The following is a 288,358-nucleotide window of genomic DNA, read 5'->3' as shown; positions in this document are numbered from 1 at the left end:
GATAAATTGGTTACCTCTGTGGTGAAAAAGTGAGACACGAGAAAAAGTTACCAAAATCCTAAAATACCATTAAAAAAACTTTTTAATCTCTAAGTGAATCTTTAACCACAATAACTGTTTTATTTTCCATTTGTAGGCATGATTGAAAACAAGCTTTACAAGAAATTGTAAATGAAGCAAAGAGTAAAATTACCACTGGGCTGGTCTCTCCTGTAGTATCACCAATAAGAATATACAATGAGAACTTAATTTGTCCATTTTGTATACACTGTGGATTTTTCACCAGAGATTCATGAATTCAGTGGTTTTCTCTTCTATAACTGCTCTGACCCCCCAAAAAAAGTTCAAAGAAAGATTTTGACAACATGGATTAAACTTTTGGTTGTCTTTATATCTCAATTTCAAAAGTTCTTCTAGCTCACGTTCTTAGAGAAATTAATGGAAAGTACCAAATATTTTTAAAGATCTGGCCTTTATTTTCTTCAGAATCTCAGTTTCATTGAAAGTCTTAAGTGCCTCTGGTATTCCCTGCCCTGCTAAAAAAAATATCTCAGTATATTGAGATGCTCACTGATATTCCAGTAAAGAAATATTAGATTTTTACAGATTACACCTAAACTACTTTGTTCTTCAAGACTCTTCTGTGTATGTTGGCAATCTTTTTATATTCATTTTAGCTAAACCTACTATCATCAGTTATTATTTAGAAGTATTGAAGACAGTGATGAATGCATACAGGTATAAAGACATAACCTGGGAGAAGTTTTTACTTAATATTAATCAGAATAAATCTTTCCTAACACTCTCTCTTGGTAAATCCTCATTTCTCAGTATTTCAAAATGTCTCAGTATTTCAAATGCAATTTCTTCTCAGTCTTTTGGATATAGATTATTTGAACTAGGGTATGATTTTTTACAGGCTATGACCAAATACTCTCAGTTTTTAATACACAGTTATATCAAACCTCAGGTAAGATATATAGTTCTAATTTCCTCCCCCCCCCCCCCCCCCCTTCTTGCTTTCAGAGAAGGAGCTAAATGTAGGGAAAAAAGAATCAGAAATAGGAAGAAAGTTCAGTTTTGTCAATCATTATTAATCATTTCAAAGAGGAATAATGAGCATGAAAACAGTAAGAAAGTGATCTTCTGATGTAATAAAAGAGGTAGGCAGGTTCTGGCAGAAGGGTGCATGTCTTCGTGCAGCAAAAGGGTGCTTCTCCTTTTCTCATCACACCTCCCCAGTCACAAGCCTCCTTAGGCCTGCAGCAAGATGAGCCTTGGAGAATTTTTCTCTCTGTATTGGATACAAGTGTTTTCATAAGCTAAATTTGCTTTGTTCTCTGTGCAGCTCTGAAGTTGCTGGTCCTGCTGCCAATAAAACAAAAATATAATGAAAGCTCTCTAGAGACATTGGAGAGCTGGAAGCTCCAGAGAGAAAGACGGAAGCTCTGTTGCAGTTTTACAGAAAGAAAAACAGTGGTATGGAGAATGAAGTGACTTCTCAAAAAGCACTTAGCCAGTGGGAAAACTGGAAACAGTGAAGTAAATACCCATGTAAAACAAATGTTGTAAAAACCAGAGTAAAATAGAGACAAAGATAATCTCGTTCCCACTTCTAAAATTTTCAAATAATATAGCACAACTTCAATGTCTTCAGAAATTTCAGTAATTCATCTCTTTTATGGTAGCTCTGCTAGTTCAGATCGCTCCTAACATCCTGCATTCCTCTCATGATGTTGAATTGGCTATTGTAGTAGTCTAAACAAAACATTCTTGTAGTCGCCTTCCTTGGCTTACAGCCCCATCATTTATTATGCTATAGTGAGCAGTGTTAGGAAGGTAAACAGCTCAGCTTAATCCTGTCTTGTTTAAATTGGCCCTTGAAATGGTCAACACTTAAAAATTTAGCACTCAGTACTTCATGCAATATTTTAGTACTTTATGCAATATTTTATTCTATGGTCTGGCCCTTATCTCGACAAACTCCTTGATTTATACAGAGAGCTGCAAACTTATGAGAGAAGATGTTTTCTAAGGGCTAACATAGGATTCTTGCAGAAAGAGAGCAGTAAATTTGGCTGACAAATCAATGTTTTACAGGCCTGACATGCCTGTAACTTCTTGAATGGCCCCACAAAATTACCTGTCAGCTGACTCCCAAAGGGCCTCCCCAAGGAGGGATGGCTCAGCCACTCAAAACACGGCATTCCCAGTTCCCAGGCAGTCTCTCCCACATGTGCTAGAAGCATCACATGTTTAGCATCAACAGCTGAATTTTTGGTGCGACGAAGTCTCAGCTGTTCGCAAGCTGGAGCCAGGAAATACTCTTTGTCTTCTCTGCACCCAAAGGAGTTCAATGGTTGGCCACAGCAAAGGCTTGTCTAGCCTGGAGTTGTCTGGGATGAGAAGGAAATTCAGCAAACGAGGGAAATGTTGAGGTAGAGAAGTGGGAGAGCTGGTTTGTGAATGTCAGTCTCTTGCAGGGTTTGTGGTTCCTCTTGGCTGACTTCAGCTCTCAGGAGAAGAGGGGTCGGGGCCATTGGCGGTGAAGGCTGGATTCCAGGAGGAGGATTACAATTTACCTCCCAACTAGACTGGAAAGTAGCCAACGCAGTGCTGCATCTGACTCTTTCATGTTGAGAAGATCATGGGAGAATAATCCTGAATTTTCTGGTTTGAAACTTGAATTGCAGCCACAGAGACTTTTTGGTTTTCATTTCGCATTGTTTCCCAGAGTCAATACATAATCACAGAATAATATAGGTTGGAACAGAACTCTAGATGTTAAACCCACATGAAGTCCCATATGAAGTTCTTGCAGGAGTAATCCTTCTCCAGACTGCTCCTTCCTTTGACAGCCCCTTTGCAGCCCCAATCCACTGCAGCCCTAGGCTCTGCCTCTCTACCAACCCCAGCTCCAACCCTAGGCACTGACTGAGCCCCTCAGGAAGCCCCAGTGCCCTCCCCAACAAGAAGAATTTCCAAAGGGAAAAGTCTACTTGCAGACTGCCAATTCCACCGCCTTTACATCCCCACTTCACCTACAGCTCTGGAATGCTAGACTTTGTTTCTCTGCCATATGTAATCCTAAACCTAAATCCTAATCCTAAACCTTCTTTGGAATTGGCTTAATTGTGGCCAAAGACACCCACCTCCAGCTGAGACCCACACGAAGATGTTCTCATGACATGACTTTGGCAGCATCCCCTTCCTTTGCTAGTCCCTTACTACTTAAAGCAGGACCATATATACACTTTTGGAATTTACTTTAATCACTGTTTGAAATGAATTTGATGGGCTATTATAAGAAAGTGTAACCAATTCTATTTTGCCATTTATTATTTATCAGGGTGTTAATCCCACATTTACTTAGGGGACTGATAAAGTTCCAAAAAGGTTACTAGGCCCTTATTAGTCCCTTAAACACCAGCTTTTGCTTAAATAGTGCCAGAGACAAGTATTTTTCCTGAGCAAAGGTGGTCACTTTTCTGACACTTGAGGTGTCTAGAGTGAGCAGAAAGAACCTTATTACAAAAATAAAAAGATAGTTCTACAGAAGGAGCAGAATCACCAACTCCTGTCTCCATCTCAGGTCTTTAAATCACAGTTGGTTTTGATCTTGAGTACAACTGGGGTCAGACCACTGAATTTCTTCAAAAAGAAGGATGAGACTTCAGACTTGTCCAGTAGCCTTTTTCCTAGAGACCTGGAAAGTTTGTGGAGGCAAACATGAATCAACATCAATTAACACATAATCTGTTCACTTTTTCCAGTAATTTGACAGATACATCCAATGTTTTCCAAATGAAAAAACTCCTCTACTTAGCTTCTGAAGGAGAGATGCTTTGAGGTCAAGCTTTCTCAGCACATTTTGTAAAGAGCTTTGGAGAAAAGCAAAACCCAACCTTTGTCAGTGCCACATATTTTGGGGTTTTTTGCATTTTTTCACTGTATCTTTTTCAGAAAATGTTTTAGGTCACAGGGGACAGGCAGTGGTAGAACTAGGTAGGTGCTTTGCCTGTTTGCATGAACAACACATTGGAGGATTTCAACTATCCAAAATGTTGCCTGAGGGTTAAAATTGGATACAATTACTAACCTATCTATTTTAAATCATATTATTTAAAAATTACCAAATAGCAAAAAACCCGTTCTGTCACTATCACAGAAGACTGGATAAATCTCGTGTGTAAATAAATAACATTTGTACAGAAAAATATTTAGTTGGATTTTTAGGATTAAGTGTAAACTGAAAACTCAATGTACAAATAATGAAGGTAATTTAAATCCAAATGTTACCCTACATACAAACTGTATAAATAACTGTTCGTCTCTACATTTCAACAGAAATAAAATTAAGCTCTTGAATCTAAATATCCTGGCTTGGTATTCCACTGTAAATATTGTTTCAGATCTCATCGTTTGGGCATTTATAACATGTAACAAAATCAAAGCACTTGAGTACCTCATAGCTTTCCAGATTTTGCATAGAAAAGAAACAGTTGTTCCTTGAGGAATTCCACTACTTCCCAGAAAAACAAAAATCTATAAATAAAATTGCTTTCAGGAAGACCCATCAACATTGGACAGCTACTACCACTTCTATTGCTTGGTTGAAGTTATATGACCACTCTTATGACAATAACAACATCTAAGAAAAGTGGCTGATATTGAGGGGGTCAGAAGATTGTTTCATTAATTTTTATATAAACACATTATTTTATGGTAAAAGACATATTGATTTGTAATTCAATTGATAATGGTGTTCCAGAAGTACCAGGGCTACCTGATATAGCAGACTCCAAGGCAGCCAGCCCGTGGAGCAAACAAACTCCCCCAAATCAAGCATTCCCAACCCACTGTCTGATTCCAGAGGCTGTGGGCAGGGCTGGCTGAGCAGAAGGTTCTTTGACACCCACTACTCCCTGTTCCAGGACCTAGATTAGGCATCTCCACTGGATACTGTTTGTCTCTGTGTCCATCTTGAAACCTGTGTAGTGTCTCCTTCTTAAAGACATTTTACAATGATTAATACCGGCACAATCTAACTACTTAGGTCTACACAATCACTATAATTGAATTTCCATTTACGTCATTTATATTGGTAACAAATTCTACTACATGCTGCCTAGGCAATTTTAAGGCATACAAATGTATCCCTCCCCAGGTTGTTCTGCTATTTTCAACCTGGTTTCATTTCTGACACTTGTAGTTTCTATTTAGTGCTCAGACTAAACAGAGAAGACTAAACAGACTCTTGTGTTTAGCCAAGTATGATAAACATATTCTTTATTTCTGACTGGCCAGGAGCAGAAGTGCAGTGAAAAATGGGAAAATATTCTAAAACTTAAGGTTTATGGGAAGGATCACACAGCTCGAGGATGTAATACTAAATATACTAAATATATAAATATATATCATATAAATATCAGATAAATATACTAAATGCAGTAAGTAAAACTAAGAATAGTTCATGCATGGTCCATATGCTGAAATCTAATCTAATAAATATTTGTCCAAAACTTTTGAATAATAAAAATATTTGAAAAATGGATCATTCACTTCAAGACAGTTTCCATCTAAAAAACCGCAGCTAAATTCAGAAAAACGTTCACTGCAATTAATGTGATTATTTCTAGTAAAGGGTAATGTCTGTTCCTTCCCTGTCTTGCCTAGGTCAGAGCTGGAAAAATTTACATTTTAGGCTTTAATTCCACAGCAAGCTACATTTTATACTGTATTCCTCTCTTCCAGTCAAAGCTGGTCTGCTTGTCACTGAAACCTCCCAATGTGCATCAAATTCACAGCTACTGCACAAGGGGTTTAATATTGCTGAGTTCAAAAACTCATCCAGCTCTCAATTGTGCCACTTAAGATTTTTTAGCAATATTTCGCTAATTATTTTTAGGCCAATTAATGCTGTGCATTGGCCCCTCTCTGTGTGCCCTGGAGCCATTTGTTGTGGTATTTTAGTACAGAGAGTGTTTTGCTACTCATTTGGTTCCCCACCTGGCACCATGACGGCTGCTGGGAGAAAGGCCTGAGCCTCTGGTGTTTCCCTTCAGGGTTTGAATCTCTACTGCAAACTTTAGGCTGCAGCCCAGTTTGAATTTAGGAAAACATGCTGAATCATTGGCAGGTTTGGTGCAGCTTGTTTCTGTCACACAGTAAGGGACTGTTTTTGTTGAATCTTGAAAGGAAAACTTTCTTGTTCCCAGTGGCTTGCTACAGAATACTGAGCATCATGTCAGGAGACTAATTTTCAACACTTTAAAACTGTAAATTATGTCTGAAAATATAGAATGCAATTAAGGCGAATATTGCAGAGTCTCTTGCTGCTGCTAGTCACTGTTTCTGGTAATTGTCATCACCTGTGACACAAGAAACAGCATGGGAGCCCAGTGTCAGAGGTTGTATATCAGCTTCCATCCTGTCAGGAGAAATTTAATATTTAAAGATGCAGTTTGAATACTGATCCTGGAATAAGATGAGTGCAATGCAATGAAGAATCAGGCCCTTAATATTTAATTTAACATTCAACATTTAAATGCAAAGTCCTTTCTTCTGACTGGATCAGAACAAGAGAGTTTTGGTTCTGGAGTTATATAGTTGGAATTTCAGATGTCACTCAGATGCCATCATTCTGTTTTTTGCTAATCTGAGTATTAGACTCAGCAGGTATCAGTAATCACCTCTAACAGGGTTCCTGTTCTAGAAACTGGAGATGGCAGAACAGGTACTGCAATCCTCCTCCCACCCTCACAAAGGCAGGGATAGAGCTGTCCAGCATAGTGCTCCACATTTATCAGGAGGGCCTTGGCTAAGGAAGAAACAAGACCAGCAGGAGATGGATAACAGTTAATGGATACACCAGAAGTCGCTCATGGACTGCCCACATAGGATCCTTGGGGTCAGCCTGGCACTCACAGCACTGAACTCACCTCCAACATTACACTCACTTCTGCACGCGCTCACTTGTACTGTCCCTCCACACTTCAGTTGCACTTCAAAGGCCTTTCATTTTAAAACACAATTGATAAGTGATGAAAGTGACTGCTGGAGCACACCTGTGTCAAGAAGGACCATACAAACCCATCGACATCACCTCAGTTCCTAGGCATAGACTTCCATTTCACAGCTCCAGGAAAAAAACATCAAATGGAGACCGTATGTGCTCCCTGTCTCTTCTTGGAACTTTCCAAGCACTGTGGAGGAGCTATCTCACTCGGCATGGCCTCATCTCTGGAGAGAATTCCTTTCATCAGTCCCCAAGAGCTTGGGCTTGGCAGCCAGTAGAGCAAAGGTCACTCCTCTGCTTTCACTCCGCTCTAATATTTTGTGTGCTGTTTGTTGCTATGTATCTGGGCATGGCAGCACAGCCCTGCTCCCACGCATGGATAGCGGTCCTGCAACTCCAGCCTCTGCATATTTCACCTTAGTCACTGGTTAGAGGCAAAACCAAGACCCTAGAACAGTATATAATACACATGCTCTTTGTTACTGCATATCCTCTCTGAATTTCAATCTTTGTAACTGTCGTGTGAGGAACGTACAGTAAAAACCAACACAACCACTTCAAATTGCACTCTCTGTACATCTGAAATAATGACACAAGACATCATTCAGTCCTGCAGGCTGTTACTGGATCAATACTACACATACACAGAGGAAGGTCTCACTGACAGTGGACAGTTAAGACTGGTTTGAATCCATCACATAGCAGTAATTTTACTAGAATCCAGTGATAACATGATTTATCTTCCATAATTAAACAAACCCTTTTGAGATTAAGAATAGAGAAATGGTGAGTAACAAAATTAACTCTTAAAGCATTATTACCTCTCAACATTCAGAGATCTATCTTTGCGTACTATTTTTATTCTAGGGTCTGAAGCTAGCAGAGAAATGGGAAGGACCCTATACCTCCTTGTGTGGCACTGCAGCTATAAACTGAGGCCCTAAAAGAGTGGCCCACAACCAATCTTGATGTCCATGAAAAGTGGAATGGTCTGAAAAGGGAGGGGGGAAGAGAAAATACACTGTAGCACTGAAGAAAGAATGGCTCAGTGAATGGATATGTAGAAATTGATGGGTGATCTAAGATTTGAACTTGTTGACAGTTAAGTTTTGTGTCACAGATACAGGATCTCTACAGCAGTAAAAAGACAGTGAAGAGAACACTAGGAACAATTTCACATGGACTAAGAGTAAAAGAAATATCTTTTAAGAAGGAAGAGAAATTACATTATAAAAGCAGAAGAGGTGAGAGAAGAACACAGAAAAAGGCAGCAGGCTACGCAAATCACCCTGAAGAACAAATGAGTAGGTCTCCAACTGAAGATGCTCTTCAAGCATGGGAAAGCAGAAATCTGGTTAGCCATCTGTAGGCAAGAACATTACTCTAATAGTGAAGTGACTGGGTTATTGCTAGGGCTGGCTGTGAAATAAAATACTTCTGTTTTCTCTGGACGAGCATTTAGAAATTGTACCTCACCTTTTGCAAGACTTGCTGCATCCTTCCTGGACACATTTCTAGGTTGGTTTTGAGCAATTACAATTTTAGAGCCTTATTTCTAACACTTGAGAGTTTCCTGCTGAACCCATTGTTCATACTGCTAATGGGATTTTCCTGCCCTTATTACATTGTCTAAAGTTTTCCTTTAGGTCATATATTTATGGTTTCCTGTCCAAAATGAATTATAATTCATCACAGCTACTGGCATTGTTGTTCAGCAGTTGGGTTGGCTTTTTTTTTTCTGTTGGACAAGCCACAGGAGCAGTTGTCTTTGAAACATATTTATTAAAATTGTATAATAGAAGTAATTTGCATTCCTGTTATGTCTTTCATTGAACTGATCCAGCAACAAACCCTCTAGGAACTGGTGAATTCTTTAAACACTCCTTAAGGTAATGTGGATTTGCAGAAACCCCTTGCCTCAGACAAAGGAACTCAAGGATCTGGCAAAACCAATAATTCTCAACCAAAAAACTGTAAGAAAACTTAGTTCTATAGCCATTCAATTCATTCAAACTAATGCAAAGGGGAATTCTGTGGGCTGTCATTTATAATTTGTTTTCTTTTCCAGAATACACAGATGTGTCAACTGAACAGAAGTAGATGTGCCATAGAGAGGCTGACAGGATTTGTGTTTGTCCTGGTATAGGGTATCAGAGCTAAAATGCCTAACTAAAAAAAAATCTCCAATGCCACATTTCTAGAACAATAATCCTATTAGATTGCTTAGACTTAATTAGGACAGGCTCCAAACATTGCAAATGGAGGATGAAGTTCAAAATATACTTGCACTCGGTTTGGGACAATGCAACCAGTTTGAGATATACCCTTTTCTTTCCTGCTTAAATCATCCACTTTCTTTCCTTGCATCCTGGTTACAGCTGCAATAGGGTTAGTTTTCTTCTTAGTTACTGTTACAGTGCTGGGGTTTGGAATTAGCATGAGAAGATTGTTGATAACACACTGATCTTTTGGTTGTTGCTAAGCAGTGCTTACCCTAAGATGAGTATTTTTCAGTGTCTCTCATTCTGTCGGTGAGGAAGCACAAGAGGGAGGACAGCTGGGAGGGAGCATGGCCAGGACAGCTGACCCAAACTGGCCAAAGGGATATTACATACCATAGAGCATCATCCCCAGTGTATGAACTGGGCAGGTGTTGATCACTGCTCACAGTCAGTCTGTGGTGAGCAATTGTGTTGTGCATCACTTGTTTTGAGTTTTATTCCTCCCTCTTTTTGTCATCTCCCTTTTCCTTACAATTATTATTATTGTATTTTACTTCGTTTCCCTCTCATTTTCAAACACTCTGCATTCAGAGGTATTCTAGCCATTTACTGGTTATTCTGGACAACAAGGAAAAAATTAATAAAAGCTTTAACAACCACAACCTATTGACCTGGCCAAGATGCAAGAGAATTTAAGACCTAGAAAACAATCCTGGAACCTTAAAATGAAATTTGGTCACCCAGAGTATAAAGCCAGAAAGGACACATTATCCATAAAGATGTTACTATAAAGGAGAATTTAATTAGAGCTCTTTGAATCATCTTTCAGTGATCTGCCACTGAACTAATAATTTGAAAATGAACTCTACTCCTTAAAAGAGCTGTAAAAGCAAAAGCTTTAAGAGACACTATAAAACCCCAAATTTTTGTTTCCTAATGTCCTTTCCCAAGGTGTATTCTGAGCAAATTGTTACTGGGGTAAAACTTTCCTAAAATTATTCACTGGACCATCTCTTAGGTTTCAGAGGAGAGGTAATTTGGCAGCATTTATGGCAGCAAGAGCTAAAACACTGAAACTGTATGTAAAGAAAGTATTTAAAACTTGTACAGTAGGAAAACTTTGTTATGCATAAACAATAAAATTTCCCAAGTGGTATGAAATATTGTTATTGAAGAAAAATGCCAGATCTGTTACCAATGAAGTGTAGAATGCTGAAAATAAACAGCTGTTGCTGGAAATTCATAATATCTTGAAAGTTAATCATCAGGAGCTGAATAATTTATATATTAATACAGAATATTTAATAGTAATTGGCAATTATTTGAAATATATAAAATAAATTTTAACTATATGATAGATTAATTAAATCAAATAATTACATATTTAAGTAGTAGATTATAAATGAAATAATTATTTAAAAATCAATTCATTTATAAGTTGTTTAAAACAAAGACCTAAATAACGAATTCCAGTAGCTGTGAATTCAACAGGTATTAAAAAGCTGCATTTGACTTTCACTCCCATTTCTTTAGAGATACACTAAAATTCTAGCTCTAACTGATGGATTTTTTAAACTTATTTTTGTTTGGAGAGGCCTCTAAAGTAAGCTGCACTGTGGCTCTGTGATTGATTTTGTGGGCAGACACATAAAATGACTTTTTGTGGTTTACAGGAAGCCAACAATACCAAAGTTACCAAGATTAATGCAGGCACCTAAAGCTTTTTGTCCAAACCCTTTTGTGACATCTGAAACAGCTTAATAAGCCAGATTTTTAAAAAGTAAATGAGAGTTGCTGCAACAGACTAAAACCAACAACAACAAAATCTATTAGCATCTTGTTTCAATTTCCGCCTCAAATTTGACACTTAATTGCCTGCTAATTCCAAAGGGACATCTTAATTCTAAAGAATAATGTGAACTAAATCATTCCTATTTACACAAGTGTTTATTGTAAGAATACTCATTCAAAGTGAGCTACTTTTTTCTTCCTTCTGTTCTTCAGAGACATAAACTCCCCAGATTATACTGATTTTACCTATTGAGGAAAAACTATCAGAAATCTCTTATGTTACTGTTCTTTTATCCCCAAAGTGAGGGCAAAAAGGCAGGCAAGTTGAGTCATACTTACCACAGAGTGAACAAGGACATGGCAGAAAATGTGACAAGCTACCTCATTTTAGCAGCTCTGTGCCAACTGTATGTGTGCTTTCCCTCTTGCAAATCTGAGGTGATTTAAGGTTGCTTACCTTGGATTCATTAAGTATCTTATTACTATTTTAAGTAATCTTTCATCCTTCATGCTAATGTTTCTGCTCCTCTAAAGAAAAAAAAAGGATAAAATGTCTTCAAAATAAGTCATCTGCTGTGGTTTAATACAGGGAATACGAGGAACTGGGTATTTTTGTGAGGTGCCTAGGGATGCAACTCTTTGGCAGCTATTAAAAAGACAAAAGAAAATATTTGTGTTATTTAAAGAGCAAAATGTTGAAGTACCAGTCTCAAATGGAATCACAATGTTACAAGCTTCAATCCTGTCTTTTGTCTAGTCAGTATTTTAAAATATGCACTGTAAGTTCAGAGAGGTCATCTGAAGAACTAAAGAATATACTGTCATTGCATCAGACGAAACTATTTTGGAAGAAAGAGAAATCCTGCACTCTTAACCCTATATCTAATACAACACAGCATTGCCTTAGAGCCAGAATCCTCTTGGTTTGAAGTAAATACCATACGTGTACATTCCTATTAATAAATTAGGTCCTTCAGAAACAAAAGTTAACTTGCTACGTCTTGCAGTTGGTTTTATCTTGTATTTCTTCTACACTATGGAATTATTTCACTAAGGCAAATCAGCAAGTTTTAGCACTGAAAGGAACACCTGCCCACCTGAGCAAGTGTAGTGACTCAAAAGAGCAGTGGCACTGAACTTGATACATTACAGAATATTACAGCAATTCTCTCTAATCCTACTTGTAAAGATAAAAAGAAGATCTACGAGAAACATGAGAACTAAAGGAAAATTGTCTTGGGTCAGAAGGAAGTGACAGCAGAAGACATTTTATTAGTTTGTGAGGTTTAAGCCACTTTTTAGAAGCTTCCCTTTTTTCCCTTTCCTGCACAGAAAAGGTTAAGTACAACCACCAGGTAAGATATACCATATGCTGGAAAGCAAGCAGAAGTAGGGGTGTTTGGTGAAAACACAATTTTGCATAAATGATTAATTTTTTCTAGCTAAATCAATAATCCCAAACTTTGATAAAATAAACCGTAAGGTAGGGCCTTGGTTTCTAAAAAAGACTCAAGAGGATACTATGGAAGGAAGTTCTTCACTTCCAGTACTCACTGTTTCAATTAATCAGTACATGTTTGGGAAAAGGGTCCATTAAAATTAAACTACAGCCATTAAAGAAATGGAATGTCTTCATAGTAACAGAAACTCTTTTTGACTGACTTGCAACAGTCAAAAAAAAACCCCAAAGAGGTTACCCATGAAGGTAACCAAGGAGTATCTCCACATTCTTTTTGCGTCTAACCCCAACAAGATGTCAATATTATGTTTAAATCAGGGCTGCAAATAAGTCCAGTCAATCCTAAGCAGGATGAAAGCTATTTTAAATTATTTGGTCACCTGAGAAACAAGTTTCATGTTTTTGGTAATTCAGACGTTTGAGGAAATTTGTTCTTCTCAAATTTACCAGAAAAATATTTTTATGCTGAGAGCCAAAATGACCAACTATTTTACACTGAACATACAGAAGACAGAGGGGTATAACAGAGGTCATAGATGCGAGCTTGATGCTAGTATTTAATAATTTATGAGTACTTTGAAATCTAATAATTTTAAAAGAGTTTTTTTACTTTAATGTTTTTATGTTCAAATTTTCTATGTGTATATAAAGTTGCTAAAGCTTCCAGCATTGCCAAAACCCAGTTTCTCCTTAGTAACTATGTCAATACTGTCTAAGCTTGGTAAACACAGCAAATAAACTCTGAAGGGAATGCAGACAGATTTCCCATTAGAGATCACAAGAGTCACAAGGTATTTCAAAAAGCCAAAGTAAACAAAGAGGCAATGAAAAAAAAAAAGATATTAATTCTAGCCAACTTATTCCAACCAATTCTAACTTATATCCAGATCTCAGCTTAATAAGTATGTTTGATGATGGACACAGAAATGTAACATTGTCATATCGCCATATGACAGAGCAAACAGAACAACAGAAAATACTCAGTACTCAAGACGGTCCATATGTATTTCCTGTCTTGTACTAGTTTGGCTTTTGCACTGCTTAGTGCAGAATTCCATTTAGCAGAATAAGGAAAATATTCTCATGTCCTACAACATTTCATCAAAATCTCATTTTCTTGCCCTTCCCTGCCCAGCAACATTTCTATCCAGCCATCTCACTCCACATAGCAACTGGATTCAAACTGTCTGCAAAAGAAAGTAATCTGGTGCCATAACAAATTATGGCATTCAAATGTTTTCTGTCTGGACTAAATTAGGGAGAGCATGTTATTAGTGCTCTCAAAAGCCTGCTGTTATCCCTGAACTCTTCTTCTCTTACACTATATCTGTGATTGTACTACTTTGTCCTTCTCCAGAGTAAAGGGTACTATGATAAAACCAATCTGAATTTCTCTGATGAAGAAAAATCATGACATATATAATTAATGGATGAGAAACTCCCTCAATGGACTGACCTGTCTCCATCTGCCTGAAGTTAGAGAGCAGACTGGGTCATCTCCTGTGTGTTCAAAATGAGCCCACATCCACCTTAGTGCCTGAGATGCCAAAAGGAATAGCCCGAATATTTGGCCTTCAGTTACCTTCAGAGACATCTCCCCTCTTTGAGGGGTAGGGCATATGTAAACCTGTGCTCATGCTCACATATGCACACACACAGCCAAACACTATTTCCCAGTCAATGGCTATTCCCAGGAATTCTTTAAAAAAGGTTGTCATATGCAATCCCTATAAAAATCCTCTAAACGGAAGATTTCCAGTGATTCCAGAAGATGAGGTAACTCTGGATACAAGCTGAAAAACAAAGAACCCAGTCTGTACAGGCTCACTATTAAATGTTATCCTATAAATCGTACCTCCTAAACAAAAATTCATACAGTTTTAAGCCATACCATTGCAGAAAAAAGTCATCTTGTCCTTACAGAGAGCTAGTAAGTAATCTTTTTGCAATGACACCTTTTTTCTAAGCAGTTTGTGAAAATAAAATATGAGTGATTCATAAGTAACACTTACAGGCACCAATGGCTTAATTATTTAACAGTTCCTGGACTGCTGATATTTCCAGCTTGTGGACTTAGTTACAGGCTCAGAGCTAGGGAATTGTGTTAGTGAAAACAGATTATTAAATAATGAAATACGGGCTTTGAAAAGCCTCCGAGACGTTTACCTTTAGGAATAAGACCAGCATTAAGAGATTTCTAATAAAATATTGAATGAATTAAGGGACTTCCTTTTTGTGTATGCAGAGGTTACATTTAAATCCCCTTACTGCATAGCAGCCTTAGGCAACACAACCTGACTTGACATTCTGTTGCCTTGAAAAGGATGAAGAAGCCAGGTTTTTCTACATGAAAGGCAGGCAGGACTCTTCCTTCTACTCTTTAGCTGTTCTCTAGGCTCCCTAGTTGAACAGGGCTGTAGTGATAAAACTAAAAACCCTGGAAAGACTTTGCCTGACTTTCACTGGATTTTCAGAGTCTGTGTGTTTATTTTCTGGCATTGAAGTAATAGCAAAGCTAACTTGTTTGGGAAGCTAATAACTGAGGCAGCCCTAAATCATGTCAAGCTGCATCAGTGTTTGTAAGAGCAAGAGGGCCTGGCCACCAGCAAGCACGAAAAAAAGAAACTAAAAGCCCACAGGGTCATTTGCTGTGTCACACAAGTTTGGTGGAAATCAAAAAAAATAGGCCACTATTCCAAGTCTGTAACAGTTCTTTTTGAGAGCTAACAAAAAAGTAGCAGGATTTTTGAAAATATATTCCTATCATTTTCCCCCTTCCAAACATTAACCTTCAAACATCTCTTCAATGTAAGAAAGACTACGACCCTGCTTTGTAACACTTTGCCTGAGACCTGATGATCCATTAACAGCACTGCAAAGGTCACTGATTCTTGCATCATAGTCACATGAAACACCATAAAAATACAGCTTTAAACATCCCAGTTTCAGCTAACTATCCAGTTCTCTCCCAGAACCACTCTTGTCAAACACTGGCAGCCTGCTCCTGTCACTGCAACTTTTCCTGCCACACAAAGGACTTGGCTGGTACAGCCATGCGATAAGGTATGAAAGGGCGCATGTACTCTCCCAGGTGCAGGCTGTCAAACACCAGCTCTGGTTTCCACCTCCCCTCAAACTCCTGGGGAGTGAGCTAAGTTTGGCTGGGAAGCTGGGAAAATGCCTCAGTGATAATGGCTGTGACAGGAGTGACACCGCAGGAATCCTCAATGTTACCGACACAAAGTCTCGTAATAACACCAACTATTGTGATACAAAAACAGCAAGTGCAAAGCGATTTAGGTATCTGCAGATAGGTGTGGGGCTCTTCTGCTCTTCACAAGTCTCCTGCTTGAAAGAATTTGATCTTACTGGGAATGGCTGCAAAGAGGTCTGACCTCTGCGAAAGGATTTGGCTGTGGAGGATATGTGAAGCATCACTGGGATAGAGACCCACTCTTTATCCCCTCCTGTACTGCCAGGTCCTACAGATCAGCACAGCTCCATTTTCTCACTCATTGCCTGGGATTTGCTTACCTCAGATGAAATATTCTTGCATTTTATGGGGAAAAAGAGATGATGCTTGACACCAAAGAAAGGAGTATATGCTTCCTGCCTGTTCCTCTCCCATGCCGGTGTGGAAAGACCTGTCCTGCTTCCAGGAGAGGCTGAGACAGAAGTAGGAAACAGCAGAATCAAACTGGCCACTCCAGGGTGTCATTGACTATGCATAGTCTTGTAACTTGTGCTGGAAGAACTAACTCAAAAACAGAGTTGCAGACATTCTGGTGCTGTTATTTCTTTGCCACATTGGTTTTAAGCTGGTATTTAGAGAGCAAATAAAGCGTTTATTCACCCCTAAAATTCACAAATCTTAGCAGAACAGCTGCTTTCCTGAAAATTCTTGGTGGAGTGTATAAACTATACAAAATAGTTTAGTCTTCTCTTAAGTCACCTCAAAGGGAGCAGAGTAAAGGCATGATTGTTCAAAGACAAAGATGGATCCAAAAGGCTGCTTAACTGCATTGACAGACTCACGTCAGTTGGCCTGCAGGGAAATAAACTCCATGCTCTTAAGCCTGACAGCAACACACTACTCAAAGGGAAGAACAAAATCGGAAGAAATAATCTTTTCTTTCACCAAAAATGGTATAATTACAAACTTCTTCAGGATAAAGAACTCAAATCTAGAATAAAGAGACTTGATACCAAAAAGGGATCAACTCTGATAATTTTAGTCAGATCTAGCAGGTCATCCCATCAAAGATGTCAAAAAATAAAGTGTACTAGTTGAGAATAGCAAAGTTAACCAAACGAAGCCATTTCTGAATATCACACAATTATATTCAGCTGTAAAAACACATTTTTTCAAAGTTTTTATAGCTTATTTTCAGTATTAAGTGTAATCACAAGTACTTGCAAACTATGTTCCAAGAATAAAATAATTGTCCAATTCTACCACCTCTCCCTATTCAATGTGTAACTGTACTTAACCACAAGCATTGGTTGAAATCTTATTTAATAAATAAAAAAAATTAGAAAAAGAATGAATTCAAGAATATAAATTTCTCTTCCATTAGGCTGAAATGGTTGATTTACAGACAACAGAAAGAAGAAAACACTTCCCCTACAGACTGATATATTACAGTACATAAAGTGAGATAGCCTACCTGAAAGATAAGAAAAAACCCTTTGAATTCTGCTGAAGAAAAGAATTCACCTCTATCTTTAAGCCCTTGGTTTCACCAGACACCATATATGGCAGCCTATGAACTCGAAAGCATATCAAACCCTACTGGGTTTCATGTAGCCAAGTACTCTGTTTCTCCTTCAAGAGCTGTACTGGGTTTTTTGTAGAATCCTCCTGCCTAATTCCTTCAATATTTCTTTATGAACCTCCAGTTCATGGTTCTGCCTAATTTTTTTTTTTTTTTTTTTTTTTCATCTGTTGATATTGCCTGCTTCCACTTCCTGGAGCAGCACATATTGGAAGTTAACTATGCACTGTGCAAAGATAATGAAACTAGTGGATGACTGGTTTAAACCCAAAGAAATTTGGGTAGACCCTAGTCTTTTAATTCAGGGTTTGGTGAATAGTGGGTTGCATTTGAGCTTTGTAAAAATCAATCCCATCTCTCTCAGCCTTTTCCACCCCATATTTGAGAGTCCCAGACATATCAGTCTCTCCTTTTGATGCTACAGCCCCACCTCCTTGACCATTTTAGCTTCCTCTTTCCCTGTACACATTTTAACTCCAGTCTGTCCTTTTATACATGGGGAGAAAATTGCCACATGCAGTATTCAAGATGTGCATAAAGCCAAATTTTCGTGTATCAGCAGAGCAACATCTTTTTCTTAGTACTGTTCCTAATGTTGCCAATCATTTTGCTATGGAGGGGCTGCCTTACAACTACAACACTCACATCGTGTCTTTTCTTTCCTAAATACTTCAATCACATTAGCAAAGACTCAGTTATACTGCAGCACTGGTTATTCTAATTCCAGGGCATAGATAGGCATGACCCACATGGTTTTGATTTAAGGCCTGGTGCAGAAGATACCATAATAAGGGTCCAGGCCTTCGATCTGGCCCAACACTTCTGCACAGACAAAAAATCTAAGGCTTTTGAATAATTTCTGTCATGAGGAGTTTAAACACACCTTAAAACAGTTTTATACCTACATCAAGGCTTAATACCTCTCTCCCTTGCAATGACTCCATCTGTCACAGCCCAGAAGTTTGAGTCTGTCCTACAGGCTACAACTCCCCCTGTCCCTTATGAGGCCACACTGAATTTGACACTGGCTGAGTAGTAACTCAGAATCGCTTCCCCAGAAGAATTAGTTCTTCTCTCCACAAAAGGTCTCTAGCACATGGAGAAAAATGCTAAAATAAACAGTTCTGTGACAGAGTTTTCCTTTAACTGTATCTCAACCTTCCCTACTATGGACTGGGCAATTCCTTTCAACCCTGACTAATACTCATCTGCAATAGGGGACCATATCAAAAAGCCTGTATTCTTCACTATGATTAAAGGACAGATAAGCAGCAGAAGCTCTAGGGAGTCACTGCAAAGGAGGGTACCTCTATTTCATACTAACACAAAGGAAAGCCATAAAAGACACTAAGAAAAAAAATCATACCCATTAGGGTCTAGATATACACTCAACGAAACTTTGAAATCCGAGACTTGTCAGACTAGTCAGCTTTCATTTTTATGGACATCTTGGTCATGTCTTTTTCTGAATCCATAATTTTCTTTTGTTTTCCCTGTAAGAAGTCATTCCCAATACTTCTTCCTGTACAGTTGCTACTCCCATGACATATTCCCTGTCAGAGTTTGTCTCTGTACTCATCACCTCAGCTGGGATGTAGATTTTTTGGCACAGAATGTGTGACTTACACAAGAGTCATTAATTCTTGATACATCTGCAAAGCTCTTGATCTTAGTCTTAGGCCTTTAAGCAAACTCTTAAAAAAGGAAAAGGAAAGGCAAGTTGCACCATTAATTTATCTTTTTGTCTGCCAGCAACAAAGGAAGCAATTGGCAAAACCCTGTACCACCTCTGCATGACTGTATTTCCAAGGGCTACAAAAGTTGCAATTATTATGGCGAGAGTGTGTCAAGGCTATGTAGGGTCCAGGGCAATTTATAATCGAACAATTTCCAAAAAAGACATTGATCTTTCTTAATGTTAGACAACACTAACACACCTAGGCACTGTTCCTCTGGAAAAGTAGTGGTACGTCATGAATACCTCTTTTGGATTATTTGTGCAATTACTTTTTTACAAATACATTCTTCGCTGCACTGTAAAGTAGTAAGCCAGTGTCTAAAGAAGAACAGCTCGACAAACGTTGATTTCCCTTGCAGCTTATACATAGTCCTTCAAGTAAATGCTTTGCTGATGGTCTGTTTAAATCAAACTAAAATGAAACTGTTAACCATTCATAACTGCAAATGCAGGTTAAAAAAGTCTTCCCGTAGGCCAAATCCAATAAAATTGAAATTTTCCCTGTTTTCTGAGGATCTAGGCCAGTAGCTTCCAGAAGCCCACAGGAAACCTCTCAAGTATAAACACACACTATGTAGTGTCACCAGAGCAGCACACTGTCCATCTAACACACGCCACAGATGGATGCAGAACATCCTGTGCCACCACAGAGCAATTAAAATTGCTCTCATTGTCCCAGTACATCAGTGATGGGGCAGAATCGCTCATGTATTTTCCAGGGAAATCCACACAGCCAAAGCCTGCCAGAAACTTACTAAACAGATACACAGAAAAGTCTCAGAGTCATTCTCTAACTGAAAAAACATCCCAAAAAGCTTCAATTAGCAAGCCATGCATGTTTTTCTGAAGCTCTGTTTTGTTGTTTAATTTATATTTTAAATAAAATCTATTTTATTTATTTAATTTCTAAGGCCATTTCAAGTGCTCACACACAATTTTTTTTCTTGGTCAGCTTTTTTTTCACCTGAAGGCATGATTTTCCCTCTTTTCCTTTGCATGTAATTATGATGTCATAAAGACCACTGTGCCTTCTTGGATTAATTTAGCATACAAGAGGCACTTGTTTCATACTTCACAGCATTTATCTCCAAGAGCTGCATATGCAGGAAATGACCTGCAACTATAATGAACAGATGGCTTTATTTTTATTTTCTGTAATAATCTGGGCAGACTGTTCATATGTCAGAATCACAGTTATGCACAATGAACTTTTGAACAATAGTCCAGTGCATCCAGATGTGTCTGGTAGTTGGGCCAAGACATTCTAGTGCTTTTCAATATTTAGTTCAGGCTATGATTGACTGGTTGGTGGAGATTTTTCTCAAATATTTTTAGAGTTGAGTCTGTATTAAAATGGCTTGTCTGGTGTAAACAGACGGTAAACAGGGGAGATGAGAAAACCAGCTCTTGATTTTGCACCCTGCTTTTAGACATTCATATACATGGACAGACTCCCCTTGGGCATTCTCTTAGCTGAACAGTCCCAGCTCTCGTACGAGAGTCCCTCCATCATCTTAGTGACCCTTTACTTGGCTCTCTTCAAGAATTCCATCTCTCTCTCTTGTGCTGGAGAGCTGCACACAGCACTGCAGGGGTGGCCTCACAGGGGCTGAAGGAGGAGAGGAAGCATCACTATGCTCCTTCTAAGGTAGCCTATTAAATAAATACACAATACACATCAAATCCATCATTGTGAAGACGTGTAGGACACAACTCCCATGACAAAACAAGTTGTGTTTTGCTCTTTGTGATAAAAGTCTGCTGCCAACCTAAGTAGCCTCCATCTGATTTAAGCTGATGCCAGATACAGACCTGGACCATGACAGTCTTAATGGACAGGTGGGTACCAAGAACAATCCACACAGAATCTGCTTGGGGACAAGGACATGGGACACTTGTTCTACTGCAACATCAGGGAGGAATTGTCCCCTCCAGCATCCCCAAAGAGAAAAATATGGTAGCACAATTGGAAAGAACAACAGTATCTTGGAAGTTAGCACTCTATTATTCCCTGAAGTGGGGTAGCTTTGGGCAGCTTTTTACTATACCGAGAAATAAGGTTTTTTCTTGCTTCAGGTGAAATGTGCCCCTAAGCTACCCAGAGGCTGATATAGCACTGCACTGGCCTGAATCCAGACTATAAATAACTTGCTTTAGTCTACATCTTAAAACTTCCTTAACTACAACCTTTCAAAATAAATTAAGCTTAATTCACCTTGAAATATCCACTCTCTGTTGTCATAATCACTCATGACATTATCACCTTAAAAAAACCCGCATATTCTTTCAAAAGCAGATATGAAAAAATGAACTTGCATCTTTTAAATATGAGATTTTTCTCTCTTCTGACTAATTTTTAAGCTATTTTTATTTTCAAATATTGCAAGGCTTTTATTTTGTTCATTTTTCTAGTAATCTTCTAGGGAAGTAGTAAATAAAAATGTAGGTTTCTTAGTAGACATCTCTTCCATAAATAAACCTTGCTTCCTGCTATTTCTTGTGTTTGATTAGCTAGAAATAATTGCTCTCAGACTTCCATGGTCCATTATGGCTCTCTGCTCCCAAGACCTCCCCTTGGCCTGACTTACAAAGGGCAAGAAATTGGCTCTTACACTTGCTGACATGTGGCTGGTGAAATCAGCAGGGAAGACACGTCGTGCTGAAGAGCACATTAATCAAAAGGTAAGAGCAAAATACAACTGTCCCTCTTTACAAAGACAGCTGAACAATTCACACTGCTTTTCAAATAGACTGGGTTCTTCTGCTTTTATCAAAGACAATAAACAGACTTCTTCATAAATATAAATGCAAAGGGCCAGGTTCCACAACACAAGTTTAAATCAGGAGAGACTGTGTTCAAGTTGATGCAGCCAAGCTGGTAGACTGGCATGAAAACCAACAAGGAAATCATCTGTAGGCAACAAACAAGAATTTTGACACAGACACATTTTGTTCTCCAGAAACTGGCATTATTTTTCAAGTAATGCAAACATGATTTGATACCAGATACACATGTAGTGCCAAATTACAATCATGGTTTTTGGAACTGTTTAGAAATGGGTCTATACTGAATCCTACACAAAGAGCTTTACATTAACAGCTGTTTTCTCTTTCAGCATTCTGGTTCCTGCAAGCACGAAGAAATCTTCATTTCCCTAACCTTAGAGACTCCAGTCAGTATTACAGCTAAAACTTTTAAGAGCTACAAAGGAGTTTCCACAATGCATTTGAGATTAAACTACAGGATTGATTTTAGTCGTTCAGTCAGCAAGCCCCATGGATTTTTTTCTGCTTCCATTTGATCCAAGTGTCTTGATCTCAGAAGACATCACTGCTGTTGTTCCAGTTAAACTATTTCTCATTGAACAAAGTCCAAGCAATGCAAAATACCACAGGAACATGAATTTTCAGCAAATAAAACTTTTAATGATAATACGAACTCACTGAAGTACTCCCGCAACTGAATAAACTCCTTCAACTTCTGTTTGATGAGTCTAGCTGGCCCTGATCTTTTTTGTAACCTCTGCAGAATTTGAGTCTTACACAGAAAGAAGATGGGGAACTGGAGAAGGGGCAAGTAGTTTGTTTGCTATACCCATTCTATCAGAAATTATACAATCTGTACTCCCTTTTTTTTCCTCATAGAAGAAAAACATCCATCTGGGAAGATAATTCCCACAGAAATCAAGCTCTGTTTGCATGACCATTTCTCCCTGAATGTTCTGTCAGGAGGGAGTAGCACTGTGGGATCAGCTGGAAACTATCAGAAATTCACCAAACCAGATCTGCTCTGCCTCTTATTACCTTTCTTCAGCATATTTTTTTCCCTTTTGGGGGTCCCACATAAGAGAGACACAAACATTCATTTGTGTGATGTCCTCAGTCTAGACCACTAGCAGTTTTTGCTATTTTGCTACACTGTTTCTCTGAAACAGACCTTTAATGAGAACAAAGACGGATTTACTGACAGTCAGTTGACAGAGGGCACAGTCACAGCACTTTATTCACTCATATGAACCAGTAGAAATATTCAAAATGCCTCCCAAAAACTACAAAAGGCCATTAAACCCATGTATTTTCTAACCATTTAGCATCACTGATGATTATTTTTTACGACATACAGGTTTTAAATGCAACTACATTTGGTGTTTTTTACTGTGTATTAGTAATGTTATAAACCTGTATGAACTTTATTCCCAGACTGGTGGACTTTAATACTATAATCCTGCCAAGAAAAATATTTCACATTCACTGCAGTAAACAAGAGCTCTACAAATGTAGAAGAAAGTCATTTACCAGATGTTACTATTTGTCTTACAATCTGTCTTTGACTTTTGCTTATTTTCTCTTGACCTTGTAGGCTTCTCCCATACACACTTGGCACAGAAAAACAAATGTTAAACCTTTGAAAGCCAGTTATTATCCAGATATAAAGTTCCTTGGGACCCAGTACATATACCTTTGTGGTGTGTCAAAAGAGCTACTCTTACCCTTTGACCAGAACAAAATGATCACTGTATCACATTGCTGCATTTTTTGAAATTATGCCATACATTTTCACACTTGCAGCTTTTCCAGGGTTCGTCAAGGTATTGAACAAATAAGTAAAATAAAATTCCAGCTAAGAAATGCAGCTAAATTACCTCATTCAAAATCACAAAAAAGGCAGATTAGATGATCTTTGTATCCTTATGACAGTATATAATTATTTACAGAACAGTCTTGAATAATATCATCAGTAATTCAACAACTGAAGTCAATGTATGTGTTTCCATTTCAGACTTTTCAAAACAAATCTCCCCTTCCCTCCTAAATAAACAGGAGGCTGCTGGTGGTCATAAAGCTACACAGCATTTGAAACACAGGCACAGAGTCACTTACTGATACATTTGCACATACCCACACAAGCATTCGGCACAAATTCCTGCTATGGTAGCCAAACTGGGGGGTGATGTGTGGATCGCTGCTGCGATGTGTTTCAGTGAACTGAAAACTTTCCTCTCGCTCATCACAGATGGAACTAACAAGTACTGCCACAGAAACTATTGAGCTTCTGGAAGCACTGAGAAGTCTCCAAATGAGTAAAAACTAGTGTCCAGAGTAGTCTGAATGCAGCTGTCGTAAACAGAGGAAGGAAATACAGGACAAGCAAGTTATGAAAAGTACATTTTTCTACATCATCGTTTCAGATTTGCCTGGGCTCTGCTTTCACCAGCTGCATTTTAGCAGCTCCAGAGGAACACGGGGGACATGCCTCTATTTAAGCTGTACATGCAGAAGATGGGTTTAGCCACATACTTTTAGCACTTTTCCTTCTGTTATCACAGTGCTTTCTTTTCTCCCAAAGGCCTACTAAAAACATTTAATAGCATGGGAAAAGAGTTGAAACAGAAAGCAGGAAACATCTGGAGCCCTATATTTCCATGTACAACAGTACTGAGAGGACAATGCTGCAGTCCATGACTGTGGACCACTGGGTGACTGATCCAGAGTTGTGCTTGAGATGGTTTGGAGAAAACATTCCACCAAAGCCTTGTTGTTAGTTGACCTGGGCCCTCCGGAGAAGATTTGCCACTCACAAGTTGAGACATAGTCCCAGCCCTTCTGTTGCAACCAATCCTAGGAAAAAGTGGAACTTAAAAGGAAACAAAAAGACTGAAATCAGCCCAGGCAAAAAGCAGGACACAGCTGTACTAAAGGAACAGCCTAATTCAGCAAAAATGCTCTGACCAGAACTGTAACCATGGGGCCAGTCCCTGAACAAAGCAACAGACACTGAGATTCACATGTGTTGCATCCAAGAAGAACAAACCATCACCAGAAGGAAAAATATCTTGGGAACACTACAGTGAGTCAGCTGGGGCTGGGAATGATCCCAGGGAAAATTTAAGTCTGTAGGTATCTGAGGCTGGGTATAACACAGTACATGTGGGGTGTTTGATTCACAGTAGAGAATCCAGAGTGCTCCTTCACTATGATGGACATTTTATTTCTGCAAAATGTGTGCATTTTTACCCCAGTGCAATGGATATGTCTGTGATGACTACTTGTCTTCAGAAATTACGGAAAAGATCAAAGACATTTGAACCTAAGATGGCCTGGCATGAAAAATTAAATTTCACATTCCCTGGGAAGGGATTGGAAAGGAGATTAACATTACCAATCCAGGTAAGATGAAGAACAGAGATATGGCCATATTTAAGACAAATAGTTTAGTTTTGACCCTGCTGAATACATGAATCAACATTAAGTCCTTGGATTTGAGTTCTTCATTCACTGAAGGTCTTGCACCATTGGTATTCACTCCTGAAACAATCTGTTTGGGCAAGCAAATATTCTAAAATACTGCAACGTTTTACTCACACCAGTCCTGTTCAGTCTGACAACCTGAACAGTCATTTTATGTGAAATACAAATACTTAACTGGAAGGGAAAAATTTGACATATATCACAAAACCAAATAAAAGCTGGAGTTCATATTGAAAATATGTTTGAATTAAATGCACTCCCTTTTTTATTCATAATTTGACACCTATTTTCACATAAATATATACCTAATCTCAATAATCAAAGAAAAACCACCAGAAAAATCACATGGAAACACCCAAGGTAATAGTGGTTCCTTGAGATACCGATAAAAAAGTCACCATTCATTTTACACACGCACACACATACTTTTCTTCCACTTTAATTCTTTAAAATTCTGTCTTCTGTGATCTTATTTTTAAGAAGCAAACAATACGTGTACATTTTGCAATAGTATAGAGTTGTCAGCAGATCAAACACTACCAGAGAGCAAAATGCAGAGTTATCATATGTCTCCCAGAAAACTACAAACTAGAAACAAAATCAAAACAAATTCACTGACAAAAAAAAAAAAAAAGGAAGTTGGACAATTTGTATATTTTTTGCTGCAGTAGCCTGGGAAAAGATTCTGGATGTGTGCACGAGTGTCTGTGTCACATGGACAGAAGCATTAGCAAAATCCTCCTTGGTTACTTTTCCTGTTGAACTGTCTCTGTGCTTGCACAGCACCTGTACAATCAGCTTGCAAATAACAAGCTGCCTGTTGGAGGAAAAGTGGCAAGAGACATATCAGAAATAGAGGAAAGTCATGTGTAGAGTGAGTGCCAAATAAAGTGCTTTATTTAGCAACTTCGAAAACCAATTTAGAAACTTGAAGAATTGTTTTATAGAAATTCTTGAGTTGTTTAGAAATATTTTGATGGAATTGAGAAATTCAGACAGGCCCCTTCACTTTAGTTTTACCTCAGCAACTGCTTGTCACTATATTGATTTTTACCATAAGTTCTCTAAGAACATTGTTCCAGTATTTCAGCCTTGGATACCAATAACAACATGTTAAAATACAATATCAGAAACACCTAAAGTACCTCCTTTTCAGTAAGCTTTTGTAAGTATTTGGTATATACAGAAATTATTTTGATGGAAAAATCCTGAAAATATAGTTACTTGACTTACAGAATAAATTTAGGTGCTTATCAGAACATTTTAAAACTACTTGAAAGGGAAAGCCCAGCTGTCTTTGTGTGAGACAGCTAAAAACCTATATGACACAACTACACTTGTACAATATGTTCTTGCATTGATTCAGTAGCTGGAGTAGTTGCCACTGTCCTTTCTGCAATGCATTTTTATTACATTTAAGCTCCAAACCCACACATTTTTCAACACTTGAGCTTTTCTTACTAAAAGTTGTCCTATCTCACCATTAGTCTGGGTGACAAAATCAATTTTAGGGTATTTGTTCTACTCTCCCTCCCACTGGAAAGCTTCATAACTGCAATGGAAGTTTGAATTGTTCTTGTATAATATTTTGCACAAATTCAGTTTATAAAGCAAGCAGTCAAAAATATCTGAGTGGCTTGTAACCAAAACCAAATGAATTTGCACAGCAGATAAGAACAAACAAACATCAGATGAAAAGTGTGAAGTCCTTGTTGTTTCAGTCTTACAAACAGGCTGATGTTTTTCTCTGTCAAGTTCACCTCTGCTTTGTGGAGCACAGTTCAGAGCATTTTGGTCATACAGTGGCAAACATCACAATTCACACATCAAGTTCTGCCAAAAGGCAGGAAGGAGGAGGGGAAGGCAGGGAAACAGAAGTCTGTTCATTAAAGAAAAAAAAAATAACAAGGGAGAATTTTGCTTTCAAAGAGTCATGGAAAAACACTGAGGTCCCAAGCAGTTCAGTTAAGTCACTTGCTTTAAAGGCAGCAATTTATTTTAAAAGAGACTACAAGAAATGAGTGAAAACAGCAAGAATGATTCTGTGACCTGGGGTAAGGGGAACAGATGTTCTGCAATTGCCTCTGAAACAGACCTCTCTGCACAGAAGAATATGAGGGACTGTTTCTTGCTGTTGCAGCTAACTTCCCACTGTGCTCTGACAAAATCATGGGCGAAAAGCATGGTTATGGTCCTCAAAAGGGGTTAGGAAGATAGCTGCAGTATCATGTGTCTCATTTTGTTAATGCCATTCCATGTGAGCAGGAAATTCTCCTGCTTGAACTCCTAGTTCTACTCAAACTTCCTTCTGCAAAGCCTTTGCTGTTGACTGCTGCCTAATAATGAAAGTGGATCAGAGGCTGAACACAGATCCAGGACGGTTAGATAATTGTGTGTTTGGAGAGGAAGCAGCTTCAGCCTCTTTTGGGAGTAACAAAGCAAGCTCAGCTTGCTGTGAATGTAGCCATTTGTATTTAGAAGGCAGAACAACCTAAAAACAACATGGCACACATTTAAGAGGCTCAAAATGCTAGAGGTTGCTGTCAAAGTAGAGCTGCAAACAGAAATCCTTGCTGAACAGACACATTTCCAGATGGTTCTCAGCTGGGCTGTACACAACCACGTGGCCAGTGTGCCTCAAAATTTATTGTGCAGTCCTATTCTTTCACCCAATTTGGAACTGACACTGAGCGTATCAGAGTTCCCAGCCTCCACACCAGCTTTCTGTAAACCAGTCTGCAGGAAGAAATGGTAGATGTGCTGGCATAAGGATGTGGCCACAACTTGCACACATACCCAAGTTTTTGCATTCCCCAGCATATACAAAATGCACAAAATCATATAATCATTGCTTGATGCTGTGCTGTTAACTTCTCAATCCTTTCACAGATCAGGGAGACATAAAATGATTATTTAGTTTGATGATTCCAGGAAGAGCAGAGGATTGGTAAAAAGGACAGTTTGCTGATTTGGATTTCTTAGGATTGCTCAGTGCTTTGGATACTGCAAGCAGCAAGTGGCTTTTTTGAAGTCATGTGTTAAGTCAGCTATCTAAGTGAAAAGAAAAGGATAAATATACAAAATGAAATGTTGTCCAGGAAAACAATGACAGAGGATAGGACTAGAAAGTTTAAAGGGTAATAAGTAGCCATGAAGCGTCTGCTGTGCTGGTGGCACCCAAAAGGACAAATGTAATCAATGGGTACCTATGGAAGGGAATGCAGAATATCAATGGGGAACAGCTAAGGCCCAATATTTGGCAGAGGTTTCATGCTAACAGAGTACCATGTCCAGATCTGATGTCCAGGCTCTAAGTAAGGTCCAAATAACACAAACACAATTTGGAACAGGGCAACAGAGTAACTGAAAAAGTAGTCTAACCAAAACTAGTTAAAGGAGCAATTTAGTCCATCCTGCAAGTACTGGCCAGGAAATAGAAATATGATAGAAAGTATTTCAACATCAAAGCTCTAAGCAGATACTATGAATAGGACCCAAAAAGGATCATTTCAAGGCAAAAATATAACATGTTTTGTTTGGTTGGTTGTTTCTTAAACACTTGGGATAGGCTTCTGTTAGAATAACCTTTTTTCTTAAATCATAGTTTTCTGAAAGACATGCTACTTCAACACGGAATTAGTTTCTATTAACCTGATTCACTCAGAAATGTGAAAAGTACCAGAACATAAACTCCTTATAAACACAAGACAGAAGAGGAGCTTTAACCTCTTGGATATCAGGAAATTTTCCCTTCTGAAAAATGATCACTATCTTTTAGCAGATGTGGCCAGACCTCAGCACTGGCAGCTGGACTCCATTTCTGCATCAGACAAGGAAAACAGTAAACAGAAAATCCCTTCCCTTTCCACGTTGGTTTCAAGAGAATGTCAAGTAATGGCTTCACTGAATATTTTCACAATGTAGCTGCAATTTTTGTAGCTGCAATACTTTTGTCCATTATTTAACTGTGTTTAAGTAAAGTTTGAAAAAACGTACTTTTAAAATCTTTAAGGGATGCATCTGCAAATTCTCAGATCAGGTCTGACCATGCCCTTCTGCATAACCCAGCAGACCCAGAACTGACTATATGCCACTCTTGGGCTGTTGTTATGTTGCCAAGAGCAGTTCTTGCCAAAAATTCACCCTTATTTCAAAACCTAGGGGAATTTAAAGGACAGGATTAGATTTAGATGCAAACAACAAGCCAAACTGAATCAGGAACAGCGTGGAACCAGAAAAGCTGACTGGTACTTGGAGAACTGTGTTACAGGACAGCCTGTTCCGCTCTGCAGGGCATCTCCGGCAATGCAAAGGGCTTCTGCCACCTCTTCCCTTTCCCTCGGTACTTAAGTCCGAAGATAATTTATTTTAAAACAATAGCCAGCTTATTTTAGTGGGATGTTTCAAGGTTTCATGCCCATAAATCCATTCTTTATACAGCTTAACATAGGAATGACACCACGAATCAAGTCAGGGTTTTTCTACCCTGCTTTGTATTGTATGATAGGAGAAAGTGCTCTCCGGAGGGAAAGGGGAAGGGACTCTTACTTGTATCAAAACATACTCATAAATCAGAGGCTCAGATGGTTTTACTATTTAAAAAACAGTCAAAGATTAAACAAGTGATAATAGTCACTAAGCACAACAGTTTGGGATTTGCAGCAGTGTCACTTTAGAAAATCATCTTTTCCAGGCTTGACTTACAAACAAGCACAGCAAAAGATAACGGGACTGAAATTGACTGTTCTTTTGCAGTTATAAAACTGGGTTTACTTAAAAGAAGGTTAAGGAAAGGATTGACACTGAGAAAAGAGATCACATGGGCAGAAAGAGAACCAAGGAGAATGGGTGGCAGGTACACGGCTGGGGCTAAGCAGCTGCTCTTGTGAAAGACAGCCAAGAAGGGAGCTGGAGCCTGGCCAGAGCTACAGGCCACCAGGATGGCAAGGGACAGGAACTCCGAAGTGGCAAACCTGAGGCTAAAGCCAAATGAGCTTGCTCAAAGCTGCATAGAGGGCTGCCTCTGTATGAACAAATGGTTTTCAGTCTTCTGGAAGCAATGGAACTTTTTGATCTTTGAGATCAAATCAGACCACATTAGTGAAGGGTCACTGAAGCAACTCATTAGAGCCATTGGCTGCGCTTCTCTTGAGCAACTATCAAGGCTCATGTTTTGCAAGCTGGTGCTGACCATTTCAAAGGAACAGAGTGACAAAGTAGACTTAGAAAGAAGGACAATATCTTTTCATAAATTTTGAAATCCAACTGCCTTATAGACAGATTATTTTGCTTGTCTGGCTAATTTTCAGTAGGAACTTCCAGGATTTCTCTGCCTTTTCTGACGACTATGTTTTCTCACAAAACATTCTTCCCTTTTTCTTTTCCAAGAAGTTTTTATTACAATGAGGGTGTGGAAAAATAATAGTTGAACATGATTTCTCTTAAAAAAACCACTCAGTCTCTACCTGCAGCACTATTTGCAACAATTTCACTCTTACTCTAAATTTAAGATTAAATATTTTGATGATTTACAAATGAATACAGCATGCAACAGTTAAAGCTGATTTTCCTACTGGGCACTTGGCCAACCTCTATGAAAGAAGTCATGGGTTCCCACTAAAGCACAGAGCATCTCCTGAGATTAGAGGTATCCATCATAAGCTTGTATGTGTTTCATGTTCCAGTTCTCAGAAAAGAATTTTGCTTTTCTTGCACATTGTGTACTCATTTACTACATCAGAACACAATCTCACTGTCTTATTTGCAAATAATTACAATCTTGAATTCAAAAGAAACACGGTGCTTCAACAACAAAAAAAAAATCTGTATTTAAGTTCCTTTCTGAAGCATAGGGAAAAGGAAAGAGAAAAAGACAACAGAACAAAGAACTAAAGAAGAGTACAGTGCACTGATGTTCATATTATAAATAAGAGTAATCAGAGTAAATAATGCTATCACTTACTTAACATTAGTTTCTGCTTTTTCAACAACCTCTCTACAGTTTTCTTTCTTCTAAAATGGATTCCAAATCATTGGCTGTAAAAAACATTACATGAGACTGATCAGGTTTGTTATGAGTAATTTCATTTTTATCTTCAAAGGAAGCACCAATTCATTTGAGCTACCTGGTATTGTTTCCTGAGTAGGATATACTTGAGAAGTAATTTTGTTCTGCAAATCAGTTAGGAATATGTTCCTGAAGTGATAATTGTTTCCTGGAATGTTTGGGCTGGTAGCCAAACTTCAGTGTATTTGAACCGATTTCCTATGCTAAATGATGCATTACTCTTCAGGGGAAAAAAACCCCAACATTTTATGATGCTTCCACTAGCCATCATAAAAAGAAAAAGAATTTTTCTTGTCACAATTTGAAAATAATAAAAAGATGTGCAAGAACTGTTTTCAGTATCACACAAACACCCAGTGCAATTTTTGTCCAGACTCTTCACCTCCCCAGCCTTGTCTGTTCTTGCATAAAATCACAATTCTGGCCTTATTAGCTGTCAAGGTATTCATATGACCTGAAGATTAAACAAACACTAATTATCCTGTAAAAAGAAAGATATTACTACTTTCATTGACCAAATGAGGCAAAAATTGGTTGAAGGATAGATTCAAAGAAGATGCAGGTACTTAAGGGGTGGTTTAAGCAGAATGTAGACAGTTAAACTGAGGGCAAACTACAGCAAGCTTTGTCACACAAGAGATCTCAGCATTGGTAAGTACCTATGGTTTCCTACTAATCTTAATTAAGTACATGTCCAGAGTCTTGAACAGCTTCCATATTTCAGTAGCACTCTCAGGCCTCAAGAAGTATAAAATTCAGGATCCCTATCCAATGACAAAAACAATAGTCTAGCAGAAATGTTCAGAGTTCAGCAGTCAGCAAAATAAAGAAGAGTATTCTGGGGACACTTGCATGAAAACTATATTCCTGAATGATAATTAAAATTAGGGATCAGCAAGAACAACAAAAAAATGAAGTTATCACTGTGAAAGTTCCCTTATTGTTGGACCAAAAAGTAAACTTTAACAGAAAGGCTCAACCATTTAGTTCAGCTTGTGAGCTCTGTTATCATTCTGCTTAAACAAGCATGGATCAAGGGTAAAACACATTATAATGGACATATGCAAGTGTAACAGTGACATAAAAATGTGTGAACTATAACAATAATGTTGAATCAAATAAAGATCCAAACTGAAAATTGATCTTTTGAATCCTTGTCGTCATCTGCATGTTGTTCATTACACAAGAAAAGTGGAGGTAAATCACAACCAAGTCCTGGGCTATATGTAGGCAAATTAGAAAATAATTAGGTCATAAAAGTATATTTGCTTTGTCCAGAAACTCTGGAATAGCAGCCATTCCACATTCACTATCTACCTAAAACTAACAGATAATACAGCAATATGCTACTCAGAATGCACGAGTGTCACATTGCAACTATAACGAGTCTTTTTTTTAAAAAACGAGGTACCATTATTTGTAAGTCACTGATGAATGATCGTATCTGAGGAAAATTTCTCTCCTCTAAGAATAGGTAGGAATAAGTGGGAAGAGCTCTCTGTGATACACTTCTAGGTACTAGGACACATGCCCATAGCAGGGCTGAAGCATGTTCTGGGCTTATATGATAAGCAACAGCTGATCTAACATTTGCCACATTGCGTCTGCTAAATATAAGAGTGGGACAAAGGGATACTTCAAAGAGAAAAGATAAGTGGGTAAAGCTGTAACTGCTCTCTCTCAAAATGCACATTGATATATGAATTTTCCACATCTAGCTGGGCACAATTCTTTCCATCCACCTTCAGCAAATTATCTGTGGTTGGAAATTATTTTGTATTCACGTTATTCTTTATCCTTTCCTCCATCCATCTGCCTTTCTGTTCTTGACACCTACCAAAATCCTCCCTCTCCATGGCTGCTCCTATTTCTTCTCTACTACAAAAGAGGTAAATTTCAGCTTGTTGTGGGGCACAGGGAAGGGAAAGGGGGGTCAGGGTGTGATGATGGTATAAGGCAAATCTCACATTGCAATGCTTTCTATTCCTAGCACAGAGGGACACCTGTTTAACAGTTTTCTCTCACAGACATTAGTAAGGCCTGCAGCTACTTGCACAGGATGCATCATGCGAAATGACCCCACTCCTCAGTTCCTCAATTTTTGTGGATCACAGCTCGGAGCTAGAGAGAACTTCTAATTCTTGTACCTTAAATATTTCCCTTTTCTAACTAGCCATAAACCAAGCTTCTTTCAGGTTTCAAAAACTGTCTCAGCTGACCCATCCTGGCATCAGCCCTTGACTTGGTCTGCCACCCATTTTGAGAATTCAAATACCTCCCCCTCTTTCCAACCCACGCACCAAACCCCAGCCAAGTTCCCGAAGCAGCAGAGAATCACCTAGAACTGGTCAACAAAACCATTAGAAACTACTCATTTCTTTCAAGTGCATTTCTTGATGAGCAGCCCTATTGAGACAAGCAGCCATTTCCAGACAGATGCACCAAAACCTTCTCTGAAGATGAGTCTTCATTAAAAAAAAGGCTAAATTCCATATTTAGCCCTACTTTCTCTTCTTACATGAAGTGCAGTATCCTACCAACATGTGGTCAAGAATTCACATGAAAAACCTGTTCATAACCCCATGCATACCTTATACTTATCCCCAACCAGCCTGAATACCAAACTTTACAAGCTGTTTGTGCCATCCTCTTTCCTTGCACAAGCCATGACTGAATGACCCTCTCACAACCTGAAACTCAAAAAATAATCCCACACAGTCAACTGGCAGATTGTATTGTTAAGAGAAAGAAGGTTGAAATAATCTCCAACCATTTTTAGGTGAAACCCAGACCCCAATCCCAGAATTTCAGCTAGGCTTTAGATTCTCACCCAGATTTGGCAAGACCAGGAAGTGCTCATTCACCTTTAACTTCCCTGCCACTCTGCTGGTACAAGAGACTTCTTGGGAGCTGCTAAACTGGATACAGGAGAGTTTGCAAAGCACCTCTAATTGCTTCTTGCTTCTAGCATTGGGGGGATGTAAAGTACTAGGCTTAAGATTCAGTCTAGGATGGGCTGCAGGGATTGGTTAGATTTTGGTAAAGGAAGGAGGGAAGGAGCTGTGTCATAAGAACAACATTTCTTACTATTCCTAGCCAGTAGCAAATGCTGATTGCATGCCTGGAATCAGGCTTAGACTAAGTATTGATGTCAAATCATAAGGACTAGGTGGCAAAACCAAAAATATGTGGGTAGGCATAGGCAGCACCTCCACATATTTTGCAGCCATTTCAGGGCTATTTCCCCTCAAGGAGCCCTGTTTTAAAATTGACTTCAACTGTCAGGGACTGAATCTCTGGTGTTGGGGTCAACCTCAGGAAGCAATGCCTGGTCCCCCATTCCAGCAGATCCACATTTCTGCACAGCCAGGAATGTCCTGCCTGTGCCAAGTTACATCCAAAGTTAGAAGTCAGCATACCTTATCAACAACTATGTATCTGAACACAGACTTGAATGACAATTCTCATCTCACCCCTAGCCCTTGCCTCATCAAGCTTGGTGTCTCTATAACTAAGGTTTGCAGCATCAAGACCCCATATACTGGCAGCTGTTCTACAGAGCAAAAAAGCTGCTCTTGACCTCAAAATGCACACCAAAAGTGATAGAGGGCACATCATAACTCTTTTATGCTTTTATCCCTAACACCTACAAAGAAGTTCACAAAATTTTTCTTGTCATAAGTTATGCCAAAAAGAGACATCATGTGTAGAACAATAATCAAAAGGAATAGTCACAAGCGAAAAGCTTCGAAAACAAAGAATGTTTTCATGGCTCTAGCTAGGACCAATTGAAGGAGATCAGACTTGTTCAATCATTCACATGGTATCACTCCACTAAAGCTTCGGTCCAGTATGACAAGAAAAAAAGTGACAAATTGGAGTATATGTAAACATCCCACATAAGTAATCAGATTATGAAAAGAAGTGCTCTACAGCAGCAGGAGCTGTTCCTTTAACTCATGTTTTTTCTGTGGTTTCCCAGCTGTGGGTGCAAAGGATTCTTGCTTGACTATGAAGTCTGGGCAAAATTCATCCTGAAAACATCGTGCAGCAATCACCAATTCTTAACATCAGATAATGTCATGAAAATCTCAGTGTTAAGATTTTTTTCTTTTGATATTTTGAATATTATCCTACAAATAATGCACGAAAGCAAAACATACTTATTTGCTGCTTTCCCTGTTTGGTGTTTTCAAAAAACTATTAAAAATCAGCCATTCTCATTCCAGGTTTACCTGGAGATGTTCCTTTGAACTTTTTTCTTCTTATGTCTGCCAGTCAGCAGAAAAAGCATCCCGTGCCAGAAGCAGAGCTATAATTAGCCTCATGCCCTGCAAATCTTCAGAGATTTGAGAACACACTCCTTAGATAATTCAGTTGAGAAACAAATTGGGGAGTGAGGAAAGATTTTTACAAGTTGTGCATCTACACTTTTAATCCTGCACCACACACAGAATTAAATCTCATAATACCCAAAAGAAAGTAGTAAAGAGCAAATCTGAGAAAAAGTTTTGGAAGTATCAACTGATTTTAGACTCACAGAAAGTCATATTTGTCTGATTTTTAGATGGGATAAATGCATTCTGCAGCAGAAGCTGACTCAGTGAGACACAAAACATCCTTAGGATTTACCCCTCAGGAAATAACATTTGCATTTGAGAAGGCTTATTAATGTCATCTTAATCATACATCAAGCAGCAATAAAAACTATTCCTGCAATAGTGCTAGCTAGCAGACAATGTTTTCTTCCTGCATCTCATTTTGTTTTATCTAGATGGAAGAAAATTAATGAAATTAAGATCATAATAAATAACATGAAAAGTAATTTACAACATGCTGGGGGGTAGATTCCTTCACACAAACACACAACTATCAGATACCCCTGCTTAATTCCTGCATGAGAGTTAACCTGAATTATCTCTGAAGATCTATTTCCAAAAGTCATTACTTTAAAAAAAAATAAAAATAAATCTCATTAGTATTTGCTCTTATAAAAACAGGCTTGGTGAAAATGCTCCAGCTAGTTAGGAAGCCAAAATTTCATTACAGGGAGAAGGGATGATCACACACACATTCAAGGACAAATCTCATGAAACTCATGTTTGACAGGAAATTGTAGAGGAAGCTAATTTAGAGAGATCAAAATGAGGGTGGTATGTTCCCAGGACCCAGGGCAAGCCAGAAATCTTGCAGCTGAATTTTATACATATGGTAATTTGATCAGAGTGGTTATAACAGAGAAGGGAAAGAAATCATTGATTGAAAATATAGAGAGAAGAAAAATCAGCATGGGAACAAGAAAACTCCATAAATAAACCAGATCACAAAGTACCTAAATAAAAATAAATAAATAACCTACTTGAGCTACTTTTTTGTAGTGGGATGAGAAATATCATCGTTCGGGAGAAATGCATCAGACCCTGGTCACTTAAATAGTAGGATCTGAAGCTGCTTTGCATGTGTTTTCTCTTATCTTGTAGCCAGTGTATGAAATGCACTCCTGCCTTAACACAGCAAACTGAAAAATGGAGCATGAGAGCGAAACACAGGGAGAAACCGGCAGATTTGAAAGTAACTATTCACTCTAAAGCTTAATTCGTTTCATGTGTCCAGCCTCAGATGATTATAGACTGTTTCTATGGTTTTAAATGTTTATTAGAAACAGGTAATGCAACCGTCTTCTCTGTGTTCTTCATATTTCCAGAACAAGGATAGCGAGGAATTTCAAAAGTCTGTAGGAAATGTATGTGGGCTGCAGCCTGTGGATCCCACAGCCACTGTACAGACCCTTCCAGCCAGCTGGTGATTTGTGGTAGCTTGAACTTTGATCATGAGTCAGAAAAGTTTAATAACATAAAGTACAGCATGTCCAAGTAAGAGCAGAGAGCAAAGCATTAACTTGAGCTAACGCTGACTTTCTCGGGCAAAATTCACAACTTACAATGTCCTTCCAGATGACTAAAACAATAAAATCTGGTATTTAATTTTCTGGTTTATTTCAAAACCCCCATCATCTTATTTTTGATCTTTTAACCAGGCAAAAAATTACAGAGGCTAAATCACAATCTGTTTGAATGACTTTTATTGTTATAAAAACAGGCAACTCAGCTAATACCACTACATGAACTGGAAATAATGTGAACTTACACTCATTTGTTCTTTCAAGAGGCACAAAATCCAATATTGGGTCTATGCTCTGTCTACATGTATTGAGAGAGACACGTCTTGGGTTTCTTTGGGGAGAATCTCAGAAGCCAAACAGGAAAGAGGAGGAGCAGTGAATGGGAAAACACAAGAAAAGCTAGATGTTTCCCACACAGCTATAGGATTTCCCTGGGGCTTTACACAATCTAGGCCAAATTCTCAGTTACATTTGTAATACCTGACTGATTTCTGACAATTGTGATTGCAGGGGAGCAAGATTTGGCACCTTGTTTTTATCACTGGGAAAATAAGAGAAAGGTACTTTTAAAAAGCAACTTAAAAATCTCATTCTTATAAAATAAAGCAACCACAAGAAGCAATGCACCAAAAAAAAAAATGAACTGTAGCTTATGTAATTCTTCAAATACTTAAAAATTTCCTGATATAAAACCATGAGGAAACCATTAAAAAACAAAACAAAAAAAACCCCCAAAAACCAACAACAAAAAAACCAACCAAACAAAAACAAACAAAAAATGCAAAACAAAACCAAAACAAACATAAAAAACCCCACCCCACCAAACTATTGGAATCTGAACTTAATGCAAAACAAGTCAGAATTCTGAAGGACAAAATAGAAGTGGACAGTACAGCTTTAAAAAGAAAAATCTATGAAATCATGGGCCCATAATGAATAAAATAGAACTCAAGCATGTGCTTCTAGGGTCACAAATAGGGTATGAAATTATCCAGCACTGACCACTCAAGACAGTTCCATCATCGTGGCTGAAGGGAGTCACATATTTCAGCAGGGTGTACAAATGTCACTTTCTTCCACTCTGCTGGATGATTCCCCCATTTCCTCATCCCTCTAAGATATGTGATACTTCTCATTCTTGATGACGAGACTGTATAATGTGGTCAGACACTTCATCCACTTTAATAATATTAAACAATGTAGGATAAAGTTACTTGGCTGAAAACATGAGAAAATCAGCTCTGCACATATTTTGTTTTTCGTTTTCCTGGGTTTCTGCTGTAAATGAAACAAGAAGAAAAATTCCTTTAGTTTGCTTGATGTAAAAATGAACCACCACCATTCCCCACACTGAGCAGCAGTGCACAGTTCTGCCAGGACCTGCCAGCACTACAAGACAAACTGTAGGTGACAATTCATGGAAGTGCTCCTTAATTTAGAATCTTTGGAAAGGTTTAAGTGGTCTGCACACATATGGAGCAGCTTCCGGGAAATTAGAGATGGCTGAAGGAAGGGAGAAAGACCAAAGATGAGAAAGTCAAAGATGGGGGACTTCAATGCATTTAAGGTGCAGCTGCATTCACTTCCTTCCTTGTTTAATTCTGGGGTCCTATTCCCCACTCATTAGAACTAATACAGCTTTGTAATAACATTCACCCTGAATTGAACTGAACTTGGGAGCAGACATGGACCAGGAGCCTAAATAGTGCATGCAACAGGGACATGAAATACATCAAGTGTGTATCCCCTTTGCCGTCCTCTCAAGATAATCCATCAGCCTTCTCATGCCTGGGGCAATGCAGACGCACAAATCTGTCGGACCAAAGATGGTTCTCCCACTCGGTTACTGGTTCTCCTCCTTCTGTAACATGGAAAATTGGGGGGTTTCTCTTAGTGCCAGCCTGCTCATGTGGTTTTGCTGCCAAATGAATTCCATGGCAACAGCATGAGGAAGTGATCTGATTGAAAAATCCCAAAACTGCCCACAGAGACCAACACCTGGTTTCTTTTTCAGTGTCTTTAGTTATAGGAACAGTTCAGATCTTCCTACCTGCCCAGGACACCACGAATTTTTACTTTTTCCCTAAAGAAACCCCATTCTGAAGCACAGTCAGGAACCTTGATGTGACTTCTTTTTTTTTTCAAATATATTTGTAGAGAATCAAGGGAAAACATGGGTTCTCCTCTTTCCTGTGCTTTTGGCCATGTTCTGTACCATCTACACACAAGGGCAGGAACACACTACTCAAAGGGCTCCCGTGACCTGTATAATTACTAACCAGCCAAATCACTTTTCTACATGAGCAGCACCTGCAGTGTGACTCCCTGAGGGCTAAGCACAGCACACTGTTCGAGCAAAAACTCCTATGGGAGCATCTCCAAAGGAAAATTCACCCTTCCAGTACCCGGCCTTCTGCATAAGTACAGATTGGTCACCCTGCCCACACAGCACCTCTTTTACAATGGCATTGCACTTGAAATACAACCACATCCCACATATTTGTAATGAGCAACATAAAGCACATCATCCCTGCTTTCCTTTTCATCCAGAGTTGCTAATGACTTATCAGTGTTCCTATCTCAACAAAAGTTTGAACCCAACTCTTTAGAGAAAGTTGTGTGTATTTAACACTGTACAAGAACAAGTTACAGTCGGCAAATGCTGCTGAAAACCTGTGATTTAGTTTGCACTGGTGTTCTTTTTCTTCATTATGTTCACAAGAAGTTGCAGGGAAGAGGAAAATGCATCTGAATCTAGTTACCAAGAAAAGAAATAAAGTCTTTTCACTCCAATGCCTTGCTTACAATGTAAGAGCCTCCAAAACTGCAAAACCTGGGCCAAATTCTGGACACTGCTTGCTATGAAAACATCGAGAATAAGTCAGCTAAGCCTCACGAGTCACTGATTCTCAAAAGCCTTTGCCAGGCATCCATCAGAAAAGGAGATGACAGAATTCCATTCTTAGGAATATCCCAGTAGGTATGAAGATGTTCATGCTAGCAAAATAATAAAACTATAAAAGTAGGAGTAGTAATGTTTGGAAACTAGCAGCAATCAGCCCAGTAAAATGCAAGTGTTTTTTCCTTGAAACACAGGTCATTTTAAGGCTAGTGTATATTTCCAAGAACCTAATTACTCATTCACCCTGTTCTACTTTTCCCAAAAGAGAAATGAGTTACTGTTCCTAAATGGATAGTCAATGTGAAATTCCTTTTAAAGAATGAGTAGGGGAGAGAAAAAGATGTAGGACTGGAGAACCAGGATGTCAGTTACAGAACATGACTTAACCACAAGACTTTTGTTTTACAGATTCAGACACTTCTCAATAATTCTTTTAAATTATTGCCTAACAGCAATTTTATACAACATCCGTTTACAGTTACTGTAATACAAGACGATAAGCCTCATCTAAATGTTGGGAAACATAATTCATGTTTTGTAATCAAAAATGGAGATCCAAAGTTACTATGAGTAACAGGAAGTTTAAAAAAACCAAACTTTGACTGGACACTCAAGCTCTTAACCACCAGGATGAATGGAGACTAGTAGCTGACAATTCCAGCATCAGTCCTTTATGAATTGAGAATTCAGTGAACACTTTCTGAACTGAAAGCAGTTATGAACGACCTTGTCCTTCCTCCAGGCAGCATGAATATAAAGAGGCAGAAGAAGTGGCAACATAGCTGACATCAGTGTACTAAAGGAATTTTATTCATTGGAAAAATACCAGTTAGAAAGCTTCAACTATTTCAAAGATGCATTGTTTCAAGAATTTAAGAGAACCAATTTTTACAAGAATATTGTTAAAAGTTGTTCTCTCCACAGCCTCAGTAGAACAATTAGCTTTCTAATTTGAAGTTTCATAAAAGTTATTCCTCTTTAATTTCCCTAGTGTTCTCCAGCTCCATCCTTCACAACAAAAGTGTTCATTGGCATCCAACTGCCTTAAAAGCAAAGACTCAACTTTATAAACCCTTCAAGAATGTCTCTATGTCCCTTCTCTGCTTTATCACCAGTCTCACTACCTAAAGCTGCTGTTTCAAGCTGTCCTTCTTCAACATGTCCCATATCTTGCTCCTGCCTCTGGATCACCACTGAGTTCAGCTTTCAGAAAGACAAACAGGTGAGATTATTACATCCCACTAGAATCCAGATACCTGAACCGAGTTTTGCCTCAAGCCCACATTGTGACAGAAGAATTTCATAAACGGGAAAACTACTTCAGACTCTCCTTGAAAATTACAGCCAAAATCATATATCATACATATTTCAAAATACGATATTGTTCACTCTGAACTGTCGCCTTTAAGGAATATACAAAAGATGAAGTCAAAGAAACAAGAGGGGGAAAAAATTGAGACAAAGATCGTGAGAGAGGTTACTCTTATAGTACTTTTGATCTGGCTGACACAGAGAGGTAATAAAAATTCATAAGGCAACTGTTCTTGCTCAATTTCCAGGACAAAAGCATCTGGATATCTAGCCAAAGCTGACTCAACCTTGACATCTTTTGCTCCCCAGTGCCCCATTTCTTTGTAACCAAAGGTATTTGTGAAGTATTCACAAAAATGCACACATTTCCCAGTGGGTTTTGGTGTAGCCTGATCAGAGTAAGAATGGTAAGAAAAAACCAAAAGCTAGAACAATCCTGGATACCAAAGCCAAACAAGAAATGCCACCCAAACCACAGAGGAAGAATTAAATTCTTCCCACTTGTAGTAAACACATTTATATAGCTCTGCATGCTCGACATACAGAGTGTTTGCCTTGCAGTTACAGAATTAGAATAGTCAGATAATGTTATCAATACACACAGGCAATTTTAAAAGGTGGAACTTCTGCTATACAAATGAAAGTGAGCAATGTGATGCATTTCAAACCAAGCAAAGCCACAAACCAAAATCAACACAGTCTGGAGAAGAGGATATAGGAAGTGGGAATTCCAGAAATGCACACATGGGATGTGTGTAACACACCGTAACTAATTCCACAACACATGCCAAGCCTCTACAAAACATATGTTCCATACATACCTGTGCTTATGATCTACAAGACATGGAGATAAATGATGTCTTAATGGCACCTGATGTAGGCAACTGTATTACTGTAATACCCTTGAGCTTTTATTATTGAAAAAGCCCCATTCTACTACCTGCTGTACTAATACAGAGTCAAAGAAATTAAATAAAGCATTACTTTTGTAGAACTATTACAGAAACCCTTGTGCATTTTAATAAACCAAATGTACTGACAGTCCATGCTATTGTTCAGCATAGTCATATTTTGCTCTGATCCTTAAGGCCAAGTTTCACGGTGATTTTTCTCGTATGCTCTCCAAGCCAGTCTAAAAGTCCTGATACTATGGCCTAAGTTTTAGAAAGGTTGTGCATAGATAATTTTCACCCCCAGTGTAATTCTGAGAAGTTAATCCCAGCTGATATTAGGTAATTTAACCAAGATGCCCAATATTAACTTTAGAGGTCAATTTTAACTGACCATTTTTGAAATTCTGACCTAATTAATGTCAGCTTCAATTAAAATCTATTTGATATCACTGTAAATCCAGAACTGGTGCTACTCACACAGTCTGCACCCATGGATTGCAACCAGAATCTGACCTATGGGTTGCATTTGGAGCTGTACTGCTCTGTTTCAATTAATTTCAGTTTCCACTCTTTAGCCACAGACACACATTCATACTTGCTGTGTCTCTCATAAGTTAAAGCCTGGCAAACATCCATCTATGCACATAATTTATTAACAGCTGCACATGCCTAATTTCATCAGCACAGTGACAAAAACTTCAAAGGTCATCTCCTTAACCATGGCAAGATTTAGGCACTTTTAAATCTGGCATTACCTCTAAGGACGTAACATCATGTGTGTATCATTTTGTATCTCTCTTCCCACTTCCTTAAAGGCTACAAGTCTTCTGGAGCAAGGATTAGCGCTCTTTATGAGTTAGTAGACACACCTAGCAAAGTCTTCTCACACCAAGTTGGACACTGAACAAATAAATACTTATACAAAGCAGGAATATGTTAATAAAGATGGCTGAAGGCAGAAAGGAGGGTATTTAAATCATCACATGTAGGTGCCTCTGTTAGGAGGGATTTGGAGTTTGCCTTTACAGCAGATGAAAGACCTCTCTCCCCAGTGATTAGGAAAGATTCTAGACAGATGACCCTTCTAGCTTAGGTGCATCAATTAGGTGGGATGAGTACAGACACCTCTGTGTGTTCATTGCCAACATTTAAATGTTGTGAAAACACTCCCTGATCATGCAAATCAGGACATTAGGTATATCATCATAGATATCATCTCAGAAGGAGAAAACAGATAACCTTTAAACAGAGAGGCAAGCAGATAAATGTAATATGCACTGCAGGAACATGCATTCTCAAACAGAACACACAGGATTTCACCAGAGCTTTGTAGAACACTGCATCTAAACACTGCATTTTCTGTGCTGATCTTTAAAGCTCCATCCAACTCCAGCTATACTGCAAGTCTGTAATTTTCATATTGGTGGTTTGTACTCAAATGTTGACTAAATACTGTTAGCTTTTTTTTTTTTTTTTTGGGGGGGGGGGGGTCCATTCTGGCTGTCTTGGTTTACAAAAAAAAAAAAATCTAAGAACTCTTCAGAAGAAGGCAAGATTCTATGTGGAGAATCTGGCACCTTCTAAGAAATCAAAAAATTGTTGAAATGCAAGAACACAAACTACACACATTAGATAAACAGGGAACTACTGAAACCCTCTAATTTACAGGTAGAACAAGGCCTATGCTTTAAATTCAGAAGTGTTCTCCTCAAGAAAACACATTTTTAAAGTATTTCTGTGAATGTAAATTAAACCAATTTCACTGACTGTCAACATCAGCTCAGTCTGAGATTTGGTAAGTCATGTTTTTGAACATTCAAGAAGCTTCTTTAGACAAAGCCAAGTCTCGCAGCACCAAAATGCTGTGGGAAAGATTTTCTGAATGGCATTTCCATCGAAGACAGATCATAAGTGACAGAAGAATTCCAAGAAAGCCTGGTCTCCCTGAGGCTTCTGGACCAGTTTTGTTCATCTCAAAATTAGGCAATACATTTTTGAGAAGCATCATAGAATCATAGGATGATTCTATGGCTTTCTTGGAAGCACAGATGCTTCTCAAAATGAAAGAGATCTGCAAGAATTCTCTCTCTCATTCCTGTGAAAATCTACAGCAAGACTATTAACGTCAATATTAAGAGAATAGTGAAAATACCTGGAACATTAGGCAATCAAATTAAGTAAAATCCATGGTAAATCATCAGGGTAAAAAAAGAGGGTTTCCTGGTATGAATGTGATCTTCAAGGCAGAGTTTTGTGACTTGAGGTCTTTACTACCAATTTTTCTGACAAAACACAGAGTAAAATCTTATCTCTTCATTTAGGGCAATGCCACTACATCCTGGACCAATCTGAGATATGAATCTAGACCACTGAAAACTTTTTCATCATGGATTCAAACTGACTTTATATGATACTGGTTTTAGGGCATATAAAAAAATTCCCTTTTTTTTCTTAATCCAGTTACAGAAACTTCACGTACATGGGATATGTGCAGTGATATAGTCATTATACATACGTCTTGTGAAATATACATTTACAATTTAATTACATCACCTGCTTCCTTCCTCATAACGAGGAAGGGACAGGAAGCAAAGGAAAATACATGATGGCTGGAAGCCAATAACCCAGGTACAGGGATAAAAAACCCTGTTCATCTGTATGGGGGTTACATTTTTCCCATGCCCTATAAACATTCAAATATAAACTTGTTCTATAGATTACAAGCTATCATTTATTATTTACCAGCTTTACTTACTCCAGCCATACTTCTTTACGAACTATATTACTGGATACCCTCTACAGGATGTCGCTCTACTGAAAGGAAATTGGACTGGGTTTATAGTAAAAAAACACACTAGCCTTCTCATAGCTCTGGAAACTCAAACAATTTTTCTTGGTAAGACATATCCCAAGCTTTTCACCCTCTTTCTTGTGACGTCTACTATATTTTCTCTTATATCTGTGTTCTGCGCAATATTTTATCATGTGCACTTTCAGAAGTGTTACAATTTACTTTCCTGGTAATAAAAAAATATATCATTTGTAACATTGACATGATTTACATCTGTCCTAGACTAAGGCAACCAGTTCTGTACCCACAGTATATTCTATGCCAGCCATAGAAAAGGGAAAGGGGTTTATAACTAAAACACTACAAAGCTCCATAAAAATTGCTGATATTTTAAGTCCTACTGACCGCAAGTCTCTAAAGTCATCACTCTGACAGTTGTGACTTCACTAAATGTCCCTTCCAACATGGAGCTTGTTATGTCTATAGAGTTAGTGTCAACCCCCAAAATCTTGAATGCTGTGGGTGATTGTCATCAGAAAACAAGCACAATATTTCCAGACTATAAATGAACTGGCAGCAAATAAATGGAAGGAGAGTAATCAACACTGGAAATGCACAAATAAAAACTCCTAACGTGCCCCATCCCTACTCTGCAAGAGGTTTGTAATCAGTGGTGAGAAACATTAAAGCTTCTAATGTAATGTCAGTGAAATAGGCACTCTCTCTAGGAATCATGACTGTTGGACTAGCTGGTTTTTTTGTTGCAGAAAACATTTTTAATTCTCCACAAGCAGTCTTTCTGTATAAAATCTTTGGTGTACAGTCAAGGAGCATGAAAACTTCCGGGGCCTTCTGGTTTTCAGTATGAAAAAGTCAGAATGCCATATTGGCTCTCAGACCTCTGTCATGAGGTAGAGAAGCTGAAGAGAATAATCTCCTCAGGGCTTCAAGCAAGATGCCAGTTGGAATTTATTTTAAAGTCTGAAACAGAAAAACTGTATAAAATGGCAAGGTAACCCCCTCCACAATGCAATTTAGAATAACATAATATCCAAGTCACTTGGGGTGAAATTCTAGCTTCACTGAGAGACAAAAAGAGTTTTCCAAGTGGCCAGGATCTCATTTCTTATATGCTTCAGATATTTTATTCAGAGGAGGAAGAAGCTGTTGAAATATAAAAAAAAAAATAGGCTTTCTTTAGTTAACTTTCAAAAGCACCAAGATGCTGGAAGTGTACCCATTCTTTAGTTGTAAATGGGAAAAAAAACTTTGAAATGTCACTCTAAAGAAAATACCCAGGCTTCTTATTAAAGGGTCTTATTTGGCAACAACAAATTGTAGCATGCATTCTCCTCTTACAACTATTATTTATTGCCATTACTGGGATGTATTCTATAATTGGCTTCTGGCACAGATTAGTGGAAAGAGAAAAATCTTTCCAATCTGATTCAAAATAGGTTTTACTTTGTAAAATACATATGCAGAGAGTAGAAGATTCTCTCTTTGCTCACCAGTAGTTACTCAAATCATTTAGACATTTTATTCTAGGAAGATGTTAAACCAGCAACTTGTGAAGTTGTTTTTACAAACTCTTTGTGTGATTTGGAGTTGAGGTAATTTTTTTCATGTTTTTTGGATAGCTTTCTAATCATAGATTGTGGCTGTGCAACTACTATGTTCCTTTCAAGAAATATACTTTGAATGAAACTTGCCTCCCACCAAAGAGTCACATACACCACAATCATAAATAAAATGAATACAGTATCTTATAGACTGACTTAACAGCTGAAAATCAGGCATATATCTATGGCTCTACTTCAGCATCTATTCAGAAAGCCTACTGAAGGAATTAAATAAATATAAGCATAAATAAACATAGTAGTATAATAAAATAACAAATAACAAGAAACAAGAAATAAAGTTAAAGCTTCTCCCTGCTTAGAAGTTGGTCTTCTCCAGTTGAAGAACTTTTTCAAGCAATTGGTCTCAACATAAAAGTGGCCAAGGTGAGAACTGTCAGCATACTGACGTAGTCATCAGCAAAGCACAACCGATTCAGGCCAGTCAGAACAATACTCACAAGCTAATAAATAAAAATATAAGGGAAAAGTCAAACTGTACAAAACAGAAAGCTGAAAACACTTAACTAAAACAGCAGCTTGTCTCAATTTTTCCTCCTCTCTACAAAGCTTAAGCAACTGCCAGCCCACACTAACTAATTAGCTCTACCCAAGAAGTATTCTGCAGTTGTGACAGAAAAATTATTGGAAATTTTCCTGAGTCTTATAACAACCTCCAGAATCAGAACCCCAAACACCCACTTTACACTGCACTCCCTATTCCCCAACACCCATCCTTCTCCACAAGGACAGCCTGGCCAAGGTTCTCTTTATTTGTTTCAGACAAACTCAGCTGTGGTGATTTAATGCCTAAGTGCAAGCAGGAATTATCATCATGTGGAGTTGGCATGAGGAGAATTAGAAATACATATAACCTTTCTTCCCATAAGAGAGCTTTAGGAGAGGGGTCTGTTCAGCTTCTGATTGATGATAAGTAATGATGGGTAGCACCACCTGAAATTTAGGTAACTACATTCAGAAGATGCCTGTTTGTGGCCTACTTTGAACTAGGAGAGAGGAGCTATTTTACTTCAAAGCAATCAGAGAGTAGATTCTGTATATTGGTTCCTCCTACTGAAACCCCAAAAGAATACCACAGACTCACAGAAATGTTCTCATTTCTGTGAAAAGATTTTTTTTTTCCTAGTGCCAGCCATTTTAAAAGCTTAGTACCAGCTTGTTTTCATTAAGTGGTTGAAAACATTTGACTAAATCATTTTGAAATCAAAAAAACCCTAAAATTCTCTACTTCTTTAAAAAACCCACAGGACTGCAACAGAGAATTTCACATGCATCTACAGCAATGTTACATACAAAGAGTGTATTTTTTAAAAATATTGATAGTTTTATTTCCTTGGATGTTGTTGAGTACAGGGAGGAGAGAATTAGATAAGTTTAATGAAAGATTGGTTAAACTGACAATTCAGTCTTTTGAATGCTTTCCAGGATCAACACAGTCCATGAATATTTCTCTGAGGTTTACTATGTATGCATAAATAAAGCAAAAGGCAATGAATCCCCAGCCCTTCAGATAAATGCAATTGCCTTCCAAATGCAATGCATTGCCTTCCAAACAGAACAGTGGTTTTCGTTAGAGGTTTGGATCTATCTCAGCTCTCCATAACTCAAAGTTAATCTCAAGAACTACGTTTTTGAAACAATGAAGCATAAAAACCTTAACAATAAGTGCTCTAGAAACAGGTGACTAAACAAGATACTGTCAATAAGTCCCAAGGAATAGCTGTAACAAATATGGTAACCAAACATTTTTTCAGAACTGCATGACCTCTAAGAATCAGAGCTTAATCAAAGCAGACAATAATAAAGTGCTATGGTACCTTTTCCAGCAGTGCCTCAGCAAACAAACAGGGTAGAGTGACACATGCTTCAGTATAAATCTTGAAATACAGTGTCTAGCCTGTAGAATACTGTAGGTCATGATAGGGGACATAATCAAGTGAAGTAAGGAAAATATGACAAACATAAGAATGCACAAGCAAATAAAAGAATAAGAAAGCACAAGAGAGAGTGGCTTTCTTTGAAGATCCTTCCTAAGATGGTGAATGAGTGACACCATCACTTGTTCAGCAAGGCAAGTGGTGCTAAGCTCAGCCAGGGAAAATAATAGAACACAAAAATGCTCTGTGTCACTCCCTCTATTTACCTGCATTTACAGCAGTTCTGAGCATGCATTCCATGAAGGAGTGCTGTGATAAGAAACTGAAGTCCCTCACTAGGCCAATGTGTTTTCACGTAAGTGGTTTGAGAGTGGTTAAATAAGAGACCAAAAATTGCTGTACTCTACCAGAAGAAAAGAAAAGAAAAGAAAAGAAAAGAAAAGAAAAGAAAAGAAAAGAAAAGAAAAGAAAAGAAAAGAAAAGAAAAAGTTTAATTAGTATCATTGCACATCCAAAGTCCTAAGCGAAGAGGAGACTGTGAAAGTGTTATTGATCCACCTCCCTGAGCTGGGGAGATGCTCTGTCAATTATAGTTGACAGAACCATCAGGTAACAATGGAAGCAAGGGGTACTACCATGGGACAAACTTATACAAGGAGATAGCCTGCCCCTGACAGAAATTGCCAAACATATCTGTTCAAACTAGAATTTCTTAATATAGGAAGTCATAGCAGCCCTCTGGGGCAGAAGGATTTAAACTATCAGCTCCTACTCACTACCAAGAAAACCCTTAAACTTTGTTTCATGTTGAGACACCTCATTAGGGGTGGGAACTTAAATCTACAGACAGCATTATAATAAGTAATGATTAATTAAAAAAAAAAAATTAAAAACACAACGATTGAAAATGTGAACCCTTTAGAAAATTGAAGAGATGAGGCATAAGACTATCTAGAGGCAACAATTATTGTAACTATCTCTAGAGAGTGCTTGGCCCAGACATGTCTATTAATACCAGACTTATTAGGTCTTGACAGCTTCTAGGACATCTATTTGTTTCATTTCCCTTTAGTCTCGCCAAATGCTAGCAGCAAAAATCATACAGTTTTTGTTCCTACTTCTGCATAACTTGAAAGACTTTTTTGCCTATGTGAATTTTGACAACACATGAGATCTAGTGTTCTGTATCTGATATATATCTACAGGCATGTATATTCAAAGAATGGCAAAGGGGGGTAAATTTCTTTAATCTGAGGGCATTTATCTAGGAATAAAGGTGCAGTTAGTGGAGCTAACAAACATTCCTCAGGGGTGGGACAGTTTTCATAGATTTGTTTTTCAACCTGAATCAAAAAAGGTTACAGAGATCAAAATATCTCAGCATGAGTTTTTCACAAGCAAATCCCTCAAGTAGTTCAGTATATTGCAAAATTCCAAGAAAGCATTATAAAATTACAGAAAATAATATTGAGGCTTTTGGTATGGCTTTCCCTATTTTTCCAGGAGTCAGCACACAGGTCTTGATGCAAATAAAGTTCAGTCTAAAGTAAAGGTTCTAAGTCAAGCTCTTGCACTTTGCTAGACTGTTACTGTATTTTAGTCCTAAATCCAATCCAAAAGGCATTTCTGTCCTATATTGTTCATAATTCTTGATCATAATTCTGTTGTTCTTGGCCGTCACTTCAAAAGTGATAGTATAGGTGAGATGTAAATATCACCTACTGGAAATGGAAAGAAAAGGAGATAGCTACTTGTATGTTATGAATCAACCACAGGCAGTTGCTGATGCTTTGATCCAGATATTTCACTATGACTATATGCCAAACAGCTAAACTATTTTATTTACAAGAATCCAGCTTTGCCCACTCATTTCATTTTCATATGGATGTATAAATAATTTGTTTACATTTTAAAAATATCTTTGCTTATAAACTTTATGGGATTAAGGTAACTTCACACATATATTATTTTTAATTATTTTTAAAAATTCCCTCACTCAAGCTGTAGGGCCCATTCAGAATGTCAGTACAAAATAGTTTTATTTCAGCTTAAAGCCTGTTTGGATGCAGATTTCTTTAAATATTTTTATTCTCAGGCTAATGTTTCAAATTACAGAACATTTTAGAATCCAAATTTGATTTTCAACTTTTTTTCAACACTTACTGAAAACTTGCCTATCTAGATTATTAAAGCCACTAGTGAATTAAAAATCATTAAAAAGTCAGGAAGTACTAAAAAAATATCCAAATGAATCAAAATTCTTAAGAAATAGGATCAGCTTTTGCAGAAAATTGCAGCAGCTGTCCTGTTTCAGGTACATTTTGAGAGACATGCACATGATGGCATGGTCCCTTCAACGTCCACTAATGTGATTTGGAAGGAATTACACCACCTATAATCATTCCCTGAAAATAGTAATAAATGTATTTCCAGTTCCAACAAGAGGTTTACACTCCTTTATGCCAGCTGAGAATCTGATCCAACAGTGGTGCAAGAGTCCAATATCTTTTACTTTAGTGGATCTGCAGTAAAAAACACATGACCATATGCTTGACATGTATGCTGTCAGCACCTGTGCCACAATGATATTCCTGGGGTTTAGTATTCATAATTCAATATTCTAAATAACTACAGAGGTTTCATGGGACAAAAGAGAACATTACATTCCCACATTAGATCTGACCGAGTTAAGTTTGCACATACACCATTTATTCATGGGTTAGAAAAGATGAGTTTTACATCCAGAAGTAAATGGAAAGCGTTTTTCCAGATGTTCTTCCCCAGGAAGGTATGATGCAAATTATAAACTTGCTAGTTCAAAGAGTACATAAACTTCTATTTGCATGCATTTATTGGTTGTATTTTTTAACCTCCTTCCTAAATAGTTTAATTGAATAGCACATTAAATCAAGAGGAGATGAAAATTTTTGACTAGGGTAGTTGGTAGTTAAAAATACAAAACCTGAGCTTACTGTTGCTTGATATCTAAAGTACATTATTTTATTTAATTATTGACAATAGTTTGCTTTTGGCTATATTCATAAGAATTATCATAGAAAACTAATATCATTTTTTACCTCACTGTGCCCAGGAATTTAATCAGTCTCAAATTTTATTCTTTTAATCTGTACAAACAGAATAGTCTTGTGTTAAAGCCTGACACAAAGGACTTATTGTATACTTGCTTCTGTATGTTATTTCTGACAAAAATCCAATATCATAAAATGAAAGTCCTTATAACTGTAGTGGAATATCAGCCAGGAAAGGGAGACTGGCAACAATATCTCTTGCTCCTTTTCATTTAATATTCTGAACAATCTATAAGTACTGACTGTGACAAGAATAAAAATGAAATTAACAATACACATGTAGGATTATATGCTGCCATATTTTAACAGCATTATTAATTTATTTTTACACAATTTCCCTTTATTTGAGAAGACACAGGTTCATTCAGAGTGGTGTGACACATGGAAATCAGCTCAGTTTCAAGTTATTTTATAAGGCAATATAAAATTGCTGGTACCAGAGAAAGAAATATTTTTGTCCAAAGATAGCAGAACTGAGTTGGATCCTTTGTCTGGGATACTTGGACTAAGACACATAAAATCATTCCCTCTTTTCTTCCCAGCACACCCTCTGTCTGTCAGGGAGCAGCAAGGGATGGCCAGCAGCCAAGGGGGATGCCAAGTCCTCCCACTTGGCTTGTCTGTCTGTCCTCACCCCACCAGGCCCCAGCACTGCGACTGGCACTAAGGGCAAAACAGCAAAATTCAACCATTTACTGTTCCGTGTATGAAGAAATGGGCACACTGCCAGCTGCTGGAGAAACCACAGTGGGACAAAGATCAGGAAAAGGAAGACAGCTGATGAACAGTGGTGTCGGTGTCTGAGGACTACCAGGCACATGTGGAGATATGAGGGGTTCTCATTAGACAGAACACAGCAAAAGAGATAAGGCTCTCTATGAAGAAGCTGGGATGGAAGAGGAATGAAGGGAGCCACGGTTAATTGCCTCCCAATGCTCTGAATCCTCAAGACAAATTCAGATTCCTTGACAATACTGAAACTTAGTATCACTGAACTGCATTAACACAGCCAAATACCATAAAAACCCTTCTTCCACATAATAGGGAAAAGTCGTTGCAATGGAAATCCAGGTCACAGCAAGGCCATGATGACACGAGACAGCATCATACCAATCCTATAGCCAGGAACACAATCATATCCTAATGCAGCCTTTCCAAACTTGAGATGGAGCCAGCTGTACTGTTAAAACAAACACACGGAACACTCTCATGCAAGAACATAAAAATAGAAGGATCCCTTTCTAAAGGATTGAGAGCTTTTATCACCAAAATCTAAAGAACTGTCAGCTCCTTTTCTCTCAAGTACGACACAGCTAAATTTTTCTATTCACACTGTCTTAATGCCGTGTTAGTTACCTAAATGTGTGCTTTGGTTTCCAATAAACAATATTTTCTAGATAGCAGAAAATAATGATGAAACTTTTTGTAGAAACATTTATCTCAAAATTGCATTGCAGAGAATTCCTTCTATCTGTCTATAAAAACACACAGAAGTTTGTAATTAATCTATCACTTAATGATAAGTCTGTAAATAGGCCTATATATGTGGCTTGCAGTAAGATAATACATGGAATAGTTTATGCTAACCATTTAATGTGGAATGATATAAGATGGGACTTCACTGTATCAAAGTAAATGTACAAGCAGCTTATTTCAACTTAGCTTTAGTTACACTAACAAAAATTAGATAATGTAGAAACATTAGAAAGAAATGAGATGAGTCAGGGTTTTCCATGAAAAACAGCTTCACTGCAGAGTAGCCAATAGAAATAATTTTAACCTTATTTAGATTAAGATAAAATGGTATTCTAATATCTCACTATCTTATCTAGAAGTTTATTAGTGCTTAAGATAATAAAAGATGCATCTGGCAGCAGAACAGCATTCCTCTATCACAGAACTTGTGTTCTACACAGGCTCCCATCTGCAAATGCAAATTGACACTTTTGTAAGATATGGAAGATTTTCTAATCTAAGACATTCTGTTCTTCTTGACGTTCTTTAAATCAAATTTTGATTTATCTTTATATCTGTTTTTCCTTCCTCCTGGTTTTTTTTTTTTCTTTTGTATGCTTTTAATTGCTCATTGTGTAATTTCACTCATTTCATGATTATGTAACAGGCATCTTCTGTGACATATTGCTATTTTATTGTTCTTCATTTTACTGCATATTTAGGGGTTTATGTAGAAATATTTTTATCTGTCACCATTAAAGACTGGTCTTTTTGGAGCAGGTTCCTTGAACTCCCTTAGCTCACAGCCAGTTTCAGGGTAGCCTGAAACAATGGGGATGAAGAATGAGAACAGCTGAAGATCCCCAAATGCTCCCTACAGTGACTCATTTTGCTGTCTTGGCCTCAAAAGAGAAGAAGAACATAATTTCTGTATAGAGCTGATATTTAAAAAGTACACTCTTTGCTAAATATTTCACTAAACATGAGACATTATCCTTTTGGACAATATCCAGCTTGCCAGAGGACTTTAACTTACAAGTCCTCTTTTGTGTGTGTGTGTGACGTTCCTGCTCAATTCAATACCATATCATTTCCCAATATAAACAACATAACTTGAAGAATTTTGAACTCCATAATTGCAGAGCTCAAGTCAAAATATTCTTGACATAATGGAAGTTTCATCTGAATCACAGAATCCCAGCTTTGCAGACTTTTGAGAATGGAAGAGACCCTTAGAAATCATCTAGTCCATGCCCCTGCTCAGAGCCCAGCCACCTAAAGCAGGTCACTCAGGACTGTGTCCAGCTGGGGTTTGAATATCTTCAAGGATGGAGATTCTCCAACCTCTATGGGCACCCAGTGTCACTCTTTGATGATTCTTACACTGAAAGTGATTTTTCCTATATTTAAATTTAATTTCTAGTATTTCAAGAAGACATTTCTTGTGCCTTTACCTCCTCTTCCATCACTGAGAATGAGGGAGAAGAGTCTGGTTCTCTCCTCTTTTTTACTGCCTCCCACCAAGCAGATTGATAAAATCCAGAGCTTAAAAATTAGGGCTTCGTCTATGGAAATGAAGACCAACAACATTACCTCTCCCAGTAAATCTTTTCTGAAATGTTCTTAGTCTATTGTATTTAACACAGTAGGTAAATGCTCCCCAGAGGAATCTGAAATGCTCAGTAATTGAAGGGAATTAACAACACATACTATTATTTCTCCAATCTGCACACTAAAGGCCCAGGAAGCTCACTTCTTACTCAAACTTTTCCATCAAGATTCTGTAAAATTTAGATACACCCAATCCACAGTTCCTGACTAATATTCCCTTTTGGGGTCAGTATCTCATGCAGTTGTTCCTGTATTAATTGTTTGGCTCCATGGTCAATTTTGTCCTTTAAAATTCAATCCTTTATCCCTTTTGATTCTTTCACAGCTTCAGGTTCCTATAGCCCAAGGGCAGGAATATTTCAGTGGTTCTAATGTTCTAATACAAGCACCTTTCCAGTTATGGAATTAAACTAATACAACAGCATTCTCATTATAATTCTCTTTGAATTAGAAACTCACATTGTTAATTGCCAAAATTTTCTATTAGCACGAAGGAAACATGAGAGAGACAGAGAAATGGGGAAGGTGGAGGGAGGAAAGGAGAGGGCAAGGAGGGAGGGAGGAGCAAGATAGCCTTGCCAGAGAGTAGATTTATTTGTGCTAGGCACATAAATAGAGTTATAGATATGGCATTATTAGAGATACAATTTAAATAAAGCAGCTGCTGGGAAACAGAAATGTTACATAACAGAAGTAAATAACTGGTTCAATGATCACTGGAATTAATGAGCTCTGAGTTTCTATGAATTTACATTTTCTGGAGAGTGCTCTTTTTAACTGAATTCTTCTAAAGCAGCTGCATAGGTGCATCTGTTGTTGAAGAACAGATCATCTACTCAAGACAGAAATACTCTCGACGGTTTGGATGATTCTTCTTTTTGTTCAATGAGGTGCAACTTCTGACTGAACTGGAGTAGCAAAACTTGAAAAACCTGCCCAATAAGTATTTTTGAAATCAGCATGTTTCTATGAGAAGTTTTGGATTTGCTGAGTTCTTGTTCACTAGATCAGGATATTGAATTCAAAGTGAAACTCTTATCCAGTATTGTAACCAGCAGTATCTAGGTTCATTTTTCCAAATTATACAAGTATCTCCTATTTTCTATTGTTTGTATTATTTCTGATAAAAACTGTATCAGAAACCTAGTGAAAGAATGCAGAGTAATTAGATATTCAGAGTAATTCTGAATATCTAAATAAAGAATAGACATTTTTTGTGATGAATAACTTTCGATTTTCTGAAAATGCTACAGATTATAAGCACACCAACTGACTACGTATGGAAATGCCAATTATGGACAATGTCTGGTTTTGATTTTGGTCTTTTGAATCCCAGTAATGCAGTTTAGGACTCTGTGACCTGATGAACATATGTTCCTATTTCATACCAAATCTGAGGAGGTAAGTGGCTTTACAGGTAATATATTTGCTCAACATCCATTTCAATCCAATAAAATGAAAGTATTCCTTTCTAATACCTGAAGGCTTCATGGAAATTAATAGCTTTACAAAATGCTGATAGTCTTCTTCACTCCAGCTGCAAATGCAGTATTTTTTTTCTAATGAGATTGATATGTTGCCCATACTCTGAATTCTGAAGTTATGCAAGACAAGCTAAGTAGTTTGTTGAAGACACAAAACAGAAGAGGTCAGAGGAAACACTTTCACTGTGCTGAAACTGGTACACAGAGTCCTCAGTCAAGAATTCTTCCACGCACAGGATAGCAGTCCTACAATGATGGTGAAAGTGTCTCTAACAGCTGAAAACATCTTGGTGTAAAGAACTCTATTTTATCACTTTCCTCAGTAGCTGAGGTCAGCTGCACTTCCAACTGCACTTCCAACTGCAGTTTTTGCATAATTCATACATGAAAACTTCCTTTTCCATGTTACTTTCCTGAACACCATAAAAGCAGGAACAATTAAATACAATTTTTGAATTTGTCTTAAAGATGATGTCAGCTGAGCTTTAGACACCTAGAAGGTTAAAGACAAAACAAAGGTCCATTTTAAAAATCAGCAACAGTGAAAATAACAAAGAACACGGATCAGTAATTTCTAATAGCTAATACTATTTATGTGGGTTGGCAATAAAAGATGCACTCACAATGGTAATAAACGCTGTCTAGAAACAGATCTTTAACAGCACAGTAAATCTGATAATTTCATTACATTTATTTCATGTAATAGTAAATATAGTTATGCATGGAATCATGGTAGTATGAATAGGAAGAACAAATGTGTGTTTGAATGAGATCAGAAATATACTTTTTGGCTTTGGTTTGGGTTTTTGTTTTTTTTTTTTTTTTTTTTGCTACAGCTCTAATTGTTTAGACATAAAGGTCAAATGGCCCAAGAAAGGAATAGGGTCTTAACGATGTTTATAGAACTCAGAGGAAATTCAAGAATTGCATTCAATAAAGCACTCCAGAAAGTGCACATGGTTTTTAATGATAGCCTTTCCAACTCTTCAACAGCTTTTCCAACAAGTTACCATGTAGGCGATTCTTGACAAAGCAAATCATTAACACTAAGCATCAATTAACAAACTGTAAAGAATTTTTTTAGTAGTATATGGGTAATTTAGTGGCTTATCAGCATTTATTCAACTTCATGGCAGCCTGAGATTTTGAATTAAATTTCTACGTGATCTGCAAACAGTAGACTCCCTTTGATTCTCAGCCTGAACATGTATGTTCCTTCAAAGATCCTGTGTTTTGACACTTCAATTAACTGAGATGACTTTCCAGAAGTAATAAAGTACTGCTAATCCAGCCGATCCAGATGCTGTTTTTTCCTGTTCAATATTTATCAGATGATTTCAACCATACTACAGAAGCACACTTTTAACTATGCAAAACTGATCAAGTTCAAAACATTTTCTTACACAATTTAGTGCCAGATATTTTAATTCTGCAGGCCACTAGCATCACATTTTCTATCATTCTTTTCACTCTGCTTTTGCAGTTTCACGACGACATATTTTTGCATCTTATTTAGGAAAATCGCCCTTTTTTATTCAAAAGGAGCCCATATATGTTCAGAAACTAATTTCTGTGGTACAACCAGATGAAAACTTGCCAGGAAATGAGAAACCTGAAATGATTCAACAAAGGACTCAAAATTTCATAAACTTGCTAGCATGAAGGGATTTTGAAACCTTTTCCAGTACAAGCTGCTCCCTCTGACATACTTGCATTTTTTCTCACTGTGAGAAAATATCATTAGGTATAAATGAACTTTCCACTTTTTCTGCACAAAATTTTTTGCACCTCTGTCTTGACAGAAGAACAGTAATAGAAAACACAGGAATGACAGAAAATGCCACACTCTTATTAAGATGCATCAGCAAGGTGTGTCCTGGATGGATCAAAGAAACTTTAACTCAGGAGCAGTTTCCATTTACTGATCCAGCATGTTTGAAACTCTCACACATAGAGTTTTACTGATTGTCTCAGAGATTCTGATCCTGGCCCACCCTAGGGCAAATGCAAAGCAAGAGCGATTTATTTAATCAGATTTCCCCGTTTTGCTCATGGCTCCTCTGCCGTCTGGTGGGATCAGATACAGACCCTTCCTGAGAATCCTGCGTGCCGTCAGCAGGCAGCTGCAGCAGTGGGTTTAGATCAGTCCAGCAAAGCAGCTGTGCTCAGTTTCAGCGAGGAAAGAGTTAAAGAGCTCCGTGTTCCCCTGTGCCCGGGAGGCAGCCTTTGTGTTTAACATTGGCAGGGGCTCAGTTCGGGCTGGAGGTTTGTTTTAATTGGGGGAGGGGGCAGAGGAGAGGGGACGCTCCGACTTCTTCAGTCTGTCTCTTTCGTTCACTGATTTGGCGGAGGTGGAGATTTTCAATTCCACCCAGTCAGACGCAGGCAGGAGGATCTGGTAAGACTATCCCAGGAAAAGCCACTCAGAGGAAATTCTCCGAGGCGGCGGCGGCGGCAGCAGCCCCAAGCATGAGGGTGAGCCGGGCGGGGAGGCGCGGCGGGGGAAGTGCGCGGGATGCTGCGGGAGACCCATCCCGATGCCACCTCGGGAATAGCCCGGCCCGAGCCGCGGGCACCTTCCGCACCGCTGAGAACGCCCCGGAGAGGGATTCGGTGGCGGTGGTGCACCTCTGTGTGCGGGTATGAGTGTGTGAGAGAGAGAAAGGGAGGAGAACAAGAGACGGGCACACGGCAGCTTGGGGGAACTGTTACTGCATAAAGTTTAACAGAGCCAGAGGCTCTCTGTGGGCTGCAGGGCAGGCAGCACTGGTTTGCCAATGCACGTGGGAATTGATCCTTTGCTGGTGGTGCAAGGAGCGTGCTTCCTCTCGCCTTGGAGAAGGAGCAGCAGGCGGCTTCCCCGGCAGCGCACGCCGGGAACAGCCCAGAGAATCCCCATTGCCGGCGTTGTCCCCTTCAGTGCCTTCCTGCCCTGCTCCGCTTCATCTGCTCCGGTTCGCATCTCGGCTGCCTTACACTGATCAAGCCCTGTTAACGTCGTAGCTCGTCTTTAGTACTTGGAACAATTTCATTTCCACTAGTACGGTCTCTTGCGAACCTCGGCATGGGAATTTTTCTGGCTTGATACTCCAGGCAAGTCAGGAATTTAGTTCCCTGCATCCGCGGCTGCTTCTGCAGCACTGCAGGAGCACAGACACAGCACAGGCGGGTGGCTCCCACATTAACAGAGCACCCTCACACCCTCCATGTACCCAGGCTGAGTGTGAAGAAGGACAATCCTAGATTACCTTATCACAGAAAGTTATCAGGGATGCCAGTGTGTTACTCTGACGAGGCAGGTTGCACGTTGTATTCTGTAACAAGATAAATACTTTTAAAGTATGCACAGAGGAATGAAGGGCTGTCAGGAATCTATTTTAAAAGTACCCTTAGAAGTTAGTCTATTAATAACTTTCTAGTTTTGCTTCTTAGGGGAAAGTTTCTTCCGGGAGAGAGAAGAGATGGTAATTGGCAGTGCTGTTCCTAGCTCTGCATGCTGGTGGTGTGACTGCCGCGCTACTACCGTGTTTATATGACACATACATCACATTTTCACGTAAAAAGTCACAAAGTAAGGAGGAAACTAATCTAACGACTAAAAGATAGGGCTGTGGGTTCTGTTCATAGCTCCATCACATTTACTTGGGAAAGCCATTTAATAGTGATACACTTCTCCCATTTGTAAATTGCGGAACCATAGTCGGGAAATAATGCAAGTATTAATCCTTGCCTGAAAAGAATTACATCAAACATCTCTGTTGTTTCTGGTATGATTTAGTAACCTCTAGTGAAAACACTTACACCATGCTGCTGCTAAGTGCCCTGAGATACCATCATAACCAGCATTTAATTTAATTAAAGAAGGATTTATTATTTAGTACATCAAACTTTGAAATAAAGCCCATGGGAACTGCCAGTTGGTCAGTTCCTGATCTCAAATACAGCAATAAAAGGATTGAAAGGTGGATTCCTGGTCTGTGAGGGGCAGCACTCTGCATGCCAGACAGAAATACTCCGGTTAGCATCGCATCTGCTGCTGCTTAGAGGTACACACACACTTCCACAGACCACACACAACAGAAGCCTGCAATAGTAATAAATATTTATACTGTGCCTGCTCCAGAAGTACTATCAGTAAATTTTCTCCCTCCTTCTCTGGTAAACGTCTTGCTATAAACTCTGATTTAATAGCCCCATAGGGAATGAAATTAGGATTAATTTATTTAAAAGGATCCTCCCAAATACTTCAGGCGAGTCCCTGGAAATCAGGAAGTTATAAATACTTTACTTTCTACTCTTCTTTTGTCAACACTGCAGCACTTTGTCTTGTTTTGCAGATATAAGCCATGTAAAAAAAAAAAAGAATCTTAAACTAAACCAAGGCTTCAAGAAAATGGACTTAAGTGGCATCCCTGGTTTCACTGGCGGTTTAGCACCTACAATGCAGGTTACACACAGGCACTCCCACTTACTGGGGCAGGATTCTATGATGCTTTCTTCCCTACCTGGAAATGTCATGAGTTGTTGCTTAGAACACTAAGTCAAATGGTTTTTATCTTTAAAAGAGCTTAAATTTTTATTATTAACTTCACTGTGGATAAGTACTCAGCATGAGCTGCAATTACACTTAGGACCAAATGACAAAGTTTGAAGGTTTTTCCTGGCCAGAGGTCTACCCTAGGACTATAAAATCTTCCTCCTAAAATTTAGGAATTTTGGATCTGATCCAGATTTTGATTTGAAATAGATGTCTTTTCAGTCTTAATTTGAAATCCAGGTAGTAAGTCAGAGAAAAATAATACAAAGACTAATTGTTGCAATATACCAAAAATACTCAGAGATTTGATGAATTTATTACATGTAGTTTTTAATGCAGTGCTGTTACCTTTCTTTTTTGAAGAAAAAAGAATAACTTCTTATTTTAGCTACAATACCATTCAGCAGTCTCCAAGGCAGGCCGACTTTTCCTGCAAGACTCTATTTTAAAACAGAATTTCATCCACCTTATTTTTTCCATCCCTATACAAATTCTGTCTCAAGCTAAAAGGGTTTTGTGGGATTTATTTGCATAAACTATCACTTACTTAAGGATTTTTTTGTGTTTGTCTTTTGTCAGACAGGTAATGGGGGTAATGTAGATTTCAGAGCAGCACAGTGAGTATAAACAGGTGTTTATATATATGTGCTTCTAAGTGAGAAACAGGACGTGTTAGACTACCTGTTGTACTGATTATGTGCTTCTTTTTTCTTTTCTTTTCTTTTTTTTTGCTTACAGTTTCTCTCTGCAGGTGAAGAAGTGAGAAGTATCTCTTCTGCACTGAAATACTGAAGAAAAAACCCAAACCCTTGTCTCACTGAATTTGCTCGTTGGGGACTTCAGGATGGAAGCCTTGTGTTTAAAGGTTTCCTTACTGCTTCTGGTCCCTGGATTTGTCCTCAGTGACAGCTCTGACAGAGACGTTGCCAATCGGAGTGACTCGGGAAACCCCCTTTCCACCTTCTCAGGGATGGAATCCAGCATTCTCCTCACCACCATGCAGCCCCCGGTGTCCAACCAAACTGTCAAATGCTCCCAGCAGACTAAGATTGCTGAAACTTTTAAGTACATTAACACCGTGGTATCCTGTGCTATTTTCATCGTCGGGATGGTTGGGAATGCGACTCTGCTCAGGATCATTTACCAGAACAAGTGTATGAGGAATGGCCCGAATGCACTGATAGCCAGCCTGGCACTGGGAGACCTTATCTATATTGTCATTGATATCCCCATCATCGTGTACAAGGTAGGATACCACGATCCATTCTAACTGCGGTTCCTTAGGGGTTCGCTGGCTCTCCTCTGTGCTTCCTCCTCTATTTAGTGGTTTTTTGTCAATGAATAGTGCACTTAAGGAAACAATACAACTCCTTTCTGTTCTGCAACAAAACCCTTGCTCTCAGGTCTCACCTCCATCAAGAAAAAGTGTATCTCCCATTAAAGATGATGTAGCTCATAGCTCTTAACCAAAGTGTGGCCTTGGGCATTTAATTTCACAGGAGCTCTTCATTTCTCATAGCTGCTATAGCTAGCAAAAGAATTTATGAGGGAAGAACTTTTTATAAACTGTTCTCCTCCTCGATGGACTAGTTGCTATTTTTATATTATCCAATCCTTACTTCATATTTTTACAGAAAATACTCCCTGTGATACGCAGGCTTCATATTATGGCTTTGCAGGGAGACTTTATGTCAGTTAAGATGAGCCTTAAGGTTTTCATTTAATATTCATTAATAGCAGAGTCTCAAAATTATTCCAATTATATCACAGACCACTTCTGAAATATTAAATTTCATCTGGTTTTGTCAAAGTGTGAAAAGGCTCCTCATCTACTCTTTTATCTGGTATAAAGTTATCCTGTCCTGGTGTTTTAATTGAACAAAGCCATAAAGCAATGCTTTTTCTAATGCAATTTATATTTACTAATATAATTCAAGCCAGAACATGATTGAATGAGCACAACTGAGCTTTTTCTAAATATATTTCATTGATATTAACTTATCTGATAAAGTAATCAAATAATTTTGTAATCTTGTATCTCACTCTTTATGGATGGTACACAGGTGCATAGCTGATAGGATATTTCACTTCTTTCTTTTCTCAGCAGAAACATGAAGTGTTTCTGTTAGTAAATAAAAGTTTAAGTCATATAATTAAGAAAAAATGTTCTTCACAATTTCAGCCCTTAAAGATTCCAAAGACTTTTATTTACATGTGTTTTAAATGAAACATTTTAATGCATGGTTTTATATTAACTAGTGCCCTGTGGTTTCAATTTGGATTTTAAAATAAAAGAAACAGTGATTTTAAAAGATGCATTTTGCATTTATATAACATTGGCATCATAACTGCTTAATAATACAGGTGTTCATCGGACAAGATCATAAAGTTTGAATTAATTAATGGATTTAAATTATCTCTGTGTGCATAGATTACATTTGTACAGAGGCATATTTTCTATGGTGAAATGCAGCACCTGGTTCTGATCTTCCAGTTGTAAAAATTACAGATAAGTCTTTTAACTTTATCTGGTTTTAATATAATATGAATTTGACACTAGGATGACTGTAAATAATTATGGATGTGATTTAATGGAAATTCTAGTTCACACTTTTCAATACTCCACCTGGAAAATTAAGATGGCAACTTGTTGATAAGATATCTGTATTTTGGATTAACGAGTTGGTGAGAAAGATCAGCTTCTGCCTGATTTGGGATTCACCTGTCTTCCATAGCTGGGTAAATGCCTAATGGGACATGGGACTGGGGTTCTTAGCTGGACTCAGAGCCTGCACAAGGCCAGGCTGGATGGGGCTCCGAGCAGCCTGGTCCAGCGGAAGGTGTTCCTGTCCATGGCTGGGGGGTTGGAACTGGATGATCTTTAAGGTCCCTTTCAACCCAAACCATTCTGTGATTCTATGACTGCACCTCCCATGATATATTAGCGTCCTCCCTGGTAAATTACCCTTGTGTCTTTATGGATAATTGCTATGCCAGCATTCTCACTTCTCATGGTATATCTGATAGTAAATTTTAAGGAAAAATGGCATGAGTTCTTTTCAGAGCCAAGTTTTAGAAAGAACAAGCATTTTTATTACACAATTTTTTCTAATCTTTCAAGGGCTCTGCTGCTTTTCACAAAGAGGAATGAAAATTTGGAATTAATTTTGCCTTTCAGAATTGCCTTTTGATGGTCTTCTGAAAATTCTTTAGAAGCTTAGTTGAAAGAAACAAACAATATTTTTTATATTCTCTTTATTATTTTGCAATACATTTTTGTCTATTAATTTTCTGTTGCTTCTCTGGAATTCCATAGGCTCACTTGTCTTGCTCTATCTTATATGATGAGCTGAAATATGGTTCTGATTAGCTCTGTACAAATGGAATTTCCTTAGCCTATATGAGAAATTATTTCTGTGCTGCAGAGAAGTGTTGGATAAATAAATGCTATGAACAAAACTGCAGCCCCTTGACATCAATGTCTGCCAATTTCCACATGTAAGAAGGCAGAATTAAAATCACCTTTAAAGCTTAATTCTAACTTTTAGCTATTTTTCAGTGATTTAACTTTCAAAATAAATTACTTATAAATTACCATATACAAACACCTTTTTGTCTAAGGTTAGCTGCATGTATTGTGAAGCATTTATAACATTTTTAAGGGAGCCCTAGTACTTCTGATAAGAAATGCAATTACTATTTATAAAGCATTTTTCATATGAACCATTCAGTAATGCTTACCTTAGGAGTTGGGTTTAAAGTTTGCTAAATAAATGCCATTCCTATTTGTACCACTAGGGATCCTAAAATCGGTGTCATCTTTCAGCTCCTCTTGTTGAGTAACAGTACGAAGGGTGGCCACTGGAAATATCACGATTGGATAATGGAAGTGATAGGCTTTTAAGGAAAAACAATTCAAGTGTTTTTATTTTTGTTTTAAAGTAATTTGTACACTTCTGAACTTTATTTTAAAAGATTCTTTTAGTTTCAGAGTCAGCCTCATGTTGAACATATATTAGTATCCTCTATAACAAGTGGTGTCAAACACTTAATACCTTTTTGGTCAGATCTTCATTTTTAGGACAAAACAGGTCTGAAGACAGAATTAGAGTAAACAAGAATTCAGCTGCATATTAAAATAACAAACAGTACAGTGTTAAGATGGCCACATTGTATAGAACAAAATGTGTAATACTGTGTAATTAAAACTGAGTATTAGAAATAGTTATAACCACCTTCCTGAAACATAATGTAGCCTTAACTATTTTAAAACTACTTTCAAAAGAGAAGTAGATAATGCTACTGATACTCAAATCCATTTTACAAATCCTTAGAAAGACACAGCTATAAAATTATAGTAACTGGCAGTGGAAGATCCCAGAAGAATTTACTTCTTCATTCTATTATGCATTTACACAATTAACAAAGATATGATGCTGGAAAATAAGTAATTATGTAATTTATGTCAACTAAAGATGTGGTCACAGGTGTTTGACATTTTTAACCTTTCCTTGTGGTACAGTAGGCTCAAAACCTCACCCATTACTTTCTCCAGTTACTGTAATTATATAGTGGGTTCCCCTTATTGTTAAGTGGATTGAGATGTGTGTAATATTCACTGTCCTTTGAAGATATTCTGCATGTATTAAAGCTCCATTACATTTAATTACCACAATATATCCATTTGAAGTATCAAATCAGTATTAAAAATCTTAATAAATTGAGTTTTACAGGAGGGGTGACAGTTATAAATCCAACCTTAATACACCAAACTGAGACAATTTAATTTTCAATCACATTTTTATACCACCCGCACCCAAATAGTTTCCTCTTTTCCCAAAATACACCCATCTCAGCCATTCAAGATGTCAAAGCCTAAAGCCCCGTAAGAATCAGTAAGAATTATTTCTCTGCAGAGGAAAGAAGACCAGAAAATAAAAGTTTTATATTTTATGCCGCTGTAGAAGTAGGGTTAAGGCACTGAAGAAGAGACAGGTTCCTCTTCTTGTATCAGGTGGTATTTGCACGTAACTGAAAACTGCTGATCACCTGCATTACTCATCACCACCGTGTGCATTTTTTAGCAAACACATTCAGATGCAATGCAAGAAAACTTCTTTAGAGGGCTGCTTTCCATAAAGGCACTACACTGTTTCCTAAGGCTGTACAAAGGCAGCAGCAGAATATTCATAGCACCACTGCTGCCTTGGCTGCTCTGAGCTCAGCCTCATGGCTATTCCCACTGCTGCTCTCATAGCTAAAGTTTAGCAGAGCAACAGGAACAACAACAGGTACTCAACCACAGACATTGCTGTCCACTGCTCTTTCCTAAACTTGTGGAGCTTGGAGCACTCTAGACCAAGGCTCTCACCTTTACAATGGCAAAATTCAGTTTTAACTGTTACTGGGAAGTCCCAAGCTGTCTCTGCTTCCAGTTTCATGCACTTTAGAGAACATATAAATTTCTTGTGAACTGGCCTACATAAGACTGACATAAACTACATTGCCTTAGATCAGAGTATGCTTAACTCCTTAAACTATTAGTTTATAAAGTAGATGAAGCAAATTAGGCAGCTTTTCACCTGTTTCTTTAATAACATTTTCCTAATTATTTTACTAGTATAAAGTGGAAGACATCTACCCAGGAAAAAAGCAAGTGTTCACTGCTCAGACAGCTCAAGATGTTTCCTTGAGTGAAACAGGGGGATTTTTGGTTAGTTAATTGGTATTCATTCTTACTTTAGTTGCAACAGCATCTAAATCTGAGTAGTCTACCTAGAACATTAAAAATCTAAATATGGAAAGTAGCTAACAGCAAGCAAACATGTTCATCCGTTTTGTCTTCAGTAAAGGAAGACTCAGCTAAGGCATTTCTAGTCATGGACATTTTTGAACATCAGAGCATGTGCATAAGTGTCAGAGCAATCCCTTCTGAATCAAAAATTATTTGGCATATCTGAACACCTTCACCAACAGGATTAATATTATAGCTACACAGGAATGATAATCAACCACATTGGCACTGATCTTGTAGCTGATAGAGTAAGTGGCATCTGTAGCAGTTATAGTTTTGTGACAAAGAAGTATAAAGCCAAGCCAAGAGCACACAAAAAGTTAAGGGCACTTAGAAAATAAACCTTTCTTTAAAAGCAGAATTTTTCATATGTATAGTGTGTATTTCTCAATGAAGTACCAACATAAATAGGAAATTCTGAGGCCTCAACAACTGCATTCTGGCTTTCATTGAATTCTTATCAGGGTTTCAAAGAAGCAATGAATGGGCAGCCCAATGTGATGCAGAAATCCATAGAACCTGCTTCAAGCAGGACCTATTATTTGGGTGTATGTCTCTATGTAGTGACCAAACATAGCGGAAATCCAGAGGCAGCACAGGAATTGATCACTGAGTCCTGAAGGCAGAAGCTTCCCAAAATGGAGCAGGGAAAAGAAATCCATCAGGAATCTGTTCTATTTACAAACTGTAGCTTCCTAGTACAGTGTGTTTAATGTGCACACCAGGGCAGCAGTTAAGGAAGAGATTTTATATTCTAGGTCTTAGTTCAAGATGCACTCTGCCTTTAACTCATGGCTGTGTTTTGGGGGTGGGACGTATGTTCTTATCAATGCACAGCTCCTCCCTCATTTTCAGCTCCTCATCTCATGCCTGCCTCTCGGCTGTGTGGATTTTAAACAGTATACAGTACTTAGAGATTCTAGGCTTGAGAGAATATTTTAGTATGTTTGCTGTCTTTATTTCTCAACCATCTGAACTCTACAGATAACAAGGAATTGTTTTGATTGCGCATATCCAGGGTTTACCAGTTCTGCAGTAACTTCTTAGAAATCCTGTCACTCTTTTTAGCAACACACAAAAGAAAACACAGCTGGAAGAGTAACAAAGGCAATATTATGCCCAGGGATTGAAAAAAATTCCTTTCAGCAAATCACCATGCACATAAGCACACCTTGCAACTCATTTCCCTGAAGAAGGGCAGCCCAGCTTGAGAAACAGTTTACCTAGAAGGATGGGAAGATATCCAACACCGTGGAAAGTAATCCTGCTTTGTAAACAGCAAAAATACCACAGGGGAGATGCCTAGAGTCTTTAGGAATGCCTTACTGCTAAGCAGATTTTTGTAATAAATATAAGCATTTTAACAAGAACCTAAAACGTAGGATGTTTTTCCAGTTAGTTGAGACAGAATGTTCTGCTGCAAAACCAGGGCATTTGTTTCCTTACTTTTCAGGATCTCTTGAAGTAGAATCTATTTTCCCTTGTGTAAAAACCATACATTCTCTTCCACAGCTGCCTAAGCAGGAGAAAAACATTCAGTGAATGGCATGAGACCCTCTGCTACCTTCACCTTTACCCAGGTGGGCTAAGATGAGCAAAATAGCAGAAAAGGCCTTGGTAGGGCAATTCAGAGAAAAAAATGCCTTTGATGGTTCTCATGCATTCCCACACAACCTTTCTTCTTTCTAAGAAGAAAACCAGTCAGTCTTTTACCCACCCAAAGTGGAAAAAAGACATTTCTTGGTTGTAGCAATATAGGAATGTATTTCCTGCAAAGCTGAAGAGATATAGCGTGTTTTCTCTACCATGCCAGGGTTGTGAACCTAAGTGTAAGGAAATAAACAAATGATCCCAAAGCTGGCAGAAGCTTGAACTATCATCTCACCATAATATACTGGTCTTATGCCCTGCATTATAAAGGCTACCCTCATTCTTTGTTTTCCTCTACTCTTTGCTTTCCTCTAGTCACCATTCCTTTCAAAATCTGAGGTTTTTCACATCAGCAGTGGGAAGGAATATTTAGAGACAGGCTGTGTTCCATCTTCACCCTTACAGCTTTCCCTCTTTCCTGCAAAGTGGTGGAGCACAGCTGAGTTGTGAAGCAAGAAATGGATGAGCTTTGTCCAGTAATGCAAATCTCTCCTGGATATATGGGTTGCAGGAAGAAGGGAAAGGTGAATTCTTATCCTGTGACACTTCATGAGGACAGAAGGGTCCTGTTTGAGTCACCACAACCAAAAAAACACTGCAGAGGACTCAATACATCCTTATTTCTAACTAAGCAGTCTTACAGATCAGAGGTAGGTGAGACATTTCAGTCAGAATCATCATCTTTTGTCACTTAATGCACTCAGCTCAGTGGTATAGAATTTAGACACTTCTGTGCTCAGACAGATATCACCTGGATTCCACCCAAATCACCAGGTACATGTCTGGCCCATGCCTTGAAGCAGACAAGGGCATATATAATTGTAGAACGCAACTTAAGACAGAGCTTTATCAAGACAGCTCAGTATCTTCTAGAGGAAGCTAGCCTTAAAAAAAAAAAAAAATATATATATATATATATATATATATATAAACCCCAGCAAAACAAATGTGCTGCTCTAACAAAACCAGAAGAATTTCCCTTGTCTTTCATTCTGGGCCATGTGGCAAGGAAAGAAAATCATCCCAGACTACACTGGTTTTGTAACTCCTGCTCCCCTGTTAGGAGATGATGGTCACTTGTACAACTGGATCTTATCTATACGGATGAAATCTGCTGCCTTGGTCCCTTCTGCCATTACTGCACAAGTGTAACTTAAGTCACAGAACAAAGGAAGTATTTCTATTGTTCCTGACGATGGAACTTCCAGGGATGAAGCTGACTTCCAGGGTTGTGCCAGAGTTGTTCCAGGAGTATCATGGAACATGAAACCCAGGAGAGTATCCTGTATGAGGGCAGCATGAGGGGCAAGCACTATGTGTATGGAACATAGTTCAGTTTCTGGGAAGCAGACCTTGAGTGTCCAACAATGGTCCCAAGTGGATATAGGAAGAGAAGTCTCTAGAACACTAGAATGACATCAGAGCATGAAAGGGCAGGTATGAAGCTTTTTCTTCCATCCTCAATGCCACATGGCAGAGAGAGGGGACCTCCTGACATGCACTCGATGAGCCAAAGGAGTTTTAATAGAGCAGCTCAGAGCCAGTTCATATCCAGCGCCCAAACAAGTCCATCTCTTCTGGGCTGAGCTCCAGGGCCATCATCTGCCTGCAAACACACAGTATCAGCCTGGCACGAGATAAACACTGTGGGTACACATGAGCATACTCTGGCAAACACTCATGTGGTAGGGTTACAACATTCTCTCTTCCAGACTATATATAAATTGCCTGGGATGCACAGTGGGACTTGATGTTTTGTACATCAGCTACCATACTGAGGGGGGGTTAGAAAATAGCAGCAGCAGCAGAATAAAATCAACGAAGTGACATTTAAAAATCACTGCAAAGGAATGTTCTCAGTGCTGATGTCTTGTTTGTCTCCAGCTGCAGCTCAGGGCAGAGAGGCCATATAAAGCAGCACAGAAGGGAGGATGCTCAAGGAAGCTGTGGTTGTCTGGTCACTTTGCGGAGTTTTTAAAGACCAATCTTGATTTCTGATTTCAGTGCAAAAGTACATGTTGACTACACTCTTTTCTCAGGAATTGCACCACAGTATGAAATACTCCCAAGTTGCAAACAGCACAAGGGGAAAACTGTGTTACTTTTGCCACATGTCTTATTTTGAAACCTCAGAGGTTTTGTAAGTGGGTTTGCAAAAGCACAATCCACTTCAACAGCTCATGGAGCACTGGAACACAAGTAGGAGTAATCAGTCTGATTTCTTCTATCCTAGAGGCTTGAAAGTGCAATTTGCTAGAATTTTATAATAATTTTGTTTGGATATTAAAATATGCAAAAGCACTCAAAGAGCAAAGCCAGTAGTTCCAGTTCTTGTATTGCACGTAAGTAAATCAGGATTAATTAAATTAAACTCCTGGGCTCATTTTTTAATACAAAATAAATGTGTTATTTCCCTCTGAAATTTCCATACCATGCTAGGGCAGAACAGAGGGAAATGGACTTGTTTTGATGCAAAAATTACTAAAAACAAAGACAGGATGAGATTTGCTGACTAAAAATATCTACAGAAGAGAAAACATGGCACCTGATCCAAGGGGAAGTAATGAATGCATGGCTGATGTGGTGTGATAATGGAGTACACCCACAGAAATGATTGCAAAGTGAATCTTGAAATCAAAAAACCTTAATTCTGGTCCCAGGGATTTTGATTAAAACTCACTTGAAAAGAATGTCTAATGATTTGGTACTCATATTACTTCAATTATTGGAAAGTGTAAAAAACAAAAGGAATAAAATACTTTTAATCTCAAAAAAGGAGAGCTTCCTGGGGTGTGAGGTTGAAGCGTACATGCTGGAAGCATGATAAAGCTTCCTCGTGAGGCGTAATGAGTTAGTGAACCTTTTTCAAGTACAACACTTTTCTTTTTGAAGCTAATATTTGCCTTGTAGTAACAGAGTTTCATAGTCACTACAAAGTGCTCGTTCGTTTCTGTTGCTGGGTGTAGCTACAGCCACAGTCAGGGCCCTGAAATGAATAGGTGGCTTTCAGCTGCCTTTTAAAGTGTGATCTGTAATGATAAATGGGTTTTGGGGCTCTGGTTGGCACAGGGGATTGACAGAAGCCTGCTAGAGCTGCTTTTCCATGGCAGTGCCATTTATAATTTAGCCTTCCCAGCCTGAGAACAACTCTGATTTTACCCAAACCCAGCCAAGAGTTTGGAGCTGAAATTCCATGTGACCACACATGGTTGAATTACTATGGATTCTGATCATCCCTTCTTTTTTCAACACTTTTTTTCTGATAAAAATTAAAACCTCATATGAGAGTTCTAGGCAAAAGGTAGAAAGATGTTCTGCAAACATTTGTTACACTATGCAAACCTATCTGGAAAACAATTCTGCTGGAGAATTTCAATGTATTTCATTCAGTCTATAAATACAGATAAAATCAGAGGAGTTAATCAAGAGCTTACAGATACAAACTTATCACCTTTGCTACTGAAGGTACTGGCAACAGTTAAATCACCAATCCAAGCAATCCAATCCCTAGCCTTCTGGCAAAAGGGGGATTTGCCTTCATCAAATGTGACTGCCCTAAACTGGGATACCATAGCAAAGGTACTTGCACACATAAGTTAGACCCATAATTTTAGCACTCAGCTGGCTGAAAGCTGTGAGTTGCTAAAATCTGTCCTAAAATACAAGTAATCAAATGACAATATTAATATAGTCCTAGAGAGACACAGGCAATGTGGAGTGTGTAGCTGCTTTCAGCATTTTTGAGGTATCATGTGGGGGACAAAATCACAAGTAATTCAGCATTGTGATGAGTGGCTATAAAACAGAGGGGGTGCAAAAAATCCGCAGCAGGACTATGAGGAGATGATGAATTCCTACTCATCTAGAATTTTGTGATAAATGTCCATAATCTACAGCAAAGTTATCTGAAAAACTCATGCTATGAAAAACCAGAAAGGCAACACCTACCTTAATTGAGATAAAGACAGATGTGAATTTGAACTTCCCACAGTTCATACTTGTATTGCTAAAGGTAGTGATTATTAGCATGCTTCATTTTAACACTAATTTAAATAGAAATAAAATGTTTACTTTGAATACTGCAGTCCTAAGATACAACCAGAATTTGTTTTTCTAATTCTACAGCTAGAATACACCCACTTTTACCAGTTAAGTGTGTTCCAGGACCTAAGCTTCTACTGAAGAATATTTCTAGTCCTTGTGGTTGCAAGGCTAACTCTCAAAACATGGACATCTTACGTCTGAGAAAGTCTCAGCAGCAGACTTAGAGAAGAAGATGAACAAAATGGTAGTGCAAGAGTGAGAAGGTTTAGTGACTTTGTTTTTCAGCAGAACTGTTCATGATGGCTGAAGTATCCCTTACTTGAGTTAAAATAGCTAAGTTAGGGCTCAGTACTTTGTATGGACTCAATAATTTTTCATTTATTACACTTACTTATATTGAATATAATCTATCATTTTACTGTCAGCCCAAGTAAAGGGAGATCTGTGACTCTGCAGCCAGTTGTAGATTTGAGTATCCTGAATAATTTTGTGTCCTGCATTTTGTATGTGTACTTGCTATCAAAGCTCAGTTCAAAGACAAAGCTTTAACAGTATAGCTAGAAATATTACTATTTATATGCTAATTCTTCACAACTGTGCACATGAATCACTGTACTAATATTTGTTATGGAAATGCCTCCTTGGAAATGCTGCTCAAAACCTCAGTCACTCACATCTTTCCAATGGATGCCTTTCTGCTGCCTTGAAGCACAGCCCCCGTTTGCATGCTTGTCCTTTAAAATGCAATATGGAACAAATTATGTATGCACAGTGTTTTCTTCACACTCCTCAGAGTCTGGCACTGAATATTGCCATGAGTTACACAATGGTACATTTACGATGACAAGAATCTACTTGCGTGCCGCATCAGAACTTGGCTCTGTGGTATTTCATTGTGAACCCTGAGTTATGTTTTGACTGCCTGGTTCTGGGACATGGCAATTGCAACCATTTATGACAGGCTTGAGTTAGATTTTCATTATTCAGTACTGCTGGCAGATTCACAGTAATTAAAAAAAAAAAACTCTTAACAATGCAAATTACTATTGCAACAGCACATGGTCAACTTTCAACTTCTGTGCTTCCATGGTAGCAGTTACTTCCCAGATTCACGTAGTATTAAGAATACACTTTAGGTATGGAGAATTCAAGGTTACAATGGCTGTGTCTAAGACATTGTGATGTACTTGTTGGGCTACTGTTTAAATATTCTGATTACTTTGTATCTTCTCTTTAGCTCCTTGCTCAGAACTGGCCTTTTGGAAATACAGAATTTGGACAGTTTCTTTGCAAATTCCTTCCCTTCATCCAGAAGGCATCAGTGGGAATCACAGTCCTTAACCTGTGTGCCCTTAGTGTGGACAGGTACAGTATGTTTTAGTCTTTTGACATTGTTCTTGCATGTGCAGTTTTCCTAAATCTGTGAGCACTCAGCATGGTCTTCTTAACAGGCAGATTACAATATAGATATAATTAAATTCTGGTCTTTTATATTCTGGCTATCACCAAGCACCACATCTGTGGCTCAAAGTATAATATTAAGTCCTTGGACTAACGGACTTTACATATTTTTTAAAGGTATTTAAAAGCTCTAGTAAAGCATTATTTCAACTTCCTTTACCAGACAAAAATTTATTGGGATTTGACTCAGTATTCAAACTTCCTTCTTTCATACGAACTTGTGTTTGTTTTGTATTTGAACAAGATCATAATCTTTAGCCTTAAAAATTCGTTTTTTAACTCACTGCCTATGGACAATAAACAAGGTTTTATTTTGATAACTTTTAAAACTAACAGAGCTCTACTGAAAAACACTGGAAGTTGGAAACTTGCTTTGATAGTTTGAAAATTAATGCCTCTGCTATTTTTCCTTCATACATAAAATGCAATAGCAGATGAACACTTGAATTCTGTAAAAGTTGGTTTTATGTCTTGAGTTACTTGATCGTGTTCTACTCCAAAATATGAGTACCTCTGATATACAGAAAATACTACTAAATAAAATGCACTATGTGTATTAGTACAGGGATGCAAAGAAGCTTTAAAATTAATCTTGGTTTGGCTTTACTGAAGAAGCTAATGTACAAGCTTTGCAGTGGATAAGTCACTTAGTAGTATCCATACCTGAAATACAGCTCCTTACTGCATTAGTTCCTTACCTCATTAGCCAATGCCAGAAACAAACAAAAAAATGTAATACAGGCAACTGTTCTACTTCCATGTTTTGAGTCTGAGAACTACAAAAAGAATTCCATTTCTCAAACAATATCTGCCCACCACTAAATAAAATCCCATGAACTACTCTAAGGAATAAATCATAGATCAAGCACATGAAACAGACAGTTTATTAGATAACTCCTGACAACTGCAGTTTCACTAGATGAAGTTCCACTGTTATATACATTTTTATAAATTGGAAGTAACTCAGCTGAAGTTACCTTTTTGCAGATGCATGCACATTTTTACAAGGACTGATTTGCTAATCCTCACAACAACCAAATGTTGTTTCCATTTGAGTATAAAATCTTGTATGGGATCAGACTCAGACTATTTAATTTCCTCCCGTAGCTTAGACACTTTGCTGAGGACATATTCTTCATCATCTGTTGCTACTCTAGTAAGTGGCTGCAGAGGATGAGTGTTAGAAAACTGATGTATAGAGCCAGACTCTGATATTGGCTAACAGGAACCGAATCTAGGTTCAATCACCATGAAAGCTCCAGGCTGGGCACTGGAAGCTGCATTTTCACATTACTACAAAATTCCACATCAGCTAATGGTTGCTTTTTAGAATGGAAAATGAGTAAATATGAAATAGTGTGCTGTCACAGCTGGACTGTTTCTGGTCTATAGGCGAGTTAACTCTTGCTTAAAAAAGCTCCTGAAAACTATCTTGTTTATGACTATTTTGGGTGTCTATATATTGCATTCTATGACACAGAAAAAGAGGGAGTCAATTGTTACAGTGAACCCAGAAACTTTACCCATAGTTTTGGTCATTGTTGACTCTGTCCCTGTTGCAGACTACAGCCTTAATTTAGAGCAGGATTTTTTTTTTTTTTTTTGCTATCAGGATGGTTCCCTGTGCTAACTACATTCTATTGTGAAACTCCCCTCATTACTACTGCCCTCGAGTGACTTGCCCTGACAGAGTACTAAGGTTTAACTGTGCGTGCCCAAGGAGAACAATGGCCACTCACATGTGGAGAGAGTTTTAAGAGGCTGACAGAAAGCCAGCCATTCACCCTTCCGAGGAAGCTCACATTTGCCTCAGATGCCCCTCAGGCATTTTTAAACTCTAGGTCATGATGGTGACGATAGTGTGACTCTTTTGCAAAACAGTCCCTGAGTGTGACTAAGAGGAAAGATATTGCCCTGCCTGAGTTTTTACTCTTGCTTATGTCTTGGCCATAATGATCTTGATTAAGAAAAGGGTTGAAGAAGAAAAGTGAAGATATGGATCTCATTTCATGTGTACACACCCTCTTCTTGCCCCCTCTGCATAGCATAATGCATAGAACACTAATTCTAAGGTAGATATTTTTATGTGGACCAACTTCCAGTAAGTTTATGAGACAAGTTGAGATTTTGCCACTAAAATAAAACCCTAAGAGCTTCATTGTATTAAGACATTTGCATAAAATGAAGAACAGCTGTGGTCTCTATTAACAAAGCAGAACAGTTCAGTATCATCAACAGCAGGAACAGTTAGAAACTATACTGGCACTCATCTTGACAGTGATTGCTTCTTATGTGCTTGATCTTGTCTCTTATGTTTCCTGCATTGCTTTTCACTCTTACAAAGGGCTGATGATACTTGCACAACAGAAACATGTTATATTATGGGGCCATTTGAACATCTAATTTTCCAATGCAGCTAAAAGGAATAGGAAAACAAAAGCACTTACTGATGTTCTCAGATCCAGACAAGATGTCCTTCTGAAATAAATGCTTTAAGCATGTTATAACTAGGTAAGAGTGCAAAATAGTTCATCGTATGTATGTATACAAGTTGCCAGCACATACATGAGCAGTCAATAAGGAAATGGGGAGAGAGAAGAGGAGCCACACCATTAAACAGAGAACAGGAAGTGACCTGGAAAAAAAAGTGAATAGTTTAGACAAGATTGGAGACAAGAGGGAAATAAACTGAAAAAAACGAAGGTTAGACAAATCTCAACATATTTTAGAGTGAGGAATTAAATGCAATGCATTATGTATGTATTTTATGTCAGCTCCCTGGCAGACATCCTGTGTTTTCCAAGTATGAGGGAAATAAACCCTGCAGTACTTTCTCACTCTTAATTTTGGGAGTTTTGTGGCTAGACAAAGATCCTCTATATTACATAACTCACAGAACACCCACTTGAAAAATTATTACTACTAAAATTATTATTACTACCACTGTTTTTCAAACCACTCTTACAGCAGTAAGTAAAGAGACCAAGTAATTGCAGGTTAATAGGCATTCAGCAAATTCTGATCCAATTACTGAACTTCCTATGTTTTAGCTGAAAATATTCATAAAATTATTCAGCCAATAATTCCTTATTTGAGAGTTATCTGAACTGTAAACTGGAAAAAAAAAATCAGTAAAATACATACAGGACCCAAATCCTTACTGCTGTGCATAGTGATCCTCTCATGTGCAAAACAGATGTAACTCAAAAGAACAGGTACAAAAATGCAACAAAGGAAATAATTGGATTCACAATTTGCAACCCATTGGTTGTCACTTATATAGTTACAGACATAACACGAAACAAGCTTTACATTTGCTACTTGAAAAATATATACAGTGTACAAGCACCTGTTTGCTAAGCGCATCAGTCAGTCTAGGAGGGGTTAGGAACATGTGCAGCTGACAGAAATGACTGTAAAATTGCCAGTCTGTAGAAAGTAAACTTTGCACTGATTGTTAAATTTCCAAAGTTCACAAATACGTGACCATTTGCGTGAAAGGTTAAGTTTCTATGAATATTCAACTTTGTGATGAAAGCCAAAATTTGATATTTGGCAAAATGAAATATGACAGGGTGACAAATAATTTAAAATTAATCTTAGATTTTAATATTAATATTTGTGAGAAGATATGATATTGGATATTTCTTTCTTAATTCTCTCAGAATAGTTTTATTTGTTTTGATGGTCTCAGAATTCTGATCTCGGAGACCTTCTCCCCATGAGCAAACCATTGCCTCCCTCCTTTTTCACATTTTTTGAAGATAAGGATGCTTTTAGAAGACATTTTTATTTTTAATTTGCAAGTCCAAGTTGTAGTTTACTTTATTATGCTCGAAGTATTTATAAACACATTTCTGTAGAAATGATGCCCTGAGAGCCTGTCTGTAGTACAGCTGTGACTCTGCTGTGCATGACACTGCTGTAGATATCGAGGCAAAGGTTTCCAGTCTGGTTTCTGCAGGAACGATGGCACACCAGGCTCTGACACCTTCCAGTGATGTTGGGTAACAATGCTTGCTGAAATTTTTGTGAGGGGCTTAAGCCTGGATTTGCACTCAGGCATTGTCCTTCCTCTAACACTGAGGCTACAGGGGATGGAACTCCCAAGTCTTCCATCCAGCTAATAAGCACACTTCCAAACTAAAAATGGGGTGTGATACAAGAAATCAGAAGAAATACTTTGTGTGTGAATCCTATATTACTGTATTCATTAAAGGACGACTGAGAAACCTTTTAATAACTAAATTTTCCTGATCTCTGTAGCCTAGGTCCTGTAGCCCTCAACAAATGTTTTTCCCATCAGAAGCTCTTTATTCCTTCCATCTCAAATATTCAAAATCCAGTATTTCACTTCTTAATCTGACATTTTTTAAAGCAGATGAACTTTCTTGACTTTTTTTCTGCTCAACTAAAGAAGACTATTTCATCAGTGGATGCCATGATATATACCTGTAGCACTGTAATTCCAAATGGGAAGGTCCTATTATTTTAGGGAAGTAAAATAAGCAGTTCAGAAGCTGTTACATCATTAATGACAAAGAGCTCTCCAGCATGAATTTCAGATTATTACAAGATCAAAAAATAATATTGGTTCTTTCCATTGATTCTGTCTTTACTAAATTGTTGGAAATGCTAAGTCGTTTACTGCAGTTATTGCAGGACAACAGTTACATCTGCTACTGAAATTTTAATTTATGGACTGGATTGCACTCCGTATTCTATGCCTATCAGTCTTCTCTGAATAATTTTACAACCTTCTGACCAGAGCTGATGGAAAGATTGAGGTCTCAAAGCTAATAAATTTCTACAAGCTCCTTGAAAACTGAGAGACAAGTAGAGTAGAAAGATCCTCACAGTTCATTGAACAGTGTAAACAGAACAAATGCATTTTCACTTCATCGAGAGTATTTTCCCAGTCTTTCATTGCCTGGCAGCTGATAGCTTCACTTTGGATAGCACTGCTGAGATGGATGCTTTGTATCTGTTAGAATGGTTGTGTGCCTGTAAGCTTTTTTTCCTCTGTTATATCAGTTATCTAGTGAAAGATACAGTCTGTCCTCACAAACCTTGCCTACTTTAATTAGAAATCATTAGTGCAGTCCACCTAGCAGAATTCCACACAATCCCACACCCAAGCAGAACAGGAGCAGCCGGCTCTCTGCTCTCCACCCCTTGATGTGCCCTGTTATGTCCTAGGTGACTTGACAGCAAGGCAGAGGCCTTGGAATAGGCAGAAAAAACAAGTAATACGAGTCTCAGATGTCAGCTTTAGGATCTTACTTGCCATATGACATTGAACCGTGACCTTCTAAGAAGGAAACTGAGGGCTGGAAACGAATGCCTGTCTCTTTCAGGTACAGAGCAGTTGCGTCCTGGAGCCGTGTTCAGGGAATTGGAATCCCAATGATCACTGCTATTGAAATTTTCTCCATCTGGCTTCTGTCCTTCATACTGGCCATCCCAGAAGCAATTGGCTTTGCTGTGGTACCTTTCAGATACAAGGATGCAAGTTATGTTACCTGCATGCTCAAACCTACAAACGATTTCATGTTGGTAAGTAACATCCTGTCTCCTCTTTTTGGAACCCACACTATATGGGTTAGACAATTAAGATACTGGATGATAATAGGATTTATTCATGCATTAAACTGCAAAATGTATTCTGCTGTGTATTGGGGCAAAGAGGATCTTATGTTCACAGTGACTTGTCTCTGCTTTCAGCCAGAGAGATTAAATGGGGCTTTACAGCATTTTAATTTCTTTGCTACTGAGGAGTCTTACTACAGACATCTGCAATTCAGGCCTGCTTAAAGTACAAACAAGAGATGTATCAGGGTAGCCAGAGCCTTGAAAGGTTTTGTGTTTCAAGGTGCAACACCTTGGAGCTTGTAAATGTCAAAACACGTTTTACCATGATTAGTCATCCTTTTCCATGCAGTAGTGAGCTCTCTTGGCACACAAAGAAAAGGGTGGGGCCATGCTACATGCATTAAAGTCAAATAAAAAATAATCCTGTAGTTTACAAGAAATCATGACTACAAAGCTGACAGACACACACCTCCAGCTAGGTGCTCGTGCAGTGTTAGCTGTCATTAGATACAGCACCTCAAGAGCAAGAGGAGTGCCTGAGACACACGAGGCTGCTTTGGCACATTTCCTACCCCTCACCCTCTGTGCTCCAGCAGATTAAGAGGTGCCAATACCCACATCAGCTTCTGCAAAGCAGCTCAGGTGAGAAGTCACTACAGAATCAATAAATTACTGCATAGGGGCATAGTGGTTTTCCACCTGGCCTTACAATGAGGAAATGCCTTAATTTTTTAATTTGTGAAGGCCAGGGACCATTCATCCAGTAATGAAAAAGGAAGAGTAATATTCTGATTTGTTGCAGGGAAGGCAGATAGCACCAGATCATAAGTCTTGAGAAAGCCCAGTATTTTTTTCTGGACTAGATTTTTTCATAATAGAGTAAGTTTCTCTTTTTTGAATGTCTGGTGCTTCTGCTTTTATTGGACCAGAGAATGCCTTGGCCTAGAATTGGGAAGGATAGGGTAAAGTGGAGCTAGGAATTTTAGAAAATAAAAAGTGTGCATGCTTAGTTTTTCAGAGCAATGTCCCTGACTTTGGTATGGTTACACAGACTGTAGGGATGGTAGAAAGAGCAAGAGAGAATTGAAAGAGAAGACAAAAGGAAATCCCTAATGGAAAGAATTCATGCAGGTAAAGATGGAGTGGAATTTCCCAGAGCTTATTATATTTTTATTTCTAAACTCCACAGTCTATATGACTGTACATACTGTAGTTAGAAGACTGTGATTTATGAATTACACACTGCAGCAAATTTCCCTTCTCTAATGGCTGTTTTTCTCCACAAATTGCCTGGACACTCTTCACTTCCTCTCTCCCTAAGAAAAAGAATAGTCTTCTCTTCCCTCTTCTCAAAAACACTATAGTTCAGGTCTTCCACAGGCATGCTAACTTTAATGATTATTGTTCTGTTCTTAATGTGCCAAGTAGAATAGCTTGGTTTGTTTTCCTAGCATCTCCTTAGTATCTCTTACTTGCTCAGTATAATCCAAAAGTGCCAATCTCCCCAGTCCCACAGCAGTCTGATTTTTAAGGAAACAAACCAGCAATTATGTCCAAGCTGAGAGTAAATGTTGGATGTGTCAGTCAAAATGGAGAGCTTTGCATTTCAATGTGTTGCAAGCTTGTACAAACATGAGATTAAAGTGGAAAGACCATTTTAACCTTAGCTATTGTATTTACTACCACAAACACCACAATAAACAATTTCTAAACTTCAGGAAGGATTTATTATTAACTTCTGTTTTTAATAGAAGCTTTATTCATGTTTAAAACTATCTTTGAAAGATTTAAAAGATTCATGCTAGACCATGATTCCCAAGAGGCCGAGTGCACTAGGAAATTTGTTTAAAATGCACATTTCCTGTAGAAAACCAGTTCCATGTGCGCTTTCAAGAAAAACAAAATAATGTCTACTTCTCTTCAATCAACCCATTTTTGTCTTTGATGTAAGCTTTGTGAAACTCAGATTCCTCAATTAATGATTTACAGACATTTTTGAGTAGGTTTTATAACTCCACGAGGCCAGGTCCTCCTCCAGAAGTGATGCATTGGTCAGGGCTGTGACACAGACCTTTTGTGTGTTTTCTTGACCAACAGGCAATGCTCATGAAAGCTGGAACACTGATAGGACACAAAGTTTTCCTTGTAAACATGGCATGGATTCAGCAGTACACATTTTGAACTGTCCAGCCAACATGATTCTAGCCTGACTTGGAGGAATTTGCCATGCAAAAGATAATTGTCTCCATGTATTTGTAATCCTTTTCTCTGCAGAAGGAGCAGTAATTACATTTGCCCTCAGTACAAACTCCTCAAATACGAGGCATATTGTTTTCCGGTTTTCTGCTGGCAAAAGCTCTGCTCCCAGTGGGGAAATTCTGCCCTCAAGGAAAGTGCAACTATGCAGGAGACTGTAGCCCCTCCTGAGGGAGGAGGCTAATGAGGAGGAGGGAACAAGTTAATCAACACAACACAGTGTCCCAGAGGGAGGTGGGATTGTGGCCTAGAAATCAGCAGCATAATCTAAACTAGAAAATTCTATATGCAGCTGTATTGGGGCAGAGGGAAAAAATCAAAACCTTTTTCTTAGTAAATCAACTTTCTAATGTAACTGAAGTCGATTTTTAAAGTAACATTATTAAACATCACTATATTAATTGTATCAACTTTTTTTCATCTTTCAAAAGTTTAGAGCTGTTTGGTTTTAAATGTAAATATGATGTCAAAAGTTTGACTTTTTCAAACAGGATTCATAAAATCCTCAGGCATAAGAATTTTGACATTTGGTGTGGGAACTGTGATGTTACAAGAGCACATCTGCTAGGAACAAACAAGCTGGGGGAAAGAGTGACACATCCCTTTTATACTAATAACCTAGACACAGGAAGTATTTAAAATGCCATATTTCAGTGCATACTTTTGGCTGAGCATAAAAGTTAAAAAAGAAGATACAGTATTTTCTGAAGTCTGAAAACACGATCCTCTACAGAGAAGAACAATTTTAAATGTTTGGTCAAATGTAGTATTTCCCACAATACATAAATGCTTACAGCACTGCTTACATCACAGCTAATACTTCAAATTACACAGATCAAAGTACTGCTATTCTATCAATATCTCAGCGTCCTGTCACAAAAAGCAAATGGTGTGAATGGCAGTCAAAGGGTTAAAAGTAACTGTACCACTGGAAGCCATCCCTAAGCTTTGCACATATCAGACAAACACTTATGAAGTGGCTCCTATCTGCCCAGTGCATAAGCAAACCAACTGCCAACCTTTTCACTGATAACAAAAGGTGATTAAACTTACAAGACATTTTGAATTTTCCTTTTTTGGAATCAGGACAGAAGCTGTAGAGGTAAATGGCATTTCCTGAGACAGGCTTTTAGTAAGATTTGTTATCTCAGACTGACACTGTCTACATTTTGGCATGTCTTTTTCATGCAACTGTATTCCAGTTTTCATGAATGAGTATAAATTTTCAGAAAGTACTACCAAAAAAAATTAATTCCAACCCAAGGCAGATTGCAACAAAGGTACATACAGGCAGGCTATCTGTAAGGTGAAGTAAATGTTTACACTGCCACAATCCCTATTTTGATGTTAGTCAAAAAGAGACCAACAATAAGCAAACAGATACCAGTGTACCGTCATGCTTATCCAAGATCTTTCTGTGGTATTTTGCATCGAATCATAAGAACATATCTGCTCTTTTCTTTCCCTTATCTACAGTTTTACAAAGATGCAAAGGATTGGTGGCTGTTTGGTTTCTATTTCTGCATGCCACTGGCATGTACTGCCATCTTTTATACGCTAATGACTTGTGAAATGTTGAACAGAAGAAACAGCAACTTGAGAATTGCTCTCAGTGAACACCTGAAGCAGGTAAATATATTAGAAACACCAATGTGTGAAAATATTGTTCTTCTCCCTGTGGGTTACATGAGAAATATTTCAAAGTGTACTTAAATACAGTAAGCTACAGAAGTAGAAAGTGAGGATGTGGGTTATTTATGATGTTAAGGCATTCATTTAAACCTGGAACAAAAGACTAAATCATAGTATAAGGAGGCATTGAAGACTGTGCTTAGGAAGTGAACCCTTTTCTTTCTTATGTTTGACAGTTGTGCTCTCCTGCTCTTTAACCTCAAATCTCTACTGGCTAAGTGCTTTGAAATTAAACTACAAAGATTTGCCAAAAATATGTTTCTTTTTCTGTATAGATATGACTCCATGGATCCTCCCTCCTTTTGGCGCTCTTTGATATGTAACTGTAGTTTCATATAAAATGCAATTGTAGAATGACCTAGTTTAGAAAAGAGTGGATTTTGCTTCTCAGTGTTATTGCACTGTTGCAGTACCACTGCTGTAGCTGCTTTGAAAAGAGCAACAGGAGAACAGAACAAACAAATGATCACAGAACAAAGTCACTCACAGAACCGTCAGGTCTCACTTTGCTGGTTTGGCAGCTCTGTCTGATGTTTAACGCTTAACTGAAATTTTAAAAACAATCTGGAGCTTTTCCCCTGTGTTAACATCAGCCCTTCAAATTCCACTCTCTTAACTTCCATATTCACAGATGTGAATCCCTAAAGCAGTCCTCTCTGCATCAGAGTCAGTTCTGTCAGAGATTTCTCCTCTGCTGGTTCATTCCAGATCAGGGTCGACTGGAGAATCCTCCCGTTGTGCAGATTCTCCACTTTTTCCCCTCATCAGATCCTGGGAGTGCAACACAGTGTGTCCTAGGGCCACACACAAGCTACTCCACCCATTAGAACTAGAATGGTATGTACTAGGAGATGGAGGAATCCACCCTTTCCCATCCTGAAGTGCAGTGACCACCAAGCTTCTCAGACTGGCTGCTGCAGGATGACTTTATGCCACAATTTACAAATGCTTGCCTTTTTAACTATCTCCCTTCCTTCCTTCCTTCCTTCCTTCCTTCTGAATTCCCTATCTCCTTGTCCACATTAATGTCTAATTCACAATTCTTTTCATATTTTGATAAAAGTTGCTATTATAAAAAAGAGGAAACTATAATAGTCATATTCAAAGCCTAACAAGACTGTAATCACTCATCTGACTTCAAGTTCTTTACTGACGGAGCTTTGAAGTGCTTGTCACTGTTATATTACAGTGGTATCCTTATCCCTTCATATGCTTCTCTTTATCAAACCCATGCCTACCAAACACTGCTGGTATGCATTGTCAAAAATCCACCAAAACATCTGTAACTCTCTAGAGCCATATAAAAGACCCGTTAAATTGAAATTATTTCCTGAGTATTACAAGATTAAGCTGTAATACTGACATTTCTAAAATGTTTGTAGAGGAGCTATTTATTTGAGAACATCAGGATTTCATAGTAAGGATCACATAGCAAAATCAATACACTGTGCAGTATCTCTCTATATAACAATATATCAAAGAGAATCCTACAATATTCTAGCAATGACCTATGTGCTCCAGCTGCTCCAGACTCAGTGATGAGCAGGTTCTGTTGAGGATGGCCAGGATCAAGAATGTGACAAACCCCATAAAAAAGAGTAGCACATTGGGTAGCCTGGAAGCTTCACTTTAGGAATCCTTTCATAATTTATCTATATTACTGACTTTGCTGCCAACATTACTAAGTACAGTCACCTGCTAGCATGAATTAGGCACTCATTATATACTCTTATCTCCTTTTTCTAGCGCCGAGAAGTTGCCAAGACAGTTTTCTGTTTAGTCGTGATTTTTGCTCTTTGCTGGTTCCCTCTCCATCTGAGCCGGATTTTGAAGAAAATGGTATACAATGAAAAAGACCCCAGCAGATGTGAACTGCTCAGGTACTTCATTTTCTATGCCAATAGTTTGTACTGAAAAAATATAATGCTGCATGCTTAGAATTTATATGAGGAATGTCACTGTGCAATGCAACTGTGGTGTTTATTAATTTTAAGCTGCATCCATTTTCAGCAGTTTCAGTTTTAATGGGGTAGCATATTCTCAATAAATGTTGTCTGTCACCACTTCAATCACTTTGCTCTGGATTTTTTGAACATCTGTGAGACAGATTATTGTAGACATGGCATGGTACAAGATTAGATTGAGGGAGCTAGGTGAGAGAGAATTAGTTTGTGTTACAGAAGAGGCTGTAAGCACAAGGAACACGAATGCTTCTGTAGCATATGAACTGCTTAAAAGTTTTTCTTCCTCTTACCTAGTTTCTTGCTGCCCTTGGATTACATCAGCATCAACCTGGCAACCATGAACTCTTGTATAAACCCCATAGCTCTATATTTTGTGAGCAAGAAGTTTAAAAACTGTTTCCAGGTAAGCTTCTCCTGATAAGATTTTATGTCCAGTTAACTAACTGTATTGAACCACTTGGCTCTTATCTATTTTTAACAGCTGGGAGAAGAGGCATGCAAAGGAGCGAAAGATTATAAATTGTCTGGTTTAGCAGCTAGCAGCTCACATAGCACACATACCAAGCTGAAAGTGAAACTATCCACTTTATCTGAAATACTAAACCAATAAATAAGTTTGACACAGTCCTCATATGTGTAAACTGAGATAGACATGCTCTTGTAAATACTATTTATCTGCATGTGACATGCACATGAAATAGAATTTGGTTGATAACAATTTTCCACTCTTGATGACACCAAGCTGCCTGCATTAAACAATCTCATTAATGACGAAAATTTTCAGGCTTGAATACCAAATCAGGCACCTGAGTTGACTTTGGCAATTAAATATGCATTATGGCTTCTACCTGCATTTTCCAGTTCCTACACATACAAACATATTTAAATGCTAAAATAATTTCCTGGTGACAATGTGCCTCTGCAAGTCCCTGTCCACCTATTAAAGGCAACATGGGAAGAAAAAAATGAGAGTAAAAGTAATGAAATAGAAAGGGAAGACTGAAATAGCTTTATCCACAATGAAAAACAAAAGATAACAGGACTGTACCACTAAACTTTAAGTCTGATAATAGGCAGAATACAAGCTACTGAAAAAAATGTAAAGAATTATTAGACTAGGGAATACCCGTTTGTCTGTAGCCTGCTCAGATTTACTAACTATTTTAAGGGAGCATTTTCACATGGTAAATAAGAAGTCAGCTTCTATTCCTAACTGTGCAAAATGCTACACCTCAGTATGTTCACTGAACCTTTTCCAAAAAAGTTTTGTCTTCTAAGATTTGAGAAGAGAGCTAAGTCACAGGCTGGGGAATTTTTCTTCTTTTCTCTTCCATGCTAAGCAGCATGCTGATCCCTAAGTTTGTGAACAGTGATAAAGAGGGTGAAAAAACAATCAACCGAGCACCTAACAACATGTATTGAATTTTGTCAGTTCTCAATCTATTTACCATAGTCAAACAATTTTCCCTTTTCATACTGTGAAAGTTTTTCTTCAATTAGAGGCACAGGCTGGGCCTAATTTGCTGCATTTGTGGTGCTCAATCACAACAACCATTTATGTCCTAGAATAAAAATTTCCCTGAGTATAGCTACCACTCTATTCAGCTAGAATTATCTGTCATTTCTGAATGAAAAATATGGCTGGCAGTCTGCACAGAACTGAGAGATTTGTGTTAACTTTTAATTTATTTATTTATTTATTATTTTTTATTTATTTCCAGTCATGTCTTTGCTGTTGCTGCTCCCAGTCTAAGAGTCTGGTGACTTCGGTGCCCATGAATGGAACAAGCATTCAGTGGAAAAATCAAGAACTAAACAATCACAATACAGATCGAAGCAGCCATAAAGACAGCATAAACTGAAAATTAAGGACTCTCACACCATTTCAGAATGAAAGAAGAAAAGTCACTACCAAGCTATGACAACAGGAAGCCCAGTGACTCTTCCATAACGAATTCAGACGTGTGCACACATTGTACCTAATTCTAGAGGTGACTGAGTAGGTGGAGTGAGTGTAACTGTGATGTTCTGTGAACTGAGATCCACTGGATGGTAATTCTGCCTCTGAAAAGGATATTGATGTGATTATGACACCAAAAAACTGGCTTGAACTACACAGGTGGTTTTGCTCTTCTGAAGCAGGCAGGAACTGTCCAGTGTCTGTGACTGGTACAATGCAATCTTTTTGCCTGATTGTCACCGAGAATTAATCACTCTGGAACTTTTGAGAAGATATCTGTGACTATATTTTCTCTCTCCCCATTTGTCTTTTAAGTTCTATTTCTGTGGTGGATATAGTCCACATACCAGTTTGTTTCGCATGTTGTTGTTGTTGCTGTTTTTCAGGTTTATGTTGGAAAATGTTTTAGTCCACACCAGCATTTTACTTACTTAGTTACAATGGATCGGGACATTAGCTGGGCAGTTCACATTTGTAGCACTTCAGTATTCAGGTATAGGAAGAGACCATTTAAAAAGCATCAACAGTTGGCACTTAAGCACAGATTAATACCAAAAAAAGAGGTATTAATAATACAGTACTATACTGTGTTATTTATTCTAATGTTCTGTACAAAATAAACATAATCTGTATCAGCGAAAAGAATGGAAGATGCTCACAGATGGGCACCTTACAATGTGTTTTTATTAACCTGACATGTTAATTCTTGAACTATATGAACCTTTTCATCTATTTAGTCTGTAGCTGCATTAAATCTAAGGTGAAATGAGGGTGAGTGGAACATAGTGAAACATTATTAAAGCTATCCACAGCGTTCTGAGAATATGGTTATTGTCAGAGCAGCTATGCACAACTCTTATTTTCACATTGTGAACATGAGGTTATAGTCAGAGTGAGCATAGAAATGTGGAAGTCCGTAACAGCTGGATGTGCAGAAGGATATTTTGTGCCTTATTCCTTACAGAGCTCTCTGTCTTACACAACATTCAAAGATTTTAATGGGGTTCAGTAGGTTATCAACACTGTTAACCATACAAATGCTATTAACAATATATATAAACTATTGCTTGCATATATGTAAACTGATGATTTCCTTATTATTTCCATCCATTAAGGCTACATCCAAGAGATTCCCTGTTTACCTAAAAAAATTTTTAATAGGTAGTCTTTCATTAAATAGTGGAACTCAATAATGTGATGTCATATATAATATGTCTCATGCACAAATCTGTTAGGCAATTTATAGCATCTTTTGTGCTAGGCTAAGAAGCAGTAATCAAAATTCCACAAATTTTTAAACATCCGTTTCATTTTCAGTGAAAGATGTAATCCTGCACAGTTTTATTTAAGAGGTCAAAATGCTAGTGCCTACAGTGACTTCTCCTGCACAAGTTTCCCCAATGTTTACATTCACACAGATCTTGTGAAGTATATTTAAAAAAGGTTCTTTAAATTGATTTGCGTATTTTTTGTGTGCTTTTGTCTCTGTGACATATATGCGTGTATAAATACATATAAATTTATGTTCATATGTTATAAACCTAAATACAGTCTTCTGACAGTGCTCTGTGGTAGTGCCTAAGAGCATGGTAAGGAATGAGACTTGGCTGAATTTTACTTAAAACATTTCACCCTCAAACTGTATCAGAAATCACAGTAAATGAGTGACAATGCTCTCCTTCGATAAGATTGAGTTACTGAGTCTCTTTACATCCTGAAACCTTCCCTGCTGCTTTCACAGAACGCATTGAGGAGATGGTAAAGGCAAACAGAAAACAGACATGAGGAATGGATTTATAATGGATTTGAAAATTGCTCCTTCTTTATTTCAAGACGGGAGAAAGCTTTGTGTGCATTCCTCTTTTCTGTTATTTATCTGGCAGTTAGATGAACCAAAAAATGTCATACACCTGCAAACCAGTAATGTGATTGCTCAGAGACAATATTTCTACCTGTCTACAAAAGACAGTGAGCAATAGAGACAATCTAGGTCAGTTTAGGGTTCTTAACTTCTACCAAAAATGTGCCATCTATCTGCAGAAGTTTCAGACTGTGAAATAGGTCACTTTTATGCTTTACAAGCACTGATGCAAACCATGAATCATGAAAATTTGAAAGTTTTCCTTCCAGCACTGACATTTCCAACATCTATTGCTTTCAACCCAAGAGCTGGCTGTTATGTGGCAGACATACATGAACCTGCACACACAAAGCATCTTTTAAACCACTTCGGCTTAGATGGAAAAACTATCCTCCTACTCCTCATAATGCTGACTGACCTTAGCAGCATTAAAAAATACAAACCATTTTAACTAATGAAAAGAAGAGGGTAAATTATCTAACAGAAGTGAGAGGTACTTTTTAGAATCCTTTAGAATTATTTTTGTGAGCTTACTTAGGGATCAGAGCCTGCCAAAATGAATTGGTGATCCTCATGCCATTTCTCCAGCCTGTGGAAGGACAGAGAGAGTCTAAATAACAGTGACAAGTTAGGTCCTGGGAGGTCTCATACTCTTTTTTGGCACGTTTGCTTTTTTGTATTTTTACTGGTGGCTGCTGCTTCCACTCACAAATCAATTGTAAGGACAAAGGGTGTTGTGATGTGGCAGCTACAGTGAGGGGGGAAAATGTTTCTGAGAAACTTACTAAGGTACTTTTTTAATTCTCTCCTCTTCTTCCCATTGAGAATGGTAAATACTCCTCCGGGTATAGTATCTGTCGTCAATTCTGAAAAAGCTGTCTTTCAAAAAGAACCAGCAAAAGTATTCCACAATTCTGGTGTCACACAGAAGCTGCTTTCTCTTTTGCATTAGAACAACTTTCCATAACAAGTATCCTTCTATCCCACTCTTATGTTATAGATTGTTTTATGCCTGCTGTTTGCATTCCTCTCAACTGAACCAAACATAGATTTTCTCTGCAGCCAACAGGATCTCTATTCCACAAGTTTCAGATTAACTTCATAAACTTTTTGTAGTTTTGTTGCTCATTGTAATCAAAATCCATTTAACTGTCACATTCATCTTTTTTTGTGGACTTCTGAATTCCCAACTCTTGTCAGTCCGCTCAGTGTAAAATTTCATTGACAGTCTCACATCTTAACTTCAAACACTTTGCAGAGTTTTCTTTAGTTTTAGAATGCAGCTGTTCTCCTTGTTTTCAACATGCATTTTTTCAAACTACCTCACTAAATATTTCCTCTTTGGTATATTTTATACTTATTTGCTTCAAGGAGACAGCATACATGGGCTTTCAGTTATATCTGTGTCTGTATTTATTTATTTACATATGAAACTCTGTGCTTCAGACCTGACCTAGCCAGCTCCTGTGCATTAAAAAAACCTGCTTATACACTTCATCATAAATCTCACCTGACAAAACCATTAGCTTGGTTCTGAGAAAAGATACTTATGCGACCCTCAGATCTGAATATGTTTATTTTTGCTTTTAATACAGTCAGTTTCAGGTGTTTACCTGTCTGTCTCTCCATCCTTCCAAACCAACTATCAACCCCCTGTTCAATTTCAGTGAATTTTACAGAACAGAGTTATCATCATTACGAAGCTACAGAGAATTTCACCAGAACTGCAGGATGGCAGGAAGAACAAAATTCTACTCACGCTCTATGCAGGAAATTTCTGAAATGTAGTTTGTGCATACTCAATAAATTCACTTGATAGAAAGATGTTATAAACATTACAGATGCAGAAAAAGCCTTGATCAGAGTGTGCAGCTTGTAAGACATCTGAGAATCAAACCACAACCCACAAACTCTTGGAAGCCAGTATTTATAAGTTCCCTTGCTTGTGGAATTACTTGCTGCTTTTTTTCTTTTTTTCCTGCCTCTCTTTCATAATTTACATATTTACTGCAATCTTGTTATGATATAATTTGATTCTGTGAAGCCTTACGGGTTTCAGTGTGGGAGAAGACATGGTACAAATTCAAATTCTGCTGCATTTGTATGAACAGATTCCTGCTCAAATGCCCCTGAGGCAAAGCACGCATTTTCATTAGAAGAAACACCGGAACTGCATGCTAACATTGCCTTGCAAAGTTTCTTCCGCACAATCGGTGGTGCAAAGCTTGGCTCAGCAAAGTATTCCTAATTTACACTCCTCACTCTTTCAAAGGCTAAATAATAGCAATTATCTCCAAAATCAGAGTAAAAGAAGACACATAAAAAGTTTACAGACCAGAAACAGCTCTCAAGTTGCATAGGAAAAAAAAAAAAAAAGACACCAAACCCAGGAATATTTAAAATGTGGTTCTAAAAGAAACACAGCTTATCATTAGTCCAAGTGTGGGAAAGGAAGATATGAACTAAATAAAAAAATGTAGGTCATCTCTAGTTTCTCCAAAGGAAGATGAAATGAATTGACCTCTACTATCTCATCTAGAATCAGTTTTTCCCCTGTACAAACATCACTGCTTCTGAACTGAGCTGTCACTTGAGTCACAGCTTTGCAGTCCTGTTAGTTACAGTAGCTTATTATTACAATAAAGCTCAACAGAGTGTTACAAAGTGCTAACAAAAAAACCCAAAACAATCTGAACTTCAGCAGCACTCTGCCCACATTTCTCAGAGTAACTGAGTGCAAACTGCTCTGAAATCAATGATTTGGTGCATCTCAGAATAAGGCCTTTACCTCAATGTCAGTCCTTGGGAGTAGAAAGATTGAGAATACAAGTTACTGAATCAAACATCCAAAACACTTCCAAGCACTTTCAAGCTATCCAAGAGAACATACTTCCTGCTACATGTTTTAAACAGAGGGGAAGATTAGAAATCCATCATTACATCACTGTGTCATCCTGTAGTCACACTTCATATTTATTGAAATGTCTGTGTCTAAAGTTTTTTTGTCTTTTCCCCTCTAAAATTGTTGTACAGTGGTCTCTTTGGTATTGCCTCTGAATAAAGTATACATTTGGATTAGCTTTCTTTCCAGTACCTACATAGTGTTACTAAAGCATTCATCTCCAGATAACACAGTATATTCCAATACAGAAGCACAATTAAACCACACTACCAGAAAAGTCACAAAGTTTTACAGTCAAGTCTTAAACAGAAAATTAAGAGTGTAGCCTTGGGACAAATGAATACTACAGTTCAGTACTACTAGTAGGAAATACCTTGATTTTTTAATAGATAAAGAGGAAACCATACCACTTCTGCTAATTCAGGTAAGAGTGTTTACATGAGTAATTGGAAAGTCCAGATTTCATGAGCTGGAATAAAACACTGCAAGGGCTATAAAACTTCATATTCCATTACACAAAATATGTGTAAATTCTGGGCATTAGGAAGACATAACTCTCCATTTCAAGATTCTTTGATTTCCCTGCAATGTTTCTCTAAAGTATTAGTTTCAAGACACATCTCAAACTCAGAGATAATTGTGAAGAAAGGAAGATGCTTACTGAGTTTGCCTTCTTGCGCTCCAAAAGATCTTTGACAAGCGTTTTTCATAATATCCAGCATATTCTGGCTTTCTGTACCACAAATGAACTGCAACACTGGCAATACCAAGGACTACTCCAAATCAAGGAATCCAGTGTTGAATTAGTTCCTTTTTATGATCATTTGTATATAAGAATTTGCTTGGTAGAACTTTAAACAGTGGTTGTTCTTCCATATAAAGTGCCTTATTAATATAACCCCCCCTCCAAATAGATCTTCTCTTCCATTTACTTTAGCAGTGTAAGACCTCAATCAAAGTTAAAACTAGACAATAAAGTAGTCTCAAGTTTCAAGTAGTAACTTGGGATATGCTGAACCTAGTGACTTCAGCAGGACTGGGATTTCAGTCAGAATGTGTGATGGGAGCCCACTGGAATGGTAACTGTGACAATGTGACTAAGCCCACTGCAGCTAAGCAGGAGAGAAGTAAAAGATTCTGTGGGGCTTGGATGAATAGTTATGAAATTATCATCTCAGGTACTCAGGTGGGGGAAGAAGCCTTGGCACACTTCGTTTCCCATAAAATCAGTTTAATAAAAGAAGTCAGAGGTAAGAGGGTTCTCCCCTCACACCACTCCACCAACAGAGACAGAATAGAAGGAAAGGAATATTGTCTACTTGCAAGGAGCAATCCACCGTGTAGAATACCGATAGAATCCTGTCCTTCTTCCAAGATGTGACTCTTACTTAAGCCAGTTATTGCACAGATATCAATGGAATAATCTATGTCAATGTCCTAATTGCTGTGTCCTCCTCACTGTTCAGGCAGATATTGGAAAAGTACCATTGGCTGGAATATCCTCACACTACGTATCCCTGATACGCCTGCTGCAATTATGCAGATCAGTTTTACTGAAACAATTCCGGCCTACACTGAAATCAATGTGGACATATTACAGCATGAGCACATATGTCTCAAAAATGTAGTGATCCTACGTCAGAGGAATCACGGGATCGATATTTCTTACTGCAGGGGATGTAGCATGCTGCATGCCTGAAGAACTTGATATATACAAAACTATCTCTGTGGGAGCTTACCCTGCCGAGCCAAACTGAAAACCCTTACAATTCTCTCGATATGCAGGCCTTTGGGATCTGCCTCCTTTCAGAAAATTTCATCTTCTGCAGCTGATTACATATTTAGCTGTTCTAGGGATGTATTTTCTAGGCTTTGGGAAAACACAGTTTGCACTAACTAAACACTGCATGAGAACTCTCATGTACAGCCATTCCCACTTTGCAGTTTTTTGCCACAGGGATGAGATTTCATAAACATTGCTCTGTATGCAAATAAAACAATCAAGTAAAATAATATGGAAAATGTATTACATGAAAAATAATTAGACGTCACAAGAAAACGAGCACTCTCTAAGCCAACCTGACATATTTCTTATAAAGATCCACTTGGTAATAGTAGATTACTTTTTTCCATGTTGAGTCTCAAAACTGAATACGGCTAACTAATTTAATATACTGCTTATGTCTTAGTTCAAGTGAGGTTACTTTGACTTGCCATGCTACCCACAGAACTGGTTAACAGTTCCAGACGTGTTAGCAACAATTTGTTACAGTGGGTGCCAGGATGGAAAATGGAAAGGAGTGACCAACCCAAATAAACAATACAATTCAAGAACAACTTTGAGCTCACCAGGGAGCTGAAAATCTATTCCAAATGCTGCCTTAACTGCCTGTTGTATAAACACTTTAATAATTTCTTTTCCAAAACTATGCTCTGCAAGCCCATGGCAACATAGGCTGCATAACAATTTTATGGAACACTAAAAATGCAACTTTGTAATGTTTAGTCCTACAAGATGGATGATGAGCAGTGACCTGCAAGAAATTTTCAGTGTTAACCATTTTTCAATATCCAAACACTACAGAACCCTGAGAACCCTGCAAATTCAAAGTTAAGAGAAACCTTCTCTAAATAGTGTAATGTACAAGTTCAAGAAATTGGAAGTTTAAAATTCCAATTTCTATCACTTGGTGCTTACAGCTTGCCCCTGAAAAAAATTATATTATCTTGTCCTTCTCTCTAAGATCCTTTCTTATTGTTGACTTACTGTTACTAATAAGCAGGATGAATTAACTTACGCTAAACTCGACTGCTTCCACTCCTTCATATTTTAATGTTATCCAGGCCTAAAAGTGGCCTTAAGTATTACTGCTCTATAACAAAAGTTCCAATGTGAACATACTTTGAATTGTTCAGGTAGTTCCTGATGATAAAGTGATCAAAATGTGACAGTTTTAGGGCATGTGATCATAGAAAACAGCAAAAAATTAACATGGGAAAACCAATTCAAAATTGTATTGAAATGAGTTTTCCATTTTTAGGAAAGGTTTTCCATCAATTTTCCACAACTTTTCTCTCAAAGCCTCTTCAGAATCATAATCAATAAAAAGATGAATGCTTCTGTTTCACATCAAGGAAGCAAAAGGTTTTATGCAGCTTTTACTCTAAGAATAAGCAACATTTTAAACTTTCAGATATACATAGTATAGAAGATTTTGAGGTCTAATTTGCAATGGATTCATTTCAGAGCTGTCAAACTAGTTATAAAGAGATACAGCCGAAGTAATATTATTTAGATTCAATATTTGTAATCCTGCTACACAGACAAAAAGCTCAGCCTAGAGAGCTCAAACTTTGCTCAGCCACACAGCAAACATTATGACATGCAACTGCAATTCGTGGTTACAGGTACCCAAATGAATTAATTCAGAACTAGATTGAGTGTAGCTTTGGCAGTCGTTATTTCTGTTATGAATTTTAAGAAAGGAACAAAGGTCCAGAACACAAAGCCTCTTCTGGACTCCAATTAAAAAATGTATCCTTTAAGAAGAATCTAACACGAACTAGCTTCCTGCCCCAAAACTTCATTCTGACAAGAAAAAGAAGGAAACCCCAAACCTAAACCATTAGTTTTTATCTGTGGAGTTGCAGGAGTGCTGCATTAGAAACGTCACTAATATAAACACGGCTTAGAAAAAGTCCTTTCAAGTCAAACTTGAAGTGTATTAACAAAGCAATGCGTGGAATTTCACAATCTGGGATTTTACAGCTCTTTCTGTATTGCTCATGATCCAGAATAGATAGAGAATTTATGTTTTAGGACAATCAGTGTGACACCTTTCAGAAGTATTGCTTTAAAAAAAACCCAAAGGGATTTAGAAGATGAAGGATTCGCTATAAACAGGTAAGTAAATCAATTTAATTTTATAATAACATCATGGAACAGATTAAAGCCTAAAAAGATAAATATAGACAGAAGATAAATGGCATCAATTTGTGAAAAAGGAAAAGAATACATCTAAAGAAGATGATCAGAAGCTACTCTCTAATGGGAGGATGGAATCATGGAAACAGATCTCCAGGTGACTGTGACCACCAAGTAAGTGATGTGTTTGCTATTGAAATATGGCATCAAGAAAGGAAAGTACAGTTTGGGATTCATACATGGAGATATTAAGTCACAAGGTAAGGATGTAATATGTGACTGCAGTGTGATTATATGTGAAATAATTGCATTTAGACTGCACACCTGTGATTTAAAACATTCGGTTTTGGTAGCATAGTTTAGGGAGTGAACAAGCCCATTTCTTGAGAGGTCCTTCAACAGTAAAAATAATTGTTTAAGAAATTGTACAGGAAAAAATTAATGCTATAAAAATAGAGTAGTTTAAAAGTCTCCATGTAAAATTAACACATTCCTGAGCAGCTCTGTTTTGTGCATGTATGAGCAGTCTCTCTTTGTGCTAGTGATCCAAAGGATCTAAAAATCAAAGCAGCTATCCTGAGTCAGACCTTCCTATCACCCATGAGGATCCATAGCAGGCACCTAGGGAAGGGTGTAAGGACAGTATAAGGATACAACAACACTGCCCTGGTAGTGTGCCTGAGCCTTCACCAAACAGAGGTGAGAATCAGTACATCTTGGGTAAATGATGGGTATTCCTCCATGAATTTATCTTTTGGGCCTATGTAATTATGTTCTCTTTATTCTAGCAAAGCTCACACTGAATTGGAAATAACTGCTGGTTTAGAATGCTAAACTGTGTTCTTGGAAGTCAGTGGAAGCTTTGCCTGAGTAAGCAGGGTAAGGACCAGAAAATTAAAAGGTGAGTCAATGTCTTTTTCAGATATTGTCAGAGTGTCTTTCAGAGCTGAATTAACCATTTGACTAAATTTTTTTTTTCTGAATTATGTGAAAGCAACTTCCAGCCAAATCCACAGGAGTGCTCACATGCACCTGGGAATGCTGGCACAGGAAACAGGACCAAGCTCGTGATAATGATCCCCTGCTGCATAAATGATCGATGTGTATTGATGTATAAACACTATAAATTAACTGAAGCAATCAGGTTCAGTGTTCCTGCCCACAACTGGAATAGCAGCTATACCACTGACTAGGAGTCTGAGGTGACTAATGGGAATCTTTTTGCTGTAGTTCTCTCTTTGTCACCTCCTGTACACTTCTTCTGTGTCTAAGTACTTTGTAGTTGGAAATATTTTCATGTGGTTGTAGGTAAATTTAAGTATGGCTTAATGTCTGGCAAAATCAAAGTATACTTGGATTAGAGTAAGGACATCTAATTTATAAAACAGCATTAGGAATCATATTGGTGGTAAGAGAAAAGCAAAATGCTAAACCAGTGTCAGACATAGAGCTGCATTTCTTGTAAGAAATCCAAGGAAAAGTATTTCTGGGTTCATTCAGAGGCTAGCTTCTATATTGTACACATTTTGGAATCCTGTAGTGAAATCTCTCTTTGGGAATTGCACTACTCTTCTGTCCAGCACTCAAAGTTTATTAAAGTTTTGTGGGAAAAAAGCTGTTTGGCAGCATCCCAGTCCATAAGGGTCTGAGAATGATGTGCCAGAAAGACTCGGGAGGCCTAAAAAGCCACTTTAAAATATGGAAAAGCTGCTTTTTTTTTTTTCTTGGGGCCCAGTTCAGGGGGTTTCAGTCTGTTTCATGGATTTTTCTAGGCTGCAGCACAGAAAAAAAAGCTTCTAATATTATCATGTTTAAACAAAAATGCTGGTTTAGAACAAAAATATTCGGGCTTATGGTTTTTCCTGATTATTGAAAAACTGAGTTTTTTCCCCTAATTGTTATCTATCTATCTGTAGATATGTAGAAATGTATTTAGTGTGAAGTCTATCTTTCAGTCACATCACTGTTTATATGTTGGCAGGGATAAAAGTCCATTTTCATCTCCAACTCTTTGTATTTCTTTATACCAACATTTCTCAACAAGTGAAAACTTTGTCTTCACAATTTTGTGCCACGATGACTGCCTAGTCACAGACACAAGCTGTTACAAATGTTTGCTAAACATATCCTTGCAAGGATAAAAGCACAACTGTGCATGTATTCTTGAAAGAAAAGCCTATTTATTTTTATTTTCTTCCTTTTTACCCAGCTTTTCAGTCACTTAACAGACCACATCTCAGAGCATTTGAGTTTAAATCACTATAAAATTGCTTTCTAATTAAGTTGTTTTAAAGTGTTGAGGCAGGCATTGACTTGGTGGGAATAGCAGTTTAGAGAAATCAGAGCAGAAATGCAGGAGTTTTATGTAATGGGTACAATACAGGAAACTTTTCCAAAAATCTTCTTCCATTAATACTTGGAGCTCAATTCTAATTTAATGAACATCACAAGGACTTTTGCCTTTGGCTTCTGGAGAAAAAGGTCAGGCTCAGACTATGTTTCTTGTCTGCTCATTTTAAGGCCCGACCGACCACAAGCCTGGAGAGAAACAGAGAAACAAGGCAAGAGAGAAAGGGAGGAAGAGCCTGTTCCTTATATATTTGACAGATCCCTATAACTGAACCTGGGACAGATCTGGAGGAAGACAAAGCACTGCACAGCCAAGTTCCACACCATCTGATTTTCATGTTCCTGGCCTGCATAATTGAATCCAGAGTTTAGGGTATTTATACAGAAAATGGAGGACATTTTTTGCATTTTGAGCCGCCACTCACTGAAGACCACTAGGTTCTAGTCCCAGCTCCTACAACTATTTTTGTACTTCTCCAGAACTGAATATTTCTCTATTTTCTGTAAAATTTCATAATAATTCCTCTTTTTCACCAATGTGCCATAACTGCAAGACTTAAATGCTGACAGCGCATAGCGAGCATTTTCTTTGGAAAGTGGAATTGAAGAGGAGAAGAGAATCATTCCTATGTTCTAAAACATCTTCTGCCTGCTGACTAAAGCATGATCCAAAGGAGGGGTTGGATCCTTTGAGACAGACAAGGGAATTGAACCTGGACCTCATCCATATTTCTGTCTGTACTAAGCACTGAGCTTCAGTCTGAAGGGAAACATTTTTCCACTGTGGGGCCAGCATTTTCAGAGCTCACCTACTGGATTGAACTCTACAGGGAGACATGCAGAGGAATGCCTCATTTCTGGACACCTACTAGGCATTAGCCTGAGTTAATTACAAGGCTGCTCAGTCCTATTAGAACTTAAGTACCTTTGAGAGCATGAATGAGCACTGCTGGAGTACATAACGCACCTCATAATAAAAAATGCCTGAGCTTCCACCCAACCTTATGAACTCCAGGGTTTCATGGAAGATGTGTAAACATTTTTAGGATGGCAATTTTGACCCAGGGCATCTAAATTCCACCTGACTTGAGCATCAGTTTTTTATGTCCTTTTCTGGGCCTCACCCAGATTAGAACCCACAGCTCAGAAATAATCATAATATCTGCATAATGCTGATTTTCAGAATGATTTATAAATATTGAGTAATTAATCTTCATATTGCCCCTGAGCAAATATCTCCATTTTACATACAGAAAAAAAAAGTGATAAATTGCCATAGGCTACAACAGACTCAGTACCAGAATGAGAATGGAAGAATTCCTGGCTCTCAGACTAGAACTTAGTTCATGGCTCTCAGAAGAAATGAGAAAAAAATTCTTACTCTTCAGAAGGAAGAGTTGTGATGTTGACATGTTTTAATTGATGAAGGCCTTTTTCTTTTAAAGTGGTTTATGTTGTAGATTGGAGATTTTTCAAAGTATACACAAAACTTTGCAGCACTACCTTTCAGTTCTGGTAGACTGGTATTAGCAACACTGATGGGTAAATAACTGAGAAAACATGACCAAAACTGTAAAACTCAGCTTTTGTCTGGTGTTAGAAAGGAATGACTGGAAAGACTATATTTAATATTATGCCAGCCTGATGCATCAGGTAGACAATCAGTCAAATTGAAGAAAAGGCTTATTAGATCACTTAATCACTACCACTGGCAGCACTGTCTGTACTACACTGACATTGAAGTATTTTAGGAATCTTTAAGATTTTACACTCCTGCTATGTTTTTTAAGATGGAAAATCCAGAAGAAAAAAAAAATTCTCCCTTTGTTGCTGAAGGAATTTGAGAATTCTAGGTGCCTGCAGGAGCTGTTGCTGGCATGAAAGGACCGCCAGCTACCAAGGCCTTCATACCACATTCTGGGTTTAACAGAACAGTTTGTATAGACCCTTCCCTAAGTTCTCTTGCACATCTTATCAATCTACTTTCTACACAGACAACTTAAGAGTATGTTTGCCACTATAAGGTTGCAAGTGCTGGAAAATTCCTACATAGGAAACCATTTCCAGGCTGAAGTATCAAAACTGATAAAACATGTCCATATTACTGAAATGACAAACCACAAGCTTTAGCAACGATGCATCAAATATTTCCATCATATCAATTTTCAGAACTCCACATCTTGATAAACAAGTGTTGCTTTACATCCAGTAATGCAATGTATCAGTTTAAATCCACAAATATTAGTTGAACACTGTTTGATATATGTTTGCATTCACAACAGGCAAAAAGACCAAAAATACAAGTAATTCATTATAGAACATATTTCATTTTTTTGTGTATGTAAAGGTGTTACATATATTGCCTATGTGATGCATACAGGAGGTCTTATCCCAGAGACCATACCTTCCAACAGAAATGTACAGCTGTAGGAGTTCTAATGTTAGCTATTGAGGAAATTGAACATGGTCATGGCTGTGACGCTCCTTCAGGAAACTCTCACTTCAAGTATGCCTGCTAAGGATAGTTGCATGATAAGAAAATTTGCCTGTCATTCAACCACCACATGCCTTTTCTTTAAAAATCCTATAAATTGTACTTCTTCTGTGAAATCTCCAAATGAGAATAGTATGGGGATTATGTTTACATCACACCTAAGAATTTTGAAATTTCAGTTTCTTAAATACCGGGGCTTCAATTTTAGGCCGACAGCACATCCTAGTGGGTACTTACACTATTCCATGGCTTTTAAGCTGTGTTTCAGTCACAGCTGCATAAATACTCTTGTGGCATCCTTCAGTGCATGCACTTTTCTTCTTTCCCTACATGGAAAAACAAAGAATGAAGTTAGGAATTTGGAAGTATGTGCCAATTAATAAAACTGAGATAATTCAGGAACACAGGAGACTTTACAATTGGTTCCACACATCTTTGAAGAAAAAAGGTGCTTCTGAATATGTGCCATTTTAACCAATTTTAGGCAGAACATACAATGAACAGTAGTGAAGTTTGTTCTTTTGTTTTCATTTGCCAATAGGAAAAAACAACTTCAGTTTCATCTGGGCAGATTTACCTGGGAAATACGAGCTTAGTAATATGAGCATGTTACTAAGCACTTAGCTAATCAATAAAACTATATATTTACTCATCAAAAAAGCATCTATTACAGCATTTTAATGTGCAGGATTGCCAGCCAAGCATGCAGCACAATCACAGAGGTGTCTGTTGAGGCAGACAAGAATCAAGAGAAAATGGAAAGAAAATGCTGTTTAACTCTGCCACATTTTATAATAGCCCAATTTAGAGATTTTTAAATGGCTTCATTTGAGGAGGGTTATGAAGTATGGGATACCCACATGGAAAATCTTCAAGGTATTTTCTTCCAGGCAAGTTCACAATTTTGCTTAGCCGCAAAACTGTTCAACGTATTTCTCACTCTCTGGTATTGTCATATTCATAGCTTCCTTAGGAAAGGTGAGGTGATATGTCTCTTAAAGAAGCAGGCCTGTGGATGGAATGCTGTATCCTTTACGGGCTCCATAAGCTGAATTTTGGGTGAAAGGAGGGCTGGGGGAACATCTTAAGAGGAGCACCTAAGAACACCATGATTGTGTAGTCTGGAGATACAGAGGCTGACCCCCTTACTCTCTAAAGCTTCCTGAGGAGGGGAAGTAGAAAGGGAGGTGCTGATCTCCCTGGTATCCAGTGGTAGGATAGCTGGGAATGGTTCAAAGGTGCATCAGGACAGGTTTAGACTGGACATCAGGAAGCATTTCTTTACCAAGAGAGGAGTGAAACACTGGAACAGGATTCCTGGTGAGTTGTTCGATGTCCCAGGCCTGTCAGTGTTTCAGAGGTGTCTGGACAAGGCCTTTAATAACACACTTTAACTTTTGGTCAGTCCTGAAGTTGTTAAGGAGATGATTGTTGTAGGTCCCTTCCACCTGAAATAATCTATTCTATTCTATTCTATTCTATTCTATTCTATTCTATTCTATTCTGTTCCATTCTAATAAATTCTATCATTTGCCTGCTGAACGTCTGTAATAATCAGAAGGAAGCACACTTTTGCAGCAGAACCTGATGCCATGAAGGAAGAAAAGCAGTAACCCTTCCATACTTGGGTTCACATATTTTTTTTCCCCTTCTTGAATCAGTTTCAGTTGTTCCAGAGCAATTTTATCGCCTGATAAATTTTTGGTATTTTGTTCATGGTTAAAGTGTTTAAAATCATATGAGAGAAACAGATTTTCTTCTACTAATATGTGGCTTTTCCAAAGGCTCAAAAATCAGAACTCAGTTAAAAGGATTCCCATTTTTCAGTTCACGGTCTTCTGCTGCGTGACTCATGTTCGATGTGTTACTGGCAGTGCTAACGTCTTCATTTGGCTGAGAGGAAAACCTGCCCAGAAATAGTCCCTGTGCCCCACCTACAGGCGAATCCATCATTCCCTGTAACGCTGAGGAACATGTGCAGGTCTCACATATTCTCTCCTGAGAAGGGGAATAAAAGAAGGGAGAAGCTCCAGCACTCAACTTTGTTAGCAACCCCAGCTGGGTACATCTACTGCGTTTTAAAGCTGTAGCTGCAAGGTGAGAGATAACAGAGGGGGGTTTTGGCAGTCCCCAAACATTTTCCAAATGAGCATTGACAGTGGCTGTTACAGCAGGTACAAGCCAAGCAACAGTACTGCCTACTTCTCTATGGCCAGATTATTTTCCGGAATAATTTACATACCAGAGTTCAGGAATCTTTGCTGTAAATAAAACAGTTAACATAAAGAATTCTCAGTAAAAATCTATTAACTTCTCAACAGAAAAACATGTAGCAGGTGAAGGAGAAAAGGTGTTCTTCAGCTAATGCTATTAGCTATAAATAAGTATATTTTTATGCTTAATGAAAAAGTTTTTAGTTGGAAGGGACCTCTGGTCATGGTCTATATGATAGTTTTCTTTCTTCACAGATGATGGGGTATGGGAGGCATTTGTTTCTATAATCTTTGTCAGAGTTGAAAAGTTTTGCTGTAGAGGTGTTGAACAGCAAATTTTCCACCATATTATGTCACCAGATTATTGTGGCAGCAATTTTACTCCCATGAATGCCATAATCAGAATGGTTGAGGTCTGAAGGGACCTATGGAGGCAGCTAAAAAGTCCCCAGCTAATGAACATGCACAAAGCTGAGTGACCAAGTAAACAAAGAAGCTGCATCTAAAGCTACCAGCCAAACTACTGATTACAGACGCTTCCTGATCCAAAACCCAGTCACTCTCTTCCATGATCACCCACAAAGAAACAAGGAAGTAATCAGAATGCGGCGGCAGCATTTCTGTAACAAAGATCAATTTCTTCAAACTGATGACAGCCTTCTGACAGAGAACTAATGATGGAAAGGAAAAAAAGAAATTAAACCGAGATTTTAATGCTCATTAAGTTTTAATAAAATGAAATAAAAACACTCTGGAAAGGTTGGTGGTGTGAGTAAGCCCTGGAGTGGAGTGCGAACTAATCAGGTGTGTGCTGTTGGATGTGACATCAAAGAGCTGACAGTAAGATCACCATAAGTGAGGGGAAATCTGTGATTTTTCACTCTATGAGAATTTGAATTCAATCCTTATTGTCCACCTCACAGGGAAATTATGATCAGGCAAGAGGGACAGTCCGGTTATCACCATCCATCTGCACTTGCATAACACAAAGTAAGAACAAAAAATGATGAAACCTATGAAACAAATGGCATACAAATAAAAAAAAATCCATGAATAATAAATATTGCATAGTTTTCCAACCACAATTATAAGATAGTCTATTTTCTTTGCCATTTTAATTTAGTAAATTATTAATAGGATTCCATGTGCTAAGGAACAATCCCAGTTTATTGTGTTTCGACATAACTCTCTTAAATAAATCTGAAATTCATGAGAGAATGTACATAATGATTGACATCCACAATAATTCATGTCAGTCGTTTCAGTAGCAGGGAATGATGCTAGTACAGCTGTTATCTCCAAGTTCTGGGGAGCAGCTTTGTTATTCTTTCTCTACTATTAGAAGCCTTAATAGTTAGTGAAAGTGAACTCTGTCGGTTTGGTTTTTACCAATACTTCACAAGCAGCTTCCCGCTGAAAACCAGGAAGATTATGTGCGTTCTGGACATGGAATTAGCGCCACACCGTGCTGCTCGTTCACTGACAACCCATGCAACACTTGGGAAACGGACCCCTTCTCTCAGATGTCAATTGCACAGAAACAGGAGATCCAGCTCCTTAGCACCTCTTCATTCATCGTGTTTCTTCCAGCACACGTCTTAGTGACGTCTCAAAGTCAAATCTGCATTTGCCTCCTTCCAAGAATTTGGAGCTGGAGTTCCTTGGACATTTGGCAGTGTTATCACCTGCGGTCCTTAGTTCCTCACCGGAGGGCATGTATTTGGCCCTGACTGCTACGGGCTTAGCTGGCAATTTAGCAGCTTTTACACGGCACTTCCAAAACACAAAAACAGACGTTCAACAAATAGTTGAAGTTTAACACCTATTTTGCATTATTTTGCATTACTGGTGTGCCCGCTGGAGTCTCCATGCCTCAGCTATGTCGAAGTCCACGCCTGGCACTGTGAGGCGCGGCTCTCCAGGGGACTGCTCACCCCGGGCTGCTCCCGGGGGAGGCGTTTGAGGGCAGGGACTGTGCTGAGCAGTGCACTCAGAGCAGTGCCTCTGCTTTAGCCGACATTCCTGCCATTCCCGCACATTCCCTGACGCGCACCCCCCCCTCTCCAGCCGCTCCGGGAACGCTTCGCTTCGTCCCGCGCGGTACAGCCCACTGCCGGCCGCGGGGGGGGCGCCCGGAACACACCAACCCTCGCTCAGCGGAGGGTGGCACGGCCGCACGCTTCCCCCCGCGGTCCCCCTGTGGGCGGGGCAGCGGTGATGGGCAGGGCCAGGAGCCAATCAGCGAGGCCGCCGGGGCGGGCCGGCCGGAAGCAGTGCCGGGCGGAAGCGCCGCGGGGGCGTGAGCGGGGCAGGGCAGGGCTGGGAGCGCCGGGGCGGGACGGGGCCGAGCCGAGCCGAGCCGAGCCGGGGATACAGCGCGCAGCCGGGATACGGAGCTGAGCGGGATACGGAGCTGAGGCGGTCGCCCCTCCTAGTGATGCGCGCCCCGCAGGGGCTGCCGGCCCGCTGAGGTCGGTGCGAGGAGCGCTGGCGGCGGCGCCGCGGCCATGCCGTGCACCTGCGGGAACTGGCGGCGATGGATCCGGCCGCTCGTGGTGCTGCTCTACATCGTGGGGCTGCTGGTGGTCGTGCCGCTCTGCGTGTGGGAGCTGCAGAAGCTGGAGGTGAGGGGCGCGGCCGGGACGCTCCGCCGGGGCCGCTGGCAGCGGGCTCGGCTCCGGGCGGGATCCAGCGGGAAACGTGTTACCTCATCAGCGTCTAACAGTATCGAAAGCGGGGGTGCCAAGAGGATGGATCCAGGCTCTGCTCCGTGGTGCTGAGCAATAGGACAAGGGGCAACGGCCGAAACTGATGCACAGGAAGTTCCACCTGAACATGAGGAAGAACTTCCTTACTGTGCAGTGACCACACACTGGAACAGATTGGCCAGAGGGGGTGTGGAGTTTTCCCTGCCAGAGATATTCAAGAGCCACCTGGGCGCAATCCTGTGCCAGGTGCTTTGGGATGACCCAGCTTGTGCAGGGAGGTTGGAGCAGATGACCCACTGTGGTCCCCTCCAACCCGACCCATTCTGTGAATGGAGAGGCTGGAGAAGTGCCGTGGTGCTGCTGGATACATTTGTCCTGCTGCTAAAGACCTAGTGAACTAGGAACAGGGAAGGAACCTAGTGAACAAAGGAACAGGGCACTGTTTGTTTCGATTTCTGTTTCCATAATAGTTGGTGCTTGAACACCAACAATTGCCAGGTACAATTCTGAAGAAATTCCAGTTAGCCAAGAGTCACAGAGTGACAGAATGGGTCAGGTTGGAGGGGACCACAGTGGGTCATCTGCTCCAACCTTACTGCTCCAGCAGGGTCATCCCAGAGCACATGGCACTGGATTGTGTCCAGATGGTTCTGGAGTATCTCCAGTGAGGGAGACTCCACACCCTCTCTGGGTAATCTGTTCCGGTGCTTGGTCACTGCACAGTGAAAATGTTCTTCCTCGTGTTCAGGTGGAATTTCCTGTGCATCGGTTTCTGCCATTGCCTCTTGTCCTACTGCTTGGCACCACCAAGAAGAGCCTGGCTCTCTCCATAAGTTCATCCAAGAACTCAGGTTTTGAAACTATAGTAATGTTGGTGTTGATAAAGGTGTTTCTGTCTGATCAGGGAGAATTTAGTAGAACATCTTTACTGGTAGAGAAGCTCCTTTTTCATGCTGGTGGTACCATAATAGTGGTGTGTGAATTGCACACACATATGATCACATTGCTTCTCTAACAAGAAGTAAAATTTTAACCTTAAAATACACCTATTGCTCAATATGATACAGGTCTGTGCCCCTGGAGGTAGGCTTTTTCAGGGTATAATTTTCAGGACTTAATGACAGTAAGATCTGTCTTGAATGTGTTAGAATTTTCTGATGCATAATGCATGTTCAGCATAATGGGTGTTTATATTGAAGTTATACCATTAAGTCTGAGACTTGTAGAGAAACTGATCAGAAGCAAAACTGGAAAGCAACAGAAAACATGGGATGTTGATGTAAAGTAGGGGATTAGCGAAGAGAATCAAAAGAAATTGAGAAGAGTCTCTTATGTTTCTCAGGTTTTGGTATTTAGGATTATTAGTTATTTTTCAGAGAGCTTTGGTTTAAAATTTCAGCCCTGTGTTTTAGCAGACACTGTGGTTTTGTGTATATACATTCATATGTATTTCAGTTTGTTAAATGAAACTAATTGATTATTAGTTGGAACTTGATTTTAAAGCTAAAAAATCTTTAAATCCACAGGTTTTTAGAAACTTTATAATGCAGCACTGAATCAAGACAAGTTCCAGACCTAAAGCAAGGAATCTGTTGTGGGTTTCAGTCAATTAAGTACTGGGCATTTCTTTGTTTTTGTAGAATGTTTTGTGTACTTGAAATACTTGAAAGTATTAAAACTGAAACTTTGATCTTGCAAGGTTGGAATTCATACCAAGGCATGGTTTATCGCTGGGATATTTCTACTAATGACTATACCAATATCTCTCTGGGGGATACTACAACACTTAGTCCATTATACTCAACCTGAATTACAGAAACCAATAATAAGGTAATATTTCACTTTTTACCTATGCTACAAATATTGGATTTAATTCCAACTAAAAATACTTTTAGTAACATAAAATGTTCTTTTGTTATTGTAACAGGATTCTGTGGATGGTGCCGATTTACAGTTTAGACAGTGTAAGTGTTCTCTTACTGTTAACAGCCCAATCAAATTCTGTTTGTTGTGGGAGTGAGGGAAAACAGTGTCACAGCAGAAACTGTGCTGCATGGAGGGTAGGGTGGTAGTCCTAGAAACTTCTGTCCATTCCTGTTTATGGAGTATGTCAGCAGCATAGTTCTAGTCATACTATGTTCTTCTTCTGGAGATTTGGGGTTGCTTTTGATAACCTTTCTTAACCCTGTCCTTGAGTATCCTTTATGACAGATGTGGAAGGGGTTATGACAGAAACCTGCTTTTGGTCCTTCCATCTTAAGAGCAGAAGCAGAAACCAAGCTGATCCAGGAGCTGACTCAAAATTCAGAAATAATTCAGTGCCGTACCTTCCTTACCCAAGTTAGGCTTATTACAAAAATTCTTTCCCAGGTTATGCTTAGTGCTAAAATTATTCCTCTTTGCTTCAGGGGGCAAAGGATAATATGTTTTGCAGAGTGCAACAGCAGTGTGATACTCAGAAACTGAGACCTGTGACAGCTGATCCATAACCACAGTTTCACTAAAAAAAAAAAAGAAACCTTTTTGGTCTGAAACTCTGGTTGAGAGAGTTGTGTACTACAGGTGGAATCTGAAGTTCTGTGTGTGTTTTTACAGAATGTTACTTTGTAGCTATAGCATTGTTCTCCCATTAGCCCAATGCTCCCAGCCCTGTTTGATCAGTGCCTGCTGGCTCATGAGCTTGCTGAACCAGTGTTGTCGCTGGAATCCCTTTTGTCTTTCTTGCACGTAACCTCTTGTGTACCTCTCTTCTTGCAGTGGATAGCTTTGAAATACCCCAAGATTGCAATATATGTGGATACATGTCGAGAGTGCTATGAAGCTTATGTCATCTATAACTTTATGGTTTTTCTTTCAAATTACTTAACCAACCGGTACCCAAACCTCGTGTTAATAATAGAAGCGAAAGACCAGCAGAGACACCTGCCCCCTCTCTGTTGCTGTCCATCGTGGGCTATGGGAGAGTGAGTATATGATGACATCTTCAAGCTTTAGGCTGTATAGGCAGATCCAAACATTTTGTTTTCATATTTAGCAGCATAACTTTTGCTGCTTGACAGAGTCAGTTTATGGTTTGTTTGTGTTTAATCAGCTGCAAACCTTTGCTGAAAGCAGCTGTGGGTGTGTGACCATCAAGCTGTAAAACATCGTGTGAATTGGACTTCGCTACTAACAACATGCATTGATTGACTCAGGGGGTGCTAAACAAAACTTTCTTATTTTTGAAAAATATTTTAGAAAGGTCTCCTGGAATCTGCTGCTTTTGTTATCATAAAATATTTGCCAAAAACCTCATGTGGAATTGGGAGTAGACTGGGTAACCTGTTGTTTTTACTTCAGGTGAAGAGAAGGTGAAAGGCCTTATGCACCTAAACTGTTAATTTCTGAATGCTTAAACTGATAAAATCTCTCTGTCTTAGGGGATTTTTATAAAACTGTTTGGGGTGAGGGGAAGGGAAGGTGGGCTTCAGTGATCGCAGCTTCTTTATACAGTTTGCCATAATGGGCAAAGTGCTTTGGTGATCTTAACAGTGATTAAACCAATTCTCATTTTTAAGTCTCTTACCCTTAAATTCAGAGTTTTTCTTAAACATCTTCAAACACAGAAAAAACTACATTCTCTTTGTTTAGCCCAGCCAGAAGATTTTCATGGCTAAAATAAGTGAATCATTGAGTATTTCCTGTAATGTGTCAGTAAAAGTCCAGCTCTTTTGTGTATTTCATGTATACACACTGTATACTGTAACATCTGAAGTCCTGGATGCAGAAGTTGAAATTACCATAAAATAAAAATTTACCTTAGTGAATCTGCTGAGAATAGGAATCTTCCATAACTGAATTGTATTTAAATCCTTGTACAATGAACTCTCTGTTTCTCTTTCAGAGTTTTATTATTTAGATGTAAACTGGGTGTTTTGCAGTACACTGTTGTCAGACCGTTTACTACCATTATTGCTTTGTAAGTACACTGATAAATAATTAATATTGATCTTCAGAATGTGATTCTGAGTTACACTGGAAAGAATATTCATGCCCTTTGTATTGAATCAAGGCAGTTTGAAAGCAGACTGGTGTTACATGCTAAATGGGCCCCAACAATTTGAATCAACCTATAATTTCTTTATGAGTTCTCTATAGCAAATGACTATTAGCAGAATTGAAATAATAAATACTTAATGCCAGCTTCTATGTAATCAGTGGGATAGAATGTGAAGTACTGTTGGGGTGGGAAACACATTTTTATGATCTCTTAATTTTTAGATTCTTTTTTCCTCTTCATTTTTTTCATTGACTTTAACAATGGAGTATTTTTAAAGACAGGTCTCATGTAATCTTTAAAATTTTATTAAACTTTGCATGTGACAAGCTTGACTGTGTGCCTTCATATCATATAGCCTGTGTTTGTAAAGGCATAGTAGGCAGTCATTAATGATGATGCTGAAAGCTTAATTTCATGAGCTTTACATTGATGGTCATTGCTGTTAATTCTGTGGGACTGTGGAAGAAGTTGCTACTCACAATGAATATCCATATAAATATTTCTATATTTTATCTCTCTCTCTCTATATATATACATATGTAAAAATATATATATGCTGTTGGAAACTGATTCTTGTGCAGGCCCCCATTGCCCATGTTTGAGTACCAGAAGAGGTTTTGAATTCTAAGAGTTGATTGATGTAATGAAGATGTAGCACTTGAGGGAAGTGATCTATTACTCCATAGATTAACTTTAAAAATTTCTTCCAGAATTTGTGAACTAGTGGGAGTGTATGATGAAGGAAACTTCAGCTTCAACAATGCATGGACTTACCTGGTTATACTTAACAACATGTCACAACTAGTGAGTATCAGGAGTACATCTTTCTGCTCTTTGAAGTCATCAGTATTATGTGAATCTTCTATGTGAACCGTTGGCAGTGATTGTGTTAATGTCTTGTAATTCTTACATGTAGAATATTTTCCACTGTAAGTCAAAATTGCTGTGTGTTAGATATTATATATGAAAACCACTGGAAAAAACAGATAATCTAAAACTTGTAATTTTTTTACTATGAAGCTTCATAAAGCAAGTACCTTTCTACCCCAAATTATTTGGTGGGTGAGGTGGTATGGCCCAGGCATTAGAGCTGCAGACTTGCTCCTCTCTGGAAGAGATGACTCCACTTGCCCCCACAGCTTCCTCCCAGCACACATGCAAAGAATCAAATATGTTAAAAATTCTGTGTTAAAAAGCTGGTGATAAGATTCACAGGAAAAATGAAAATGGTGTGTGCAGTGCTGAGATTCTGGCCTGCCCAACACCTTTTCAGCTGTCAGATAATATCAGCGTAAGATGTCGGCCCCTAAAATTGAGAGTTTCATTTTGGAGTCCATGGATTGGTTTTATTTCTCTTGGCAACAGCAGCAGGAGCCAGAACAGCATGACAACGGGGATCATTTGGAAATTCTGTCCTCCCCTTACTGCCACCCCTGTGTTTGATGGGTGGCTGTTACAGAAGGAGCTGTAATTGCTTTCTGCTGTGACAACAGTCCCAGCAGCAGCACGAACTCTGTGTCCTGGTTGAAATGATGGGAATTTCAGGAATAAAAAAAAAAATTGCTTTAAAACAGAAAGGCAAAGATCCCATAAATCCAAAGTCTCTATTTTTAAAACACAGATAGCATTTTAAGGTTGTATCATATTGTGATACCTATTTTAGCTGTAGAGATGATGTAAAACAACTCCCTCACAAAATAAACAAGGATTTGAAAGCGTTCATTAATTTTCTTTTCCTTGTCAGTTTGCCATGTATTGTCTGGTGCTGTTTTATAAAGTACTGCGTGAGGAACTGAACCCTATCCAGCCTGTTGGCAAGTTCTTTTGTGTGAAGATGGTAGTTTTTGTTTCTTTCTGGTAAGCGAATTATTTACACATGACTTCTTGCTCTTAGGGTGGATCATAAAAGAGCTGAAAAGGCTGGATTTGTTACTGAGGTTAAAGGCCTTAAAAAATCTACCCATAATCTTAGTGAGCTGCAGTGAGGGGAAGAGGGTACAATGTGTTGACAGAGCAGTCTTGTTCACTTAAGATTATTTTTTAGACTTGCTCTTTTGTAAGGTGATTCTGAAGAACATATTTTAGAATCTTTACTTGCAGTTGTTTCAAAACTAAATTTTGTTTTTCCTTTTTAAAGTAAAAAACCCCTACTTTTTCAAAATAAGTTACTGTAGGTTAAATAAAAATTGCTGTTTAAGCATTGCTCACAGTTAGCTGCTAATGAGGGAGTGTATTTGACTACCAGAGCATTACTCTCTGAGCTGCAGCAATACCCTGAAAGAGAAGCAACTTGTTCTAATGACTGACTGGAAAAAAAACTCCCCTTTGGTTGTTTCTCTGTTGGTCTTTAGGGTCATGGATGAATGACACGTTAAGTTTGTTTCCTCCTCTTAAAATCTAAGGATATAAACAGAAAGGTTTTTTGTAAGATTCTTACTATGTATACCTATGACCAGATTTGCTTGCAGATTTTTGGCACTACTGTTACAATTCTAACACAAATACTTCTTCTAATAAATTGTCTTTATAGGCAGGCTGTGCTCATTGCATTGCTGGTGAAAGTTGGTGTTATTTCTGAGAAACACACCTGGGATTGGCAAAGTGTGGAAGCTGTGGCTACAGGCTTACAGGTAGGAGCAGATGGTTATTTCTGGGCAGGAATGGTTATATGTAAGATGACATAGCTGATCTCAAGGAAATATTATCATACTGTGATTAACATGGGCTTGATTAGTACTGATTTATTCTAAGCTGGGCTAAGTTTCAGCCAATGAGCCCATGTGAGTTTTATGCTTCAACACTTCTGTATCCATATATTGGGCAGGAGGAATATGCCCCAGTGAAGTATGTCTGGATAGCCTTGCATTTTTTCTTGCAGATATTCATTGTAGAGCTGCTGCTTCTTAAGTATCTGTTAAAAGCAAGTCCTATATGTATGGCTCTCTGAAGGCTGCCAAGAATATCCTGGTGTAAAAGTAGCCAATGTCAGTGTTCCAGGGTAATTGTAGCCTTCCAGTTATAGAAGAAACCCAGAACTATTTTTCTCCAGTTATGAATGATTAAGTCAGTGTCTCTGTCATTGCAGGATTTTATCATTTGTGTGGAGATGTTTCTGGCTGCTATTGCACATCACTACAGTTTTTCCTATAAACCTTATGTTCAAGAAGCTGAAGAAGGCTCATGCTTTGACTCCTTCCTTGCAATGTGGGATATTTCTGATCTAAGGGCAGATATATCTGAACAGGTTCGAAATGTTGGTAAGTAAGACAAGATTTGTACTATCTATTAACAGCATCTGTATTTCCAGCTTCAGGTCACACTCTTGCCCACCTTTATAGTAGCCTGAGAACATTCTATTACCCAATCAGTGACAGGTGCATCTCTATAAGGTTTCATGGTTTATCTGGCACTTTGCTCTTTCCAGAATTCCTGACTGACTTAGAGTCTAGTTTTTAATTTTTCTTTTAAAAAGAAAAGGTTAGGTAAGTAATGTACTTTGTTTTTCTCTTAAATGGAAAGACATCCTTTTCTTTATTAAAACTAGCAATGCCCATGTAAAACCAATACAAAACAAAGAGTCATCTTCTAATTTAACATGACTGTTTTAGAGTTGATGTGTTCAAAAACTGGTGTTCGAAGGATTAAATAATCTTTTCATTTTGCATAATTCTAGGAAGGACAGTTTTGGGCCAGCCAAGGAAAATGTTTTTTGCTGAGGATCATGAACAAAATGAGCATACAAGTTTACTGTCTTCATCTACTCAAGACCCAATTTCTGATGCTTCTTCAATGCCATCTTCACCCATGGGTCACTATCAGGGGTTTGGACACACTGTGACCCCTCTCACAACACCGACGACAGCCCCTGCAGTCGATGGGATTTTTAACCCTTCTGCCAGTCAGGATGCTGAGGAATCACCTGAACTAGAGAACAACTTAGCAGGGAAAGCTTTGGATAAAAGTTAAGCTCGCTGTTTCTTTGAATGTGTCAAGGAGTCATTACATACTTGCCACATGTGTCCTGTTAACATGTATTATTAAGGATGAAAGTTGAAAAGCTTGGGAAAGCTGCTGCATGGACAGGAAGAGGATATGGTATGGCTGTAACTGACATCTGAATCCAGAATCTGTAATGGATGTGAGCATCTGTGAGTACCCCATGGATATGAAACACGCACACTGTAAAGGTTTCTGCATAAATTTAAGCATCATTCCCTTAAACTGCTGAACGTTTCCACATCATATCAAAATTACACTGAATTTCATTAGTGCAGAAGAAACATTTGAAAAAAATCCTCTGCTCATATAAAAAGGAAGTGCAAATACTATTAGCAATGGGAAAGCTTAATTTGAAGAATGTAATTTAAGGAGGGCAGTAGCAAAAACTGTTTGTGTTAACTTTGCTTCTCTTAATGATGGTTAACTTCCAGTGCTGAATGGAGTGTGGGTGAAATGATAGCTTCTGTACAGGTGCCCCCTTCTTTCCCATTCCTATGTAGCTAAATCAAGTCCCTTCATGAAGATAGTTACTACAAAGCATTAGTAAAGAACCTCTACAAAGAAAACATTCCCTGCAGGCCTTGCTATCAAAGTCCATGCCCAGATCCTATGGTTGGTGTATCTGTTGTCCTTGAAGCTCATAGTTTGTAAGTCTTTTATATCCAGAAGAGACAGCCAGGATGGTAAGTTTTGGATTAATACTTTACCTTGACTATTCTTTTCCCTATCCTTCTAAAATAAGAATAATGGTTACTACCTTAAAATACATGGAGGGGGAATGAAGGGTATCAAAAAGGAAGTAGAAAACAAAACTGATTTATTTATTTTGGGCTGCAGTAAGTTCTTTAACACTTAAGTTTTTTTTAAGCTGTTAAAGCAGGATATCTTGTGTCTGTAGTTATTTGTGTTTTTAAATTTGTGTCTGTGTGATTGTATTATGCTTCTAGTATAGCCTGGATTCAAATGTAATAGCTGGTTTTTTCCCCCAGAGAAGACCTTTGCTGAGGTGTAACTATGTAGCTAGTCTAATACAGGAGTTACTAAGACTAGATTTCAGCCCAAGAAGCAGTACACTTGTAACAAAATGTTATTTTGCAAGAAGTGACAATGTCAGAATGGTATTGTTTTTATCCCATTATCAGATTTTTACTATTAACTGCATGTTTGCAATCTGACAAAAACAACCAAACCAGTAGAGCACTACTTTTTAAAGGACAAGATCTTAAGTTTCTTTTTCAGCATTGTTAGCATTTCCAGGATAAATGTTTAACTTCTGGCTGTCAGTAAATTCATCTTAAGTGCTTTTTTTGCAGTACTAGTGTGATGTAAATATGGCGCCTTACTCACTAGGCTGCATATTTTATAGCTGAAAATGTACTTGCTGTATCTGAAGTTAGTAAGTGAAAATCATGATTTTCAATTTGCCAACTCATTGCCTTTGTTGTAAATAAGCAATTAAAGATTTTATTTAAACTGTTCACCTTCTATCAATTTGATTTACTGCTACAGTAACTTAAGAGTGTGAATGACACATGACTACAACTGTCCTCGAGGACGAGGAGGATCTTAAGTAGAACTGCTACAAGAGTTTGTGCTTTCACTATTTTATGGCTTGTGCTGTACAGGGAGTTCTTGTTTGGGCTTACGAAGAATCAGAATCTACTTATCCGTGCTTGATTGCACCTATCACCTTATGCATGTAATAGCTTTGCTCTAAAAGGAAACAACTCATACAGATTCACAATGTGTTGGGACTCACTGTAGCCACTACCAGAAATAACCTGATTTCCTGCACGTGTACAGGTGAAAAGGGGCAGGGGTAGGAGTACTATCTGAGGGAGCAGGGCTGCTGGAAGCTGAGTAGCTACCACGTTCTAGCTCTTCAAAAACCTCACTCTGACAAAGTTTTTTAATACTTGAACTTATGTCTGTCTGGTGTAAAACTTCAGTAAGGTACTGAGGGGACCTGGATAGGAAAACAGCTATTTAAGTGTCTTGGTTGCTTCTTTCAGAGTACTTCTGGAAAGCTACTAAGTTATTTTATTATTATTCAGTTATTCTATTTGCACAATATAATATTCTGGCTTATTTGGGTTTTTTTATGGGAGAAAAGTTATTTTTTTAATTGCAGTAGCTTATAGGACCATAGCTTTCCCTAAAGACTGCTATTGAATTTAAAAAATAGAAATCTTGCAACGATACCTACTCTGTCTTTTGAAAACCACTAGCACAGTATTCCACAGCACAACCTATGAGGATTATATAAAAAGCTCATTTGCAAATAGTTAATTTTCCTCTTAACCATATTACTCCTCTGTTGTTTTATGGCATGCCAAATCTCCTCCCCAAGTTGTTTAATCAGAAGTTGTAAGGATTGCTCTTGCCTTACTCAAGGACACTAGAATGTCTTTCATTTGTGTTGAAGTAATTTTGGTTTCATCTTAGTTACTAAAACCTTAATAAATACACCTAGCCCACTCTGCATGGTTTTTATCAGGTCTTCCTACACAAGAACCCTAAACACTTCCCTATAAAACTACACTCTGGTGCAATTACCATGCACCTGCCCAGTGTAGTTGTGTCAGACTAACTTAAAATTTTATGGATCATGGTTTTGGGTTTTGTGTTTAAGAAGCACTTTTTTTTTAATGTAATATTAAAAGCCTCTGGCCTACTATAATTCACTTGCATTTTGTTATGCATTGTACCCCTTGGATAAAGGACAGTATCCAGTTACTTTATCTTCAGAAAACATGACTTTGTGCCTCTGCTTGGGAAAAAAATTAAATAGAGATGTTTCTTCCCCCCTTCCACCTGGAGCTTTATTACAGCAATTTATCAGGTGCAGGTTCAGCTGAGGCTGGGACAACCCCAGCTCTAACAGTCCCAGAAGTTAAACTGAGTGAACTTGATAGAAATAAATAGAAATTGATAGATAGAAATAAGTTAAACTATCTGAAATGTTTGACCTAATGAAGAGTATATAATGACTTTAGCAGACCCTGACATTCTTGAAAAATCCTTTGTGGATGGCTCTTTATACAGGCTGATGTTAAAGATCACAAAATTGCCTCTTCTCCATTGAACAGGCAGCACAGTAAAAAGAAGCTTAGCAACAGAAAAATCTTGCTAAGAGTCTTCCTCCTCTCTACAGAGGTAGAGTCAGTGCTGAGTTCAAAGCTTTTATTAGTCTTCCACTTAGTTATAAATTTAGTTAGAAGGAATTGGTTACCTGCATTACCCCAAGACGTACTGCTGTAGAAGATAGTCAGGAGTACTGCAGTGATGGATGTATTTTATACGACTTTCATACGGACAAGTTCATGCCCATTGTATTCCTGGAAGAAAGTCTCTGGGGATTCTAAAAAGTTTACCAGTTTTACCTTCCATTATAGAGCTTGAGTTACCCAACAGCATTCCTTTACAGCGTTCTGGAATGGTCTGCGTGCAGGACTGACTTGTGATACTGCAGCTGGAATGCTGTTCAGTCCTCCCACAAGGCTCACATCTCAATACACTAACAGAGAAGGCTTTGGCAACTGAGAAGTGGAACCACAGTCTGAGAAGCAAGGACTCCATCCCAAACAGCCACAGGTGTTTATTTCTGGTACAAGCCTCTGGATACTTTTTTTTTCTCACTACAGCAGACCTGGCAGCAGAAGTCTGTCCCACTATACGAGCCAGCAATCAGGTCTGTGCTGCAGTGAAGACAGTATCTCCTCTAACTGCTTGGTACGGTGCCTTTACAGTGCAAATTTTAGTCCACCAGTGGAGCCTAAGTATCTATTATTAAAGCAACAAAACAGCCTTTTTGATCAGTAAATAAAATTTAGACTTTAATACAAAGTAACAGCAGTGTTGTTACGAACTGTCAGTTTATGCATAGGCGATTAAGCACAAATCACTTCACACAGGACATTCTTCACCTTTTAACTGTAATGCTGATGTTGCTTTTATGGTGCTGGACATCAAGCACAAGTTCATCTCCAGCCTGAACTGGGATGGGCTCATCCAGAACAACTGCAGCTTGTTTCCAGTGTGAGGACTCATCAGATGTGTTCAAGCAATGGTCTTCATCCAGATGGATGTGATACCAGAAGGGAATGGCAGTGACGCGGCCAGACTTACAAATTTGTATCTAAAAATATTTAAAATAATAATCTGTTATACTATGCTCTTTGAAAAGGAAGTAGTTTAAACCATTTCAATCCTTTTCAGAGACAGCTGCAGGCAAGGAAATCCTGCACTGAAATGTTCAACCCACAGGAGCAATTAAGGAGCAGCGCTGCAGAAGAGCAGTTAGGTTTGGGTTCCAGAACTCACCTTCACTTCTCTGCTAGGGCTGTTCAGCAGAGGGTTCATGAGATCCAGCCTTAAGAGCTCTGCTGGCTTGCTCAAGGGTACACAGGGTAACGTGGAGAGATCCAAATACACACGAACAGGTACCTAAGAGTATAGACCAGAACTTCAGGCAGCAACAGCCATTACCAAGTGAAAAGGTAGAAAACTTAATTATAACACAAAAGTTGCCAGGAATTACTGTGATGCCTGTCAGAGATAGACAGAAATGCAAAATCCAGCCCTCTAATGCCTTTCAAAACACTGGAATAGAATTGACTGGGAACAGTAACAGCACAGCCACTCTTCTGTTTATTAACTGGGACAAAACTTCCACCCCAGTTCTAAAACAAACATCACCCATTCTAGTTTACTTCAAGGTCCCTGTGTAGTCACAAAAACCTCTCCTGATAATTTCAACAGTGTTTTCTTACAGTTTACACCAAACATAAAACAGCTGCAGCTTTGAAACCATGCCTGGAAGCCACCCACCAGCTTCCTACCTTGAACTGGTTGATAAAAGGGGCTATATTAAACCCCAGAGTTGGTTCTGTTCCTTGAACAGCACTCTCCAGCAACAGAGACTCCGATTCTACAAGCATCCCATATACCAACACATACTGTGGGAAAATCTTCCCACCACTGTGAAGTAAACACCTGTAAAATGAGACAGAGATTACACCTGTAAAGCTGATCAATCAACAGGAATGAAAGAACAGTAACTACATTTGAGAAAAGCACGCTAGTTGTTCCTCTGAAGTCCAGTGCTCCTAAGCAGGACGTGCCATCACTATGCATGAAGGTTAACAGACAAGTTTCCCTAGGCCCACAAAAGGGGATAAATCCATTTCACACTTAATTACCCATTTGCATTATTTTACTTCTCCTGCTCTGCCTTCTTTCCTACTCCTCCTGCTGTGAGGAACAGCTAGCTTTGCTGCTGCTTCCCTGGCTGTTCTAACACCATGTGTTTGTCTTCTAGCAGGACCAGTTTGTTCCCACAACCATTTGACACGTACAGGAATCTGGGCTTTTCTAATCTTGCACTAAAAGCTGCCTTGGTTATTACTGCTATCCTGCAAACTTCTGACAGACCAAGGGATATGATCATCCATTCATATTCCTGCATAAAAAAAAGATAAATCTGAGATAGTGAAATCTTGATTTAAGAAATTATAATGTATACAATGGTCATGCCAGAAACACTAGGAGGTTTCAATCCAAGGAAAAAAACTTTTCTCTACAGAAGCAGCATAACAGTAATTCCATAGTTACAAGGAATATTCTCAAAATTTTTCAGGTAATTACAGATTCCTAGAAATAATTTTGTCCTTTTATACTGTACCTGGATATTGCAGCCTTTTCCATCACTTCCTGCTGGATTAAACCTGATGTCTCTATAACATCCAAGATAATAATACTCCACAATTTGTCTGATTTGGGTCTCTGTAGCACCATACTTTCTTCTTCTAAGTGGCTGAGCCAAAACTCTAATGTTTCCTTAGGGAAGTGGTTTGCTTCTGCAATGACATGAAGTGCTGCCTGATGCTGTTCTTTCTCAACAGAACTGTAGGCTCTAACTGGTCCAAGCTTGCCAGCTATAATTGGCAGGATGGAGAAGCCTTCAGATACATCTAAAATGTAGAAAGCATTAGGATCTACATCTAGAGAACTCTTGTTTTGATCCTCTTGGAGGTTTATCCCACTGCCATGTCCATCAATGTCCATGGAGTGCAAGTCCTTACTTGGATTTAGTGACACCAGCACTTTGCTCATGGCAGCTTTAAAGCACTCGTGGTAGGGTACGTCATTGAGCAGGGCTATTTCTGTGGACTCCAGCACACACACTGGAGCATTGCCATCCTGTTTGGTGCTTGTCTGAAGTCCAGCCAGAGCATTACATAATTCAGCCTCATTGCCCAAACTCGGCGTGTCGTCTCTGTCACTGAAATCCATCCCACACTCTGAAGGCAAAGAAGAAATCTTCTGGATCTTCAAGTAGCAGTCTTGGCAGCAAACTTCCATCATCACAGTATCTCCAGTCTTCACAGAATAATCTTGGCAAAAGAGCATAAAAAAAATCATGTCAGTTACTTTACAGACACACCACTGAAGAGCCATACAGTGCTTAAGACAAACAAAGCAACCCACTCGCCACATTATCTCATTTGTTCCTATCTGTGCCACAATATGAGTACATAAAACCATTAGAGTGTGTCCAGAGCAGGGTGACCAAGATAGAGAAAGGCCTCAGGGGCAAGACTTATGGGAGCAGCTGAGGGCACTTGTTTTGTTCCGCCTGGGGAAGAGCAGGCTGAGGGGAGATCTCATCACAGCTGAAAACCCCCTCAAGGGTGGCAGTGGACGGGAAGGTGCTGATCTTTCTCTGAGACAGCACCCAAGGAAATGGAATGAAACTGCATCAGGGAAGTTCAGATTGGACATTAGGAGAAGGTCCTTCACCCACAGGATTATCAGGGCTGGAACAGGTTTCCCAGGGCAGCAGTCACAGCACCACGCCTGACAGGGTTCAAGGAGCACCTGACAATGCTCTGAGTCAGGTGATTTAATTTTAGGTAGTCCTGTGAGAAGCAGGAAGCTGGACTCTAGGATCTTTATGGGTCCCTTCCAGCCTGAGATACTCTAAGATTCTAGGAAACAGGAAAATAAAAAGTGGGTGAATAGAGAGTAGACGCTGCTAAAAATGGCACCGCCAATGCCTGTATGTGGAGAGTATTCAAGCTGAGTCCCACATGGGGCAAGGGGAAGGTAGGAATATTTTTGGTTAGGTAGCAATAGTTTTGGTTTTGTGGCAGTAGCAGCTGGCAATTTCTCCCTCACCTTCCCCCCCCCACCCCCAAGTCACATGTTCACCAGGTGAGCCAGTAGCCCCACTTTTTGGAGGTGCTCCACAATGCACTAAATTCAGTATAGAAAAAACCCCAAAGTTATTGAAAAGTACTCTCCCAGATCTCATCTGCTTCACAGCAGAGTCCCACGAACAAGCCCTGATGCAGGGACTGTACACTACAGACCAGAAACATGATCAGGAACCACCTCACAGCTACTTGCTGTTGAACTTGTAATCCTATTTAGACTTCTTAGTCTCTGAGAAAAGCTAATTTATCAAAATGAAAAAAAAAAGCCCAAAATGAAACCAAGTTAATGTACCACAACAAGCAAACCCACAGGACGTACCAAGGAGGCCCTGCACAGGATACACTGCCTGTTCCCAGCAAGTTTCCTCGCTGGGACTTGTTGATAGAGAGTGTTCATCATCCAGCTGCAGTACAAACCACACCACAATAGCATCCAGTATTCCTCCTTCAGTGACTGGCAGGCTGAGCTTCCAGGGCTTTCTAGCTGCCAGGCTTTTCAGCTCCTGACAAAAGAAGAAAGAGGAAAAAATGAATAAAAATTTGGTTTTATTAAACTAAATCATCCAAAATTTCTGCACCAATCCATGAGGGCACCCAACAGAAACTTGAAGTTACCAAGCCTCTACAACACCAATTATCATCATGAGTACTCACTAGCACAGGAACTGTCTTCCCACATGCAAGAGCCATTTCCCACATGGACAACCTGCATCCGTGAGCCATAGAAGCAAACACACCTACATCTTAGAACACACACATTTAAACCCACCCAAAACTGCAAGAAGTACTTCAGACTGGCAGGGCTTGCCTTATGAGAAGGAATAAAACAGAGCCAGTCTTTTGAGCTGGACTCAAGCCAATGCTTAGGTACATGTTTCACTTAAAACCTGTGTTCAACCAGTTCTAGAAATACTGTGTGCAAGCACTGAATTTGCTCAAACACAGGCTTGCAAAATCATTATAAAACCAGGAAGTCAAACACCTTTGAGGGTGTTTTATCTGCTGTCTGGGCTGTAGGCCTTGTGTAAAAACTCATGCATGTACAATTTCACTACTGGGAAAACCTTAAGGTCTACCCTAAAGGGATCATTTATAAATTCTCCAATACTCCTAAAATGTTTTAAATATGTAACAGGAATTAAGTCTCTTTCCACATACAATTTCTTTTTCTCAAGAATTACCTTCTGCTACCAACATTCACAAGCACAAAAGGATCAGCACTAATGTTTTAGTTCCAGTATAAACCAATTAACAGGAGGTCAAGCACAAGGGACTAAAGGTTCTCTCAGTCACAACCATTCTGCTTAGTAATAGCCCTTCCAAAACATTTATCAACTTCCTGATCTGCTTATGTCAACACTTGTCCTCTTTAAGTTTCAATCTTAAAATATACATGGCAAAAGAAAAGTTCATGTCCCACTCTGAGGGTACGAGTAGCTGTCACATGCTGGATTTTTTATTTTTCCCCTCTTCGCTCTGTGTTCTCCAAGAACTTGTCTATCCCCCTTCTCACAACTGAGAGATGGCTGAACAATGGGCAAGTTAAAATTACTGGATGCTAACAAAGTTCACAGTAAGCTCTCACTGTTCTTCAATAGAAGTGCTTTGCTGCCAGTCATCTTTGTGGTACCTCCTCAACTAGTGAGGAAAAGAGCAGTAAGTTGAAGCTTTTCTAGCATCAAGCCCCTTGAAACAGGACAGCAAGAGCACAAGCATGCATCTGGTTCTTGGTTTCTGGGAAGCTGGGAGAAGTATAAAAGCGTATTTAATATTAAAACTATTCCTCCTGATTATTCCTCAGAAGCAGCAGGCCCAAGGTTCTCATCCAGTGGGTTCTAGTAACTGCAGTGTCACATTGCCATCACTTAAAAACCCATCTGAAGGCTTATTTCAGCTTTCACTGCTCTCTGCCACGCTGCTAACCCGTATTTATTCCTCACACTTGCCACTTTATAAACCTTCTTCTATTATTTATGCCAATTACAGATTTAAACAGCCACAGCACATCAGGATGGCAATTTATCAAGTAGTCCTGTTAAAGAGAGAACAAAGGAAATAAAGCAACGGCACAGGAATAAGCAGTAAAACCCCAAAATGATGTTATGCCACATATCCTCTGAAGGAGAAAAAGACAGCTTCCAGTTAAAGTAGTAAATGGCACTACAAACAGAAGGAAAATCTTCAGAAAGAATGCAGTTATCAAGTTTCCTATGTCTTGATCCACAATTTCTCACATACTCCACACCACAACTCCTCATGAAGGATTAGAAAGAGCCAAAATCTGTAACTGTTGGCAAAAGCACAGTTCCTTTAGGGCCTGAAAGTGAGACTGAGGTTTAATTACTGGCTGCAGAGGTAAACACTTCCCCTGCCAGTGGCACTGATCTGCTGCCAGCAAACATGCACACAGGTAGCACCTGGCTGGGTGCAAGTGCCTGCAGCCTGTAATTACAGCCACACCTCATTCCCCTGCTGGGGAGGGACTGAGCTGCTGCTGCTAGTAACAGCAGTAATAAAGTCATTGCCATAAAGCAGCTGCTTTTTAAAAATTATTATTTGTGAATTTTGACTTATTATTTCTCTGATCTGTACTAATGTCTTTGAAGTCTCCTACAACTCAGTTTGAGAAACACTGCTGTACTGTATTTTAAGCTGCCTTCTCTGTTCTGCCAGTTTAGGTCTGGATAGTTAGCACAAGCAGAATAAATGGAACAGCCCTCTAGTTCTTTGAAATAGGACTTTAGAAAATACGTCTTAGAAATTACCTTACTAGTGCTAAGTGATTTCTTATCTGAATTTCTGTCCTTAGTAGGTAATTCTGATACTGTTTTTAAGTTTAGGAGGATTTTTTCTTATTACAGTAGGAACAAAGACAATTTTTTTCTCAGTTTTAGCTGTATTGATTGAACATCCAGGTGTGGCCATGACAAAACACACAAACCCCCCAAAACAAAAACAACAACAAAAAAAAAATCCATGCTGAAAGTAACCTACCAGTGTTTGGAACTGCCACATTTGCCCAGTGACAAAGTAACAAACAAACAAAGTAACAACAAACAAAGGATTACTAACCACATCAGTGATTTGTAACAGTGGCATTTCCTCCTTTTTACTTATGATACCTTAACATTTCATGACAGGAACACTCCATTAGTCTAACTGAAACTTCAAAGGAGCAGTTCTGAAACATGATTTAAAGAATAACACTGTTCTTTACTTTTCAAAATTATCTTTACATGTTTGCCAGCAGGCAGATGCTTAAGAACAGACATCTCTCAGATGAGAGCAATAGCTTTTTATTGAAGCTGGAAGCAGAAGCAACATTAGGTCACAGAGATTGCTCCCAATAGTATACTGAAGAGCCTTGTCTTATTTCATTTTTAATCTCAGGATGTCAGACAAGCCAACTAGGAAAAGCTATTAATTCAGAAACTGCAACTCCTGGCCAAGCAGCAGCCAAGAATAATTTCATTTATATAACAGGATCTATTTTAAGCTCTGACTCAATGCTAGCTCCTCACCACAGGTCAATGAGCAAGAAGCACACCAGAGATCAGATGTATCATCTTTTCAGCAAGCTCAGCTGCAGGGGGCTCAGCTCCTTGCCTTCCAGTTCAAGCCTATTTAGCATACACATACAAATGTATTTTGTGTTAAATACACAAAATAATGCTACTAGATTTTAGAATGCCCTATAACAGAAATACCCTAAGATACAAAGGAGCTGAAATGTGGAATCGAATGGTTGAATAGGATATTTCCTTTATCTCCTCTTTTACACTTATCCATCAACATTTACATGTTTATCCCAGATGGAAAATACAGCCTTTCTCCTGTCTTCAAGAGTTTCTTGAAGACTGACTTTAGAGGAATAAAACTAAGCCAACTCCACAACTGCATAAATCATGATGGGTCTACCACATCTTTCCTCCCCCTCCCTGTACTGAGTCTGGCAGCTGTTTGATCTTATGGTGAGGTAGTTTATATAGTCCCCTAAACTATGCCCAACAAACAAAAAAAACCCATCTTCAAAAAAATCACAGACTGTCATCTGATGAATCACATCACCACACAACCAGACAAGCATCAAAACCAGCGGAGGATTTCAGTGCAGCCCTGCCAACTCTGTACTTCTGAAGTTGAACCCAAAACCAAAGAAGATACGAGACTCTCATTATTCATAAAATGATTACTTATGAAGGATGTAAGAAAAATCATTACCTGCAGATCATTGAAATCTACTGTCATGACTTGACAGGGTTCTGTGAGGGCTCTGTAACCCCCAGGAATACGACTGAGCTTCTCTGTGGTGTAGGGCTCCACAGTTTCCTCTGAGCCAGCAGCAGCATATGTGGGACTGAAGAACTGCACTGAATTTGACAAGCACACACCAGCAACTTCTTTCATTCCCACTCTGGGAGTAAAGGCAAACAGAGGAGAAATGAAATTCCAAGTAATTTGACCAAAAACCTAAAGGAAATTCTCCCTAGGCTGACTAATATTTTTAAATATACAGTGTTAGAATAGAGAAGCTAAAAAATACTAAAACAATTCTGTGGGGTTTTTGCCATGTTCAGAGTAGCTCTAAAGTGCAGAAAAAGCACCTCACCTTCAAGAACCAGCACTGAATGCTGTCACCAGAAACTAAGAAAAAGCCCAATAAATGTTAAGAATTTCACAACATCTTAGGGAAAAAAACCCAATACCAATCAGAGCACAAGCAATGAAGCATAACTTAAAATTGCTAAAAGAAAGGGACAGAATACAAAGTAGAAGATCAGATCAGACACAGAGAGATGGCTGTGATATGCAAGATTATCAACAATTGGACTGAAAGGGGATTCCCTCTCTCAGCAAGATGAATCAGTGTTTGATGATAAATTAAACACACTTTTAAACCTTTTAAACCTCATGTATTCGTTCAGTTCTGGGCTCTACATCTACTTCTAACCACTCAAAAAAAAAAAAAATTAAAGCATGAAGAAAAGCTCAAATAAAAGTTGTATTAATTGTACAAGGCAGAAACTGTGCTAGATGATATAAAAGTCATGAGAAAAGAGATACTTCCACACTGCTATTTCATTAGGCCTCCTGCTCAGAAAAAAACATCCGACCCCCAAAGTTTTCCTGTAGATTGTGAAAACATGTAGGGAAACGTGAAGGCAGGCACATGAGAATAATTCAAAGAGATCTGCATAGTTTAAATCTGAGAACATGCAAGTGTTTTACATAAAAACAGGACTTGTTAAAATAGTCTTAAATATTCTTACTGGAGCAAAAAGGGATCTCAAACTATAAAGGCAAGAAATTTAGAAGAGCCTTTTTCTTTTCCTACAGCATGTAATTAATTTGTGATAATCACTTCAGTCCTGCTAGTCACCTTAAGCTATTAAAATAGAACATCAATTCAACAATCCAAAGTTAAAAGCAAATTAACTTTCATTCCATTTAAATTTTGTAAGGAATGGTCAATGCCCTGTTTCAAGGCAAAACCTTTTCTAATTGATGAATAATTAACTTCTCAAAGAAATTATTCTGTGACCATCTACCACAGGAACTTCTGTCTCTTGCTGGCCACTTTCCAGGTCTACTGCATTAGAAAAATCAGTGATGCAGCCTGGCTGCTTTTCATCCAGTGCACTGGAGCTCCTCTAAAAGTTAGTATTTTCTCTAATCTACAACAATATTAATCCTAAACAAAATACATCAAGTCCAAACCTCTCAGACAGAGACTGTCTCCATATTGTTCTAAAAGATGAGAATAAATATGCAAGTAATGGATACACAGTCAGAATCTGTCTTAGCAAAGAACCCCTACTGTATGCCAGTTCAGAATTGGGCAAAGGACATTCAGACAGATAATGACAGCTGAGGTTATCAACACTTAGGCTTTACACAATCCTAGAAGGGTTAGATCCAGAAGTGAGGCATGGAGCAGATTATAAAGAGGGTAAAATGAGGATAAAGGCCAAGTGTTAATCCAAGAATCTCCAATTCAGAAACTGAGAAGTAATGTTACTATGAAGGAATTAAATTTCTTTAGCATGTGTTAAGAGACAGGTATTTCAGCATAACTGTATGATTAAGGGGTCCAGAAAATCTGAACCTCAAAGGGGTAGGGAGGTGGGGCAAAAAAAAAAGCCTGGAAAAGGGGTAGGGAGGGTGAGAGCAGTTATCTTTTTAGTGAAACAGATAATCATCCATTCAAAAAATAAAGAGCACAGTAAATGAGAAATGGTCAATAAAAACAACCAGTCTCTTCCCAAATAAAAAATATGGGTTCAAGCTGTGTTAGAGTTTAAACACACCTGTGATGTCTACGTATCTCTTTGCATTCCACTGCCATCCCAAATACTGTAGCACTTGCAGGAATAACTCTGCCATAGTCTCCAGCACAGATGTTTTGGTTTTTAGGCTGTGAAAACATGAACACCAACATGCAATGAGACAGTAGCCTCTTTCTACCATTACTGAAAAGCCTAAGTTACATATTAGTGAGCCATTCAAGTGACAGTCAAAATATCAATAAGTTCTTAGTGACTGGTAAAGTCACTGGTCTTTGGCATTCTGTTGACCACTGAAGGAGTTTTTTTAATACAGTGTTTTAATATAACCAGGCATAAGCTTTACTTTTCAGTCCACTACTTCCTCTGTGTAACTCTAATGGTGTTTTTCAATCTTCATTTTGTTAAGAGTATACTGAAACATTTGAAGACTTTTCTTTTATGCATTATTCCTGTACTTAACACTAGAGGTCATCAGTTTCAATTCAATACAACACAAAAGGTTTTAGCCAGCTAAAACTTTTTTTTAAAGAACTGGAATCAAAGCAAGGACAAAATAAAGAGAAGTCCTTCTATTTTATAAGATGTAACAGAGATTAAGCTATGTAAGACTCCGTATCATATTACTTTGCTTAATGTACTAGCAAAACCACAAAATACACAAAGCAAAATCTGAGACCCAGTGGAATTGCTCAGTCTTCCAAAAAGGCTCAAATCAGAAAAAAGAAATCAATTTATTTACCAAATTATAATTGAGTGTTTCCTAGTGTTACAATCAGAAATAATTCTATCATAACTCAGCATTTTCTGCTTAGACTGACTAACATGCCTTTCTGCTACTAGTTGGCCCTTGAAAATGACCAGGTTGTTATCAAACTTGCAGGAAAACTGTGTTAACAAAAGCACATAAACTCCTTTGGTGTTACTTACAAAGATGGGGGACAAGAAAAATTTAAAATAAATGAATGAATAGTGATGAAGACTGAACCACCTGTGATGATGGAAGGTTACATCAGGGAAACATGCTTTGCAAATACCTGTTTATTCAGAACACAGAGGTCACAGAAATACAATGTATGTTCTGCCTCACTGCCACTCACCAAAATCAAATTCATGGAACAAGCCCAGATCACTCATTTTTAGCATACCAAAAGGAATGAAATACTTACAAGACAACTGTTTGTCATTCCCATATGCCTGGAATGTGTGCACATGCACAGGTACCCACATCACCTACCTTTGGTTGTAAAAGCAGATGTTCCCAAGCATGTATCAAGCTCTCCACAATTCCTTCTCCAAATAAGCCAGCATCCACTGTTTCTGTGACAACTAAGGAAACTCTAGACATGAAAAAGAACACCATGAAATAGAACATATAACAAACACTCCTGTCAACAATCAATCGTTCTTTTAAAGGAAAAACTCCACCATACCAGTATGAGCTCAGAGCAAAACTTCTACCAGCATTCTGGAGTTTGAGTACATACGGGCAATTTAATTCTTCCAAAAAATTATGTGTTTTGAATTGTTGTTAGAAGTTATTGAAGATGCAGATAGAAGAGAGCAAATATTGAGCAAGAATTTACTGTAAAGCTTCTTGCTCAGCATTTATAAATAAATCGTGTGGGAAGAATCTAGGCAAAACAGGAAGATGTTTCAGCCTGGGCACACAGCCAATGATAACTGCAGAATATATATTTTGTGCAACAGTATGTATTCATGCATGTGTATAAAAAGGAATTAAAACCCCCAAAACTATAATCGAAGCACAATAAAATTCCTACACAGACTAACAACTAAATCTTAAATCCTCTGGAATTAAACCAAAAAGCATACAGCATAATAAGAGAAGACACTTCCAGAACAGCACTAATTCATTTATTAATAGTTGACATCTAGTAACTCATTATATACACTAAAGGGATATATGTGTTACTGTAGCTCAGCTAACACAATTAGAAAGGCTTGATTGGCCTAAACCAGGAGCTTCATCATTTCATATCATGAGCCTTTACCATCACCAGACACTTTATTAAATGTTAGTAACTCCATCCTATTCAAAGGCTGCAGAAGTGAGCCAGATGTTAGAAGTATAAAAGTGTGTTAAAATACTTTTATGACATAGTAACCTGATTTTTTTTCCTCTTGCTGCAGTATAATTACACATGCCCCAAAGCTCCCACCATCAAAGAATTAAAATTCCTTAATTTACGACATCGTTGATCTACCACAGAAATTAGGATGATCTGAAGAATATGTTGTCGTTTCTGCTCTTTAAACACATAAAAGATACAGAGAACCTTCCCACATTATGAGTAATATCACAACAGTGTTATTTCCTGTTTAGGTCACAAGGCATTTCCTATTTTCTTGAAATTAAGAGCAAACTCAGAATAGTATCAGAAGAGAAAGCAACAACGTACCTTTCAGGTATGTGCTTTGGGATTTCTATATCAAGTGACTTCAAATGCAGAAGTTTGATCTCTCTTTCCATATTATTGGCTGCCACCACATCACGGGCAAGTTCATACATGGTTTTGGATAATTCACAGGCATAGACAAAAGATGCTCCCGCCTTTTTTGCAAACATACTGGAAAACAAGAATCAGGGGTTTTCCCCTCCTCTACATCTGCTTCATATTTCTACCAGTTCAAGTCTAAAAATCATCATTAAATGAACTGGTATCTCTTGTGTGAACAGTGATATTGCACAAGTTGATATCCTCTTGATACGTTACCACCAAAAAAACCACCACAGTTAGCATAAGGGCACTCTCCCAGCTAAGCTGAATCCACTCTTTACAGTCAGTATTTGAAGACAGGACAAGTAACATTACAACTTCAAAACCAATGTGAGTTATTCGATTTATACAGCACTTACTGACACAAAAAGCATCTGCAACAAATAATGAAAAAAGGTTCAAAAACTACTACTAGTCACTCATCTCCAGACTCACTGGCTTCTGCAAGCTTTGTTTGCTTTCTTAAGTTTTGTCTCCATAAAAGGATCAAAGTAGTTATTTTTTCCACTCTCAGCTGAATTTTGTCAGGCAGCCAATACTTCTCTATCAAATTCATGTGAAATGTGCATTGAGGCATACCTCAAAATTCCTGTTCCCGTTCCAATATCCAGGACAGATTTGCTCCCTGAGCGGACAGCATTCTCAATGGCCTTGAGGTAGGTGAGGTTCCTCTTGGCATCGTTGAGCATGATGAAGTGCCAGCGCTCCACCAGCCAGTTTGCAACGCGGTAAAAATTCTCCTTGGCATCGGCAAAGTTGGGGTTGAGCTTCACTGCTTTATGAAAATACCCAGCTGCTTCATCTCTGAAGCCCATTCTAAGAGGAAAATTGACAAACAAATGGAAAGTATGCATGCAGCTGTGAACATCTGAGGGTCTGTAAAGAGGTCTTATGTCAGCTGAAAGACAACAGAAATATTTTGCCTGAGTTAGAAAGATTATCTTTAGAAAACACTGGCATTACTTTATGAAAAAGAATGATTTATAGCTGTACATTGAGTCACTGTAAAATGCAAAGCCAGGTCAGAAATACCATTGTGTGCACCAACCTTCATCCACTACTGCATCCTTTGACAAAGTAAAACAGGTTTTATTTACAAGAACTCACTGCAACAACATGACAGCAGCAGGTCTGCAATCCAGTCTCACACATAATCAACTCGAGAGAATGCTATAAACCCCAAAACTGTTTTACTCTATTTACCTGGAACATTCTGCAAAACCACAAAATTTTGAGTTGCCAGCTTTTGCATTAAGTGCCAGTTTTGAAAAAAATGGAAAGAAATCAAAAAGTAACCAAACTGTGAATTTGAATCAAGTTTTTATGATACCTACAGCATAATCTCAAATCAGACAGCACTGAAAAAAGCTCCAGATCTATCAAATATACATATACATTTTAATACAATGCTCAGTGAGGTGTTCCTTTAAAACAAAGAAATCAGAAAAAGCAAACCTAACTAAAACCACCTGGATTACAATCTATGATTTCAGTCTTAAAATTCCAGCCTTAGAAGACCTGAGCAACACCAAACATGGTGGCTTTTTTTTTTCCACTTTTGTTGTGATTAACAACATTTATTTTAGCACTGCCTACTCTTTTTAAGCTATTTTAGACAAGCAGATGTGAATGTGCTTGTATTTACAACATGAACCTTACAAAAACTGCATATACATCACTACAAACCTGAAGAGATGTTCTCCCATACTGTTACAGATCACTTCATCGTTGGGATACAGTTCAAGTGCTTGTTCATAGCAGTTAAACAGATCTTGAATCCGTGCCAGCGAATCCAGTTCTTCTGCCCATTTAAAGAGAGTAAACTGAAATGTTTCCTAGAAAATAAACACAGACCACTGAGATGCTGGGAGTTACCAGAAGTAGGGAACTGAGCCCTGAAAACATCTAGAGGTGTCCTGACATACACCTGGACACCCACACATGAGGATCAGCTCCCAGAAGTGTTTACTAAAAGCCTGCGTGTATAATAATGCATGCTCCAGGACTAACAAGGCCCAGTTTTTATTAAATGTGATTGACACACACAGACTAAAAGATTCTATGAACTCCCTCCATATAAGCATACAGAGCTTATTAAAGTCATTGGCCATCCCAATTATTCCTGATTTTCCAATTCTGTCTTCAAAATAAAAGCAGAAACTTGTTACATGTAACAAATCACAAGTACAAAACACGTCACAAAGACCTCAAAAGAATTACAATAAATAAAAGTTCAAGTAATTCGAAGAGCACTTACTTTGACAGTAGTTTTTAACTCAGGAGCTAGATTTAGTACCAGGAGATAGTGAGCATATGCAGTTCCAAAATCCTGGTTCTCCAGGCAATGCTGAGCACTCTGCAAAGATCTGGAAACCAATTCCCGTCTGCTGGCTTCCCGACCACCCCTGTGGTTACTGTAAAGTTTGGCATTGGAGTTGGGCATTCTGAAGGATGTTAATACTCACTTATTCTTAAAAAAAAAAGAAAAAGAAAAAAAGTCACACATACTATATGCTGTAGACCAAAACGTTTGTACACAAAGTTGACAGATCAAAAAATATTTTTGTTTTCACTGGCATTTAGTAAAGACGTCTTTCCTCCCAAAAACATCTCGTCTTCATGCCACTGATAATTTCATCAGTTCTGAGTGCTCACCACTCAAAAGTCAAGTGGGCACCACATCTACGTTAAACCAGGTCCCAGAAACAGGATTACATTTCTGGCTTTGTAAAATTTATTTTCTTAAAAAACATTTTAGCACGTCTCTGACCAAACGGTTGTGCACGCTGGAAGTTCATGCACTCATGAATTTCACAATCAACCACAAAATCTGCAAGTTAAATTTTTTCTCCTTGAACAACAGCATCTTCATAAAGGAAAGCCTCACAGAAAGAGCTAATGAGGTCGCAGCTATTTTAAACAAAGTACCGCGGCTATTTTTTCCTTTAAGAAAACATTAAAAAGAGTGACCAGAACCAAAACTTACATTTTTATACCTTCCTGGGTTACCACTGTAACTTCTAAAAGTACTCAGCTGAGCAGGGCTTCAGTAGGTCAAAATGTGTCCCAATGCTGAAGAACACGAAGGTTTCGTGGAGAGGGACTGCAAGAAACACAGTACCAATCACGACTAGGCTTTTTTTTCCCCCCGTTTTCTTAAAAATAAAATGAATAACAAAACGCAGACCAAAGCTCGGCCGCGCAAGCGCGCCCCAGCAGGGACTCGCAGTCAGGGCGGCCCCACCGCTCGCATGTGGCGCCGGGGCACGGCGGCCGAGGGGCCGCATGGCTCCAGGCGCTGCCCCACAAGGGGCTGCCCCGGGAAGCTGCGGGGGAGGTGCGAGCTTCCCCTGCTCTGGGGCATCACCTGCTCCAGGGCCATCCATCCCCTGCTCCAGGGCCGTCCGTCAGGGGCCGTGCGCGGAGCGGCGCTCCCAGGCCGCCGCCATGCCGGGACCGAGCCGGAGCCATCGCGCAGGCGCCGGGCGGGCGTGAACGCTCAGCGCTAAAGGTGTTTTCATTCCCCGCCTCCTTTCTCTGCCCGTATCCAACCCTTTGGAAGGTGGCAGTGCAGCTCGTGCTGACGCAGGGCTGCAGAAGGGATCCGCAGCAAGGTCCGATGCAGTCCCCTGCCGTTCCGTGCTGTTCGGGGCTGCTCCGCTAGCGCGAAAGAACCACCACCTTAAATGTTGCCCAGCGCTGTGTAGACACCGCCTCCCTCCACTGCCCTGTAGTCACGGTGCTCCTGACGCTTAATTTTAATTCCCCTCTTGGTAAGTCCCGAGAACCTCAGATGAGGACAACACAGGCTTTAAGTCAGAAACAAGCTCTTCTTGGACCTTTGACTGGCAGCTCTGCTCGGCAGCAGCAGATTGCGAGGAGCAAAATTCAGAGCTTTGCTCCATATCTCAAATTCCTTACCCTGCTCCCTCCCATGCCTGTGACACCACCTGCCTTCTCTGTGGAGTTGTCTGCTCCGGGGAACAGCCCCATTCAGAGCCCTGGAGCGCAGAGTTCATTTGGTCATGTCCTGCTTCTGGGACAGCGACAGGAACAGGCCGTGGCATTGTTTACTAATTAAGAAGTGTTTGGACGCTGCTCATCTTTACTTTTCCCTTTTAAAGCATGAATGCAGCTCTTCCACGCTTTTACAGCTGTGGATATTGTGTGTGCATTCCCGTTTTGGAAACAAATGAGCGTTGTGTAAAAATGCCAGGCCAGCATGTTGAACAAGATGAAAAGAGCACATATGGAGTGGGAACATGAGCCTAAATGGAACACTGTAGCAGCTGAACTGTAATCGACAGTGGAATTAATTATTGCTCTATAACGTTATAAGGGGGGAAGTCTACAAATATTTTGAGACAAGTGGCCCCAAAAAAATTCAGAAAAGGAAACCTGAATGACATGACAATCAAATTCTGATAGAGGAAAGTCGTGCTAGAAAAAAATCTAAAACAACTGGCAAAACCAGCACTTGAGCTGGATGAAGTCCATGAGGATGTGCAAGTATCAGTATCAAAAAGTATCAAATACTTCATATGAGGACTGAGCTCCAAAGGAGGATATTATACCTTATTAAGCAACTGGTACCAACAAGCCTTCATTCAGTTTTGAAAGAAAAAAAAGCTGTGAACTTTAAATTAGTAACAGGGAACAACCTTCTCTGACTTGGGCTTAATTATGCCTTCCAGCTAGAGGATGATAGTACGAGGCAAAGAAAATGTTAGCACCTGTGGGATATCAGGAGCGAGAATGAGAGAGAGAGAAAAAAAACCCAATGCAATTATCACCCGTGTCACCTATCCGTGAGGTGTAACAAGAGCTGGACTGTACCAAATAGCTGTAATGAGCAATTATCTCTGTCACTCCACAGTTCTCCAAACTAATTCAACTGTATTTTTTGTCAGAGCAAATAAATGCTAATGGATAGCATAAATTCTTTATAGCGCCTATTTTAAACAAAAATGAAGTATTACTGTGTGCCAATTTGACCCATTTGTGAAGGGAGACTACTAAAATATGGCAGTATAAAATCCTTGGAAATTCACAGGAGTCCATTAATTTCAAAGGCTGGGGAGGATATTCGTTAATTTCATACTCACAACTTTTTGATGGAACACTCCAGGGAAAAAAAATGGCCACAGAATACAATGTTTTGTTACACTGACAAAGCATACAGCTGCTTCCTAAAATAATTTTTTGGGTAAAGTTTGTGCTGTAAAGAAGTGCCAAAAAGGAATGCCCATCTTTTCAGACATATACATGATTGCTTTAATAAGCATAAAAACTGTTGGCAGTAGAATAAATAAGGTTGGTCTGCGTCGTGGGTGGTTGCAGACCAGTCTGTTTATATATGAACTCTTGATGGATGAGAGGAGAGGGAGCATGCAGCCTAGAGGTATCTCACATATCCATAAGACCCCTAAGATCTTTCAAGCCAACCATGATGACACAGTCATAAGCAAAATGGGAGTTAGAAGGAAACTCCCAAACCTTCTATTAAATCCATGACAGGACTAACAGAGGTAAAAGTGCTTAGACAAGAAAAGAAATTATAATTCCTTGGAAGGCTGCTGTTGCTAATGATGTTTTCAACAACACAGCTGTGTGTTGGAAATGGTGGGAGCTGGTATCAATGCTCTGTAACAAATCGTCAGTAAAACTGAAAGTTAAATTCACTCATTTCTAACCTGTCTCTCCTTAACATGCAGCCTGGAGACACAATCAGCCACACATCAGGATATCATCTTCCATAAAAATCAGAATGGTAATCTGAAAAGAACATAAGGAAGGTAAAATGGAACAAAACATATGATATGCTGGTGTTTGCCTGTTGTACAAAATGACTTGAAGAGGGTATTTGCTGAAACCACGCTTGCAGTGAATGTCAAAGGAAAATAACCAAAGCAAAGATAAATACACAGTTTATGGGCAGGATATTGCTAGAGCTTCACACAGTCAATCTATGTCATAGTCTCTTAAAAAAGGCTACAAGAAGGCTGTAAAATTTGATGAGCTTGAGTAGGGAGTGGCAGAAAAGAGGAGATTTTTCTGATGTAAAGGCACTTCAAGCCTTAATTAGTGGTAAAAGGGCAACTCCTTTTATTGCTCATTAGGTAGGTAATTGCTATGCATAAATTAATGGATTATTATTTCTCCTCAGTTTTCCATCTTTTGTATTACATCACAATTTTGCTGCTTCAGAGTCCGACAATATTTTGAATGGGTGGGTCAGGTTTAGGAAAAGATATGCTTAATAATTGTGGTGGTAGGAACCCACTATGTTGTTTGGATTAATTGGATAAACAGTGTAGAATATCAATTTAGTACTGAATTTACTTTCTTGTTTTATTATATAAATAGAAGTTGACTCTCTTTATTCTGGGGGAAAAAGTGTTATTTTTATGTACATATTTCTGTTTGACTAACTGCTCTTTATAGCTACAACTAGAAAGGAATACATTTTCACTTCACATGACTGAGGCAGGTGGACCACTTTCCCCTAATGGGCATGTCATGGTAAGACAAATCTAAATTTTAGACCTGGTGGGGTTTTTTGCCAGCTAAAAAACCCCAGGACTAAGATAAACATTTAAATTTTTTTGTGTGCATGTGTTTGAGTGCAAGCAACTCCACACAAAGCATGGGATCTCACTACTTTACAACATTTCAGTGGAATTATAATAGAGAAATTACAATGACTATAAACAAGCATGAAAAATATTATTCTAATTTTAATGCTGAAACAACTATAGGACAAAGTAAACAAACTACTAATGGAAGGCATATCTACTCTTGAAATGCTGCTCCAGTAATCTGAACAGAGATAAGGATTGTTTGTTATTTTTTTAAGGTGGTTTTCTTGTTTGCAATTCTTTTTAAACTGATTTTTGAGTAGCATAGAAACTTCTCAGCTAAGTAATACTAGAAAATAAGTATCATCAGATAATGTTACCTAGAAGGTGGAACACTTGGCTGAAAAATTGAACGTTCAGGATCAGCTCTCAATAGCCCCTCCTGGTCTGCTATGATTGCAGGCAAATCATCTGCACTTTTAGGTAGCATCTCATTTGGAGGGGCCACAGTCATTTTCAGACAACTTTCAGAAACTACACTTACTCACAAGCCTTCATGTCAAGCCCCTTCTCCCTGCCCCTTTCTTTACATAATTGTGTTTTCTTATCATCCTTATCTACACGAACAATGATGACATTATCTTGGCCTTTGATCATGAAATTCTGTATTTACTCACTTGAGCTCTGTGGCTGCTGTCAGATGGGTAGCACACATCCTCAGTCTGGTTTCTGAAGCAAACTCTCAAATGGACAGTTATTAAAAAGACCCAAATGTTTGCAAAATTGAATACTACCCAATACACTGCTCTATGGACAGGAGTAATTAAAAATGAGATTTGTAAAGTGCCCATCTATTTCCATACTTGACTTCTGCAGGTCAGTGCATGGGGTCATACAGAAAAAGGTTGATAGTTACACCACCAAGTTATCTTCATCTCAGACATGCAGCGTAGGCTTAACTGTGGGCCCAACAATAACATATTTAATGAATACCAAAGCTCATTGCTTCAAAGGGAGAGGGAACTAACATTCAATTTGCCAAAATACAGAAAAAAAAATAGATTGACTTTACTCCCAAAGAAGATACTTGTGACTAAAATATATACTCCTCCAATCATCTGAGAAAGTCCCACCAAAGCATTCTGAATTGCACTACTACATGAAACCATGGAATTATAGCTAAATTATAAATAATAATATAACTATAAGCCTTTTCTGTCTTCTTCATTAATTTCCTAACATTCTTAACTAAAACAATTCAGCATTGAGTGGTCTTCTCAAGGTCTTGCTCTTGCCCCAGACTTGTTCACAAGACTGTATTAGGTTATTGAATCAAGGCATAAAGGCGGGTCTGTATCTATTTTACTGAGTATTTCACATGCAGACACAAGTGGGACAGGGACAGATGAGCAATGCCAGCCTTCTCAGCTGGCAGACCACCACCACCATAGCCAATTTAGGATCAAGCAGCCCATAGGCTCCTCTGTGCATCCTCTCTCTGAGAGCCTGCTCAGCCCCTTCCGAAAGCCCATGGACGTTTCCATGAGGTGGAGGGGGCCCAGTGGCTGGTATAACCATAGAACCATAGAATATGCTGAGTTGGAAGGGACCCATCAGAATCATTGAGTCCAACTCTGGCTCTACACAGGACACATCAAGAATCCCACCACGTGCCTGAGAGTGTTGTCCAAATGCTTCTTGAGCTCTGTCAGGCTTGGGGCTGTGACCACTTCCCTGGGATGCCTATTCAAGTGCCCGACAACCCTCTGGGTGAAACGCCTTTTCCTGATCTCCAACCGAAACCATCTCTGAGTCAGCTTCATGCCGTTTTCTCAAGTCCTGTCACTGGGTGCCACAGAGATCAGCGTCTGCCCCTCTTCCTCACGAACAATGAAGACTGCAATGAGGTCTCCCCTCAGTCTCCTCCAGGCTGAACAGACCAAGTGACCTCAGCCACTCCTCATACGGCTTCACCTCAAGACCCTTCACCATCCTCATGGCCCTCCTTTGGATGCTCTCTAATAGTTTAATACCATTCTTATATTGTGGCACCCGAAACTGCTCCCAGCACTGGAGGTGAGGCCGCCCCAGTGCATAGCAGAGCAGGACAATCCCCTCTCTTGCCCAGCTGGTGATGCTGTGCCTGATGCCCCCAGCACACAGCTGGCCCTCCTGGCTGCCAGGGCACCGCTGACTCACATTCAGCTGTCCCTCGACCAGGACTCCCAGGTCCCTTTGCACAGCGCTGCTTTCCCGTTCCCCAGGCTATACATACATCCGGGGCTGTCCCGCCCCAGGTGTAGAATCCCGCACTTGCCCCTCACGCGGTTGGTGACTGCCCATCTCTAGCTTTGCCGAGGTGTCTCTGCGGAGCAGAGAGCGCTCTCTAGTAGCAGTACCTGCCCGCATTCCCCGCTCGGGGACGCCCGCAGCGCCCCAGCCGGGCTGCCTTGCCCGGGGAGCACCGGCGCGGTCCCAACCCCCGCCCGGTGCCGCCGCCGCCGCGGGGAGCTCGGAAGGGGCGGGCGCCGGGCTCTGCCCGCCCCGCTCGGGCGTGTCCCGGCGGGGCTGCGGAGAGGGCGGCTCCGCTGAGCTCGGCTCGCCTTTGCCCGCGCCCGGCCGTACGGGGGGGGAGCTGCCGCTCCGTCTTTGTGGCCGCGGCTGCGAGAGGCGGTGGTGCTGAGGTTCGCGGGGAGCCGAGCCCCGGCGCGGCGGTGGCAGCCATGGGGCTGCAGCCCCTGGAGTTCAGCGACTGCTACCTCGACAGCCCCTGGTTCAGGGAGCGAGTGAGAGCGCATGAGGCCGAGCTGGAGAAGACTAATAAGTTTATCAAGGAGTTGCTGAAGGATGGGAAGAACCTGATCGCCGCGACCAAGAGTGAGTGGTGGGGAGCGGGAGGAGCTGCGGGGGCGGCTGCCCGGCGTCGGGAGCTTTCGCCTTTGAGCCGGCGGCGCTCGCCTTTGTGGCACAGAGCTTTGCGCTGGCGTTCCCCAGCCGCTCCCTTGGGTTCCCCATCAGCCGCCTGGAGACGCAGGTCCTCTCCAGCGCTTCTCCTCAGAGTGGAATAAGGGATAAAGGCTGTGGCAGAGCCGGGTGGCTCCTGTTGTATCTGCCCGGTTCCTGGGCCGGGCCTGGCTTCTGTGTTCGGCGGTGCTGAGCCTGGAGCCGGCTGCCCTGTGGAATGCGCCGGGAGGACTCGGTCCCAGGTGTTACTGGCGCGCCGCAAGCTGAGCGGCTGTGAATCGCCTACCTGACCATAACCCTGTCGTGTCTGAGAATTTGCAGCCTGTGGAGAGGCTGCTGGAAAATACTTTTGTCAAAAGAAGTGTGGTCAGGAATTATTAGACTTTGTGTTGACAGCGCTGGTTACCAGTTCTATGCCTTTGGCCCTTAAAACGGGATAGTGTTTTGTTACTTTTGTGTTTACTCGTTGAGTATATACGTAGTATATATAAGTAGTTAGCTGTAATGTGTTTTATGTGGGAATCGTGTTTTTTTGCCTCGGATGACCATGTTCATGCATGTTCTTAATGTAGTATTGTCATAACGTGATTTTTTCCATTAACTTCAATCACAGTTTTGTAGTCCCCTAAATATTTAGCAGGATGATCTGCTGTAGCAATTATTCAAATAAAACACTAATACTGTGCTCTGACACTGTGTTCTCAGAACTGTACAGTACCTCTGGTATGGTAAACTTCTGAAGGCAGGAAACCATGCTGTCAAGATGTTTCCATTAAACTGATAGGGGTTTGGCCAGTGATCAGTGTAGCTATCTGGATACGGTGAAGTTTTTAGAAACAGAAGTAACTCATTTCTGTAAATAAAGAAACCTTGTTTTCTGGTTTTGTCTCTGCTAGAAAATGCCATATCAAATTTCACTTATCTGTAACTGTTATTCTTTGGCCACTTAACATTCAGTTACTGCAAATCATGATCTTAGAGGATTATTCAAAATCTGTGACTTGAAGTGTCTGTATAAATCATCCTAACTTGGAGTGTAACATAAAAAAGTGTCCTAAAATTGGATAAGAACAGTAGAGGGAAATCATTCCACTTCTCTTCCTCGAGCATCTAGACAGTATTTTGGCAACTGTCCCAAACCCTCAGTTGTTCACGTACGGTTATGTATACAAAACTTAATTTGAAAGCATGGAGCTGGCTGTGGTGAGGAAAGCCCTAATTCAAATGAGTGTCCTGTCCACAGCTGTGTGTCCACAACACATCAGAATCCTGTGCTGGTAAATTGGCTTTGTGTGCAGTGCTCAGGGTGCTTTGCTGTGTGTGGTGGAAGCCAGGTGTGCTGGCCAGGGTCACCTGGCCTGAGACTGCTTGATGAAATACTTAGGGCTAGCCCATGAGAAATATTTAGATAAGGTATCTGAGATCCTGCCTGGTATTCAGGTCTAAGTAATGCCTTCCTTTCTGAGATGACAGTCAGAAGGTTTATTTTTGAGTTTAGTTGCTGTACCTTATTCTAACAAACGTCTTTAGCATACTTGTTTGGAAAGTACAAACAGGTTAGACCCTTCCTTCCATGTTTCAGTTTTCTGCAGTTATTTCTCCTCTTTAGAGTGCCCTGAGTGACAGGTTTGCATCTGAGTTGCCTTCCTCTGGTGCTGGTGAAGGAGTGCCACTATTCAACAGACATTTAAAGATAAATTGAGTCAGAGGAATCACAAGAGGTTAAAACCCACTAAAACACCAGTGGTTAGGGCATTGGTCTTCCTTGTGTTTTCAGAAGAAAATGTTATCATCTAAATTCTTTGAGGAACCTGATTCATTTGCTGTCAGAAAACCAGATGGGATTAGTATTTGTTCCAAAAACCAAGCTTGAGAAGTGGTCTAGACACAATGGTCTATTCATTTCTGTCCAAACTGCATTTTCTGCACAAAGATAGGCTCACTGCAATTTCGAGAATGTGATAGTAAAGCACGGTGTAGTGAGCTTAGATGACTGTCTCTTAGACAACAGTTGCTGACAATTTTTAGAAAATGAGTTTAGTCTTTTGAACAAAAAGTGTCATTTTAATAATAGCTAAAATCTCTATCTTTCTAGAACCTGGTAAAATATGAGATTTGCTTCTGGTGTAATTGATATGTGAGTGTAATAAGCTGCTCTGAGTGGTCTGTAAAATAGAAAATGTAGTAGGTGCACTACTGTTCTTGAATTTGTGGGAAATGTGTAATTTGTGAGACTGCAATAGAGACTGCCAGCATTTCCCTCCCTTAGCAATTTCCTTATTTCACTTGTAAAGCTGACAACAAACGTTATGGGGATTCTTTGGGTGTGAATAACTGATGCAATTGAATAGATCCCACTTCCTGCCTGACAGACAGCCTTGTAAGTGACTTTGATGCTGCCTGCACTGGGTTACATCTTGACAGGTGAAAGCAGATACTGCTACCACTCCCTCTAATTCACAGGAACCATCAGTGTCTTGCAGGGCACAGCAGTAACATGATGTGGATCTTCTTATTGGCTCCTTCCCATTTGACTCCTCAGTTGTACGGGATTGTATTTTTCACCTAAAACTCAGAAGAATTTGGTTTTTATTAGTACAAGACTATACTGCTTAAAAAAGAGAAAAAAAAATTGCATTTTGAAATTGTTGAATCTCTAGAGTAAAGCATACCTCAAGTGTATCTTTACACTTTAAAGTTTCAGCAGTTTCAAGAATGTGATAGAAAGATAAACAAGAGTGACTCAAAGCTGTCTGTTTCCTGTGTCAGGTTTTGAATCACCAAGTTGTCTAGTTCAAGCTAAATACTGGAAGGATGAATAAACAATAGGTAGCTCTTCCTTTTTTTATGACAATTAAATGTGTTTAAAAGGAGTACAAAACCATTTTTTCCCTACTGTTACTGATCAGTAAATACAAGTGGTATACACATATGCTTTTAAAAATAGAAATTACATATTTCTCAGGGGATTCCAGTTCAGTTAAACAAGTTAGGATCAATATAGTTTATAAATAACTTCTGGATGGAGGTAGTTGTGCTTCAGTGAAAGTGAATTTCAAGGTGCCTGATCAGAGAATCCTTATTCTGAATCATTAAAGGAACTTAAGAAGTTTAGTTCTGAGCTCTTAAAAATTTACAGTGCAATTTGTTGGAAGCTAAAGAATACACTGGATAAATACTATGTATTTATTCTGAATTTTTCTGCCTATGTTGGTCCAACTCTTGTTCTCTTCACAAGAGTGTGAAATTTTTGGGGGTTTTTGAAGATATTTTTGAAGGGGTTTTTTTTGTTTGTTTGTTTTGTTTTGTATACCTACAGCAGAAGCTGCCACTGCTTATGGGACACCAGGGTAGAGTAGGAAGAGTGAGCAGGAGTATAGGTTTTGGCCCTGGGCATCTCACAGGGGCTTTGCAAAGGATACTTGTGAGTGTGTGCTCACAGCTGTTCCATGTGCCTGAAGGCAGAGCCTCCCCATTCTTGGATTTAGGCTCAAATCCAAGCAGAATTCTGTTTGGGTCAACTTCGGTGACTTTGTAATGGGCTGGTGAAGACAGAAGGTGGATGTTTTTGGTGCAGCGGGCATCCTGGCTAACCACTGCAGCTCAATATATTCAGTGACTGGTTTTTAATGCTATTTTCATTTTGTTTTTACAGAAGAGTTATTTCTTGCACTCTTCCAGACAGGATACAAAACGGGATCCAGATTTATTTAATGCATAGAAAGAGTTTGTTGGAATATACGGAGTTACTGATGAGTCTTTGTTTTAACAAAGATGGCTGAAGAACCTAACCTGGTCCCAAGCCCCAGTCTGATGTCTGAGTTGTCCAAACCCATATTCTTTTTCTTGGCCAGTTCTCTTAGTGTGTGGTGGTGGTTGACCTTTCAGACATTGGTCTAGGTTAGGTTTTGGCCTTACCTGGTATATTTATTATTAAGTGAATATAAAGGCTGTGATAATCCACATAATAACACCGCATAAAATCCTCTCAGACCACTTGAGCTGTGGTATATTTTTTTCTTAAGCACTTATTGTCCATTTTTTAAAGCTTTCCTTAGTATAATCTGCAGTTATGAAACCATGTGTAATGTGTGCCAGCTTTCAAAGTCTTAGGAATTTTCTGCAACAAAAATGTTCTACTGGCATTCCAGTGCACGTCAAAGAAGATAAAACCACTAATATAGAGCTTATTAATAACTCCTAGAGAAGAAATGGACATTCACTAAAGGTTTAGGTAGAATCCAAAGGTTGAGTAAAAACTTGATGCCATTCTTACTTGATGGGGAAGGGGGGAATATTGCAAGAGGGTCTTAGCTGAACTTGTGTGCAAAGTTTCCTAAAGCAACTGTGCTTAGTTAGGGCTCTGTATTTCATTAATTTGCCTTGAATTCAGTGAGACCTCTGAAAGAATTAATCTTTACATTTAGCATTTTAGAAAGCTAATTTATTTTTCAGTTAGTAACTCAAATCCAAGCTTTATTTCTATTTTAAGGTGTGCTTTAAGTGTGATAACCATAAGCAAATCAATGCTGTATGTGAACACTCTGAGATTTAAATTTGATACATACCCTACTGGGGTCAAGTTAGATAAAAATTACTGCAAAGGCAGTATTGCAAAGGCTACTGAGCTGTATGTACCTTTAAAAAACCCCAACTTTCTATTGGAAATGTTTCCATTATTGAGCTCATTAGAAATCTAAGGCAAACAGGTCTTTGGGGCCCATCTGATAGAGCTTTCCCTAAAGAAAGAGCTGCTGATAATAACGTAATAGAATGTTGCTTTTCCCTTCCCTTCAAGATAATTGCCACAGCTGGGGCCTAATTTACTATGACAGCACTTTATTATTTTTTTTTTCTTTTCTGCTTGCAGATAAAGTTGCTTCTGTATAAGGACCAGGGAAATGCTTATTCTTAAGAAAGTGCTCTAAAGAACGTTTTGTTTAGCCCCACCCAAAGTAGAGCATTCGTTACTGTGTCAGTGGCTATAAAAAGTGTCAGACTCATTCTGTGGAGGATGCCTGTTTGTCAGCTTGAATCTCGTCTCTTCAGCTTGAATTACTAGTTAGCTCCATTACTGTCTTTGTCCTGTAGATGTTCCACTGTTCATTTTTTTTTTCTGTATTGAAAGCAGAGTGTTGTGCTAGTGAACTTTTGTGATATCAGAAAATATGAAATTTCACGAATTTATATGGATTTTCTCAGTTCTGAAGGAAGTGACAAGCTTGTTAAATGAAGTGATTTTGTCTTCTAATCATTTTGGGAAAATGTGTCATTCTTCAGCTTTAGATAAAATGTGTGAATGGTCATTGAAGAGAGCATCGCTGATAAGTGTAATCGTCAGCCTTCAGGACAAAACTAACAGAAATAAGTTTATAGTTTTTAGAGAAGTTGTCTGTAGATCATATTGAGAAGGTTTTTTCCTTGATATTTTTTTAAAGACACGACTTTAAGAATTGTAATTTATATGTAAGTTATATGGAATCTCACTCTGTCTTAAGGAGGTGTAAAAAAGAGTGGATTTGCCCCACAGGCTGTAAAGGGCCAACACCTGCTTGCAATTAAGTGAAGAAAAATAGGCCCACTGCTAAGGCTGTAGGTGTATGCTGTTCCTAAAATTATCCTATGCTTGGCAGCTCTGTATTGCAAAAATGTTGCAAATTTTAGCAAGCTGAGCTTATGACACTGATAACACTTCTCAAGTCCAGTCTAAAATAACTTGATAACAGTTTTATTGAGGCAGAAGGTCTCTTTCTGCCTGGCACAGATGTTTTTTCAAGGGGGCAGGAAGGAGAGTGCTATGGTGATATTTTTTTGTGACGTAACAAACAGGGCTGGGTGCTCTGCCCTTTCTTTAGACAGGGAAACATGTTTGGAATGGCACTGAAGAGCTGCATCCTGATACTTGTCTCCTCCCTCCCAGCTGTTTTGTAACATTACATAATTAATGTATGAAGTTTGCATTGACTGTAGTGCTTTTGTTTTACAATGCCAACTTCAGTCACTACGGCAACACTTAGCACGTTAACCTAAAAACCAGGGGCTTGGCTGTTTTAGAGAGTTCACAGCATCTTGGCAATATGCTTAATGTTTTGATAGTGTGGGTTGTGGCTTCTTGAGATAATTTTTATGATTTGCTTATGTCTGATGGGGCTTCCTTTTGTATCTAATGCCACTTTTCTGAGTTTTGAGACCAGATTTACTGTCGTTCTATGACAGTTGTCCTTAAGATGTTTCAGTATGCTAAGTGTTTTGGTTATCCTTTAAAAGTCTTCAAGTTTCTGAGTTGGCTAATTAAGAAACTTGGAGCAGTTGAATGCTTTCTGGAACATCTAATGAATGTAAAATATATGATCAAATAAACTTGGGCACGTATTGGCAGAATAGTTTAAGAAACTACTGTTCAGGGAATTTATCATCTCTTTGCTGGTGGTTGCTGCCACCCACTGTAGTTGTCAGTCTTAATCAGCACCCAAAATCTGCCTTGTTGCTACATCAAGCCCATTTTCCTTGCCAAGTTTAAACTCGGCCATCAGTTTTGCAATGAGTTGAAGCAGGCACTTGTGCTCCATCCCAGCAGCTTCTGTGGAGGTTGTTTTCCTCTGGGTGTGACTTTGATAGAGAGAGGGCAGTAATTTATGAAGCCCCATATTATACATCTGGGATAGATGTGTGCCTTCTGTCCAAAGCACGTGTTCCAGTATCTTACTGGGAAATAAGATACCGGAAATGGAAGTCTATGGCCTGGTTTGCACTGTCCTCTAATTCTTTTTCTAAACAGATATTTTTGGCAATTTGCGACAGACAATCTCAATGTCATGTTGTTTTTCCATACCTGCTTGTAACTATAGATGGAGCTTCTTGCAGATACCATGTTCTTTTACTCCTTCTGCCCTGTTTTTGTTTCCTCCCTTTGTTGTTCTTTTCCATCCTGTGTGTTTGCTCATCTTCCAGGATAAAAATAGAGAGAAAACATCCAGGCCCTCAGAAGCTATGTGGCCATCACAGGCCAAGGCTAAATCAGAAGTTCCTGTAAATCATTCGTGTTAGGCTTGTCCTCTGTGGGAAAGGAGCAGTTTGAGGGGAAAAATAATCTACAAGGATGGAAAATCACAGTGTTATTAAACAGATTGTGGTTTTACTACAGCCCAGACCTTTGAATAAACCTCCTGTTGTTGCCTCTTTGAATGAGAGGACTGGGCAAGTGAAGGTTATTGGCTCGATAGGTAGATCAGAGAGGGGCTTTGTGTCTCAGTAGATCTGGTTGTTACAGCTTCCCTGGGTCCTTGTCAGCTTTTGTGAGTGCACCTGGCTGGTTGGGACTTCATGTCCTTGAAGAGGAAAAACAATGCTTTGTTTAATTTGGCAGGGAATATTGAGTATCCAGGATGAAACTGAGCATGGCTGTGTACCAGAGCTGGGCCTTGAAGGACATTGTACTGTGTGTGGTGTCCAGGAACAGGTTCTCAGCCACTTTGTTGCTGGTGAATGGCTTTTAGCTTTGAAACATGTCTGTTTCCTCCATTAGTCTGGTGCATTGGGGCTTAGAAATAATGAATGAATTGATGGTGAGGAGTATGAAGTTTGTCACATGTCAAGTGTTTAAGCCTTAAGAAAAATCAGATTGTGATGTATCAAATCTCAAAAATTGGATTGTTTTCCCAAGCAGAGAGAGAGAGAGTATCTTATTTTTGTTAGGTTTAATCTGTGATTTTGTCAGTCATTAGAGTTGCTTGCTTTGAAAAATAATAATATTTGAATGGAGGTATGTTGGAACAAAAAATAATACAAGGAAATTTGTAGCAGTTTTAAATGAAAATATAATTGCTTAGGATGTGCTTCTTCAAAAGACATCCCAGTATCTTACAAGCAGGTGGAGGGAGCATGCTGCCAGGTCACGGAGGACCTGACACAAACTTGTCAAAATATCATTTTGACAGTGGGTCACAGTTCTTGGAAATCTGTTGTGGGGCTGAGCTTGCAGTTTATGTGGATTAACAGACAGCGAGTGCTGCATAGCGTCAGCCTTTGAAACACATGGGTGCTCTGAGAGCAAGGCAGTGTAACTTGTCCATACCTTTTTCTTGTTAAAATATCGGGCTGTAAGCTCTCTCTGTTGGAGAGGCCTGGACTGACTGACAAACTCAGTCACGCGCCAAAGGACTGTTTCTCCAAAGCTTTTGTCTGTTCAACTCCTCAGCCTGCAAGCTTTTCAGGAACAAAGCTGACTTTGTCCTGTCTGCTCTCAAACACTTGCTCTGTGGTAATATTACTGTTCTTTTATTGTGCTTCATTTTATGCTTTCAGTCCTTTCAAAATGCACAGTTTCAAATTTCTGTTGTGCCTCTTCCTAGCTGTTCCCTTGTTCCAGGGGATTCAGCATCTTTGCTAAAAAAAAAAAAAAAAATCAAACTACCTGGAATTACTGCCTTTTTTTAGGAGTGTCATGGCTTAACCCCAGCCAACAACCAAGAATCACTCAGCCACTTGCTCACTTCCCCAGCCGGTGGGATTGGGGAGAAAATTGGAAGGGTAAAGCCAGAAAGCTCCTGGGTTGAGATAAACACAGTTCAACTGGGAAAGCAAAAGCCATGCACATAAATGAAGGAAAACAAGGAATTAATTCACTGTTTCCCATGGGCAGGCAGGTGTTCAGTCATTTCCAGGAGAGCAGGGCCCAATTATATGTAAGGGTTACTTGGGAAGACAAATGCCGTTATTCCAACCATTCCCCCACTTCTTCACCCTACTTTATATACTGAGCATGGCATCATAGGGTGTGGAAATTCCTGCCTATCCAACCTGATTTCCTTTTATGACAAGGTAACACACCTGGCTGATCAAGGGAAGCCAGCTGATGTAATCTTTTTGGATTTCAGTAAAGCTTTGGATACTGTCTCTCACAGGATCCTTCTAGACAAGTTGTATGAACACACCATGCAATGGGTGAGCAGCTGGCTCATGGGTTGGGCACAAAGGGTTGCAGTGGATAGGGTGACATCAGACTGGAGACCTGTCACTAGTGGGGTTCCACAGGGCTCCATCTTTAGCCCTGTGCTCTTTAACATCTTCATTAACAACTTGGATGCAGGACTGGAAGGGATACTAAGCAAGTTCACAGATGATGCAAAACTGGGAGGAGCTATTGACTCCTTGAAGGAAGGGAGGCCCTTCAGAGAGACCTCGACAAAATAGAGGGGTGGGCAATTACCAACCATATGAAGTTCAGCCAGGGAAAGTGCCGGATTCTGCACCTGGGATGGGGCAACACTGGATGTACAGGCAGACTGGGAATGAGAGGCTGGAGAGCAGCACTGTGCAAAGGGACCTGGAGGCCCCAGTTGATGGGCACATGAACATGAGCCAGAAGTGCCCTGGCAGCCAGGAGGGCCAGCTGTGTCCTGGGGGCATCAGGCACAGCATCACCAGCTGGGCAAGAGAGGGGATTGTCCTGCTCTGCTCTGCACTGGGGCGGCCTCACCTCCAGTGCTGGGGGCAGTTTTGGGTGCCACAATATAAGAATGGTATTAAACTATTAGAGAGCATCCAAAGGAGGGCCATGAGGATGGTGAAGGGTCTTGAGGTGAAGCCGTATGAGGAGTGGCTGAGGTCACTTGGTCTGTTCAGCTGGAGGAAAGGAGACTGAGGGGAGGCCTCATTGCAGTCTTCAACTTGTTCATGTGAGGAAGAGGAGGAGGAGCAGGCACTGATCTCTTCTATGTGGTGACCAGTAGCAGGACCTGAGGGAATGGCCTGAAGTTGTATCAGTATTTGGTTGGGTATTGGGAGAAAGTTCTTTCCCCAGAGGATGGTTGGGCACTGGAATGGGCTCCCCAGGAAAATGGTCACAGCACCAACACTAACATAGTTCAAGAAGCATTTGGACAATACTCTTGGGCATATGGTGTGACTCTTGAGGATGTCCTGTGCAGGGCCAGGAATTGGACTTAGCGATCCTTGTGGGTCCATTCCAACTCAGCATATTCTGTGTAATATCCCTTCATCAGTTGGGGTCACCTATCTCAGCTGTGTCTCATCCCAATCTCCCATGCACTCCCAGTCTCCTCGCTAGTGTGGTTGTGTGAAAAGTGGAAAAGGCTTTGGCTCTGTGTAAGCCCTGCTCAGCAATAACAAAAACATTCCTGTTACTGTCACTGTGTCCAGGACAAATCCAAAACTCATTCCCATGTTAGCCACTAAGAAGAAAATTTATTCTACCCCAGCCAAAACCAACATAAGAAGTAGAAGAGCTTTATGCTGAAAAGAAATGCTCCTCTCTCCCATGGCTATTTTTGTTTTGCTTCATAAAACACACCTGTGCGTCTTCCAGCACTATTACTGCTTGTCCCATGCGGTTCTGTAGGATTGCACCTGAGGGGGAAGGCTGCCATCCTGAGGGGTAGGGAACAAGCTAGTGAAGCACAGAAATTCATTGTTGCCACCTGTGTCTCTCCTTTCACTGCAGGTTTTTGCAATGGTTTGTGAAGGAGTGGTTCTAAGCTCCAGACATGCAGCTCAAGTTTTTGTGTAGTTAGTATGCTGAACTGAGGAAACGTTTGTGTTGCATCTCGAATGTCATGTGTAGAACTTGGCACTCTATTTGGATGAACTTTGCTGAGGACCTACAGCAAAACTGAAGGAGATTTGAACCTACTGAGCCACGTAGTGTAACTTGCTCTGACGGTATTGGTGAATAGAAATGCCCTTTGAGAGGGCTGAGATCTGAAAACAAGCAGATTGAAGGTCCACGAGAAAGGTCAATCACACACAACCTAACAGAAAATTTTACTGCATGTATACAGATATACATAATATATAGCGTGTGAAGTCCAAGATGCAAAGATTATTTGGAAAATGTAGCTTTGAGACTCAACAGAAATTATTCTTTGCCTTCACTTACCTGGAAATTCAGTTTCCCTTCCTGCCTCTGTTACCCACTTTCATGTATCTGTAATTAGAGTCTGTCTTAAGTATGAATTCCTCTTTATTAATTTACAAAAATATCTTCTGTCTTGTTGCAATGTAATTTGTATTGCATATAGGGCACTTTTTATTTTTTAGTTGCTGGAAATAGGTTGCTGTCAGTCCTGAGGATCTTCCTATAGTGAACATGGTTCATGTCTGCAAAGTTAGTTCTCTTTTCATATACATGAATAATTTTATGTTATGAACAAAAAACCAAGCTGTGTCTAGAGAAGTGACTTTGTGAGCAGCTTTGGGCAAACTCTTCACCTGTTTATCTCTTTATTTCCATCACTATTTAATCTGTTGCTTCAAATTTGGGATTATTTATCTATTAAGCATTTAATGACTACTGAAATGTCACAGACAAGTGTTGTGTATCAGTCCTTTCTGCATTAGGGGAGACTGCACCCACTGCTCTTTTTCTGAAGTCATTATTTGAATTGAGCAGTAGTTATAAACTGTTTTTATCGTTTTCAAGTAAATTAGCTTAATGTAGAATCTGAGAGGAGAATGCTCCATATTCTCCTACAGTCATGTGGTGGACATCTCGGTATGGAGGGCATGGCAGTATGAGCTCAGAAAGCAGCTGTTCTGCCCTTGCCGTGCAAATTATTCCAGTGGAAATTTCAGTCAGCAGTTTGGCTTTTTTAAGGTTTATAACATTTCGTCATTCACTTTTTTAATAGAAAGTATCCAGATGTGAAGAAAAACAGGTGTGCCAACCTTGCTATAACACTTCATGGATGTACTGAAGTCCACTTCAGATTGGTAAAGTTATTGAAGTTATTGAAAAGCTTACTTCATTGAGGAGGTATTTTTTTTTCCTCTCATACTTTTTTTTTTGTTGTTTTTGAAGTGAAAGTGTTTAGAAGGGAGCTGGCTTTGATACCTTCTTGGAAATTAGTTTGGCATAATTACTGTCGATGCATTTAAAAATGGAATTAGGAAGTAAGATGTCAGTGAAGAAAAGCAGCAGTGTTGTTTTGGATGGAGGAAGCAGCTGAACCACACGGGCAATTAATCTGATAGTGCCTCCCCACCACTTCTCTCTGGTACAGAGAAAGGTTTCTTTCAGTGGAACTTAACTGTGTTGGCAAGCAACATGTAACAGAAACAAGTAATCAGAGCCCCTCCTGAAACAAAAGCTTCTGATACCACGAAAATGTCAAATAACTCCCAAAGAATTCTATCCATGTTTATTTCAATTTCAGTATTTTTATTTATAAAGCTTTCCTTTCCTGTACTGATAGCTATGGTTTGCTTGCTTTTAGAATCTTGAAGACTCGTCAGCAGATAAAAGGGATTGTTTGCTTTTGATGTGTCAGGTTTGATGGCAAAGCCTTGTTAAGAGAATTTAACTGTAAAGAGTGTTGTCTTTTGAATAAGGATGCTGTTCTTGATAGAATTTTATTTTCCTGAAACCCTTTCTTTCATTTTCTATTTTAAATATAGAATATTTCCGTATTTAATAGGGGTCTGGAGGTGATCTCACATATCATGAGGACATTATTGAATGGTCTTATTGGAACATTGCTTCCTAGACACTATTATTAGTGTAGTAGCCGAGAGAGATATGAGCAGCTGCTGAGTTTTGTTCTGCGTGCCTGGATGGGTGTGTTGGGGTGGCATTCCCAGTGACAAGCAGAGATGTGGGGGGATGCCAGGAAGGAATTTGATTGGAAAATAGTTGACATGAGCTCACTGGTTGGTGATTCTGTTTCCTCTCTCTCTGTCTCCCTTCTGAGAGGTCTGAATGGTGTAATTTTTCAGATGATTCCTGCCATAGTCAGCAGAAATTGCTGCCTTCTTCACCTCATTTGATGTTTTTAGCTGCCTTTCTGGTGAAAATTTGTAGAACAAACTCAGGTGACTGTTCTAGTGTGAGTATTAGCAATGAGCAGCAAAGGTCTAATGGGCATAGATTTTAGCACATGCTACCATGGAGATGTGCTCATAGTTCCTAAAAGATTTTGGGATAGAGCTGTAGAACAGGACAACTGAATCAAGGCCTCTTTGAAGTAGGTACCTCTAATTCCTTGCTAGGCTTTGGAGAAGGTATGTTCAGACTGGTGTTGCCAATGTCAGCCGAATTTTTAGTCACAGGAGAACAATTAGAGGGGGAAAAGACATGTCTTTTGTGGCTCTGTAAAACAGTGGATGGAATACACTGATGTCAGTAATTAATAATGTCAGAGGAAGAGAGCATGTCAGCCCTCTTCTGAGGAGGGGTGTGGTGGGCTTTCTTTCTTGCTTGCTTTTTGTAAGACACTGCTTATTCCCAGTTGCTTTGCTTCCAGAGAGGACGCATTATAATGCTCTCTAGTGCAGTTTGCCTCAGCCTTTTCAGATTCTGTAAACTTTTCCAGGGGGAAAAAGAAAAAAATCATACTGTTTTGTATAACATGATAATATCGTTGTGGTAGCATTCATTTATTGCTACCACATTCATTTATTGCTCCTCACGTTATTGAGTGAATTTGTTCACTTGTTTTCCTTTTCCCTTGTGTTTTCTGTTTGCTTAGACCTGTTGGATTTGGTTTCTGGCAGTCAGTTTTCTCAAATTGGGTTTTGATACTTCGCGAATTTCTCGTGGTTTTTGGATCAAAGCCCACGGGAATGTTTTAGTGGTATGTGCAGTGTACGGAGCTGCGAATTCCTTGGTGTCGTAATCAGTTCCATTAATTTTTGTTTGTTTTCTTAAGTTACAATGATGTTTGTCTGTGAGCTGGTTTAATGTTTGTTTTCATTTCAAGAAGATACATAGTTACAGTTGTAAGTGGGTAATGCGTGTGAATAGAGGGAATTGAGAGTTGTTGTTTTGTGTCCCAGCAAAATGAAGCACGTCTGTCTGGCAATGACTAATTCTTCTGCGTACTCTTAGTGATACTGGATACTTAGGAATTCAAGTCAAAGGGAAATTCCTTGCTTTGCCCTAAACTCCTGCAGTGAACAGCTTGGTGTGGTTGGGATTCTTGATAGCATGAAGCTTCTTATTTAGAGTGGCCACTAGAAAAACAGTAGGAGGATTTATTTGCAGGAGATGTCACCAGGAGAATTAAAGGTGAGTTTATTTACTTATGATCAGCCAAGTCACAACCCATTTTAAAGTCTTGCTAATGGTTCCCTGTGTTCTATTTGTAGCATTGGGTTTTTTTGTCAGGTAAAGTATGTACACTTTAAAACACAATAATATGAGATTAGTCTTAAAAATAAACAAACCTCTTAACCTATATATCACTTGAAAATCCTAAGTGCGTAAAGCATTTTAGATGGGAATCTTTCAACATCCTGCACAGTAGGTTGGGCTGTAGTTCTGTTTACAGATGCCTGAAGTGAGAGGCCAAGTGATTAGAGAGGATTGCACATCACAACCTCACTGGAGATGGAGTTAGTTATTAGGAGGCCCTGACATTTAACCTTATTACCCATGCATTGGCATATTTTATTTTGAAAAACAGCTTGGAGACATTGGGATTGTGCTGTGAATTGTATGAGAGTTTCAGACTGCCCACTGAATTCCCTAACCAGTGATCAGAATTGTTTTGATTTAGGTTCTTGGAGATTTGAAGATGGTGTGTTGGATTTTAAATGCTCAGTTTTATCGTGCAGTCATGTTAAACGTTCCAGCGAGGGGGTGAATCCATCTGTTTGATTCTTTGGATTTTCTGGAATATGAAGGATATGGGACTGTTCTTGGCTTGGTGCTCTGGTAGAATTGGGAATGTTTTGACTTGTGCTGGTTGGAAACTTGCCCCAACTCCAGCAGTTGGTTCCAGAACTACATCCAGTCAGACAACAATCTACAGACACTGCAGTAGTCACTGTACAGTGGCTTTGGCTTATGTCACCTTGTGCCCAGCAGCCCATTCAGGCTGAGGGTGCAGGTGGCCGTGCCACCCTGTGCCCATGCTGGCAGTATCCCCTGGCCCAGAGCTGCCTCCCTGCTGCTCCTTGCTGCAGTCTGCCTCACTTAGAGCCAGAGCCAGCTGCACCATTTCAAGCTCGCTGCCAGTTTTGACTCCCTTTTCTCCTTTTCCAGTCAGTGACCCTACTCAACTTAGTCTCTGCCCTTACAGACAGTTACTAGTGGCACCAGTCCTAAATTTAGCCCTAAATTTTTCCTTCTGAACCCATCCTTAGTCCTAATTTGGTGATTGCAGCCTTCAACAGATACAAGCCAAGAAAGGAAATTTTCCCTGCCGATGCTAACATCTCTCATCATCTGGCAAACCTCTGCTGAACCCAGCAGTGAATATTCCTGCTGGCTGCTACCCAGCCTTAAAAGTAATTGACTGAATTTTTGGATCCTTCTCTTTCTGTCTGTTGACGGTGGTAACTAACAACAACAACAACAACAAATTATCTGAAAGCTCTGCAAGTGAATCCTAGCTCAAGTCTTGCCCTAACACAAAGCAGGTGGCTCCCACTAAGCTGCTATATGAGGCATGAACTAAATCTTACTTGGTTCCGTTGTTTTACATGGATTAATTATGAACAAATGTCTAGAGTAGTGGGAATCTTTGGAAGCCAGGAGTGAAGACTGTAGAATGTATGTAAAGCGACTGTGGCTTTTGTTTACACCAAAGGGAAAGAAAATGATAAATTGAGAATCAGAAAGGAATTGAGATTTTTCATGGGCAGCAATCAGCAAGCCAGCTTAATTGTAAGCTGCCAATAGTCACAAAGTTTTCAATTTTGAAACTATTTTTGTATTAGTAATTTTACTTGCCTTATAAAGCAATTTTAATCTCTGTTACTAATAGGGACAAGAGGATGGTTGTGCTTTGAGTTGACATCAGACCGAGAACAAGAAGACTGTTTATGCAGAGGTTCCCATTTGCTGTGGGATTGAGGCATATCAGGGGAAGATTCCCCTCCTCCTTCCCATAACCATAGATGAGAAAGAAAATATGAGTGCTTTTCCTTTCCCTTTGTATCCATATAGCTGACTGTATGTGAACAATTTGTCTCATCTGTCTTGATGGCACTTTGTTTAAAGTTTGAAATACAGAAAGATTAAATAATGATTCTATATATCTTTCACTGAGAGAAATTAATTTTTTATGGAGAAAACTCTCTTCATTTACTAGGCTGTAATTAGGAAATCACCATCCATTTTCTGCCCTCAGTTCTGTATAATCTGTGCAACTGTGAGCACTGTTCAAAACTTACTGTACTACCTTTGTCTGAGAATCCTACACTGGTTTTTGGCATGTTTTACTTTGTTTTGGTATAAGTTGCTGTGATGTAGAAATAAGGAGGATCAGCTTGCGATACTCATGTTTGGTTTTATTAAGCGTCTGCTACTGTTAACTCTACACTCTAAATAAATTTAAGATCAAATCACTTGTTTTGAAAGAGTGGGCTGTGCTGGAGAAAAGCCATAATGTTTTGCTGTGGATTTTGGCCACAGGAACAGCGAAGTCTTCTCAAAGGAGTGAATCTGGTCTTATTTCTATTTTTCTTTAGAGGTTTCTTTCTCATCAGACTCTCTCTCTCGACATCCCAGGGCATCTCTTCTTTCTCTTGCATCACCCCACAGTTACACAGTACTTTGGTGAGCATTCTTGTGGCTAATGACGTATGTTAGTACAAGTTGTGCTTCCAGCTTTAAATGTGCCTCTAAAGAAGTTGAAAAAAGAAGCAAATATTTGACAGTACTGAGGGCCTGTGTTCACCTGGGTGCACGTTTGTATTCAGAGCCTTGCACACACCAGATGCAAAGCTGTGATGGTAGAAGATAGAAGGGTCTTGCTGGAGGTTCCAGTGGAAAAGCTAATGATGCTATGCAGCCCTGGGGCTGGGGTTTGATACTATCTCTTGCTGCCAGTGCAACATCCCAGGTTAATACACCTTCTAGTAGTGCCAGAGCCTGTCTGTGAGAGACTTTGTCCTGTGCTGAAGCTTTTGGTCTGAAATCTCAGGCACTGCAACTTCCTCCTCTTGGTTCTCCTGTGCCCTTGCAGAACGTTTGCTTTCCCAGCCTGCTCTGCCTCTACCCCTGGAAAATGTAGCTGCCATTTCTATTTAAACAATTGTTTGTGTAATTTCTGTACACAGAAGCAAAGGAGTTGAAGTATTAATTATTGCAGAACTTTTATTGCAAGGTCTCTGAGGAAAGTGGGTATTGCGCTTCTCTTTCTTGCTTACCACTATACTGGACACTTGCTTAATCTGATGTGCCAACATGCATCCCCTTGGATAATTTTCCTTGTATTCTTAAAGTTAGACATTCCTGCTTGAAATACTGTCCGAACATTTAATTGCTTTGGATGGGTATTTCTGCAGGAAAATTGTGGTGATATGAGTCATGTTTATGTTGTGTTCCCATGAGCTCCCAGTGGTACTTGTATATGTGTGTGTGTGTGTTGCGTCCTGGTACCTGTGCACCATTCACCCATGACAGAAAATGAAGGGAAGAAACACCCACTAACTAGAAAAACTTGTAATTCAGTCCACATACCTTCTTTGATATGCTGTCCCTTCCTAGACAGGGTTCTGATTTGAATTGCAGGATTTAAAGTTGAGGGCAGAATAGCCTGAAGCACTGTGTCAAACTAACACAGAAGCTTTCATAATTGGTACAATTAAAACCAGTATAATTTCTGTAGCCGTCATCATGTAGGAAGAAGACCTCATTTGTTTGACTGTAAACATTGGAGGCAATATTTCTTACATATTGTGGGCCACTAAATTCCTCACAGTCCTCGTAGAGGCCTGCTAGACTGAGATAATTTATTATGTGGAGTAATTTATTGGGCAAAACTGTCAGCAGAACTGCAAGCCTCAGCTGAGCTGGGTGAGATTTGTTTTACACCATGGCCTCCACTAGGCCTTCGGCAAGTGCACCTTTCCTGAATAATGTGAAAGACCTTGTCAAGCTGTCTCTGATAATTAGATTTGACATAGCTAATACCTGAAATACAGGCAGGACAGTCATGTGGCCAAATCATGGCTTGTCAGCAGTGAATGTGTTTGTATTGAGTTGCCTCTGTTGTTTTTGGGAAGGGAGCACTGCAGAAAGAACATCTAGAAAAAAAAAATAATGTGTAGATGCATCGTCCATTCTGTGCTGAAATAAAAGGTTACAGTTTCACTATGCCAAATGGTTAGTTATATATTTAATTAAAGCATAAGAACTTTCCTTGTTTGATAAGAAGAGATTGGGAAATGTGCAGACATTGTAAAATACTTCCGTTTAATTCTGAGTATCTGATAGTCACAGGATGAGCTTATGTTGTCAATCCTTCCTGGTGCTGAGGAACAGTAACATTTAACCATCTATCTCTTTAGTGTAATACTGACCTTGTGTTTCCTCTCTCCCTTTTTTTTTAATGGATTATAATGTTGGATTAAGTGAGACAGTCATGCAATGTTTAAGTGCTACTCTTGCTTTCTTTAATGCTGGGGGGGGATGCAATTTAGAAAAAGAAAGCAACTAAAGCCTAAGTGTGCAGAAATGTCCCTGTGCTTGCTTGCTGAAATTGCAGATAACATGACCAAGACCATCCAACTGTTGCATTGGATGGAAGAATCCTTTAAGCGACCTGGGATTTCTATGGGCATTATTTCTGCAGAATAAATACACAGCGTGCAAATGCTGGCTTTGAAGTTTAAGAAAAAGCACAAACAGTTATTTTCTGTTCCCTTAATGCCTTTCTGTGTTCTTCAGATCAAAATTTGCTCATTTATATTAAGTGAAAATATATTTAGCTCGCTAATAAATGAAAGAGAGCTGCTTTTAAGCAATTCAGGTGGACATTATTCATATTGTAGGCAAATTCCTAAGAGAGAGGCAGGGAAGATAAGTGCATGATGCATTGTGAAGTAAAGAATCTTTTCTTCTTTCCTTTAAAAGAGCTTTGCATGGGTGTGTTTTGTTGCTTTCTAACTTTAAGATTTTCTTAATTTTAATTTCCCATTATCAGAGGAAATTTCTGAAATTTCTTTCTGTATTACTGTGGAAAATAGGCTAAATGGGAATATTCAGGAATAGTTGTGGTTGCTTTCAACCAGATGTGGCCAGTTGCTGAATTGCCTTCATGATTCTTTCCTCCGCTTTTTAATTTGGTTGGCTGCACCGCATTTATTTTATTTTTTTTTTTTTACCTCCAAAAGAAAGTTAACAATTCAAGGAAAGAAGGAATTGTAACAGTTGGTGGCATTTTTCTGAAATGCACATTCCTACAAGTAGTAAGAGTTGCACCAGTTGGGCAAAACAACTTTGCCTATTAATGTTTTGCTTGGAGCCACAGAGTGGGTTATGAATTTCCTGGATTTGAATGAAACTCCAAGTATACAAATCATTAAAAAAAAAAATGTGGTGAGCCTGTCTTGCATTATCTGTAGGTTTTCGGGGGGGGGGGTGGGGGGGGTGGGGGTGGGGTTGTGTTTCCAGCTTTCTCTAACTCTGTCAGGCCTTGGACACAAGTAGAACTTCAGTGTGACTGAAACCCCTTTGAAGAAAGCAAAGAAAAGCTAGGTTTGCAGCTGTCTAAAGCAACTTCCAGCTGATAGCCTGGCTTTGTCACACCCTGTTCCTCAGTACACAAATTTGGCTGCTGGATTGCTTTGGAGCAGTGCCGTGCAGCAGCCAGAGGTTCCTTCGGTCCAGTCGATGGGAGGTTATAGTTGAGCTTCACTGAAGAAGTGTTAATTCTGGTTTATGGAGTCATCAACCCCACTGCTTTTTCAAAATAATAGAAGATAAACTGTAACAAATGTTTCTATCTTATTCTTATTTGGTCTGTTCGGCTGTATCACAGCATATTACTTAACCTGTGTCACAGGAGTTAGTAGTGTGATGTTATTTTTTTTCCTCCCTAGTGTATTGCTAGCTCTCTTGTTTTTTCCTTTTGTTGTCCTTTTGTTTCTCTCTGATTTCTGTGATGGAGTTTCTTACTTTACAGAAGTGATTAAATGATCCATGAGAGAATTAGTGCTATAAAAATCTTAGAATATTAGTTATACAGACTTCAACACTTTTTTTTTTTTTCCCCTGAAGATGCCTAGATATCCCAAGAGGGCTATAATGTCTCCTGTTTTTTCTAGCTCATACTTAGCTAAACTGTGCATATGCAGAATGGATGGGGAAACTTATGGCCTGATGCCTGCTGAAATTTCCCTTCCCTCAATCTGCTGAATCATACCAGTACTGCAAGAGTGAAACTGTGACAACTTCTGTCTCTAGTTAGGGACTAACACTTAGAAAATACTGGAGGAAGTTCAGGTGTGGCTATAAGCAAATTAAACTGTTTTCAGCTTCCATAAGTATTGACTGATTTATCTCACATACTTGCACAGTGTGAATGTGACTTGATGGACATGTCTTCATAGCATGAGGAAGAATTTGGAAGCTAGAGGGTTAAACATCATCCTAGTTGCTTGTGATCTAGGTCAGATATGAATCTGGTGATCTGGATAATAAACCCCCAACTTGTTGACAACTAGCTTGCAGTGGACCTTCACTATAAATTACAGCATTTGTCTAACATTATGTAAAAGTGTGAAGTTGCAGCATCATCCCTTTTTGTTCTGCCGTAGTATTAGGGAACTTCAAAAAAAATTCAAACATTATTGTGAAATACAGCCAAGAAATGAAACAAAATTGTACATGAAGACACTTGATGTACTCTGAGGTTATGTTTGGTTCATTCAACATTTAAAAAAGAATGAAGAACAGTGATGAGGATACTCATTTTTGTATGTAGTTGAAGCTATTGCTTCTTTAACCATGTTGTATAGAGTCATCCAAGTTAAGATTTGTAGTGGCTATCTATTCTTATAATGGAAGATCTGATTAAATATTTGTTACAGTTCTGCTTTCAGGTTGAATTGGGATTGTCAGTGCATGTAGACTGATTTTCCTGAAAACATAGATTCCTCAATTCCGAAAGTGCTATTTTTTCATTATACAAATGTCTTTTCAAAGGTTTTAATGGTGGATTTATGCATCTTCTTTTCCTGAAGAGTAACTAATGCTCCCTTTTAACATATGAACAGTGTAAGTTCTGCCTGCTGTTTTAAAACACAAGCATTTAAGATTCATAGGTGTTGTAGTAAAATAGCTGTACCCTGTTTCATTGCCAGTGCATCTGTAGCAGAAGTGGTGAGAGTAAGATGTAGTGACCTGAATAGCTGAGTATATTCTATTGAGTAATAGATTTTTATCCTGCTGATAAGACGCTGAGGTACCTTCCTGTGTAATAGCTGGGGCACAGCATGAGTCAGTGACTTTATCAAAGTCTATTCATGGGCTGGAACATGAAACAAAGTCTCTTGAGCCCAGTTCTATTGTTTTGTGCATGAAGCCAGTTTTCCTAATTCAATATATTTATTTCTACTTTTAAATGCAATTTATGCCCCCTGCTCCTTCAGAATTCTTGCCTAACTGCAGCTGTTTTGAGCTTGGGAAGCTTGAATGGTGGCAGGTGTATGAAGCTAGGCAGGTAGTTTGCAGCTGGGAGTTTGCTAACATGCAGATGCCAGTTTGATTCAGGAAGGTGTGCTCCCAGTGCTGTGGCCAGGCTGTAGCCTGCCAAGGAACTCTCAGCCATGTGGTGTGCGCAGAGAACGTGGATGTGTGTGGCATTTGCCAGCTGCTGAGCTGCTCTAAATGATATCATCAGAGTCACACTTAGTCTGTGTCTTGCTGTGGGTTCGTGATTTGTCTTTAGCCAGCAACAGGTCAGACTTACTTCATGTTTTAATCCAGTTTTCCTTGCCAACCAGTTTGCCCTTGTGATTCTTAAAAGGATGAGTGTGATGTGTGAGGTGCTTCCTCCATGTGTGCTTGGTAGTCCTTTCCCCGTGGATGCAGGATTTGCACAAGCCCAGCAATGGGTGTTTGCATCTTGGTGCCGTATTTAGCTGTGGAATTACATTTGCACATGGAGGGGTAGCAGAAATAAAGGTAGTGCTGCCATTGATCAGGGTGTTCAGTGATGTCTGTTGAATGTGCAATTTGGCCAAATTACCAGCTCACTGGTTCTAATACACAGTCTTTCATGGAAAATAAATCCCAACTGATATTATGTGTATGTGATTTTTGTCCAAAATAGTGTCTCCGTTGGTGTTTCAAAAAGAAAAAAAGAAAAACAAAAAGAAAATGTTGTTCTTTTGGGCTTTTTAAAATCTATTTCCCACATCATCTAACATTACTTGCAGGGTTGGAAGTGATGGATACAAAGACTTTGAGATGCCTTACAAAATATTTGCTTTAGATGCTAACTGCTCTTCTGCATGTACTTCTGCTCTTTGGGAAGTGAATTCTGTGTCTCCAACTGTGCTTTTTTTTGTTTGCACTAAATGCACTATTATGTTTTCCCTGATCTGCTTTTGGAAATACTTGGTTGAACCAGGGCAGAGTGTTGTCTGTGTGTTGGCCTTTTCCAGCTCAAACACCCAGCAGTCACATGTGTAGGGGTTATCATCCTGGTTTGAACTTTGTTCTGGCTTTTGGCTGTGTTAAATGCTCCACGATCAACATGACACTAGTTAATCAAAGTACAGGTCATCAGTGTTTGTTTCTGAAGTGGAAACTGGCTGTGGGAGGGGAGATGTATTTCCTGTTACTTCATAATGTGGAAGCAAGGGATCTGCCTGGACTTTTTTGTTGTGCTCTTCAGAGCTGCTGGGCTGCTTTCAGCTGAATGAACTGGTGGAGGAAGGTGGGGAGGAGCTACGTGGTCTTTGATGTTTTGTGGTGCAAGTGTAGTTCAAGATGCTGTTCAGTGCAAAACTGTGCAGCAAACTTCTGGATGCCTTGTGTAAGTGGTTCTCATGTTCATATCATGGTTAGGTGGCATCGTCCAGTGGCATGAAAATAAGAGGGAGAAATAAAGTTTCGTTTCTTTGGGTCACAAGCACTTTGTTGGGCTGTGTGCTTATGACTGGAGTGTCTTGGGCATTCAAAGCACCGTGGGCAGCAGATGAGGGAGGGGATTCTGGCCCTCTGCTCTGGTGTGACCCCACCTGCAGTGCTGCATCCAGCTCTGGGGTCCCCAGCACAGGAAGGACATGGACCTCTTGGAGTGAGTCCAGAGGAGGAGGAGACCAAGATGATCAGAGAGATGGAGCACCTCTCCAGTGAGGAAAGGCTGAGAGAACTGGGATTTTCAGCTTGGAAGAGTGAAGGCTTTGGGGTGACCTAATTGCAGCCTTCCAGTACCTGAAGGGAGCCGATGAGAAAGATGGAGAGAGACTATTTACAAGGGCATGTAGTGACAGGACAACGGGGAATGGCTTCAAATGGAGAGACAGTAGGTTTAGATTCGATTTTAGAAAAGACTTCTTTGCTGCAAGGGTGCTGAGGCACTGGAACAGGCTGCCCAGAGATGTTTTGGATGCCCCATCCCTGCAAATGTTCAGTGCCAGGCTGATGGGGCTCTGAGCAACCTGTTCTAGTGGAAGGTGTCCCTGCCCATGGAAGGGGTTTGGAACTAGATGATCTTTAAGGTCCTATCCAACCCAAATCATTCTATGAAATGTAATGCTGAGATAATGACATAAAGTGTAATTTATCACAATAGTCTAGTGTGTATAATGAAACAAAGGGATTACTGAATTGGAAAAAGTGAATTTACTAATTGATTGCTTCAACTTGGTCCTAAAGGCCTGATTTGAACATGCTTATATTATGAATAGACTACACTGTGTATCCAGCAGTACATTTTTATATATCATTAACATTAGCCATCTACATGTGGAGTCAGGCTACTACTCTCCAAATTTGTGCCTGTGTCCTGCCTTAATTCTCTTTATTCTTCCCTATTCCCCCAGTATTAAATTTGGAATTTCTTCAGGTAGTCCAAACACACAGGAATAGTTCTCTATTCACTGAAAGGCTTTTGTCCTGACTCCCTTTGTTGATAACTAGAAAATGCTTGCACACTTGTAAGCAAACTGTAAACAAAGTATCTGTGTCTTAGCTATGCATACTACTAATTATTTCTGCTATAGCTGCAAGTATGCTGACACTGGTAGAACAATTTGGTAAAAAAACCGAACCAATACAATGATTTACAGTCCTTTTTCTCAGTAGATCTCTTACTTCTGGAGAGCTGGAGTTGTAATGCTGGTATGGGAAGTTTTACTGATGATCAGTAAAGATCCTTGATATCTCTTGTCTATCAGTTGTGGATTCTCTGGATTTTCTCATCTGTCTCTCAGTTAACAAAAATAAGAAGAAAAGTAAATAAAAGTCAGCGAATCTGTTGCATTTCTGTTAGTTGGGCATTCCTGCTCTTGAATTAGCATTGCAAAATGCCTCTGTCATAAGATGAAGTGGCACTTACAGATCTGCATATGCTGGGTTGCTTTTGGTTTTTTGTTTTTTGTTTTTTTTTTTTTTTTTGACCTGTGGAGTTTGTACCATATGCAACCACTCAAAAACCTTTGTTTTGGCTGGTGTGACTCCTCAAAGTTTCTCATGGACTCTGGTCTTTTGGATAGCAAGGTAGAGGAGTTGCAACTGAACCATATCTAACAGGTTTTACAGGTTACTAGAGGTCCAGGGGACTGCAGCTGGAGTGTCACAGACATAGGGTAGGCATACAGCTCTAAAGCTTTAGCAACAGAGTGAATTGTGACTGAAAGTGCTAATTCAAAAGTACAGCAGCCTTACTGGCTGAAGCTAATCATCTTTAAAGGCTTAATGTTCTTTGTTACGTAGCTTCTGACTGATCCTGTCTGAGATTTTTGTGCCAGCGTGGCCTTCATCTGTTCAGGACAGTAAGAAACAATAGTGCCATGATACTGTAATGTTTTTAACATGCAGGTAGTCCTAAATCATGGTGATAGACGGAGGAAGTACCAACCTACTGTGGCTGTATTTGTGGCCTGGCCTGTGCTGCTGAGCACCACTGAGCTGCTTCATCTGCCTCTCCCTCCCTCCCCCCCCAGAATCCATAAGGTGTTAATTGTCTGATTGCCGTGGTCTGTGGCTCTTGATACTGTTTTGTGCTGCACATACTCAGAGCAGCAATGGAACAGGCTGAAACAGCCTAGACCTTGAACAGCTGCTTTTCACTGAATTTGTAGTGTGTGTTTGTATCTTGTTCTTGTAAGTCACAGCAAAATGTTGGTTTAAATGGGCAGAGCAGAAAAAATGGTAGTCTGGTTTTTGACTCATGCATATAAAGCCTTATGCTTAAGAAACCAATTTAGTTTGAAAAATCACAGCTAATGTGTTAAAATGGGATTTCTCTTCCCCTGCGTCAGCAATAATTTTGTTACAAACCCTGGACATGAGAAGAAATGTTAGTAAATGAAGGAAGAAATGCATTGAGGAACTCTTAGTATATGGATTATCTTTCGGTGCTAACTGGGACTAGAAAATGAGATTAAGGAAGAATTTTAAGGCATATGCCTTAGTTGGCCATGAGATCTTTCACACATCTTGCAGAGTTTTGCAACAATCCTAAAGAACTTTTGTTTGTGAGGAGCAGAAGAAAAAGCATGAAGATTCGAACTGACACTGTCTTCAATACTCATCTCACTTAACCCAACATAAAAAAATGTTGTGTTTATATGATGTGATCTGGTAGAACAGTTGCTCGTGCCAGTACAGTACATTAGGTTGTTCACTGTAGTTCTGAGGACCATGTGTGGACCACTTTTGTCTGTGCAGTGTGCCATGGACCAGAATTGTTAGAAACTGTTCTGATTTACATCACTAGGACCCATTCAGAATCCCCTGTGTCCTACAGAAATCAGTGAATATTTTTTCCAGCTGTCATTGGCAAATGCATTCACTGAATGCTTTAGGGTTTCCAGTATTTTGCTGCCTTATTTTCATATGTGGTAGATTGAATGAGGCCAGCTCCTTTGGTGTAGAGAGGTTTTATTGACTTTTATGGTTTAGGTGGGTTTTTTTTGTGGACATTTCAGTGATCGTGTAGTCCTACAATTATGAAGCAGCAGTGCAGCACAAGTGAGATACAAGACTGGGATTCCTGACTCCTTCCTTCTGGTCTGTCTGGCAAATGAGCTGTGAATTGTCCAAAATAAGGTTTGAGCAAATGAAAGTATGCTTGATTTGTCTTGTGATGGGCTCTTCTGTTTAAGCAGAAGACTACTGACAGCATTTCAGAAGCTTGTCATGCGGTAACTGCTTCACAATACTCCTCTAATTATGTTTGCTTTTTAAATACATGTGTGTTGAGTAGCTCTTGAGCATGCTGTTGTTGAAGGACTGAATTTGACATGTCAGAGTATCTGTTACTGCTCTGTAGCAGCAATGTATAGCTGTTATTACAGGTGCTTGGAAGTTTTCTCATAAAGGTAGTGCTCCAAATACACAAAGTCAGCTGTCCCCAAAGCTAAAAAGGTCTTCTGCATGGATTCTTCTACTTACCCGTATGAAGCTACCTGTGAGAAACAGTAGCAGAATTTCAGGAACAGGCTTTGCCAGTTAAAGAGCCCGCCATGAGTTGTAGCTGGATCCAAGGATACTGCAATCATTCCTGGTGGTTCTTCAGGGGAAAGAACAGACTTTTCAAGTATGCTAATAGATGGTTATCTTGCATTAAGGAGCCCAGCTGTGAAATGTTTGCTCTCCTGGTGGATTTTTTTTTTTTTTCTTTTTTTTGAGTTTGTTGTTCCTTTTGGGCTTTGTTTTTCATGTAGAAAGCATGGCTCACTGTCCAGCCAGAATAACTGTGTATCAGTGTGTGTCTCTCTTGTGTATTTAAAATGAAGGTGTTCAGATTATAGTGGCACTTGGAAAAGCAGAGGGGTTTAAATCCCTATAGCTGAGCAAGACTGAGCGTGGCTGTGGTGAGACGGGAGACCAAAACCTGAGGGGACACTTTTATGTTTGGCATTACTGTTGCTGTTTCCCTAGCTACAGAACTTGTTCAAGTAGTTCTTGTAATGCTTTTTCTTGGATTTTAATATTTCTGAGGGAGGAAAGGAGGAGAATACAATTATTTCAGTTCTCTAGAACAAGATGCTTTTGACAGTATGTCTCTTTTAATACTATTTTAGGTGCTTAAGGGGGGGAAATACTGCATTGTAGGTAAAACCTGCACTGTCCTGTGGCTGACTTAGCTGAGTAATCACTGTACTGGTGGTCAGTCTCTCTTTCCCTCTCTTCCTTTCAGCTTATGACTTTGAACTTATGGAAAGCTTGTGCCTCTTTCATGTTAGCCTGAGCTGTAGGTTTTCTTTTACCCTTGAGTGTGGGAAGAAACAGACTGCTGAAGGAGTCAGATGGAAAGGTGTAATTTTGGGAAATATGTATGTTACATTTTCTAACAACTCTGCCACTCCCATATCTGTTGAAATGTGGGGTTCAATTTTATTACTTAGGTTGCTTTCAGGGTGTTCTTCACTGCTCAGGTGACTCTTATCTCATAGTTAATTTGTATGTTTTGGTAAGTATTTGTTTAAGGTTTCTGTTTTGCAGCTGGAATATTTCTAATGTAAAATTTACAAGAAAGCAAGGGGTATTGCATTAGGGAAGACACATCTTTGTTTTCTTAAACGAAAAGGTCAAAGAGAAGAGCAAGGACTAAAAAAAAGTAAATAAAATCCTCCCTTCCCCCCCTTACCAATCATCAAGATCAGGTTCTTTTTAATTTTTATAAATAACACTGTAGCAATATTGCTCAGCCTTCCTAATGTACTTGTACATGCTTTCAGGAATATATGAATACATATCCTACTTTTCCTCTGTGACCATTCCTGTCACCTGTTAGAGAGCATTAAAAAAGGAGAAAGGGTCCAGAGTAATTCCTAGTTTATTTCTAATAAACAAAGTGTTTATTTTTCTAAAGGCCTGTGACATCCTGAAGAAATATTTTTAAAAAACAAACTTAAGTGCATGTTTTTCCTTAGGAGCCTAGGATTTTTTTTCCTCAGAGATCAGTATTTTCCATGTAGCAGTCTTGTCACCTTCTGTTTTGAAAGATACAGGCTTGGTCACTTGAGACTGAGTCCCTTCTTTTGCTTCAAACAAGAGATCAGAGGGTATTTAAGCACCATGTCTTTAGTGCGATCCACAGGAAACTGTTTAAATCTGGTTGTTATTTTTAAGACAGTTTACAAAAGAGACCTTTTCACTGAAATGTCAGCCAAGCAAATTGCTTTCTTGTTGATTTGTACTCTAAATGTATAAACTTAACCACATGGCAGTTGGGTAAGTTGAATAATTATTTTGACTGCTAATATTTTCAATTTTTTTTTTTTTTTTAATAGTAATGTGTTGTGGTAGAGGGTGGGACAAACAGAAGACAACTACTTAGTCTTCCCTATAAGTCTGATAAAATCTAGACCTGGTCAAGCAATTGTACCCTGGAGTTGTCATGATTAATTCACATGTGGTGCCTTTTTCAAATTTTTGTTTTGTTTGGTGTTTGTTATTAGTTAAATACTTTCATTTCTTCCATCATCTCAGTTGTTTTCTGCTGGCTTCCAAGCTTGATCTATTAATAAATAATCAGATATAAAAGACATGTGCATTTCAAGTTCTGTGAGCAGTCAGGACAGTTTGTACCAGTGAATGCTGAAGCTGAGCTATAAAGCCAGCCCAGCTGGAGTGCAGACACAGTGGGCTTTGTCCTCACAGCACAGTTCGGTGTAGGTAGGTGTACATGTCCCTTCCCAGACTGGACAGATGCGGTGCACTCACTGCTGAAAGCTGAAGCTTTTCCTTCAGGTTGTTGTGTAATTTATCATCCTGTATTTCTGTATATAATTTGTTTATCATTCCCTGAATTTGGGGTTCTTCTGTGATTATAGTACATTTAACAGTGTGCCCAGGGGGCCAAGAAGGCCAATGGCACCTGGCCTGGATCAGCAATAGCGTGGGCAGCAGGACCAGGGCAGTGACTGTCCCCCTGTACTGGGCACTGGTGAGGCTGCACCTTAAATCCTGTGTTCATTTTGGGGCCCTTCCTGACAAGAGGGCCATTGAAGTACTGGAGTGTGTCCAGAGAAGGAGCTGGGGAAGGGTCTGGAGCACAGGTCTGATGAGGAGCAGCTGAGGGAGCTGGGGGTTTTTACCCTGAAGAAAAGGAGGCTCAGGGGAGACCTTATCCCTTTTATAACTCCCTGGAAGGAGGTTGTAGCCAGGTAGGGATTGGTCTCTTCTCCCAAGGAACAAACAACAGGACAAGAGGAAACTGCCTCAGGTTGAACCAGGGGAGGGTTAGGTTGGATGTTAGGAAAATATTCTTCACTCAGAGGGTTGTCAAGCATTGGAACAGGCTGCCCGGGGAAGTGGTGCAGTCACCACCCCTGGAGGTATTTAAAGATGTGTAGATTTGGCACACAGGAATGTGCTGAGTGGTGGACTTTGAAGTGTTAGGCTTTAGTTGGACTCAATCTTTAAGGGTCTTTTCCAACCAAAATGATTCTGACTCTATAACACAGATTGTCACAGTCCAAGCAGCTTCTCGTTTTAGCTGCTAGGCTGGCAAAATGTTTTGGGGTTTTGTTCCTTCATTTTGTCTTGTTCTAGAGAAGGGAAGCCATGTCTAGATTGTTAAATTGGCAACATTTGTTGGCAGTCATGGGTCGCTTGTGTCTTCTGCTCTGGTTGTGTCTGCTGCTCACTTGTTCTGATATGCAGTTAAAGCTACAAGTGTGTTCAGTGTCTCTGGGCTACCAGGGCAGGGTGGAGGATTCTTAGGCTGATGATAAGCAGAGACAGTACTTGAATATGAACTGTTATTGGTGGGTTCAGGGAAGAGAGACAAAGGAAAAATCAATACTTCCTGTTTTATAAACATATTATCCCAAGCTTAGTAATGCCTCAACTCCAGAAATGGAAATGGAAACGTCAAAAATCCAAGCACTTTAGAAAACGCCTTTCTATTTGGAAATGCTGGCTCACCCTTTTTCCCTCAGCTTCCACCAATGAAACTGAAGTGTGACTGAGCCAACTCCTGAACTGCTGTATTCCTACTCTATTATAGAAAGTGTTCCTCATATCACCAGAGTGGGAAGAATAGTCACTTCCACTGCAGGAAATGCACACAGGAGTTTCTAAGGGAGGTTGTGAATTCTTTCATGGTATTGCTTGTCTTAGGCAAGAAACTGCTTTATCTACTCTCTTGTGAGAACATCTTATGGCAGAAATGCACAACGCATAGTAATGCAGCTGGAACACTTAACTGAGGGAAAAATCAAAAGGTTACTTAAATTGAAAGGCTTGTGCTTTCACTCAGAAATTTTATATGTTATGCTTGTTTAGAAACAAAACCAGCTCGACTTTTCTCCAAAAGCATAATAGTATATTTAAGCTAATTCTTGTGTCAAAGCATAAAGGATGTAAAAAATATAAAGAAGATTCTTACTGTGTTATATACTATAAGTGTTCTTTTTGTTTGAAAACTGAATGAAATATGGAATTGCATTAGAAGGCTAAAACATTTTTTGTTTCCTTCTGTGTAGGATTGCAAGATGTTTCTTTCATGCCTTGCACTTCTCATAAGGATATGGTGGTTGTTCTTCCCTATCCTGAATTGCTTTTGCTCAATTATTTTGTTTTTTGGTCATTTAGTGATCTCTGATTCAGGAACCAATTGCCACTGGTATCTAGGTTGGAAACTCATTTTGAAGAAATATACTGAAATCCCAAAGCAGTGAGGCTTTCACACGCTTGTGTGCCAGAAGCTTTAAGGTCAAAAGTTTTTTCCCAGTCAGAGGCAGAGAGTTTTACAGCATATCACTTTTGAAATACACATTATTAGCCTACATTTGATTCACTGGCCTCTTGTAAAATTTCTAATCTGAAACTGTCAGAGGAATTACAGGATTTCTTTGCACACAGAGTCCAACTTATTGCACAACTGTTCAGAGCAAAGATGAGTGAAGTTTCTCTTTTGACATGTGCCACACTACATGGTTGACTATTTAAATCAGTATTTCCTGGTAAGCTCTCTTATCAGTTATTGGTGACAAAGGCAATAGCTTTCTTCTTTTGCCTAGGTAAATAAATTGCAATAATTGGAGAAGCTGGCAGGTGAAATGATGCTGGACCATCTGGGCTTTCTCTAGCAATAATTTTTAAAAGAGCAACAGTGAGAGCGGAGAAAGGGGAGTGTAAAACTCATCCTTTAAAGTTTCATGTATTTTGGTGCTTCTGCAATTTTTATTTATTTAAAGGAATCTTGTATTCACAATAAGGATGTTGAAATATTCCATGGTTAGAAGCTTCAGTTTTAATATGTTTTAGTCAGAAACAGCTCACATGAGAGTGTCAGAAAAGTTTTTTTGACTCACAACTGTTGTGTCACTTTGCACTTAAAGTCCCTATTTAACAGTTTTGGAAAGGTGTGGAATAAAGCTTTTTTTTTAAATTTGGGTATCTATTTAAGTTATCCATTGCTATCCTGTCTGCTCCTTTTTCTGGAAACTGTATATGACATAAGTACAGGCCGTCCTCTGCACCACAGTTGCTGCCAGCTGTTTTCTTTGTCAAAACCTGGATTCATTTCACATCTGTGTCAAGCTGCTGCAAAGTTATTCTTGAACTCTTCCATCTTTGAGAGCCTGTTGTGGTCATTCTGTCCTTCTTGATGCTGAAGATTGATCTTTTAATAAATAAGTAAATAAATAGCCCAAAGTTTGGGCACTTAATCATTGTATTGAATTACAGATCTCAGCTGCTCATTTACCTGATTTCTCATTGTGTTTTCCTCTGTGCTCTCCCACTTGGATCCTGTTGCACTTGAGAAAATAAAGCTGTGCTGTCTAAGGTTTTTGCCTACTGGAAGAATTTTGCTTAATGTTCATGACTCATGAGCAGAGGAATTGGTGAAAATGTAACTTTATTTTCTGACCCTTTTATGGGCTTACTGGTGATGAAGTATTTGGTAGCCATTTCATATAATACCCTAATTATAGGTGTGCACTTGAGCTGGATGCATGTTTGGACATGTTTTCTTGTGGAGAAATCACAGTATCTTGCAAGTTTGATTTCCTCCTGGGTTTTTCTCTACATACGCAAATGTGTAGGTAGTAATTCCATACAAGTGACAGACAGAGTTTTGAGATATGCCATTTTAGAGGAGAAAACATTGGGAATGATATTTTTTCCTGCAAAGGAATTTAATGTTTAATGTTGACATTCCTGCAAAGGTCTTGCTGGAAATATTTATTGGATGTGAGCTCTCTGGGATGATGTTCCTGCCCAGTGGCAGCAGATGTGGCATGTGAAAAACCTACAAGCTGGTGTGTTTGCTGTGACCTTCCACAGCTTCCCTTCCAGCTTTCCCAAAGAGATGAAGTTTTGGTCACATGTGTGCTTTCTACGACAAGAGACTTCAAGTGATGAAGTCAATCCTGTTTCTTGGAAGGGGAACATCTCCGTGCCTTGGTGGTGGGTCAGGACCTCTGCTGGGTTGATGTCACAAATTAACTTGACCTGACTGCCATGAGCAAATTTTGCTGACTGAAGAAAATAGGCATGTCCTGTCAGTTATTTGGATTTGGAAAAGTGCTTTGAATTCCAAGATTATTTCATTTAAGAGGAGTTGTAAGGGATTAATGCTTCATTGCCCATATTCACAGTGTAGATTTGATTGTGTGGGGTTGTCCTCCAACCACAAATCTTTTATAAATGGCAAAATTTAGCTTCTGACCAACAGTGAATTGTTACTTTTTTTTTGCAATCAAAACAGTATTTCAACACAATATATTCTTTTTTATGTAAACATTATAGTTATTGTCTGGGAAATGAGTCTGGGAATGAAAGCGATGCTCCAGAATTTAAACATTCCGAATGCTGATGTTGGATAAGTATCTGTAAAATAAACACATTTTTTTCCTGTAAGTACTTTATTTCTTTCAGTTTCCCAGTTGAGAATGTTTTCAGTTAACTGGCAAAATTTTTCATCCTTAAGCAGTATGGTCTTCTGATTTACTTGCTACTGAACAGCAGAAATGCATGAAGGCCCTCAAATCTATAGTGTTTGACAAGAATTTTAATTGAAGAATAAAACATCTGGAAATCTATGATCTATTTAATGATCAGATTTATAATGTCTTATAAATGCTGTCATTTTAAAATTTCTGCTTCAAAATTTGTTACTGGAAATGTAACCTCACCTTCTGAATTCATACATCTTCACATTAGTAATACTAAAATCCTAATTTCTGAAAAGGAATTTTTTCATCTCATGTTTTCCAATGCAATCACTTTTGGAATGCAATCCCCAGGTCTGTGCTACTTGAAGAGCTGCAGATATTGTAGGAAGTTTTACTAGGCAAAGCTTTGATTGTACGAGTATTTGATATTGTGTGTTCCAACATTGTATCTGATACTCTGATTCCAACTGCGAAGATAGTTTTCTTTTGGGAACAGAGTATAGGACAGTGGTGTCCCTCTTGCTCTCGTTGGTGCAGTATGGCAAAGGGAAACCTTTGCAGCAAATCCTGAACTGCTGGTTTTTATTTCTGGGAACCATGTGAATTTGGTGGAATGCCCTCATAGTTTTCTGCATTGCAAATTTGTTTTTTCTTAGTCCTTGCTTTCTAATTTATTATTTATTTTGTTCTGTTTCATTGTAAGAGATACAGAGTTTCTAAGGATCAGGAAGATGATTCTGATTCCGTTGAAGACAGATTATCTTTGTGGTGCTCTACAGGAACTTGCATCAGAGTTGCAACACCCTTCAGCAAAGCCTTTGGGATACAGGTCTTATGTCAGGGTGGTTGGAGGAATATTTCTCCGTCACAGAAGTGATGAATTTATCAGCAGAGTTGTAGGACCAGGAATGGAGCTTCTCTTTTGGTTTTATAATGTAACTTAGGCTGTGTTCCTGAAAAGCAGAACTGAAAGATATAGTCACCATCTGAGCTGGCAGAGGGGTGGGGCCACTTTCTCATAAGAGCTGTTGGAGATGCTTTAGGAGAACTTTAACACTGCTGAGGTACTAAATGTGCTTTTTTGCCTAATGCCTGTGATGGAAAGAGGAAAATGCCCTTGGCAGGGTGGAGTAGGGCTGCTAGCAGATTTCAAAGATCCAGCTAAAAAGGCAAATAACCAGAGTCCAAGAGGGTGTGGTGCAGCTGAGGGACATTACCAACAGGACTTGGCACTTCTCCCATACTCTCATAAGATGCTACTTTATTTCATATATGGTAATTAACATGTTAATTACATGTTTCTTGATGTGGAGAAATATGGAGTTTGTACCCTTGTATTTGCAAGGGTGGAAAGAGGAGAAATGAGTCCAGTCTGTTTTCACTGATAAAAGTTGTAGGACTAGAGAAGGTAGATAAGATGATATGTATTTTATTTTATTATATTGCCTACTTTCTATAGGGGAGAACAGTGGTTGGAGGTTATGGCATCTGAACAATTTTGCATATTTATGAAGAAAATTAGTCTACTCTGCTGACATCTGAAAGATTTCTGAACCTGCCTGCTTTGATTGGTATGGGGAATAGTGGCATTTAGACCATGGGATTATGCATTTGAAAGAAGGAAAATCATAAAATCTCAGAAGTAACCTATGAAGTAGAAATCTTGCAAGAATTGGGTTCTCTCTTTTGAGAAGTGGGGAGGTTAAAATGTGTCTCTTGTGCTACTCACGTGTGACTTATTCAGACTAAATAGCCTGGTTTTACTTGTCCCAGAATTACACTGCAATTAATGACCCCAGCATGCAATAAAACTGGTAATAGAGAATGTCCAACGCTGTAGAAGAAACATTTGGGACCAGTAAGTTCCCTACAGAGGCACTGTTTGAAAGAGTGGTATTCATTGCCCCAATATTAGTTGTTCTCTTTTTATTAGATTGAGCACTAAAGACATGTTTTTAGTTTTTTGTCTTCGAGGTTGTCATTAGTTGGGAGAGTCATGATGAAATCTGGACTTCAGCGTAGTAGAAGAACGACGTTGGTTCTTACCTATGTCAAGTTAAGAAGAAAAAATCCATTAGTGATTAAGATCGCTAAAATCCTTATTGATCTCTTATATTTACATATGAATTACCTTAGAGTTGTTTGTTTTTCATTTTACTCTTGCAATTTCCTTTTTTCTGTTTGATGCAAAGTGTTCAGTTGCATGTGGGTTTTCTTTTTTTCAACCTGGAAAAACCCCTTCCATGTTAAAATTTGAAAGACTTTTCCTAAAACATTGCTGCTGCCATTCCTCTTTTTTGTTGTATTTTGAAAACATAAACTCTTATTGATGTATGTGGAAAAATTTCTGAGGGTTTTTCCAAAATAATAAAGCAATTTGTTACTTTGGAACAATTAATGTGGAGTTGCTTCAGACCTGAGCGTATGAATGAGGAGGGTGTGAAGCTGTTGAAAGCTGGGGAGGTGCCTTTGGGCCAGCAGGAGCAGGATGCTAGTTGGGTTAGACTGAAATGGTGAGAGGTTTAGGTTTTCCTTATTTGTTTTAAAGGTGTGGGATGGACCAAATGCACTGTATTATGCAGGGGAGGCAGGGGGAAGGGAAGCTCAGCCACTTGACAAGTCAGTAATGTGTTGCTTTTTAATCCTCATAGCCAAGTTTTCTAAGGTTTCAGAAACCCGTGAGCTGCTATGGGTGATGTGACATGATTAAGAGGTTTCTGGAGTCCCATTTTAGACTTTGAACTTGATTTTCATTCAGGTTTTGGATGGGAATGAGTAACTTTGTATTTTAGCTTTATTGTAAATTTTCTTGTTTTGATGGCTCTTTAAATATGTTTATCACATAAAAATTAGTATTAATAGTTTATTTGGTTTTAGGGTGTTGGAATGTGTACTGCTCTTGGGAATACTGCCACATGTCTTGCATCTGCTAAGTTTCTGAGTAAATCCTGTTTATCCACCTTACTAAAGGTGACTAAATCCTGTTCATGTTCTCAGTATTGCGGATTATATTAGATTCATTGTTCACCTTGCAAAAGGGAACACAGAAGAGGAAAACAGAGTTGCTTTTAAAGTGTTGAGATGGTGCATTTTTTGTATAAAACGTCATATGAGTTTCTACTGCAGCTCTTGAACAAACTATTTTAAGTGCTCTGTTCCTCTGAAGCTGCTTTATTGGCTCTTGCAAGGAGATTGATGCCTGGGAAGAAGAGGGGAGAGGCCATCTCTGGCTCAGCTTGTTCTTTCTTGTTTCATGATGGTTTGTGGCTTGCCTGATCTTGGCCCACTGTGAAGAGAATACCTTGAGAAGTCTAATATTAGTCCTTAAAGTAGCTTGAAGATGAGCTTGGTAGTTAAATCTACGTGTTTGTTAACCTTTTAGCTTTTTGGGGAGGATGTTGTTCAAAGAAGCCAGAGCAGTTTTAATCCATGTTGAATAAAGCTGCTAGAAATCTGTTATTCCTGATATATTCCAGTATATCTGTTAAGAGTCAGTGAAATTTGTAGTTAGGGATGAGGAATGGTGATGTAATTCCAGTCCTTCTCAAAAGCTTGATGCAGAAATGTGTATATTGTTGTAGAAAAATATTAACACTCTTAAAAAAGGGTATAATTCTTCTCCCTTCCAGAAGAGATCCAGAATAGCCTTAGGAAGCAATATTGTCTGGCTTTGTGCAAGACCTTTAGTTTGTGTGACTAGCACTGAGCTTAGTACTGATCTTAAAGGGAATCATTGGATTCTGGTGCTATTAAGTGAGGCTTGGCCACCACCCAGCAGCTAATGGTGTCGTGTTGGCTCAGCTTAACTCAGATAAGGAACAAAAGTATTTTTTCTTTCAAATCCAAATGCAAAAAATATTGAGATGTTTGCATGGGGCACTGGCAGTGCCTCTGGCACCGGACAAACTCACAGGAGCACTTGTTACCAAGATGTTTCAGAGCAAAGTGAGGGAGCAGGCAGCTGCTCCTCTCTCTTTTGCTGTATTTTTAAATAGCTGCATCCAAACATGAAAGAAGTACAGTGTACTGATATGAACAATGCCAAAGAGAAAATGAAAAGCCCTTGTGTCCCTTCCTTCTTTCCTTGGAAATGTCTTTAGCCTTTTGGTCAAAACATTTAGCAGATGCTTAACTTCTTTTAGTGTTTTAGAAGGTGAATCTTTGATATGACTCTGCCATATGGGTTTGCCAGGATTCCATTGTATTCAGCAGTGTTAGTGTTCTGTCGGTATTTAAAGCACTCTTTGATCTTGAATGCCCTGTTCCTCCCTTTCAATGATAACAGCACCTTGTAACAAGCAACAGCCCTATTCCTGCTTCCTTTATCTGTCAGTTTGGTGTTACTTTGTAAAATGTGGCAATTAAAGGGAATAAAATAGTTACTCTTCAGTAGGCCACAGCGTTCTTCACATAACCAGCGTAGCTGGTCGTGCTTTTTGATACATAATTGTACTCAAGTGCTGTCTTATTCTAGTGTTTGTAGTTGCAATCCATACTGTTTTACAATCTGCTATATAACACATACTGGTCTTGCAGGCTCTCATGCTGGTGTGGAACAATACTGGGATGTATCTGTCAGTGCCAGACAAATAATTTTGCTGTAGTAAAGGTCTTCTGACACATCGTGGAAGAAAGCCAAGTTACATTTATGAAATTTCTAATTTAAGCAACAATGCTCAGTATTTAAATTACAGCACAATAGTCAGAGACTATAGTATTTACGATGGTATCAGCATCTAGTTTGTTTTTATAAATGCTTGTAATTGGGTGAATTTCTGTGTATGTACTGTAGGACATGTGGAATTTATCAGAGCCTTTTCTTGATGTTTGTTCCACAGTGGAAGGTTTGACTGCAGGTGGTCTCGGGTGTCTCACTCTGGCTATGGTTTGTCAGGTGCCAAGAAAAGCCACCACAAGGCTGTTACCTTTTTTTTTGTGTGTGTGTGTCCAGCCACCATCCTTGTAATTTTTCCTGGGCTGTAGCAATAAAGAAATCAGTATTCTTTCTCTGACCTTCTGATAAAGTTTTCCTCCATTGCTACTTGATACTCAGTTTTGATTTTGCTCCAGTGACTTCTGACCTTTGTTGAAGGTGCCAAGTTCTTAAAACTTATTAGAAAATCTCTTCCTGTTTTCTTCCAGGTGTTGATTCAGTAGTCAGGTATCTGCAGCTTTTTTTGACCCATCATTCTGTGACCCAAATCCCCAACTCCCTCACGCTCATAGATGGTTTCCATAATTTTCTGTAATGGTTCTTAAACGTTTCAGAAATTATTTGTGGAAAGATGTTGCAAAAATATGATGTCTCTTCATGGTTTTAACAAGGAACTCTGCAAATCTAGCTTTGTGTTAAAAGATTACTGCTTCCAACAACATAGTAAGTCCTTGGGTCAGTAATTTCCAATCCCTGAGAAGATTCAGTAATGAGAAATGCATAAATGTGGGTTTCTGATCCTGTGAGAAGCTGAGTGTTTTAATTCTCAAGCTTCCTGAAGATGTTGGACTTTGCCATGAAGGAATCTGGGTGTGGGCATGGGTTTTGTTTGCTGTCACAAGAGAGGTGGCAGTTTGACAGCACTCTAGAAAGGCTCATAAGCTCACTAATATTGTACCTTTTCAGTCTGTGAAAGGGAATGGGGTGTTGTGTGCATGTGGTGCTTCATGAGTCTTTTATCATGTGCCTTACTCAACATTATTTGAATGCTTCACCTCTACAAGCAGGAGAAAGCATAATAAACAATTCCTTCCTCTAGTGTGGGGCTGGCTCTCATATGACAGGGCTTTGGGAAGGGATTATCGGATTCAAGAAAATTTACTAAGTTTGGGAGAGTGTGTTGTTGGAACGATTCTCCCATAAATAAACTCTCTTCAGCCTTGTGTTGTGACCTGGCTCACAAATAAGTGTAACATTAGATGGTTAAGAACCTTGTTATTTTCCATGTTTAAGCCTTTCACAGCCAGCAGAACTTGTTTCTTTTGCTGTCTGCTTTGTGAACAGCTGTTCAGCCCACAAGACATTTGAATTAAAAGATCCGTGTTTCCTTTCACATGGGAATTACGTTGCTGCTTCCTTCAACCTTCTTATCCTTGTTTCAACACTGTGCAGTGTCCTGCTGCATCATGTGTTGGAGGGTACATGCATGGGTTTAGGAGGGAGCAGCTCTGTTACACAATGGGTGAGGAGAAGACTAATGATAAATGGGTGAAAAGAAAGGAAAATCAACAAAAATATATTTTTTTTCCATTTTAGACTGTTTTTTGCTGTTTGTAGAGTATTTGAATTGACCTTTTAAGTGGTTGAACTGAACTTTCAGTATGTGAGGTTGTACTGTGATGTGATAAAATACATGTGTTGGATGCAGGACCGATAATAAAGCTGGGTGATTTTTTGTTTGTTGTTGGTTAAAAAAACCCAAACCCAAAGGGAAAAAACCCAAAACCAAATTACCTCCCCCCTAAAACTAGAACAAAAAAGCCCAAGCTAGCAATCTTTTAGTGCCAGTTAATATTAAAGAGCAAAATGCTTACCTGGCCTGTTAAAAGAATTGCTCTTAGCCCTTCAGAACTGCATGTGATATGAAAAAGATTATAGATTAACTAAATATTTTAAATTGTCCTTAACTTTGGCTGACAACAAAAATGTGAGTAAAACCTTTGCTACTGGGTAGAGGTGTACCAGGACATGCATCCTTCCAGAACTTACGACATTCCCAACCTGCATGCGTCAGCACAACAGAAAAGTGTGTTTACACTGTTTATTTACAGCTTTATGAATTTAATAAGGGTTTATCATGATGATCTTGTGACTGAATATGGGGTCTGAATGCTTCCTGAGGAATGTAAGAGTGCGGCCTCCAACCTCAAATTTTTAGTAAAATTTGGGTTGCTGGAAATGTTTTGGAGCTATTACAAAACAGTTACAATGTAAAATTAATTTTAATGCTGTGCATTTAACTTAGCTTTCGGCAGGGTTAAACTCCATGGAATTTCTAGTTCAAGTGCAACAATTCTTTGTATTTGGTTTATGTGTATTTATGCATAAATGTTTCACTAGTGGAGCTATCTATGTGTAGTATCCAGAAAACTCTAAGGTGTGTGTTTATGGTGATGAATATATGTGTGAATTTAGGTTAGCAGAGCAAGATAACTGATACAACTTACACTGAGTGTTGTGCCCTTAACTTCTGTAGTTACAGATCTGTTTACACGGCCTGTACCCTAAACTGAAGTGTAAGGATAGATGTAATATTATACACGTGATCACATGTGCTTTCTACTATATAGCCTTGCATAAAGAAATCTGTGTGTCCAGTTCTCTCTCAGAAGAGGGTTAGACAACACTGAATGTCCAGTAATATCCTTAGGCAGACTGGTGTTAAGAGTTCCTTATAAAAGTTGATCATTCTAGGCATAGTGAGATCTTCTGGCCTACTTAAAATGACTGCCTAACCCTTCAGCCTGTGCTTTTTTTCTTGCAGACCTTTCAGCAGCCCAGAGAAAATTTGCCCATTCTCTGAGAGACTTTAAATTTGAATTCATTGGTGATGCAGAGACAGATGATGAAAGATACATAGGTAGGTAAGAAGTGACTGTAAGTGGCTATATTTTGCCATTCCATCCTGCAACATGATTAAACTTTTTTTACTGTTTTGTATTACAGATGCATCACTTCACGAGTTTTCAAACTTTTTAAAAAATCTTGAAGAACAAAGAGAAATTTTGGTGAGTTGCAATAAATGGTTTAAAAAGCTGTGCACTTAGCGAATAAATCAACATTAGGTGAAGTTACTTTTACTGCTTTGGTAATCACCAAGGTGTTGATATCACTGATGTAATCGTGGGAGCTCTCATTGTGCAGCCTCTGGTTCTGTAGTCCAGAGTTATAGACAACAACTAGTTCTCCTTAAAGAAGAAATCTGTGTGGTAGGGATGGATAAATATGAGTTGGTTTAAAATAGTCATGCCTGGATTAGTTATGCCTGGAGTGAATGGAAAACCACCCTAAGTTTGTTCACCATTTCTAGTAAAAAGGAAGATGAAAGAGTTAATGCTGCAGCAGGGGATACTCAAGTTTTGGCAGTTGGCCAGCTTTGGATCCAGGATTTCTGTAGCTCCAGCTTCAGTGCTTATGTGGATCTGGGATGCAATCTGTTGTGTTTATGTAGTAGCAGGCTTAGAAACCTTCACCTTGTATTTGAGCTTTGTGGTGAGGGGTTGGAGCTGCAAACAGTTGCTCTGTTGTGTAGAAGTTCTCTGTTCTTTGTTCTGTTGCCTGTGATTGCTTGGGGTGTAATTAGTGAAATCTGGCTCATGTTGGCCGCACACAGACCAGGGGCTGAGAGCTCTGCAAAACACCTTGCTATTTGGGTTTCTTAACTCTTCTAGAAGATGGGGGGTTTCTTTCTGGGTGGTACCCTGGTTCTCAGCAGCAGCTTCATGCCCAGCTTTGTTTCAGAGCAGGGATTAATAGAGCAGCTGCTGTGTACCCAGTTTTCTTCTGAGTCAGGTCAAACTCTGCATCTGGGAAATGTGCTTAGATCTGACTCGGTAGCAATTGCATTTCTCGGTATTTGTCACATGGTTATATCTTTGCCTTCCTGGAAATCAGTGATCCCTTGGCATCACTGAGAGGAAGCTAAGACTAATCTGCTGTCTTCTCTGTTTCTTTCTGCCAGAAGCTGGGCCTGCAGTGCAGGAATATGTAGATAAGTGATAAAAGAACTTGTGAACAGTTCTTTTTTCCATGTTTCTCCAGTCCTGAGCCCAGTAATAGGCATGGTTCCTTGTATGTGCTGTGTTCTGTGCTGGTATGCTGTTCTCATCTGGAACCACATTTGGATCTGAATTAGGGTCAGTGTGGTTCTTCACACTTTGCTAAAAACTGTCTTTGCATAGTAGAGACAATTTTTCATTGTTTTGAGTTGTTTTGCCAAATTGTAGGGATTGGCTCAAGTATGCTTCAATACTACTTTTGTTTTTCATAATTCTGCATTATAGTCTTTACTCTGCTTTCTCTTGCTATCCATAGCTGTATTTTATTTTAATGAATTGCACAAACCTAATTAGTGAAAATCTTTACGAAGTTTTATAGTGAAAAATACTGCATGAACTGCCACATTATTTTGATATCAGGCTTTAGAGGGATGACTTAAGAATTGCATGGCACATTTCAGTGACTGTATCAATAGCTCTTCAGCAGGGATACATCACCGCCACAGCAGGCTGTGCAGAATCCAGTGCTGTCTGTCTGGATGGTAAAACACTTCCATTGTTCACACTGAATGCCATGAAACTGTATTAATTTACTTTTTTGGTCTGGTGCCCATGCTTACACAGAAGGTGCTATCATACTGAAAGCTAACTAGCGTCAGTTTCTTGATAGGAAAAGGATGAAATGCAGTTTTTGTTAGAACTGTGACTGATGAAAAACAGGGAGTATAAATTGTTATGGGGAAAATATTTGATACCAAATGGAAACAGAATATATTCTCTGAGTTATCAGATGCGTGGCCTTTTTATAGCATCTGTAGTCTAGCAAATGTTAAGTATCATTTCTGGAGTGAGTTTAACAATGGCCATAAGTCTCTGAGAAAATGGTTGTGTGGTGACTGGAAAAGATAATTTCCAGCATCTGCTGCTCTAACTTTTCTTTTTTTTTGACTTCTCAGTGGATGTTATAACAGTGGCATGAGCTCTAGAGATACTCCCATGGAGAATATTAGGGCATGTTGCATTCACAGATGTTTGGAATGAGGTCAGGGATCCAAAGACTTTCCATTAAGATGCAAAGTATATAGCAGGATTTTTTCCAAAAGCATTCAGTCTTTGTTAAGAATGCTCATTATTGAGCATTTTCCCCCTTACTATTTTGAAGATGACCAGAAGATTCTGGACTGCTCTCTTCAGTGTCAGTGCCTAGTTAAATAGATAATTTCAGTCACGTAAAATAATATTAAAGAAAGTGTTTAATGATTACAAGACTAAGGGCATTTCAGATATTGCTGTGCATTTTAATTTTTTGGATGTTTGAGGAAAGGGTTATTTTTTTTCAAAACCACATTTTAAATGGAACAAATTTGCACTTAAAGTACATTCTAGACTGAAATTAAAGGCTCATCATCTGCACTTATCATGATTTTCTGAAATTTTTTGCAGTGAATCCAGAGTCCATAAAACTTGCTGTCAGTGTTTACAATAAATTTGCCTTTCTGATAATCATTCATCTGGTGAATGTTTATTTGGTGGATATAATTTCATTCAGATGTTGCAGTCTTGCACTTCATGGTTTTACCATTTCTTCCATCTCCTTCAAAGGCTGCTGAAATTATATCCCAGGTGTCAAAGGATTTAGCTGCATATGTACAGGGGAGTTGGCAACAATCCAAACATTTTGCTGAAGTTATTACAGAGGGGTCAATACAAAACCAAATTACATTTTTCCGTAGCCCCAGGGCAGATATGAAATAGATCACTTTGTCCCTGAGAATATTCTGGAAATTATTTTTACATGTTGAGGATGAATGGAGTCACAGGACTTAGATTCTGCTCCTTTGGCGTTGCAGAAGTGCTATGGAAGGTCAGGGATGACAGGGGACTTGGCAAGGTGGTAGGAAAAGGTGGGCATGAGCAAGGCCCAGCATGGTGATGCTCAGATGCTCTGTCCCACTACCCAGCTATTCTCCTGCTTACCAGGGAGAGCAGCAAACCTCCCTCCCAGCCCCAGTTCCCCTGACAGCAGAAAGGAGCTTTGATTCTTGTGAGGGTCTCAGAACAGCAGGCTTTGCTGTCTGCCCTCATTTGAGCTGTGGTGACGAGCAGGGAAGCATTACCTGGTAGGTACCAATGGCCTATGGTTGTTCGTCCCTTCCTTCACACCTCCCTTTCTCCATCCCAGTCTTCTCCTAAATGACAGCCTGCCCCTAATTCGTTTTCCCTGTTGATTCCAGTCTTGCTAAGTCATAACCAAATTTGATAGCTCTTGTGTTGTTCCCTCAGTAATCTCAGCAGTGCTTGGCACTCCTGGTGTGGTCACCTTGGTGTGCTGGCTGTGAGTGCTTCCCTTCGCTGGAGCTCCTCTGTCCTGCCCTTTATCTGCTTCTAGAGTTCACGTGATCCTTGTCAAGTGCTGGTCTAACCTATATCTAAAAAAGATCCTGGAACATGGATTTCTCTCTATTCTGATGTTTATTCTTCATTTTTTTTTCACCTGGTGATCATGCTGCATTTCTGATGTTCATACTGATCCTGATGTTCATACTGAGTCTCCTTTACTTCAAGTTACGCTGGGAAATTTTTGAGAATTTTTCTACAGTAGTCATGGAATAAAACTGATCACTTTTCCTTCATAGTAGTATTTTCATGGTTGCCCTTTCCAAGTGGCGTTTTACATCTGTATTTTTCCTTGTTCAGTTTAATTACACTGTGTTTAGACCATCTCTTATGTTAGAATTACAGCTTTCTCCTCCTCTTCTTGCTTTTAAGTTGCTGCTATGTTTGCTCTTCTACCATCCTCTGGGACCTTGCTTGCCTCTCCCTTTAGTTTGCTTTGCTGACTTCCTAAACTATTCTGAAGCAAAGCCCCTTCTGACTTGAATGCAATTAATACTTCAGTTGTGTAATGTAGGAATACCTCTAATTGCTCTCAAAGAATCCTTACTCCCCTTAACATCTGTTTTTCTCCACTTTGTTAGATAGTTTGCTAGAATTTAACTGAGGTTTTTTCCTTTTTGGAGGTAGTTAAAATCTGTTGTCTTACACTCATTTCAGTTAAAAAATTGTTTAATAGCTTCCTTCCTCTCAGTTTCCAGATACATATGAAGAACCTCTTTACCTCACTTTTTTTTGTTGCTGTTACCAAATAAAATATGGTTTTGCCTTCTTTCTAAATTTGCCCCGAAGTACTTGTCTATTTCCTTTTTACTCCATTGCATTTCTCTTTGTATTGGATTTCTCATACAATTATACTCACCTTACTATATTTCCTGTGATTTCCCAAGGCAATATAAACAAGCTATTTTACTTTGATATGTTCTCTTCTATTTCCTGCTAGATTTTTTGCACACTTCTATCCCTTCAGATGTCTTAAGAGGAAAGGTACTATGCAGTTATATTTTTAAGTCCTTTTCCCCCTTTTTATTCTTTTTTTGCAAAAGAAAGGCTTGTTTTACCATGGGTATCTTTGCAATTTTGGCCTCTCTGAAATTCTTTTGCATTCTCTGTAAATTTTACCAGGGTGGCAGCATCAAATCCAGATTAGCATCTCTCTAAAAAGCAGAGTTATTCTTGGCACATATCAGAAACACAAGAAATTATTTCTTTATGGATTTTTAAAGAAATATCTCAGTGAAGTCACTCTTTTAGTCTTTTATTTAATTTCTTCTTAAAAAAAAAAAAAGGGGGAGAGGGTTTGTCCCTTGTGCTTTGCTTTCACAAGTTAAAAGAAGTTGTTAAGGTTCAAAGGCGTACACTCAAAAGGTTAAAGATATACTTTAAGTAATCTATACAAATATGTACATTTACTTATTTATTCTTACTTAAACTACCTCTTACGATTAGATATTGAAGTGCATGAGTATTTATTTCACAGGTGAAGGACTTACTTAACGCACACTGTTCCTGAATAGCTTACTCTGTTACCTTTTGTCCAGTGACTTTTGTATCTGGATTCCATTCAGCAGTTGACTCTGCTGTGAAGACGGTGGTATTAATTTTTCTAAGCTTTTCTTTGGCATTCTGCATGTCGGTATTTAGGGGTTTGTAAATCTTAATCTATCTTGACAGTAATCTGAAGAAATCTGTGTGAAGGAGCAATCAGTTTACTCACTGATGTAGAGTGAAAAAAAAAATAGCCAGTAGTCTTGGATGTGTGATGCATTCAAGAGCTGTTCGGTAGGAGTTCAAGGTATTATGTAGTGCTCCATATGTTCAGATCCTTTTAAATCTGCTGACAGTGCAGACTGCTAAATATATCTGCCAAGACAATGGAAAAGACGTAATTGTTGACCACTTCTGAAAAATTAGGCTGCCAACAGCATATTGAACATCTCAGATGCAGAGATAGAGGCATGGATGAAACAGAATGTCTCAGGAACAGCATTTGAGTACCTTAATTGCAGGATCTACATTCTTTTCTCTCCTGTGCAATTTTTCCTATTTAATAAAACATTTTCCAGTTTCAGAAAGAAGCAGAACATTTGCTGCCATATCTCATTGCCCAGCCTTCACTTTTCCTCTGCTGGGCATGAGACCAGATGGCAATCATGTAATTATTAGAATATGGAACGTGAATGTAGAACTATGGCTGTTTCAGGCCCATCTTGCTCTGTTTTGCTGATTCCTGACATTGAATGTTTCATTTATTTGTTTGGTTTTGAAAGTCTTCTGAAATACCTTTGTGAGTTACATATGAACTTGTGCACATTAATCTATAAACCAAAGATGGCTTGTCTGTACAATAGAAAAAAAAGTGCAAAGCCAGATCTGGGTGTGTTCCTCCCACCTCTGAGTGAACACAGCTGACAAGTTCTGTTACCACTGGCTTCCTCTTTTCCAGATAATTTTGTGGTCTCACATGCATCAACATAATTCACTAGAGAATTTTCATTCTGTTAGTTCATCAATGGGAAATGTTTGGAATTTGCATTGTAAAAGTGTCACCAGTTTGGATTTTGCTGGTTGTTAAGAACACCACTGTTTCTTGTGGAGGAAAGCGCTGACAACTGAGCACTTCATTCTTGACTGAACACTGATGCTGTTGTTTGCTGTTGGATTCCTTGACTTTCAGTGGCATCTTTTTGCTCAGTGGTGAGCTTTGCCATGCATCAAGAAAATGGGCATTATGCAGTTTTCTTTTCTGAGCAGCCTTTTTGCTTGGTCAGCACCATTGTATGACCACATACAATGTCTGTGGTGCAAGAACCATACCAGTGTTCTGGTGTGTTGTGGTTTGCTAAGGGAAGGTCTTTCTTGGAGGAGTTATCCCCAGCTTCCCTTCCCTGCAGATGGGGAAAAGCTGATTTGTTGCAGTTTTTGAAACTGTTTATTTTGTTTTCTTGGTTGTTATGATTGTGGCTGTGTAGTATTTTTCTTTTTATAGTGGAATGCATTGCATAAGAATAAACTTATTCAGAAGACATGACTGTTAAATAGCTGTCAGTAAATAATCTTTAATAAACCCCACTGTCTATTTAATGATATTTTTTAAAGGAAATTATTTATTGTTTTCTTATGATACCAATCTGATTTTGGAGGCCAGCAGTTTCATGACAAGAGAATCAATGCAGGCAGCATTTCAGAGCAGGGCATAGCAGATAGATCACCCTTTTAGATGTCTGTCCTCTAGGTCAGTCATGAACTTCCAGGAAATGAATGGGAAATAACTTTTCACTAGAAAGGGGAACTCAGGAGTCCTGCTGTTGTATTTCCTGTAAGTCAAGGCTGCTGTTTTTGAAAGAATTAGGAAGTGCAGAGCACAGGATTCTGCCTGTACTGATGTTTGTGAGGCTCAATGGTCTAGGAAATTCCCCGTGAAACAGTCTGAGAAACTTCTTGTCATCTTAGCAAACCCTGAGGGGTAGTTTTCTGGAACACCTCATTCTGAGGTGATGTGTTTTGTTACAGATGCCTCCTGGTGCTTCAGTAGTGCACAAAATATGTTGTCTCCGAGTCAGATGTATCACTTGTCCACTCAGCTTTTGTTACCAGATGGCTTCCTCCACAGCAAATGAATCCACAGCCAATGGATGTCACTTCTTTTTTAGAGCCTCTGCACCCATGCAAATGCACACAAGTATTAATGTGCTATGAGACCTCCTTAAAAATCCTTTAGTCTATATATTACAGGCCTTCTAAAAACCAAAAACCTTCTATGTCTGTATTCCCAATGTGTGGCTGAGGCCCTTTCATTATCTAAGATTGTAAAGCTACAGGGAAAGCTCTAGAGCAGGGAGAAAATCCAGACACGTTTACTAGAAGAAAAATTGATTTGAAAATGAAATAATGAGCCTTGGGTGTGGTTCGCACTGTCTGCAGTCATCAGTGCTCCTAAATACACTAAGCTAAATAAACTGAATACAAAGCCAGGGCTGACGAGTGGTTAGAGAGACACCTCTCTGTCTGTAGGGCTGGAAGGGGAGGATTGGCTGTGCAGCTCTGGGGGCATGTGTAACTATAAGAGTGAATCATATTCTCATGGGAAAAGAAAGAATAGAGGTTCAGGCTTTCCAAGTAACATCTGATGTCTTCAGCAGTGGAGTTGTATCTGCAGAGTTTCATAATACAGGCTTTCAGGCAACAGTCTTAATGCTTTGAGAAATTTCAGTAGCAAATCACTATGTGAAGTAGGAAAGCTTTTTTGGAAAAATAGTATTTTTTATATATTTCTCTCTCTCCCAACACTGGAGGTATCAGAATTTGCTTTTTTATTAGGCTGCATGGTGCATTTTCTTAGAAAAAACACAACTGTATCCTCTGTAAGTAGAAGAGCAGCTGTAGTGGTAAATGTCTTTATTGGAAAGTAAACTTCTTTATTTAGCAGCATTGTCAACTATTTTGTTATTGAATCACTGCTAGGTATGTCTTCCTTTCTGTGTTCTCTGTTGCCCTCACTAAGGCAAAGCTTCCTTCCCAGGTCTGGTTTCATTGGCACTTGCTCAGTCTCATGAGCTTTGCCTTACTGACTTGGTGGCATCCCTTGTCACTTTGCTGAGGGGAGAAGCAATCCTGCCCCTGACTACAAATAAATCATTCCAGATGGTATGCTGAGAAACTAAACCCCCTCTTTTATGCAAGGCATCTAATCTACATTCCAGTTCCTGAGATGGGAATTGGGATCTCAGCAATCCCATGTTGCTGTGCAGTCTGCAGGAAGGTGTGTGTTCATGGCTTCGTTTTTTTTTCCTTTCTCAGCAAACCTGGTTTTTTATGGGAGAATGCTTCGATTCAGAATGGAGCAGAGTCAGGATACGTATTTACCTCACCACCAGAGCTGTTGATGAGCAGTGTGTAATTTCCAGTGCTTCCAGTAAAGGCTGACCTCTAAGGACATTTTTAGGAGGGAGCCTGGGAGGCCAGTGCTGCATTTGTCTAATAACAAACTTTGATTAACTTAGGTTGGTTTAACCTTTTTAGCCACTGAACTTTGGGGAGAGCTCTTGTGGGTTGCTACTCCCTTACAGGCCATGCAAGCAGCCTTCCTCCTCTGCAATATAAGCCTGGTTGTGCCTGGAAAGGGAGCGGGAACTTAAGGAACCTGCTCTTGTTGACTGCAGGAGAAAGCAAGAAAAAGAGCATTGAATACTGGTGCCTGATCTTGTGTCAGGTTACAGTGCACAGGAGGAGGTGTTGGGGGAAGCAGTTTCTCCCTAAACACCTCTATTCCCACCTTTTCTGGGAAGGGAAGAAGTGACAGTCTAAATGGAGTCATCTCATGGACTGGCACTGTCTGCTCAGTGACCTGTTGGATCTTGTTGACTTGGCTGAGGAAGTATCCAACAGCTGTGAATGAGCTTGCTAATGGATTTAGCCTGCGCCTTTGAGGGCTGCAGTTGGAAAGAGTGCTTGGGGCTCCTTAATCTATGGCTTGTTACTCCTTTGGAGGAAAGGGAGCTGGAAAAGGCATGATTATCACAATTCTGTACAACTTCTCTGCCTGAGCAAGTGGAGTTTTGTAAAGGCATCTGTAATAGATAGATAGACACAAAGCTGACAGCGTGCTTCAGGATGTTGGAAATGTTGGATGCTGTGATCTTCTGAGGTGGTGATGGCACTGATGATTTTATTGCTGATATTGCTAGGTTTATGCTTAAGTTAATTCTTTGACCTTTCTGTAGGTGCTGCAAACAGAGCAGGAGTGATGTAAGCTAGTTTGAGACTGACTGCCCGAGACACGTGTGCACATCGGGTTAAACATTCTTAAAGCATTCCTGAGACTTTGATATTAGCAAAGCTGGCTAAGATACTGTTACCTGAGACATGACCTCGTTAGATTGATTCACTTACGACTTGCATGCCACCGTTTGCCTGCCAGATATGATTGAACATATATTTGTTTCACACAGGTTTGGGTAGATCAGAGAAGTAAAGAAAGGGATTTTTAAATGTCCTTTTAAATAGTACATTCCTGTCATAATCTGTCAGGATTAGAGAAGTCGAGGATGAAAAGGAGTGTAAGAGTCAAGACAGAAGTTGAAAAAGAAAGGAACATCTAGTTTCATATTAATAAACTTAAATACCTAGTTTAACTTTGCTGGAAATTTTATATTTTAACATGGTTCTAGTTGTTAAGGAAGGTAAAAGTGATAATTACAAATATATTGAAGCAATCCCTCGCTTATTTCCTATTTGCTGATTTGTTATCTATGGCTTAAAATAGAGTGGTTTTGTGTTTCCAAGTTATAAATAAGCTAAGAATGAATAGCAGTGTAAATAATGCTTTTGTTCTATAAGTAAGAATACATCTTTTTGTAACTTTTCATGACAAGCACTGGATTCTGCATACTGGAAAACAATAGGAATTTAATCTATTTTATTTAATCTTAATTTTTAACCTCTCTATTTAATCTTGCATTGGATGTATTTTAATTATGAACTTTGGTTTTGTTTCCGTCATTGAGAAGAGCATCTCTGTAATTCACTGTTGAATTTACCAGTCTTGTATTTTAACATATGGCCTGGTATAAAGCTCCGTGAGAATGACCAAAGATCTGCAAAATCTCACTCCACCCAGAAGTAATCAAGAGTTCTGTTATTTAACCTAGGCACAGAAAGCAAAAGGGGTGACAAATCATAAGTACCTTTATGGCAGGCACCTGGGGATGCATCTTTTAATGAAAGTTTAAGTTGTGCAAAATGAGAGATGTCTCTCTTGGAAGGAGGGGAAGCTTGTTTTTCATTTAATGAAAGAATTACTGGCATATCATCCCACTGGCAGCAGTGGAATCTGCTTGTTGGCAGTCACTGAAGAGAACATCCCATTTTGATTTAAAGATTATTTTCTGCTTCAAACAAATTCCTGTAGTGGTTCCCATGGTTAATACTGCACAGGAGTAGCAGAGTGAGTGATTTATAGTCAGCCCTGCTGTTCTATGAAGCACAGCCTTTTATGCATATGTTTTCCTTTTTTTTTAATTTTTCCTTTGTTGCATCAAGGTGCTATGGCTTTCTTTGACTTGGACTTTGTGTTCAGCATACATTCAATGCCTGTTAACCTTACACTTTTTTGTGTAAAAGTTCAAACAACTAATAAGCAACTTGTCATTTGTTAATTATTTTTAACCCTGAAACCATGTGAGTGCTCAGTTGCTACCTTTAAATGCTTTGAAATGGTTCCAGTAACTGTGGTGCTCTGCCTTGGGGAAGCTTTTGTCATCCTCTCTGAGTTTTCCTCTGAGGAGCTTTCTCCTTCAGTTTGTTAGTACACAGAAAAAACTTAAAGTTTTCTAATGTGGAGGGACTGATTATGTGGTTTCCATGTTCTCCAGTCTGACTTGAGAGTTCTTCCTTTTCCTGTTGCTCCCACCAAGGGTGCACTGAAGGTTTTTGGCAAAATCAGGAAATGGATGCAGAAAGAAGTTTTGTGCTGAGAAAAAGTGCTCTGAAATTAGGATGTAGCTGTTACATGGATGACTGTGCAACACCCAGTTTGGCCCAGACTTGCCAGCTATTTGGGTTTCCAGTTAGCTCCAGGTTAGTGTGCTGTGCTGGCCGTTTAGAAATGTGGGTTGCTGTGGTTACAGTGAATTGGCAGGATGACTCCCACAGTAATCCCTCATGGCTCCGGGGATGGGTGGGAGCAGACAGTGCTGTTCAGATTTGTGTCTTGCCAGATCTCCAGTACATCCCGTGTGTGTTTTACGATAAGAATTTTTCAGAAGTGTTCCAGAAGGCCGGTTTAAGCCTGTGATGTTTTATCTGAAGATTTTCACTATAAAGGGAGGGGAAAGGGGAGGAAGGAGAGAGAAAGGCTTCTGTTGTATGTCAGAGAGTTCTGCCTGAACTCTTAGCATCTCAGCCCAGTGGCTGTGCTAAGCCCAGCCCTAGGCATGGTTAGCTCTGTGGGTCTGCCTTAGGAGTGACCAGAAGGGTCCCACTTGCTCCTCCACATCTGCAATACTCTTGCCATCTTTTCCATGCTGCTGTTCTGTTCAAAAAATACCAGCCTTTCCTGAAATGTCAAATTTAAAAAAAAAAATTTAAGTATTGTTTGCACCAAACAGAACCCTGCTCCATCTTCAGTGACATTTCATGTTAATTAGTAGCTGTGCAGATCCAATAAGCTACAGTTTTCTGTCTTATGATGGAATATTGTGTCCTTCTTTTTTCTCTTTACTATGGCCATGAGGCTTTATATCATAAGTGCACTGGTGGATGCTCACCCAGTAATCACAACCTCTTGTTTATTGACTTTGTACCTCTTGATTTTGTAACTTAGCTTAACTTAAGGTCTTATTAACGTACTTCAGTGTGTAAATATTTGGAGATTTGTATCAATGCCTAATGGTGCTAACTATGTCTTAAAAGATTATTATTTGCTACTCACTGGTCTATTCTGCAGTTGTTTGTAGTGCTTCTTGTTGCAGAAATTTTTGCATCCCCTAGTGAAACTCAGTTGTCCTCTGTCTCATTCTGGTGTTCAGGCATTGAAGCCTTCAACCTGATCTGCAAGACTCGCGCAAATGGAGCAGTTGCAGTTTGGGTGCAACCTGGAAATTTCTGTATTTGTTTTAAATTTAATTTTTCTGATAGTGGATTGAATTAGAGGACAGAAATTCTGTAAGCTTGAATGAACTCAGAGATGTGATTTTTTTTTTTTTTTTTTTTTTTTGAGTTAGAAGTCCTAACTTGCATGCTTCTATTATTTTACCCCAGAACCTGCTTGCTTTTTTCTTTTTATTGCTGATGCTGATGTGACTCATCAATCTGGCTACAGAAACCTAACCCATGCTTTTTTTTCTTTAGGCACTCAGTGTTACTGAAACTCTGATCAAACCTTTGGAAAGATTTAGGAAAGAGCAGCTAGGAGCTGTAAAGGTTTGTCCTTCCTTGCCTTTATAAGTTTGCTTATTTTCCCTACTTGGATTGCATTGCATTAATGATATGTAATTGGCAGAAACATGTTGTTGCTGATATTTCATCTGTTCACACTTTTTTTGTTTCTACTTTGAGAACTTGCTTCAGAAACAAATGGAATGTTTTAAGAAGAGAAGAATGTGTCCTTTCCCTTCCTCCTCCCCACCTTCCTTATCTCCTATGTCTGGAGTAGGAATAATCCTGCTAACAACCTTCCCCCCTTCCTAATGGGTAACCCTGTTCTGCTTTGTATTTGCTTGCAGTTGCACAATCAGAGGCTGAAAAATATTAACTACCTAAAGAAGCTCGCTCATCCATATGCTTTTAACTGCACTTTTGCCACCTGCAAGTGAAAATTGCCTTTATTTAATTTTTTGTTTTGAATAAATAACTCATTGGCTCTGTATGCATGGAAATAATAGGGGTGAAGAGACTAAGGACAAGATCTCATCCAAAGTGTTTTTGATGAAAGTGTTTGGTAATTTTTTTAAGATTGTCACTAAGTTGTGTATATTTAAAAAAAGGCAAAGTAAGCTTCATGGATTAAGTGCAGACTAGATTTGGATAAAAGTAACAAGGACAAATTTGTACCAGTCTACCTTCCTTTTTGCAGTGAGATATTTAAGTGCTTATTAAAAAAATAGAAAAGAAAAGAAATCAGCATTTTATTGTACTCTTCTGTTGTAAAATTCAATACATTTTCAAAATACTTGCATATGTTTTATTTTATAATTTCATGATTTCATCACTAGTGATATATGTAAGACAATGTTTCACTTATGAGAGCACTATACATTTTGACTTTGGCATTTTGACTTTTAACATGTTCTGCATATGATTTCAGTGTTCATGAACTGAAAATGCTCTGTTGATCATAAATCCTCTCAGCTCAATGGTACAATGAGCTTTGTGTAATTTTATGGACTTGAGAGAAGTATATTAGGTGACCCAACCAACACACAATAAAAACTTGGACTGTAATATAGCCAGTCTTCCAAGGAAAGAGGGAATTTGTTCTGAATGTAACCTATTGTCACAGAAGCAGCTGTGTCATGAATGCATTATTTCAGCAGTATTTTTGCTGTGAAAGAATATTGCTGGTTTTTTGGGATGAGAACCCCTACGCCTTTAAATTATCTTATATCTTCACTCATTTCCTAGTCAGAATTCTCTCCCTGACTCTTCTAACACAAATTACATTCATGCAGTCTACATCTCCCATTTTGTTTGGATGGATGTTTCTTCCTTGTGTCCCTGCATACTGTGTCTGTGAAGCTGTAGCTTTTATTTCTGATCTAGACCTTTTTTTTTGGACAGAATTCTTAATGACCTTTAAATAGAAGTCTTACATAATTGTAGAATATTTAAATAAAAACCCTCTAAAATTATTCAGCTCTTGGAATATTCTTAACTGAATAATTATTCAGTGTCATCAAAGCACTGGCACTGGAAGTATAACTCTGCTTAGCTCTGAAAACCGGGCTATGGCATCTAGTGGTGAAATATATCTGCAGCATTGTGTAGTATTTGCTTTAGGAAAGATTTACGCTCTACCATTACAAAATAAAAGTTGAATCTGCTGCCTCAGATTTTTTCTGCATCTTACATCTCCTGCTGATGAAATGGTCTGAGTTAAGCTTAAGAAGAAAAAGAACAGAAGGAAAGTTTAGCTACACAGAGCTGGAAGCTGAGACCCTTATTGAATTACCCCTTAGTGAAAGGTGTTGCTGCACTAATCCTGAGCTACATGTGTAAAGTTTCTGGCTTTGCCTATTAAGAAGTTAAGAGGACTCTCTTCTTTTTTTCTGGGAGCATTCAAATGTTCACCACATCAATGGAAATTTTGCTAATATAAACATAAAGATTCACCTCCTTCCCTGCACTCCACTTCCTCATTCCACATTGCTAGTATGTTATCGCTTATCATCCTGATACCATACACACATCTTCATGTTTCTCAGTTGATAACAAATATTGTGGCTCCTTTTTTAAAGGAAATTCTGAGTCTCATAATGGGGGGAAAAAAATTTTCATGAAAGTCCTTGCTGAGAAGCAATCCTCAACAGCCTCTTTAATGTAATGCCATCTTCAGAATGTAACAGCTCAGAGAACAAGAATGTGTCTCTCTTATAACATAGTATATATAGTATTATTCAAAATTAAAGGTTAAGAGGAGAAAAAAAGAGTAATTATGTCTGTAGAGTTTAACCAGGGGTTTGGGTAGAATACATTTTAATGTGATTTCAAATCTACAGAGGAGGAAAAATACTTTAATTGAACTAGTATCTTTCTGGTGAGTAAATCTGCCAGTTCTTGAATATGTAATTAAATACTTGATTTTACTTACTTGAGGTTATTTTCAACTGCAATTAGATATACTAAAAATAGCTTCAAAACTGGTTGGTTGAATTCATGAATATTGATTTTTGCCTTAATACACTGTGTTAGGAAACTGGAACTGAAGAATCAATTTGTTTTACAGTATCTTCTACTAAATTAGATTCAGAAACTCAGATTTCCTAAAAAAAAAAAAAGTAATGACTGTCCCTCTTCCAATACATTGCTTTTCGTGGCTGGAGAAATGGATTTGCATTGTGCAAATGATAGTCATATGTGTCTGTGAGAGTTTCTCTTTTGATACTATGATATTAAGTTTTATGGATATTTTAATTTTTATTGGTTTTTTGTCATGGGCACAATAAAATTCTGGTAGAAACAGGAATTCAGCACAGAGGTCGTTGTATAGCTTTAAAGTGGAGAAAACCTTTTGAATATAGAGGTGTATTTGCTTTGGGCTTTGAGCTGTTGGAACTTTTCCCTTGTGAATTTTAGAAAGGTTATTTTTTTCAGTGAAACTGGTGTTTCCATTGAAGTCCTCTATTCAAAACCAAGGTGGTGTGGATGATCCCTGAAAGTAATGAAATATACAATATGTCAAGAGGAGGTCAGGTTTTTTGCTTTTTTTAACTTAGAAGATGTAAGCATCTGTGTAATAAGCTACACCATAGTGATGTGATGGGATTTCATTTCAAGTTAGCCTTTAAATTAATTTTTTTAATGACATGGAGCATATTTTTCTCTACTTACTGGAACTATGACATTTTTTTCTCTTTGTTCCTGATGAACTAGAATTTTAAAGAAGAAAAATAGTACACTTTTATATTTACATGGTTGCCACTTTGTTTCTGTGTCTAGGAGGAAAAGAAGAAGTTTGATAAAGAGACAGAGAAGAACTACAGTTTGTTGGAGAAACATTTGAATTTATCAGCTAAGAAGAAGGAGCTACAATTACAAGAGGTATTGTTGCCTCTCTTTTTTTTATAGGGTATAGGTAAGTATACTTAAATGCAGAAACAGCATTCTCAGTGGTAAAACAAAAAAAAAATTCTCATCCGGAAAGGTTGGTGAGAAAATCAGTATTTGCTGAACTTAGTACCTCCACCATTTTCCAAATCAGGGGGTCTGTGTGTGTACAAAGCCCTGAGCATCATGTCATTTTTATATATAATTAAGGGAAGAGCTAAGTGCAAACATACTGTGAAAAACTCTGCATTTCTTACAGGGCTTTGCCATTGCTGTGATTTGCATTGCATTGTGCCTATTGACTAAGTGTCCTGTGATAATACTTCTTGCAGAGGACAGCAAGACTTTTATTCCCAAATAAAGTGGGTCTGTGCCATTTCTTTTTCTGCCATTTTGAAGATTTGTTTTGGGATTTTCTTGAGTAGTGCTGTAAAAAATTTGTTGACAATTTATAACTGATAGATCTGTTTTGCCTGGCATTCCTTCTGTCCCTCTGGGTTTATTATCATCATCAACTTATTTGTAATAGTTTTTGTTTCTGGAGCAACAGCAAATAGTATGTGAGAAGACTGCAGAGAAAACTTGCAGACACTTGCTGTAGCCAAAAGGGTTTTTTTTCCCCCAGATATGTCTGAATTATTAGTGCCTAGAGTATAAAAAACCTTAATATTTTCTTCAGATAGAGCTCCGGTCCCTGCCCTCTACCCCATCTCAAATATTCTATGCCGTTTTTCATAAAAATGGTTAATGTAACTGGCAGAGTTACCCAGGAACTTCTCTGCTCTTGAGTATCCGTAGGATGTCACTTCACCATGCTGCATTTGCAACATAGACCCTCAAATGTGTAAACAAGTGTCTTTTGGGGAGTTGAGTTGTCCCAGTGAAGGTACTGGGCATGGCTCATGTGTCAGGACCTGTACTTTTATCAAATTGATCAGCTGCCAAAGAACTTGACACAGAGAAAATGATAAAGGGCTGATTATGATTGCTCGATGAAATGTGGTTCTCGATATCAAATCTGAAATGGGACCTAAGCTCAATGGAAAAATACATAATGCCTGTAAGAGGCATTTTGAAGCTGTATCAAATATAGCCGGAAGCTTTAGAGCGTGTGGGAAATCTAGAATGGGCAAACAGATTTGTTGTAAATGTCCTCCAAAGTTTCACGAGCAAAAATTCTTCAGTCAGGCTCTTGCATTTGTATGTTTAATTTTGAGGTATAAATTTATAAACAATTTAAAGAAAAAAGGTCCTTGCAGCATGTTGTCAGAGGAAGTAGTAGGAAACAATTTCTTGCACAAGCTTAGAGAATAGGAGTATATGATTGTGTTGTAATGTATATAATTTAGTTTTATTCATTTTAGTTGTGTCAGTTCCTGACTGGAGTAAATAGTGCAGGGATAAAATTGACAAAAATTTGATGAAAAACATGCCGTGTTGTGGAGTGTGTCTTAACATTAACATAACTTTGGACTCTCTTGGTGGCGGGATATTCCTGTAACTTCACTGAGGCACAGTGTGTGTCTCACTTCTGTCTTTCTTCAGCAGTACGCAAACTACAGTGCAACTTGCTGGGTGCATGGCGAGGCTCATGTCTCAAAAACTGAGAGATGTGATAATTTATTAGCAGGGAAAGTGGAATAAAACAATAAAATGGCTGTGTTGGGTATTGTATTCTGGGTTGTGTGGTGAGCCAGATGTCCTTGAAAATCCACTTGAGAGTCTCTTTCTAGGGTGTTGTGGTACCTTTCATGTGCATATGATTAGAAGCTTAGCTGACAACTCAAACAATTTCTGTGTTTATAGGCTGACAACTCAAACAATTCCACAGTTTATGGAATGCATCAAAATAGCATGGCTTGTTGAAACACATTTGCTTACTGAAATACTTACCAGGGCTTTATTTATTTCATGGCATTTGTGGTTATGCCCCTTTAACTGCTGAGAGTTTTCCAGCACAGAGCAGTACAGCCAAGCACGTCTTAAGGCAAAACTGTCTTAAATCTAATTTGGCTTATCCTCTTAAAGCACAGCAGTCACTGTTCAGCCTGAAGGATGTAGTCTCAGTATTTAAGAGAGAGTCTGATAGTAAGTCTTGTCCTTTCACCTAACCTTTTCTCCACTTCCTTTTGTAATTCAGTGTAGAAGCATTTTGTATTATCTTTGTGGGTGAAGACTAAGTGTTACTTACTTAGAGTAACCTTTTGTAGCTTTTCTTTAATGTATTTTAATAAAAGTTTCTGTCACCCAGTTTTAAGATTCATTTTAACAAATCTTACATGTACCTTAAATAATAACTTCCTAAAATAATACCTAGATGCTAGAAAGTGAAATATTTATGGGCAGATGGATGGCAGCCGAAATGTAACTGTTCAGCATCAATATGGTGTTGGCATTTCTGCAAAGCTGTCCTAAATATCAGCTGCAGGTAGTAAGGCTGCATTTCTAAATATTTGATGCTCTGTGGAAGCTTGTGAAGTGTTGTACCAATAAGTGAACTTTTTTCTGTTATGTTTCTAGCCAGTCAGAATGAGCACAGGTGTGGGATGGGTACAGCAGCATTCTGGCTACTTGCAACAGTTATTTGGGTTATAGAGTAAAACTTACAGCACCAGCACTGTAGTTTTCAAAAATAACATTTTCTTACTTAATTTGACTGGAGAGATGATTTCCCCCTCTTAGATCCCTCTCTGTTTGGGCAGGTACCTTTGCAATGCTATTAAAAGTTGGATTCCTTAGAAAAGAACCTTGAAGAGGTGTTGCTGGAATTCTTCTAAAAAAATCTAGCCTCATCATTCAAAACAACATATGTGAAAGGGAATTGCTGCTGCTGTTTTAAAGTAAATGAATGATCTATGTCGTAACACATACCTCAAATATGGTGAAAATTATCTGCTTGCCACTTGTATGTGTGTGTCATCCTGAAGCTGTCTGCAAAATGTCTGTGAAACTTCATGAGGTGTGCTCTGTGTGCAGGCAGATAACCAAGTGGAGCAGAATAGGAAACACTTCTATGAGCTGTCCCTTGAGTACGTGTGCAAGTTGCAGGAGATCCAGGAGCGGAAGAAATTTGAGTGTGTGGAGCCTGTAAGTATCAGTGAATTCAACCTACTCTCCCTGCTTTCATAAGGGATGGAGGAGGAATGCAATTGAATGACAGCCAAGCTCTTTTTTCTGGAACACACAACCAATTGCGTGGCTTAACAGAATTTAAACCAACTTGGTATGTCTGCACAGATTCCTGGCGCAGATAAGCTTAACCAGGCATGGCAAAGTTGACCTCACTAATGAGAGCTGATTTGGACCCACTGATGCTGATTTTGAGAAAATGTGTGAAACCTTTGTTGTACTGTAAGAACCTCACTTCACGTTGTCAGATAGAATGGAGGATTCAAGATGATGTTGGTCTCAGGATTCTTGCTGTGGGTTTTCTAACCAATGAAATGCTATTGGTAACTAATGCAAAGAATCTAATTTTCATAATGAAGCTTGGGCTTAGAGGCCTGTTAATGAAGAATTGCAGGTGTAAATCAATTAACAGTGTGCTGCTGGATGAGAAGCCCATTATTGGGTAGCCTGATGTTTAATTTCACTTGCAATTGAATCTGTGAAGAAATCAAGGGGCTTCATTGAATTTCAGTGCAAATTACACATGCACTGACCAGGCTTTCTTAAATCTATGAGAAGAACTTAGTCTAAAATTTTCTGAAATGTGTATTAGCTTGGTGGTATAAATACAAATTTATCAAACAACAAGAGAACAGTAAGTGTAATACTGACATAAAGAGAGGATGAATTGTAGAAATGTCTTCCATTCACTCATGCTCTGAACTCTGTGCTTTTGGGCCAAGTCCATCCTTTCATTCTTATACAATTGCTTTAATGTAATAATGAAAAAAGTTCCAAATGACCCTAGCTGGTCATTATGGAATTAATAAGAACTGTCTGTTTTAATATAGTTTATTCCTGTATGAAAAAATTGCTAAAATCCTTAAGGGGGAATAAATTGCTGCAATTATTTTAGCATTGTTTAAAGAATGGGAAAATGCTGTGAAAAAATGGTTGTGTGGGGGCTTTTTTGTGTAGATGTTTTGGTTTTTAATTTTTTTAAAATTTTCCAGTTTTTAGATTTTTTAAAAATTCTAAATAGCTTTGCATTTGGTTATTGTTTCAGAACATTTGAAATTTCTTCAGAGCCAGAGTAGAGAAATGAATCTGGAAATTATGTTCTTGCAACATGTCCCTTTCTCATTTGTGAAAGCTCCTTCTGGATGGTGCTGAGCTTTATGTTGCTTAATTTGTACGTGAAGTTTACACTAGACTAGAAAGCTGAAATTATTTTGTACCAAATTCTTGCTCCCTTTTCCCTTAATAATACTTAAAGTTGATGTGGTTTTTTGCATTTTTTGAAAATGGTTTATTTGATATGACTTCAGACTTTCTTAAATACATTCTTTGGCTTGTTCTCTTTAGAGAGCTGTTCTTTCATGAGTCACTTGCTTTGTTCCAACAGCCTTAACTAAACAGGAGAGTTAGACAGGACTACACCTCATGCTGCTTCCAGTGTAGTACAGCTTGTTTGTTCTTTTAAATTGAAACACTAAAGTCAGAATGTGCTAAGTGGATCACTTGCTGGTTCTGACAGAAGGTCAGATCTGTGCACAAAAAGCAGCAATGGGGAAAGCTTCCTTCTTCCAGCGAGGGAGATGACTGATGTGAAAGTCATCTCCACGTGGTCATTAGCAGAGAAGGGAATGACCAGGGAAATGGTGACTTAAAGACAGAATGATCATTTTCTCCTTGTGCACAAATGTGTTCCAGACATCACTGGTATCAGAGCAGCTGTAGGGAAACATTACTTAGGGAAGTTTGGGAACACGGGATATACATTCCCTATGGTCAAACGGAAAGTAGAGATCAGTTGTGAAATTCCAGAGAAAGGACCATCCAAAAATGTCTCTATACACAGATCATCATTTGGATTTAAATATTACTCAGAAAGTGTAGGCATTGGTGGAAACTTATTTTAAAATAATCATTTTGTCATCTCTGAGCTTTCTGAAAAAACTTGTGTGCAGCAGCTGTATTCAAGCAAATGGAGTTTTTTGTTGTAACAAATGTTTTATTTCTGTTTCAGGTGCTATCATTTTTTCAGGGTTTGTTCACTTTCTATCACCAGGGATATGAACTTGCTAAAGACTTCAGTCATTACAAAATGGCCCTGCAGATAAATATACAAAACGTAAGTCGAGTCTACTTTTGTGAGTAAAATCACTCGCTGAAGTTGCTGCAAGTGCAGTGTCTGTATTGCCAATACTTAGTTCCATGTGAGTGCATTGCCTGTGGATTTTGGGGATGTGGTGCCATCTCCTGGATAACAAACCACATCACTGGACAAATCATCACTAATTCCAGCGAGTTCTTTGGAATTTCTAATAATACTGTAAAAAGCAAGTACAAAGTAAAAGGCCCCCCGCTCCTTATTTTTTCCTTTTTTTTTCTTTTTTTTTGAGAGAGAGAGAAGTAATGCAAGGATTATTTAAAAATCAATGAAATTATTTAAAAATGCATACAACACTGGATAACTCAGAGTATGGGTAACAAAATAGCAGAGTTTTCAGTGTTTTGTGTGTTCTTTGAAGTTAAGTATGTGGTGATCATGTCTGAGGGTCATTTCCCCTTAGAGTGTCATTATCCATGACTAAGAAAAGGGAAGAAAAACAGCTGGTCACAGCAGTGTGGAGTTTCTGTTTGTCTTGCAGCAGCCCTTTCAGATGAGAACATCCCTGTTGGTTTGGGGTGCAGAACTGTGTGAGGAGACTTGGTGTTAGCACCCATGGTGTATTTGACAAAATGATGTGTTCCTTCAGGGACAGGCTAAGGGGGGCCACCACTAGTTTAGCGTGCCCTCACCCCAAATTACCAGGTGTGATCTGGACTGGGAGAGCAGGAAGCAAGGTGACAGGCTGGAGCAATGGGGCTGACGAGTCACTAGTCAGATGGTCTGTTTGCTTCTTGAAGGTCTGTTGAAGAATAAAGCTTGCTCAGAGGAACTTGGGTGTGCCAGAGGCCTCTTGGTAGGGAGCAAACCACATACCTTACTGCAAACAATCAGTTCCTGATGGTGCATTTGTTTTGTTGACCTCTGAGGGCATCTGGAATTAAGACACAGAAACTACTTCTTGGAGAGGACAGTCTGTTTTTAGAAATGGCTTAACTAGCAGGGAAGCGGAAGGGCAGAAGAGAGGATTGCAGTTGTTGTAGTGCATAGTGATGTTATTCATGTGTCAGGATACCATTCCTTTAATTTTCTTCCTGTGTGTTCAAGTGTCAAGTTTCTGTTTGAGCTGTGGTTTGGTTTGAGAAGGGGAACTAATTAGTGGTAACTTCATAAGCAGACTTGTGGCAGAAGTCAGTGCTTGTGGGGGAAATGTCAGGCCAGACTTGCTTCTTCTCTGTGCTTAGCTTAACAGAGTGAGGAGCAGCATAGAGGGGAGCTGATGCAGGATGAAACATGAGAGGGAAGCTGTGATACAGTTTTGAAGAGCTGGGTTTCAGAATACAGATGGAAAAGAGCCAGTGGAGTGATCTGAAGAAGTGATGAGCAGTAAGAAAGTAAGCTAATCTCAGCAGCTGCATTTTCAATTGACTGAATGGTGTCACAGTGTGTCCCACCAAATTCTAAAGAGCTTGAGCTTGGCAGCTCAAGTTTTATGAATAGATAGAGGCTGTAGAGAGAAGGGAGAACAAGGCTCAACAAGTATCGAAGGTAGAAGGAAGCATTTGAAAAGACTGTGAGAGGACATGACACATTCTCCTCTGTGCTGAAGATCAACAAGACATCCCAAAGGAAAAATGAACTGGGTTTTGCCTGTGGTACAGCTGAGCTGCTGGCAGAACACTGGATTGATGTGTTAGAAATTGAAGGGTACAAGATTCAGTACAGAGAGCCTAGCTGGATACAGAGAGTGATTTAAGAGTTGCCAGTATAACTATAGTAGTGGTTGCCTTCCCTTTCATTCAGGTTGTCTTTACTGTGAGAATTATCCTATGGATTTCCTCTCCACACCCTGTCCTCCTCTCACTGCCCCTCTGCCTTCCTCAAATGAAAGAAAGAAAAGTACCCACCCCAGTCTTTTAGCCCAAGCTCTAGAAAGCTGATTCTTCCAAAAGTCACATTATCTTGTATGCTTGGCCTGGGGAAAAGATAAAATAGGTGAGGCAGCATTTTCAGAAAAATAAAGGTACTTTCAGAAAGCAAAAAGACACATAAGCCTGCATTTGGAACCAGTGCTTTCCTCAAAACACATGTACCAGCTGGGGAAAGTACCAGCTTGGAATTTAAATGTATGTTTTCAGTGTTTGCTGTTCGGACAGGTGTGTATGTAGAGAAAACCAGGTATTACCGTGATTGTTTTGGTTTTATTTGCTCATTGACCAATTACCAGTGCTTTTCAGACCAAACTGAAGAGTTTCTTGTGGCAGGTGTGAGCTACTCTGTTGTTTTGTGTAGTCCTGTTGTATAATTTGAGTGGCATGGTTACTTTCTGATTGTTTTTGCTAAACAATCTGTTTATTCTGATAAATGTTTCTCTTCTGGCTGCTTGCAGACTTTGGAATAAGTGACATTCAGGAATAATAATCAGCTGGACTTCTGAGGTTTTTTGGGGTTGTTTTTGCATACTTCTACTTGCGTATGGTCAAAACATTTGGCACATATATAGTCTCAGTCTGTATATGTTATTGATGACCTTCCTGACACTTTTTCCTCAATAACCACAGAAAATCCTCTACTTCCTGACAAGTAAGAGTCTCAAATTAAGCCAATATATGTAGTAATATTTTTCCAAGGAAATTTCAATATTAAAATTCATTTTGCAGTCAGTGTTTTACTTCCCTCTGAGCAGGTCAGTGCATTGTTTTAGAAACCTACTCCAGCAGTCTGTGTGCTTTGCACAGTCACAGCAGCTGTTATCTAAAACACACATTAATTTGGAAGAATATCAGAAAAGTTGGAGAGTAAATATGTATATGTCCTAAAATGGCCTGAATCATTGTCTCATTTTATAGTTATTTGTGGTGGGTTGGCCCTGGCTGGATGCCAGAGACCCACCAAAGCTGCTCTATCACTCCCCTCCTTAGCTGGAGAGTTTGTGGATTGAGATCAGGACAGGGAGACCAATTACAGGCAAAACAGACTTGACTGGGAGATATCAGTTTAGTTTAATACCAGATTAGGGTAATGAGAAATAAAACCAAGTCTTAAACACACCTTTCTCCCTTCTTCCCTCAGCGGTGCAGGGGAATGAGGGTTACAGTCAGTTCTTCACATGATGCCTCTACTGCTACTTTGTCCTCAGGGGGAGGAATCCTGACACTCTTCCCCTGCTCCAGCATGGGGTCTCTCCCACTTGAGAGAGTCCTCCATGGGCTTATCCAATGTGAGTCCTTCACATGGGCTGCAGGGTCACAGCTGCCTCACCATGGTCTGCACCAAGGGTTGCAGGGGAATCTCTGCTCCAGCACCTGGAGCACCTCCTGCCCCTCCTTCTGCACTGACCTTGGTGCAGAGCTGTTCCTCTCACATATTCTCACTCCACTCTTTGGCTGCAGTTGGCATTGTGTGGGTTCTCCCTCTTAAATGCATTATCCCAGAGGCTCCACCGTGGTCACTGATCAGTGGCTGGTCCATCTTGAAGCTGGCTGGCACTGGCTTTGTGGGACATAGAAGAAGCTTCTATCACCTTCTCACAGAGGCCCCCTCTGTAGTCCCCCATCACCAAAACCTTGCTGTGCAAACCTAGTACGTGATTACAACTCCTATCTGCCAGGAAGAGCAAGTCTTTCTTCCATTCTCTTTACCAAAGGCTTTTTGCTGTCTCGTTTTAGACACGAAATCGTTTTGAAGGAACAAGGTCAGAGGTAGAGGAGCTCATGAACAAGATCAGAAGAAATCCTCAGGAGCACAAAAGAGCAAATCACTTCACGATGGAAGGCTACCTCTATGTACAGGAGAAAAGTAAGGTGTATTTTGTATTCCACAGTGCCCATACTGGGTGTGTCTATCATTCCCATGATACTGATTTTTGGGCACACAGGCAAGTCTTATCTCTACAGGCAACATGAAGGTGCAAAGAATTTACAGTTGATTAAAGACTCATCTGAGTAAATGTTGGAAGTCTCTAATAGCATTGTTACTGTGGCTCATAAAAAGAATAGGAAGCTGAAAGTGTGACAGTTTGTAGTGAAAGTGACTGAATTCTGGGAAGTTTTGTTTGACCAAAAAATGGATTTCATCTTATTTTTAATCCCTTACCAATGGTCTCTCCTAGAACTGTCAAAGATTTGTTGTCAGCCACCAACATGAGTTGTCAAATTAGCCTCAGAAAATTGGGCTAGATGAGTATAATGAAATTGAGTGTCATTTCCTTGATTCATTGATACACTTTCATTACCTAATTGTGATGATAGGGTCAAATAAAGCAGGCTATATGTTAGGTAGCTGGTGTTAAAATTCTTGCTGTGAAGGTGCATGTCACACAAATCATATCCTGTCAACACTTCAAACAATTATAAATCCTTCTCACACTAGTAAAAAAGCCAAACAAGATGCAGAGCTCTTGTTGCACAAGGAATGACAATTTATTGTAATTTATTTTTAACATTTTGCATAAATCATATTTTAAGATGTTTTCCCTTATAGAGTGAGAAGATTCATTTGCAGACTTATTTTTTTTGAGAAGTAAAGTAATAGAAGTGAGGAGATAGAAAGGGTCAGAATCCAAGTTTTAACAGTTAACATTATGGTGCAAATCTCAGCAATACTACATGCAGTAAACTGAGCTCTAAAGTAAATGTATTCTGTATAGGGTATGTCCTGATTAATGGGAGAGAATTCTGGTGGCAGAAGCTGTGATCAGACCTTAATCAATAGATTGTGTAGAAGTTGCAACAGAGGTGTGGTAATCTGTGGTTATTTAGCTTCAAGGTACCAGGTATAAATCTAGCTTTCTGTGTTCTGCTAAATAAAAGTTTCAAAGGGATATTTATAGGGAAAAATAATTTTGTCTGTAATAGTGAGACAAGGATACATTAATAATTCTTTCCATTTCTCATTAAGTATAAGTGTGAAATACAACACGCATCAGTTTTTAGAATAGTAAGCACTGTTTAACATTTGTGTTATTTTGTATAATATTCTTAATTTATACCTTTACTTTAAATACCTCATTATTAGGAATTAAGTAGGCCTCTTAAGTATCATTTTAGAAAGCAGGAGAAGAAAATGCAGAAACTGGAAAAAGTACATACTATTTATTGCTTTTGTGTTGTGTAGGGCCTGCTCCCTTTGGTTCCAGTTGGGTGAAGCACTATTGCATGTACAGGAAAGAGACAAAGAAGTTCTCCATGATCCCATTTGAACACAGATCAGGAGGGAAAGTTGTACGTATAATTACATATTCTACTCTTACACTTGTCCTGTATCAAGATCCGAGAATGTTTCAAATAAGGTGTGTCAAGTGCTTTGCCTTTCTAGTCTCCTTGCCCCTTTTTTTGCCTTTCCTCTTGCAATTCAGTCTGCCATTTAAGGACATTAACCTAAAGTAGTGGATGAGACTTTTTTGTTACTTCCTTTTAGAAGACCAGAGGACCTGGCACAGATAACATGCAGTATTTCACCATTTAGAATCTGGTTTATCCATGAGGCCTTTAACTTATTAAAGTATAAATCAGGAAAATAGAATGGACTTAGAAATTTCTTTCTTACGTGTTCCGGTTAGATTTTTCTTTTAGAGATATAAGTACTGGAAGTGGGATTAGAAAAGTGCATTTTCATAAGAATATAATTTGTACTGATAACTGAATATCATTTCAGATATCTTTGGTAGCATCTGAAATATTCAAGACCCAAGACTTTGTTCATCTTTCAATAGCTTTACTTCCTACTGAAATAGTTGGGAGTTGATGGCACTTGGTACCTTTACAGATTACACATTAAATGAATGTATTAATAGGGATAAAATGCATTTTGTTGCAAGGAAAAAGTATATCTGAATCTGGAAACTAGTGCTTGAGCCAATATGCCTGTAAATGCAGCACCCTGCCCTGTCTTCAAATTGGTTAAAGAAAATCATGTTGTTAGAATTTTATCAAGTTATTATATCCTGTTCATTTCAGCAGAGGGAAGATGGCTTTCGTAATTTTGAGGACTCTGTATTTACAGATGTATTGAATTTGGAAGAATCTTTCAAAAGCTTTGGAAAACCTGATGTACTGAATATCAGTGGTATTTGGTTTCCTTAATCACTTCAGTACTTCTATTAATTTTTTATCCTAATTTACTCTAATTGTAAGAAGCCATTTTATTTAGTATAGTATATAGTATGTGTCTGAGCATTCAGCATTCTAAAACACCTATGAAGCCATTTCTGCTGTATTAAAAGATCTTCCACTTGGAAACTCTTGTAGTTACTCCTTCAGTGACAGCCTTCTGTGTCTGGAGATGCTGAATAGGACAAGAAATAATTAAAATGTACAGTTAATCCTGAATTAAGCTGGTACAACTCATGCAGCCTTCACAGTGAGTTTGTGATTCCTGGGTAAAATAAAATCCGGGTGTTGGTCTTAAAGGAAGGAAGAATTGGTTCTTTAAGACACGTTACAGATAGTAAAGAGCTCTTCCTTTGTTCTAGTTAGTGTAGCAATGGCCTTTACCATGGGAACCACTCTGGCTGACATAAAATGGGAAAGGTCTCTCTGTGTGTTTATATTGTAACAAGCGCAAAGTATTTTTGTTAGTTTAACTTACTGTGGTACTGAGTCATTCTGTAAAGTACCAGCTAAAATGGACTCAATATTTTTAGATTTATGTCCCATAAATGACTGTAGAATTTGTGTTACTGTGTAGAAAAGTGAACTGCAAACATGGGCGAATTCTTTTGCAAGTGTCAGTTTTCAGTATCGCTTTTGCCATTACTTTAACATAAATTTACCTTACTTGGCTTGTACAACTGGCTTACTGGAGCTTATAAAAACTTCTATAAACTGGGTCAAGCTTATAAAAACTTTCTTTTCACAGGGTGATGCGGAACTCTTCGTCCTTACCTATTGTACCAAAAGAAATACAGATACAATAGACAGGCGATTCTGTTTTGACTTAGAAGCTTCAGACAGGTAAGCTTGTGAAGGACACTAGGAAGAGCTCTTTCTAACCAGTAGTTAAAACTACTGCACAATTACTGTCGTGTTTTCTTCTGATTTCTTTGATCCTCAGTCAGATTTCCAGTGGGAAAGGGTCACTGGAGGAGCAGGCAAGCGCTGCCATGGCTCACTGGGTTTTATCTCAGCTGTGCGCAGCAGAAGCAGGGAGGAACTAAACTGAAATGTAGACATTGCCTGAGCTCCCATTAAAGAAAAGCACAGAAAAAGTTAAGAGGGGCTATTAAGAGTTGTTATCACAGTGAAGAAACATGGCTTGAATTGAAAAACATACAGCTGTTAGTGAAAGACTGATTGCAGTAATTATTCATGTAGTCATAACCACATTGTATCACAATCCTGCATTCCAAAATGAGGTGTTGCTGGGGAGATACACTGGATTTTCAGATTGAAAATAAGGTTATTGGGATTTTGAAGCTTTTTGGGGCTGGTATAATCATGCACTGCATCTTGAATGTCGTTGCCATTGTCTTTTTGAAGCACCACTTGTTGCTCTATTTCTGAAGAAAAGAATTGCTAATTTTTTCAACTAAAGGATCTCAAAGTATGATACTGGTTTTCAACAGCATTTTAGTCTTCCTTCATTTATGAAGGTGAGAGGATCCAACTTAATAGGGTACTCCAGATAAATATGGCTGTGCTAATGCTACATTCTTTTGATGCAGATTGTATTTGTGCAGAAATGGATCATGTCTAGAATTAAATGCTAGATATAAATTAGTAGATTGTTGCTGAGTTTTTGCATCTACCCCCTCTGAGCTGTTTTAATCTAGTTGTTCGCTCCTTAATTATACCAATTAACTACATGCTAATTTATCATATAGTAGTAGGTCTTCAAGTTTTATAGGCTTGTAATCTTATTTTCATCAGATTCTTAGTGCTTTTCACTTCAAAAGCAGCACGGTCAGTGCTGTCAGGCTCCGCTGTCCCTTGAATGCTAATGGTATGCAGATATAGCTGTGATAAGGATCACGTGATCAAACTTTGATCAGAGGCTATGCCAAGCTCCTGTGGCCAGTCAGACTGGCCTGAGGCATGTTCTTCCTACAACAGCCAATGGGTAAAGGCATGTGAAACTTCAACTGCATCAGAAAACTTCTAGCCCACATGGCAGATGACAAGAGATGCTCATTTACAGCTCAGGTGATGTTTGTCATCACTCTACAGCATGGTTTGAACTTGAATTTTTGAGTTGAAGAGGATGTGGTTTAACTATTCTAACACTGCGTCCCAACAGTACAAAAAGGAGTGGAGATTTATACTCCAGACCTCAACTCCTCTGGTGTCAGTGTGTTGGTCAGTAGGGATAAGAGATTTCAAACTGAAATCTGGTAAAGTTTCTAAAAAGTAGCGTGAGAAATGTCAGTCTGTGCCCCTCTGTGTGTCATCTGCTCAGTGGGGTATCTGGAGTTTATACAGAGATGGATAGAGAGCAGTGTTTCCTTGATCCTGCAAAACACTTTTTCATTCTCTTCTCTGGTGAAAGTGGGAAAAAATGTAGTTCATCTTTGTCTTGATATAATACACACAACTGGTCCACTGTGACCTTGATATCAGACACTTTTCTTTTAATAATATGTGTGTGCAGTACTGAGATGTTCCCATGGAGATTAGGTCTGTGCTGCAGGCCATTAGCTTGTTTCCTTGGTATCAGTTCAGGGCACACTTATCCCTCAGCTTGTCCAAGTTAAAAAATAACACAGGGATTGACAGCTGGGCACGGGGCTTTTTTTGGTACTGTGCTTTGGAAGGAGGCAAGGTCGTAAAATTTTAGGGAAGACTTTTAAGTAGCAAACATTCAGCCTTGTGTGTGACTTAAGCATAATTTGGAGCTTGCTGAAAATTTGCATATTTTTCTTTGAAAAGGAAAGCTGAGATGGTTATGTTTTCTTTAAATTCTGATACACTTATGGCTCTGAGGGTTCTAAGATTCTGGCTAAATCTCTGGGAAGTGATGCTTTTTTTCTGTTTCTAGTACTCCATCATGTTTAGTTGAAGTAAATGGTAATTTATCATTTTTAGTGGTAAATGTAGAGAAATTTAAATTGTAAGGAAATAGCAGAGTCTTCTAGGGTAGGAAAAAGTTACTTTATTTATAAAAAAAGTATTATCCTTCTGAAATGCTACCTAGATTTTAATTTTTTCCAATGCAGGACAAGGAGGGAAGGTTTCATTTCCTTTGACTTTATTTTGAAGACAAATAAATGGTATTTCATGCAGCATGTACTGAGTTTGATGTATTGCTTCCAGGTGATACTCTGATACCTTTACAATTGTAATTTAGTGAAAAGAGTTAAATGGTTTGGTTTTCATTTTTTACCAAATTAAGATAGTTATTTTCATAAGGTGTTTACTTGCAAGCTATGATCATTGTTGCTGCTTTAAAGATGAAGATTATATATTGAGTGAGTTAACAAATGCCATTTTTCATCTAACAGCAATGCAAGTCCAAGTTTTACAATTCACAAAACTCAGTAACTCCAGCAAGTGTTGGAATCAGCAAGTCATCAACAATGAGCTATTTCAAATAAATAGTTTGCAGATTACATTCACTTTCTTTTCTCCTCCCTAGTCTCCCTATTGCTCACTGCATGGATCACTTCTATACCTTTTATTTTCAAGCTCAGCAGTGTTCAGTTATTAAGCAAAAAAAAATGAAGCCTGCCTTTTAGGACCATGGGCTTTGCTTGTAGTTGGAAATAGAATTTGACAAGAATTTTTTAGTTTCTGGTGAATGCAGTCGCTTTATGTTGTTGGTGCATTTGCAGGCCTGGGGTTCCTGTGACCATGCAGGCATTTTCTGAGGAAGACAGGAAGCTGTGGATGGAAGCCTTGGATGGAAAAGAAGCTGTAAGCATAATTTTAAAAATATTATTTTATGGTGTACTGGAGAATTCTCTCACCCCCCTACGCTCTGATCCCGTTTATACTTTAATAAATGGGGATTATGTAGTTTGAAAAATAATAGATTCAATGAATAAAGGATAAAAGTGAAATAAAACTCAAGAGAGATGAGTAACTTGGTAAAGCTCAGTGTAGATAACTGCTAATGCTGATATGAGAATTTTTCATTGTAATGACAGCATTGATTTTTATAAATGGTTTCTCATCCCAGTGATAATATTGGTGCTGTAGGAAATGTCTAGTATAAGCATGTTCACTTAGTCTTATGCTGACATGCTGCATTCCAGTGGCAAAACTTGCATGAGTGAGTTACATGGTGTTATTATTATTATTATTTTTAAACCAGATCAGAAAAGTCCTTGTCAATGGGACTGAGGTTGTACATGAATTTGCTTAATTTCTGCCTCCCATCAGGAAATGGGTGTGAAATGTTGAATTGAAACACACTATTTATTCTTATAATGATAAATATATTGGTCTTGTGGGCCAGAAATAATGGGGTGTTCTAGACAGTGACACAGTCACGTGTCTGCCCCAGCAGTTGTAGGTTTGATTGACCTCATTGTTACACTCATCTGGTTTCATTTGCAGAGGTGTTTATTACAATGGCATGTTGGCTGAGCTGGACTCCCCAGTAAGTTTACAGCTTCTGGGAATGCCAAACTGGGACGTAAGTCCCAGGACTTATCAAATTCTTAACAATTTGAGTGAGCTTGACACTATGAGGGAAGTTAACCTGTGGAGAAACATAGTAACATGGAACACATAAATCACAGTGAATTTCAGTGGTTGTAGCTAACATTGGTCTGAGGGGGCACAGACCTCTGGTCTTGCTGTTAGAGCTGCTGGTGGTGGTGATGTTCTAGCTGTAAACAACTGTATTTGTGCCTACTGAGCATTAAGATTGAGGGTGTCTTTTTTTCTGGTTTCATGGAAGTCTTTAAAATAATTTGTCTTTTTTACTCTTTTTGTGTTAGCTGTTCATCAACTTGAATAGAGCGAATGCAAAACGAGAGGGAAGTAAGTATTTGAATTAGCATTAAGGCTGATTTTGTTAATATTTTACAATTGAGAAAGGCAAAGGTAATTTCTTTTTTTTTTTTTTTTTTTTTGTTTTCCTGTGGATCCAGCTTAATTATTTTACATTTAAGTCTTGAGTTTTGAGTATAACTTGTGGATTTTGTAATTAGCGGGTTTAACTCAGTAACTCAGTACATACATAAGAATTGTAGGACTGGACATAAGCTGGAGAAATAGTCTAATTGTTTTTGTCAATTTACTTCATGCCTGAAATTGATTCAAGGGTGAATTTGTATGTAAATGCATCACAATTTCTTAATCCAGATTGTGTGTACATTTCTGTTAGCCTGTGTAAGTACGGTTTTAAAAGCAGTTGCAGCTGAATGTCAAGATCAGCAAAAAAGCTGAACGTGTGCATTTAAAATATAAACCAAGATATGGAAGTAGAAGAGACGGCTTTCTTTAGATAACATTAGCTTTCTTCTGTTAGCAAAGTATGAGAGTGAAAACAGGTATCCTTCTTTGATTATGGGGCAATTTCTGCCTGCTTTTTTAAGAACTTGAAATTGCTGATTAAAGCTGGATCCTGGTGTTATTAATAGAAATTTTTCCACAGATTTTTTCTTTTCATGGTGCAAGACCAGGTCCTCAGGAGCAAGAAGGCCAGATGTTTGGGGGGAGGGCAGTTTTGCAATATAAGCTTTTAAATGAAGTTTTGATGCGAAGAAAAAGAGTAAGATAGAAACAACAAAGGAATGCTGGAGCTCAGCTGTTGTCCTGTTCATGCATCTGCTTTCATGTAGTCAGATCATTAACTGCTGTGAAATGATATACATGTGTCCTGTATCTTTAGTGTGGGAATTTCTTTGGCTGAGGGTAGGACTCAGTAAAAGCCCTGCTGTTGATGATTATGTTTTTTTCATCATAAGTACTTCCTTGTCCCATTTGGTGAACTCTCTCAGATGTTGTCGATGTTGCAGTAAGTACTGTTAAATTCCATCTTGCATCTGCTAACATGTGTAACTAATCAGAGATCCCATTCTTCAAAGGATGCTGCTGTGAACAGATTCACTGAAGCCACTATCACCAGAACAAGCCTTTGCTTGGGCTAGGCACGGTTGTGAAGGAGAAAAGCAGAATTTCTCTATAAAAAGTGATGTATTCTACCAATTTCAGAATATTTACAGTTTTGCCTCAAAAGTTCTAGCTTTATGATCGAGTCCAGCCTTATTTTCGGTGAAAGACATAATTGTAATGGTGCTTTAAAACTGTTCAACCTTTTTTTTTTTCTTGTAGGTGCACAATTGGATAAGATAGGGTTCACCATCATCAAAAAGTGCATCAGTGCTGTTGAAACACGAGGTAATGATCAACCCAACCTGTTTGTGAAGAGGGTGAAGCAGCTGGTCTGCTCTGTGAAGAAGGCCTCTATGATAAAGTCTCCTGTAGATCTCTGGAAAAGACTTTACCATGGCAGACATTTCACTGATAAACTGACCAGAACAGGAGTCTGTCCAGTCCCATCCTTTTGTGTATGGCTTTCTTGCAAGAAATGTGTTTGCCAGAAGTGCTCACACGTAGGAAATAACACCTCTCTTGACAAAGGGAGCCAATGTTTGTGCACAGCAGCTAAGAGAAACCTGTGTTTTGAAGACAGTGCCTGTACCTTTGCTTTGCTGTTGGAACAGAGTAATTTATTTTAGTGTTTCATTTCTGTTCAGTCTCTTAAGACAGAAGAACAGGAGCTGAGCAGGCAAGTGATTAACAAAACATGTTGAAGTACTTTTCGTGGAGTTAGTATCACACCAGGAGCAAAGAATCTGTTGGGATTTATTGTTGCATATACTCATTGCTGTAGTTCCAGAACTGGAGATGGGGGAGAGGTCACTGTGCAACAGTATTCAAGAGGTATTTGGGATTGATTTTGGGGACGCTCTGCTGAAGTGTGTGGTGACCAGTCACTCTGAGACTCACTGCATTTTATATGGCATGGTGTGGAGAACCAGCTTGTTTGGTTGTGGTTTTTAAAAAAAGAGGTGAAGGTGTGAAAGTTGGTACTTGGTTACAGTCTATGTCTCAGTTTATTAAAAGAGATGTTGTAATTTCTTTGTTTGCATTTTGGTTTCCTCCTAAATTGTTGGCTTTCATTCCAACTCCTAAAGGGGACGCTTAGAATTTTTCAGGAATTGAATCCTTTTTTCCTAGAGGTCTGGCACAGCACAAGGCAGAATACTTAAATCTCTGTGTATCACAGTCCAGCTTAAGTGAGATGAACAGAGGAGCAGGTTCATGCTTGCTGTCAGTGCAGCATTTTACTGAAAAAGTGTCTTCCATGTATACACTTACTGTACAGTATTACTAGGAACACAAGCAGCCTTCATGATACTTAGAATTTTGCGTTTAAACAGCAAGAAGTATGTAATGTCTTTTTTTTTTTTTTTGTTAAAGCTTTTTGTATCAGTCCTGTCTGCTGCATTAAAGATGTGATTCCAGATTAGGCCATATTCTATCTGGTGTTATTTTTGTTCATTCTGTTCTTTTGAATATTTTTCAGATAAGTTTGCCTGTCTCATCACTTTAAAATTTCAGTTACCAGCATTTACACTCTGAATATTTCAGCTGGGAAACATTGCAGATAAAGCTGGCATCCTACAGATAAGTTGTCTTCACTGCAAAACCCTGTCTCAGTGTAGTCTGGATCTTCTCTTTGCAGTGAATGAGGCAGATTTAATGAAAAGGGTACATGTGCTCATGTAATGAAAGGTAGTTTTGGCCTACGGTACAGTGACTGACTACCTTACAATACCTCATGAATCCTCCTTACTATAAGCAGTGTGGAGTATACTATATTTTGGTTTATTATTTTTAAGTGTGTTCAAATAGTTTTCTTCAAGTAGTGGGTTGGCTATTTTTTTTTCTTTTCTGACACCCTGCAAGAAAAGTGAAACAAAAACACAGCTGTGGAAAAATGTGAAGATTTTCTTCATGAAGTGGCTATTTGGGAAAATGTTTTTTGTTGTTTTTTGGGGGTTTTTTCTCCTCAGGGCTGTGGGTGGATAGGTTAAACTGAGTGGAGGTTTAAGTTCACTCTGTCCTTTATGCCTTGATTTAGGGGCGTGTAAGAAGGTGCAAAATACTTGTGTAACTCTCTTGTTCAAGACAAATGATGAGCTTTCATGGGTTAGCAGGACATCTCCCCATGGTGGGATCTGCCCTGAAACATACTTGGGAGAGGGTTAAAGTTCCCAAAATCTTTGGAGATTTTGCAGCTTTGCTGTCCCTTGTACACAGCCTTTGTAAGATGTACAGTTAATAGAGTGCTTTGTGGTAATTACGGCCAACGGAAAAGACTTGTGTCTATTAATTTTGTTTTGGAGAGTATTCAAGAAAGAAAATAAATCAGTGTTTGATGAATATTTATTTTCTTGGGGTTCCAAGAATATACTGAGGTGAGATACTACCTTCCAGGAACTCAACAATCCATTTAGCTCGGTTTCAATCCAATTGATTTGTCTAGTACATTTCAAGCAGTCGTTGATTTTCTGTTTACTGATTCTTAATTTAACATCAACTGCATTTAAAAAACAAAACAAACCAAACCAAGTAAACCACTCCAAAACAAAACAAGAAAACCCCTAAAGGACCTTCTGCTGATGTCTGTTGAGCTAAACAAATGGAGGCTGGGAGAGCATTCAGTTGCTTGTCTCAAAAGAGTTTGGACAAATAGTTGTATGATGAAGAAAATCCATCTCTCAAGCTGCAGAATTTTCTACCTGTGCTTTTTCTTGAAAACAGTTTTTACTTGGTTATTTTACTTCAATGATAACACATCAAAAGCAAGTTATATTCAGCAGCAGAAAACAGGACAGATGCTTCTTCAGAGATGGTGCTTGTGTGCCATGTTTTTATCTCTTTTAATCATAATGGGTGTGAGGTTGGCGTGGGTGGAAAGAGAGGACAGTCTAGTGTGGGTGGAAACTGAGAATAGTCTTGTCATGTCACAGCAGAAGTAGTCTGGTATTCAGAGAGAGAAGAGCATAACAGAGATATCGAACATAAACTTGTCAATGGCTGGATAATTTTTTTCTCAGTTATGTTCCCTTTTATAAAGCCAAAAAGGGAATTATTTGCTTTGAATGAATAGAAGCATGAAAATCGGTGTCTTGGTTAAAATGCATGTGAGCTTCTGATTCAGCATTGCCTTCCAAGAGATTGGCTGTGCTTTACCTGGTAGGAGGTGCTGAGGTATCAGGATATGCACCCCATCTCTTGCATACTAAGTACCTTGCTGGTTGGATGTGCACCTGTGTTTTGTCTTGGAGAGAGCATTTGGGGATTCTGTTCGGAGTATTTAATTTATTATTCTCTACTGAGAATAACAGAATGGGGTAGATGTTTATAGAAACAACCAAGAGCTGTTTGCTCCACTAGTTAAGGCTCTGTGCACGTTTTTGTGTGCAAGTAGTTGGTTGTACCTTCTGAGGGGACGTGATGGGTGAAGTGTTTGCCGAAGCAGTGTTTGTCTTGAGTTCAGAACTACCGGAGTTGCCAATCTGAGCTGCAGAGAGAGATGGCAGCATTGAGCTGCGTGTCCAGGCCGTCTGCTCCTCAGGCAGATAGTACCTGGTGAGGAGGGAGTAGAAAACCTTTGCAAGTGACAAAAACCCCTCTGTCATTACCTTGAATTTAGAGTGTCACTTGTTTGGCAGTTTCTGTGCCATGGATTTTGGTATAAAAAGTTGTATTTGCACCTATATTGCAAGTCTGTCAGCCTCGTGCACAGTGCCGGTCGCAAAGTAAACTTCCCTACTATGTACCTTGCTTACAATAGTATAAATTACTGTCTTGCTTACAATACCTTACATTTCTAAGCATGTTTCACTAACTGTGTACCTGTGCCAAATTCTGGTATCAGGCAGCCAAACATCTTGAGATAATGTAAATATGAAGGAAGTTGTGCTGTGGGGCTTTACTGCTCCAGGTTGCCAGTAGTGGTTGAGCCTGCAGACAGAGCATCTGAACCCTTCAGCATTTCAGTCAGTGGTGAGCTATTCCTTGCAATGAGTCATCCTGTCAATTGTGTTCTGTAAATGCCAAGCGTTATCAGTGCTGGGTGTGCTGAAGATCTGAAATGTGCAGATTAAATCAGAAATAGGACTGTTTCAAACTAGGTTTGTATATTTTAAATAAAACATCATTTGCAAGTATGTTTAAAGGTATCATCTAAAACTATGTTGAAATATTAATGCCTCTTTGCGCTCCTTGATGTCTGCTAGCAATTAGCTGTGCTTTTTTTGGGTTGATGAATTTGAAACCGATCAATTATCTGATAATTTCTATCATACTCATGATTATTGCTGGAGGATTGTCATGGTTTCAATACTGCCATTTTTCAGAAACTCCTGCATTATTCTGTCAGTTTTAATACTGAGCAATAGGTTTTGTGGTTTGACCTCGATTATTTCTAAGCCCGTAAATGTATGTTTGGGGTCAGCACGGTTGGTTCCCCCCAGTTTTAATGTTAGACACACAGGAGGTCACAAATCAACTTCTGAGATGAGCAAAAGCTGAGTGTGACAGTATTTCTTACAGCTTTTTAGCATCTTGCGTATGATGCAGAAGGCTTGTTCTGTGGTACTAAAAGTAGTAGAAGACATTGCATAAAAAAAGCATGATGCATTTTGGCAAAGCTTGGTGTTAGTTTGGTACCAGAATTTCCCTGGACACCTCTGAGAAGTTTGAAGCAAAAAGTATTTGCTGCTCTCAGGACAGATTTGTAGTGCATTCTTGTTTGGAGTGTATCAAGGACTATATTGTTGAGGGTTTTTTTTAGTGTCTCCAAGTGGTGCATAGCATGCTATCATACTTGCTCTAGGTATCATTGGAAAACTTATTTGGTTGTGTTGATAACTTCATATTTTGAGAAGAATAGTGTTGTGGCCACATAGCTGGGTTTTTCTTCAGTTCATTCTTTTGTGCACAGCTGAACTGTGAGGATACTCCAGAGTAGTGTGTTTTGATGAGCACAGATAAAATAGAGGAGATCTGGCTTATTCTGTTAATTTGAGCCAGCTCTGAACCTGGCATCCAGCTTAAGACTCAGCACCATTCCAGTGGTGCCTGCAACCTCAGGAGGAAAAAGGGCTGGTTCTGCCTAGATGGAGCAACCGAGGGAAGGAGCAGCTGCAGCTGTAGCCTGTCAGCTCCCTGCTGGGGCAGAGGAAGAGGTGCTGACAGGGAGGACTTCAGCAGGCTCAAGGATCTGGGATGGCCGAGGAGGCTGCAGACTGTGTGAGAAGAGAGAAAAGATGTAGCAAGTCTCGGCAAGAGGAGGAGGTAGAAAATGCCAAGTTCTCTCTACCATATTGAGAATTATTGCTGTGTATTATGGCTCTGTCTGACAGTAATTCATTAAAAGGCTAATGATTTTTACATACTTCATCTAATATTTATTTGGGAAGAAACTTTTTCTCATATGACTGGCTTTAATTTTCCTTCCCTGGGTTGGAACAGCTTGGTATTGAAGCTGGGAATTCTCCACAATTCTTCCTTTGTTGAAGGATATTTTGAATAAGAATACCACATAATCTGTTATTTGAAAAGATTTCCTTGGAGTAGAAACACAGGTATTTTGTGGCATTTCTACTCTTCCAGGCCTGTGTGATTATGAAGGTAGATTGTGTTTGTAGATGGCTGCTTTTTGTGAGGCTTCTCAAACATCTGTGTAGTGTAGTATTTTACCTCCCACTATATGGGCTCTGAAACAATGCAGCAGACAAAGAGGTACCTTATTTTGCCCTCTTTCTTCCCTGCCCCTTCTCTCCCTCCCATTTTTATTCAATTTATATTCACAATTTTACTTCCCTGGGGATAAAACTGGGTAATGTAATGGAAAGCAAAAACAGGGGAAGAAAAAGGGTAGAGAAGTGAATCTGTGTGATACAATGGAAGGGCACAGAGGAATGCCAGGAGAGTAGTCCAGTGTCCATAAAGAATGGGAGTAGGGGACTGAAAATACTGCACTGGTTATGTCTCCTCTGTTCATCCCAAGCAAAACTGTTCAGTAGCTTTTGGTGGTGCCTCTGGATGTAACTCCTCTGTGGACCACAGTGGGTTGGAATGAGGCCTTGTATCTTAAATGGAAAGCATTTATAAACTTGAAAAAGTACTGGTTTTGAGGACTGGAAATAAGCTTAAGTTTTTCTTCATCCAAAGTTTTTTAGTCACCACATTTTTGGGGGGGGGGGGGGGAAGGAACTGTTAAATTTATTGAAGAAATCTTAATTTAGCATTTGGTGGTTCAGTTCTTGCATTATTAGAATGTGGAGATCAATATACCCAAAATGCAATTTAAAAAATTTGAAATTAGACAGTGGTTTGTTTGTTTATCAATCTATTTATTTATTTATTTATTTTCAAGCAAAAGTTTGTCCCTGTTTGCTTCTCCTCCCAGTTTCAGAACTAGAATTGAGGTACATGAAACCTTTATCAAAACATAATGTGAACTTCTCTTAAAAACACAGAGTAACAAAAGAATTCTTGTAATACTTTATTTATAATGTGCTATGTAGTCTGTCTGTCTTTGAAGAGAATTTGTTGCCTGGGGCAAAAATTTTAATGCTAAATTTGACTGTGGTTGATCTCATGCTTTTTTTTTTTTTTTTTCCACATAATAGGTATAAATGACCAAGGATTGTACAGAGTTGTGGGGGTGAGTTCAAAGGTCCAGAGACTTCTGAGTTTGTTGATGGGTATGCCTCTATTTTACACATACTTTTTCAATATTTTATTTCATGTTGTTTTACTGTCAATATTTAGTTTTTAGAGCACCTGCCAGCAGTTTGCTCTAGTCCATGTAAATAATCACCATATCATTGTAAGTTTTCCTACTTTAGAAAGACCTAGATTAGCTGGTAGGAATAAACTAAGAACTAATATGGGACCTGTAGGAGCAAAGCATCTGCTTTGTGCAAGGTTGATGTAAGTGGGATTAAAGCAGCCTAAGTTGAAGGATCTGATCAGAAAATTCAAAATACCAAAGTCAGGAAAGTTTGAAGCTATTTGCTTCATTGTTTGACATTTCCACTTCTCCCTTGTCTAGAATGTACAAGTGTACACACCTATGTGTGTCTTTAGTTAATCACTGTGCAAAATAAGACTGGTTAAGCCTACCATCAAAGAGTTATTTGGTTTAAGAGGAGGGATATGCTATATGTATTAATAATAACTGTGTGTCAAGGCAGGAGACAGATGGAGAAAGGATTTGGTTTTGTAAACTTTGTTGTATAGCTCTTATATGTGGGTAACATCTTAGGCTCTTTTACACCTAGATAGCTGAAATAATTCTCAGAAACTTTTTTCTCCCTTTATTTTCTGGAAATTTTGATGCATCTTTAATTCCAGTGACTGGAGTTCTCTTGCCACTCTGCTGTCCCTGGGGGTGGGGGGGGGGCAAAGAGAGAATTATTGGCACCTGGATGAAATCCCTCATCTGCCTGATATCTCTCACCAAAGTAGTAGCCATGACTGCAAAATGTGCCGTGTTCCCCCATTTCTTGTCCTGAGCACTGACAGTACATGCAGTCAGACAAGACCACTGGGATTAGTTCATTTTTATAGAGCTTCCAAACCTGTCACTTGACAGCAAAGGTCTGATTCTCAGGGATTCATTGGTATGCAAAGAAGCTTGTTTGCAGTTTGCACCAGGCTCTTCTCCAGAACCATGCATGCTCCATCTGTGCTGATAACACAGTGTTCTTTGGCACTGCAAACTGAAGGAAGCCAGAAAGTGAATTCATTTCATTACCCCAGACATTATGTGAATGACAAAGCGCTTTTATATTATATGCTGCTGTCAGTTCAGTGCCACCTGTAAGACTTTTTCTTTTCCTTCCTTTATTTTTTCAAACAGGCTGTCTCCTCAGAAATGATAAGACATCTTGAGACTTGAGGACCTGCATGTCATATCAATCTGTCATAATGACCTTGCTAAATATTAATTTATGGTGTCTTACTTTAATCAATATTAACAGCACCCTGAAGTACTCCATTAGTAAACCTTTAAAGTATTATAGAAAAAAGATTCTTCTTGGAAATACGAACTGGGATTAATAAAAATGACTGATATATAACAGATTTTCATAGCTGTTTATCTGTGTTGAGATTAGCCTCAGTAAGCAATAACCATCTTTAGCCATTGACCATGGGGAGAATGACGTGCTGTCACTCAGAGAGCCTTGATTAAATGCATTTGATATCATGAGATGCTTTTCAGTTTTATTCTTGCTGGCTTAGCTTGGGCGTGCAGGTCTGGCAGGCAGATTTTCCTTGCAGCCATTACTGGTATCCAAATTAAATAGACTCAGGTTGCCAGTGGTTCAGTAGCAGCTGGAAGAGTTTACTGGGAATTCCAGCATCTGCTTTTAGTTATTTTTTAAAATCTGAAACATTTTTCTGTCATTCCCAAGTTTCATGTATTTATTTGACATAGGAAGAATACAGTGGTATCAAGATGAGGCAAAATACTGAGCAGGAAAAAGTTAGGTTTCAAGCAGGTGCTCTTTTCTGATGATTTGTTGAAAGTGATCCTATTGTGCTCTTTATCTGTCTGTCCTCAGAGAAGAACAAAGAGGGTTCCTTTTTGATATACAGTGGTACAGAGAATTTAAAATGACTGATTAATCTTTAATCCTTTGTCTCTGGGCATACTCTTAGATACCCTTTTATATGAAAGATTTTTCAGAATCATAAAAATCTCATATTAACTTTCTGTATTTTAAAATGTTTGACAAAATTTCAAAGTATTTAAAGCTACCTATCATTAACCATGAGGTTCACAGTTGGAAAGCCCCGATGTGAAAAAAGAGTCTTCCAAATGGTAACCAGGGATGTAATTTTTTTTGTAGTAGTTTTGTCTCTTTTTCAGAATATTTTCTGTAAAATTTTGGAAAGTACACTGAGAGTCAAGAGAGTATGAGAAGACCAACATATGCTTTTCTAGTACTATGAATGCATAGATTTTCATCTGTAATGCAAAAATCTAGTGGAGCTAAGTCTCTGCAAAGTAAGGCCTAGAATCAAATATACAATTCTACTTAAAAAAAAAAAGAAGTTAATTTTACAATTAACTTAGCCCATGAAGTTACCTGTAACTGGTATTGTGCTATTTTGCAGCAATAATCTTGTTTAAATTGAAAGGCAGGCATCTGGTGAGGAAAACACTCTCTGCCTTTTAAGGGAAAATGTTAAATTAACCAGACATCTCATTGTAAACAGGGATAGAAAGCTAGAACTTCCAATATTATGGAAATGTGATATTAGCTCTTCAGTGTGCCATCAGGAGTCTCAGTTCTGGAAGTGCATGGGGGCCCAGTTCCTGTTTCATCGATGATCTCTGTTATAGATCTGATGTGGCTCATTTCCTGCACGCTGTTACATAGATTTTGTACAAGCCACTGCATAGATCAGCTTTCAGATGGACCATTGCCTGTGGGAAATGACTGCTGAGGACTTGCAGTTTCTACTGATGAGTTCAGGTTTGATTTCTGATGCTGTCTGGTGTGAACAATACCAGATATTACATGTAGAAGGAAGCTTTCAGGTGCTTCTGCCTTCCCAAAATGAGCAGGTTTCAAAACAATGACATGGAATTCCTTGTTACTTTACATACAGTAGATGACAGTATGCATGCGCACCTACAGTGGGCATATTGCATATGAAAGCAGAGGGAGTCTCCTCCTAACCAGCTTTAGTGAGCTGGACAATTTTTATAAACTCTGGCTCTCTTATTTTCAGAAAGATTTGCATAAAATTTAGAGCTGCTCTGTCAAAAGCTGTTCTTAAATGTGCACGGTTAGTTTTATAGGCATAAAGTTGCCCTTCAGTGCACAGTGGCTGTTATGTGAACAAGTAGCATGAAAACAACCATAGAGTAATTTTTTTTTTTTTTAAATCTGGTTGAAGTTCCAGTTCTTACAATGGTCTGGGATGTTTGAAGTAGAGGGGGAAAAATGGAGCAGGAATAGTGAAATCCATTGGGTGGGGGGGCACAGAGCAATGTAAAGCAAATGGCAAACCAAAAATGAAGAAAATGTCTTTAAATCTTGATGGCTTCTACAATCAAACTGGGGATTGGTAGCAGGGCTGATTTTTTTTCTTTTTTTTTCCTCCAAGAGATAATGAAACGTTTCAACAATACCTTCTATTTTTTATTTTACAAGGCTTGCTTTGGAATTCTGACGCCTGTTGTTTTCCTCCCAAAATCCATCAACAAATTTCAATGAACGGAGTGCATACTTTGAATGTAAAGGAGGTTGATGATTATGAAGCAGCTATTTAAAAACTGGATATTACATAGTGGTTTAGTAACAAAACCCCCATAGATTTTGCTAGCTTCTGATGTGATGGCAGTTTTTATTTAATTAATTCAGGAGACAAATTTTCTTCTCAAAAAAGAGAATTTGAACATGGAAGCAGCTAACAAGCTAAAAAGAGAAAAAAAGAAGCTTATCTCTGAGACAATCCTGAGTATTTTGGGTGGTGGTTGGCTAGTAACAGTTTGCTAGAAAATGTTATCTGACCTGTATTTTAAAATGAGATTTAAATAATTGATATAATGAGGGAGAATATTCAGTTACAGAAATAATTGCTTGGCACAGCTTTTAGAACAAAATTATTTAGTCCTGGTAAAAGGACTGCACCTTTAATCAGGGATCCTAATTTGATTTTTTAAATGTGTCTGTCGTTTGTCTGACAAGCCAAGTAATAAATGAATTCTGAATTGTATGAACGGGTCCCCACGTAATCTGTGTCAGCCACTGCTGCCGTTCACTGCAGTGACTGATGGAAACGTGTAGCAGTAAATAATAACAGGAAAGTCAGCATTGGGCTAGGCTGGCCATTTACGTGTGCTCCTCTTGTGTCAGCTAGCTGTGGCTTCCTGCTCTCAGGCCAAAAGGGGGTTTTGGTGATTGCAAAACATTCTCTGTGTGTGCTGTGTTGTTTTCTATCTTCTGTCAAAAACACTATAACTTGATGGGTCAATCAGAAAAACCTTTCAGGGGGATATGTCTTGTTCCAAGACTCTACCAACTAACCTGGGAGAAGGTGGGAGTTCTGTGAACCTGACAAATGGTTAAGCAAATAAGTATTTCTTGTCCAGTGGCTAAAACTGATCAAGTAAGACAAACGTTCAGTGAAGACTCCTTTTCCTACTTTGGAAGCACCTCTTAAAGGTTTTCACACAATGCAGAGGGTCATGCTGCCCTTTGACTGTTCTCATCCACAGTTTACAGGCATAACTATGGAAAGGATTTAACACTTTAAATAAGAAAGAAAAGAGTGAAAGATAAATTCTTCTTAGAGGGTCTTTTTTCCCTTAACTGTTTTTGTATATCTTTCTGTGTTTGTGAACATCTCTCTGTTTAATTAGAGGTGTGAAAATTTCAATTGCTGTAGAGATCTTTTTACATAAGGGTGATTTTTAATCCTTCATTAAAGAAAAAAAATCAGCAGTAAATAGTTTTAAAAACAAAATATGAAAATGGATGGAATTTATAAACAGGTTTGGATATTTGGTCTCCTCAAATCACCTAATAATACTAATAAAAAGGATGTTGCTTCTACGTTCATGTGAACAAATATGTAGTGGTCAAAGTCAATGTGTTGCTGTTCATGTAGGCCATACTGATTTAGAATTCCCTTTTTTCATGTCCCTCTTCTCTTTCTGGTTATTTTCTAGATTCAAAAACCTGTAATGAAGTTGACCTGGAAAACTCAGTAGATTGGGAAGTGAAGACAATTACTAGTGCTATGAAGCAGTATCTGCGGTAAGGCTGTCTCTTGTTTATTTGGTTTTTTTAGATTATAAATTCTTATTTTAATTCTCCAATGCAGTGTGTTAAGCTAAAAACTGGTTAGTTTTGCTACATTTTAGAATAGGAGCTCATTTTGTGCACGTACCATATTTGTTATTTGTCTTGGGGGAAGCAAAATACTTTAGCAACACTAACACCTTCATATGAGACAAGCCCCCAAACACTTTACTGTTAGACACAGAAGCATTTCACTAATGGTTCAGAAACCTGAATTGGTAGTAAACTTGCTGAGAGTCATTACTGAAAGTTAGCTAAGATTGTTAAAATTTGTTTCCTTTTTGTGTTTCAGTGTGGTAGAATGAAAAGAGAAAAGGCTGTGAAATTTTTAATATTTTCCTCTTTTCTTTCTGACTCTTGCTCTGATGTTCTGTGTGCAGTAGTAAAAATATTCTGAGTGTTAAAAATTTTAAATAAGAATTTAAATCTGTTCTCTATTTAAAAGGCTTTGCCAATTCCTGATCAAGCTATTTTACTAAATTGCCTAAGAACATGAAGTGTTGCACTTTTGTGTATCTCTTGTAGTGTAACACAAACATGGTGCTTTTAATCTGCTATTTTTATTAAATGAAATGTTACTACAACCACTATCAATGAGTGCTGCAGAACTATTATAAAGATACAAGAGTATCTTTATAATACAGAGTATAGAAAAGTTAAAAAAAAAAAAAAAAGGAAAAGTGTACATGATGAAGTATTTCTCCCCTACAGTATTTCCCATCCGAGTATTTACTCCAGTATTTCATGAGCATCAGTAAAGTCAATTTAATAAGCGGTTTTAACTCTGGTGATGGTGGTTGTTGTTAAGACATTAGTGTTTTTCCAGTAAGGCATTGACTTGGGATTCTTAGTGTTCAAAAAACACTAGTGAAGAATGAATTGCAGAGTGTTTGTGTACAATCTTCATCTGAGAAACAATCTTGGTGTTAAAATCGGCAAGGTATCTTATGTTAGACTGGAGGCATCGCTTCAGCTCATGGAAGGTGAATGGATGCATTTAGTCTTGTTTTCCTGATAATACCAAGTTTTCCATTTATTCTAGAAGTCATTGAATTCAGGGGCCTCTGTAACAGTGGTTACTTGCAGTATGAGGATTATGCTACTGAATGTTAAAAAGGTTTCCTGCTTAGAGTAAATGCAGCTAGAAGAAAATATAGTTAAATTTTTATGTCATCCTTGTTTTACAGAAGCCTTCCAGAGCCACTGATGACATACGAGTTGCATGGAGAATTCATCGTTCCTGCCAGTAAATACATGACTGTAGTTCAAATAGAAATCTTTTGTTGTTGTGTTGTTGTGACCTCAGGAGCACTCTGCAAATGCAATTTCAGAAAAATGCTTCATTCCAGTAAAAATATAGGAAGAAATAAGAAATTATTTAAAAATATGTTTTAATCAGTATTTAGTTCTACTGTGTGTCACATATAATGTGACTGCATAGCACAGTTCTTACTTTTATGGAAAACTTTTGGATAGCCATTGTAAACATTTATTCTTATTATCTTAATTGTATAATGATAAGCATCTACTTAATCTGTGATTTTTTTTTTTTTTTTTGCCTTCCATTTATAAAGAGTATGAAGCCTAGCAGAAGGTACACTAATCTGAGCTCATTTGAGTCCTTAAAGCACAGCTGCCTGACCCTTGTTTTCAGTGCCTTGCTAGCTCTGAGTGCAGGCTGGCTTGAATGTTCCTCGTGTATGAGAGCAAAGGAAAGAGCAGGCCAGGTTACACTGTGGCAGTTCAAATACAGACTTGGAGAAGACACAACAGCATTTGTAGCTCAGTTGTATGGTATCTAGTGTACACGGAATTTTTTTGGAAGAGGATAGAGGGAAACTGTGTAAGAAAATTTTTGGCAAAGTATCAAACAGATATTTAGCTGATTTTCTTTCCAGCCTGTAGCACTTCTGGCAGACTGTGGAAAGCAAAATTAAAATAAACTTTGAGACAATTGCTTTATCATCTTCAGATTACTATAATGACTTTCCAGGACTGCAGAATGGGTTTTCTTCTGGTCCTTAATTCAAAATGAGAATTAGCTCAGGAAATTTGTTGCCAAAGCACATGTTAGCAGGCAAGTGCTTAAACAAAATTTGACATCCTTACCTTCGTGGTGAGTTTTCACATTTGTATTGGAAAGTGTTAAAATAATTTCTTGACTTCTGAAGTTTTGCCAGCAGTTTCTCACTTGATTTTTCTTTATTTTATAGTCTCTTTCAGTAAAGGAATTCAGTTGAAGTTGCATGTTTCAGACGTTACAGTGTTCATAAGTAAACAGCTCAGTAAAGGAGTTGATTCTGGGCAGGGAAATTTAATCAACATTGCAGATCTGAGTTACAGTATACTCAAAAATAGGTTGTCAGTGTTGTTTCCTATGTTGGCTATAAATCAACACTGAAATAGCAAGGAATATCCTTTTCCCTGAAACTATTGGAGGAGGAGCCAAAATTAAAAGGTTTTCCTTCAATTTTGTTCTCTTTATAGGTATCAGTATAGATTGAAACTATATGAGCTTTGGCTGTATCTTGTAAAAAATTGTTTAGCCATTCTTTAATTAGAATTTGTGATTTCACATATAAAATAGTCTCACTTTAAAGAAGGCTATTTTTTCTTTGAGAATTTTGAGTAGCTCACTAGAAGTTAAATGTTTTGCTTTTTGGTAGCCTTTTTTCTTGCCATCTGTGCAGGGGTGTTAACTGCAAAAGAATAAAATACAGCCCTAAAATGTGTAGCAATATACAAAGAAAAAAAAATCTGAAGGAATATGCACTGAAGAAATATGGTGGTACTTTATAGGAAATACACTTGGCAATCAAAGTTGCCTTAGAGAAAAATGGGACCTGATCAGTGGTTCTCATGTCAAAACTTCTTGCATTCAGAATAGATTCTAAATTTTTCTCATTCTGAACTTTCTCGTAAGTATTATTATAGGCAATAGAAATACATCCATTCCTCTTATTATAACCACTACTAAGATGTAGTTTTGTGATTTAATGCAAGTTTGAGAAATAGGAAGATGGTTTATTTTCATCTTTTACATGTTCTTGGTTTCATCTGTGTACAGTGAAACCTATAGGGGCCAAAATGATTCAATTTAACACACAACTGACAACAATAAAAAACTCTTTGCTTATCTTTATTTCTGTACTATACTAGAGATGCCATTGTTATTCAGAACCTTTGTCATAGTATTCTCAGTAGGTTTTTTTGCATGTTTATTCTTCTGTGTCTTCAGAGGTCATTAGGTTTTCTAAGCATATAGATCTGCATGCCGTTTCCAATGCAAGGTAGCATAAATGCAGCATCATTAGCTACACAGTACCAGCAAAGCTGAATTCTAATCACGGGGACAATCAGTTAATGATGCTAAAATGGAAAGCAGTACAGTTCCTCTCTGCGGCACTCAGTAACATCACTCCTCACCTTGCCGTGTATTTGTAAGCAGATGAGTCCAATGCAGCAAAACAATAACTGCATCTGTCAGTCTTTAAAAATAAATGAACAAAAGCATCCTTTTGCAGGTGGATTGAAAGATGAGTTCTCAAAATAACCAAATAAGTTGATAATTCTAGAACAATATTACTTGTGAAAACAAGCACATATGTTCAGTGTTGCTATATTTGGAGATACATAAGTGGTGAAGCAAAGTGTGTGCAGTATGTTTCCATGCAGGGGTGGGAGAAGGTTTGTGTTTCTGTGAATTTTATTTTATTTTAATTTTATTTTTGAGATACTTATTTCTATCCCATAGAAAGTGGGAGTCCCGAGTCTCGAGTCAATGCTGTTCACTTCTTGGTCCACAAACTCCCAGAAAAGAACAAAGAGATGCTGGAAATTTTGGTGAAACATTTAGCAAAGTAAGTGGTATGACCTGCTTTCCTACCTTGTCAGAATTCTTGTCTTTACCTTTCTTTAACTACAAAGGGCTTTAGTGGAGCGTGGCTGGAGCTGAAGCCCATTTTGATGCTGTCATCCTCAACCCCAAGAGCCAAACGTGCAAAAGCAGACAAGATGCTGGACTCACGCTGTGCGTATTTTGGCGGGAAAGGCAGAAATCTAAGACGTTAATGAAGCCATAGAAGTATTTACTTTAGCAGTCCTGCCAGCAGCTGAGGGTTTGATTGAAGTGAGAAAGGGAATGTTATAGTTTCTTTTCACAAATTCTGGCAAAGGGAATAGCGGAGATCTGTTAGCAAATTTAAGTTGGTTTCACACTTGCCCTGGTCCAAGGCTAAGTGCAATTAATATATTTAAGTTCAGTAAGAGACTGGTTTTGTTTGTAAGTTGCCAGTGGAAGAATGGCTTTTCAGTTTTCCAGAATTTAGTAAGACTTTATTTGAAGAAAGTTTGCACAAAGCAAACTTCTAAAACATAGATTAAGGAAATGTAATGTTTTCATTTGTAGACTGCAGTTTCCAACAGTAATGGAAATTTTTCATAACCCATTTCCTGTTTTTTCCTTCAATTCTTTTCAAAAAGTGTTTCAAAGCATGCCAAGAGGAATCTAATGACTGTGGCAAACCTAGGGGTAGTATTTGGACCAACCTTAATGAGGCCACAGGAAGAAACTGTAGCGGCCATCATGGACCTGAAGTTTCAGAATATCGTCGTTGAAATCCTGATAGAAAATCACGAGAAGGTAAGTTTTGCTATGTTTTCATGTTTCTGAGCATTGTCTGAAACAATCTGCTAGCCTTAATGGGGTTAAGCATGGAATTAAACATGACATTAAATTAATAGTTTAATTCCAAAGAGTATCCTCTATACACTGTTTGCTTTTGGTTATTTGTCCTTGATAATCATTCCTGTTCATAGGTGAACTGACATTTCAGAATGCCTGTTTTCCTGGCAGTAGTAGTGCTTCTCTGTGTATAGTACACCAATAGATTTGCATTACTTTTCTTCTGAGCAAAAGTGATACAGAACTGGAAAAGAGAAAGCCCAGGCTCAGTTTTTTAGCTCATCCAGTAAGTACTTTGACCAGGGTCTGAATTCATTGTTTTATGTCCTCATTTTATCTCAGAGTTCCCAGAGTAAAAAAGAAGACTCTACTGTACTCTTAAGTTTTAAGTGTAGAAAGCATTATGAGAGAGCCAGGTATTAACACTTCCTTTGTTTTCAGCTGAATGTGTGTTATTTTAAGCCTTTGTTTTTGAGGTAGTACTGAAAATAGAAGTTGTTGCTGCTATTACTAAAGTTGCCAGTTACTGAAGTGTCTCACATGTACAAGGTACTGTCCAGGATATCACTGCATGTAATCTGGGATCTGAAATTAAAAATAAAAATAGTGAAAAAGTCCTTTACATGTCTCTTTATTTAGGTACTCCTTTGGGAGTCCCTTGTGTCTAAGCTGACTTCTGTAACTGGATGTTTGAGGTACTTTCTACTGGGCGGTGGACAGCATCTCCCTCACTCTTACTGTCAAAAAAAAAGTGCTTTGGAAAAATCCCAAGATGTGCTTTTTCCTCTCTCCTTTCTTGACCACTCGGAGCATTGAAATTGTTATTTCCTTTAAAGGTTAACAGTGTTGAAATTGGCTATTTAAGTCAAGTGTTATCTACTCTAAATAGTATATGTCTCAAGTTTTTCTGACAATGTAATTGCGCTCCCTCCCTGATTGATACAGGCTGGGCAAAGCTGCTGTTGGCATAGCTGTGTCCACACGGTGGGTTTTGTTGGCTTAGTTGACTTAGGCTGTAATGCTGTCCTCACACGCACACTGAGCAGATATGGTATTGTTCTGCTGGAAAAATACTGGGCTGCACATGTGGCTCAAGTTCTAAGCAATAAATATTCCAAGGGCTGTAAGCTGTGGTATTAATTTTGGATCTTAGAAATGAAAGTAAACCTTGCAGTTGAGCTCATGATCTTAAAGCTATTGCGGTGACCACACAAATTAAAGAAAGTTGAGAGAGAGTGAGCAGAGCCAGGGTGTTTCAATAATATATGGAGGTTGAGTTGTGTTTATTCAAATCACCACAGATTAGCACCATCCTATTCTTATGCCAGCTCAGTCACATGTCTTTAAAAACTGGACATCAATTTTACATTTGAAATATTAGTGGCCTTTCTTGCTCCTCTGAAAATGCAGAGAAATGAGGAATGGAAAGTACATCAATATAATATTGCATCATTTTCCATAATTCCTTGGTTTTATGCTTTCTTTAGAACTAGAAAGGTATAATTTTTTTTAAGGGATTTCTGTCATTTCACTGCCATTTCTAACAGTGAACTTGCCAGCAGTGGTCTGCCTGAAGCAACCTCTCCCATCCTAGAGCTGCTTCCAAAATGGAAGGCAGCCCCAAGTGTGACCTCTCTGTGTTTATAACAAAGGCAATGGAGAGATGGGTTAAGGCATTACAAAAATTTTATAGTCCAACTGAGTATGCTGCTCTTACAAGTGACCTTTCTTCATTGAGGGCAGACCAAGGACCTGCTTTTAAAGCCAAGGAAGGTCATTGCCAGTCTACTGTTCATTTTATATTGTTATTTTAAATTTCTGTGCATTTCAGACTTTCTGAGAGTCTTGCATTAGATATTTTATTTATAACCCTGGTGAAGTCCTAGGAAAAGTCACCGGCCGTGGGTTAAAATATTTTAAAATATTTCATTCAGCCACTACTTTGACTCTGCTAATTTTTAGCAGCTTCTGCTGATAAGAGCAAAGGTTGGAATTGTAGGAGAGTGATGGAGTTCAGAAGGAGGCGCAGTGACCCTTTACACTTGGTGCCTATGTAATTTCCAGCTCTGGTACTCTGCAGAGAGGAATTTCTTTTCTGCTGTAGCAAAGGAAATGACTAAAAAACTTTCCAATTGCAGAAGCAGTAACCATCAGCATTTCTGGTATAAATACAGTAACTTGGTAGGCAAAATGGTAAAAAATGGTTAGGATTCCTCAAATATTTTTAAATTCCATCAATGTCCTTTATGTCTTATGTGGATAGCTTTATTGAGTGAGATTCACTGCTCATTTTTAGGAGGAGACATAATTGGGTTACTGGCTTTGAAATTCTAGTGCAGTCATTCCAGTATCATCACTTTGCTGGGTTCTAATTAGAGAATTTCTGTGCAATTAATGTATGGAAATGTGAATACAATGACTTGCCCTGACATAAGAGTATCATGCTTAGTGAATAAGCTGGTTTTGTTTGGTTTTTGTTTTGGTTTTTTTTAAGTTTTGTTGATACGTACATTTATTTCCTGTTGGCTAGAAACCAGTCAGTACCACTTCCACCTTGTTTGCAGGCTGCATGTGTACATCCAAACCATGTCTGTGAACCAGTTACAGTGTGTTGAGGAGGATGTTTTGCAAAATGCTGAGATTGGAACACTGAAACTAGACCATGCAGCCTGATTTGTTGCTTAAATGGCATTTATTGCACGGTGATTAAAAGTAGAAAAGGGATAGAAGAGCATCAGGAAGGAATTGTTTGGCTTTTGTCAGTTCTAGACAAGTCTCTGCCAGGCACAGTATTTCTCACAGTGCCCATTCAGAAGGTGAGCTGCACAAGCAGATCTCTGCTTTGAAAGAAAAAACCAAAAATTAGACCCAAGCTGAGATACTTTACTCAGGACCCTCAGAATCACCTACTGTGGAAGCAAGGCCAAAAAGGCAGAGGATAATTAGACCTGTAAATTGTCTTGCTTCTGTCCTGTGGCTGTAGGGGAAGGACAGTCAGAGAGGGAAAGGATAGCCAGATTTTGTCCTGTATCTTTCCCTTCACTAAAGAAGCATCAAGAAATTCATGTTTGTCTCATCATTATGTTTATTTTGCTATGAGGTAACAAGCTCTCAGGAGCTGACTGCAGCTGTGCTTGTACAGTGCTTGGAACAATCTTGGCCTTTAGGTAATCTTCTGATGAAAGCCTTAGTCAACTTGGCCCTGAAAAAAAGGTTTTGATTGCTCTTCTCTGCCTCCTCCAAATGAGTTTCAAGGGTTTCAATTAATTTTTCTTCCCCTGGGCTTAACAAGTTGGAAATCTTGGACATTTCAGCTCTTCTGGTCTTTTCTCAGACTTGCAGTGAGGAAGAAGGGTGGTCCGCGCCATGGCAGCGTGAAGGGCGTGCACATGTTCATCTTGCTGTTTGTTATAATGTTTTGGCATCTTGTTGGAATGAATATCACTATTCAAAGGGCTTATTTATTTGCCATTTAGAGATGCCTCAGTGGTAATGTGAGCCATTTTGGTTTCTCAATTCCCTGAACATTATTTTAAGAAGGAAAAAAAAGGCACCAGGATAAAAAAAGTCTAAGAAATGAAAGAAGATGAGGGAGGAGGTTGGAATAAAAATCTCAGTGGGACTGGAATATTTAAACCAGCATATGGGGGAGGAAAGAATAGTGAGTACAAATAGCAAGATTATAAAAACAGAAGATGAAAATTACAGTGAAAGAAAATCAGAAGGAAAAAAGCGAGGGGCTAGACAGAAGTTCCTTCTGAAGACTGGGAGGCCAGAATCTGATGAAAGGGAATAGGCTTCGTAAAAGATACCTTTTTTTAGAATTCAAATAACCTATGGGCAAAATTATCTCAAAGACATTTATGCTGAAAAGCTCAGTAGCTCCTATAAATAGGGCAGATACCTTTCCTCTATCAATCTTCTCATAAAGGGGAAAGATTTTACATATTTTAGACAAAATGTCTTTGGCTTAGCCAAAAACTGGTTTTGTTCAAAACAGTTTTAAGGGGAATTCTTTTAATGAATTTTTTTTTTGTACTTTGGGCACCTTCATTTCTTTTTTAAACTAAAAAGGGAAGAGAAGAATGTAATACTACTGAGCTCTTAAGCCAACATCAACTTCACGTAATAATCCTTGAAAAATCTTGTCTTAAAACGTATTACAGTGCATAATACATGCAATTTTTGTGAGACAGAAGGAATGGAAGTTGGTAAAGTCAGTTATTTGTTTTAGAGCATGAAGCAGCAGAGTCTCCCCTTGGCAATCCAGCACTTCTGTTGCAGGTAAATGCTTTAAGGTTGAATGCCACACCATCACGTAAACTTGAGTATTTTTTGGCAACAGAGCAGATCTTTTGAAGGCCCACTAAAGGGACACATGAGAAATACTAAAGAGGGCTTGTTTCAGCTCTCCTGTTGCTTTGCCTTTGGCTGCAAAGGAGGACTAAGAAGCAACTCAGTGTAATTATGGTGGTTTGCTATGGTGCAGCAATTTGAAACCTCCACAAGCTGAATGTTTCTCAAGTCAACAAACATTGGACTTGGAGGGGGGAAAAAATGACATTAAAATATCTCCATTAGTGCAGAGTTTGTGGTAGAAACATGCGAGGGTATTCAGGAGGGTATTCATCATGTGCTTAACAACTTGAAGCATGTAACTAATCAGAAGTGTCATTGAAACTGTTCCTGAACTTAATTCCAATTACATGCCTTAAGCATTGGCTGAGTCTCAAGCAGAAAGGGCAACAGACGCAACAAAGAAATTCTGGTGGGAGTCAGAGCAGCTCTTTCATTCCAGTGTAGTGTGAGCAAACTCTTTTAAGTCTTTTCTCTGCCCTGTGGATAGCATAAAGACCTTCTGTGTGACACACACACACATGTGGTGTGTTAAATTGACTGCAAATTGTTTTTTGTTTGTTTAAAAGACTCCAGTTCTCTAAATATGTTTTATGCATAGTAAGAAGACTGAATATCAAATCTCTACTCACGTTTGTGACTGTACTTGATGATATTAGAAGCAGTCTGGATCAATACCTGGATTGGTATGCTGCTAGACTGATCCAAAAGAAACAAAACATGCACCGTGAGAAATCATATTATATTAATAAAGAAAATCAAAACAAAAGTCCTGATCTCAGGGATGGAAGAGGCCTGCTCACATGCTGTACTGCAAATACGTGGCACATAGAATTAGTACATTGACTTTTCACTTCTTGATTTGCCTACCTTATTTACAGTTAATTTGGGGAAACTTCCCTCAAGTTCATACAAAATTTCAGAGTGATAGAGATCTCATCTTCTGCTGCCCACAAGCAATGTTCCTAAGTAAGTGAAAGAAAGGGTGTGGAATTCAGTTGACTAATATTTCCTTCAGTCTTGATGGTCAGGGTGCTGTGCTTGCATATATGGAGGAGGAGGGAAGGGAGAAGTCCTTATGGAGACTGCTAACATGGATGTTCTTGAATAAAATTCTGTTAGTAAAAGAAAATATTCAATAAAATATTGTGGGGGGCATGGAGAGGGGAAAAGCTGTTGCACTTCTTAAGCATTTAAAAAGAAAATTCTTACGCAGAAACTGTGTGATATAAGAACGTTTTTTGCATGTACTCTTTAGAATTCTTTTGCCTTACTAGAAGGGTTAGTGTATTTCAAGCCATTAAACAGATTTTTTTATATTAAAAATATGTGGCAGTCATCTGATAATAATTTTATTTCCAATATTTCCACGTGCATGCTACTTGCACTAATAAAGCATCAATACTTAATTTAGACATACAATAGAACAGTGTGTTCTTTGCCTCCAAAGAGCCTATAGTCATAATGTAATGTAAAAAATACATTTTAACAAAAACAATGAGCAGAAAACACTTGAAAAAGCAGTGATGATATATTCCTTGTAATGGCAGCAAGGAAATATGTGAAAATAAAACACTGGTGAGGCTGCATGGTTGACTACAGTTGGAACCGTGTCATTTGCAAAGATCTTGAAGATCTTGTCATTTCATTCTGATGCTTTGCTCATCACACTGATGACAGTGTGGTAGGGGGTCAAATGTAGGTTTTTATACTCAGTATATAATTATAATAATATATAACCTGTTTGTGAAATCTGTAGTAAAAGAGATGTATATATGGTGCTTTTGTGTGTGTATGCACATGTGTATAAATGTTTTTATATATATATTTATTACAAATGAAGGGGAAATCAGTGTTTTCTGTCCTGTGTTTGGTCATAGGTGTTGTTTTTTCTGGGTCTTGACTTAGGTATCCAAGTGCCATCTTTCATCTTCTTAGGACTTCTCACATTCTTTGTAAGAGAAAATGCATGCAAACATTCTCCTTCTGCATTATTTTCCTTTGAGGAGTATGTCATGTTTTAGAAATCAAGGTAATTAGATTATTGGATCTTTTAATTTTAAGGCATTTCTCTGCTTTTAAGTAGCTCCTGTAACTAAACAGGATACACATTGCTATTATGTGTAATAGGGAAAGATAACGTTTTCAGAATACTCTCCTTGGTGTGAGTTAGGGTAGGTGAGCACGGAAGAGAAGGTGAACCTGCTGTTCCTGCTTGTTGCAGTAGACAAACATGGAGGTATTCCCAGCCTGGTGTGTGGTTAACTCTCTCATTTCCCTCGATGGCTAAAATGGGTTGGTTGATAGCAGTGAATGGGCTGCCATCAGGATCATTCCTCTTCTCATGAATTGTTAAAAGGTGGAGCGTGATGTGATACGGTGGAAGCTGCAGTCTTTGTATCAGGAGCGCTACTTTTAGAAGGGCTGACTCAACAAACTCATAATTCGCAAGCGATCAAAGGACACACGTTTTTAACCTTGGTATGGTTTTCTTTTTTTTTTTTTTTCCTCCTTTGCAGCTGTCCTCCAGACTGTAATGTGTTTTGCAGGGTTTTTAGTTTCTTCATTACATCTCAAACCTTGAACTACACAGTTCAAGGCAATCAGGGCAAATGAGTGGCTATTAGAGTCTACTGATACATCAGGTTTGTCTGAAACTTCTCTGGGTTCTTTTATCACTCTCGTAGTTTGCAGATTGTCCAGATCTGTAGTTGTTCTTGTATAAGAGGAGCAGATAGCAGATACCTCAGTCAGAAGGAGATTGAGACCCTCAATGTCCACAAATCCCTATAAGCAAAGTTTCATTTAGTTAGGGGTGGTCCGGCTGCCAGGCAGATGGTCTCAGCAAATAATAACTTTGCAATGAAGAAAAGGCTGTCTTGGATGGATTCAATTTTAATTTATTTGTTTAGAGAGCTTTGTGGTTTGGCTCACAGCCAAGGATGTTTCCTGTTTCTTGTTTAGACTTATACCTGGTTAATTTCCAGGTTGCATCCACTGTTGCACTGTAATTCAACAGTGTGTGCCAGACAGCATCAAGAGCATTATTGATGCTTTCTTGTTGGTGGCCCTCTAGAGACTGAGCCACAGGTAGTTTTCAGCTCTGGATCTGATTCTATCCCCCCCCACCCCCCAAAATAATGATTGTGAATAATGCATAAAGGTGTTTTGTGGTTTGTAGTGGAATTCAAGCCTCAAAATCCAAAGCCTCAGAAAATCTGCGTCTTGTGCAATCTATAGAAAGCATATAGAAAGCAGTGCACAGCAAATCATATCTTACAGTGTATAAATGTTGAAGTGCAAAAGTCAGGATAACTAATTTGAGGCAGGCACTCCTGTATTGGAGTGGACACAATGGTAACCTTGAGGAGGTAAGTTATTTAAGAATTCTGACGAAGTTGTTGATTATTTTTCATGAAGAATTTTGTAAACATTTTAAAAATGCTGAATATGAATTTTAGAATTTTGAATTTTAGAACTTTGATCACATTTTGCACACTGAAAGCAGATTCTGTTTAGATATCAAGAATTCCTAGTGCATGTAGTTTTAATTTATTGAATTGTGTTTGTGAACCAGAAAAAGAAATAGATCATTTTGACCAAAACTGGGAATGAAACAGGTTGATCTAACATTGTCCATGGTAAAGTAAAAATGTGAACCAGTAAGACACTACAATAACAAAGCATCCTTTTTTAAAAGCTTTCAGTACTCTGGAAGTCTTATAAAATTGTTAGAATTGGTGCAGAAGTCAGTTTTGTCCTAGCTCTCTAGAAGTTGATATTTTGTAATTTCTATTATGATTAAACTTTTAAAAACTCCAATTAGCTTCTGTAATCCCTTCAAATAGGGAATAAAAACCCTAGTACTGTTCATGTTATTGAATGTGGTTTTTACTGTTAAAACATGGATTACAATTAGTGGTTAGTGGTTATAATTAGTGGCTGAACTACTGCAGTAGTGTTTCAGGATGCTTATTTTCACCTTGCAATTCTTGAAATGCTTATATATACAGTAAAATTGTAATTTGACGTCAAAGACGTTGTTGCCTTGGTTTCAGAAAATGGAAAAAAGCAGGGTACGACCACAGTCGTCATTATCGTAAGAGGAAAAAAATCTTGAAAATTTATCTGAGTAAGAGCACATTGTGAACCACAAAGACAGTTGACTGTTTTTTAGTGTTTTTGTCTCTAATATAAATATATGATTTTTGGTTTTGTGCAGATTGCTGGGTTTAACCTGAATTGGGCTTGTATTACATTGAAAAGAAGCTAAGTCAAGGAAAGACCATGGTGATAAGCTCCTCTTGCACTATCCCATTAACTGCTAATGGATAAAATATTCTTTATTCAGCATATATTATAGCCAGTTGTCATGGAAATGCAAGGAGTACCATAGGGATAAAATGTGTAAGGGGAGAGCAGTACACGTGCGACCGCTGGATGGTGTTTTATATTATTCAATGAACATTAGTTGAAGTGTCTGTGTTTGTATCTTTTATTTAACAATGGCAAATCAAGTTGGTATTGAAGGGAAATTGCCCAAATAAAAACTTGTTATGCTGTTCTTGTCTGGAGAAATAGTGCCCTCTACAACATGTGAATGTAGTAGTGGCACCTATCCCACTAGCGGAATTCCAAAGAATTTGGAATGACCTTGCATGTTCTAGCCTCCTTTGTATTACACAATGACTTCTGGTACTCTGGTTTGTGTTTGTATATTCCAAGGAGATAGATGCATGTTCTGAATGGTTGGCGTTATGGGAGTGATAGAGGTTTTGTCTTGCAACAAAATCATGGCACTGCTTTCAGCTGATTTTTTATAAGTTTATCCTCATTAGCTCTGTTACCAAGCCTCCAGTTTTTTCTCCTCTCTTTTTCATCCCTCTCTGTCCTTGCTGTTTGCCTCCCACTGATTTTTAGAGGAAATTTTAATTACCCCAGTGAAACAAAGCAGACAGAGATGACCTGATGTCTGGGTCTCTTCCTAAAGTGATTCCTGGCAAACACACTGAAATTCATTAATTAGTTCTGCTTGAGACCAGAACGAACAGATCAGTATTCTCTTGTAGCAGCAGAATCTAATCTACATTTCCATGTACAACTATACATCTAGTCATAAACTCGTGGAATAGGCCAAGTTAAATCCTCCCAGCCATGGGCTTTTTGAATATCTAAAAGTGGCGCTAGTAAGAGCTCAGGATCTAGAGTCCAACACTGTTGTTGCAGATTAAGGGGAATCTGGCAAAATTCCTTGGGCTGCTGCCATGTGGATCTGCTGGTAGAATACAGTACAATAATATATTGAATTTGGCTCATTACTCTCAAGAAATGCTGCCACAGACTTTGTGGGACACAGATTTTGGAATTGGAATATGTAGGGATGATCTTGGGCTCGCTGCTCTAGACAGAGCTGTTATTAGTGCTGTATGCCCAAGATGGTTTGTGGTTTGTTTAGCCTTGTAAAGCATCCATTTTATACTCCTACATAGAAAGAAATAGGTCCGACTTACCAGAGTTTTAAATCTCTCCACCAGAGTTTCATCTTTTTTGTTGTAACTTTTACACTGCAGGTTTGGAGATTCATCCACTGGTTCATTCACTGTGCACTTTGAAATTCTGCTTTCATTTAAGATCAGACCTAAAGAACCATTTATAGTAGTGGACTAACTGGGACGGACTAACAATGGGATTTGTTGCTTGATTAAAATTTTGAGTGCTAAATGTATTAGTCATCTCCCAAGTGTAAATTGTTGCCCTTAGCTTCAGAGTTTACTCCCAGGTAGATCAATAGCAGGATGTCAGTGCTTTTGAGAATTAAATTGTAGAGAACCTGTAGTCTATAAATCTCATGCAGTTTGGCCACAGTCTCAGAAACTGTGTTAACACTGGATGTGACTGTGTAATCTTTAAACTTCGAGGTTGGCTTAATATATTTTTATCACTTCTAGAATGATGTAATTCAATGAGTGTACTTCACTCTTGTCTTTATTACAGGAATTAGTCTAAGCTGTGGTGACTTCTGCAGTCCAGATGAGTGATAATGGTAGATCTGACTTTAAGGGAGTGTGGTTCCTTCAAGTAGCAAAACAATAATCTCTTAAATAACACATTCCAATCTGTTCTTCCATGGGAGAGTTTCCCTCCACTTGGATATGTGTGGTTGCCTTGCCATGCACCTGATAGCAACTGCTTGTAGTGCAGGGTGGTACTCCTAAACTTGCTCCTCATGCTTTTGTGCAAATCAGCCAGCACACAGCAATGCTGGGGCCACTTCAGGTGCTCATATTGTGTGTGTGATGATTAATTCAGTCTTGTGTGTGTACACAGTGGGCTTCTGACAACAGGCCACTCACAGCTGGCATCTCTTATTAGCCGTGGAACATTTATACTTCAGCAATGTTTAAATAGTTAATGAGGTTAGAAGCAAATTTAAATAGAACCAAACCCAACTTTTCTCCCCACAGCTGAAATAAAGCAGGTCTCCATCCCCTCATTCTCAGACAGACCTAACAGTGCTTCGGTCAGTGCAGCAGACAAATATCCAAGGCATGATGAAAAGCATTTGTCTCTTTAAGTGAAAATAAAGCAAGAAAGAGAAGCTGAATGCTGTATGTGCACTTCTGAATGCAGAGGTTGTTGTTCTGCTTGCTTTTCACATGCTCACCTTTGCAAAACTGTAGTATTAGCTGAGGCTTTGGCCTCTAACAGAAAGAGGTTGCTGCTGCTGGAAAAAAATCTAGTTAGGGCTGGACTGGATTTTATTTTCCTACTAACAAGACCAAAAAAAAATACCAAAGTAGGGATGAACACAACTATGAACTGCTTGAAAGAGCAAAAACTACTTTTGTCTTTTTCCTTTGTCACTCTTCGTTCCTCATGCTAATAGTTTTGGAAGAGTATATTGCAATATTTGTGAGAGAAAAGTAAAAAAACACTGAAGATCTTCACTGCAACCTGTGCAGGTCACCTAGAAGTGTACAAGAAAGCTCATCTCTTATGAAGTACTCCTGGGGAATACTTGTTCTTCTCACCATCACTAATTTCAGCAGAGATCCGTGGATAAGGCTGTACAAATAAACACAGCTGTGGAATGTGACATAGTAAACAACATGCTGAAACCTCTTGGCAGAGAGTTGTTTGCCAGAGAGCCCAAATGCAACACTTAGTCCATGGAAAAGATGGCATTTCAGATTTTGGTACCTTCGGATTTTTCAGAAGCCAATATTAATGCCTAAACCTGCTCAATCTAGCCTTGTATTTACACATAAGGGGGCAGTGTGGTACTGTTAGCCAAGTGCCATGGAGGTGCACTTTAGATTTCATTATTACATATTGCATCATGTTTGAAGAAATGGCTTTAGAACTCTGAGCACAACTAGAGCTTTGTCACTGCCTGAGAGTGCTGCTGTGTCTTTACTGGGGAGAACCAGGTTGGACAGTTTCCTCTCTTCTTTGCAAACATTTTGCTTTTAGAGAGTTGCTGTTTTGGCGCTCTCTCATAGTCCCTTGTTCGTAGGCATGTGAAGGAGTTTTCCTAACACTGGGATGGGGAACTTCAAATTACATTTTACCTCCTCCACAGCAGCATTCAAGGTAATGTTTCCACTGGAGCTTTCCTGTGCATACCAGTGGTCTTCTGGCCCAGTGCTGCCCAGTTTTGGGAATATGATCATTTTTCTGCTGCTTTTGTGGAATATGCCATTTCTTGATTATTTTGTACCAACAGTCTTCTACCTGCCAGTACAAAAGTGATGATTAAGTGGCTGTAAGTCAGTGTATACATGGGATCTTGGGTCATCTTCTTCCTACACGTTAATATTCAGGGTTGGCAGGCCAGGAAATGGTGGCATTTAGGGTTTCTAGTACTTTTAACATGATGTTTTGAGTGCCTTACTACAGGATGCTTATGGCATTATTTCTCACCTCTCTGGCTTTTAGCATTGTACTGTACCTGACATGTGCTGTAATTATCCAAAAATGTGTTATCTGTGTTGTCCCTTTATAGTTTCTGCATGAATTTCTATTTCATAAAAAGCTTCCCCTTCAAATATTGATTCCATCTCTCCTCTTTGCCACATACCCTTATAGTAAATATTATAAAGTTGTGGAGGATAAGAACATCATACACTCTTTCATTATATCTTGTTATATCACTGTGTTGCATTGCTGTGAGGTGTAAGTCCTGTCTGTACAGCATAGCTTCTGTTTGTGTTTTTCTTTATCTGCTGCTTTGTCTTTGCTGAAATATTTATGAAGCCAATTTGTTCATGCCATGATCACTTGTAAAAGGCAGCTGTTAAATTGCACATCAGCACACTGATAATTTTCTAGAAGTAAATCAGCACTGTTAGACTGCCCCCTTTGTGAGACAGTTACAGTGCTATCAGGTACAGCAAATCTATGTTGTTGGTAAATTCAGAGAGAAATGTCATGGTATTCTGTGTGGAGTGGTGAGATGCTGATGGTCATGACTCAAAAGATAAAATGATGACAGGAAATGCAATCCTTTTTATATGCATCTTTTTGAATGTCAGTACTTAATATAAAATTGTTTCAATATGCAATAGTTCACAGAATAAATTCTCACGTGGTTTGTTACTGTGGTATTTCTCACTAAAAACCCCTGCCCGCAAAATTTCCCCCTTGCTCTCTACAAGAGTGTGGTGTTTCTTTAATTAAAATGGCTGATGTAATGATATCACAAGCTTTGAAAATTAAAATGGATATTCTGGAAGAATTACAGGTTCTAGCTAAGGCTTTAAATCATTTTGGTTACTGGTTCCTAAAGTTAGTATTCTTCTTTTTCTCCCTCCCCTCTATCCTAGCTGGTAAGTGTGGCTGCAAATGTTTTGTGTTTGAATTAACTGATTGGCAGCTTGGTTAATGTGTAGACAGTACTCTTGGTTATTTCTGTATTGTATTTATCTATTTATTTATTTATTTTAAAAGCACTCATTAAAAACCCACGGCATACTCCCAAACTTGAAGGAATAGATTTTTTGGCTCCTGTCTGCTTTGAATGTAATCCAAAACAAATGTTGTTTGATAATGGTTTACAGTTGCATTGCACAGGTTGCTCTTCATGATAAATAATTAACACCCTTTGTGTTCTTGATTGCAGATTTTCAAAACCCTGCCTGATGCTACTTTCCCTGAGCCAATCTCTATGTCAGTATCTCCTCCAAATGCCCCACCAAGGCAGTCAAGAAGACAAGGACAGCGTATTAAGAGGCCTCTGGCTGTTTACAATCTCTGCCTGGAGTTGGAAGATGGTAAGATGTTAGTAATAATTTCAATCCTTGAATCAGATGGGCTGTGTATCCTATCTCCAGGAGATGTTTTCATTTCATGTTTCATTTGTATACGTGTGTGGATGCACATGCACGCTGGTTTAATTGCTTTGGAACATGCAAAGAAGCAAGGAGAGCTACAGAGAAAGGACAGCAGGGAGTACTGTCCTGTGACTTATGTTTAAAAGTAGGACGGACTGTCTTAAATATGCTTTTCTCCTCTAAAAAAGAAGCAGCTCCTATTTCTTTGGGGAAATCTGTTTGACCTCTACTGAAGATTACACAGCCATAAGATAAATGGAGAGAGAACTAAAATTAAAGCAAATCTTTTATGAGAAGAGCTAATGCACTTTACAGTTAAATTCATCTGGATTAAAGGCTCAGGTCACCACTGCACTGGAGAATACCACTACTTCACTTGAATCTTTAATACCTTGCTGTAACTAGCAGTAAATACTTGTCAACTTGCCTTACTGCTGAAAAGCAATGGAGAAAAAAAAAAAAGTCTTGCTTTTGCATGGAGTCTGCAGTAGCAACATACAGTGAGGCAAAGGGTGTATAACATCTTATATATTCTGACTGTTGGCCAGAAACATAATCATTTTCCTGAGATTTCATGGCTTGGGGGTACGTACAGTACTGAGGAGGCAAGTCAGGGCTCATTTTGTGTTACAGTTTTTCTCCACCCTATTCCTTTTGTCTCTCCTAATGTTTTTAGTCAATTTTCTTTTCACATGAAGAGCCATGGGATCAGGGCACAAAGTCCAGTTACAGCAAGTGAAAATAAACAGGAAGGTTTTGAACTCCTGCAGTAGTAAGAGATTCACTGGTGAACTGTCACTAAATTGGTGGTTAACAGTGGTTGATTTAATGAGGCAAGAACACAAATACCTACCACAGATGTTAAGTGCAGGTTTTAAAAATAAATTCAGGACTGTTTATAGTCTCAAAGCCAGTTTTGCAAAGAGTCAGCAAGAAACTCAGCATTCCTGCCATCGGGTTTGATTCACCAGAGAGATACATAATCTGTGCCTTTCTTTTCTTGCATCACATGTGAAACTAAATGCCTTGACTAGAAGATGTTTAAGGTGTATCTGCTTAAAAAGCTTAACTGTGTTAATTTGAATAGTATGCTGCCAAAAGCTAAGAAGGCTCTTGAGCTACATCTACAATAATAAATTTATCCTCATTTGAAAAACAAAACAAAATTGAAACCACTCACAGAGCTGTTTACGTCTAATTTTGAAAGTGAATCCTAGCAGGATGCAAGAAGTACCACAACTTCTCCAATTCCATGGAGCAAGGTGTGCACTGAGGAGCTGACTTTGACCCAAACACAGTAGACAGAAAGCACTTGGTGGGTTGTTTTTATTCCAAGAGCCAAAAATACAGTGTTACTGTTGAAAACTGTTACAAAGATTCAATTTTGCCTAAATGCAGTCCATATTCTTGTCTAATTTGGGCATCTTGGCAAAGAGCTGGGATTATTAAAGGCTGTAATAGTTATATGTCATACAGAACTCTGGTACTTGTCTGGGAGCTGTAGTGGGGTGAACTGCAGAAGAGCCTAATACATCACCATACTTATTAAAACCATGATGATGGCTGAACTGCTGCAGGTGAAATTTTGGTGGTATCTGACAATAATATTTCCCCTTGTAACTGCTAAAAAAAATACCCTCTGTGGTCTGGGAAGCCACTACCAAAGGTAGCAGGATCCTCAGGCTGTTGGTAGCTGCTGACCACGTGCTAATGGCTGTTTTCCTTGTGTTCAGCCGGGCAGCTGTGTGAGGACAGCGGTCAGTAGTTGGGACAATGGCTCTCGGGCACGTGTGCCGTGCACATGCAGCGCTGCAGTACCTAGAGCCCAGCTGCGTCACTGCATGCTCTGAGCCACTGCCCCAGTGGCTGCACGGTGTGTCGATGAGCCAGGCTCATGAATTATCTAGTCCCTCAGTAGAGCTCAGTGCCTCCAAATATGCGCCCTGGCCTTCAGTTGCTTTCTTCTTTGGAGGGGGGGTGAAGGAATAAAAGTGAACCTGGGCTCCATTCCATATTTACCTAGTTTCTTGGCTAACAAATGCATGTTTTATAACTGCTCTTTGGAAGATTTTATCCTGTGTGTGTTTTTAACAGGAAATTAAACATTAAACCCCTTCCCTCCCCTCCACCCCCCCTTATTCACAATGGCATGAGTTAAGCACCAGGCACAAGCCAGTGTTTTGTATTTCCTGGATATGGCAAAATTATCATAATCTTGTTTTAAACAAGCAGCTGATACATATTTATATGTAAATATATTTGTAGACAAATATATCTCTGAAGTTATTGTAATTATCTATAAATATTCTCTATGCCTTGAAACTAGAACTGTGTTGGAGACAAAATCTCTCTGTGCTGGAAAACTTCTTGAGTGTGTTTCTTTTAGGATTGTTATGCAAACCAGGAAATTGTTAGAAAAGCGGAAACAAGTCTTTAGCTATCAGCTGCTCCAGGGAGTTAACAGGCTTCAGAATCCACTGCTTGAATTGGAAATGCAGGGTTCAGGCCAGGTTTCTTTTTAAAAGCACGTTTGCAGTCAAGAAGCTTCTTGGCTGCACACAAAATGTATGCAGCAACCACCCAGAAAGGGCTATAAGATATATGAATATTGATAGCTATAATAGCTGAAGAACACACACTACGTTTGATAAAAATCTTTATTTTGCCTTCTTGTAATTAGTTGTACTGAATTCCGATAGTGCATAGATTTTCCTTCCTTATCCATGGCAATTAGATGATTAAAGCTATTTGCAAACAATTCAAGGATTATATTTACTATCATGAGGGTCTTTGTTTCCTGAAAGACCAAGTTAAGTCACAGATGATACTGTCTGTTTTTCTTTCAACTTCTTTCTTTCAACTTTTATTCTTTCCTCTGTGGTAAGCCAGTTACTAAATTTTCACTCTGAAGTTTTTTGACATCCTAGTGTCTCGATAAGAACTGGACCTAATGGGGAACTCTGAACTACTTTCATATGTGGCCTAGACTCAAAAGTTCTTGTTTCAGCAAAATGCAGATTTGTCTGAGATTTACATTAGGACCATTTCCAGAGTTTTCTAGTCTTCTAAAATGAAGATTTGGGATTTGTTTTTGGTGGTAGGGTTTTTTTGTTTGGTTGGTTTTTGTTTTGTTTTATTTAAATCTGTGGAAATTGCTGTATCTTTCCCCCTCACTATCTGAATGAATTTCAGAGTGAATAGCAGTGCAGGAGCTCCTGTGGTTTAGAGTCTCATCTATGTACAAATGACTTTTCATCATCTCTCTGTCTCTCAATGCAGAGAGGGAAGGACTGTTAGCTAGAGTAAGGAGTTGTTTATCCTGTTCTTCTAAAAATGTCATTGGGTCTTTATTTTCCATTTGGACAGTCAGTATATATCAGAAGAGATCTCTGTTTACATTTTTTCTAGAGGGCAATGCAGATTTAAATTTTTGTTCCCTTACAATTTTATTTATATTTTAGACCTTTCTTGTCTTATAGAAAAATCAACAGGTTTGGGGCTTCTCTTGTTTGTTTGTTGCATTCATTTTTTTTTTCCCAGTGACTTTGAGATTATTAAACTGTTCTGCAGGGCTATTAAAGCAATGTGACAAGAAAAGTCCCCTGTAAGATAGGCAGTGTAATGCAGTCCATCCAGGATGAGCAGATAATCAGCACAAATTTCATAAATCATACCTGGAGTCAAGAAATGGGTCATGCGTGCACTTTGTCCAACTACAGAACAACTTGCTTTCTTAACAAACCAGAATATACGTCTTAAACCACAGGGCCTGCTGATGCTTATTCTATTTGAATACCCTCTAGGTGCCAAAATTTCTCCTTGGTACATATATGGACATAGCACATTCGTGTCAAAGGGGGGCTGCATTGTTCTTTTTGTAGGGCATTTGTATCCTATTCCCCCCACTTTGGAACTCATATGGGTTGTTTGTGATAGCTTGCTGCTGCTGCTATAAACTAAATACTTTATTTATAGTGATTTAGAAAACAGATTCTTCAGCAGAAATCTAAAAGAAATAAAAATTAGAACTGCTACTTAACCCTTCAAAATTGTGCTAATTTATATTGCCCTTTGAAGTATTTAGGGGAGCCATAGTTACGGTATGTTAGTGTTGAATAGGAGTAGCTGGTTATGATTTTTTGTGGAGATTGGAGTGAGACAGCATCTTAATTTGGGTGATAAATTACTTTGCATGAATTACTGTGGCATTCAATTAAATTACTTTATGAGAGTAAAATGTGATATGTGTAAGGCTACATAGCAATATTGCTTCCCTCTGCTCCCTTCCGTCACTTCCTGCCCCAAACACAGAAGTAAAAAAATCATAAACTTCATCTGGAATTACTGAACATAAAACCTGGATGTTAGAGGAAGCCTTGGATTTATAATGAGACTGGTCTTCAGGGCTGGAGCAGCCCAGAACTGTAAGGTTGCAGGTGTGAAACCTGGCCTTGAACTCTTTCTATTTCTGAATCTGCTGCTTGGAAGTGTTTCTGTAACCTGGCACATAGTAGGGGAAATGGAAAGAAAAGCAGCTACACAGGCATATCAAAGAGCCATAAGGCCCTGCAACACTTGCTTACAAAGCTATTGTTAACAGCTGAGCAGAACACAGCTATGCTGTCACAAAATAAGTGCACCAATGTTAGTCATGAGGAGAAGATCAGGATGACTGCTGTTTGCTGTGTGGAATTTCAGACAGTTTGTATTTCATCTTGCTGCAAGAGTAGTTCCTGCAGTTCTGTGTGATCCATCACAGCTTTTTCCACCTGATGGCTCCAAGTAGGATGTGTGCTACAAAGTTAAAAGTCTTTTTGAGCTACTGCCAGTGAAGGTAAAGCTTTTTCTCGTGTAATTGTAGGTCCTGCTTTCCTATCAGAGAGTTGACTTCTGCTTGGAAAGCTTTAGGTCCATAGAAGGTACTTATTTTTTTTGGAGATATGGAATAATTTTGGTCCATACCTCGCATACACAATACACATTGTCTGGCCATTTTATCCCTGTGAGTAATCTACTTGACGGTCTACTTGCTGCACTGTTACCAAAAATCCAATTTGTGTCATGATGTAGTAAACATCTCCTAATTTTTACATCTTTTTGAATGAGGTGTATCAGATCTTCATGGTTGGTGTGAGAATTGCCTTAGTATCATTGCCAGTGCTTGTCTGCTTTCAGTGTAAGAAATCTAGAGGCTGTAGAAATGTTCAAAGTAAACACATCCACGTGTTTACACACATGCATACAACAGGAGTCAGGGGGCAGGGGTAGGGAACTTCAGTAGACTTAAAACTAGAATCTGAGTTTAAAGAAGGAATGGGGAATTTAGGAGAATGGGTCAGTCTTTCCTTGAGGCCAGACATTATTAAAAATCTCTGATCTCCTGTAATAATCCTTCATCTCTTTAATTCTCTACCTTCTGCACACAGACATGCAGGGGCACATAATGCTGTAAGAAGGCCAATTTGGCATGCTGAAAGCCATTAATCCCAGGCATGGAAGTCACTGACGTATCTTTGCTCCATGCCAGCTGTGCCCTGGCCAACCTCTGTTACTAAAAGTAAATTCTCTCACCCGGCACACAAGAGCGTAAGTAGAACAAAGACTTGTAGCTGTTCAGCTCTTCAGTCACCTTCCTATGGATGAGAATGTGCATTTCACTGAATTAGGGGTTTCCTCACATGGGATGCTCTTGCTTCTCTTCACTGCTGACAAGGATAGCAGAGAAGATCTTGCAGGGGAGAGCTGGTGGACTTTCTAGAAGGCTGATATGCAAGTTAGAAAATGTTCCTCTTCTTGTTTTGCTCCCACTCCATCAGTGTTTTTCATTCGGTCACAAAAACATATATTCTTGTTTGCCCCTTAGCTTCTGGAAGCTTTTGTCCTATTTGCTCTTCTTTTTCTCTCTAATTTTCTGTTTTCTTTGCTTGAAAGTTGCACTTAGAGCAAGGTGAATTACATTACTGTTGCTTCTTCCCTTCCCAGCTGTTCTTGCGACTTGCTGAACCAACAGGGAGATTGAAGGTGTTCTTAGGGGAGATCAACATCACCTCGATGTTCAATTGAAACAACTGACAAACCTTCCCCTAAGGGATGCTTATCTTGTTTTCAGTAGCTTTTTTAATAAGCAATAGGTATCCCTCTTGATCCGTTCCTCTACTGGAGGCACTGTCAGGACTAAAGGAGAGAGGTGAACAAAATGAAGAAGGAGGCACAGCCAAGTGTCAGCAGCATAATGAAAATATTTCAGAGTGGCTTTCTTGCGAGAGACCCATCACATACACAATGTGGTAGCTGTTAGTCCTTGTCATTGGCCAAGTTGTGGAATTATTGGTGAAAAACTTAAGAAGTCAGAGGAAGTAATTGCAAGCAAAGCAAGTTAAATAGCAAGAGAAAAGGAGACAACAGCATGATGTTATTTCTGATAGCTCAGGGAAAGAGGTTGTGAACACCTTACCTCTTGGGGGTGGAAGAACCCTTACAGACACATCTTCCAGCTGATTGGTGCCTGAATTGCCAGCAAAATAGAAAAGGAAACATGGAAGAATATTTTCATGTACTTGGAGGTTTTGCTGGTATTTAACAAGTGCTTCTGACTTAGGGAATTTTCAGGCCTGGTGGTTGTACCCCTTTTTGATCTGCTCTGTTTTTTCACAGTTCTCATTCTCATGGATGAGACCAGAGGTCTTCCATTGTATGTTTTAATAAAGGGCTGGATCATAGGTTAATGTTGCCTGGCCTGGTGGAAACCCAACCTCAGTGCTACCAAAAAACTATGAAAGCAGTGGGACAGTCTATTTATCTTACTATTTGTCAAAGTTCTCAGGCAGTAGCTTTTCATCGTTGCATTTTGCAGCCATGAAATTGGTTGGCATCTGGCCAGCCTGGTAAGGCTGGAGATCATGTGTGGTTTCCTGCCAAGCCAGCTCTGGTAAAAATGAGTAATTTTTGAGTTTAGATGCTGCTCTTGTGATCATGGTGTACACAAATCAAAAGAGGAACCCCTCTGCAGGCTTGTATCTGATTTCTGTTGCGCTTCAAAATTTAATTACGTGATATAATTAACATCCCAACGTTGTATCTGTGACTCTGTCTTGAACTGTTTTTCCACAGCTTGAGGAATAAATTGGGATTCTTTACCCATTTTAGCTTGCTCAGCAAAAGGCTACGTGTCTTTGGGATTTTATTGATGTAAAATAATCCAAGCAGTATTTCTTCTGAATTTTGAGAGATGACCTGCAGTAAGGGGGATATTTAATGATACGGGGTAAGTGTATCTGTAGAAAGATGCTTGTTTAAAATTGAACTTTGCATTTTAAAAATGGACAAAAAAATATCAAAAAGGAGGAGACCAGGACAAGATGATGGTCCCCAAATTCCATTTGCCCCTAAGTAATTTGCAGATGAGCACATTTCTTTCCCTTTCCTAGCCCCAACTCAAACATCTTGTGGTCTTTTCAGCTACCGTTCTTGAGTTGCATCATCCAGTCTTGAGGCAAATTCTGTCTAGCAAGGCTTCCTCCTTTTTCTGACGTATCGGAACCACTATGGAGTTGGGAAAAACAGCCTTTCTACAGGAAAACTACTCTGTGCCTAAAGTACACATGCTGCTACATGCACACATTTGAAAAATATATCAAAGTTGGTCTTTATCTAGGGAAAAACTCTAGTAAGCTTGAATAATTGTGTTAATTATTTTGTCTGAGAGAAAAAAGTAGCTGGCTCAGGGATCTGATTCGGGCTGCATGTGTTCTGTGTGACAGCATGAAACTGATGGGGTGTGGGTTGTCTGCTGTCCATTTGCTTTGCTGGCTTTAGGCTGGATGAGTCTATGATGTCTAAATTTATGTAAGAACTGACTCCATACCAGGGCAGTGCTGCGGTGTACAGGATTTGCTACATGCTGGGGATATTAATGGGTACTTTTGGATAATGGAATGTGGTAATACAAATCTATTTTTCTGAGCATTTACAAGAATCTGACCTCCAAAATACCCATTATTCAGGAGCAGTGAAATAACTTGTTTAGTTTTAGCATTCACTATGATTGCTTTTTTAACCAAATAATAGGTCACTATTAACTTTCAGTCAAGGTTTCACCTTGATTTGGAAACATGTTTAAAAAGCACACTTTCTGTGATCTGGAGGTGAGTAATAAACAATTGACCAGTTTTAGTGGCATGACAAATAAAAGTACACAATTTCTTAATTTACTCAGAAACAGATGACTTGGCTTCATTAATTCAGAAAACTTTAAAAAGAAAATTGAAGTAGAAGAAGAATGTCTGAGTTCACCTGGTGTTTGGCGTGATTTACCACAGGATGAGTGGTACTTTAAATAGTGAATAAAGGGTGCAGCCCTGCATCTAAAAAAAAAGGCTTTTCTTGACTGCAGAGTCCTCTGATCACTCTATCACAGAAAAATTTCTCCAATGGAGTTACTTCTAGCTTTCCAGGAACGACTGAATCCTTTCCAGAATAGTTGGTATGTTGTTTCATGGAATCATTTAAAGATTTATTAACTGTGTGAGGCAACTTTGGTTATGATTTTGTATCTGTTTTCTGTAGATGCAGATCTACTAAGCACTTGCTTGATCAAGGATATTTATGATACCAATATTTCTTTTCTATCCCTGATCTATGGGGTTCCTGTTAAAATGAAAGCATAGTACATACCCCCAAAGCTACTTTCTACTTGGTTGAACTTCTGTATTATGGTGAGAAGTTAGCTATTTATGGGGAGCGCATGTTTGTTGTCTCAGAGCGGGATGCAGCTGTGATGCTGATGGGGGAGGATGGGTGGCTGCACAGCAGTGCAGCTGCTGCTTCCCCACCTCGTGATGCACAAAATTTCAGACTTGAAGGTGGCAACAGGGATTTGGCAACATCTTCAGCGTACTCTCCACAGTAATTCTCCCCATCATCCCTTTGTCTATGACTCAGCCTGTTTGTGTTGAAGTCAATAAGATGGATTTTTATCCTCTTATTTTACCATGATTTGCCTATGCAATGACCATTTAAAACATATATGACAGTTCTGTTTGATCTAATCTGTGTATCTCAACACAAACAATCACATATTCCTCATTTACTCCAGAAAAATTCTCTGCCATAAACTGCTTTCATTCTTTGGTTACCCTTAAACTATAGACATTGGTTGTACTGTTGACATTATAGATTAGTCTTGCTTTTAACATTGAAGCGTGTAATTCATCAGTTTACTTAAGCTGAAGTTGGAAGAAAACTCTCTCACTTAAGCAAGCAATTGATAGTGTTAACTCTCTGCTTTTCATGGTTCTCAATACAAATGCTTTTTTCTTATTTAGAATTCTCAGAGTAAAGTAAGGATCTGATTATTGACACTGCTGAAGTATTTCAGGGTTTTTTTTTCAACTTTGGATGCCAATAAAAAATATTCTTAGACTAGCCAGATGGAAAAAGGAGAAAAAAAGGCAGTGGGGAGACATGTCATGCTCAGTTAGGTAGAAGCTGAGTTCAGATTGCTGGTAAGGAGGGTCTGAGAGCCTTTACTATCTGAGGCTCCTCCAGATAAAAGGCAAAAGGAATTGAGGATTTATGTATTTGTTAGAGAACGGCTGGGTGAGGTAGGTCTTAGTCTGTGCAGGTACTTTGTGGGTATCTGTCATTATGAAAAAGGGTGATACAAGGCAGGGAAGGCAGGAAGGATATTTGGGTTAGAAACTGAAGGGTAAGTAGTACCAGCTAGATACATCAGTAAACTGTTAGGATCAGCCTGAGATATTTATTATTTTCTAGATGGTGCTGGTCTGAACGATGAACAGCCATAAAGGCAAAGCAGAGGGTGTCTGTTGCAGAGGTACAGTGAAAGCTCAAAGGCTTGGATGAGTGTTGTGATTAGATCAGTGAAACAAGAAGATAATTTACATGACAGTTTAAAAGGATCCAAGCAGTCAAAAAATTAAAATAGTATGCAAAAGGTGGTGAGAATGTGAAACAAGTTTTTGACTCTCTTGAGAGTAAAATTGGATCTTACACCTATTTGCGTAGGATGGGGACATGAATTGTAGAAGCAGCTTGATGGCAGCTCCAGAAAAATGGCCAAGCTGAGCTCAGAGTCTTCCCACAAATACGACGAAGGAAAGGTGAAGAGTTGATGGCTGGAATGTTGACAGAAATTTGTGAGATGTCATAGAGACTTACTGCTTTTGTACCGAGAACCCTCATGTCCTTCATCTGTTCAGGCACTCTTTGGCACCCAAAAATGAGTATAATAGGACAGAAAAAGGAGGGGGATTGACATTTTTAGAAGGAGAAGGTGAAGGCACCAAGAACACCAAACTGTATGCTCAAGGAATAATATATATGAGCTTTAAAGGAAATCACATCTTGCATGTTTTATAAGGTAAGTGCTCATCAGAATTCAAGGGGTAGGAAAGAAAAATAGGAAGTTTCTGGAGCTCCTCTTAGAAAGGACCTTTCAGTCCAATGTGTCAGTCAGTGTTTTCATAGAAGTTGGAGACCTGACAATGCTGCTCACTGGAGAACAGTGCTGGAGATAAAGAGGAGTGAGAGGAGAGAAACAGTAAAAAATACTAGACTATCAATATTAGGAGCCCCTGACTTCTGAGGTAAAAGGAAACCCATAAAGCTGATTCAGTTCCAGCAATGTCCTTAACACACACTTTAAGAAATAAACCATGTCAAAACTTAAAAGGCAGCTTTCCAGCAGCTTAGCATCTTTACTGGTTCTACAGAGCAAAATATAGGAAGAGGGCAGGGGGTTGGGAAAAGAGGAAATAGCTAGAAGTAAATGTGTGTTACGAGTTTTGAAGAAGAATCAAAAAGAACTTAGTTACGATAATCAATGTGTGTTCAACCAGAAATGCTCACAGGTAGGCCTGTTGCTTGGTGAATATTTTGAATAATGCAAAGTCACCTAACTTGTCTGAAAAAAGGTCTCTAGTCATGGGGTTGTATAGCTTGGCAATGTTAATTTTTAAAACATCTTGTAGCTTGGTGAAGAAGTTTGAAGCAACTGGAGGGATGCTAATGGAGTAGCAGTATTTAGAAAGGTAAATACAAATCTTTGACGATATATTTGCACATGGGACAAAGCAGAATTGCAAATAATGACAGGCAGTAGGAGTTGTGGTTGTGTGCTAAGCTGCAGCCATGCAAACAAAATAAACCTGGTTGTATTGAGAAACAAGTGTACAGATTTTAGAGGGAAAATGTAGCCCAAAGTTACAGAATGGAGCACATCCTTAGAAACAATGACTCTGCTAAGTCTGTTGGTCACAGAGGGCAATCAGCTCATCATAATATTAATTTAAAGCCATGGCAAAAACAAGTGCCAGCCCTGGATGTGCAAACGGGATTGATGAGTAGGAGTAAGCAGTGGAATTAATGCTTAGTGTCGTCCTGTGGAACCACAACAAAACCCCATAGAATCACATCTGATGTAGCCTTTTCAGAGAGAACACTGGGAAATTTTAACAGCTTTATCAAATAGATGCGTGATTCCACAGCTGCAGAAGTAAGAGATTCAGTGTTAAACTTCAAAAGGAGATCATTGAAATACTGTCACACAGCACAGAAACCTGATAGGAGAGGTAATATAATAATTAGTAGTGCATATTACATGGGTCATGCCTGAAAGTAAGGCCTAACAAAATGAAGGTACATGCATTGATTGGCAAGTATGTTAATTAGTAACCAATTGATTCTTCATTCCCTTTATCATCTACTGATGTTTTCAGACAATGACTATTTGGACGATGTAGTTTGACCCCAATGTGAGATGGGCATTAATCAAAAGCAGTTTATGAAGCTGAATAAAGAGATAATGAGGCACAGTTCTATGGCCTCTGCCATGTACAGGAATTACTATAATTTCTGACGTTAGCAGAACTTTTGGCACTGACATAGAGGGTGAGATCTTTGTGCTCTTGAAATCATAGCAATGACCCTATATTTTGAAGACTTAGGTTTGGAGCATATATTGTTTTTAGTCATGAAAATGTGCTAGGTGGTCTTAGTCATCTGTGTTTGCAGTTACACAGACTTGCCTCTTCCTGAATAAAAATATTGTTTTACTTTACAAAAGAAGATAATTGAAGACATCAGAAATGTAAAGTGTCTTTGAACATGTTTTTAGAGGGTTTTTACGTAGTCCCATAGAATTTAGCATGCGTTTTCCTGTTCAAATATCTAAATTTTTTTTTAGTGTTAAAAAACCCAATCTTAGTTTTGCAAGTGCCATGCAGTACAGACTGTGAGAAAACACTGGCTCAGGAAGGAAGAAGTAAAACTCGAGGAAAGATTTAACACACAGTTTAATTTATGATAATGTCAAGCATAATTGCCTGTATACTACAGTCTCCACTGTTGACTCTGCTGTGCGTGACTGAAGTGTTTAGTGGCTTTGATTTTTTTGTTTTATGGGTTTTTTTTACTTCTTCTATGTGTACTGAGGAACAATTCAACAGAATATCCTCTGCTTTCTATGGGGGGGTGCTGTGAATTGGTTGTATTTGTACTATTAAAAAACTAGATTAATATCCATTTTGACTGTGTTTTAGTAATGCTAAGTGAATGGTTGAGGTAAATATGGCCTTCTGATACAGTGTATGTAGTTTGATAATCTAGGTTGTGCTACTAGTACTGCTTTGAAAAGAAATTGTGATGGATTAAAAGGACTTAAGTCTAGTTCTAAGGAATTTATGAAGTAAGGTTGCAATACCACTGTCTGATCTCCCAGATGTTTATCACTGTGACACATACATCTGCAAATGAGATGTAATTATTTAGTTTTTACCTGACACTCCTGTGATTCTCATGTTATGTAAATGTTAGGCAGCAGCACCGTGGCCTTGGTGCAGTAGGGAGGTGCCAGGTGAGCAGGATTGGGCCACAGTGCAAGTGACTCACTTTCCTAGGTTAATGTTTTCCCCCTCAAAGCATATCACACTTTGGTACTATGGGCTAATTTAGATCCTTAAATTAGCAGCTGCTTGGGGAGAAATTTCCAGATGATCACTTTTATCATTTCACTGTTTTTCATTGTATGTCATTTTACTCTCTAGGGAGGTTGTTCTCTGAGAGCTGCTGGGAGGGGGGGAGGACGAGAGGGCTGGGGAAGCAGCTTAGGGCTTTGCTAACTTCAAGCTTTTGTAGCAGAAGGAATTGAGCTGGCTGAGGCTGTAACAGGGTTGTGAGAAGGATTTTATCCAGTGAGGGGGGCTTTTCATTGTCCACATTTTTTTGTTTTGGTGTTGCACTTTTAGTTAATTAGGAAAAAAAATAATAAATGAAAGAAATCATTGCAACAGTACTGCTTAGCTTGATGGAGTAGAAGTAAGCTCAGTTGTTCCCTGAGCAGATGTTAATTCATTTAGACTTAGAAAGTAATGTTGTACAGGACTTCATCTTGTATATTACTGTATATAGGAGATACAGCTTGTCAAGCAAGCATAATATTTTAACAGCTTTTGATTATATTATTTTTATGCTGTGTTAGGACTTTGTTGTTAATTTTTTTTACCAAAAAACTTTTGGTTCCAAAAGAGCAGAACTCTCTAACAAAGACTAGGGGGGCAGTGGTATCTAATCCACTCTAGACTTTTCTGGTGGTGTTATTTGGCAGGCCTGTGGGTTATGTTCATGAGTGCTACTGGGAGTAGGGTGGACAGAGGAAAGGATGCTGGGAGCCTTGTAAAGGGTGGCTGGAATTGATCTTTATTACTGTTAAATATTAATATATTGAAAGCAGCTACAGGCCCCATTTGAGACTGCTGGCTTAGCTGTGCTGGATACTTCAATGTTTGCAAACTTCCTCATTTCACGCACCTCCTTTAGAATTTATGAAATGTACAGCAGATGTTTAAAAAAGTAAAGATTGAAAGGGAAAAGCTATGTGGGTGAAGGTTAGCTTTTCAGTGAAGAACGTGCTGTTTGTCTTGATGTGTCAGCACGGTTTGCAGTGACTGCTCTGACACACTGGTAACTTTATCTTACTGTCCTTGGGATAGGAATGGTATTCCTTTAATGTTTTCCTAATCAATCATATCTGAATACATTGCCTCTCGAGTGATATCCTAAGAGTAGCCTATGGAAACAAATAGTAGCTCAGAATACAATGAACTCTCTTGAAAGTAACACCATTAAAAAAGAGTAATAAAAGTAACATTCTTGGGTATTGTGTGTTTGTTAGAGATCTCTTGCTTATTCTGACCTTTCTAAATGTCATTGTTTCATGTTTGGGAAGACTGTGCTTATTGTATTTGAGAGCAATCATTTCCTCAAATGTGTGTTAAATTATCTTTAGAGACTGTGTTTTCAGGAAGACATTGCAAATGTGCATATCCTAAACTATTTTCTTATATGCAGTGATGCCTTTGTCTAAAAATATCTCCCCAAAATTTAGCATTTCATTCACATAAAACACATACTGAAAAAAGGGGATTGGGAATATGTTGTATGTGAAGAAAGCCTGGAGAGAACACTGGGGGAAACTGTGCAGTGATACCTTTTGGGGAAATACTGGGAGATTGCTTGTCCTCCAAAATACCTTGTGGAGATGGGACAGTAAGGTTTCTTCTCTTACATATTTCAGGACATTATCTCCAAGGTAGATTCTTTTGCTTTATGAGATGATTCCTTGAGTATCCTTCTGACTCATGCTCTCTTTTCTAGCTGACAGTCACAGCTCTCCCAGAGAAGACACTCCAACTGGGAGCATGGATTCTCTTTCTTCCCAGTCTCCAACACCTGCCTTCTCCAGCAGCCCCCCTGGGCTCTTGGATGGAAATCCCCTTATCATGGACAGCGGAGATCTTGCGGGCTGGACAGCACATCTGTAAGTAACTAAATATGAAGTGAGGATGCTTCCACTAGTATGATTGTGAAACACATTTCCCTTTTCAGATTGGTGAGGAGTGATTTTTACAAATTGCATATGACTGTGTTTGTTTTCTTCTGCTACAAAAACATGAGTTTGTATGTTGTGGTGGAGCTTAGAGCCCGCTTGAATGCTTGCAGGAAAGAAATGTTCTTGTTCTATTGAAACCTAGTTCATTTTTTGGTAACCTGTATAAAATTTTAAATGGTTTTAATTTTTTTTTTTAATTTAAGCAGTGAAGATATAAGTTATTCTCTATATGATGTATTACCCTAGCTGTATTTCAAGAAAGCATTAAACTGCACTTAGATGCCATATTATTAAGATTTGGGGCCCAATTTTGGGTTTGGAGATGCCATATTATTAAGATTTGGGGCCCAATTTTGGGTTTGGATAAACACACTGCAATGAGTGTGTGCTCAGATGCTGTTGTCTAAGAACATTATCATTTTTAATCTCTTCCTAACAAATTCAATGCCTGGTTTCCAATGGAAGTGCAGTCTGTCACTTTCAGTAGATGCTGTAAATATTCAGTTTTTGAGCATGACTTAAATTTAGCAGAAATTGACATTGAAATGTTAGTCCTATCTCTCTAGTATGTATTCAGGTTTGATACACAAAAAGCTGACCATAACTTGTTTTTAAATCAGATTTGAACTTGAATTCTCTGGTTTGCTGTTCATTCAGACTTTAACAGCTATCAAGACAAAGTTTTCCAGCCTTTAGTGCCAAGAAGAGTGGAAGGAGCAGGTCTGGAGAAAAGATCTGTTACAAGTATTTTCCATAATGGCATTCTGAGTAGCCTGCTCTGGTGATTAAACAAGTGTAAAATATATGTGCAGGTGTATGTAACACATGAAAATATATAGATAGTCATAGAATAATTGATAATAATTAACTGCTGACTTGAGAGTTTATTAACTAGAATAATTTTTTTCTCTCATATGTATTGAAAGAATTCCAGATTTATAGTATTTTCTGTAAATGCTGTTTCTTCAGTAGAGATCTCAAGTTACTCTTCCCTTATCCTCTTGTACTATCCTCTAGAAGTGGGTAGAATTAGCAGTAAGTTGTACTTCCCAAAGAGAGGTGCATGTGTGGAAAAGATGTTGTAGCTGGTATAAAATCAGTGAAAGCTAATTAAGGAACACAGGGTTAGCAGAACATTGATAATGCCACTTCAGAGAATAAAAGGAGTGTTGGGTTTTATCCAGAGTTTGGGAACTTCAGGTGTTTGAAGGAATATTGCATCTTTATTTGCGTTTGTTAATTTTCATCAAAAATTATATTGCACTGCTGTTTTGGAAACCTGACTTGGTGGCTTGAGGTTTTCTGTTCCACTGGAAACAGTACTTAGAGTTCCCTTTGGAAGGGAAGAAAATAAAGGTGCATGGTATGTGCATTTAGATTATTTGTCAAAAGTAATTTCTTTCTTCCACTTGCCTGTCTGTGAAGTTTGCTTAAGAGCTACGTCTGAAACAAGCCTGGACAGTGACAGAGTAGTCTGTGTATGCTACATTCTTTCCTCTACTTTCTCACCCTAAGTTGGCTTCTCTTCCCCTCCTAGTTTGGATGACTCAGGGGACCCTGCCTTAACAAATAAAACCCAAACCAAAACGCAGAGCGGCCCCAGTGTAGTAATGGCAGAACTTACCTCTGGTAGCTCTCACAGCTCCAGGAAATGCAGCACTGGCTGTTGGTTGTAGACTATGCTCATAAACTGGACCAATCCTTAGAACTGGGTGAAGAACAATCCTTTCTGTTTGTGCAGGATTTCAAAATGTTTTGTATTTTGAGCCAAACTGGGACAAAATCAATTCTTAAACCCTCAGAATCGTCTCTCAAATGGTATTGCAGGTGTTCACTGAGCTACAACAAATGCCATACTGAGTCTAGGGGAGATGGAATTATACCAGAGGATCCGGTTTCTCAAGTTTCTGCTGATGTTTGTAATACATGGGTGTTACTTGTAGGAGATCGATCACTCTGGAGTTATGCAGTCAACAAGGTGATGGTGACTTCTTTGTGGCAGAAGAGTTGCTTGCAGTGTTTCCCGGGGAGGGGATGTTGCATTGTGGGTCAAGATGTGTCAGATATTCCAAGAGCTGGTTTATACCAGTAGTTTGCTTGAAGCAAGAGTACATGATGGGTAACAAGAATACTTTTTGTGTAATTTGTTTTCAAAAAAGAAGCTTGTTTTTTCCAGAATGATAGCTGTTGTCACCATGATGTTTCCTGGCAGAGATTTTTGTGATTTCCTTGTCCCACCTTCCAAAACAAAAGGAGCTCCTGCTTCCAGCATGGTGAGGTGAGCACCAAATGGAGGCAAATACACCCTCACCTCCTGATGGGCTCTAGGAGGGGCTTCATGGCCAGAGTGGTGAAAGAAGCTGAGAGAGCAAGAGCTTTGCCACCAATCTGAAATATCTCACAAAGCCCCAACTGCTCAATTGTCATGTCAGTATGTAAAGATGTGCTGTGCATACGGTGTAACTCGAAGGTGATGTTTCACATATGTACCATTTTGAAGCCCCGTTAAGCTGTTGGTTTTCATGTCTGTGAGTGTGTGTCTGCCTGATGCTAGATTTTCTCTGAAAGATCTGTGTGGATCAGACATATGTGTTGTCATGTGCTGCTGTAGGGGTGAGTAGAGACTTGGGTGATGCTTGGCAGGGGTGGTTCTCAGTGGAGACCTGAGTTTGCTGCTTTAAGACTATCATGCACCCTAAACTTTTTTTAACCTTTTTCTTGAAGTTATTTTTATCTTCGCACTTCCATCTAGAGCCAAATACTAAAAATAAATATGTTTTATTTTTACATACATTCTATGGTAGAACATAGCTTTTTTTTTTTTTTCCCCTGTCAATCACAAAGTTAGAGTAGTTTTTGTAGACACAGGATTCAAACTCCAAATAGCCTAGGATGGGCAAATTACCACTTCTACTCGATGGAGCACTGTGTCATAAGCATGTACTCTTTGAAAATACCTTCTCTCCAAGGATACTTTGCGCAAGGTGATCTCAAACATAAACTCATAATTAGAGTTTTGAGCTAGGTAAAGGATTGGTCTCCACTAGTATGGACATTTTTTCCCCTTAAGGTAGAGCAGCAACAGCAGTCTCAGTTTAATGCTAACCACAGATTTGCATTCTTCCTTTTTTCCTCTCTGATTTAAGTGTCCATACAGACTGTCCTACAGAGTTTCTGGTTTTTCTATTGCATTTGCCCAAAAAGTAAATAGGTCTGCCACATCTCTTCTTCAAGAGGCTTCATAGCTTTTTGCTGGAGGATGTGGCCCTGACATTACTTTCAGTGCCTTCCTGATTGGCACTGGAAAATATGCAGCTTAATCACTCAGATTTTTATTCCTGTGGTGTATGAAACTCAAATTTTTAATAGTTCAAAATGTGTAGTTTCCTAAGAGTTCAGGATTTCAGATACTAAGAGGCTGGATAGCCTTTCTAAGCTAGTCACCAAACTGTTTTGATAATAGTGGTGGTCTTGGGTTTACAAACATGGATTAGAAGGGGTTATGGGTGGCTCTTAAACGGCATTTGAACTGTGGAGCAATAGTCAGTCTTCCCTTTTACCTGCAGTTGAAAGTTAGTGGCACAAAGTTTGACTTTCACCCTATTGCACTATGGCTTTCACATGCAAAAGATAAGTGATAGCTAAACTGGGTATATATACTTTGGTGGCTAATAAGTATACCTAAGCAAGTAAAGACAAAGTGTAATTTAAAGTCTTCTTATAATGAAGGAGGTGGTATTGCCAAAGTTGCAGTATCAGATGTGATGTAATTAAATTAAAAAGGGTGAGGGAAACTTTCTTTTGCAGCTGCTGTGGTTTGATTATAGAATTCACTTATGGAATCATTTATTGATGTGAGGCCTGTCCTATTCAGCCTTTCCCAGAGTTCTGGCTGTGATGGCAGCTCACCTCTGATGGATTAGTGCAGATTTCCCTTATTGCAATGACTGATTTGTCGAAAGGTGGATTACAAGTCATGTCCTAAAATACTGTGGGCTGCCTTATGTCTGTTTTCATTTGACCTCAGAATGAACCTAAAAGGCTGAACACTTGGTATTCTCTCGGCTCACTGTGTGTTGTAATTAATCTTCCTGAGGACCTCTTTCTGATAAGGAAAGATTTCTTGCTGTAACTGGGCCTTCGTTGTCACGAGATTGCTTTGTGCTTACAGTACAATGTCCTGTGCCAGGGCTTATCTACAGACCTTACAGACTTACCCCTCACAGTGCTGGGTTTTCAGAATTGGGTCAGTCTTACCTTTTTTGTTGGAAGTCCCCTACACTTACTGAGCAATCACTTCTTCATTCAAATTATGAAAACTAATGTCTTGTTCCTCAGCTGGAGAGTTCATTTTTGGGATTTGAGACTGCAGGGTGTTTGGGTCTCCCAGGGAGCTAGAACGTGGTGACTTTTAATGGTTGTTCTGGATGAAGTTACGATGCAGGATATGGAGTAGCCTTCCTCGAGATTATGCTGTCTGTCTGTTTATCTTGTCTGTTCTTCTTTCCCTCTCTAAGCCTTTGGGATTTTGCAATTGGAGGGGATGGAAAGCATTCCTGTCCCTCGAACATTTTCATTAGTGGGTAGGTGGGTGCCAGGCTCGTTAAAGCAATTACATTTCTGTGCTAAGAATAGTAAGATCCATAGTTTCCAAACTGAAATCCCACCTTGGATGCTTCTATAGGAGCATGCAAGGTACAGTCCTGACAGTCCAAATACCAAAGGTGCTCAAAGCCCAGAGGAGAAATGGAAGCACCAATGTAAATGGATTTTCAGGAACATGCAAGGGACTAAAGGAAGATGAACTAATTCAGTATTTTTTTCTCTTTTTATGGATTTTGCTTAATTGGGTCTCCTGACAGTAAAATATTCTGTTACCCAGCTCAGTGGTATATAAGTGCTACACTGTGGGCCTAGTTTTGGGGTTTTTGATATCCATAAAGACTTCCAAAATGGTGACAAGATCTGTGCTGTGCAGCATCCAGGGTCTTTGTGACCAAGCTGGGAAGAAGTTACTCATTCTTCATGAAATCTCAAGCTGTTCAAATTGCTGGTGAGCAAAGTGATGTTAAAAGAGCCATCAGATGGCAAGGGTGGGCAGAGATAGTGGTGTTCTGCACATAACAGAAGCCTTGGAGATAGTTATTAATTTTGTTTGACTGCTGAATGAATTCCCATCAGCCTTGTTATATCTACATCAGCAGACTGCATGTCTAGTCTCCTTAAAATGGTAATACTTTCTTTTTTGTACTTTCTGGCAGTGGTGGGAATTTGCAGTTTTACATAAATGATTAGTGACTTCGGTTTCACTGTCTTGAAAACTTTGTATAATATCTAATGTCATCATCCTATTTTATTCAAAGAAGGTGCTCTAGCAGCTGTTGGGTCATTGTGCTTATTCTGCAGTTAGTTTTTGTTTCAGCTGCCACCTCTCCAGTGACTCAGCACTTTGAGAGCAGGTTTAGTGGAGCAGGCACTTCTTTTTGTACCCTTTTGTTATGCAAGCAGAGCAAGAGCCCTCATTTTGCAGCTTCTTTGAGACAGGCATAATATAACTTAGTCATGTGGCTTGTACAAAACAGACCTTGCCATCTCCTTGGCTGCCAGTGAGCTTGACAGCAGCACGGCTCTGTGAGAACAGGGTAAATGGTGTGTGTGCCCAGGGCAGGGAGAGGTGTGGATGCAACCACTGGGATGAGCTAAAGTTTCCCTTTCTAAAATTTTCTTCTTACTTTTTTTTTTTTCTGTTATTTTATTTGCATGCTTCCAGGGATCACAGCCCTCTCATTGTTTGGGCTTTTTTTTCTGAAAGGAACAGCAGTGAGCTCTATGCTTATAGATGTGCATACTTCACTTTTGCTTTGTCTGAATTATCATTTAGAAATGCTTTAACTTGGGACAGCTGCTGTAGACATTAGCTTTGGATTTACCAGACTGGCGTGAAAGATCATTTCACTAATGTGTTAGCTGCTTCACTGAGACTTCGCAATCCGAGTTAACAAAAGCTCTATTTCAGTGCTGACTGATGTGCTCTGTATAAATGAGGGTTGAGGAATGCTGCGTGCATGTCACATACTTTAAATTTTGAGGATGGCGTTTCTTTTCAGGGGGAACACAGATGGGGAAATTTTGGCCTTCTGTTTGTCTCCAGCTTTGCTGTAGCTACAATTTCTAGAATTTTGGCCATGTATTTTTGTGCTCCCCACTCCCCAATGCACAGGGGCTTTCAGCGTGCAGGAAGACGTGTTGGAGGTCACTGTTGGATTGCATATAGAATCAGAAATAGCCAACACCCTTTGATACACACTGTCATTTTGTAATGAAACCTTTCAAGAACGCTTTCATTGAGTTTGTCAGCCAGACACTGCGATGCGACAGCCGTGGCGCTGCCAAACTTGTCTATGAAACAACCCTTTTTTTTCTCAAGAGTTGCAGTGTAGATTCTTTTCACAGACTCTCTTCCTTGCTCTCAAGATAAGAGGCTGCTCTTTAGCTGTGTTACCTTAGGAACCAGCCAGATAAACATCCAATAAAATCTTTTTTTCAGAAGTTTCTTTCTGAATATCAGTACAAAATCTCTAGCTTATTTTCAGTAAAGCCGTCCCCCCCCGCCCCCCTTTTCCCATCGTTCACTATGCTAGACAATAGCATTTTTTCCTCAAAGAGAGATGGTTATGTCAGCCTTTTTGGGTTTTTTTCCTACCCACAGGAAATGCATTGCCTTCATTTTAGCCTTAGGAGAAAGGATTTCTTCAACATACCTTCCTAAAGTTGAGATGCTATGTGATAACACAAGCAATACTTTCTAATATATCATCATTTTGATAAACAAGGTGTGCAAAGCTTTATAGCAAGGTAGCCTTGCTATGACAAGAACCTTTCCAAGGAACAAACAATAAAATCTAACCTTTTGTTGCTTACACGCCGCAACATTGGAAATTATTTTTCTTATTGAGTAAAGCCTTCTGTTTCAATAACAAGAATTAAGTGGTTCCTGAGGTAACCAAGTACAATAAATAAAAAGAACCCCTCACAACCAAATCCATAAATTCTAGAATGGGCTTAATAGTTAAAGCTATCAAATTTTTTTTTTCTTTCTTCTTAACATGATGAAGTTATTGCTATTGAAAAAATGTGTTGGTTTTTTTTGTCTCCTGCTGGATTGGTAGAGCATGATCTCTTGCTGGGTAACCAGCAGCCTAAAGTGACAGGCAAATTCTGCTGCAGTGCTTTCCCTACAGCTGAAAAGTATTAAGGGAATTCATCAAAAAAGTGGGGGAGGGAGCAGCCCAGCACTCCACATACCTGTACTTCTGGAGTGTTTTTCCACTAGAACTGTTGGAGTGGCTCAGAATTTGTAGAAAACCTGCCAATTTTAACATGCTTTTGTATAATCCTGTCTGGTAAAGGACAGTGTAGTCTTACTTGGTGATAGATTACACTTCTTGTTGAGTCTCTTTAACTTGAGAAATTAGCAGGCCATGGCATGGAGCTGAACATTTTATTTCATCTTCTTTTCCTTTATGTGCACACCTTTTCTCTTTTATTTTTCCCCCTCTTTCTTTCCTCTCCAAGTCTCAGCAAGAAACCATCTGGTATTTATTCCGAGTATTCTTATGAATGACCAATGCTTCCCTGGGTCAGAGGGTTCCTTTTGTGTCCTCTCTTTTCTGAGCATTGCTTTGAACTCATTAATTCTGTGTCTGAGGTGCAGGTGGTGTGTGTTGTTCTAGAGCTGATTGAGTAAATTGCAGAGATTAATAGGATGCATCTATCAATGAAATATTTAATAAATGCAAGGTTTAATAATCACTTGTTGAAAATTAAACCACACCTCTGAGGTGTGCACTAGAGAAGACCACTTGGTAGAATATTCTTGAATTATGAATAGTTTGCATTAAAGACATTTTAATACTCCTGTGGCAATATACTTGGAGTGTTATTTTTCTATTTTCAGTAGTTTTACAGGTTTCAGAAATGAGCCTAACACCAGTCTTAATCACAGAATCATGGAATTGCTTAGGTTGGAAGGGACCTTAAAGATCATCCCATTCCAACCCCCCTGCCATGAGACTGATTTGAATTTAATAAATAGGAGCACAAGGAAAATATTTTTTCTTTAAGCCTCAGGACTGTTTTAAGTAGAAGAGTTCAGTTTATGAAAGTAGGATACTTTTTTTAAATTCACTTTTGAAAAACTTTTGTGTTCACCTGCTGAGTTAAAATTAATTCTGCATGTAGACATCATGTGTGGGGAATGATGAAGAAATAATTCACTTTCTGGCAAACTTTGTAAACTTTACAGTACCACTGAGAACTGTTTTTTCCTCAGTATTTAGAGAAGATGATCCAAATGCTGGTGTTTATTTTTTTGGTTTGTCTCTGAATGAAGTCACTTTTAGCTGAAGGTTTTTGTTTTATTTGAGGAAAATTTTCAATTATTAGGTAAAAATGGGAGGAAGAGGACAACTTCAAGTAAAAGATGTTATTCTTAAATGTATGTCATTATTGGAAGATGAAAAAAATGGTGCAGTGGAAGATTCCCATGCAGAAAAGATGACTGGATATCCTCTTCCCAAAGTTAAGCATGAAATATGTTTCTAGTCAGCATAATCCACCTCATCATTCAGTTTAATACATATGATTCCTTCCCTTATTTGGTAAATGTGATAATTTTTAAAAGCAGACCATGTTTTGATAAACCCTTCTGGTTATGATTCCAGCACACTTAAGTTTCATTTTCACTAGTGGAATTAACTGAAGAATGCTCTTTTATAAACCGTGAATTCCAGTTTTTATTCAAATGTCATCTACCACATTTCCAAAGGAAAAGCCATTGTCTTATAATAAGGAATGTGACATTCACCCTTTTATAATGTACTAAATTTAAAAATTAATACTCAAAATGAATGTCTGCTTAACTATGTAATTGCTAGAATGACTATGAGATATCTTGGCTATGAGAACGAGTTTCTAAAAGTTGAATTTGATTGTAAATCATGTAATGCAAAGCAACAAATTGGGATCATTTCTTCTAGAAATTAAATATCCCAGTGTACAATAAGATTAAAATCAGCTATCTTAGTTACTTTTCCTGCTTTCTTTTATTAATTTTCAATGATAACTGGGCTGATTGTTGATCCCTCTTTTTGCTTGTGGTCAATCCATCTTTATTAGACCCCCACAAAAGCCTTCTTGACTGGATTCTTAGTTTTGGTGGTACTTTGCAGATTTATGCTGTCTAAGAGGTTAATCTTGGAGTAAGACAAAGTCATAAATGCTGTATTGGAAAGTCTGTACTTCTGAGCAATGATTGCTGTGTGTGAATGATTTTAATTCTGTTTCTGCTTAGAAACTGCTTGAAGTCCAGATTTTTATTCCAAAGACATGCTGACAGTCAGTGTTTGGACTATTTGTTGCTTTGTCCATGCAGTGAAAGAAAGCCTTCCAATGCTGGAACGCTTTAATTCTTTAAGGTGTGAAATTAGGAACGTCCTTTATGTTGGGGACAACTTTGTATGTTTACTAATAAAAGTTTTAAATTTTGCCTGCTATTTCTTCTCCTCTTGTGTCAACTTCGTGTTCAGCCACTAACTTCGTGTGTATTTGAGCAGTGTGTTGGTGAGGACAGCCACTGAGGCAGTGTTTGCATAGCTCTGTGAAGGAGATCTCAATCCAGAGCCAGCATCGTGATCCCAATGTTGTAATAACTGCAGCCTCTTTAGAAATCTTCCCAGTCATACATGCACTGAGGAGATTTTTAAATAGATTCGTCAAAACTTGTAAAGGCAGAGTGGCAGCTCAAATAATAGCCTGCTCTATGCAGTTTCACTTTGTCAATCTTTATTAGATAAGAAATAGGGAATTTTGCCTTTTTATTGCTTATGTCATGCATCTCAGGTAATTCTTCTTAGCTTAGGATGTAGGGCATGTAGGAGAAAGATTTCCAAGAGGAGTGCAGAATCATAGGATTGGCGTTTCTACAAAATCAGCTTGACAATATGATTTGGTTTGAAGTTGAAGATCTAACAAGTTGTCCCGTCATAAAGATTCAAATACTGTTCACATTGTTAATTCTGCCTTCAATATATTTCCTCTCAGCCCTGCTCAAAGCCGCCCGTCGATGGTCTCGTGGATGAACATTCCATCTGCTAACCCAGCTGCCACAAATGCTGCACTGCCCACTTTCTTCTTCCCCAACCCTGCCACTGGCACTGACAGAGCAGTGGAAAGGTACAGTGTGCACTTCAACTTTTGCTGGCTATTTATTTGCCTCCTTTTTCTGTATCTTTATAAAAGTAGTCTTCATGGCATGTGAATGATTATCTCAAACCAGGAAATGAAACCTTAGCCATTCTGACAGAATAAAGTACATGTTTACTGCATCTTATTTTTTCTTTGAGCACCTCCCTTGGTGGAAGGCACACAGGTTGAGCCAGTGGTTGTTTAATACAGGAGGGCTTTGTTTTGGGTGGACAATTCGTAATGTCTCTCTCTTGCAGTGTTTCTCTTAGAGTCTTTTAAAATACAGATTCTTTCTTTTTCCATAGCCACCTTTGCCAAATTGAGGCTTCTCATCCTAGCCTTCTTGCCTCTGAAAGACTTTCCTCTGTCTTTACCTTTCTCTGTGGTTTCATTCTTTTCTTTCACTCTTTTGTCCTTCTTCCTTCCATGTTGTTTTCCATGTTTGGAAATATTTTGAGTTTTTTCTGTGAAGGTCTTCATCATCTTAGCTTTTTCCTTCAAGTTTTGTAATATTTGGTTTTCTAATTAAAGTAGTGTCCTGGGTTGCAGTGTATTCTATTACCATCCTCATGAACTGTTGAAATCAGGTGGGGCAGTGTTTCCTTGCCTCCTCCCCCAGACTATCTTTCTGTTAACGGCCCAGCATTGTCCTGCCGCATGACTCAGAGATAACTCCCTCCGGACTATCATCTGTTAATGAGCCCAATCAACACCTGGCCTCATGACTCATTACCCCATTGTGAGATGCTCCACCCAGAGGGAGGAACCAAGCATTCCATCGTGGATATAATCTGGGACTCTGAACACCAGAGACAACCCTTTCCACTGGATTTCCAGAGGACAGGAGCTACACAGCCACCACTGGACTTTCTGAGGAAGAGCAGACCCCTTTACTACAGGATCACCGCTTCAGAGGACTGCAGCCACCATTCTAGCAGACTGCTACCACCACCCTGCCTAACAGGGACTCAGGTTGTATTTTGACTCTGTCAGTTTGAACCAGTGTTTTCTTTTACATTTTTTTCCTTTTCTTTAATTTCCATTAAATTGTTATTCTGACTTGGTGCCTCCCACTGGTTTGTTCTCCAACTAGTACATAATTTGGCGCCCAATGTGGGAACCTATTCACCATGGTACTCAGCTTGTCTACGTGGGTACTGTATCTTGCTCTCCATATTTTTTCTCACATGGGGAACTACCTGCCTGTTGTGTTACTCCTGTTAAAACCAGGGAATGGTATAAGAATTTCTTTATTGGTTTATTATGTCTATAGCATAATAACCTGTGAGGCGATTAATACCATTCAGAATATATACTCAGTTTTGTTTGGCTGTCCTAGTCTGGGCTCCTATGTCTGGGATCTCTTCAACAATCGCACCTAGCCCCTGGTGGGAGGAGTAGGGAGTGGTTTCTTCCAGCCTTTCAGGCCAGGCACAGCAGTTTTTGAAAATATTGAGTTCCCTCTGGATGTTAAGGATGGTGTAATCTTCTTGTCAGTTCTATTCTCTTTTTTCTCTATGGCCTGCATTGTGTACACCATGCTTAGAAACAAAACACTACTTAGTGTGGTGTAACGTCTGCTTGAGGAGGAGGTAAAAAGGAGCAGAGCAGCAAATACCATGTCTACACAGACTGTCACGCAGAAAGGAACCAAAAGCAAAGCAACCACATCCATTTCTACGCAGACCGTCACAGAGGAGAAAGGAACCAAAAGCAAAGCAACCACATCCATCTCTACGCAGACTGTCACAGAGGAGAAAGAAACCAAATGCAAAACAACAGCATCCATGTCTACGCAGACTGACTCAGAGGAGAAAGGAACCAAAAGCACTGTCAGCGTCCCCATGCAAACCATCACCGAACCAGAACAGCCTAAACCGATTGCAGTTGCCCCCGTTCAGAAGAAGAAATCAAAAAAGCAAATCAGTCCGCATAGTGACTGACGAGGATGCAGCAGGACCTTCGCATCCAGCAGAAGAGGCAGAGCCAGAGATCATCACTCGGTCGCTATCCCTGGGTGAGCTGCGCGACCTGCGAAGGGAATTCACCCACCAGACAAATGAGTCCATCCTGACCTGGCTGCTCCGCATCTGGGACGCTGCAGCCAATGACACCATTCTGGACAGAAGTGAGGCCAGGCAACTGGGATCTCTGTCCTGGGATGTGGTGATTGACCAGGGGATCAGGAGAACACAAGAAACTCTCAGCTTCTGGCAGCGACTGCTTACAAGTGTAAGGGACAGGTACCTTTGTAAAGAAGACCTCCAGGTGCACCAAGGAAAATGGAGCACAATGGAACAAGGTATCCGGTGCCTGAGGGAATTGGCTGTGCTGGAGATCATTTTCTCAGAAGACGAGAGATTTCCTAAGAGCCCAGATGGTGTCCAGTGCACATCACAGATGTGGTTGAGGTTCGCACGCCTTGGACCAGAGATGTACTCCTGTTACCTGGCAACGCTGCAATGGAGGGAAGGTGAGGACAGGGTGGACGTCTTGGTGAACAAACTGAGGATTTATGAGGACACAATCACAGCCCCGTTTCACACCCATGTCTCATCCATGGAAACAAGTCTTCCGGCTGAGCAAGTCCGGAGCTTGATTGAAGAAGGCCATCAGAAACTGGAAAAGGAACTTAAGGAAGAGATTTACCAGATCTCGCCAGAACCAACAAGAGTCTCTGCCATTAGGAGCCGGTGTCCCCCAACCAGGGAGAGAGGATACACCCCACAAGGTAACCTCTGGTTTTTCCTTCAGGAACATGGAGAAGACATGAGTAAGTGGGATGGAAAACCCACCTCCTCCTTAGCAGCTCGGGTACGTGAACTAAAAAGAGGGGCAACTACCACAAGAAGCGGCATCTAGAGTCAACACTGCTCTGGTCTCTCGCACACAGGACTCCAGACGGTACCGGAATGATAATATGACTGATCCTCTTGAAGGGACCTCAGGAACGTATTCACCGGAAGGGAGCAACACGTACCATGACCAGGAATAGAGGGGCCCTGTCTCTAGCCAGGTAGAGGAAAGGGAGAATCGGGTGTTTTGGACTGTGTGGGTCCGATGGCCTGGCACATCTGACCCACAAAAGTACACAGCTTTGGTTGACACAGGCGCTCAATGTACTCTGATGCCATCAAGGTATGTGGGAGCAGAACCAATTCCTATTTCTGGGGTGACAGGAGGATCCCAGCAGCTGACTGTACTGGAAGCTGAAGTGAGTTTAACTGGGAATGAGTGGCAGAAACACCCCATCGTGACTGGCCCGGAGGCCCCGTGCATTCTCGGCATAGACTATCTCAGAAATGGGTATTTCAAGGACCCAAAAGGACATCGTTGGGCTTTTGGGATAGCTGCTGTGGAGACAGAAGATATCAGACAACTGAGTACATTGCCTGGCCTCTCAGATGACCCCTCTGCCGTGGGACTGCTAAGAGTTGAAGAACGACAGGTGCCAATTGCCACAGCAACAGTGCACCGTCGGCAATACTGCACCGACAGAGACTCTGTGGTTCCTGTCCATGAGATGATTCGCAAACTGGAGAGCCAAGGGTGGTCAGCAAGGCCCATTCACCTTTCAACAGCCCTATATGGCCAGTGTGTAAGTCCAGCGGAGAATGGAGGCTGACGGTGGACTACCGTGGCCTGAATGAGGTCACGCCACCATTGAGCGCCGCTGTGCCGGACATGTTGGAACTTCAGTACGAGCTGGAGTCCAAAGCAGCAAAGTGGTACACCACTACTGACATTGCCAATGTCGTCTTCTCCATTCCTTTGGCAGCAGAATGCAGGCCCCAGTTTGCTTTCACCTGGAGGGGGTGTGCAATACACCTGGAACCGACTGCCCCAGGGGTGGAAGCACAGTCCCACCATTTGCCACGGACTGATCCAGACTGCATTGAAAAAGGGTGAGGCTCCAGAAATCTGCAATACATCGATGACATCATCGTGTGGGGAAACACAGCAAAGGAAGTGTTTGAGAAAGGAGAGAAAATCATCCAGATTCTCCTGGAAGCTGGCTTTGCCATCAAAAGGAGCAAAGTCAAGGGACCTGCCCGAGAGATCCAGTTCCTGGGAGTAAAGTGGCAAGATGGACGATGTCAGATTCCCACTGAGGTCATCAATAAGATCACTGCGATGTCTCCACCGACCAGCAAGAAGGAAACACAAGCTTTCCTAGGCGCCATAGGTTTCTGGAGAATGCACATTCCTGAGTACAGCCAGATCGTGAGCCCTCTCTACCTGGTTACCCGCAAGAAGAACGATTTCCACTGGGGCCCTGAACAGCAGCAAGCCTTCGCCCAGATCAAGCAGGAAATTGCTCATGCGGTAGCCCTTGGCCCAGTCAGGACAGGACCAGAGGTGAAGAACGTGCTCTACTCTGCAGCCGGGAGCCATGGTCTGTCCTGGAGCCTCTGGCAGAAGGTGCCTGGTGAGACTCGGGGCTGACCACTGGGATTCTGGAGCCGAAGCTACAGAGGGTCTGAAGCCAACTACACTCCCACAGAGAAGGAAATCTTGGCCGCCTATGAAGGAGTCCAAGCTGCCTCAGAGGTAATAGGCACTGAAGCACAGTTGCTTCTGGCACCCTGACTACTGGTGCTGGGTTGGATGTTCAAGGGAAAGGTTCCTTCCACACATCACGCCACCGACACCACATGGAGCAAATGGATTGCTCTCATCACACAGCGTGCCCGTATTGGAAACCCGAATAGCCCTGGGATTCTGGAAATTATAACAAACTGGCCTGAAGATGAGACTTTTGGATTATCTTCTGAAGAAGAGGAAGAGCAAGTGACTCGTGCTGAGGAAGCCCCACCATATAATGAGCTACTGGAGACTGAAAGACGTTATGCCCTCTTCACTGATGGTTCCTGCCAAATTGTAGGCGCTAACCGGAAGTGGAAAGCTGCAGTATGGAGCCCCACATGACGAGTTGCACAAGCTACCGAGGGACAAGGTGGATCGAGTCAGGTTGCAGAGCTTAAAGCCGTCCAGCTGGCTTTGGATATTGCTGAATGAGAGAAGTGGCTGAGGCTCTATCTCTACACCGACTCATGGATGGTAGCTAATGCTCTGTGGGGATGGCTGGATCGCTGGAGAAAGGCCAACTGGCAGCACAGAGGGAAACCCATCTGGGCCGCTGAGATTTGGCAGGACATCGCCGCCCGAGTAGAGAAGCTGACCGTGAAGGTTCGACATGTGGATGCGCACGTACCCAAGAGTCGGGCTAATGAAGAGCATCGCAACAACGAGCAGGTGGACCGAGCTGCTAAGGTGAAAGTATCACAGGTGGATCTGGACTGGCAGCACAAGGGAGAATTATTCCTAGCTCGTTGGGCCCATGATGCCTCTGGTCATCAGGGGAGAGATGCAACATACTGATGGGCCCGTGACCGAGGGGTGGACCTTACCATGGACAGCATCTCACAGGTCATCCACAGTTGTGAGACCTGTGCTGCAATCAAACAGGCCAAGCGGGTGAAGCCTCTGTGGTACGGTGGACGATGGTCAAAGTACAGGTATGGGGAAGCCTGGCAGGTTGATTACATCACCCTTCCCCAAACCCGCCAAGGCAAGCGCTACGTGTTGACCATGGTTGAAGCAACCACTGGATGGCTGGAGACCTACCCTGTGCCTCATGCTACAGCCCGGAACACCATCTTGGGCCTGGAAAAGCAAGTCCTGTGGAGACATGGCACCCCTGAGAGGATCGAGTCAGACAATGGGACTCATTTTAAGAACAGCCTTATAAACACCTGGGCCAGAGAACACGTTATTGAATGGATATATCATATTCCTTATCATGCACCAGCTGCCAGAAAAGCTGAACGCTCCAGTGGACTACTTAAAACCACCCTAAAGGCACTTGGTGGGGGGACGTTCAAAAATTGGGAAGTGAACTTAGCAAAGGCCACCTGGATGGTCAATACCCGAGGGTCCATCAATCAAGCTGGTCCCGCCGAGTCTGAACCCTTGCACACAGTGGATGGAGATAGAGTCCCTATGGTACATCTGAGAGGTATTTTAGGAAAGACTGTTTGGATTAATCCCACCTCAGGCAAAGACAAACCCATCCGTGGGATTGTCTTTGCTCAAGGACCGGGTTGCACTTGGTGGGTAATGCAGAAAGATGGGGAAACCCGTTGTGTACCACAAGGAGACCTAATCTTAGGTGAGAATGGTGTGTAGGGTTTCATTATATATATATGTATGTGTGTTTAGAGTTTAAGGACGGTATTGATTTGGGATGATGTAGATGGTAATAGAATAAGGGGTGAATAATGTCCTGGGTTGCAGTGTATTCTATTACCATCCTCATGAACTGTTGAAATCAGGTGGGGCAGTGTTTCCTTGCCTCCTCCCCCCAGACTATCTTTCTGTTAATGGCCCATCATTGTCCTGCCGCATGACTCAGAGATAACTCCCTCTGGACTATCTTCTGTTAATGAGCCCAATCAACACTTGGCCTCATGACTCATTACCCCATTGTGAGATGCTCCACCCAGAGGGAGGAACCAAGCATCCCAGTGTGGATATAATCTGGGACTCTGAACACCAGAGACAACCCTTTCCACTGGATTTCCAGAGGACAGGAGCTACACAGCCACCACTGGACTTTCTGAGGAAGAGCAGACCCCTTTACTACAGGATCACCGCTTCAGAGGACTGCAGCCACCATTCTAGCAGACTGCTACCACCACCCTGCCTAACAGGGACTCAGGTTGTATTTTGACTCTGTCAGTTTGAACCAGTGTTTTCTTTTACATTTTTTTCCTTTTCTTTAATTTCCATTAAATTGTTATTCTGACTTGGTGCCTCCCACTGGTTTGTTCTCCAACTAGTACAAGTAGTAGGGTATATTCACAAATTCTTCCCAACACTTGATAACAAAATCCTTTTTCTTATTATGGCTGAATTTTTGAAGTATAATATGCTCTGCCTGTTATTGAGTTCATTGCTGACTGGCACTTGAAAAAAATTTAACTGTAGTTGAAAGTCAAGTTTGTCATAAAAATAAGTGTGCAGAAAGTTGGGAGTATGATATTCAGAAATGCCAACAGTAAGCTGTGAAGCTTCAGCTTTGGCTGTGTGCATGAATTATAAGCCTGTAATGATGCATGTGAGATTGTGTTTAAAGTTTTAGTCATCTCCAAATGTGAATGGAGAGAGGATGGTTGAGAGAGTGTCTTCATAATAGTAAAAAGTTGCTATAATTCATAATTTCATTTTTCAGTGTTGCCCACCGAAAAGCAAGAGCAGTTTATCCATGTGAAGCAGAACACAGCTCTGAATTGTCATTTCAGATAGGAGCAATATTTGAAGATGGTAAGTACTGCTTGCGTAAATATAAAGCAATGAAAAACAAATAGACAAAACTGCTAAAATGGCTTTGGATAAAAATACAAGCCTGACTGTTATTCTGCCAGCATTGCTGATGGCACACAGTTGGTGATGGAGATATTTTCTGGTATGAAGAAGCTACTTAACATATCCTTAGCACTGTGAGGCAATGCTTTTGATTTTGGGTGAATAGACTCTTTGAATTGGTATAGTTTTTGAGCGTCATTTAAATGTGTTGTAGTACCAAAAAAAAGGTTATTCAGTAAAAGAAGAGAACACCTTGGCCAGTGAAACTGAATTTTTTAAAATGTGAACTCTTGTTGTAAAATAACACATGGGTTTTCTTTTAAAGAAAAAAAAAAATCTGTTTAAGGATTTTCAAGCAAACAGAGTGCCAGGTAAATCAGGTGAACAATGGAGGAAAAAGACATTTTTAATGTGTTTTTACTGATTTAGATCAAGGTTTGCATTAGTCTGTGCATGTACTTGTAGAAAAAGGAATATTCACTGAGGTGCAGAATGAAGAACTGTGTTTAATGATTTCTATGGATCCAAATGTAGCACTACATATGAACATCCAGAAGGTGATTCCTGTGCTCAAGACTGTGTTCTCAGTGAGCTTCCATGGATCTACCCTTCAGCAAGTGCACAGGGACTTCAAACTGATAGGAAAGGTTTTAGTTTTCAAACCTTTTGCCAATGACTACTGTAATACAAATTCTGAAGATGCAGAATGGGAAGTTCAGCAAAATCTTTTTTTTTTTTTTTTTTTTATAGTATGTATAATAGGATATTCTTGTCCTCTGTCTCCTCCCAAACAAGTAAACAGCAAGCTTGGTCCAGACTTCAGTTCTGCCTTTTTTTTCAACATAAAGTGGTCTGGTGTCCCCACTAGGTTCTTCCCTACCAGCACCCACTGTACAAAATCATTCTTGATGTTTCCTATTAGAGCTGCCTTGCAGGCAAATCATGTCTGAATCAAGTTAGGTGGGAAATCTTTTAAAGATGAATTAGCGAAGTGATTGCTCTTTTTAAAGTCCTTAACACCAGCTATTTTAATTTAAGTTTTTTAAAACATGACTGATAGGGATCTTCAGCAGACATAAAACTGTGTATAAGAAAGAAAATCTAGTGCATGGTGGAAAAGCTATGATGTCTGGGAAGGCATTTCTGATGCAGAACAGCAAGGGTTGTGTTGGCACGGGGCAAGAAAGTCTTCCAAGAAGCAGTTCCTTGTGTGTCGTGTTTTTGCATGAGAGCAATGTTAAGATTCTCTCCTTGTATAATGAGAACTCAAGAAGTGGTGGCAAAGTCCCCGTGATTTGGTGCAATGCAGCCTCAGTTGAGTTTTTCAGCTGGAGAGTAGGATTGTCCCAGAACAAGTATGGAATTTGACTCTGGCATCTGTGGAGAAATGTTTCAACTGTAACTTTTTCCATATCCTCAGACAAGTAATGTTTGAAGCTTGGGGAAAAGGTTGCATGGATTGCAGTTGGAAAACTTAATTGCAGATTTCCAATGGCAAAGCTCACATTTCCTTAAACACGTTTGTTTTCATTTATTCCGCTGTATCCTGGTTATTTCACAAGCGTTGTCCATGTCCTGCAGGGCTGTCACCCTCAGGTAGGCTGTGGATTGGCAGAAAAAAATGGGGAGAGCATGCAAGTAATAAGGCAGTAACTGGGTGTATGTAAAAACCTAATGGTCATTTCATAATGTTTCCCAGTAGGTTTTGTCACAGATGGCTCTTTTCATGCCAAATGCAGACCGATCTCCACATTTGAAACCTCTTAAGTGCCTCAACATTGGCCTTTTCTTTTTGTAACAGGCACCCCCATGTCTGTGCTGAAATCAGATTCCAGTGAATCAATTCAGGTTCTTTAGTTACTCAATTTAAATTCCCATATGCCCTAATAAAGCCCCCAAATGAAGAATTAAAGTAATAATACATCAATTCTGCAGCTCTACCAATAACCTTAACTATCAAAGTGACAACGCATCAATCAAGTTGACATACAGCTAGTATCAACCATTAAAGTAACTGTTAAATTAATGTCTACTAAAAAGTGCTGCTTCCATTAGTGAAGGTTTTATCCATCTCTCCTTTCTCCACCTGGCCTGTCTCACTTTCTAATCCTGTCTCTTTTCTTCCCTTTTTCTTTCCTCGCTTTTCTGCTTTGTTTCCTTTTTCCTGTTTCCTTCCCTGTTCTTGGTTTGTCTTTCTTGGTCCATAGATGTTGATTGCAATGGTTCTCTCTCACCTGTCATTATTCTGGATGAATTTTTCTGGCTGCTCCAGCCTCAGACAGGATAATGGCATTTAGGGAAGTAGTCTTGCACCTGTCAGAGCTGCTAAATGTAATACTGGTGCAAGAAGGTGAGTTTAACCTTTGCTCCCATCTCCATTTTCTGTTTCTGAATGGGGGAAAAAAAAATCTGTCTCAGTCTGCCAAGGTTAGATTTGCTAATATTTTAAATTAAGCTTTGCATCACCTGATAGGAATCTGTAGAGCACCTTAGCATTTTCACATTCAGGTGTTTTCACTGTGCTTCCCCAAAACCCACAGTTTTTCCATTAAAGTGCCATAGAATATAAATGCTAAGGCACCATCTGGTAAGTTAAAAAGAAAAGGCAAAGTTTTCTATTTAATTGAATTGTGTAAGAAAATAAATAATGTAATCTGAACAATATCCACTGGATTTTTTTTTTTAAATCTTCAATTCAATTTGCCTTAGGCTGTGCCAATATTTTTATTTCCCAGTTGTTACAGGCTATATTATTGACAGCACATAACAATATAATTTAAGTGGTTGGAGGCAAAGCTTGAAGAGTTTGCAGCTGGATAAGGGCACATATGGGAAGAAGCAGAGTAGGATCTGAGATTGAGAGAGACATATGCTGGCTGTGTATGTCTGTTGTTGTTGAGGCAGATATTCCCAATAATCAGGGAAAGAATAATCAGACTGCCTGGCACTGAAATTTTGCCAGTCTTGGAGCCAAGTGTTACTAAATTTCTGGTTCTAGAAAGAGACTTCTTAAAAGTCAGTAAATGGGAATTTCACTTTGGAGAAGTGTTTCAGATAGTTTAAATGGTGTTTACACAATAAAAATTCCTTGGCAGTACTGCTAGCAGGAAGGCTTCCTGAAAACTTGTCAAGATAGCTCTTATCCAGGCTTTTTACAATTTTTAAAATCCGATTTTAGGGGAGAGAAAACATGAGGAAAACTGAGAGAGTGTTTTGTTCCCTAGGAGAAGTGGGGTAACCAGCATCCCCACCAAGTATAAAAGGGGACACAAAAAGCCTCATTCACACAGCCATTGTCATCCCCATCTCTCTCTCCCACAGTAACAAAGTGCCAGCCTCAGTTAATGTCCCTGTTTTTTTGCCTCCAAGGCACTCTCTACCCTCTAATTCATGCTGTGGCTTCTGAACTGTCTTTATGGTCCTCACCAATCAAGGATTTACATCCAAGAGAAGTGGTACTCCCAAAATACTGTATTGCACTGTATGTGCAAATGGTTCTTTTGCTGAGGTAAAAATGGGGATAGAGCCACTTCTTGGTGTACCTTTCATCTGTGGATTTCAGAGCACTTGGAAACATTCATGGGGAGAAGACCCCCTGACTCCTAGCCCTGTGTTCTGTCCACAAGATCATTCTGCTTCTCACAGAATAATTAAGGGAACGGCAAGTTTTGAAATTTCAAATTCCAGGCTAACCCTAAGCATGCTAAGTATTTCTGTATTTCTGTGATCAACTCAGCCCAGAGGGATTGTTGCAAAAACCCAGAGGGATTTCTAAACACAGAGGGCTTGCAAGCACATTTGATTGCTTTAAGTGAATTTCCTGATGAAAAATTGGCCAGCATCATCGAGTTCTATGGAAGTGAGTTCTAGTGCTCTAGTGGTTTTAGCAGTGAGGGTTCCATTGCCCTCAGTAATCCTCATTTATGTTGCTTTTTGAGGTTTTTACTCTGATTGACAGACCATGAGAAAGGGAGGCTCTCTTGTGCCAGGCACCACGTAGGTTAGATTTGCTCCCAAAACAGCCAGTTTCCACGAAGATGTGGAAATCAGTGTGAATCAGTGTCTGATTCAGTCTTGCTGAAGTTAGTGGCACCCAGGCAGTGAACTAATACTGCTGAGGAAGTGAGTCTTGCTCTCGTTGTGGTTGAGACCTGTGAAACTTTTGAGTTGCCAGAGCAGAGCAAAGTCTGCTTATAGCACTGGGTCTCTGGGAAGAGCTGCTAGCCTTATTTGCATTTAGAAAATAATAACATTGGCAATATCCAAGCTATTTCCTATGGGGAATACAGAAAAGTAAGAACTAATGCTGCAAATGCAAAGTTGACCTGATGGTGTTTCTTGATTAGAAATCAGAAGATCTCACTGCAAGTTGCAAGTCTGTAGATTTTGTTGGCCCATTTTAGTTGGGGTGGTTGTTCCATAGCACTTGCTGTCATCCAGATGTTCAGACATCCTCCTTCCCTGCACTCGTCCTCCATGAGTGAGGCTGCTGAAATGGTCTTGCAGCAGGTACTGAGAAAGTCACTGTCCCACTCTGAGCTCTCAATTTAGCTGCTATTTCCACTGTCCTAAGAGGTGATGGCTTTTAGTGGTGGTTCTGTGGTTGGCCTTGTTGTGCGGTCTTGCTGTACACTCATTAAATCTTGCTGAAAATATTTAATGTTTAGTTCTCTGCTCTGTATCTTTTTTACTACAAGTATTTTCCCCTCCTGTCCCTTGCCAAGAAGAGCCTTAGTCCTATGGGATGATTGCTCTAGTAATGAGTTGTAGGTTTTAAGGCCAAGTGTGTAGTTTCTGCAGCAAGGTATTTTTAAATGAGGCAGGCCTCAGAAAGCATTAAGAACTGTAATCGTTGTTGATGGAGAAGAAATGACAGAAAGGGGACACTACAGAAGTCTTCTGTTGAGCAGGTTATTTTTTCACAAACAGGCTGTGTCATGGGTTTAAGAAGAGCTGTGCACGATAGGGGAATGGGGTTTGTGTGGTTAAGTGGTTTTGATTTTAAAGGAATGCATGCTGTTGTATGCTGTACTTCAGAAATGGATTAGCAAGGAAAACAGGATCACTGGAGCTTAAAGCAGCTTTACATTTGGATGGCACCCTCATTACTATCATTTGCCCCACAGAAGCAGTCAGTGATGTACACAGGTATCTTAGCCCTTCTTGCACAAGGTGATTGGAGCGGGGACAGAAGCCTTCCCTGCTGTGACAGTCACCACAGCTGCTGAACATTAGGAATTATTTTTTGCTGTCTTTTTTTTTTTTTCTTTAAATGCAAATCTCTAGAAATGGTGGCCTTAGGTGTTGTTGAGTGATAATTCCTTCTTCAGTCTTCCTAGAGTCTAAAAGAACTGTCTGCCAACAAGTGGTGCCCTGAGCTGTGTAATGTACATGTGCAATATTTAATTTCCCAAGCCCAGAGCTCAGTTGTACCAGCTATGTCTCATCTTCTGGGGTGAAAATGGTGTTTGCCACTCAAACCCAGCTGCTGGGTGCAGAGTTCACCATTATCTTATCAAACTTGCTTACAAAATATTTCTTTGGAAGTTTACTGTTGTGTTGCATGGTGTTGATTAAGCATAGTTTGAGCATTTCCTCCCCTGGGTAAATTTTATGTAAATTTTAATTCCAGTGCGATTCCTTCAGATGAGGGCTCCCCTCAGTTTGAGCAGGCCTTTGATTTATAGACACTCACATGTCAGTGCTGTCTACCCTCTTTCTGGAAATAAGGGTTAAGTACCAGAGGACAGGTAGAAATTCCCTGCTTCCAGGTTTTCTAGTTGTTTTCCTTCCTAATCTGTCCTTTTTTTTGGAGTTTGTTTCCTGTGATACAGGTATGCTCTGTAGGTATGGGAGACCTCAGGGAGGGGTTTGGCTGGCTGCTGGTGTGTTTGCTGGAAATGTAGAATTACAGCTTCTGGAGGGAGGTTTGTGGTGGTGTCAGCCATGCAGTTTTAAATGCATGTGTACTCTGTAATTGTGGAATAGAAATGACAAAGGGAGAGGAGGGCCTGCTAATTACTAATGGTAATGTAAGTTACTGTGTGAGCACAGATCCTAAAAGGTAATTTTCTATGCACGTTTCTCCTCTGGAATCTTTCTGTTGAACAGATTTATTACAAATATAAGCCCAGACTTTTGTGCAGAATCTAAATGATCACTATCGTTTGAAAGCAGTTTTGTTTTCTGGGTTCCTTGGAGTTACAGCTGTTGTTTAAAGCGTGGTTTCTGAGCACAGCTGTCTGACAATAATAGGACACAAGGAAAAACCAAAGGAAAGTATGATTTTAAGTGCTCAAATTTAGAGCCTTAAAATGCTTTTGGAAGTGAGACTTAACATGCTGCTCTCTCTTAACTGTTATTTCCCTGATATGTAGAAGGCTACAAATATCACATTTCCCAATATGTTAATGTGTTTTAAATAAAGCACTGACATGGCTGGCAGCATGTTTCAGCATTTGTCTGATGTCTTCCCTAAATACTGTCTGTCTCAGAAGCACTGCGAGGATAAATTAATACGGTAGAAAATGTCGTAGGTTGCTAAAAAGTGTGGGATTTTACAGTTACATAGGTAAATAGGTACCTGTATTACATCCTTAAAAGACACCTCAGAGGGGAATTTGAGGACTTTTTAGTCTGTTTTCCAAAGAAAGGAGGCTTATGCTTCTTTTTTAACTTCCTGTCAAATGTGGTCAAAATACATATACAGGAAGTCAGATTTCATTAGTTCTGTTGCTCTCAGAGTAACTTCTGGGGCATTGAGAGTCCAAGCTGAAATATTTATTATTTTAAATTCATGGATACTCTTGCATAAACTTTGTGATCAGCAGTGGTTAAACACTTAGGATGGCACAAGGAGCTGTTCAAGCCTTTGCTTTGTGTTTTTGAATTGGACTATGGATTTGAATTTCAGAGAGAGGGTTTAATCAGAAGAATGATTCAGATTTTGTCCACTAGTCACTTCTAATACCAGCTCTATTCTGAGGAGATGATACTTGGAGTGACATCTAGCTCATTTCTATTTCCCCTACAATCCTTCCCATGCTTACTTTTCATGCCAAGTAAGGTCCTATGCTGTGGTGCTGTGGCTCTGAGCTTCCAGATTCATCACCTCTGCTCAAGACAGGTGTCTGCTCTTGTTTTGCCCCATCTACTGAAAGTGTTTTCCACTGTTTGATACTAATTCTGACTTTTCCCCTAAGGCACAGATTTTTCTGTTTTATATATCTGTCCTAATCTCTGTTAACCATTTCCTTAATGAAGTCTCCTGCACCTAAAAGCTATTTTACCATGTACACTTTGCAGAAGTATATTATGAAGTATTTAAGTCAAGTTAATAATCCTCTTTATCTTTCTTAGATTCTTAAACTGGTCATTGCAGATGATGGGATGTTTTTTATGGATGCTTTGCCTGGTGTCATGGAGCTAAAGCTGCAAAGTACGAATTCAAACATAAAAAGATGCAGTAATTTTCTTTCCTTTTCTTTTGCAGTGCAATTTTCCAGAGAGCCAGGATGGCTAGAAGGCACATTAAATGGCAAGAGAGGACTTATTCCACAAAATTACGTTCAGTTTTTATAGCTTTGTGCATTGAACGCCAAGAAGGTGTACATGGTATCCATGGATTTTTGTTCTAGTCACTTGTCTCTACTTTTGTGACTGCTTTTAATCAATGAAGAGCTGGACTATGGATTGAAGATCCTAATCTGTATAAAGATATTAAGTGCTGCCAAATATGAATTACAAAAAGAAAAGATTCCTTGAGGGGTGGAATGGGTGGGGGGGACAAGGAGGAGGAATGGAGGGATAGGTTAATTTTTCAATGGGGTGCTTTTTTTTTTTTCCAATTGTAAAGAGCAGTAATAGTATGTTTGTTTGCAAGATAAATAGCTTTTGAAGTAAAGTATTTGACTGATCCGTGACTCAACTTAGTGTCCTGGAGATTATGCTCTGATAACCAGCATTCTTAACAGAATGTGAGGCATGGGCACAGGTTACCCAGAGCAGCTGTGGCTGCCCCATCCCTGGAAGTGTTCAAGGACAGGTTGGATTGGGCTCTGAGCAATCTGGTCTAGTGGAAGGTGTCCCGGCCCATGGCAGGGGATTGGAACGAAATGATTTTTAATGTCCCTCCTTACCAAATCCATTCTATGATTCTATGATTATTTTAGGTTTGGAATGATGGATAAAAAAAGCTACCATGCTGACAATTAAATTGTATTTCAGAGTGGAATAGCCAGTGCAGAACAGACATCAGTAAGTAAAATAATAGTTATCAAGACATGACATTTTTCAAATGTCTTCAAAGAGCACATTCATTTACGTTGCGTGTATGATTTCATTTATTTTATAAAGATAAGACACATGAACTTTTATTACAGGCTCTTATATGTCATGGTTCCTTTGCTACTCAAAAATATCACTGTAAATGAAATAAAATGTTATTTGTTATTTGACTTGTCATTCCTGTGTTGCAGAGTATTTTGCTCTGGTTCTGGAAGTTGTGGCATGAAATGATTATTGGCAGCTCTATGCAGTCAGCCTCAAGCAGGCTTCAAAATGGACGGGGAGCTTTCCTCACTCAGAATAGGCAACTCTGGAAGCTCAAGCCAAAAGGGAAAAGAGAATCTCTGGCTAGAATGCTTTTGCATCCTGGAGAGTTCTGCATTTTATCTGTTCTATGGCTGTCTTAGCTGCTCGTTCACCTTGCCTGTATTCCTTCCCTCTAATTGTCAACTGCAAGGTCTTAGTGATGCCTCAAAATTTGTAGAACTTAGAAAAAGTTGCATGCAGTTTATCACTAATCTTTCTATTTTTCTCTCCTTCAAGTGAGACTGACTGGGAGGCAGTGGGGAGGATGCAGGAAAGTGTGACAGGATGACATGCTAATACAGGCTCACTTATTTGTTAAATTGAACTCTGTGGATTTTGAGTCTTTTACTGCAGCTCTACTTAGCTTGCAAGTTTTTCCAACAAATGTGAATAGTAAACCAGTTAATGGTTAATACTGCCTTGAGGTTGGGATGGCTTTTTTTCCCCCTGAGGATTTAACTCCATGCCATTAATTTGTTCCTTTGCCCAGACTGCACAGACCACTGGAGTATGCGCAAATCATTTCCAGATGGAGCAATGGTGGGCCAAGCCAGTACAGCTCTCCAACGCTGACCCCCTTGCTTGGAGGAGTTTCATTTGGTGAATTCTCCTGGTATCGAACCAGTGACTCTCTGCCATAAAGCTTTTAGGCAGTTCTTGTCTTGGCTAAGTGACCCAAGCACTGAAAATTACTTCTGACTGAAGGAGATCAAGTTCTGTAATTTGCTCCTTGATTCAGTGTTAAGGAAATAGTTGCACCAGTACTTGCAGCAGCAGCTTGCAGGTTTCCTTGCTCAGATTTGTTCATGTGGCAAAGCCCTGTTCTGGCTGGGTCTCATGTTGCCTGGGCCCACAGCCCTATCAACTCATCCATGGCCTTAAAGATTCATTCTGGAGGCAGGATGGTATCTGTGTGCCAAACTCAGTTTTCATGGCTCCCAGTTGGTAGAAAATGTTGAAAGAAGAGGGAGAATGTAAATCTTTGGTGTTAGCCCTGCAGGTGTGGCAGCTAGGTATGCTGGCTTGTCAGATGGTGAAGCTCTGATAACTTGAAGCCTACAAGCTTTGGAAGTTGCTTCCATTTGTTTTGTTGTTGTTTTAAACCCGCAGTGCATGTTTGATCTTGTTATGGCTGCTGCCTTCCAAAATTCGCAATGCGTTTCCTTGGCTTTAGCTCTGTGTGGTGGGGTCTTTTTCCCTTTTAACTGAGGCTGTTTAAGAAGGCAGATCTACAGAGAAGGAATAATAGTATCTCTTCCATCCAGTCCTGTGGCTCTGTTTCACCTTTAGGTGAGATGTTTTGAGACTCCTGTTAACTCCTGGAGCCACGCAGAACCCAAACAAGAAGAAAACTTTTCTACTGAGAAGTGATACACTGAACAGAGGTAACACTAATCCAAACTTTCTCACGTCCCAGCTGTTGTCTGAAGGCAGTGGTATGAGCTGAGCCAGATCAGATATGGCTTTCAGGCTAACCACACTGACTCTGAGGAATTCAGTTGTGGGAACTGCTACCCACCAGATGGGTTTCCACATCAGCCCAGTTACACCAGTGCCAAGTACAGACTTGCACAGCCCAGTAGTCACAGCACAGCTCGTTCTTCATCCTCGCTGCTGAGCAGAGCTGTAAATGATGCCCTCAGTACTGACGGCTTGGAAGTGGAGATGAAAAGGTGCTAAAATTAAAAAAAAAACCCAAACCATACAAAGGAAGTCAGGCCTTTGAGATTGCTTGCTTTCCTGAAGGTGGCCTTTAGGGCACGCCACTTGTTTGTCTTATCCATGGCTTGGTAGATTTTGGAGGAGTGCAGTAACGTGCTGTTGAGACAGGATGGAGGACAGGGAGTTGCAGCTGGTTGCAGGATCCTTCTCTTGGCCTGGCAGCAGGAGTGGTCATTCTCCATGGGTGTGGCCTCTGTCCCCTTGCATGGAACTGCTCTCCTGTCACAGCTGTGGGCACAGTTTAATTAATCCTTGGGCTGGGTTTCCTTCCCTTGCTCTGTGCTGGTTACTGTGGGCAGGGGCACAGACCTGTCGGTTTTCAAAAACTGAGGCTGCTGGTAGTGAATGCATGACGTGGGCTGAAATTAGAGTGTGAATTAGGGAAAAAAAACCCAAATGTGCTTTTTATGCAAAATGGCATTGGCCTTGCCATCACTGTGGGGCCAGAGATTGAATCCCTCAGCCTGGGGATTAAGGTCGAATGTTTGCTGAATAATTAATGGCCAAGCTGAGACTCCTGCCTAGCTGGGCTCAGCAGTAATTTATAGTCTGTGTTAGTCACTGGCCAGAGTGCAGCTCTGCGCCTTGGCCAGCAGCACTTTCACTCTGCTGGGTGAAAAGCCCTGGGGTTTTCAGGCTGCTGAAGGTTGTTAAGCATTGTCCCAGCTGATCGCTGTGGCAGGTTTCCTTCTGATGCTGTCTTTTATGAGGAGTGAAAGAAAAATCTCATTAGCTGATTTATCTGTCCTGTAATGAAAATACATGTTCCTGCCACAGTGCTTGCAGCTTTTGCTACCCAAGCCTCTGTAATGGTGTCACAGAAGAGACTCGGGCAGAAACTTGCCTTCCTCAATGCTATGTTCCTTGTTCTCTTAACCCATTTCACAATTCTTACCTGGTACACAGTTTAAGAAGAAAAGCTGCTGACAGAGGGCCTGTGTAGGCTGTAAAAACACCAGTGCTAAACTGGGTTTCACTCAAAGTCTTCACTGGAGTTTCACCTCTTAAGCTGAATGTGCCTTGGACATTGTTTTCTATATCAGAGCCCAACCATCTGCCCTCATCTGTCCTTGCAGTAGGCACAGGTAAGTGCCAAATAAACATCATCCTGTCAACATCTACAATTAAAGTAAGAACGCCTCAAAAACCTTATGGCAGGGCATGTTTTACCAAGCAAAATCTGTGACAGGAAAGGGTATTTTTTCCACTCCTTTCTTAGTAATATTGTACTCCACATGAACTCCCAGTCTCTACAGCTACCTGCGTGCCCCAGCCTGAGGTCAAGTTACAAGTTTCATTAGATTTTTAAGTAGCGATAGTGTCGTCTTATTTCTAGAACAGCGTATGACAGATGCATCTGCTTGTAAACATATGGGCAATTTTTCTTAACACTGCAGGTCCCCTACTATTCTTTCCTTCTGACAATTCAGCAAGCAGAAAGCAGGTGCAAGGACTTTTCGGCAATAAAAAAGTTTATGTAAGTTGTTATTAAAAGACCAAAATGCAATTAAATGGTGGTCTTACACCACAGACCGGACTTTGTGCAGAACAGGGTGGTGAATTTTTGAGAGAGTGCTCAGAACAAATCAAGATAGATAGAAGGGGAAATAAAACTCCTGCTATCTTACTATAATTACAACTGGAAAAGGTCTGACCCTGAGAAGGCAGGGTCACTGGGGAGACCTTGTGTGTATAAAATAGAATTTCTCTTGGGGCAAGGGGGGATTCACTAACTGTGGTCAATGGGTACAGCAGCAGGAGGTTAACAGAAACTGGAGCCCAGACTGGTCTGGCTACTGAAGGTTTGTTTCTTCCAGTGGGATGTAGGCTGTGCCCAGAACAGTGTCAGTACATCATTTGTTGAGCACAGGGACCCAGGTGAAGTGAACCACCTTCCTCAGTGTTGGATATTCCTTGTCTTACAGCCTGAGGAGCTGTTCCCTGGCCGAAGCCATTGCAAGTGCGGAGACACCCAGAGTGACAGAGCTTGCTGGAATCAACACTACAGCTGTCTGAAGAAAAATGTTATAATGGATTTTAAATTACTTTATGTTGAAATGTTCATGTCCAGGTTCATTGGGGCTCTGAGCACCTGGTCCAGTGGATGGTGTCCCTGCCCATGGCTGGCAGTTGGAACTGGATCTTTAAAGTCCCTTCCAACCCAGCCCACTCTCTGGTTCAGTATTGTTCCTAGATGAGCAGAAGGCTTGTCTCTAAGGATATCACTGCACCAGCAGCTAGCTCAGATTAAAATGCAAGAAATACTTGCAATCAAACCAGTTTAATTCATGTATATTTGTACAATTTGTATAAAAAAAAAGAAAAATAGGTACTTGCAGACATTAACATAAAGACCAAACAATATTTTCTATTTATTTAAAAAGCTTTAAACATACAGAAGCAAACCCCTAATTATAAATGCATCATTATGCATAGATTTTACTGTTTACACCATACTGCTGGCTGCTTTTATTTTTCATCCAGGAATCTATTTAAACTGCAAGAATTCTTAAACATTCCTCTGAGCTTCCTGGCCTCAGAACTGCTGTCTATCTTATCAAGTCATTGACCTCCAGCTGAAAACATTGCTCTAAAAAAAGTCAAATCTTTAATAAACAATTAAAAGTGCATTAACTGTAGAATTTTTTAATTTCATAAATGTTTAAACAAGTCCGTGAAAAACACCACCCTGTGAATTAGCTTTTTGCA

General features: G+C 39.2%; 4 protein-coding genes across 5 annotated transcripts; 3 read left to right on the top strand and 1 right to left on the bottom strand.

Annotated features, from left to right (window-relative positions):
* Nucleotides 1-58,685: 58,685 nt before the first annotated feature.
* Nucleotides 58,686-88,823, top strand: EDNRA (endothelin receptor type A). Its single transcript, XM_082281894.1, has 8 exons — nt 58,686-58,749; nt 61,550-62,057; nt 73,537-73,664; nt 79,118-79,316; nt 83,085-83,237; nt 85,047-85,180; nt 85,559-85,667; nt 86,986-88,823. The coding sequence occupies exons 2-8, from the start codon at nt 61,656-61,658 to the stop codon at nt 87,124-87,126; spliced, it is 1,266 nt and encodes a 421-aa protein (XP_082138020.1). The 5' UTR covers nt 58,686-58,749; nt 61,550-61,655; the 3' UTR covers nt 87,127-88,823.
* A 16,483-nt stretch (nt 88,824-105,306) lies between these two features.
* TMEM184C (transmembrane protein 184C) lies at nt 105,307-115,192 on the top strand. Its single transcript, XM_082281777.1, has 10 exons — nt 105,307-105,592; nt 107,376-107,506; nt 107,604-107,640; nt 108,434-108,639; nt 109,560-109,634; nt 110,426-110,519; nt 111,460-111,572; nt 112,246-112,345; nt 112,801-112,972; nt 113,389-115,192. The coding sequence occupies exons 1-10, from the start codon at nt 105,476-105,478 to the stop codon at nt 113,679-113,681; spliced, it is 1,338 nt and encodes a 445-aa protein (XP_082137903.1). The 5' UTR covers nt 105,307-105,475; the 3' UTR covers nt 113,682-115,192.
* A 2,330-nt stretch (nt 115,193-117,522) lies between these two features.
* PRMT9 (protein arginine methyltransferase 9) lies at nt 117,523-133,203 on the bottom strand. 2 transcript variants are annotated; one of them, XM_082282678.1, is made up of 14 exons: nt 133,105-133,203; nt 132,724-132,840; nt 131,995-132,207; nt 131,424-131,572; nt 130,317-130,553; nt 129,639-129,806; nt 128,453-128,555; nt 127,240-127,346; nt 125,153-125,345; nt 121,251-121,434; nt 119,398-120,109; nt 118,556-118,709; nt 118,038-118,160; nt 117,523-117,852 (listed from the first exon to the last, which is right to left on the bottom strand). In XM_082282678.1, the coding sequence occupies exons 3-14, from the start codon at nt 132,178-132,180 to the stop codon at nt 117,637-117,639; spliced, it is 2,532 nt and encodes an 843-aa protein (XP_082138804.1). In that variant the 5' UTR covers nt 132,181-132,207; nt 132,724-132,840; nt 133,105-133,203; the 3' UTR covers nt 117,523-117,636. The 2 variants fall into 2 exon arrangements, with proteins under 2 accessions (XP_082138804.1, XP_082138805.1); XM_082282679.1 differs by lacking the exons at nt 131,995-132,207; nt 132,724-132,840; nt 133,105-133,203 and having other exon boundaries at nt 130,317-130,635; nt 131,424-131,553.
* Nucleotides 133,204-139,038: 5,835 nt separating this feature from the next.
* ARHGAP10 (Rho GTPase activating protein 10) lies at nt 139,039-282,967 on the top strand (the record flags this gene model as incomplete). The annotated part of the gene is made up of 23 exons (XM_082281208.1): nt 139,039-139,192; nt 179,536-179,631; nt 179,718-179,779; nt 192,014-192,085; nt 195,320-195,421; nt 198,404-198,514; nt 200,565-200,669; nt 204,317-204,446; nt 205,764-205,870; nt 207,507-207,601; nt 210,415-210,496; nt 211,528-211,570; nt 212,867-212,932; nt 219,247-219,321; nt 224,310-224,397; nt 225,630-225,688; nt 228,197-228,302; nt 228,925-229,084; nt 242,604-242,754; nt 257,488-257,650; nt 267,824-267,955; nt 275,202-275,293; nt 282,828-282,967. 23 exons carry the CDS (start codon nt 139,039-139,041, stop codon nt 282,914-282,916), a joined length of 2,340 nt encoding a protein of 779 aa, XP_082137334.1. The 3' UTR covers nt 282,917-282,967.
* Between the last annotated feature and the right edge of the window lie 5,391 nt (nt 282,968-288,358).

This window comes from Coloeus monedula, assembly GCF_965178545.1.
Source record: "Coloeus monedula genome assembly, chromosome: 5".
Taxonomy (NCBI): domain Eukaryota; kingdom Metazoa; phylum Chordata; class Aves; order Passeriformes; family Corvidae; genus Coloeus; species Coloeus monedula.
The sequence above is the reverse complement of the archived record's forward strand: the minus strand, read 5'-3'. Positions and strand labels throughout refer to the sequence as shown.

Excerpts from the sequence above, each read along its gene's own strand:
- EDNRA (XM_082281894.1), top strand. The coding sequence starts at position 61,656 with ATGGAAGCCTTGTGTTTAAAGGTTTCCTTACTGCTTCTGGTCCCTGGA. Across the intron at positions 79,317-83,084 it reads CTACAAACGATTTCATGTTG|TTTTACAAAGATGCAAAGGA; the intron begins GTAAGTAACATC and ends CCTTATCTACAG. Across the intron at positions 83,238-85,046 it reads TCAGTGAACACCTGAAGCAG|CGCCGAGAAGTTGCCAAGAC; the intron begins GTAAATATATTA and ends TCCTTTTTCTAG.
- TMEM184C (XM_082281777.1), top strand. The coding sequence starts at position 105,476 with ATGCCGTGCACCTGCGGGAACTGGCGGCGATGGATCCGGCCGCTCGTG. Across the intron at positions 109,635-110,425 it reads TTTACTACCATTATTGCTTT|AATTTGTGAACTAGTGGGAG; the intron begins GTAAGTACACTG and ends AATTTCTTCCAG. Across the intron at positions 110,520-111,459 it reads TTAACAACATGTCACAACTA|TTTGCCATGTATTGTCTGGT; the intron begins GTGAGTATCAGG and ends TTTCCTTGTCAG.
- PRMT9 (XM_082282678.1), bottom strand. The coding sequence starts at position 132,180 with ATGCCCAACTCCAATGCCAAACTTTACAGTAACCACAGGGGTGGTCGG. Across the intron at positions 118,161-118,555 it reads CTTTTATCAACCAGTTCAAG|GTACCTGTTCGTGTGTATTT; the intron begins GTAGGAAGCTGG and ends CTATACTCTTAG. Across the intron at positions 117,853-118,037 it reads GCCCTAGCAGAGAAGTGAAG|ATACAAATTTGTAAGTCTGG; the intron begins GTGAGTTCTGGA and ends AAATATTTTTAG.